The following is a 253,811-nucleotide window of genomic DNA, read 5'->3' on the forward strand; positions in this document are numbered from 1 at the left end:
CAAGCAGCTAAGCTATCAATTTCCCTAACTCTCATAATTTCGGGAATTGTTTTGAACGTTTCAGTAGTTGCTGCACTTCTTCGACGTAAAGTCGCAAGCCTGAGCGGGTTTCAACTACTGGTGGTTCATTTGGCATCTGCAGATTTGATGGTTTTTATTACCGCTGCGCCTTTCTTGTCGATGTCAGCGGAATACCAACAACATGCATTTACCACAGCAGTTTGTAAAGGAACGGCTTTTTCCAACCGGTTTACTACAATCTCTTCAATCTTTATCTTAACAGCGATGTCAGGTTGCAGATTTTACAGCATCACAAAGCCTTTTAGCTATCGTGTCCACGTCAAATCATCAACAATCAATGTCGCTTGCGGTTTTTTGTGGTTTTTGAGTCTGGTACTTTCGGTAACTCCTTTTCTGGGATGGGGAGAATATGAACAGATCAAAGGTCAGTGTTGGTGCGCTCTCAACCCTGCCAAGCATAAGCTTAATTATACAACAGTGTTGGTCTTGGCCTTTTGCCTTCCCACGGCTCTTTGCTGCTATTTTCTTGTAGGAATCGTGGTTGCAATGCGAAATTCTCGAAAAACAGTCAGCCAAAAGTCAAATCAAGCAAAAGGTGAAGTCGTAAATGTAAACCTGGAACCGGCAGAGGCAGAGGCAGTGGCAGTGGCAGAGACAGAGAAACAACAACCAGGCCAACCACAATCCCCGGAAAACTTGGAAGAAGAGAAATCGAATTCATGCAAAGCCAAAGTCAATTTAGACAGGTGTTTGAAAAGACACCAAGGCAATGTTGATAGTGAGAAGCCTGTACATGTTTCCATCCTAGATGTTTTGCCTAACATTCAACAAATCATTGAGCCAGTTATGACTTCAACGCCATCAGCGTTTGTCGTTAGAAAGTCATCCTTTCTTGCAAGAAAATCCAAACAAACATTTGACATTGAAAAAGCAGGCAATGGCGAACCAGAATCAAGGGAAAACGTATTCGAATTGCAAAGCTATACAAATGATACTGATGGCACTAACCAGATACTCAGCCAACATGTTAAACTTGCTTTCGAAAACTCGAAAAAACTCCGTGAAAATTCCAAAAAGGCGTTTTCCATTTTGATTCTCTTGTTTTGCGTTTATATTGCATTTTGCGGGCCGACGTATATCATTTGGTCTTGGTTTGCTTTTTCTGATTCCTTAGGCTCAGAACCGCCAAGAGCTTCGTTTCCCGTTTTTCGAACAATGGCCGGAGCACAGTCCATTGCTAATTGTCTATTATATGGAATAAGACACCGGGAAATAAGGAAAGAGGTCTTTAAACTGTGGAAAGATATCGCTCTATGTGCGAAGGCTAAAATTTTGAAATTTGTTCATAGTATTTTTCGATCATGAAACGACACCTAAAGCTGATTTCTCGAATATAGTGCGCACGGGACCTTCTTCGACCCCCTATGAAGGTACGTAACTTAATGTAACATGCATATTTTACAGCAGAATCGAAATGACGTACGCTAACTACGTATCCAATGTAAACGTATATGTGTAATTATTTTTTTCGAGTATCTTATTGACTTATTGATTTGCAACACGCTTCTCAATCACAGAGGTACTAGCCCAGAGGTTCTTAGCTTGTGTTACTCGCTCGTGGTATTAAATCACTGTCATTATGTAAATGCCCACGCAAGTGACTTTTAGTAATTCTTCGAAATAGCTTTTTAAGACGGCACATGGTATTCCCGGTCCTAATGTGAACAGGCGTGAAACGGAGCATGAGCCAGCATTTTGTCGACAGCGGATATTTTTCAACTCCCTCTCTTTACTCAAACCACTTAAACTTCAGGCTACGAACCGGATCGTGCTGTTCATACTGCACTTTAATCGGCACAAAAACCTATCACTTTTGAAACCGGAGCTGCGGAGCAACATCTATCCAATACGAAAATCACTCCAAAAACAAGCGCTCCATGTGTAACAGAAGGCCCATCCGGTATACTTTTTGAGCCGAAACGATTGCTATCCGGTATAGTGTGCACAAAGACTTACCCCGTTAGGAATAGAAAGAATACCATCTCCGAGTTTTGCGGGTTTTTTTCTTTTTTCTTTCCAGCGTTATATCTTTGTCTTGGTGAGGCTCTTTCTAACTCTCATTTTAATTCACCATTTTCTATACATTGGTTCACTGGTCAAACACAAAGCGCTCAAGCGAGGCGCGAAGGTGCAACCTTGACTGAATGCTTTGTGTTTGACCAGTGAACCGATGTATGGAAAATGGTGAATAAAGGGAATACGTCTTTTATGTCTCATCCTTTTTATCCACGAACTTTTGCTTCTATATTTGATAAACCCTCTGTCTACTATGTCTTTTTCATCTCTTATTTTCTCGAAAACTCTGTCTAGCTCTTTTTCTCAGCCGCCGGTCTTTCCGTCTGCTTTTTAAGGAAGCGCTGAGGGCCATGGAATATATCTGACCACATGCTGACCGTTAATTAAAACAACCACGATTAAGGGATAAAGCATACGTGATTAATTTCGAAGCACTTAGCTTCGTCGTGCTTTTTATTTGTGACGATTAGCCTAATGTATTTTACAAAAAATATCCATGACGCTACAACTCTTTTTTCATGCCGAGTGTATCTCTTAATCAACCGAGTCAAATAAATTAATATAGATTTAATGTCTGGTCCCTCAGGAAATTAGTTAGTTTTCTTTTCCTTCGAGTCTGAATGATGTTTCCCTCGGCCTCCTTCGCCTTGGGAAATATCTGACAGAATGGGGAAAACAAAACTATTTCCCTCGCGACCAGACATTTTCAAGGACGTTCATGGGCAAACGTTCCCATGCATTAACAGATTTTTTTATTTTTTATTTTGCACGGTGAAACTAAATAATACTAGAAGTAAAACAAGCTAATAAAAAATGGGTGTCCCCGACTTCGTTAAGCCGTCAGAATGCGTCGAAGTTCGTCTATTTTACGGTAAAAACGAGCGAACTGAACGAATACATGGAACGCTGTCAAAAAAAACCTCTTGGCCTCTTGGGTGATTTAAATGACTAGCACAATTTGAAAAAAATAAAAATGGTTCACAATTAGTAGGCCCGTCCTTAAGTGTATAGTATTCCTCACAGGGATTAATTTTTTCAAAATCAATAAGACATTTAAAAAAATCCGCACGAGAGAGAGTGTGGCGTCGGAACCCATCTTCACAAGAAGTGATGAGTTCGCTGATGAGTTCAAGATTTAAAACGAGAAAGTTCCTGGAATGGCGTCATAGTAGGTATATGCTTTTATTACTTGACTCGTTCAATTAAAGATGAGGAAAGTTAAAACGAGCCCTAACCAGGGAGGAGACGGGGGATTTTCAGCAGTTCTCAAAAATCCGTTTTGTTTGCAGGCAGTTGAGCAATATTAATATTAATAAAGATCTCAATTAATAATAAATTAATAATTGATATAGACCGTTTTAGCTTGGGCATAATGATTTCCATTTTGTTCCCACTTGTCATTTCCTTGTATTTCTTTGTTTGAGTGGCATCCATATTCATGTGTCTTCTTAATCGCAACCGTTAAACAAAGACTGCCAATGATACTCAAGCGATTGTGACACTTGGTTTGAAATAGGAAAACCTTACGTCCAAGATCTATTACTACACCATTTCGTGACCTACTGGTTCCCATGGTCTGAACTCTTGGTAGAGTTTGTTTGTTCTCTGCTAGCAGAGCCGGCTACTTTCCTTTTGTTTTGGGTGCGCAGTGGTGGATCTAGGTGGGGGTTTTGGGGGTTGCAACCCCCCTATGAGAGCCATCGTGATTTTTTTTTTCATGACAACACCAACAGCATCGCGAGTTTTATTAAAACAAGGGTGTCGAACACGTTTCGCTCGCTTTTTTTTTTTTTTTTTATACACCGTGTGTGGGACCTGAAACAACCATGCTCGCCTGCAGCAAATAATCATTATCATAAGACCTGCTTCCGTTTGGGAACCCTGTGCTACTTTTCCGCCAAACAAGTACCTCAATCAATGCTACAACCCCCCCCCCCCTCCCACTTTGAAAACATCCTGGATCCGCCCCTGTTAAGAAAGAAAAATAGACTTCCGATGTAGGACGTTATTTCTGTCGCGCATGCGTGACGTAACTTAGCAACGCTTTCATGATTTTGACAGCCGCTCTCGTCAAACAATGTTTGGCGCCAAGGTGTGTTACATTTGCTCATGCGCACTACATGTAATCGGTTAAAAACCGGTTTAAAAAAACTGGTTTTGGTCATCCACGATCGTGGATGGCCGTTTAACGAAGGAAACGCTCTACATCGGCAGAGTCTCCTTCCTCCCCGCCTGAAAGAAGGGAGAGAAAGAGAAGAGAGACTCTGCTAGCAGGGAAAGTTTGTTGGTTCTCTCCTGTGCTCACCGAAGGTTTTTCTCCGGGTTCCCTGGTTTTCCTCCCTCCAAAAACTAGCCTGCATTTATCATATCGGCTGAACGCATGCTAAAAAAAAAATTTTACTTCTAAATTCTAATTCGATCTAGAAGGGCCTAGAAGAAAATTACTCTGTGTAATTCTAGTTATCCTACCAAACTGTGTAGCTTTTTGTGTAGTTATATACTGGCTTTCAATGTAGAGTGCTCACACTAAATCCGTGAAACAAATACTAATTTTTAGCACTAAATAGTGATAATTAAACAATAGAAAACAAAGGATTCTGTATGAAATAGTACTAATTAGTACTATTTAATGTTCACGGTTTTAGTGCGTGCACTCTAACATCTTCCCCATCTTACTGACGTGGAGCCCAAACAATATTTCAAAAGGATGTTTAATATCTTCAATAGTAATCAGTATCTAAAACAATTTAACTAGCTTGGGAATTAGCATAACACTCGAGAAGTGTTAAGAAGCACTCTTCGTGTTTCTCACAAGTCAGTCTCGTATTCTGCCAATACCCACTTTTTACAGTTGCAAACAGCGAACACGTACGTGCGTTTTCTATATCTTCATTTGTTCTTGAAGAAGAAGAAACCTTCGCCTTTCCGACTCCGATGAAACCAATGGCGGTTGTGCGGCTTTAACAGTAATCGTTAGAGGGCTGTTAGGTACATGATTCCCATTGACTTGAACCTCTACTGTCAGTTGACCAGCTGATTTAGGTACAAATTCAACCTCTGCTTTACCCATTCTAACACTCTTCTCGAAAGTTTTCAATTTGTACAAGGGGGTTATTTTAACATCGATAACATCGCTTGGATTATCATTGAGATTTCCAGATTTAGTTTTTGTTGTCACAATAAGTTTCCCTTTCTTTCCCTGTATAGGATGAGAATATATATTAATACTGCACATTCTGAGATCTGTTTTTTCCACTTTTCTCAAGACTCCGAGCCCCGATTTCACTTGTTTTGTAAGCTCTTCATTAGCAAGGAACAGCACGTCCGACTGAACTCCAACGACACGATCGACAGAGGTGTGACAGGTTTTCTTCATGTCTTTATTCTCAATCACTTCACTTGCAACGCCTTTTTCTATCAGTTGATTCATGTATTCAATGGCTCCTCGTGTTTCATCAAGCACAGAGTGACCTTTGACTTGTCTTCTCTCGGCTCTCTCAACACACTCATCGATTTGTTTGAACAATTTCTGTACATTCTTTTGCAGCATATCTATCATTTCTCGTACTCTTTCCTTCACCAAATTCTTAGCTTTTTCACAATTTGCCTTGGATTCGTTTGTCTCCTCTTCTATTACTTCAACCTGCTTTTTCATTTCTTGTTCAAGCTCTTTTAACTCCTCCAGTTGTTTAGAAAGCTGAGCTTTATTCTTCGCTGTATACTTACTCAAGTTGACTGTTGAATGTTCATCATGATTATATTTCAAACATTTCATGCAGATATTCTGTTGGCAGTCTTTGCAGAATAATTCTACAATGTTATCAACATGTTTTACGCAATTGGTTTCTCTGCTCAGCATCAGTTCGATGTCTTCTTCTTTGATCTCTACGAGAGATACAAGTTTGTGATCTCTGATAAACTCTGAATGGTTCTTCTCACATTCGTCACACAACGAGCGATTACAGTCGAAGCAATGCCAAGATACTGATCGGTGACTCCCAGAAACAGAACAAACCTTCTCACTTTCTACAAACTCCAATACCTTCATCATTCTTGAGTGCAGTAAACTTGGTTTTAGATTATCCACGCTGTCTAGTTCTGGCAGAGGAGTTAGTGAATTACATTTAGGACACTTGAAGACGTTGAAATCTTCGATCAGCTCGGCGTGTCTCTTAATGCAAGGCTTACAAAATGTGTGAAAACATTTCAAGATCTTGGGTTCAGTAAGCCTATCATTACACAAGGAACAATTTACATCTTTTTTGAGATCCTCAGGACAACTTCCCATGTTGATATCTGGCCGATTTCTACAACTAGCTGTGTGTGTATTTCTGAAAAACTACAAATAAAATCACCGGGCTATGGAATGGGCCCGAGTTTTCTCATGACATACACGCCCACTCTCGTATGATTGGTCCACATAAACAAATTCCAAACATTCCACGTGTAGTCTTCAAGTATATTTTCTTTTTTGTGGGGAGGGGGTGGGGCTCAAGGGATCACATACACGTGGAATGTTTGGAACTGGGCGTGATCGTCATCCAGGTGATTTCGGAAAGCGCGCAATGCATGATTTTCTGACTTGAAAAAGGATCAATCCCTAACATGACCGAGTCCTGCACGAAACACTGCCGTGAAGGACGTCTTTTTGTTTTGAGTTGGATTTGAATATGTACTCTCTTGAAATGTAGTGCGAAATATTGGTGAAAAGAAGTCATAGCTGCACATTTGAAGTCTATAGTAATGTTTCAAGTTATGTACAAGTACAATTTTACGAGAAAAGCTTATTTTAAGTAAGTGTTTAAACGATTTTGTAATTCGTATAGCCAACAAAGTTAACCTTACGAAGTTTTTTGTTTCGAAAATGATTGAAAATTTGATATGCTCAAATTGCTATTTAGTAGTAACGTGTATGAACATATATTAATATTTTTGATAACAATAAACCTTTTTATGATTTAAAAATGTGTTGTATTTACGTGCTATTCTTATATGTGCTATATTCTTGATCATTACGATCCACACATCTTGTTTTTCTGCAACTCGAGGCGCGCAAAGGTCTATTGGGATTGATTCTTTTTCAGCAAACGCAATTCGCAATCTGATTGGCTAATGGATTTCCGTCAGACCACCTGGATGTATTTCGTAGTTTGACATTTAATGTCACGTGGTGTTAGCCACAGGCAGACCAATCGAAGTTTTAATTTTTTTATGGTGTTTTTTTGAGAGGTTGTTTTGAATACAGTCAATTCAAAAAACGTTGTCGTCGACCGGCTCAAGCCTACGCGACTGGACCGAAAGAAATATGGGTAAAAATCAATGAAGCGGTTAAATATTCGTTCTGAATTAATTGTTCCCGCTAGTTATAAGATAATAATGGCGAGAAACAATCCATCAAATGCATGTCTTTGGGTTTAGTGAAAGAAAAACGAAGTAGTTATGATTCAGTTCACAATTTCGAAAATATGAAGGCATTAATGAACGTCTCCTTCAACACTTCCCGCTCGCCTACGAAGGTTCGTGCTGTAAACCAAGCATAACTAGTCAGATAAAATTATGGAGTCAATTCGGCTTCAATGATTACTACCCACAGTTCCTTTCGGTCCAGTCGCGTAGGCTTGAGTTGGTCGACGACAACATTTTTTGAATTGACTGTATGTAGTGTCTCAGATCATGGTCATCGTATGTGTGGTTGGTTGCGGAGCCCCTCCAATTTCTCATATATGAGTTCCATGGGACCGATGTGAATAAATAATTTGTGCACAGCTTTTATATACAGCATGCAATATATCTGTTTTCTAGCTTTCAATAAATGATTGTCTGACATTGATTAACTGTTTTACCTTCAATGGATTGACTGAACAGTGTTATATATATAGGCTTGTATAACATGAATTCAAAATAAGCTCAAATTGAGCAGTTTCAAAAAAAATTATACTAATCGATACACTGAAACCAACAACTTTTATCCAGACTGCTCCTGATCAAAGGACGGCTAACTCCGTCAAAGGCTGAAATCATAATTTTAGCTGGTTAGGTTTTACGGAGGAAGGAGAACCGCGGTGTAACGTGGAGAAACACTCTCGACTCAAGGGAGAGACCAGTAACATGCTCTAATCCGATACGCATGTGATGCTAAGCCCCGCAGAAATCGAACCCCACACCGGCCAGTAGTGGACCGCTGCGCCTGCACCCTTGATTCAACGAGACCTCAGTTAGTCTCAGTCAACATATACCCCGTGAAAATGTTGACATTTTTTGAGAAACACAGTTATCAAACAAACTTTGTTTGTGGGCAAGTGGTGGACACGTCGATATTAAGCTCAATATTCAACCGAAAAGTAGGCCAATAAGGATGATTTATTGAGCCAATGACGTATACGTATCCACTTAGTATTTTACAAGTTCACACACATTGTGGCTGCTTGTGAGATATCATGGAGTGTGCTACCAAGCAAGACCATCAAATGGAGCAAACTTCGACACTATAAAAGGTAAATAACGTAAAGGCCGCTGCGAACACATTCCCCCACTTCGGCCTGCCCCTGCCACCTTCGAGATAATGTCACCTTAGTTGTCATAGAAACGGTTATTAGAGCTACTGGAATTCTGCAATACTGTTGCAATACTGATGAATCAACATGAATCAAGATAAGAACCGTAAGCACCTGTTAAGTTAATTAAAGATAGAAGCTGCATAGTGAATGGGGATTGAGAGGAGCTCTGAATGAATCGAAGATAAGCTTTTGGACATTTTTTTGTCGGTTGAAAACATTGAAAACGTCATATCATGAGGCACAATTCTGAGGCTACTAGTAAGAACTTATAGTATTTTTTGTCCGTTAACGTTCTTACATGTCCAACAAAAGCTCTTATATTGACTTGACGTACTACAATGACCAAAATGCGAAGGTAAGCGAATCTTTCAACAGTTTTTATTCAGTGTAATTTCGAATTTAATGATGAAAATCTACGGTTTGTTAGTTCAAACTTTGCATGAATTAGTCAATTACTAAGTCAACACCTAAGAGTTTCAAGTCTGAAAGGGTCTGAAACGTCAAGCGAAAAGTCGGTCTAGGATTTGAATGAAACCATATTTATACTGAATTAACGTTAACGTTTCTTAAGTGTTGAGGTCACTGAAACGATTCAGACAGATTTTATCTCTCAAAAAAGCTCAAAAGCTTAAAAGCTTGCTGTAGAGTAGGAGCTAATACCATATCGTCACCTTGTTGCACGATATACAACGGTAAAAAGCCCATAAGAGTTAATGGACTTTGATTGACTAATCTAAAATATTGATGCACAATCAAACGTTAACGAATTACGTTTTACGCGAATCCAATTTGGCAATAACTTTGAGAATGATATTGAGCTAGCGAGGACGAAGAAAAAGTATTATTAATTTAATGGATTCCTTTGACACTGTTTGTTGAAGCTGTCATAACATTATACTCAGAATAACTAAATGATTTGTCTAGACCTAATTCCATTTATGAACTCATTGGCAGTTTTCGATTGTCCCCACAAACGTGCCATTACACGTAATAGTTTTCCAACTTGCAGATAGAATTTTTTCCTCACTGTACATTTTAGGATGTTGGAACAATGACATCATTCAATGCTGGCCCCGTGCACAGCGCTGTTCGGCGTATGACGGAGCTTATAGACTTGGAGAACTTGGAGGGGTATTTTGATGAATATTTACTCGAGACGACTTCAACACAAAGCCATGATGAAGACGGTTTTGATACCTTGCCTCTGGACAAGGATTGTTCTTTACCAGATATGTAAGTTGCGTGCATAAGACGTGCATTTGAAAAGACATGTGAATCAAACTTTTTACTTTATTATCTTTACTCATATCCGATTTGAAATCTATTATTCGTGTTTCTATATCATTTTAAGTCATCCAGTTTCGCTGGTGACATGGGTCAGATAGTACTTACTGATCGAATGTTAAGTTCTTATTTTCTGTTCTCCTGTACGGGAAAAGCAACAGGTCTGAGAAAAACTCGACACTTAGTGTAGAAATATAAAGTTTAAGCTACTTTATGATCAGATATTTCAAAACGTCGACATACTAGTATGAATGTGCCGTATGCTGTAGCAGACTCTGCAACGACTCCCAGTTTCATCACGTAAAATTACTAAAAATGTACATGTATGCCTTTTTATTATATTATTGTTAGTTGAAACATAAACTTCCTCTTAGAGGAATCAGACTAGTGTGTTTATGGCCAGCCATATTTCATCAGTATTTTCCATCAATGTTGCAAAGCCACAACGGGATACGATCCTAAAGGAGGTTTCTCGTACAACATAAACGGAGTACCCCTGGGGTCCTGTGGGCTTTAAGAGCTATTTTAGGTGTTCCCACCAATCAATCAATAAAATAATGTAACTCCTCACACACACACACACACACACACACACACACACACACACACACACACACACACCTAGCCTATTTTTAAAATATAGTTTTTTTCTCTGAAAGTATTCATATCACAGGAGATTTTCATTCAAAAATTGGTTCAGTATTGTTAACATCTTTTTCTTACGATGATTTTTGAGCAGGGCAACGCCGCCTCCTCCTCGACGAATAACCATTGAGTCGTACACGAAAATCTGCATCCAACGATCCAAGTAGGTACACTTGAGTGATTTTCCTTCGCTCGTGAAAGAATGGTCAACGTAATTCACAGTACATGAATTCCATTGTTTTCTTTTTTTTACTTGGACTTCTGTCAGCCCCCAAGTACAGAATAACTTTGTTTCACGGGCGAAGTAAAGATCTCTCTATAGTAGCAGTAGAGAAAAAACGTATTCATGAAAATTGAATTAGTTTTAACTTGTAAAATGTTAGGTTTAGGGTTAGTAGATAGCAAGAAAAAACTGAAAACAATAGAAAACTAGCTTGATTTACGTCGCTCCATAAAAGACTGGAATTTTGTGACGTTGTTGGTGAAATTTTATTTATTTTTTTATTATTTATTTTTACATTCTACTTAGGAGCAAATTTAAAGAAAACTACCTTCTAAAATGTAATCTAATTAAAAATGTATGGGAATCGCCGCCTAGACAGCGAGCGCACAGTTTTTTTTTTTTTTTTTTTTTTTAACTTTTCAAGATATTTTCAAACGACTTTTAAGCCCCGTTTACACTAGCGATTTTTGCGGCGATTTTTGCTGCGATTATTTATTTTTTTGCGATTTTGTCCATAATAAATAATGGTAAAAAATTTACTTGTAAAGTTTTTTTCAGGATACCAAGATTTTCCTAGACGAAGTATCTCTTTTGAAGAATGAGACAAAAGATTTCATATTTCCGAAAATTGCCACAAAAATGTCCAGTGTAAACGGGGCTTTACAAGGTCTTGATATTTGTCCTTCGTGTGTGGACTAAATGTCAGCCCTTTTTAACAATTTTTACAATCATTTCTCTCTCCATACATAATACTGCGAGCTTGGGTTCAGCCTGTGGTCAAATTCCGAAGCGACGAGAAATTTCTCTCTACAAGACGTCGGAAGTCAATTAAGCCTTTAATTTGAATTTGAAATTTCTAAAAGCCCTTATATTCTTATTCAAACATTTTAATACCTGTTGGGTATGCTTAACAAAAGCACCGGCGTTTGCGGTATTACTTAGGTCAGCGATACCTATTAATGGAGTAAACTCTATTGACCGACTGATCTCGATGAGTAAATAGACTCTTTTTGCATAGGTTTGATGTTTTCCCATTTCAGACCACGTCATTCTCTTGAGAGAGAAAAATCTTTGAATTGTATCTATATCCGTATGTCTTCTCGTGCAAAACAGTTAAACAAAGAAATAATACTCTACTCTTTCCCATTTGAGACCACATGTCATTCTCTTACGAGTAAAATTCTTGGAGTTGTATCTATGTCTGTATGTCTTTTCGGGCACAACAGTTAAACAAAGAAATAATACTCTAGAGAATAACTGCACGTGGTCTGAAATGGGAAAATAATCACGTACATGCGAAAAGGGTTATACAAACAGTACATAAATTCCTTTTAAACCAGTGACAAGTCGAATGAAAAGCACCAGAGTCCATCGAAGAACAAATCTGAAGATAGCAAAAAAGTTCGAAGAGAGAAAAACGACTCCATCGACTTGACCGACGTGAAACGGAAGCAATTAAGAGCCAGTACAACGTCCAAGGTGTCACACCTCGAGAAGAATGCTTGGAGGGATTATGGAAGAAGCGAGAAGAAGGATCATTACAATAGAGACAACAGGACCAAGTGGTCTTGGGTCTTGAAGTTTTTTTGTGGTGTAAATCAGGAATTCAAATGGTACAGTTTGAAAGGAAAAGGTAGGTGATTCCTTCCAATTTAAAACTCTCTTATCTATAAGAGTTTGAAAATTCAAAACATTGCCATTCTTCCTTGTGCAGGGTTCCTATATATTCCCAGCCGCTGTAAGTGACGCTCGGGCGCAAAGCTAGTACCGTGTGTTTTCGCCGCCTTAATCATTTCAATCCCACCTTACTACTTCAGGACATTATAATCAATAATAATCTAATAGTGCCACTTCATGAAGTCTTAAAAGCCTGGTTTTCACTAGCGACGGAAGCAGAAACGGAAGCAGAAGCAGAAGCGTAAGACGTCTTATGTTCCTGTGAAAATCAAAAAACGGAGACGTAAGCAGAAGCAGAACATCGACGGAACTATAAGCGGAAGGTTTCCTTTTTCTTATGCTTCTGCTTCCGTACGTCCTTACGTCGCTAGTGAAAACCAGATTCTTATGCTTCCGTCGCCAACATACAGAAGCACAAGGTGGTAAGCCAATCAAATTCTCGTACACAGTCCCCTGCACACATTGGATTCTTGCATAAACAATGGCTTCCTATTGTTTTTCTTATAGCTTCCGTCACATTCATTTTCAGAAGAACATAATGATCTTATACTTATGCTCATGCTTATGCTTCCGTCGCTTATGTCGCTAGTGAAAACCAGCCTTTACATGAAGTACCAAATCCCATCATCCGCCATGCTTTTTCTTACAGCCTGTTTTATCAAATAATTTGCGTTTTCACCTGCTATGATTGATTCAGAAGCCTTAATGCATTGCACTAGCTTTTAGTGCTCCAAGATGTTTCTCATACCAACGAATTTGCTGTGTTGTACGATCCTAAAGAGCCATCATTGTTTGATCCTAGGCATGTGTCTTATTTTACCGATGGCAATCTTCTACATCGTCCTCTGTGTTGTTCTTCTTCCATTCATATTTGCCGCTGCAGCTGTGGCAGCATTGGTATTGGGCGCAGGTCTGTGTTCTTATCTCTCATTGGCCACTAAGAAAGTAGGCGTGTCCTCTGATGACGACAGTGACAAGTCTTGTTTGGAAGCCATTTGGTGGTGGGCTTAATGATCTACCAGCTAGCCAATCACCGGCTAGAGACAATTACACTTGTCAATCTCATTGGCCACAAAGAAAGTGGGCGTGTCATCTGAAGACGACAGGAACAAGTCTTGTTTGTAAGATATTTGGTGCCAGCCAATCACCGACTATAGACAATTACACTTGTCTATCTCAATGACCACAAAGAAAGTAGGCGTGTCGTATGACGACAACGAAAAGCTTCGCTTGGAAGCTATTTGGTGGTGGGCTTAATGATCTACCATCAAACCACCGACAATAGAAGTGTATCAATCAAATGAGAAAGAAATTGAGAATAAACTCAATATACACTGAAATATAGAATTGTTAAATATGGAGAATATTGAATTTTTCAAAGGAAGATTGGCTTACATCTGACTTATCTCCAGACTTTAATACCTCGTAAAATGGTCAGAAAATTAGCCAATTAGACCTTTCCCGAATTCGCGTCGAGGTTGAACTTGATGAATTAAACAATCAAGTTTAGTCTCAACTTCAACCCGCAGTTTCTTGGGCCATCTAAGCGAATAGTCTCCTTCACAGTTGCCTGCGCCATCTTGAAAGGTAGCCATGCCTTTGCATCGAAGGGAGACGAACGGTGAGCTTGCAAGTGATAGAAACCTTTTTTAACACCTTGGGCAATTATTCACAGGTCTCTATCATTGCAAGCTCATCGTTCGTCTCCCTTCGATGCAAAGGCACGGCTACTTGTCAAGATGGCGCAAGGAACTGAGAAGGAGACTATTCGGGAGAATCTATCTTAAAGATGGATCTGAGTTCTAGAACTTCCAAAAAAAAAAAAAAAAAAAAAATTAAGTGAGTGGGGTCCCGTTGTGGATATTCGGATGGGCAAATCTGACCAATAAATTCTATTTATTAAACTCGTTAATTCTACACCCTTCGCTTATCTCTTTTATCATCAAGAAGCGACAAGGGTGTGGTGGTGTTCCTCCGCCTCTCACCTCTGGGTCTCGTATTTTATTCCTGGACTCGGCATCACGTGTGAGCTGAGTTTGTTGGGTCTTTCCCTTGATTCGAGGATTTTTCTGAGGGATTTCATAAATGCTTCCCAGCATTTTAAAAGTTATCGCAACAAAAAAAACCTGGAGGTCAAAATTCATAATAATATATATATTTTTTTAATTGCAATGTAGATATTTAAGAAATATCCTAAGTTATGTTTAAGTAATAAAAACGTGAACTATTTAGTTATACAGTTTTTTGTTTCTTTCTTCGCTGGTTGAATTCTCCTGTCTTCGACTTGACTGACTTAACGAGCAGAGACAAACTGAAACAGGAAACAACAAAATTCATATTATTCTTTTTTCCAGAACCTCAAGTACTATAAGGGAAACATATAACATACAGTACTGATTAACAGCACGTACATAGTACGACATGCGGTTTTGGTATGAGTGGAAAACATACGGTACTGACTTACAGCACGTACACGGTACGACATGCGTACAGCGGTTTTGGTATACGTAAGAGTGGGAAACATACGGTACTGACTTACAGCACGTACACGGTACCACAAGCCGTAGAGAAGAGGTATGAGTAAGGCTTACCTTGGATCGATATTAGTTTTTTCACCTGTGGAGCAGAATATTTTGGGAATTTAATAGGATAGAAAAAATAATGTGATTAATATGACCTAAGCTTTATGCCCAAGGGAAGGAGAGGAGAGGAGAGGACCCTTGGGCCTGAAACTCAGGTTAACATTAACTTGGTTGAGGCTCAAAGAATCTCATTCCCAAGATTCGTGATTCGGGGTCTGAAATGGAAACGCCTGTGTGGAATGGGGCTAAAATCAAACGAAAGGGAAAAACTTGAAATGAATGAATGAAAAACAGACGGAGTGGGAAGGGAAGGGAAGGGAAGGAAAGAATAGAGTTACCTTCGGTGTATTTGGATGCCTTATTATTCTGAGTTAATTCTTCAGTAACTTGTTTTTTCTCTTGTCTTCTTCGTTGTCGCTCGTCAAAAATGGTATCCATAGCCTTGGTTTTTCTGTACGATGAACAAATCCCAAGTTGTTAATGACGAAGACATTCATAAACGGTGTGATATTGAACAAACGTCTATCTTAAGCCGGGGGGGGGGGGGGGGGTGTTACGCCCAGAAAAACAAAAATTATTTTAAAAAACTATCTTTGGATATCGACACTTCCAAGTTAGACTGTTAAGAGTCCCTCTTTTCCCTGTTTACTCAGACGAGTCGAGTTTTTCTGTTAACAGTCTAAATTAAGCTGTCACTGAATGAGGTCAACAGGTTAGTTAGCTATGGAGCTATGAGGTGCTTCCTTCGTAAAAGGAGAACAATAATTAATACGATACAAGACACAGCAACTTACTTGAACTGTGGATCTGAAGGATCGATTGCATAAAGATGAGATGAGAAAAGAGCAGAAAAACGAGGATCTTCAACATTGACTTTGAAATGATCTTCTGCGGTCTGTTGTTCTTTTCGTCTTTTCTTTCGTTTCTTTTTCTTTTTCTCGTTTTCTAAGATTCCTTTCAAGCTAAAATGCTGTGGTTCTTCCTTCCCGTCCATCAGTAGCAACTCGAGCTCCTCCTGGAGAGATAACACAAGACAAACCTTGTACTCTTTGTCCACTCACACTATAACTACTACATAGGTAGATTATCAGCAACATAGAAAGTTAATTAAGGACGTTCATGGGCAAAAGTTCCCATCGTCTTCGTTTGCACGGTCACGCTACATGCTTTTCACACTCACATGAAATCAAAAAATCTAAGTTAAACAGATGAAATACCTTTCGTTTCTTATCTTCCTCAGTTTCTGTGGTTTGTTTCTTTCTTTTCCTTTTTGCCCCAGCTTTAGTTTTGACTCGTTCATTGTTATTAATAGGGAAGTCTGGTCCAAAGTCCTGGTTAAAGAACGGGTCTGACATATCCACACCTTCTGGAGTGTCGTCTTCATCTTCTTCTTGCGAGACTTCATTCCTAGCATTAATAAAAGACGGCTGAGAATTTTTTTGTTTTTTAAATCTTTTATTTGTGAGTTTGTTCTCGTTTTATTTTATTTTATTTTTTTCCTCTTCTTTTTTTTCATAGGACTTTCACTTGTCTCTTTATCCAGTAAAAATAAAATATGAAAATATTGAACTGCAGAAAAATATTCACGTCGAAAAAAGAGCAATTCTTTAGGGAAAAAAGACAAAAAAATTCAATAATCTGTGTCTTACTTCAGTAGTTCCTTCTTGCGTCTCTCTTTTCTTTTCTCCTTCTTTTTGTTGAGGTATTTTTCCCATGCTGTTAGATTTTTCTCCTCTTTCTCCGCTCTTTTCTTCGCCACGAGGTCCAAAGCAGATTCCTTCAAGCCTGGCTCCCACGTGATCTCCATTTCATTATCATGGTCATCTTCGTGTTCTTTGGAATCAATCTCTTGGACAAGTTTCTGTGATCCAAAAAAATACTTTCTCATTAATTTAAAATGCACTGAAAAGTGAAAGCAGGGACAATAAGAAAAGTAAAGACAATGGTGGGTAAAGAAATAAGAAAAGTCAGCGAGTTAAATCAGGTTTTATCGTAAAAGCCAATTTCGTAAAAAAATAAATCAAAAAGCATCGTGACTGTTTTTTTTTTTTTTTTTGAACTTACTTCGAACTAATCCAAAATTATAAAATTACACAATACATACATCATCCCTCTCTCCTTTTTCCTATCCCACTGTCCATCCATTACTCCATCCATCCATCCATTCAGTCACACCCATTCATCCATCCACCCTTTCACTTAACCATCCATTCATTTATGCATCCTCCCATTTACCCAACCCATTCATCCACCCACCCTTCCTTCCATCCATCCACTTTCTCTACCTTGTATTTTGCAATCTTTTCTTCTTCATCTTCAGAATGGCTATCTTCATCTTCGTCACCAACAACACCCGGAAATTCTTCTCTCTCGTCGTCAGAGGAAGCCAAATACGCCTGGAAGTCCATCTCCTGAATATCATCTTTACTAAACGACTTCATGGTGGCCTTAAGTCTATTCGAGTCAGTCTCATCCCATGTCAGTTTCACATTGGTTTGGTGCAGTGCTGTTGTCTCAAATCTTTGGATGAAGCAATAGATGTTTATAGTAAAAAATTTGCATTTGCTTTTTAATTGTGGCTAAATATGTAATTCAGGATCAAACCGTTACAGGATGGTACATAAGTTGTTTTCTTTGGGGGAGGGGGAGGAGGCAGAGACAGATTCAGAACGATTTCAGTGGGTGGCCATTACCTAAAAAGGCATCACATAACATACTTATCCTTTATTCTTATTTTTTTTCAACTCCAACCCCTGGATCTGCCCTTGGGGGTTGGGAGGTGGTGCCCCATATTGATGATGGGAAACACTTGCTTTACTTTGAATGATGATCTTTGGCAACCAATTCTGGGTTGCAATAAGTATTGCCTTTATCTCCAATAGTGGCACTAAAAATGGTTGCACTAATTATGAAATTTTTTTTCCAATTTATAAAATACGTGGTGTTCCTTGATTACAGACCTATTTACTCAGAGTTAGTAGTGATAAATTATGCATTCAGTGTGTGTAATGAAATAGAGAGAATAAGAGAAAAATATAAAATGCCCTTGGCAGGAATTGAACCCACGTCTTCAGTAATCCAGTCCGACTGTCAGACTGGAATACCGAAGACGTGGGTTCGATTCCCGCCAAGGGCATTTGATATTTTTTTCTTATTCTCTCTACTCAGAGTTAGCCTCATTCCAGTGTCAGAACACAATGGTTAAATAAAGAATGCAAAACTTCTACAGTACAAACACTTTGATAATTGGAACACAATAATATCCTATACAAAATCAAGGTTACCACTGAACAACAGAGAATACGCCTGTTTCACAATCGATGCATACTGCTGCTTTTGAAGACCATACACTCATTTGCACAGGCTCAGCCTCGTTTATAAGTCAGCTATTTACAGATAACATTGAAAGTCTGTGGGATGCAAAACATTGGTATTGATCAAGCTGCACACTCTGAATTTCTCTTAAGCGAGACGAAGCCTGTGCAGATGAGCCTTCAGTAATAAAACAGTGGGATTTACCAAATGATAAAAGGTACTATTCAAGTCTCTGGTAATACTAATACCCTGTGTACTCACTCTGGTGGTTTGTAAGTTGCCAGTGTTGGCATTTCAGTTGCAACAGATGTTGGTTCATGTTCAAACTCCATGTCATCAGGTATGAATCTGAGGTCCATAAGATTACCACTCAATTCAAACTCTGCACCATCAAACTCTTCATATACATGGTTACTTGTTTCTGGGGGAAAATTAGAATTCGTCATTTTTAAAGACAGAGCATGCCTATAATACTGCAAATCCTGAGTAATGCAAATGTAATCAAAAGGTATGCATGCGCAGTGCTTGTTTACATCAAAAACCGTTTTGGTTGTGTGTTTGCATTTGCACAAAATATAAAAATGCTCAAACGTTAAAAACTCAAATGAAAAAGAAAAAGAAAATGAAAAAGTTTCCATTCTTTGCATTGCTGTAGTTTACACGTAATATTGTTTGCATTTGCGCCTGCATTTGTGTTTGTATATGGGTCTTTTGCATGAACCATGCCACCAACACAGTATGGGACATCAGAGGAAGATTGGCAGGCGGGTTTCTATGAAGATCACTGCTACATTCATAACACTAAAGAGGAAGGAAAGGAAAAAACGAAAAAGAGGAGAGATAGGGAAAGACAGAAGAGATAAAAGTGAACGACAAAACAAAAATATGGAAGAAATATGAAGAACTTCTTATTTGTCTAATATTACAGTTTTCCTATTACCTGCAGAGTCGCATTCCACAACTGCATAATAATACTTGAGGCGATTGATCTGATATTGACGTAGCTTTTCCCTCGAAAAACTTGATCCCTTCAAAGTAATTGTAAAAGAGAAAATGAAAATTTAACAATTATTCACGGACTGCAAAGTGAATACTGGGGAATATTTACCAGTGAAGCTACTGAGTCTAAGGTGAATAATTCTTTTACTCTAATTTTAGACTTGAATATCAGAGAAAAGACAAAATTCAGGATAAAAATGTCTTAGCCTTACTTCCGGTTTCTTACTTCCACTATGGCAAACTTTGGGAAATTTCATAATCACCTCTCAGGCAGTGATTATCCTCTCAGAATCATTGGTCACTCGACCAATCACACCGCACTAAACTCTATATTCAAGTCTAAGATTATACTAATTGCAATATTATAATATCATGCAGACTAGTCTGAAAAAGTTTATTTTTTTATTTATTATTTATATAATATGAATATATGTTATTTATATAAGATGAAATTCTTAAGGTAAGCTATGAAAATCTCTCACCTCAACATTATTATCATCAATAACAGCTTCTTGTTCTCTTAGTTCTTCAGGACCATAGCATTCTTCATTTTTTAATCTCTCTAAACCATATTCCGATGGGTAAATCTAACAGGAATATGAATGAATCACTAGTAACTACAGTACATACATGTACATATTAGTGTATATCAGTATACAAGTTATTTACTGTAGGTGCCAAACTATATGAAGTTAAATTTGTCATAACACTCTATTTGTTTTCAACATCTCTAAATGAGACAGCACCACTATTTAGTTATCTGAGCCACAACGATTTATAGATATGTTTCAGGGGCATAACCAGGGATCTTGCAGGAGAGGTGCACAGGCAATGATTTGCAGAACCCCCCCCCCCCCCCCTCAAAAAGGAACCAAAGTAACCAAAAGAAAAAAGAAAAAAAAAAAGAAAAAAAAGAAAACCGCTACAATATGCAGATGAAAAGTGGTCTTCATTTAATCAAAAAACATTTACATGCAATTTACAATTTCAAAGCAAAAGGAGATAGATGAGCAGACCGTAAGCTTTTATGGGGGGTGCACGTGCACCCTGTGCTCCCCCTTGGTTACGGCCCTGTGTTTAGAACAAAGGCATCGAAACTCCTACTCAAATATTTCAAGACCCTGAGTTGGTCCAGCCAAAACTTGAATCCATTACCTCCTGCACAGAATTCTAATGCACAACCTACTGAGCCAACTGAGAGCTAACTGGGGGGCTGTTTGGGTTTTCTCAAATTAGCCATTGCAGATAGCTACTGTAGCTAGTAAGACCCTTCAGATATCAGCAATCGTTTATAAACACAATAAGACCATTACCTTGACTGATTTAACTACACCTTTGATTGAACTAAAGAGAACTGCAAAAAGAAAGAAAGAAATAGCAGGATTAACACTTGACTTTGAACTTTACGCAGTAACAGAGTAATTGATATAAATAATATGGAATCACACTTGGAATTGAGGGCTGAGATTGAAATAGACCTAATTTGTTGTTGTGCGATGTTTTCCCATTACAGACCAGTTTCATTCTATTGACTAGATAATACGATTCTTTGAGTTTTATCCATATATTTCATGTTTCTTCTCACACACCACAACTACTAAACAAAAAAATTTTCTCTTGGGAATGACACCTCTGGTCTGTAATGGCAAAAAATGTATATATGCAATAGGGTATGAAGGTAAGCAAGCAAGCAAGCAAGCAAGCAAGCAAGCAAGCAAGCAAGCAAGCAAGCAAGCAAGCAAGCAAGCAAGCAAGCAAGCAATACATAATGTATAATTATATTTATTCAAAGGTCTATTTGATGTCCACCTACCAAACAGATCTGTGGCTGTGATTTTATCCCAGTCCAAGTTACACACAGCAAGTCTGCTTGTTACATTACTACTTCTATGAAAATTGCTATCAAGCTCTGCCCATTGGTGTTCTAATTCATCATCCTAGGGTGAGAATATTAAATTAGACTGTTTTCTATGTTAAAAAGCAGTCTACCAGTAATTTAATTAGGTATACACAGGAAGCATTTGGGCCCTTTCCTTCAAAAGCCCATAGCATGTTTAATTTGTATCAATGAAATTCCAATTAAAGTATACATCTTCTGAAAATTGTCATGAAAATAGTTACATTATGATCATGAATAAATGAATAATTCAAGGACAGCGATATTTTTGCTATCTTATGCAGCACTTATTAATGGGGGGCTTATTCAAGTTAATATTACATGTATATTTTCCTAAGCAATTGCTGGTAAACAAAATAGATAAAACCCAAGGGAATTATGACATAGGTCATGGAAACCATGAACAATGTTTATTTTAATATGTCATTGCCTATTTCCTAAATGTTTTCCACTTTTGCCCTGAACGCAATGTTCCTCACCTGAAAATCATCTTCGTCATCTGTATCTGTATCATAACTGTGACTCTTTTCACCATTGTCTTGTAAAGCATCTTGTTTATAGTTACTGCTTCCCGCTTTGTGAATATCATTTTCATCCTCATCATCTTCATCATCAGATGATGATGATGCTATATTTCCTTCACCCCTTGCTAAATCAACTGCTGCTTTATTTCCACTTTCTTCATCTTCCCCACTTGTCCCATCTTCATCATCACTAGATTCCATAGTTCTTTGGTTTTCAAAATCAGTGTTGCTTATTTTTTCGTTATTGTCAATATCTTCTTCAAGTGAAGTATTCAATGATGATAATTGTCTTTTTTTAGTCCTTGTCTTCTTTCCTAATTTTGGGCCTTGTTTTTTAGTTTTTGATATTAATTTCTTCTTTGAATCCCTGTGAATTTATTGTTATACCATGTTTACACAAAGAGGCCATTGTGTAGTTCCAGAAAGTATTGATACCCCTACCACGGAGGGATGGGTCCTTTTTAAAAGGGCCCCCCTACCCCCAGGAACTTCCAGTTTTCTTCCATACAAACTCTGTTTTTTCTTTCTTTCTCTGACCCCCTCCTCTCCAGAATTTCCAATTTCCTCCGTGGGTGGGATACGGATATTTTCTGGAACTACACATTTTTAAACTAGCTATTTACAGTATACTCCCTAAATCATTTCAACTAAGGAATTTATAATTCAACATTACTCCAGTTGTGCAATCTCTGTTATTCAGGGTAAGCCTCATTTTTTAATATAATATATTCATGTTTTCTAATTAAGGTCTGTGGAATTTTAAAATGTTTGTAACGCTTTACTTTGACAGTTTTGAATATTTGGAGTCTTGTTAAAATAAGGCCAACCCTGAATAAGTAAGTCAGTAATCAAGGAATACAACATTTGGAATCATTAAAAATTGAAAAATGAATGTTGTACTTTAGTCATTAGAGACCTTTAGATGCGACAATGAGTAAGAGAATGAGTACAAGTACGAGGGTTTAACTTTTAAAGAGAGGCACCATCTTTTTGTAGTCGTGATCGTGTACGCAGATTGAAACTTTGGATTGTGAAAAATCGGAAATCGACTGCGATTTAGTGTTAACCACGTGCACAAGACCAATTTTAAAACTCGTATTCGATCTCATACTTGCTGTCGTATCTAAAGGTCGCTATTGACAAAAGAAAAACAGAAGAGATTCTACATTGTTTTCAAGGTTAGTTATAGTAGAACCTAGCCCAGTACTGGACCCTGTTTTATTTCTTTTCGTCTTTGTTCTGATCCAAATTAAAGTGTGGAGGTGAGCAAAGATGAATGGACAACTTTACGTGAAAAGTATACAAAATTGTGCATGTAAAATTATAAACAGAATCGTGAAAAGTAGGTCCAGTGCTGGACTACACTCAACCAGGATAGTAAGAGAATGTGGTCTTTTATTGTTTTTAACAGTTTTCTATATTATGCTAATTCGGTAGAACTTTTCAAGATGCCTGCCAAAATTGTTTTTCACTTCTATCATAAATCAGCTTTTGACTGACACCAGTTTAAAAAAATCATGGGCAGCTTATGACAACTTTCCCTGCCGACAGAGTCTCCTTTTTTTTCTTTTGCTGGATCAGCATTCACAAGAAAAAGCAGACTCTGTCCCAACCATCACTTTTTCCGTTGGCATGTGTGAGTGTTACTTGGCAACTGATAAGAGTGGAAATAGTGGGCTCATTAATAGTCAGCAGTTATCGTAAAAAGATATGCTCACTAGTATTGTGGGCTCAATAATCTTACAGCAGACTTTGTGGTTGTCATGCGTAGAGGTGATCAATAAATAAAATGGATTCAAGACCAGTTTTTTCGTACACAACCATGGACAGCCATTAGATCAAATAATTTTATTCTCTCCCCAAAACAAAGGAGAGAAAAAGAAGCTTCTGCCAGCAGAGAAACAACTACAGCTGTACCAAGTTTACATAATATTCAAAATTTCTGTAGCCCATGTATTTACACTAACAATTTCTTACCTAAGCTTATTGGTTTGTGATTCCTCTTTGTCATCGTCAGAAAGATCATAAAACTGCCGTAAGTCTTCTTTCGATGTTTTCCCTATTATAGCACCTCGCTTGTCAACAAAGTCTAAAAGGAAATATTTATAAATGTTATTTTGACTTACTGCCAATTTTCATAAAGATGTGAACTCAGTAGCTGTAAGCTGCACACTTTGGTTTTTTGCTAACCAACATTTCTCACCATTTTTCATATATCATAAATCTCATTGTTAAAGTTTGAAAAAATATTTTTCACCAAACTGAAGGTAAGCAGTAACAACCTTGTTTATCCCTATTTGATCTATTTGAACATCTGTAAACCATGAAAAAATTAGCCATGTCTGCAAATTAACACCTTTAGACTCTGTATTTTTCATGATGGCTTGTCCTGTATTAAAAATTCAAGGAGGCCGGCCCAGGTTGAGCATCTTGTTAAGATCATGGAAGATCTTGCAAGATCATGGAAGATCTGGCAAGATCTTGTCAAGATCCTGATAAGTTCTTGGTATTTCTTAACAGAGATTTTAAAATCATAAACTCATAAAATCTTGCCAAGATCATGTGATGATCTTAACAAGATCTTAATAAGATCTTTGTCAAGATCTTAGTATGATCTTATCAAGATCTTTCCAAGATCTTGTAATTATCTTTGCAAGATCTTGTACAATAGTTTAAAAGATCTTAACAAATTCTTGTCAAGATCTTTACAAGATCTTTTCAAAATATTTTAAAGGAGCACTTGGACGAAAACGCCCGAATTTTTGAAAGTCTGGATAATCCAAATATTACGCTATATTTTGATCAAATACTGCTCCAATAATAGCTTGTTAAATTTCTTTTGATCATTTATCGACGAGAAATGAATAAAATTGCGATTTTCTGAGAGTCCGCCATTATTTTTTGTAATCACGTATCTTCTCTAGAGGACTGGGTCGAGTTTGGGTCATGACGTCATTTACTCAACTTGACCCACAACACTCGTGGCTAATCTATATGCAAACTTCAACAAACAGCTGAAAAAGTCTTCTTAGTTTTAGTTTTACAACGTTTGAATGAAAAAGGTTTTAAATACTAGTAAGTATGCCTTCAAACCGTTGTGTTGTCTTCGGATGCAGCAACACTTCGAACAGAAATTCCGGAATATCGTTGCATCATTGTCCGCATAAGAAGACCGAGTACGACAAATGGAAGAGGTTCGTGCGTTTGCGTCGAAAAAATTTCAACCCCACGGGTAGATTCGTGGTCTGCTCGAAGCATTTTGACGATGAATGCTTTATAAAAGCCATTCACCAAAGTGGAACTCAACGGAGATTGCTGCCGGGATCGATTCCAACAATTTGGAAAGAGCCATCGCGCGAAATTCGCAGTGGTCGAAGTCGCCGTCAGGTGGGTAAAATGTGATGAGTAAATTGTTATCTTTATGCTTTTCTCTACAATATGCGATGTAATTGACGATTTATAGAAAAATTAGGATGACTTTCCACCTGAATAACCAATAATATAACTTAATTGTCACAGTCTCTTTATTTGTGGCGCCCATGTGAAATAGATAAATTCTTATCTCAACGGCAATGTGAGCTTAGATAATTTGAAAACATGTATGAATTATGAACAAAAATACGAGAAGATTTGTCATGATTTTGTTATTTATTGACTTAGAATATTTCGGTCTTTATAAAAAGACCATCAACAGCAAAATGAACTGAATGCTAGTTATGTCTGAATTAATTTTTGACATTTTGTGGGTTTTCCCTGTAGGCTCTCAAAAATATTCTGACTGAAACGGTACAAGAAAGCAGCGATGAAGTGGCACAGGACAACTCAGGGTTGCAGGCATCAAGCCAACAATCTCAATTTGATGTTGATGTGGCCGAGGTATTCACAGTCTATGTAAAATTATATTCATCACATTTACTGCCTGGAAATGTTTAAAGAGCTAACTATGTATTAAAAAAGACATATGATAATCAACTCCCAAATTCTTGTAGGAGCTCAAAAGTATTCCAACTGTTGGAGAACAAAGTCGAGAACAAGCTAAACAGACTCAACAAACCTCTACCTCAGAAAGTCAACAGGCTCAACAAACCTCTACCTCAGAAAGTCAACAGGCTCAACAAACCTCTAGCCAAGAAATTCAACAGGCTCAACAAACCTCTACCTCAGAAAGTCAACAGGCTCAACAAACCACTACCTCAGAAAGTCAACAGGCTCAACAAACCACTACCTCAGAAAGTCAACAGGCTCAACAAACCACTACCTCAGAAAGTCAACAGGCTCAACAAACCTCTACCTCAGAAAGTCAACAACCTGAAGAAAGCTCAGCAGATCAAGATGTCCCTGAGGTATTAGCTAGTTGATGTAAAATCAGTCATAGAATTATGCAGTTAGATAACATTAAATCTCTCTAAATTGAGATATTATCACTCTTCATTTTCAACTCTCATTTCAACTGTTTCTTTTCTAGGAATTATCAATGGATGACAATTTCTGTGAAAGTTTGTTAATTTAAAAACTGAGAACCAGCAATTAAAGGCAAGTGTAAGATCTTTGCAACTGAAAGTGAACAGGATGGATAGGATGATACATTTACTGACTGAAGCTACTAAGAGCCCTGTAATGGAAACTAAAGGTATGAAAATTTACTTAATGCTAACAGTCACACACCAATGCCAGTTTGTGTGCTGCTTCTCAATTATGTAAACTTTTTTTATTAGGCTGTCAAACTGAGGCAAATGAAAGTCAAGAAACGCATCCAGACCAAGAACTCTTATCAGAACAAGAAGTAATCTCTGATCAAGAAATGCTTTCCGACTCAGAAATTGATGAGGAAGTCAACAGAGTATTGGAATGTGGTGACAGTGACCATGATTTACCTATGGAAGATGAACCTATCTCCTCTCCCAAAGGAAAGGACGGAGAAGTAGATGATGTGGAAAATATTAACCAAAGGTAATAATTAAATGTGCCTCCCAGTTTCATGAAACTTTTCTTTCAGTATAATGCTGCAAAACCCTATAAATATTTTATGTTATGAGTAATTGCATACAAAAAAATTGATAGACTAAAAATAACTCAATGCAAACAAAAAAAGTTATACACCTGGCCCAACATATTGATATATTTGATTTTTTTGGAAAATTCTACATCATTCAATTTTTCAGATTGGACATAGATGGAAAAAACTGCAGAGAAGAACCAAAAGCTATTGTCTTTTTATCAAAATTGCTTCTCCTATTCCAATTTTGCAACATCTGTCATCTATCATGATGATGATGATCACTATTATAATACAAATCCTCCTCGTCATCATCATCATGATATTAGCTTACTAAACAACCAACATTAGAGTTATAAAACTGAACTACATTGGTGTAAGGAAGAAGTATTGTCACAACTGTGTATCAAAAAGTGAAAAAAAAGATGCACCTGACAGTTTAAATTATAATAATGCTATGTAACCTTGTTTTTTTTATTCAGAAATACAGAAAAAACTTTTAAAGCTCAGCAAGGAGAAAGGCTGTGAAATAATTGGCAGGTGGAGAAAGGCATGCGTTGCCCATTTCTATTGGTCAGTTATTTCAACGCCTGTACATCTAGGTGAAGTAAAGCTGGCCAAATTTCAATCATTCCTGTGCCATGTTATAAACAGACACAAGGAGTTTCCCAATAAAATTTTCAACAAATGCCACCATGGATTGATCACTGTCCCAAAAGTGTGGATGACAAAAGGTACGTTTAGTATCCTGAAGCACAATGTGAGGATGGTAACTATAATTCCAAGTTATATATGCCAGTTTATAGTTTTATTTTATTTTGACAGCATCAGAGGCTTATGAAAAACTTTGTGAGGTCCTAACAAAAGAAAGTTTGAACAAAGCTATAAAACAAGCATCTTCAAATGGCCAGACAAGCTGCCTTGAAGGATACCACTCTGTCATAAACCAATTTGCCCCTAAGATGTATGCTTATTCATACCTTGGCATGTTTAGCCGGTAATACTTACAATTACAATTAAGTACTTTTATTTTCAAAATGTTCCACAAGAAGAGAACAAAACTGCCTTGGCCTTATTTTTATTTCTGTGGCAGTGCTTTCAATAGGAAAGTCATTTCTTATCATTTTATAAGAGTTTACAAAAACTGCTTTCCAACACACTCTGGAATCCACTGCACCTACAACAAAAAACTATTAATTACAATTGTATTTTTTCTTTTGATTTTAAGGACAATACTAGCAGCACTGCACTTTAATTACAATGTGGACAGAGGGTCAAAAAAGGATGATCAGGGAAATGTCAAACTGAGGGTAACATACACCAAATTTAAATATGGAGAAGGCACAGTCCAAGAAGTGAAAACAGTACAAAATTATGGTAAATACTTACCTATAAACAGCGTGTGAGCCAATACACCCATGTTAGACAGCTCACTAGTCATGTGACATCTTATGGTAAATACTTACCTATAAACAGCGTGTGAGCCAATACACCCATGTTAGACAGCTCACTAGTCATGTGACATCAACAATGTTTATTCCCTAACGACAAAAATACATTTGTATAGATTATGTAGGTGATATATACAAGACTCTCATGGAAACACCTAAAGACGAGCTTAAACAAATCAGAGAAGAATTAGAACTCAGTGTCCCTGCCCCACTGCATAGCATGCTAGAAAAAGAAGGAAAAGAAGAAGCTGCAGTGAATAGATACAAAGGAAGAAAAGCACAAGAAACACCAATTTGTCCACCAACATGTACAGGTAAGCAAAAGACAAGAACATTTTACCTTTAGAAAGGGAAAGGTGTTAATAAATAATACACAGGAGGGTTAACAGAATATAAATTTATGAGAAAACAATACAGTAATTCAAATCAATCTTTCTGGTAACAGATGAGGAACTACATGCTTTGATACAACCTTCAGCAAGAGGAACAAGGAAAGCACCCGAATGCAGAAAATGTGGTCACCCCATGAAGGGTCATAAGAAAGGAGAATGTTCTGCATAATGTAGTTCCTTAGTAGTATGTCAACTTAGTACTGTTTATTTGTTTGTGTTTTTAGTTTTTAGTTTTATGATCACTTTTTATGGTACAGCACAAATATATAGTAGCAATATATAAGCTTAAAGTGTATATCAGGTCTAGAATTTTTTTACGGTTTTGTCATCTCTAGATGATATAGATAAATATTCCAAAAAAAATTTTCGATTTCGAATTTTTTTCACCTCGAAATCAGCCTTCAAAGTTAGATTTCTGGCGACGCCCAGTCGTGTTGGCCGTGTTTTGGGAGACGCTAATGGACTGGCACTAGTTTTTCTGTGACGTAAATTCGGTGACACAGTTTAGATCGGCCTTTCGAAGTATTGTAAATATGCCTAGTAGGTGCGTGGTTGGAGGGTGTTCAAATATAACGAAGAAAGGCATAAAACTTCATACGATCCCTTATTTTAATGATGACCGACCAATAGCAAAGGCTAGAAGGAAAAGATGGGTCGATTTTGTGTTGAAAAGACGAGCAAAATGGACGCCTACGGCGACTTCGGCAATATGCTCGGAGCACTTTTCTCCAGAGGACTACAGTCAGCGTTACTCTTTCGGAGAAGACGACAGAAAGCTGGCACACTTAGTAAGGGATGAGACCGGAATTGTGTCATACCCAAAACTTTACCCAGTTCCATCGACTAGTTCAGCTGAAGCCAACAATTCTCAAAGAAATCGCCGAAAGGTAAGTCGTCGATTGATAATAAAAAAATGTCACACGTATTGGACTATATGCCCCAACTGTAGCACTATCGTTTGTTTACTATATAGATTTTTCTAATATTATAATCATAGTATTATTCTCATATAAAAGCTATCAAGAAATAAGACATAAATGCATGACTAAATATTTGCATTCTTGCAAAAACTTGAATTGCAATATGCAAAATAAAGAAACAAATGAAATCAAACTAAGATATTCGAATAATAAGAATAATAATTTGTTATAATCATTCTCTTTGTTTTCTTTCCTTCCAAGACAAATACTTGCTGTAAGCCACTTCAACTACAATATCATTAGAGAGACAAAAAAGAAGCCAGATGGATCAGACCAAGTGAGATTTATTTATCCGAAGTTTAAAAATGGGGAGGCTACTGTAAGAGATGTGAGAATAAAACCAGATTATGGTAAGAATTGCTATTTCGGCACATCTGATTTAACAAAAAGTCAAAAAATACTTGTATACATGTTATTGTTTATCTTTTATCAATAGGGTATGTGGAAGAGATATACATCACTTTTCTCGAAGCATTGCAGAAAGAAGACATGTTAAGAGAGGCACAGAAAGAATTAAAAGAAATGACCCCACCATCAATGAACACGATGCTGGTAAAAGAAAGTAAAACTGTGGCTTTGGAAAAAAAGGAAAAAAGAAAGAGTATGGTTGTAGACAATGTACCACCCACAACACCATGTGAGTAGGATGTTATTTCCCATTGATGTTTCTAAGTTTGAAGAGTGCCATCATCATACCTGTGAAATTTGCTTAGCTGAATAGCACTGAATAGTGCTAACCAAACAAAAGAAAACAAATGAATTTGTGCTAATTATTACTACTATTTAGATTTTGTACTATTTCACTGGTTATACTGACTGCACTCTGTTTCAGTGTTCAAATATCACCAAGTCCTTATTCAGTGCTTTCACTATAGATCTTTCTTCATAATTAGACTGTTGTGTCTAAGTCATGAAGGTTTATTTCTAATATGTTGAATAATCTAACAGTCATAACATAATAGAAGTATAATATAAACTAACAATTTTGTCATCAACTATTCACTTCATGCTAATTTGTGCATTACTTTTATCAGTATCACAGGTACTTGAACAAGAAGCCAAAGCTGCCGAAATGAAGAAAACAAAGAAGATTGGAGAAGGCAGGATAGAGAAATCAATCCCTCATTGCACTCATTGCAAGAATCCCATGAAAGGACACAAGAATGTGAAAGACTGCCCTAAAAACCAGAAAAGCAGTTAATACTCTCTTGCTTTTAGAGTGAAGTTACTAAACCCGTGAAATAGAAATTACTTGTTAAGGTGTAATAGTCAAATAGACACAAAAGAAAACAATGGCATTAGAGTCTCAGTGCTAAGGTGTATTAGTCTACTATCCATTTCACTGGTTTAGTGACTTCACTCTTATATTAATATGTAGAAATGTATCATTTTGTAATACTTTTTACAATTAATTATTTTATAATTTTTTATTATAGTTGTAAGTGCAATACAAAGTGACAAATACAAAACGACCCTCATAAAGGCAATTTGAGTCATTTCTATTAGACCCATGATACAAAGTTGTATAATTAGTGAGGAGAGTCGAAGTAAAACAAAAGAAAACAGTGAATATCTACTACTATGTAGTGCAATTTTTTTCATGCTTCGAGTAAAATCACTCTAATGCAATGTTCTGTTTATAATATAATATGTATCACTCGTTATCTTCGTATCCACAAAAATCGGTGCTAGGAAACTGTTTTCTTATCGAGTGGTATGCACAAGCAGGCAGTGGGATTCTCTTGGATCCTCCTCCTTGATAACCATGACAAGCACAAGCAGGCAGTGGGATTCTCTTGGATCCTCCTCCTTGATAACCATGAACCAATTGGGTGAATTCCCTGTAAGCTGTTGCACGGAGAAGCCTAAAATATGAAATGATAATTTGTTAGTATATAAACTTATCAAACAAACAAGAATATATTCTTGAAATAAACAACTGTCAGTTACAATTGCTATTTACATCATTATCATGGAAATAAGTAATACTTTAAAACGGCATGGTATGACTTGTAAAGCACGTGAACAGTAAAAGATATAAGAAAATAAGGAAGAAAACATTAGTCATAGTTATCTTACTTGTTCTGGGCCCATGTAATTAAAACTAAGCTTAGAAGAAAAAAAAGGATTTACTCACTCTTCTTCACTGCCAGTTTGTCTATACTTATATCCGTCGATAGTGCGGTATTTGGCACATGATGAACGTAGGGACCAGCGATTTAAACAAACAGGCTCAAACCCTGGATGTAAGGTCACACAAATGGGAGGTACTTCCAATTCTTCGAGCACTTCGGAAGACTTCAGTGACTCGAGACAACCCTCTATTTCGTGACAGCAATTACACTCTTGAGGTTTTTGAAGTAAGTCTTTCTTGCAATGACCGCATCTACACCTAAAAGAGGAAACGTTTAGATTTGCGAGTTAGTAAAAAAATCAAAACGAAACTAAATATTTTGCAAAAAGAGTGAGCTTGTAGCTAGATCTTGATAGTTACGTACCAAGCGCTATTCGGCGTGACGCCATCAAATCTTTCTTGAAGCTTTTCATTTCTCTTCTCGATCTTTGAAATTTCTTCGTTATATTCACTGAGCCAGTCCGCATCAGCAAGTGGTTCTGAAGAATATGGTCCTACCAATTCGTGAGATTCAGACCTGGGGTAGCTATCATCTGACTCGTGTGTTTCAGCATGTTGATGGCATTCGTCCTCTATTTCTCCATCCTCTTCCTCTGAATATATACTTGAAATCTCGCTTTCAGAGCTGCAATCACTCCCGTAATAGTTCGTAGCCATCTTGTGAAATTATATATTGAAATTTATGTTTTTTGAAGGAATGAAAGTCACTAACGGGTCAATGTTTACAATACTTTGTCTACTCGTATCCTTGACAATCGCTTTTCTCGGTTCTCGAATTTACGTCACTAGTTACCAGTCTCCTAAAACACGGCCAACACGACTGGGCGTCGCCAGAAATCTAACTTTGAAGGCTGATTTCGAGGTGAAAAAAATTCGAAATCGAAAAATTTTTTTTGGAATATTTATTCATATCATCTAGAGATGCCAAAACCGTAAAAAAATTCTAGACCTGATATACACTTTAACCATATTATAAAGTAGAGTACTGACTTACATTGCCGAATCATTTTCTTCTTCAAACTGCAGTTCTTCCTCTTCATTTTCAGTGTCAGTCTCAGATTCTTCTGCCTCTTCTTCCCCTTCTTCGAATCCCTGGTATATTCCATCTTGGGAAGGGAACTGATTTCGTACTGCGTTATACACACAACAGGGTAGAGGGAGTCGAGTTCGTTTTCCATCATATTCCCATATCAGGCGATAAAACTGCCGATATGCAACTGCTCAAAAGAATCTAAAGGTAGGGGGAAAAAAGATTAAGAGAGGATGTCAGCAAAAATCGACCAAAATCAAATTTTGCCGGCAACAGCCGAAAAATGGAATTCGTTCATATTTTGGTATTAGGAAGACCTTGAGGCAATATAAACCGTGGTTTTCAATTTCTTAATATCAACGTTTTATTTTATTTAGCACACGGATAAATTATTTTTTGAAAATTCTTCATTTTTGACGCGGAGTCAAAGTACTCTGGTGAATAAATATTTTTCGCCACTATGAATTTATTCGAACACCATGAAATTCCATCTTTTTAATGTTAAAACACTATCCCAAATAATTTCCCAAGATTGAGTCTGTAGATATTTTTGCAAAGGCACGTGAGGCCCCCAAAGTTGGAGTATATTTTGACTCTCTCAGAGGTTCAATTATGCACGAATTCGTTTTTCTCGTTTTTCTCGGAAATAAAGCGATATTTCGGCAAATGAAGTATACCACGGTTCATATTGCCTCAAGGTCTTCCTAATACCAAAATATGAACGAATTCGATTTTTCGGCTGTTGCCGGCGTATGGTCGATTTTTGCTGATATCCTCTCTTAATGACAAATGATAAGTTGAGTGGACAATGCACATTATGACGTTGTGTGAAAGCAAAACACTTACTGTTCTTCGGATTTTAGCCCTCTGTGTCGCAAGACTGTGTAACTACGGCCTCTTCTTGTCTTCAAACCTATGGCTGCGGCCTCCAAAACCCACTCATCCAAACATACCGACCGAAAGCCCGGATGGTCTATTATACAATCGAGATCTTCCTCGAATTCCTCTAGCTTCTCTCGACACCAATCAATGTCTTTGCAACAAAAACACTCTTCATGTTTTGTAGCTAGAACCAACGAGCAACTTCCACATGAGCACCTAAAGACAATAGGAAAGTGTGTCAGGTATATTCATGTAGTTGGAAAGGAATTATATTCGTATTTCTTACCAATTTCGAAGTTCAATCACCTCAGAAAATCTGTCTCTGAGCATCTCTTCTTCCTCTTGTTACACTCGAACAAGACCTTTCCTCATCAGAACTGACTTCATCACTTGGACTGGAGCCTATAGAAGTCCCTGATTCAGTATCCAATTCACAACATTGGAAGGCAAAATGGTTGCAAATATTCTTTCGGTGCAATGAAGCAGTATCACAAACATACTCGTCAGAACTGCTTGAACTGCTCAGTTTGTTGTCATCTTCGTCGGAATCGCTTGAAGTGCTTGGTTGGTTGCCCTTGTCGATATCCCTAACATCTTTTTCAGAATCCCTTCGACTGCTGGGTTCTTTTTCTTCATTGACATCATAATTTTTTTGTCGGGGTAGGTTGAACTGATCGGTTCTTTCTTTTTATGGCCATCACAAACATCTTCGTCTGATTCGCTTGAGCTGCTCAAGACATCACTTGAACAGCTCAGTTCTTTATCAGAAATATGCAAGTTCATGCTTTTTTGCCTAAGTAACTGTTTAATTAATTGCCCTATTTCACTATGACATCACTGCTTGTTTATGTGGGGGATAGAATCACCAAATCCAATAGAAAATTCAACACAAATTGCTCCTAGCGAAATAGATTAATATAAAATGGCCTGAATTTCAGATATATAATATGTGTTAATATGCACTAAAAAATATTCTGAGCATTTGCTGGCTATTCTACTTCTCTTCGTGAGTTGATACAGGTTTTAGAACAATTTTCGGTGAATTTGCGTTGATTTGACCCCGTCCGACGACCATGATCCTTTGCGTTTAAACCCGGGGGAGGGGGGGTGGGTACTCTTGCCTGTTTAGGGTAGGGATGTGCCGCTGAGCCCTCTGAACCCTGACCCTCAGTTCCAGAGTAAAATCGCTGAAATTCATACCCTGTTCCAGAGCAAGATCGCTGAAAACCATAACCTTTTCCGGTAGTGCGAAAATAGAGACCCTGTTCCAGAGAGGAGAGAGCATGATTTCATATACCCTGTCCCAGAGCGAGCGCGATTTTATATAACCTGTTCCAGAGTAGAATCGCTGAAAACCATACCCTGTTTGGCGGAACGTACCCGTATAGTGAATATAGGGGAGTACCCCCCCCCCCCCCCCCCGGGCGTTTAAACAATAGATTGTTTTGATGTGACGTCATAGTGAAATAGGGCAATTCAAACTGTTCCTTCCTCTGCCTTTCATATTTTTGAATAATAAAAAATCACGAACTTTACTCTCGATTCTCCACGATCTATGTAATCGTTGGTCAGTGTTAGGCATTTCCCGCGCACATCCCAATCGCAGGAAACATTTTGTACAATTTCGCGTGTGTGAGCGAATCAGAAAAAGGCATCAAATAACAAGAAAAATTTCATTGGTCTACAGAGTCATGTGTATTTTTCAAAAATTAAGAGTCCTCACGTGCTTGATGTATATCAAATAGTTTCAAGCGTCAAAGAAGGTTAACGGAAAAAAACGGAAAACTATCTCGCGACTATGACTTCAAGAACAGTTATAAACGAACAAAGGTAAGTTTTGCCTTCTCATTATTCCGAGATATAGTTGATGCAGCTTTTACGATTTTAAAAAGCGATATATTGATCTCTATGAGAATAACGCGCAAGCTTTGAAATTTAGACTTTGATCTTCCCTTCTAGAACGCCGCGCTCATTCTTTCAAAAATGTTGGACCGTATAGTGTGATCGTCCTTTCGATATGCCACGCTAATAAACTTAGATTTCTTTCCAAGGTGTTGGATCTGATCTTCTCTTCGAGAATGCCGTGCTAACGTAGAGTTCTTACAAAAGTGTTGGATCGTATAGTGATCTTCTCTTCGAGAATGCCGTGCTAACGTAGAGTTCGTTCAAAAGTGTTCAATCGTATAGTGATCTTCTCTTCGAGAATGCCGTGCTAACGTAGAGCTCTTTCAAAAGTGTTCAATCGTATAGTGATCTTCTCTTCGAGAATGCCGTGCTAACGTAGAGTTCTTTCAAAAGTGTTCAATCGTATAGTGATCTCCTCTTCGAGAATGCCGTGCTAACGTGGAGTTCTTTCAAAAGTGTTCAATCGTATAGTGATCTTCTCTTCGAGAATGCCGCGCTAACTTGGAATTCTTTCAAAAGTGTTGGATCGTATAGTGATCTTCTCTTCGATATGCCGTGCTTTCAAAAGTGTTGGATCGTATGTATAGTGATCTTCTCTTTGAGAATGCCGCGCTAACTTAGAATTCTTTCAAAATATGTGTATGCCGCGCTAAATTCAAAAGCTTGGAATTTTTTCAAAAGTGTTCAATCGTATGGTGATCTTCTCTTCGAGAATGCTGTGCTAGCTTAGAATTCTTTCAAAGGTGTTGGATCGACCTGATCTTCTCTTCGATATGCCGTGCTAACTTAGAATTCTTTTAAAGTGTTGGATCGTATAGTGATCTTCTCTTCGAGATGCCACCCTAACTTAGATTTTTTCTTCAAAACACGTGTTGGATCTGATTTTCTCTTGGAGAATGCCGCGCTAAATTTCAAAAATTCTAATTAATCAGTACTTGATGGCCAAACTTTTCACTGGTTTGAGATTTAACGAGTTATAAGAAAAAATAAGCTATTTTGTGATTTGATAAAAAACCCAGCCTTAACATACTTGAGCAGATAAAAATGTAAATGTATCAGCGCAATATAAGTGTACTTTAGTCAAGGTTACTGGAGACCTACTGGAGATGACGTTTTACCCCCGTCTCTAGACCATAATCCTTTTCACGCTGCTTTTGTTCTTTAATTATGACTATTGTTCCTGTATTCTCTAGGGAATCAAAAATTTGAATATGAAAGAATTTCAAAAACTATTATGGTCTAGAGACGGGGGTAAAACGTCATCTCGCTTCAGGCTTATTGATATACATGGATTTAGTGCATATAGCCAAAAGAATTCCACTATGTGAATAAGCAACTAAAAATTCTCTTTCAAATAATATCATGTTCTAAATCTTTGTTATATGACCTTTAAAACGATATTTAGTTTTATGGGGTTTATTTAAAGTGTTGTGTAGATAGAGTCTTAAACGAAACATATCCCAGAAGGTCTCCAGTGGCCTTAATAATATTTCCATGGATTTGAAATAGAGGCTGACTCAGAGCAATCTAAGAATTCGAAAATGAAGCATTCGCTTCAATTTTTCTAAGGCAATACTGTAATTCTTAAGAAATTATTTCCTTTGCAATATTGATACATGAATAAGGTTTATGTAACTCAAAAATTATTTTTTTCTGAAATAGAACCTAATCATTATGAAAACAAACTAATTTTCTTTTTTTTCTGTTTTAGAGGTCACCTGCATGCCAATTATGGCAGAGACAAAGTTCAGAGAAGCAGCAAATTGTAAATTGTCAGGAAATTGTCAGGGAAAATGAGTACACTTACAATTCAGGGTGTTCTATTTAATTTTGTGCTATATCCACTCAATTCCTCAATGAAAGAGTTAGTTAATAGTTAATTTTTCACTATCAAATGAGAAGGTCACTTCTATTAACTATTTCAAAAGTCATTGTCGTAACAAATCTTTATGTACTGTACTGTATCTGTCGTTATACAGTTATGATAAATTTGATCATAGTTTTAATAGCAAATTAAAATTAGAATCAAAATGGTGGTAACCATGCTTTTGCATTTTCGATTTTTCATTTCTTGTTGGTTTAGCTCAATATGACTCACACATTACTTCAAGGTGTTGGTGTTTCTTCCTGTGTTTATAACATTTAAGCAATGTGTATGAAATATTGTTGAACATAGAATATTGTCAGTAGAGATTTGCATGAAATTTAATCTAAGATAGCTTTTAAATTTTCATGTACTACATCAGTATTTGATACAATTTGATACATATGTTTTCAATAAAGTTTACATAATTATAATAAAGCCTTACAAGTTTCATCATTATCTGAAATCAGAAATCATGTTTGCAAGCCATCAGAACTTGTTATAACCTCCTGCAGAAGACCCTGAAAGATCTTTAAAATAACCTGTAAATCCTGAAAAGAGCCTGTAACATCTAGGCATGGCCATGAAAGAAGACTTTGTTCAAGATCCTGTAAGATCTTGCCATGGCCATAAAAGATCTTGTCCAAGATCTTATAAGATCTTGCCATGACTAAATAAGATCTTGTCCAGCTTCCTGTAAGATCTTGCCATGATTAAATAAGATCTTGCCATAACCATGAAAGATCTTGTCCAACTTCCTGTAAGATCTTGCCATGATCATAACAGATCTTACTACGACTATGAAAGATCACGTAAGATATTGCCAAGATCATGTAAGATCTTATCAAAAGCATGAAAGATCATGCCAAGTTCATGCATAAACTTGCCAAGTTCATGCATAAACTTGCCAAGATCATGTAAGATCAGGCCTGATCTTGCATGATCTTGGACAAGATCATGTAAGATCAGGCCTGATCTTACATGATCTTGGCAAGTTTATGCATGAACTTGGCAAGTTTATTCATTATCTTGGCATGATCTTGGACAAGATCTTGTAAGATCCTATTTAAGATCTTGCAAGATTCTTATAAGATCTTAACAAGATCTTAGCAAGATGTTCAACCTGGGGGGTGAAACCAGTCAATCTGCCAGTTAAAATTAGCTATGCCCGCTTACTTTGATCAGCCCTTAGACTCTAGACTGGTGGGCCGAACCCCATATCGTGAAGGTACGGGCATTTCTGTCTGATTTATGGCAACATACTTATTCTTGTTAATTAAAGTATGCTGATTTCAAAAACCAATGTTGCCAAGTTGGATTTTAACGCTAAAGCTATGTTTTTAAGCATTTAAAATGTGACGTCAAGACTGAGCATGAAAACGAGGCTTTAAAGTATTTCATGCTTTGGCCTCTACAGGGACGACTCAAATGAACTTTTATACATCTCCAATGAAGCAAACAATCATTCTAAACAATATCAGATGCTTTTAAGCGGAAATGGCAGGTCACGTGACAAATCGTGAATGGGGAAGTAATGGCGTTGGAAGATACAGTTGTGTTCATAGTCAAAATAAAAATAAAAATATACTGCCTTAACTAGATAATGCTAAGATCCTTTATAATTCCCTTTTACCCTTTATTTAACATAAGACAAAAAATAGTGAGTACTTAAAAAAAACTAGCTATCGTTTGGTCAGCGGTTATATCCAGAATAAAAATGGCGTCATGCAGTAAGCGTAAAGAAGAGTATTCTGAACAAGAATTACAGGCCCGTAGCTAGGGGGGGTGCAGGGGGTGCGTTCGCATCCCCCCACGCGAGCTAAAGGTCCGCTTTTTAAGCAAGTGAGATTTTGGCTGGTATGATATTCTCACGTAAAACTAAGTAAAAAAAATCAATTTTACTTTAATAATTTATCTATACCTATGCGTCCTATGGGACTTTAAAAAAATAAAGTATACAGTTGGTCCACTTTTTGTAAATTAGCACCCCCCCAACAAAAATCCTAGCTACGGGCCTGAATTATGCATCATTTGCTTAACTGATAGTGTTGAAGATCTTCAAAGGGGTACTATAAGAGGCCTTAATAGATTACAGGAAGCTGCAAAGGCTAGATATGACCTCAGCGACTCTAAATACGAGGAAGCAATCGAGCGCATTTCCTGTGTCACGCAATCCTCTCCATCTGATACACCTGACGTTGTATGGCATAGAAAATGTTACTCTGACTTGGCTGACAGCAGAAGTAGCAGCAGCAATCCCTCTAAACGTAGAAAGAACACTGACGATCGTTTGGAGAGTTCAGCAGGAATAACGTCGAGGAAATCGGTATCGTCCATGGATTGGAATTTGTGCATGTTTTGCCAGCTATACTCAAAACCTAAGGATCATTTATTTTGTGTTAGTTCCTTTAGTGTTAGCAATGCAATTCTTAATGTTGCCCACTTCAACAACATGATGAGAGTGCGCTTAGCAGGTAATCAAATGCAAAATAATATGTTGCCCAGCCTCTATTACTCTAGACGGACGTTCAGCGTTGATGATCGATGGCTTTGCATTAGTAGCAGCAATAGGTAAGCCAGAAAAAGCAAAGACATTTGGTGACTTCTCTGACACTTTTGTTAGAGTCGTGCTCGCCAAGGCAGGGTCTATCTTTGAAGAGTTGACGTTTTATTTGATAGATATAGAAAGATGTCCATCAAAGCCTGTACAAGGGCTCGACGTTCAAAGAACACACGTTCAGTTCGAAGAGTGATTGAAGGAAGAAACGTGCCATTACCTACTAACTGGTCAAACTTCCTTGCACTTGGCGATAACAAAGCCGATTTAGCTCGATTTCTTTCAGAAGAATTAATCGCACAAGCACCTCCACAGAAAACCCTTATAGTTTCTGGTGGGTTTCATGATGAAGAAGAAGTGCAATGTTCTGACAGTAGAGTAAATGTAGAAGCTTTGCGATCTACTCACGAAGAAGCAGACACTCGTTTTGTTTTGCATGCCATACACCAAGAAGGGACAGTGGACAATATTGTCATATCGGCACGGGATACAGATGTTCTACTTCTTCTTTTGGCTCATAATGAACACATCACTTCAAAAGTCTGGCTTTGGGCTGGAACCTCCAAGAAACCGAAGTATATCCCCTTACAAGAGGTATTTAACAACCTTCCTCCAGCTTCAGAGCATGCTCTTTTACAATTCCATGCAATCACTGGGTGTGATAAAACCTCTTTTTTGTGTGGCCATTCAAAAAAGAACGCATGGAAAGTTTTTCAAGAACACTTTGAGCTCCTCCTTCCGCTAGGCGCGGGAACGCTGGGACTGGATGAACTAAACGGTGTGGAGAGTTTTTTGTGTCAGATATACAAGACAGAGGCAGATTCAACTGACATGGCTCGCTTTAACTTATTTGCCAAATTTGTGGCCCCAGACAAGCTCCCGCCTACGAGCGACGCATTGAAGCACCATACAATGAGCGCATTATCAAGCTATGATATGGCGTCAAGCTCACATTGCACGTCCAATATTACCTCAACCAGAGGAGTCAGGATGGACGATCAAAGACGACTACCTGGTACCAGTTCTTATGACTTTGGACCCGATTCCCAATGCTTGCGTCGATCTCCTGCAATTGCAAGACTGGCTGTGCAACACAACGATGCAAGTGTCGAAAGTCAAAAATTGTGTGCACTGGACTTTGTAGTTGTAAAAATTCCACAAGTAACGAATGCATCAATGTTTATTAAAATAGCTGGTGGACTAGGTACAGCAGGTAAGTAGAAATATATGCGCTAAAGTGTAGACGACATATCGATAATTCCTTATAATGACATGTTTCACGTAATTGTCTGATTTATTTAGTAAACAAGTTTTAGGATGTTATTGTATCAATACTTTCAAAAAACGTTTAAAACTTTTCAATTCTGCTGAAAAAATTTGATGTAACTTATTGAATTACAATTTTTACTTCCCCATTCACGATTTGTCACGTGACCTGCCATTTCCGCCTAAAAGCATCTGATATTGTTTAGAATGATTGTTTGCTTCATTGGAGATGTATAAAAGTTCATTTGAGTCGTCCCTGTAGAGGCCAAAGCATGAAATACTTTAAAGCCTCGTTTTCATGCTCAGTCTTGACGTCACATTTTAAATGCTTAAAAACATAGCTTTAGCGTTAAAATCCAACTTGGCAACATTGGTTTTTGAAATCAGCATACTTTAATTAACAAGAATAAGCATGTTGCCATAAATCAGACAGAAATGCCCGTACCTTCACGATATGGGGTTCGGCCCACCAGTCTACTCGTTCAGACCATGCCATTACAGACACATGAAATCTAATTCTGTTATAAGTTATGACCATATATTTTATATTGATACGCGAGGCAGATCTACTGATGACTGAAAAGACATACCACAGGCAGCCCAAGGTATTACAAACTTACGTTTTGTTGTAAAAGTTTTGTCATTGAACATTCGCTCAAATCTAGAATCTATTTTGACCTTCCTTCGCTTTCGGTCGACTCTCTGTGTGATAAAAAATATTCTGCATGTTCACGAAGTTCTTCTAACTCGATAACGTAATAATATTTCTCAAAATATTTAAGCTTAACTTTAGTTGAGCTTTTTACTCTAGTTAAATTAAGCTTAATTGACGTATAATACATTAGCTACTAGCTATTAGTATTATTTGTTTAAAAAAAATGAAATTAAACGGTATCTCGTAATAAATTTAACGAGTGTTTTGGTCTAAATAAGTAAAGTTTACCTTGAAGCGTGGATCGTTCGCCACACGTGCAAACCGTTTATCAGACATTTTCTCGACAAAAACCCTTAAATTCCGAGAATTACTTGACACAGCTAGCAGAATTTTTTTTCTGTTTGACTTATGATAAGTCCAGGAATAAAAGTTATACGCCGTTGGATAAGATATTGCAATATTTTTCCACGTTAACCTTCTCTTTCACCACCATGCGTCTGCCATATTGTTGCGAAATACTTGTGGTTACCAGTCCCTTTGAAACCTTTTGATTTGTACGAGTGGGGTCTGGGACGAGAATATTCAATGACAAGTAATTTTGTAATGGGAGGGGTGGGTGAGGGGATCTTTAAAATAACAGGGAAATTTCAAGACCAGGAAGGATTAGGGAAGGAGGATAGAGATTTAGCAAGGGAATATGAACTAATTATTTCTAGTTAATCTCTTGGATTTAGTTTATTGACGTTCAGTGCGAACTGAGACAATCACGTACGCGTATCAACAGCGTTATCCCAACAGCATACGCTGTACTATTCTGTTGTGGTCTCAGAATAATCATATATAACAGCGCTAAATTGTGGTTGTGGTTTGATTGTTCACGACCGAGAGAAATTAAACATTTTTTGATGCCCGAATAAAAAATAAACTGATCAAGTTACGAATCAACATGTTTATAATATAATCATGGTGTGTGACAAAAAAGACTTCAAGCTTACAGATAATAAGCTGAAGTCGTGGAGTCATTTCTGGTTATTTAAGCTTATATAAAAATAAAATGAAGAAGTAAGAAAAAGATAGAAGCTTGAAGTAAATTTTAAACATTTTTTCGTAAGTCAATACATTTTCTGCGGTAAGACCAAAACTCTTGATGATCTGTACACTCAAAAAGAGTCAATAGGGTAACAACTACTCTGAATAGATTGTTGAATATGCTTTAATGAATTCTATAGATCTTAAACTACACATTTTTTCATTATAGATGCTTGGGTGTTGCTTAACTGTTTATCATCTGAGCTTGACTGATTTTCTTTCATTTTCTATTTGGCCCAAGATCTTTGTATGAGATTTCTGGCTCATCTTCAGGTGCATCACGCTTTCCGTGGCAAACCCTGTAACATCTCCTCCAGCACCTGTAGTGACAACGGGTCGGAGTACATCTAAAGCCGCAATGCCTTCTGCACACGATGTGGCAATGGGAAGGTGGCACACGGCGACGGCGGCGGCGTCGTCTCCAGGCCTGAGCATCAGGCATCAAGATCACAAAGATAAGACATAAAAGCAACAGGAACTTGAAATTCATGGTTGACCTAAATGCAAACAGTAGCAAACACATATGCAACTAACAATGCAACGCTGCAAGATCTAGTAAAAGTTCAGCGATCTTCTAAGTTTTGCAACGTTGCGAAGCAAGCTGCAGGGTAACATCTATCCTGCAAGCTGCAGTCACAGCGCAGCTCTTCCATATTCCAGTTGACATATCCGGTTTTGTCTCAAACCAGGAAAGCCTTGCGCATGCGCGCAAGTTGCGAATAGAGCCGTTTTCTCCCTTCATAAAAACCAACTCAGCCGTTTTCTCCCTTCATAAAAACCAACTCCTAAATTTGTAATTCGAACTTTGGGTTTTCACCTACTTTGGAGCCCAGCTCTGTTGTGATTGTCTCACGCTGTGATACAACAGCCAATTAAAATAGATTAGAGAAGAAGAAGAACATCGACTGAATTAAATGGCAGAAGATGATAAAAAAAACAAGACTAAAAGAGGATGACGATCGAAGAAGAACATGATAACGACAACTGAAGAAAACTTAAGACGTAGAAGTAAAAATTTTAAGAAAAATGAAGCTAGGTCGGACCAAGAAGTGAATTAAGAAGAACAAGAAGACAAACGCGGAAGAAAACGCAGACAAAGAAGAAGATAGGAACCATGCAAAAGAAGAACTGAGCTAGGTCGGATCAAGAATTAAGAAAGTGAAACAAGATGACGAACGAAGAAATAGGAACAATACTGAAGAAGAAGGAGAAGATCTACTAAACAATTGAAGAACTAAACCTGAGAAAAAGAAGATCGGATCAAGAAATGAATTAAAAATGAGAAAACGGCGAAGAAAAGAAGGAATAAAGAAGAAAGAACGAAGAATAGGAACAAGAAGAAAAGGCAGCATAAGATATGTAAGACACACGAATAGGAAGAAAGAGCAAGGACACGAAGAAGAAAAAAAGGCGATTAAAAACGAATGATATATATAGGAACAAGAAAAAAAGGAGAATATTCACCAAAGAAGAAGAAGAAAAAGAAGAAGAAAGGACTGAAAAATCAGAAAAGGAAGCTTGCAAAAATAATAATAAAAATGAAGAACGAAAGAGGATCACTGAACAAGAGACCATACTTACAATTGATGGCAAAAACAACAACAACAACAAAGAGTTGCTCGGGTTTATTCCTTCAGGAAAGTCTTCAGAATGTTCAGCGTTCGTCGGCAGTATGAACTGAGCTACTTACTTGGGCTACAATATAACAGCTATTTATATCCTCTTCGAACTACGACAACAAGGTGATAAATGAGTTATTTTTATCCTCTCGTTTTGTAGATCAAGGTGATCTGAAACTTCTTAACAATTCAAGTTCCCCAAGGGAAGTTTAAACATAACGAACAGGGCAGATAATCATGTTATAACTTGATAAATCAAACTACGCAGCAAATGGCCTTATTTTGTTTTAAAAGTGTCATAACAAGCCGCAGGCTGATGAATGACAATCACTGCACAGAGCGGAAATGTCTATATCAACCTATAATCGGAAAAATAGTGCCTACAAATAATAGCGATAAAGTCTGTACTTAATATTAGTTGATAATACTTACTTTGAAGTTTATAGCGAGAACAAAAAAAATCCATGAGTCGCAGAATTTTATAATATGAGGCGAGCCACCGTTTGCAACGTAAAACTTCTTTCGGGCGGGGGATTTTCATTTTCGCAAAAACTATCTGCTGTGACTGTCATCTCATGTTTATAAATTTAACAATACTGAATTCAGGATGAAGTCGTCGTACATTGGCGGATCCAGGATTTTTCAAAGGGGGGTTCCGTTTCTTAAACTGTGTATAATTCTCTTTTGTTTAGTCGATGTCTGACAAATAAATTGGCTCTAATCACCTAATTTAACTATCTAGTAACGGAACTTAAAGGTAAATTAAACATTATAACAGCAAATATTTGTCATTTCGTGTTCAACATTATCCTTGTGGATACTTTTAAGCAAAATTTATATAAGACATATTTCTATTACCTAAAAGATCAAACCTTCAAGGGGGGTTCCGTGGAACCCTTCGAACCCCCCCTGGATCCGCCACTGTCGTAGGCTTTTTTTGTATAGTGATTCTGACAAATGACTCAACATGCGAAAAATTACACTGTGGTTTGTTTTAAGAACTTACTATATAGCTGGAAAATTAGTAAAGCTGCCCGCATTTTAAACATAAAGTTAATAAAGGGGATAATAGAAGGCTAATTATGGTCTGACAGAAGTAACGGCTCAAAGCTTGCGAAAATATGATTTTTTTATGGAAACATTTGTTGGAGGCATCTCTTGTCTCCTGCAAAGGTTTTCGTACAAAGTTCAAACTTTTCAAGAATCATATCTTCACGAGTTTTGAACTTATTTCCTTATTCAAGCTTCACAGTTTTACTTTCTAACATGCCTTTTTTTAACAGGTGGTAGTTGTTTTTCTGTCATACCGGCTCTAAAAACGTGGGTTCGTTGAATAATTCAAATGAAGCAAACTTTTTCCTTAATCAAAAAGTCGTGAAAATCGGATTAAATCAGAATGTATCATTAATCTCTATTGAACACTTGTTTGGAAAAGTTAAAAAAGTGAAAATTAACGTTTTTACCGAGTACGAAGGGTGGATATAGCCTGCGTTCAACCCAGTGGCGGATCCAGGGGGGGTCGAAGGGGTCCACGGAACCCCCCTTGAAGGTTTGATCTTTTAGGTAATAGAAATGTCTTATATAAATTTTAATTAAAAAAATATTAGTAGTTTTGATATTTGCTGTTATAAAGTTTAATTTACCTTTAAGTTCTGTTACTAGATAGTAAATTAGGTGATTAGAGCCAATTCTTTGTCAAACATCGACTAAACAAAAGAGAATTATACACAGTTTAAGAAACGGAACCCCCTTTGAAAAATTCTGGATCCGCCACTGTAGCCGGTATAATTTCTCTCGAAATAAATTACACCGGCTGGATAGCGCTATCCGATGGATAAATCCTTCCAGTGGATAATTCGATGCGGTTATTATCCAATAAATGTATCCACTGGATAAGATTTATCGTTCGGATAGCATTATCAACCTTTGTACAACTGAGCCCAAAGCGGAGGTTAGTTCTTCGTCGGAATAAAAGAGAATGGTGTTGGTGGATGAAGATAATCTCATCCTTCTTGAAATTTAACTGAGCAGTGAAATATTTTTTAAAAAATTAACCAGTTTACTGTAAGAGAGCTTCCATAGCATATCGCAAACAAGCGAGTCCGTGGGCGAATAAGCGATATGATATGGAAAACGAGTGAATAAAAAGATCAGGCTCTAAGTATTATGTGATGATTTGTTTATTACGCATTTAAGGTCGATACAATAACCAAGCGCACAGTTTCCAGTTCACCGTGAAGTGACATCCTATATTTCACTGATATGGTATATAATTCAAGCGTTTATCACACTGATAGATTGCATACTCTCATTGCCGTGAAAAAGTTAACAAAATTAAACAAATTAGTGCAAAGTTTAGTAGGTCTGCGGTCTTAGTTCTAAAGTTAATTGTAGCAGTCGATTGAAATGCCCTCGGATTCACAGACCCCCCAGTCAACACCCCCCCCCCCCCCCTTGATGTCATTAAACGATTCATGTTTTCTGTATTAACGCGATAAACCCCGTCAGCAAAACACGTAAAACGCCATCCGATATATTAATAGATCAGTCTTTTTTTTTTGCTTTTATTCTAACGATTTCTTGAAATTTTAAGAGAGAAAAATAATTATAACTTATATTTACACAGTAGACTAATGCATTGCTATCTGGTAATATTTGATGTGGAAACCTCGTTATTTATGCCAATTGTACTCTGCAGTTTGGAGATGAAACACCAAAAACATTACTAGCAAAACAAGTTCTATTTTCAAATATATAAATCATGAATCTACATAACATAACCCTATCAATTTTATAAGTATTTGACCACCAAAAAGATTCCCAGTTATGAGTTTTGACTCTAGAAAGCATTTTCCTCAAAGCTGTTTCACTTTTTACTGTTGTGAGGCGTACATGTACTAAAGGAATCGAACATATGCTGGACAATTTTCTGTGATCTTATTACAGTGAGCAACAAAAAAAAGAAAAAGAAAAAAATTCAAACTTATATATTTGCACATGAAAAGTTCATCTTCTGAAAAGATTATTATGTATTTACTTCTAGTATTAAACAATTCCAAATCATGAGATTTGGGAGAAATGAGATAGTATAAGAGATAAATGTGTCATTGGACTTTGCCTTAAATATGACCTTAAAAAAAACAAAACATTTTCATGCATTACTTATGCCGTTCCACTTAACAGAGTTCTTTAAGGACTGTTACTTAATTTGAGAAGCAATATTCATTCTTTCTTTCTTTCACTATCATTGCTATTTACCAAGCATTTTAATCTTCGCTTTTGTAGGACACCATTGTGTCAACCTTGTGGATTGTAGTACTGAAAGAACGAAGGCGAACCTCCTCAGAGTTACTAATGATACGAGGTCCAGATTCCTCCCACATTTCTGGGACATTGAGGTCTTTGTCAGTATAAACAAGAAGATCGAAAGCACCTGAAAAGAAAGACAATATAAATAAATAAAAATGAATAAAAATAAATTAATGGTGGTATTTCTACAGAGTAAGTCTTCCTCGACTAAATTCTAATACTCCTTTTTACAGTTCCATTCAGTGACCACGAATAATAGTTCCTAGCTGAGGCTGGAGTTGCCCCGCATGATAAACTGTAGTTTTGCTATGCACAGAAACTCCAGCCTTGGCTAGGAACTATTATTTGTGGTCACTGAATGGAACTGTAAAAAGGAGTATTGGAATTTAGAAGTTGATTTTTTAGAGGGAGGAAAAACCAATGAACCCAGAGGAAAAAAACTTGAAGCAGAGGAGAGAACCAACGAACAACTCTACTCACATACCAAGGAATCAAACCAAGGTCACCTTTGAGGCAGGAGAGTGTACTTCTCTCACTGCTAAGCAATCCATGCTTCCTGCGAGTTTTAAGGTGCTATGCAATTGTGTACTCTGATTTGAAAAAATTTGCCTGCTAGCAGAGTACTGACTTTTCCCAGCAGTGTGAGGAAAAAGGTTAGCCTCTATTCACACAGAATCAAAAATAAAATTGTTTTTAAACTATCAAATCCTTTTTTTTTGAGAATGTATATAAACTATATAAGGGAAATGGAAAGCAAAAAGGGAATAGAATGAGATTTTTAAGGTTAATTGGGTGGCCACAGTATGTAAAATGCACTACAATGTAAAACGTTTGTGATGAACATAACTCTCCAAAACCAGGGGATGAAACTTTGTGTTTCTATAAATTCCTTTTATACTGCCTTTTATATCACCCACCAATTTCAATAACTATTGTTCTAACTAGCGACTGACTACAGACCCTCATACATGTGAAAACGCTTTTTATATTTCCATGTGAACATGAGGCTAGTCAGTCACTAGTCAATGCAGAGCAATAGTTATTGTAATTATTGTAGTCGCCATATTTTTATTTGGTGTGTCAGTCAGAAATCAAAACATGATTGTAGTACATACAAGGGCCATCCAATAATGGAAGAAAGGTGACACTGGCTGTGATTTGACGCATGACATCACGAATTTCTTTTTTTACTTCTTTCAAAGACTTCTCTCTTGGTTTACTAGGGAGTAAACAACACATACCAATTAATGTTCTAATTTTTAACCAACCCTAAGATAAACAAATAGACCATTTCTGTATTCAAAAATACTGCTGGCATTCCTTGATTACAGACCCATTTGCTCAGGGCCAAATATTCTCAATCGATCATCAGTAAAGGAAAGAATGCACAACTTCAAACATACAAAGTTAACACTCCATTCCTTGGACCTTCACATGTACAGGAACGTATGAATATTCTACACAAAATAAAGGTTATGCTAATCCTGAGCAACAGAGAATTTGAAACTGGAGTATTAAGGACAGCAAATTATTAACAAATAGACATCATCAGTTATTTATGTGTCTATCCTTTTATTGACGATAAATTGCATCATTACATTGTCAAAGTAGTGTGGATCAATGAGGCGTAGCCTTCTTTGACAATATGATGATGAAATATATCGTAAGTAAGAGGACAGACATATACAAAACTGATGTCAATTTCTTTTTTATAATAACAAAAATAAACACTTTTCATTTTAAGTGATCAAAACTCAACCAACAGAAAGAGTGCAGTCTGGTTGACATCACCTTTTTAGTGTCCTCTTATTAATGATAAAAATAGCCAAACAGTGAAGGAGAATTGGATGTTATCGTAAAATAAAGAGTTTACTTATTTACTCATTAGCAAAAACCCCTCCAGCCCAAATGGGCTATGAGTGTAAGAGGAATAATCATTTCAGTCAAATCCAAATATTTGCTCAAATATACAGTATAGAAATAAACAAGTTAAAAAATAAAGTCAAATTTAATGTTTTGGCTTTCAAAGCCAGCACTTTTCGCTACTAGTGGGCTATAACTTATACCCTAGTAGTAGCTCTTTCAATCAGAATACAGCATTGATTATAGAACACTAGTTGGATTTGACTAAAACGATTTGTTTTATCAATATATTTACCTGTCCTCTGTCATGGCTTTGTCACATTCAATATCAAACTGCCATCTCTCAAGGACTTCCGCTGTATCAACATTACTAATGACAAGAACAATTCTCTGAATTGTCTTATTTTGTAGCCAATCTGTGAGAAAAAAGACAAGCGCTTGAAGTGCCAAAGAAAATTAAATGACCACCAATGCAATGCACTAGGTTGCTATAAGCAGAATTACTCTGGAAAGTTGTTTTTGCTTTTTTGGAATAATGATGACTGGTAGATCAGATTGTTATTTATTGATAGTGTACAGTCATGTACATTATGTAGGGAATAGGGTGGTGTACAGTAGCAGTAATGCACTCGCCTTTCACCTAAGTGGTCTAGGGTTTGATTCCTGCACTCGGCATCACATGTGAGTAGAGTTCGTCCTAGGTCCTTCCATGAATCAAGATTTTCTTTCTGGATCCAAAAATTTTCATCCCTCCACAAAACTAACTAAATTTCAGTTCAATTTGTAAATAAAAATTAGTCATGCCTACAGTAGTTTTTGATCAGCCCAAAGGTGATTTCAGGGGTATTAATACATAATTATATTATATAAATATTTTTTTTATTATGTAATGACAATTAGGTTGAGTGTTTTACCTTTAACTTGTTTGAGGACATTTGTTATATATTCTTTCAAAAGGGGCTCATCTGTGACAAACAATGTCAAGCCATATTGCTCTACACGCTTGAAGTTTTCTGCTGGGTAAACACCACGCTGATAGAGAATACTGAAAAACAAAGATTTCATCATTTTATTTTTGCATCAACTTTCAGGGACTGCAGGTAAGGCTCGAGGGGCTGCAGGGGTTATAGTTCCCACTTTTTGCTGAATCTTAAGAAAAACTTAATATATTTTACAACCACCACACCATGTATGGGGCTATTCTGTGAGGTTCCCTCCACACCCACTACATTCTACATTTACAACATATGACAGTCTCAACTCACATGACAATTTATATGTAGAGAGGAAACCGGAGAACCAGGAAAAAAACCCTCATGGCAAGGGATAGAACAACACATCAAACAAACTCATCTCACATATGATCCAGTCTGAGCTGCCAGGCTCGAACCCAGACCAAAGCATGCTACCCTATATATATCTCAGCCACAATACGTTTAGTTTGACTTGAGCATTCTAGTCTATCAATTTTTTTGAAATATGAGTGCTGCTGCTTTTACAGTAGGGTACTCTACAGCCCTTGACTTTAACAAAATAATGTACAGAAATGTTTATTAACTTTGTGAAATCCAATAATTATCTCAAGCTAGCTGGGAGGTTACACCTAATTGCAAAAACGTTGTCATACGAAAATAGAACATTTCTACTTCACTGGGAAAGGCATTAATTAAGAATAGAAGATCACTAGAGCTGAACTCCTTTTGCCTTTTAATAGAATTCCTTCCCCACTAAAGTATAAATGTTCTATTTTAGCATACAATGTTCTTGCAATTAGGTATAAATCGCATTTGTGTATTCATGAAAATAAGATTCAGCGATTCCCTTCAATAACTCTATAAAAACTCAACAAGTGAATAACAATGGAACTTAAACACAGTGTAAAAACGTTAGGGACTGTACTTAAGTTTAGGACGTTGGTTCTTCGTCAGAGTAAAAGATATGAAGAGATATAAAAGATAATCTTATATATAAACTACTCAATAGATTTATAGTCACACAAACGTATTATCATGCCATCCCCTTCACAGACAAAGCGAGCTGTTACATAGGAATATTACCCTTCATTCAATTGCCAGACAAAAAACATATCGTAGATAATAAAACAGATTTATAAATCCTTATAAGGCTTCCATCAAAATCGAAGGACTTTATACGATGCAATCGTCAAAACATTTATCGGTTTTTGGGTATGCTGTCGATTTCAAGCTTTGCAACCAACTACCTCTCGTGTTAAAGAGACATAACCTTACCTGTTGATCCCAAACCCTGAAAATACATACAAAAAAGCACATGTCAGATATATCTTTCAATAGTTATCAATTGAACATTAGAGAGATTCAATTTACCGAAAAATTCAGTCACATTTTCGGTGCTTCCCTTCAAAGTGATGGCATTATTTGTCTGGGTTGCCGCCATTTTTCAAAACACGAGTCCTGCAGTGGAGCCCAGACCCTCTCATATTAGATGCCTTGATGCCTGATTTACATAATAAAAAAAAGACTGGAGCTGAGTTGAAAGGGATTCAGGTATGGAATGCCGTTACTGCCAAAAGCCTTTCAGTTTTCACCACCTTGTTCAAATGGTCATACTAGATATTGAATTATGCACACCATAGATTGAGTTTCTTAATTGTACTTTCAAGTTCCATACCAAGTATGTCGAGAAATATTTTCAGTTTTAGTTTCTTGACAAAAAGTTGACGAGAACTCGACGATATTTCTCTGTTTCTCGACGAGATTTCCTCTGTTTCTCGACGAGATTTCTCTGTTTCTCGACGAGTTTTCTCTATCCACAGGGAACCCAAAATACTTTTTACGGGTATCCTGTGGTCTAGCATCCATAGTTCTTTGCAAGCTATTAAACATGGCGGCTGGCTCTCGTGAGGAAGAACTTGAAACTTTTTTCCGTAATTTTGATAAGCTCTTGAATCAAGTGACGTCTTTAACCGATCACCTTCTTCTTGAATATCTTGAAAGGAAACTACAAGACTATATAAGTGTATTATTTGGAATGATTTGTCAGTTAGAAGGTGGAAAGAGCAACGACAATGAACCGTCCAATGAACCAGAAAATAAGCTTATGCTCCAACTATTAGAAGAGCTTTTTACTCTTTCCTATGGGAAATGGGAAGTCATTTTACAGACAATATCAGAGCAGGAAGTTGAAATTGATCAATCGGGATACTATCCTCTCAAGGAGAAAACACTTGGGCGTCCAAAGTTTTCAATTACCAAAGAACAATTACTGATTCTTCGCGAGACTGGTATGAAATGAGCTAAGGTTGCAGAGTGCCTAAACGTTAGTGAAAGGACATTATACAGGCGTGTTCGAGACTATGGTATTCATGGGACATTTTCCGACATTTCAAACACAGAATTGGATAAAGTACTAAGGGAGATATTATCCATAACTCCACGTGCTGGAGAAAGCTACATTCGTGGAAGTTTGAGAAGCAAAGGAATACTTGTTCAGCGTTGGAGGGTAAGGGAGAGACTGCAAATCATAGATCCTATTGGAAGGGCAGTGAGGAAAAGTCAAGCAATACAAAGGAGAGTCTACAATGTCCCAGCACCAAATTGTTTGTGGCATATGGACTCCAACCATAAACTCATAGGATGGCGAATAGTAATTCATGGATGTATTGACGGCTATAGTCGAACAATCATCTACTTGAAATGTGCCACTAATAATTTGGCAAGTACAGTTCTTCAATTTTTCCAATCTGGAACTGACATCTTTGGGATTCCCAGCAAAGTTAGAGGCGATTTGGGTGTAGAAAATTATGATGTAGCAAGGTTCATGATTCTGCATCGAGGTGCAAATAGAGGAAGTTTCATTACAAGGAGAAGTGTTCATAACACACGCATTGAACGATTGTGGAGGGAAGTCAATCGGGTTGTAAACTACAACTACTCTGCTATATTCAAGCACATGGAACATTACAATATATTGGACTCAACTAATGAAATTGACTTGGCAGCTCTTCACTTTGTGTTCATTCCCCGTATATCGAGATCTTTGGAAGAATTTACTTCACAATGGAACTATCATGGCATCAGAACAGCTGGACATAGCTCTCCAATTGCTCTTTGGAATGCTGGTATGCTGTCTTGCAGCCTCTCCAGTTTACAACATCCCCAAGACATCTATCACTATGGTGTTGACTATGAAATGTTATCACAAGATGACTCAGATAATCACATTGTTGTGCCAGAAAATTCATGCCAACTTACTAATGGTGATTTAGAGGTACTTCACTCAAGCATTGATCCATTAGCTGATGACGGTGATTCTGGCATTAATCATTTTTGCAATGTAAGGTCTATAATTCTTGACAAATTACAAGAATAACTTTATTAAGTAATCACAACCTTATCAAGTATTTGGTTGGAACTTAAGAGTAATCTTAACCAATATTTTTACATGTACCAACAACTTTGCAGAGTGTTTGCAATATACATCCTGTGAACTTGATGTTAGTCCAATAGTCTCTATAGCAAGTTTATAGTGTTTGTTGGTTTGTATTTTGTTTTACTTCGAGGTGGGGATTTCAAGCACTGGATATGGACTATTAGTTTTACAGGTTTATTGCAATCGCTCGCATACATATTCCGTAGTAGAATTATGTTCATGAAGTAAAAAAGATACATATATTAAAATGTTCTGATCTAAATGTACACAAACTTTCAATGCATCAATAATGGTTTACATTGCAACAATTTAAAACGGTTCGTAGCCTGCTCTTTAAAACAGTAACAAACAATATGATACATCTGAATGAAAATATAACTCTTTTCTTTTTTTCTTCTTTCTTTTCTTTTAACACAGACATTGCATTCATCAATGAAGTGAAGCAAGTCAAATATAGTCCTAATATATTTATAGTTCCTAGAAACAAAGGAACAAAAAAACTATTTTTTTAGGAAAAAGTCATTCATCCTTGCAACTCAGGCATTCTAGAATGATATGCCATTCATGCATTTACACTTTTCCAAAATACGCATTGACAAATGCATAGTCAAACATTTCAAACAGAACTTCTTCACTTGGAAGGTGGTACTCTAAAGTTGGCCTTCGTAGGTGCAAAGTGTTTGCACATGTATTTGCAAATGGAACAAAGTTCCAGGCTTTGTCTCCACTTGCCTCAGGAAACTCAATGGCTGGTGATGCACCAAACCCTAATAGTGGCTCTTCGTCTGCTCCTGTAACGAACTGAAGCACATGATTGAGAGTTACATTTCCCCTTTGACCACTTGCTGCTTCACGGCAATATTTATTAAATGCAGCATAAACACTGCTTTCATCTTTTCTGGCATTAGAACCTTCCTCTGAAAACTTTGGACTTAACACGTGTAGTAACTTTTTTCTAGTAAGCACAGCTGCTGGAGATGGACGAAAGAGTTGGAGAAATATTGGTATAACACTGCCAATCTGATAAAGACCCACCCTTGCAAACCCTTTCTGAAGGTTTTCAATGCATTTGGATGGTTTACTTGCATTGAATAGTTCCTGCAGGAGCTCTTCTGAAAGGAATCTTGGAATCGACCCATTTTGTAGAACACTAAGTGCCATTAGTAATCCTACATTTTCATAGTCTTTTGACAAGTGCTCCTTTAAGCCATTATCAAAATACTTGGTCTTGATTTCCTGCAAACATAGCCTAAAAAATTCCCGTCTCGGGCCACCTGAATCTTGTGCACTTTCACCATAGAAGGATACCTCAAGTGTCAGCCTAGGATTCTCAAGTTCTTGGACTTCTTCTAGAGCACTATCAAGAACATTGTACCTGAAAACAAATAAAATTGTAAGACACAAGCCTTGACCTTTGGATATCTGAGCCCCTGAATTAAAAATCATACCTGTCAATGTTAATAAAATTGGTTTCTCCTTCCAAACTTTCAGAAGCTCTTTGGATGTCAAGATCCCTTCCAACATTGAAGGAGGATTGAGCACATCTTAGTACTTCCACAGGATCAGTGATGCCTTTCTCGTAAATATACTGTATACATAATGTAATAACTGATTGGAACTCAGAATCTACAGTTGTAGGTGATTGGGTTGGGATTGCTGCTTCCACTACTGACGATGTGTTTGGCACTGGTGTCCCTGGTTTAGTAGCAGACAATGCAGAATTGCTGGTGGTAGGTAAGGAGGTCACTTCATGCACCACTGAGGATTCATTTGAATCAGCCTTTTCTGCTGTAACCTTACTTCCAGAAGGTTCATCACATTTTTCTGGGTCCACTGTTGATAACTCTGTTGATACAAACAAATATTATCCAGTCAATATTCTGAATCACATTAAATCAGAAGGCCATGCATTTTTACTACAGAATAAGGCTGTATACAGGCATGTGTTTAACAATAAAATCATATTGTGTCATGCAATTTTGTAATCATATATAATTATGATTTCAGACCATAAATCTTAACGAGTTTTAGAAATAAAACCCAATTTCAAAAATAACCACTAACATACTTAATTAAGCCCTATGTGCCACCTGGGCACGAGGTCGGCACGAGGTGGACAGGTACATACTTAAAATATGAATATGAATTTAGGAAAGGTATGATAATGAAGTGGTGGTCATAATTCGTTAAGGTCAATGTTGCACTCCATTCAGTTCAATAATTGTCATCATTTTTATTGCACATTGTGCCTGGCACATTACGGTGAGAAAATATAAAAAACATGAAAAATGCTTTAAGTTTCAATGCTTCCATTGCTTTTATTAACCAAAATACCTTTAATCTCATTTTCTTGCTTTTCAAAAACTGAAGTTTTAAAAATTAAGTCATCATCTTCATCCTCACCATCATCATCTGTTAGCTCATATACCTGTAGACACAAAATTGAAGTTCTAAATAAAAGGAATATAAATAAAGTAACATTTCAATATTACAGTCAAAGCAGGTCATGTATACCCCGATTTTTACCCCAATAATACATTGTTACAAATGATATCCATACATAGACACATACACAGGAAGCCTGTCACCAAAAGCAACTGCTTTTTGCATATAGAATATCCTTTGATTGTTTAATCCAATCAATCAGTAATCGAATGTTTTGAATATTCGTTTATATAGTATCAAACAGAATGCATTCTTGAAGTAAATAATGGCTCAAATAATCATATATTTTTCGAATAAATAATGCCTTCTTGGGGGTACTCTTGGCCTGGTATGACTGTAATTATTCTGCCTAAATCTATATTTACCTCAGTTTCAGTTTTTCTCTTCTTGGATAACTGGAGGCCTGGTATATCTAGGAAGGTCTTACTGGGTCTTATATAAATTGGCCTATCTTTAAATATTTTCTGCAGCAAGAATGCAGACAACTGTTGCCCAGGTGCTAGATTGGGAGGCAGCAGCTTTGAATGGACTGGCATTAATATCTCAATATCATCAAATTCACCAAGTTTTGATGGAAAAAGGCTCTTCAGGTAATCGCAAAGTGGCAAGTAGTCTAACTCCTTGCTGAAAGTCGCCCCAGACACAATATGGTTGTTTTCAGATAGAAAAATTCGAACGCCTTGGCGGGGAACTTTGTCTTCATTCGGACCAGCAAGCAAAATAACGTCCTTAACATAAGTGCCACTTGCTTTTTTTGTGCTGGTTTTTACTTGCTTTCGTTTTCGGCCTTTCATAAAATTATAGGCAAGCTGGAATTTAGGAACAGTAGAACTGCTTGTACCGCCGCCAGAGACAGTATTAGCGTTGCTTGTTGATGCAGTAGGCTGAGAATTTTGGCCTCTGAACGACCTCAAAATCTCTTTATGTACTGTGGCATCAGATACATTTGTCTCATTGCTCTTTTCATCCGCTTTCTCAAGCTCTTTACTCAGGGTATTTATATTTTCTAATATTTTTCGAATCGTTGGATTCATGTCAAAACTCCGTATGCCTCGTGTATGCCAATTCTAGAACGTACCACGTTTCAAAATGGCGCACATCAGCTTGCAAAGAACTATGGATGCTAGACTACAGGAAACCCGTAAAAAGCATTTTGGGTTCCCTGCGGATAGAGAAAACTCGTCGAGAAACAGAGAAATCTCGTCGAGAAACAGAGGAAATCTCGTCGAGAAACAGAGAAATATCGTCGAGTTCTCGTCAACTTTTTGTCAAGAAACTAAAACTGAAAATATTTCTCGACATACTTGGTATGGAACTTGAAAGTACAATTAAGAAACTCAATCTATGGTGTGCATAATTCAATATCTAGTATGACCATTTGAACAAGGTGGTGAAAACTGAAAGGCTTTTGGCAGTAACGGCATTCCATATTCAAGCTGCAGTTGCAGATAAGGTCTGGGGCCGGCGTCATTCGTACACCCAGAGTGATTTAATCGCCGTCAGGTCCGAAGTCCATACCCTGCACGCCTTGGGTTTGCGGATGTTTCGGGAGTAAGGCACAGTGGAATCGATTTTTTTATTTTATTAATTCTGTCGCTGGGTTTGAATCGAATTTGGCACTGATATTATTTTTTTATAAACATTCACCACTTGAACTATTTGCAAAAAAATAAATAAGAAACATCATAAACACAAGTTATATGGCTCTGGCGCAGTGATTCAAAAAACTATTTTAATAATTTAAATAATTTAATAACTTTTAGAATTAATATAATAAATGAAAGCTTTATTCCAAACTCTATTTACAATAATGCAATATGTGACAAATAGAAACAAGCAAAGAATCTGCTCAGTTTTAAATTGAATGAGTTATGTAAAATAATTAAATAATTGGGTATAAAGTTATACATAATAAAATCGGAATTTCGAGATAATGAAAAATAATGGTAAAAAGACAAATATATTTAAAAAAATACTTAATACTAATAATACATAATAATAGGAATTATATCTTAAAACTTTGGAGCTTGCTAAGTAGCACTACCGCGCACATCTTCCCGCTCTACCCCTAGTAGGGTTAGTAATACCCTACCAATATATTTTTCCTTGTAAAACCCAGCTATCTACTAACACTAGGGTTACCATTCCTCCTTGTAAACATGTCCTAACATAAACAATATTAAATAATAACATAGCTGCAGTTTTTCCTAAATATTTTATAGGTTTAAACCATACGGAGAGCACGTAATGCTGAGGACTTGCCAATAAATGAAAGTTACCTATCGTTAGTTAGCTTTCTTGTGAAACTCTCTTGTCATGAAACTAGGCATCAAAAATATATATTAGAAAATGACCTCGTAACTTCGTTTAACATCAAAGGAGGGACGTCGACCTCAATCGAGAATGCCACTATACGCCCCCCCCCCCCGAGGGGGGGTACTCCCATATATGGGCTATAGAAGAAATGGGCAATAATTTTAGAACAGGCTAGATGTTAGCTTGACGATTAAACTTTATAATTCTCTCATAAAACCTATTTTGTTATATGGCAGCGGAAGTGTGGGGAGTGGACACAAGTAAAAATTAAAAATCTGATTATGCACCAGAAACACAAATACACATTAAGTTCTGTAAAATGCTACTCGGGGTGAGCAAAACAGCCAGTAACAATGCAAGTCGTGCTGAACTTGGCCAACTTCCTATAAAGGTGAATACCAAATGTCTTACGTAAGGGACAGATGAAACCCAATAACATGCTTTTTTACACAAAAGCCGGCGTTTCGGATATCATTTTTAAAAACGTCTGGTCCTTACCAAGCGTTTTCGAATAGTTTTTTTCCGTTTACTTATAACCTTGTCGAAAAGTTGCGTTTTCGAGGCCAATCCGCACAAAGAAAAAGTTTCCGAAAAAAATATCCGTTTAGATTACTGACGAGGCTTGCAAAAGGGGAATTTCATAAACCCGTTCTCAAGATATTATTAGTGCATATGAATGAGACCATAGGGGAGACAGAATGCCAAAACAATATATGAAAACATATATATTACTACTTTGTACACCCGCTTGAAAGAAAATTTCAAACGTATAGTAGAAAACCAATCGCGAAAAGAAAAATTCCATCATGTTTAGCCATGTTTGACTTTCGTCATTTTTACAATACGACTTATTTTTAGTTGTTTTTTAACGCCTTATAGTTATATAACCCCATTGAGACCCTCGCAAAGATTTTTACAATATTGTTCACGTCTTTTATTAGTAAACAACGATCATCCAGCAGCTGAGTAACAACAAAAGCTAATAAAATATCAAATTATTTGAAATAGGTTGCCTCGGCCGTTTTTATTTTATTTTTTATTTTTTTCAATTAGTATTAACCCAATAGTCATTTTTCTTTCATGGGCTAAATCAAAATAACTCTTAGGCAAATTTGTGTACATAGCAACTAGAAGAGATAACCAGCTAAAACTAGTGTGAGCTGAGTCGGTGTTTCGAATGAAACAATAATGGTACCGACGAAGGACTAGCGTCCGAAACGTCAGTAAGTTTTTTAATCTTTTCACGGTGTGTATAATTACCTTTTTATCATTATTGTTACATAGCAACTGACAAGTGATACTGGAATGTAGTCTGTAGCTCCCTATCTTAACATCCCCTCCCGAAGGCTCAAGGGATACGTTAAGGCTCATAAGAAAGGTATTGCCTACTCTCGCCGCCACTTCAGTTCCGTTGATCCAGGTTGCAAAAAGGAAGGTTTTCTTACCTGCTCTACTTGGCACTACACTGATTCGTCATGTTTAAAAGGAATCTTCTTGCGATTTTTACTCTGCAAGTTGTGCTCGTGAATCTCTATGGTAGGTTAGATATCTTACGACTTAAACAGCCGATAATTTAGTATCCATTGGTAATTTGAGCTATTAATTGGATCACACCACGCGTAAATTAAGTTTCCTATACTACAAGGGTTTTCTTCACGGCTATCCGGCATCCTCCCTCCGCAAAAAAACATGTGAGTTGTGTCGTGTGCATAGAATATTGAATAGTGTTGGTAGTGTGGAAAGTGTCCCCAATTAGTGCGAAAGCGCTAGAACGACTAGGTACTTAAAAAAAGATATCTTTTTAGGGCTTTAGGTAATGTCTACCCCAACTAATAACACGCACTCAGTTTGGTTTGAATATTAGATGTCTTCGTTTGATAAACGTTATGCTTATTATTGTCCGATACAGGTTTCGCGTCTGGTGTAAAGACAGATAAAGGAGAGAACTGTGTCTTTCCGTTCACGTACCAGGGTGTGGTATACAATGCCTGTACTACCAAGAATCATAATCGTCCCTGGTGTTCTACGACAGCCGTATACAGTGGGAAGTGGGGAAACTGTGCCACGACACCAGCCCCAACACCAGCCCCAACAGGTCAAAAATATCGCTAATCAATAGTTTTAGTCTTACTCCTGATTTTCTTAAACTTTGACTGCGACATTTTTATTGTGCAATGAAACTATGCTTCTTCTACAGAACCTCCGTCTGGCGTAAAGACAGACAAAGGAGAGGATTGTGTCTTTCCGTTTACTTACCAGGGTGTGGTATACAATGCCTGTACTACCAAGAATCATAATCGTCCCTGGTGTTCTACGACAGCCGTATACAGTGGGAAGTGGGGAAACTGTGCCACGACACCAGCCCCAACGCCAGCCCCGACGCCAGCCCCAACACCAGCCCCAACAGGTCAAAAATATCGCTAATCAATAGTTTTAGTCTTACTCCTGATTTTCTTAAACTTTGACTGCGACATTTTCATTGTGCAATGAAACTATGCTTCTTCTACAGAACCTCCGTCTGGTGTAAAGACAACCAAAGGAGAGGACTGTGTCTTTCCGTTTACTTACCAGGGTGTGGTGTACAGGGGCTGTACTACCAAGAATCATAATCGTCCCTGGTGTTCTACGACAGCCGTATACAGTGGGAAGTGGGGAAACTGTGCCACTGGAGGTAGATAGCATCATTAAACAATCTTTTAAAAATCCGGTTTGAAGATTTTTTTTTTTTTTTTAAAATTTCAGTGGTAGATTAAAATCCTACTAATTTCACTCCTTGATTTTCTGTGGTGTACTGTGGTATAGTAAGCTGTGTTGTGGTTTACTGTGGCGTGTTGTGCTGTGGTAACTGTGATGCGGTTTGCTGTGCTGTAATGCACTACTGTGGTTTGCTGTGGTGTGCTTTGCGTGGTTTGCTGGGGTGTAGAGCAGGCTTTTTATGACTGTGAAAACCTCAGGGCACAAGCACGGACATTGCTAAAGAATTTATTCTCCATCCAATTAATCAAATGCCTGAAACACGGCATGAACACGGCGCAGACACGGTCACGCATCACGGCACTCTCAGACCAATCACTTTGCGCGAGAAAAAAATCAGCCAATTAAATTCTAGAAAAGATCATGGTCAAGGCACGGCACGTTTACGGCACTGAACTTTTAACTGCATGCATGTGCTGTGGTATGCTGTGCTGTAGTGTTGTGTGGTATGCAGTGCTGTGGTGTGCTGTGGTGTGCTGTGGTGTGCTGTGGTAAGTTGTACTGTGGCGTGCTGTGGCGTGGTGAGTCGTACTGTACTGTGGTGTACTGTATTGTATTGTTGTGTGGTGTGCAGCGGTGTGAAATATATTTTATACTATAATCCAAAGAAACTAAAATCATAAAATCTTTACCCAGGCTACAAAGCGGTTGGTTGTTTCAAAGACACAATCAGTGATCGAGCTTTGCCTGTTCATATCGGTAACTTTGATCCTGAACGTCTCGTACAGAAGTGTTACGAGGCGGCCAAGGCCAAAGGCTATAAAGTTTTTGGCACTCAGTATAAAGTTGAATGCTGGTCAGGACCCAACGGTAAAGAGACTTACAACAAAAACGGAAATGCCGATACCTGTGTTGACGGCATCGGAAGAGTGCTTTCCAACTTCGTCTATGAAATCTATTGTGAGTATTTATTGAAACGCTTAACATCTAGAGCAAATTATTATTTTTTTAAAGAAACTTTTCAAACGGACTTGTGATCAACTCCATGTACTAAAAACATTACATTACGTGAACTAATATTTTCTATTTTATAATCTAAATTTCTATACACATTTATACATTTATTTGTTCGTAAACGCATAGAGTTTTATATATGCGTATAAAAACATTCTTTATTATTATTATTATCATTATTATTTCTCAAAGGTGGTTGACACATAGACACTGGGGAAGGATATGAAAGGAGTTTGAGTAAACGGGCATTGCTCTCTATACTAAAAGCTTGTAAATTCTTGAAAAGTGCGTTGAAATGTACGCATGCGCAAACGTTTTTCTCTTGGTAATAAGCACAGCCAGCCCTAGTCATCCACACAACCGCTGTTAGTGTCGTCACGCAACGCTCACTAATAAATAGCTATATATGGAAAATTTTTGAACAGAATCAAGATCGAATGTATTTTTCCTAACTTTTTATCAACCACATACATTTACTGAAAAATACCGCGACAAAAGCGCGAGCATGGGCTTCCTGTGATCAGAGAATTTTTATGGAGTCTAAGCTCAGCAGGCTTCCAAGAATTAATCTTAGTTCGTGGATTGGGTGATGGGCTTCCTGTGGTAAGAGAATATTCTTGGTGTCGGCAGCGTTGAACATAACAAATCCATTTTTAAAATTTACATTCTTTCACCACTAATAAGAGCATTTTTTTATCGTTATATTGTTAGAATAATGCTCCCAAGATTCCGGATGGATTGGAACGAATCAAAAGAAGATAAAGGATACTTACTCCTAGACAAACTAACCGTTTAAAACTTGACTAATTATAAGGGAATAAAATAGTAAACAAAATTATACGTAGTTACTAATAATGCCAATGATAATAAAAAATGTCCTCATGAAAGTCTCTTGTTTATGTTGTTAGCAATGATTAGAATGAATTAGACAATAAGATCATTGACTAAAAAATCCCTGTTCTTCTTCTTCTGTTACTTTCGATTTTTTCTTTTCGAATACCTGGACTCGGATAGTAGTACTATAGGGAAAAAGATGCAGCAATAGAGCAGCATTATATATTTAGCTGCGATAGGAGGTGTGAATCGTTCATCATCTTTAGTTTCCACATAGATGTGGTTAGTAAATAAGGACATTTTCTCTTTTCTTCCTTCCTTCTTTCTATCTTTCTTTCTTCTGTGACTACTTAAACTCGGGATAGAAATTTATAAAGGAAAAATCCAAGAAAAAGAACCGAAAAAAAAAAACAACATGAATTAAATTCAAAAATATTTCGTTCCGGTTTTTATGTAGCCTACTAAATTTTTCAAAAAATAGATCCTTACTCCGTAAGGAAACTGAAGGGACAATATACTACCTCGTGTATTCGGCTTTATATTTTTATTACGCACTTTATAACAGAAGAATACAATAAGCTTTTGAAGAAATGAGGCCTTTTGGCAGCGTCTATGTATCACATGTGAATCGAATTCTCAGTGATATTAGGTTTTATTTTGGTAAGTTATAAGATCAAGCCTAGCCTTCTAGCTTAGAATTAGTTGAGTCAAGTCTGAGTTTCTTCTGTCAAAGAAAAAAAAAGTAAAAATAAAAATAATAAAATACTGATAACCACGACTCACGTCGTCAAGACAACAACTTTATGACGTAAAAGAAGAACTCAAATTGCACCTGTAGAAAGACAACAGCTTGGGAGATCGATCAAGTCTCGAAAGGCTTTCTCGTTTGAGTCGAGATATATATATACAAAACTCTGTCATGACGGACAAGCCTCCTCCATATCCTGATCCACAACAACCTTATCCACCACAAATGCCAGGGTATCTCCAACAACCTGGCTATCCTCAACAACCAGGCTATTCTCAACAGCCAGGCTATTCTCAACAGCCAGGCTATTCTCAACAGCCAGGCTATCCTAGTGGTCAACAAGCTGGCTATCCTCCTCCTGTTGGGTATCCAAGTTATCCTGTAACCAGTACTACTACCGTAGTTCAACAGCCTACTACCGTAGTTATTGCTCCAACAGCCTTCCATGAGGTGCCGGTATCTATGTGCTGTCCAACCTGTAAGGCGACGATAGTCACTGCTACGGAGTATGTCACCGGTACATTAACTTGGTTGGCTTGTTTTGGACTCTGTATTATCGGGTAGGTGAAATACATTCTGAGGTGATCTAGTATATTGCTTGCTTATTAAACCGTACAAAACAGTTTTCATTCAATTTGTGAAGAATACCCGGGTTATGAAGTTAAATCATCGAAAATCGCACCGAAGAAATGGAAGTGTGTTCGATTCGAGCGGCAATTTGCTTATGAATAAATACACTGCAACCAGTCGCTTAACAATAAATAATAAATAATCTTTATTGAGGTTATCGCTGTCACCATAAGGTGATTTACAAGAGAGACCTCTATAGACCGATATAGGAACCTCTATTTATAAGTTTTATTTGAACCAATCTTAATTAATCAAACTTACCTGATAAAAACATAATTTTTAAAAGCTATAAAGTATTTTCTTGAAACTGGAAGAAGAATTAAGACTTATGTCATGTCAGTTTTCGTATAGTACCGTATCGTGTGTTAATTTAAGCAAAAACAGATGTAAATATAGGTATATAGCGATCGATCGATATATAAACATATGGATGGAGGAAATTCGAAAATTCATTTAAAACTTATACTTGTAAGACAAAATATATAGAAGTAATTTCCTACGACACTATTTCAAGGAGAGGTTCTGAAGAAAGTACGAGCTGAAAATGAGAAAGCGCAAGCTGAAAAAGGGCTATCAAAGTTCGCTCTTTTTTAAGGGGAATTTGCTTATATTCGTAAAGATTTCCGTTAGTCTTATCTCCCACTTTTGACAATTTTTATTTTTTCCATTTTCTTGGAAGTAAAAAGATTTTTCAGCACAGATTTTGCTTTTTAAGCAAGTTCCATTTTTTTTATTCATGAATAATTAATTTTGACATATTAGATAGTGTTCTAGTGGCTTTTGCATCGTAATTATACTATGACAGATGTTCCTGTCTATCTTGAAGAGTTATTGGCTTTGTTTGTTGTATATAACCCCTTCACTCACATGTAGCCCAAGCGTATACATTGTACTGATTTACTATACAATATATGGGACTTCATAAATCTTTATTTTCGTTCATTGAATTTTAATAAAATCCACTAAAACTTCTACAGCGTGTTTTGGTTGTTCTTAGCTTCACTCTGGGCGGATTTTGTTCAGTCTAACTGCACTTTACCCACCGGAACGAAATTCGCTCAGAGTGAAACACGCTGTAGAAGTTTCAGTTGATTTTATCAAAATTTAATGAACGAAAATGAAGATTTATGAAGTCCCATATATTGTATAGTAAATCAGTACAATGTATACGTTTGGGCTACCTGTGCTTCACTTCGGCCCCGTCCACACTATGCCGGATAAATTTGAATCCTAATTTTTATTTATTCGGTTAGGCCTACCGTCCACATTAGTCGGAACAACTTCTCCACCGAAAACGAATTTTTTCGTTGGCTACGCAGGCTAGAGAATATTTCGTACCCGAAATTTTTCGAATACGATGACGTCATGATCGTCATGGGAACATGGCGGGAAGGCTAAAAATTCACCGCGGGCTCAATTTCAGCTTCGATGCACATGCTCAGATGTGCAATAAAGTATTTTGCCGCCTCTGATCGGACTAGTGTGGACGCGCAACATTTTATCCGTTTTTATGTTTTATATCCGGCATAGTGTGGACGAGGACTTAGTCTGATGGCTGGGTTATACTAATTGCATGAGTGTGTGTGTTTGCATGAGACTGAGGGGGAGGGAGGGAGGTGGATTTTAAACAAAGGGAAGATCTGTGACATTATTCAATAATATATTTTATATATCTTATTATTGTCTTTTTCCCTACTCCTGAAAAAAACACAACTTTTAATACTTGATTTAAAAAATTGACTTCCATTAATACCCTGAGGACTGTTCATTTTTTACCAGGGAGAGGGAAAGGTGGGATTTAAGTGGAAGGAAGTAGTAGTGGGAAGGGGCTAATAAAAGAGTTCAGCCTAATGGGGGGAGGGTGGGGTTGGAGTGAAATTGATGTGATAAATGTATTATCTCTGTATTATGACTCCAGGGTAAAAGTATTGGTTATGCTCGTCACATCTCTTATGGGTAAAAATCAACAAATTGGTATTCTTTTGGGTATTAAAATTGAATTTTAGAATTTCAGCATTTCTTGGTATCTTTTATGGTATCACTTAGGGGTAAAAACTCTTCCAACCACGCCCTTATTAAAGGAATTTTGGTGTATGTTAGGGGTATTTTTGAAAATTTCTGAAAAATGTTATTATAAGATGTACAATAATTCAAATTATAATAATGATAATAATATACAAATTGGTTTCATATTACAATAAAAGTACACATATATACAAGAAGTCGAAAACTTATGAGAACTTATATAATATATACATATATTTTAGGTGTGATGCTGGCTGTTGCTTCATTCCGTTTTGTCTTGATTCAATGAAGGATGTAGTGCATACATGTCCAAACTGTCGCTCTCAAGTTGGTGTTTTCCGTCGCATGTAGAACAAGAGAAATGTAATATAAATCTTAATTAATTATATCATTTGTATTTATTCGTTTTTTATTTATAACTTTATGAGAAAGAAATATATAATTTTGAGTTAATTATTATATTAAGCACACATAAAATTATAAGTGAAATAATTAGTTCATATATATATATATTATATATTATAAAATAATATTTAAAATATTTGAGCGCTAATGGCTACCATGTTTATATCAGAATGCAGGCAAAGATATGCTCGCTCTACAAAATATCCCATAAAAGCAATATCAAATGGCTGCTTTTGTCTCTGTATTGTTATATAAACACTCTGGGATCGGTCGGAGCTGTAGAAAGCCCAAAAAGCAAGAGAAACACTTGGTTACGCCTTATGTTCCTAAGCTTGCTTCTCTCCTACTCTACAGCTCCCAGCATGTTTATATCACAGTACAGAGATAATCTGCCTGGGAGTGTTTTATATTCCTTAACTGTGGACGCACATACATGGATGCATTGCTTTTAAACAGAAATAATATATATCAATTGTTTAAAATGATGAAATTGTAAAAAAAATTATAACTTTGTGGATCAGTGCATGCCATATTGCTCTGACAGATTTTTTTTTCATAAACATTTGGTTTAAATCATCATAATTGCCACAAAGTTAATATTTTTATTTTTATTTCATTAGAAATTATGTGCCTGGTTGCTGTAACATAAGCTTGATTGTCATTAATTACTATATACACCTAATTGAAAAAACGTAGCAATTATGCATAAAATGTGCACTGGAAGGGAAAACTGCAATACACATGAAATTAGCATAATTGTTTGTCTTCCCATGCTCCCCTTCAGTCTTAGCTTTGATGATATAACATTTTTTGAACCCAACAACGTTTTTTCAATTAGGTGTATGCCAACCAGAGATCAATTAGCTGATAAAACAATTTAAGCAATTTGACAACAAACTGTAATGGTTTGCAAATTAACATCACAATCATATGAATATATAATGTTTGTAAACAAATTTTTAACAGACCGCAAAGTGCAAAATAGTAAATTTAGTACTGTTTCACAGATTATTTTAAGCACTGTATTACTACATCCATTAACAGGTGTAACCTGTTTTGAGAGTATTATAAAAGAAGCCTGTATAGATACCACTTAAAAATATAGCATTGGAAAATAAATAATATAACAAATGGTGTTGTTTACTGCAGTTTTGATGAAAGGGAGGCCATTGAGGTTTATTTCTGTTATACTATATCTGTCAATCACCGTATCCTATCATCCCCAACCCCAATCCAGGTCGTCCCATAAAAATTGAGAGTTAACTTACCTTCCAGTCACACATGGCAGTAACTTAGCTATTATACAAGTCTTGGATGTGAGCTTGACCTAGATAGCTGGGGATTAGTTTTGGTCTAGCTGTGGAATATAGGGTCGAGATAGGCTGGTGTTGAAGTGACGTGTACTAAAATCAAAATGGCGGACAAAGAGGTATAGAAAAAGTTGTACAAAAAGAAATCGTTTTTCCCCCGTTCCATTCTCTGGATTTTCGACGCTGAGATGGAGCAGCTATATCAGCAAACAAACAGGTAAAGATTTCATTATTTCGTTGAATTAGAAGTGCCTTTTACGAAGGAAAAATTGTGTGTTCAATGTATAGTAACGTTAGCTTAGTACGTACACCGGACAAAAGTTTACGTTCTTCTGTCATCGAACTAGTGCGAAGACGTTTAACGATTAGTGAACAACGAGTTGATGATTACTTAAAGAAGATCTATATCAATTTTCACCCCTTCTTTACATATATTCGTCCGTTTTCATCCTTAGGTTTCTATTTTTATCTTATTTTTTATTTTGTCATCAAAAAGTCCTGAGCATCCCATTTAGTACTGACAATCTTATTGTTCACATAGGGCTATGGGAACTGGTAATATATTTCTTTTATAGCTTGGAATGTTTTTATTCCATTTTGGAGCACACGCCATTCCCACACACATTCGTTTTGTTTTCAAACTGAAAATGTCTATAACCCGGAGTAGTCAATCGATAAAAATCGATATCGATAAAAATCGATAGAAATCAGCTGATTTGTATCGATTTTTATGGGAAATCGTTTAAAATCGATTTAAAAAAATGGTGTGAGTTCGATTTTTATCGATCAAGGTTTGACAGCTTTAATTCAATACAATAATGAGTACAATCATAAAATCAGCTTTATTTCACGGAAAGTATTCGAAAATATCGATGATAGTGCAATAGATTTCATAACTATTAATTCACAAGTAATTATATGTAGATCAGGCAGCTAATTATCCAAGTACTTTTGCTGTCTGTTCACTGATCACTATAACAAACTCCTAGTTTGTGTCATCCTAGTTTGTGTCAAGCTATGGTTACGAAAGGGTAATTGCCGGTGGTGTAAATCCGTAGCCACACGACCCTCATCGATAGAAATTGTTCAAGAACATAAATCGAAAAAAATCGATATGTATGTAATCAATCAATAGATAAAAATCGATAAAAAAATTTAGTGTGAGTTCGATTTTTAACGATTGATAGATAGAATCGATATCAATCAAATCAGCGGTATCGATTGTTATCGACTTATCGATCGGCAAAATTGATATCGATTTTTATCGATTGACTACTCCGGGCGATAAGCACCTGAAGTGATGATCCCTACTCAACTAGCTCTCAGTCTTGATTGAGAATGATATTTTATACCGAGCCTACTGACATTATTTGGTTATGTTGAGTGTGATATTAATCCTTTTTAATCAGACTCATTTTGCAAGTCCAAGGGCAGCTTAACAAGCTTGGAACTGTAACTGCAGATAATTTAATTGGTAAGAACCATTGGAAGCACATGCATGATCAAAAAGAGCTTATGCAATTATGATGCAGTCATATAGTAAAGAATTGCCGATATTTTTAACCAGTTGCAGTGCAGATTAGTTCAAGTTACCTGTATCGGTACTTTTTTACAGGTTCTTCGGTTTTTCCTCCCTCCACACAGATCAACTTCTAAGCTGCAATTTGGAAGAGAGCCATTCTCTACTGTCAATTTCCATTTATCCTGCTTATTTATTTACTTTTCTATGTGGGTGCTATATATAGTCACATTGCAACCATGAGCTTGTACCATACCTCTAATCACCTGCTGTTCCTGCAGGAGCATTACACACATCACACACATTATTTTATTTTTCTAGTTTTATATGTAATTGAGTCTGTTATCATCAACTATTTGACGATGTGTTATTTGTTTTAGAAGTGGAACAAGATATTGACAATGTGCTGCAAGAAGTATCATCTAATTGCGACAAACTTAACATACTGGTTAATAAAGAACCCCCACATAAAAGACAAAGTGCGAAGATGTAAGTCATTGTAGCTAATTAACGTCACGTGTGACCACCATCTCTAATGTTTTGATTGGACTTTTGGCAACTTTTTCTGCAATTCTACAATGCCAACAACACTTGACTCCCGCAAAACAAATTAATTTTAACTTAAAAAATAAAGATTTTCAAGCTTATTCTCAGCAATGTGGTTGGGAAGTGAATTCTTTTGAACAACATAATATATTACAACCATTTCTGATAGCAGGATCAAAACATAATTTTATTCTGAATTTTTTGAAATATTGTAGTTGGTTGATTGGAGATTTGAAATTAAACATGAAGTCTTGGAATCCACATTTGACTTCTTGACATTACTGGTCACTTGTCATGTGGATTGTGTTTTTTGAGCCAGTAAAATAGGCCAACAACTGAAGATACGTAGGTCATCTAAACTAAACATAATAGTGATGAAAATGTAACAATTAAAACACCAGAACCAAATGACATAAATTTGTTTCGTGTATGGTCTGTGATTGTCATTCCCTTGACAGTTGTTCCTTTGTTTCCCAGAATATTTCATTGGCCTCGGTTATTGTTTAATGTATGAGTGTCATTCCCTTGAGAGTTATTCTTTTGTTTTCCAGTAACACTTCACAAACACTGAGTAACTGGAGAAAGTTTTGAATGATTGTATCACTCACTTGGGATTCATTCCTTTGTTCTATTTCCATAGCAAAGCAGACCAATTAATCTATGATCTCAGACATTTACAAACAGCTTTCCATAATTACCAGCAAAGAAAGATACAAAGAGTGAGTAATTTGAAAGACACGACATACTTGCTTTATTAATAGTAGAAAATAGAGATTTCAAGTTTCTAGAATTTGTAGCACAAGAAAAAACCTTATCCACATATGATACTCCCATATAATTGCGAGTCTGTAGATCACACTATCTGCAACCAGTGGTAAGAGGCAGCATATTACCCTTGCTCAGTGCATATTTGCATCACCTGTGCTTTCCAAGTTTTTTCCAAGTATAAAGCTAATTATATTTATATACAGTTTTAAAAAACGTATCATTACATAATCACTGGCGATTAATCTTCAGGAACAAGAAGAAAGGGAAAGAGATGAATTGCTGAACAGGAAATTTGCACCAAATGTGAGTATAAAAGTGGGAATAAATAAAAGGGCTTTCATTGGTTAGGACATGGGTGTTAATTGGCCTGTTTTAGGGGGAGCAGTTGACTTTTTTGGAAGCTAAGAAATGTTTACTTGGTTTTGCATTTACTAAACAAGTCTTACTACTAATATAATAATAATAATAATAATAATAATAATAATTTATTTCTTGTAAAACGCATAACTTACTAGGTCTCAATGCTTTTTACAGGTATTGGAAAAAAATTTTTTTTTGGATAATCATTGAACTTTGTGTGCTAAAACTACAGAGATATCTATCTGTTATTACTGTATGTTAATAATATTCTGCCTTATTTTAAATCTTGTCCATTTGCAGAGCAGTGGAGAAACATCTATTATGATAGATCATGCTCTCCAGCACAACACAGGACTACAGAATGCAAACAGAGGATTAGATGACATGATTAGCAGTGGTTCCAGTATATTAACAGGACTAAGAGAGCAAAGATATACCCTCAAGGTTAGCTCATGGTATCTGAAAGTGTTTATAGAAGCTTTGTTAGGGGTAAAATCCGACAAGCGACAATACGCCTGTAAATGCCAACATGAGATCCACAAACTAGGGAAGAAGGACAGACTGCTTTTACTAATAAATAACAACAGCAGGGCCCTGCGATTAGGAGTAAACTCCAACAAACGACACAAGAACGTTCCCAAATTGCAACATAGGTGGCTGTGTATTATTTCGATGGAGGCTATACTGCCTCTTTATAATGCATTTTTATAACTTGTACAATATATGTACATGCAGGGATTTATAAAAGAGAGTCAAAGTGCTCAGTTAATTCAATCCAAGTCTTGTGCCCCCTTAACATCTCTGTTAATTAGACATGGTTTCGGCTGCAAATTTGTGTTCTTAAATACTTTAAGGCATGGTTTTTAACTCCTCAACCCCCAACCCCACCTATCCCTGCATAGATTATTCCCCCTGGGAATTATTGAGGGTTTTGGTCATTCGACTTGCAGACAATCAATAAATTTTGAGGGAAAAATGTTGACATTAAAGTCCTCATTTAGAGTTGAAGATTTTAATTTGGGATCTGTGACCTTATATTTTCAATAAAAGTACCATAAATGCATACCATAATTGATTTTGTCCACAGGGAGCCCAAAAACGTATTCTTGACTTAGCCAACACATTAGGTTTATCTAACACTGTAATGAGGCTTATTGACAAAAGAGCCACACAGGTAAGAGAAAATAGACAGACAGTCAAATCAACTACATTCCCAGAAGAAATAGTTAGTAGAAGTTGACATAATTTGTCATCAGGGAAGTCAAGATGGCATGGTAATAAAACTTGACAGAGCAGAAAAACAACAAGGCTGCTACTTTTGCAATTTTTTTCTTTATCTCTCATTCATGCTAAAAACGTTTAGTGTTTCATTCGTGCCTCTTGTGCTTTAAACTTTTCACAAAATTCTGCTAACCTCGAGCAATTCTACTTCAAGGTATTAGCGAAGATGTTACTTTTTGTACTATCTCTTCCAACGTTCAGGGCGTTATATCTCAAATACTCATTCCTTAAATTTCCCCAAATTTTGGTATTTTGTTAATCATCCCCAAAAGAGCCTGTTTATGAATAATTATAAAGCTTATTAACGCATAAGCGTCGAAAGTAGAACCCGTTTTTCTGCCCTGTCAGTAAAACTCAAGCTTCTCACCCCTGAAGTGTGAGCTGAGTTGGTCTTACAGGCTATCCTGGCTTTTCATTTGCCAAATGTCAGAGAATTGGTGAAAATGGACAGAGTTAGTTTAGGCAAAGCATGAATAATTTTTTTCTTTTTTCCAGGACAAATGGATTGTGCTTATTGGAATTGTGGTCACTTGTGCTATTATGTTTTTAGCTGTTAAGTATCTCACATGATCTTATGAAACTAGAATCATATAATTTAATTGTGCTAAATCAGGGGGGGTTGGTCATTCCACCAGCCGACTGCCACTCAAATTACTATGATCAAATTATCAATCAGCTACATTCATTCAATGCACCATGAACAGTTTAATGACAGCTGCATTTAAGCCTTAGTTCTAGGCCAAATTGAAAATCAGCTCAAATTATTATTTGGCCAAATTATAGAAGATAATTGCTTGGTTTCAGTCATTTGTTAAAAGACTTTGAATCTCATTACCTGCTCCAAATGGTGGTCAAACACTGACCACCATGTGCTGCTGTTAACCAGAAAGAATTCTAATACTCCATTTTATGGTTACATTCAGTGACCACGAATAATAGTTCCTAGCCGAGGCTGGAGTTACTGCGCATGATAGGCTAGGAACTATTATTCGTGGTCACTGAACGGAACTGTAAAATGGAGTATTGAGAACTAATGTGATTTAGCTGATAATACAAGTATACTTAAGTTAGGAAAACCCAGCTATCCATGGCCAAATTATTAATAAAAAGCATTGATAGGCCATGGATGGTTGATTAATTGACTGACACTGACAACTGAGCTAGTATCATATATATATATAATATATATGCTACATGGCATGATTAATAATTGTAGGTTGACATGACTGTAAAAGAGTTTAAAATGCATCACAATTCATTATTATCTTATTAGACTTTCTAGCAGACCCTCCAGACTCAGTTGGGTTGAGGATTATTGCAGTACTAGATGCACAGAGGGAGGGGTAAGGTAATTCAAACCCAACCTACCTTACTCTACTCCTAAATCCTTTCATATAGTAACAGCATCACACTTAATATTACAAAGGATACTGCATCATATTTTTTGCATATTTTCTTAGGAACAATGAATTATATATAATATTACCCAGTAGTGAAAGGCTACTAGTACATTTTAAGTGATGTAATTTTACATCAGAATTATATACTAGGTAAAATGAAATGTTTCGCTTGACAAAACCAAAAATGACAGCAAAACTGACAAACTACCAACAATAAAATCTCATACAATTTACCATTTATTATGCAATTAGTCAGATTACTGTAATGTACAAAGGATTAAAGATGCTCAAAAATAAATATTAAATTCATTCAGTTCTTTACTTTATCTGGTTTGTCATCCAGTGAGTCTAGACTACTGAGATCTTTTAGACTAACTGCTGCAGACCCTCGTTTAGCAGGTTGTTGCTGTTAAAGAGAGAGAGAAAAATTGAAACATTTGTTCTGTGGTCACCAATTCGTAGTGAATCAAGGGTGGTGTAGTGGTGGTGCCAAGGTTGCCCCTCATCTTTGGGGACTCTGATATGATTAGAGGGGTTGGTAAGATTAAGGGGGGGGTGTTATTTTGAGAAAGTGTTAACGGGCAGGTATCACATATTGAGGAGGGTTGAGTACTGCAGGGTGATTGAAGGGGGGTTATGCAATCATTACCTCTATCACGTAGGGGGGTGGGTTGGGTTATGCTGATCCCCCCACCCCCCATGCAAACCATAAAGTAATTCATTGTATAACATTTCTAAGCCTCCGTACAGGATTTTGGTTCGATAACCAATTATCAGTGATTTGGTAGTCAAAAGGTACTAGCTAAGGGACTGACAAATAATGGACAGATAAATGGGTGTTTTGGTTCACTTTTCCTTAGCAGTTGTCTTACAATAACACTAGGATCCCCCTCTTCTTTCTTTCTCAATCATAATAATTACTTACCTGAGTTTTGTCTGGTTTCCATCCTATAAAATATAAAATTTCAAAAGTAGCTGGAATACTTCCATCATCCAAACCATACATTTCTAGCAGCAAAAGATAAATAGATAAATAAGTGAATGAAGGAAGGACGGGCAGACAGTGTAATAAACCCTTTAAGAATAGTGTGTAATAATATCATGAATCCACTGTCACCTTTGTATATAGCTGCTGCTGCCTGGAGTGTGTCTCGATTGAGGATATTTTTCCTTTTCCTTGAAGCATTGTTTTCTCCCATTCCTGAAACATACAAAAGGCATAATAATTGGAAACCAGGCAAGAGAAATATTTATTAAATAACAGCTAGTTCTAGTAATTATAATAATAATAATTGGAAACCAGGCAAGAGAAATATTTATTAAATAACAGCTAGTTCTAGTACATGTTCTAGTCGATTGATGGACATACTACCATTTTAGATTAGAGAATCTAAAAGAGATGAGAGTTGGCCGACTGTCAGCTAATGGTCAATCATTTGCTGACTGTTGGCCAATTAACTGCCGACAATGTAAATGCTTTTTCAAGGCTTTTTTGAGTCTTGCTGTGGGCCAATGGAAAGCCAATTCAATGATTGGCCAATTGTTGATAAAGTGAGGTATTGGTGAAAAGATAATCTGGCAGCCATGACAGGAGGCAGAAACAAGTACTGTCCTTACCTTTAAGGTCATTTAATAAATCAAACATGCTTGGGTACCCAACAGTTATTTCATCAGCATCCTTGGTCAAAAGAAAAATTCATGAATTCTCTAATGTGCAGTACAGTTTCATATATAAGAGACTGCCAGGCCATCACAGTTAATGATTTCTGGGGAACTTAGTCTTCAATACTCACAACTGTAGTAAGGCTGAAGCCTGCTCTTGTCAACAAGTTTCCAATATCTCTCATTTGAGTGAAAGGAGAAATATGAGCCGCAAAGCCCTGATGGAAAAAAATAGTTTTTTCAGAGTTGCTGATTATAATCTGCAATTCCATGTGATGATTTATTATCACTATCATTTACAAAACTTATTGCAATGACATCATACATGAGGATGTGAAATCATAGACAATGACAAATGTCAAGGATGCATGGACAGAAGGATGGATGGGAGAAATATCAAGGATGGATGGGAGAACTATCAAGGATGGATGGGAGAACTATCAAGGATGCATGGACAGAAGGATGGATGGGAGAAATATCAAGGATAGGATGGGAGAACCTATGAAGGATGCATGGACGGAAGGATGGATGGGAGAAATGTCAAGGATGCAGGGACAGAAGGATGGATGAGAGAAATATCAAGGATGCATGGACAAAAGGATGGGTGGGAGGTTGGATGGATGGATGGAAGCAGAGTTTGGTAAGTGGGTGGGTGGGTGGACAGATGGACGGATGGACAAACAGATGGATGGATGGATAGATGGATATATGGATGGGATGTAATTGACAATAATCTTAGTTCACCAATAAATCATATGAAAAATTGCATTCTTGCCCCATTCTCTTTCCATCTCTGCTACCTGCAGAGCAGATCTTAGTTGGTACAGTGTATCTCCAGCAAAAATAGCTCCTATGAATGCACCATCTGGTTTAAGACTGTATAAAACCTATAAGTATTCAACAAAGCAATTATATATATTATTAAATAAAAGTACTTAACCATAGCCAGCTATAGGATCACAATCTAGCTTAATTATTGCAATTATAATATTTAAAAAAAAGATAATGAAACAGTTACATAAAAATGGATCAAAGGGAAATGGAATTAGAGTTTTAATATGGCAAATTTTACCCAAATAGAGGTTTTGCACCATAACGTGCCGATGCTCATACTTCGATCACCCTGGGCTGCTTGTGGTTAGATGGCAGAACAATAGAATCCCTTTGCTGTTGGGAATTGAATTCTTTCTCATGCAAAATAATTTCCTGCCACCTGACATGGCTGCTGTCATGGTGCAAAACCTTGGCATATAATGACCAATATAAGTTGTCTGTTGGCTGAGATTCTTACTTGTTGAAATGTTCCAGGAAGATTATTAACCCAGTGGAGACTGCAATACAGATTACCAGATTAGAATTTAATATCAATTATCAAATTTCTGCATACTATTTTTTTGAAAGTTTTTAACATAATCATAATTCACTAGTTTTATATTGGTTGTCTTACCTTAAACTGCTAACAATAAGATCAAATGTTGATTCTTTAAAGGACAAAAACTCTTCATCACCATTTATTTTTACTGTAGGAATATCTTTTATTTCACATTGTTCTAATAATTTTTCTGCTGAATCATATAATACTAAATTTCCAACTTGTTCCTGAAAAAAAAAAAAGAAATTTGGTTAAAATTAGTAAGTGTAGTGTATTTCCTATTTAAAACAAAATGCAATTAATGCCTTTGTCATTATAACTACAACAATCAATGATAATGATGATGATGATAATAATAATAAACTTTATTGTTTCAAATCTTATTGGTTGGCAAAAGTGCTTTGATAATCAGAGAGACCTAATGATGATGCATGATGAAAATGCACGATGGAAATGCACGATGATGATGCATGATGAAAATGCATGATGGAAATGCATGCTGATGATGCATGCTAATGACACATGATGATGCATGATGAAAATGCATGATGAAAATGCATGATGATGATGCATGATGAAAATGCATGATGATGATGCATGCTAATGATGCAGTACATGGATTGGATATCCAGTGTCTCTTACTAATACTTTGAATTGGACTATTTCTGATCACTATTCGTAGGATTTAGAATATATATTTGATGAATATTTGGCCTAAACCCTGGTATAAGAACCTGTGAATATAAACATCACAATAGCCCAAAACAAAGCTCATATTAAAATCAAACAAAGCACAACAATAGAACAGGACAATTACCGCTGCTACACCGAGGTAAACCAAAATATTTGGTTTGAAGAATTAATTACCTTTGAAAGATGCTTTCCAATGTGTCCTCTCCCGCAACCAAGATCAAGTACCATGGGAAAGTTTCTAGACCATATTATAGAAGCTACATGTTAGTATTCCAGCCAAGTTTCAGCTAAACAGGCCTAGTTATACCAGACAATAATTTTGCAATCGAGTGTGTGTATGATCCGGAGTAGTCAATCGTTAAAAATCGATATCGATTTTGCCAATCGATAAATCGATAACAATCGATCCCCGCTGATTTGATTGATATCGATTGTATCGATCAATCGTTAAAAATCGAACTCACACTAAATTTTTGTATCGATTTTTATCGATTGATTGATTATATACATACATGTATCGATTTTTTTCGATTTATGTCCTTGAACAATTTCTATAGATGATCGTACGAGGGTCGTGTGGCTACGGATTTACACCACCGGAAATTACTCTTTCGTAACCACAGCTTGACACAAGCTAGGAGTTTGTTATAGTGATCATTGAACAGACAGCAAAAGTACTTGGATAATTAGCTGCCTGATCTACATATTATTACTTGTGAATTAATAGTTATAAAATCTATTGCACTATCATCGATATTTTCGAATACTTTCCGTGAAATAAAGCTGATTATATGATTGTACTCATTATTGGATCGAATTAAAGCGGTCGAATCTTGATCGATAAAAATCGATTAAATCGATAAAAATCGCGCTCAATTTTTTTTATCGATTTTAAACGATTTCCTATAAAAATCGATACAAATCAGCTGATTTCTATCGATTTTTATCGATATCGATTTTTATCGATTGACTACTCCGGGGTGTATGATAAAAGGAATTCTTGTGGGGTTTGTAAACTTCCACTAATATGAATTCAAGATAGATACCATGCAGCATGGAATAGATAATCTGTACCTTGATATATCATTTATCTTGTCAGCAACTCTACTACCAATCTACAATTGAAAAAAAATTGGAAATATTAAGTCTATAAGCCTTATATGAATTAAGTTTTATAAGCTAATGCAAAAGGTAAAAAAGGTGATATGGCAAGCCATTTTAGGGCTTTTAATACTACTAATAAGTTAACACATCGTAAAACGTATATGAATTCAACAAGACTCCATACCTCGTCTTTAACGTAATCATAAAGAGCCACATCTTCCCTCATAGCAGCTCTGTTTCGTTGGATTCGTTTTACTTTTCTGTCAAAAACATCCATTATATTGTCTTGTTCGCGCATCGAGCTGTACAACCTCCTTAAATAAAGCCAACTAAATCTAGAAGTTATGTTTTTTAAAACCATGATTTTCGTTTTGAGCTTGAAAGGAACTTTTATCTCTTACACTTGAATTCGTCCGCCATCTTGGAAATCGAGGCTACCGTGAGAAGACTAGGTCGAGAACGCAGGAAAAAAGGAGGGAATGAAGGAATGGAATTTTACTAAAAGAATGAATGTGAAATTTAAAAAAAGAAGAATTTAAAGTTTAGTTCAACATTTATACTGTAATAAATGACCTGATAACTGATACCTAATGTAACGTTTTATTCATATGTGTATATTTCCTCTTTTACTCCGACGAAGGACTAGAGTCCGAAACGTCAGTAAGTTTTTTCATCTTTTCACGGTGTATAATTTACCTTTTCATCATTACTGTATATTTCAAGGCTTTGTTGCTTCCTAAGGAGTGTCACTCTGATTTGACCCTGATCGTTGGAGGGGAAAATGGCGCGGGAAAATGACCAAAGTCCGTTCAAAACTATTCCATCAGGTCTGAATATAACAAATAAAATATAAAATGAATTTAGAAATTACATGTAGAATTAGGAAGATTTTATTGTACATTCATACGTATCTCAACCTCTTTCAACATAAACTTTTGCAGATTCCGTCAGTGCCCGGTATGTTCACCGGAAGTAAACTATCTACTAAAATTAACTACCCGCAAATCTCCAAACCACCTGCTAACCTGCTATATTTATACAAGCAAAATATGCCAAATGTGATGTTAATACAGATATAAAACAAGCTCGTAATTATTAATGCCACAATTCGATAGCAACTCGTCCTGTGGCAATATTTTTCTCGGATTTGCAATATTTTTGAAGTGATATATTGGCTTGACCCAGTCCCTCTGTGACATGCTTGTAGTCATAGTAGAGATGCTGTTGACGGCCGTCAGTAATGGCTTCCATATTTACTTCGTGATTTTCCTATCATTTTTAGCCTCGGTTGTCTACTTATCTTACCGACTTCTTCGTTTTCCCAAGCCGGGTCCATATGTAGTGAAATCTTTCATTAGAAAGAACACAGCGAGTAGAAATTCGCCCGTAATTATCGCTCATCGTGGGGGCGGCCTTGAAGCGCCTGAAAATACTTTAGCAGCGTTTCGAAAAGCCAAGGAAAATGGAGCAACGGCAGTTGAATTTGACTTGGATTTTACACAAGATGGTGTGCCAGTAATAATTCATGATTGCAGTGTAGACAGAACGACTGATGGATTGGGTAATATCTGTGAACTGCGGTACCATGAGGTTCAGAGGTTGAATGCTTCTGTCAGGCATCCTTTAAGGTTGGTTTGCATTTTATTCTCAAAATCATTTCTTGCTTAGGATAATTGCTAAAGTATGCTGAAAGTGAGTGCCAACTTTTTAAGAATAAGTAAATTTTATTAGGCCTAAAGAACGCTAGTTTTGCTAGAAGGATTTATAAAGGTAGTTCAGTTCATTCAGTTCAGTGTCGATCGTCTTCGAATAGTTTATCATAGTAACAGTTTGTTGAGGATAGTTAACTTCGATACATTTTATTCGTTTTGTTTGTTTCTTACGATTTCCTTGACCCCATTATTTACCAGAAATTAATGATTAAACATAGCAATGAAACTTGATCTAGCCTTATGCAATAAAGTACACTCGCTTAATTCTTGATGAACCGATATGCATGTGCTTACGAGCCAAAGACAATTTTGATATAAAAGACTGATTTAGATGCGTGATTCGCCACCAGATGTAAGTACAATTAATTCTAAATATAAATACTGTCTAAGCGTAAATAATTTCCCCACAAATGTAGACTAACTTAGGAATTATTGTTACATTTTAGCGAACCTTGTACTAGCTTGTACTAGTTTGTACTTGATCCACGATTAAACTCGAAACAGATACGTGAACATTTGCCAACTATTTAACTCTAGCAAGCGTATCGTATGGTGGTGAAATAGACATTTCCCGATATTTCTTACACAGTTTTATAAATGTGTTAAGACGAAAATAGAAGAGGGAAGTGTGATTGAACTTACCAGATCTTCAAAACAGTTTGAAGATCACTTAGGTGTTCTCCTCATTATGTATTCTCTCCATTACGTATTTGAATTTGCAAATCAAATTTCTATAATAACTTCTTACTGTACATGTTTTTGCAGAGATGAATTCCCAAACGAGAGAATACCTACACTTGAAGAGGCCATCAGTATATGCCTTGAACTTGGCCTTCAAATGTTTATTGATGTCAAGCAGTTTACTGGTGTCAGCCAGGTATTTATAGTACACAGTTGACAGTTCTTATTCACATCATGCTGATTTAGACTAGTATTTTATCGTCACTGCATGCTCATTATATACTGAGTCACGGGAATTAAGATATGGAAGTTGACCATGACTGCTGGCAATGAGCATGCGAAAGGCATGTGATGCATCGTCAACCGCCACCAGGGGAGGTGGGTGGGGTGAATCCTCTACTCTCTCCGTAGGCAGCTTCTGACGGAATGATTCAAGGATCTGGGTGTGGCGCTTATATATGGAGGGGTCGCAAAGCATTACACCCGCCCTGCGCAAACTCAAATGTCCATAAATGGGGGACTGCTAAACTCCTACGTGACATGCCAATTATGTATGCAGTGAGAATAGTGAGTCTTGGGACATGCAAGTACTTGTGTAATATGTCCTAGCACAGGAAACCCAATTTAGATAAAAGTGGAAGTTAAATTTTTTTTTTTAAACAGAAAAAATACCCTTTATTGATTTTTTTGTATTTGAGGCCAAGATAGTGTCCTCCAGAACGAAAACAAGCAAAAATACAGTTCAGTACAGTACGTTTTTAGTAAGCTTTAGTAGCAAAAGACCTAATTCCTCTTGGTGCAAAAGTATTATTTCTTTGTTTAAAAGGCTGCGCCTGAGTAAAGATGTTAGCCAATCAAAATCAAGAAAAATGTGCAAAACTGAGTTGTTGAACTTTTCCTCTTGAAATTTTGAATTTCCAGGCCACCAAATAAAATAAAAAAACGTTGCTAATAAGTGCTTCATAACATTGACACAATATTTAATGATATTTTTATTCCAACGGCAGGCATGTTTTTATTTTTCAGTGGTCAATTTTTGCAGGCTTCATGATACCTCAGTTTTGCAGTGACTTCATTTCAAAGTCACTTTTTCAGATCAGCTGGATGTTCCTTGCTCTGTGACACTAGAATTTGAATTGTGTTTTAAGATGATTAGAAATAATTCTGATTGCTTCCTATAGGTTGCTGCTACACTGAAGGAGCTTTTCACTAGATACCAGCTTTATGATAAAGCAATTGTATGCTCGTTCTATCCAAATGTTATATTTGAGGTAAGTAATCTAATTTAATTAGTGATTTTCTGGGAAATACACCCATCGTATTAGTTATACGAACTACTTCCAGGACCCCAGTGACATATTTTCCATATCCTCACTAAGAGAAGATATCAATGACATCTTTCCCAATGTTTTGAAAAAGATTTTGTGAATGTGTCTATATAATACTGTAATAAGAAAATTAGAGGTTTGCTTGAAGATATGAAGTTTTTCTTCTCTCGCTGAAAAATATTTTTATTATTATATAATAAGTTATCATCATGTTATTGAGAGAAAAGGAAATGATACTATGGTCCAGTTTTTAGTTTTCATGATAAAACATCTAATATTAGTTTTGTCGTTGTAGGTGCGTAGGGCAGATAGAAACATCTTAACAGCATTAACATGGCGTAAATGTATAATCTCCAAGAACCAGAATGGAGTTTCACGCTACAGAGAGTTATGGAAACAGATGATAACACCAGTGCTGGATAGAATATGGGAATTACATCTTCATTCATGGGTCTTTGACTTTCTTGGTGTTAGTGTGTTTCTTGTGAATAAAGATTCAGTGTCTAAGTAAGTATATGGTCCAAATGCTTGTAAATGGATGGATGCATTGAGTGATTGAATAAATAAATGAAGGAAGGAAGGAAGGGACGGATAGAATAAAATATGAATAGTATGTGGGAATTACATCTTCATTCATGGGTCTTTGACTTTCATGGTGTTAGTGTGTTTCTTGTAAATAAAGATTCAGTGTCTAAGTAAGTATATGGTCCAAATGCTTGTGAATGAATGGATATGAATGACTGAATAAAGGAAGGAAGGAAAGAAAGAAAGAAAAGAGGGACAAATAGAATGGGCGGATGGATGAATGACTGGTTGGATGGAAAGAAGGATAGATTAATGAAGAGATGGATGGAGTAATGGATGGATGGATTTGTAGATGAATGAATGGGTGGATGGATGGATGGAAGAAAGGTAGATGGATGACAAGATGGATGGATGAATGGATGACGATATGGATGGGTAAATAAATGGATGGATGGGTAGATAAATGGATGGATGGATGGGTAGATCAATTGATGGGTGGAATATAAGACATTAAAGCAATGTTTCCATTTAATGTAGAGTCTACATGAAAGAGTTTAAAGAACGGGGAATAACACTGGTATTATGGACAGTTAATGACCCAACAGAAAAGAATTATTTTACAAATTACCTCAAACTACCTATTATGACAGACTGTGTGTGCAACAACGCCTCATTCACAGAAGAATGATAAAAGTTGTGTAAGTAGCTTAGAAATGTAATCTTACCAAGTTTGTTTAATTTCACCTTCTATAGACCCCTTGCACTGAGTCCCAAGAGGAATTGTTCTGAAATGTTTTTGCATAAGAAAAGATGGCCTATTGTTTTGTCCCCCAGAACAATCCAATGCAAGGGGTCTGTGCTAAAGAAATTAAAATGATGTGCTGTTTGGCTCAAGCTCAATGTTTAACATAAATAAGTGGTATATGTGCAGGTATTGTTATAAATAAATATAAAAAAGTGATGCTTGAGAAGTGCTGAATCTGTTTTGAACAAAAAATAATCAAATTTAGAGCTTAGTGAATAGCTTTTTAAGTTCTATGTTGTACAGCCCAGCCCTAAAGTTTACATGACGTATTAAAAGACAGTAGAGTGACATGAGTTTTATTTGTCCCTTTTTGTACATAAATAGGTTCATTAAAGTAAAAACGTTATAAATAAAACCATAAATTTAAATAAAAAGATAAGCCAGGATATAATTTAGTTCACAATTAATTGTGATTAGTTAGAAATCTACTGGATAACATCAAACAGACTAATGTCACACACCCTCTAGCTGTTTACAGTATGACTATACCAACCAAGGCCTCCCAAAGAAATTTTCTTACACATCACCCAATTGCCCCATTTTACTATGACGTCACATCAAAACAATCTTCAACAATCTATTGTTTCAACGCAAAGGATCATGGTCATCGGAGGGGGTCAAATCAACGCAAATTCACCGAAAATTGTTGTAAAACCCGTATCAATCCACAAAGAAAAGATTATTAGAATAGATAGAATAGCCAGCAAACTCTCAAAATATTTTTTAGTACATATTAACACATATTATATCTGAATTTAACCAGGCCATTTTGGATTAAACTGTTTCGTTAAGAGCAAATTTTATTGAATTTTCTATTGGATTTGGCGATTCTATCCCCCATATAAACAAGCAGTGACGTCATAGTGAAATAGGGCAATTATGATTAAGTGCAAACCATATACCCATGAAAAATAGTACTAACTTATTAGAACAAAATACATTGTAGCACCAATAATAGCAACTATTGAAAACTTTTAAGAATAACATGTTTAGTACTATTTACTAGTTTTTGTGCTATTTCATGGATATTACATGGTTTGCACTATATTTAAACAATAAAATCCGTACAAATTTTCCTCTTTAGAGCATACATTTTACTTAATTTTATAACAGTGTGTGTGTATGATCAGGAGTGAACAAGAAACAGTTTAAACTCCAGAATTCATGACCATCCTGTGTCAGAAAATGTATTTGTGAATTTGATTTGAGATTTGTTTGGATAGCCTTGGTTAAAGTAGTTTCACTGTAATGTGGTTAACAAATAAACATCACAGTGCTAAATATAATTTATTCCTCTTGCATTATTATACATCTTGCTTTAAAAGACAAGACATGCATTTGTCATCATTGTCCATTTTATTTTGGTAATCCAATATTCGTACACACAGCTAAGTCACACCACCACAACACGCGCTGATCCATACATTGACCATACTTCTATACAACCCACTCAATAGTAGCAACCACACACTTGAAAGGCACTTAAGGCCACAGTACCACCAGGGACGGCAGGATACATTTTAAAGTGGGTGAGGGGGGAGGGGGGGGGGATTAAAATCTTTTTTTTTTCCATATGGAACTAAAACTAAGGCAAAATAAACTTTCATTCTTGTAAAAAAAAACCCAGCTCTGCCATCCCTGACAATGGACAACACAGTAAACCACTGATGCCAAAAAGTAATAATTTTCATTCAAGGTGGATTTCCAATGTAGTTGCTCAAATTAAATTGCATCTTTATATGCTTTACCAAGTTCATTGAAACCTTTACTTGAAGTTACTTGGAGAAGATCAGTTTCATTAAAAAAATGTATCTATGAATTTTTTTAAACACAAGAGTGATTCCATTAAACTTTAAAGCTATCTAAATAAATATTAATAATTTAATAACCAACTAAAAACACTCAATAATATAATAAGTTATTAGTAAGGGTTGGATATTATGGTCAATCCTCACTAGTACATGGTGAGATGTTGGTAAGCAATCGTCTAACCACTTACTGACATCTTACCTGACCATTACACTATCAACTACCTATCACCAACACCTTAATGTTACATTACTAACGACCAACTGTTACATTAATGCACCTTTGGAGTTCGTTACAGAAATTACTGTTTACTTATATGTATTTCAATGATTAGATAATATATAATTGGAATCACTCGGCTAGACATCTAGTTATGCTTGAATTGAATTGTTTAATAGGTAATGAATATTTATTGTTAATTGTATTTATTTAGCTTTAGAAAAGTCCCCCCTTCCCAACACCCCTGGGGGGGGGGGGGCTTTAATTTGTATTAAATTGGGATTTCAATTCAAAGAAATGCTTTTTACCCTAAAAATCAATAATGCTAAGAAATGAGTTCTTGTTTGTTAGTAGAACTAGTGTAGTGATAATCTTCTCCCCACATGACGTTCTCTGGGTAATGCAGCTGTAGTGCTTGCTTGACCTCCAAGCTGTGCTCTCTATCTCTGACCTCTGCTACTACTTTGATCTATGAATGGAATGTAGAGGAGCATAAGAATAGCAAATGACCATCAAATTACTATCAACAATCTACCACTAAATGGCCAGCAAACAACCATCAAGTTACTACCAACAATCTACTGTACTGTGAAATGCCCAACAAATGGCAGACAGTCAACAGGACACCTGGGGTGCTGGTTTTAACTGCAAACTAGGTTTTTTTACCTGAACGCTGAATACGCTTGAAGTCAGCCATGCTCTTTCATGATAAATATCTTTAACACTGCAGGAAAAGACATGAAAGACATTTACGGTATATTGAGCAAAAGTAATTCTTTCATGAGTTAAAGTTTAAAGCAATTAATCATTGTCAATGGTGATTTATACACACCTAGCTCCAATTGAACTCAGAAGCCTCGTTAATTCTGCTATGCCTCCAGGACGATCACTGACTGTTACAATAAACCTACACAAGCGGCCATCAGCTGCAAGACCACGGTCAATACATCTTCCTAGTACTGTAGAGTCAATGTTACCTCCACATAAAGGAACAACCACTCTAAAACAAGAAAAAAATCAAAATAAGTATTTCCATGATTCAGTAAACAGAGTGATGAGAAATGCTACTGGTAAATCCTATTTCATTCTAATTCTAAGGTGCCATTGCTTATAACATACAGTACTTTTGTTTTCTTCCCTTTTCAACTGCTAATAAGTTTACTATCACAAAGTTTGTAAGAATGTAATTTTTCAAAAAGTTAATATTTTGAATGATCTTTAACGTTCTCTCAACATGATCCTAATATAACAGTAATGATGAAAAGGTAAATTATACACCGTGAAAAGATGAAAAAACTTACTGACGTTTCGGACGCTAGTCCTTCGTCGGAGTAAAAGAGAAAGAAGTGGTAGAAAGGAGTGTATATATGATAGAATAAGACAAAAGAAACCAATGAGAGCAAGGTAGGCAAGGAAACAAACAAACAATCAAAAGACAAAAGAAAAGGTTAGTTGAAAGTAAAGCGTTCATTAATCCCGTTGGGACTAAGAGTGCCCAATAGGTGAATAAGCCACATTTCTTTGGTCTTGCGACAATCATTGTTGCCGTTAAGCAAAGAAAGACCGAAAACAATGAAGTCAGAAAGAGAATGGTTAGCTAGGTTAAAATGGCGGGAAACTGGTTTGGTGGGATCGTTATTGCGAATATCATAAAGATGATTGCAAATGCGATCACCAAGACGGCGGCCAGTCTAACATGATCATTTACTCCTTTCTTGTTTTCCTTTCTTTTGTCCTTCTTCCCTTTTTCTTTCTTTCTTTCTTTCTTCCTTCCTTCCTTTTTTCTTACATTTATTCATTCATCCCTTCATTATTTGGTACTCAAGCATTCATACATGTACATGCATGGTACATTTGATATGCATATATCTGCAATATGGCATCATATTGGCCATCAAAGGCTTCATAATAAGATGAACTAAGAAAAGCATTTTTTTCCCCTTAAGCTCTCTTCCAAAGTGAGAATATGCTAGGAATTCTACAGTTTTTGAATTACTCTACAAAGCTTAGCTTGATGATGTTAATACATTTTATGTTTGAACGCTTTCCTACTTACTTTTTGCCTTCAAGTTCTGGCAAGAGACCAGCAACCAAAGCAGCAAAAGCAGTCACTCCAGCTCCTTCAACCACTGCCTTTTCTTCCTCAAGAAGGCGAAGAATGGCAAGTGCGATAAAATCTTCACTGAAACATAGAAATTTGTCCGAATAAGATCATAATACCATGTGATGCAAAATATATATAACCAAAAATCCCAGCTTACTACTACATGGATTGACTTGGGCAACAACTATGAATTTGTAATATGGCCTAAGATGTGGTCACCATGCAACCTTCGCACCTAAAAAAGCGTCAATAATGACCTTGTATTGAGACTCAAGCTGCCATCAAATATCTATTGATCAACATTAACTAGCCAACTGCTAGCCCTAAACCAACAATCTAATATAAAAGTTAGAGTGCTGGCATCTCTTCAAAATGACCTGCATTTGACTTAAACTTGGTTTCATATGAAATTAAAGTAGAGGTGCTTGGTTTTCTAATACTATTAGTCTTTCTAGAACTATGCTTTGAGGCTCTTTCTGCATGCTTTCCTCTCTTTACAAAAGTCAGTAATTTATCTAGAACTTAGAAAGCATTTATTAAATTGCTTCAGTTTTGAGTCCTCTGTTGGTCAGCAGGGTTAGCCTCGATTTTGTGTAGAATAATCAGAACACTTTTTACAGTTGCAAGTCAATGGAATTTCCAAGTGTTTGTATTGTTGAAGTTTTGCAGTCTTTACTTTACTGTCATCTGACATTTGTGAATAATATTGATGCTGAAATGAGGCTAACCCTGTGAGTAAATAAATCCATATTATCAAGGAATATTATAATAGATAAATATAAAGAATCTGTTTATTTTCATTACCTCACACTGATAACTTTATCTACATAGGGTTTAGCAGTAGCAAAAGCATTATCCCCAACTTTGGAAACACAAAGACCTGAAATTATTTAAAATATATATATATATCTATTTTTGGTTACACCTATGATTTACCACATATTTCCACAGATTGAGACAAATGTAACAACAGGTTAATCATATTGATAGGAGACTATTATCAATCAGTGACTGAAATAGATTGATAGTCTGAGTGCATGAAGGTAGTACATGGAAACCATATTCTTACAATTTATTTGATTGACAATGGTCTATATAATATTGCCAATAGTCCCTTCCACAGTTCCCTGTGCCATCTTGAAAGGTAGCAATGCTTTTGCATAGAAGAAAGATGAATGGTGATTTTGCAATGTTAGAAACCTTCTTTAACACCTTGGACAATTATTATTCACATGTCTCAAGGCCATTGTTTGTCTCGCTTCAATGCAAAGGCATGGCTACCTTTCAAGATGGTGCAGGGAACTGTGAAGGGGACTTATTGATGGTTGTAGCACCTTTTGTTTAGATCAACATTTAAAAACAATGTGTAATCAAATATTGACTTCAATGACTGCAAGTAATGCAATATGGGTGAGGCTTAAGCATAATGTGAAAATCAAAATAATATAGTTTTTAAACATCTCAGCTTCTTATATACATACCATCTGCCAGTGTTGCAGACTGAATGGCATCAATCTTTACAGGATGACCGGCCTCTAAGGCAGCTTGAAAGCTTGCACAACGTTCTGATTCAACACCCTGGACAGAAAGACATTCATTGAGTATTATCATGAACTTTTTATTGTTATTGTATGGCAACACAATTAATAATTATACTTGGCCCATTATGAATATCAATCATGGCAGAGGATACAAAATAATAGATTCTGACTCACAATGATCTGAATGTCGGGATTGAGAGATTTGATTGCAACAGCCATGCCAGCAATCAGACCGCCGCCACCGACTGGAATCACAACTGCATCAACATCTGGTACATCTTCAATGATCTCCAGACCACATGTACCTTGACCAGCAAGGATGTGTGGATGATCATAGCTATAACACAAGAAAGAATGATGCATTGATCATTTTTATTCTAATTTGATATTGTCATTTAAAATATCTTGAGAATCAAGGATGGCTCTACACACTACATAATTCAAATTCAAATTCAAATTCAATCTAGCACCATTTCTTTAATCATTAATGTCTGGCCTCTTCTCTAGGATGCATAGCTTAAAATATTCTTAGTATACATACCCATTAATGTAAGCAAGTCCATTGGCTTTTGCCAACCTTAGAGCAATATCTTTGGCCTGAAAATGGAGGTCAAAGATTTTTTTATGAGGTTCAAACTAGTAACTTGATTCTTTCGACTTTTACAATTCAAATAGGTAGTGTGTACGTGCCCACCACAATCAAATTAAAAAAGTAATACGCCATGATATGATTTTACAGGACATTATCTTTAATACAATACGTTTCTTGAACATTCTATAGCAATAATTGAAAAGTGCTTAAAAAGTCCTTGAATATTGTAACGAGAATGTAGCACAAACCCTGAATAATAATCATAAAATGTTGATGATGAGGATTTATGATTTATTAGCTTCCTTTCTCTATGGATATATAAACAAAGGCACTTTACATTGAGTTTAGTTGTGAATTTTAATTAATTGTAGTTAATATATCGTGCTGTATCCATAATATATCCAAAAATGTAAAAAAACATACATGTGTAGATTAAAAATCAGCAAGCAGAATATGGCATGTCAAAATTTTCCACATGTAACAGTATGGGCTTAATCATGATAAGACACCCCTTTAACCAATGACCTTTCCCTAATAAATATAGTTACAGCTAATCATTACCTCAATAATATCAGCACCATTAACATGAACATCAGCTTTATATTTCCGACAGGCAGATATTTTCATTATGGGAGCATTTATAGGCATCACTACGGTAACGGGTATGCCAAGTTCATTGCCATGGTATGATAATGCCAAGGCATGGTTCCCAGCTGAAGCTGCTATTACTCCTTTTCTTTTTTGATCCTTTAACACAATTATAATGGATTTGAAAACAAATTTATTGCAAATTTCAACAATATCTTTCATTCCGGGGACAACGGAAGAAGAAGCTGGAACCTATATATGTTCCCTCTTTTTACTCTAATACACCAATCCCGGCTTTGCTTGAGTGACCACTAAAGAATGAGTATATGTAGTTTTCCCAATGGAATATATTAAATATATTGGTAGCTCACTAAAACTGCTACCCGCTGCGACCTATCTCCTTCAAGGAAATTTGATCTGCAAGGAGCAATACTTACTTTAATCCAAAATTTAACTGTTGCAGGATTATGAATTATTCACACCCCCTATCCCCTAATATAACAGGACCTCTTCTAAGGTATAAGCTTAATACATACCTTAGGTAACATGAGAAGTGTGTTGCGAGCACCTCTTTCTTTAAAACTAGAAGTAATAAATTAAACTTTCATTATAATAATATACACCACCACATTGTCATGACGACAGTAGTAGATGCATGATGGATGTCGAGTGACCTACCTTACCATGTGTTACATTTGACATTTGTAGCAAGTGTAAAAGTATTTGCTGTCATGTTGGCCATTTTTTAATATGTAAAAAATAATTTAAAATGAAAAACCATTACCTTCATATGCATGTAATCATACAAAAAGTACTAGCATGATCTTTAGGTACTCTACTCCACCCAGCCATAATTAAAGTGAAATGAAAGAATAAATGCCTGTGTTCCCACTGACCTGCCAGTTATGTGAAGATATTCCTTCTTAAAATACAGCTCCATATTTAAATTTTCAGAAAGTTTAGACCTCTGTAAACGAAAAAAGTGTAAAGATGAACGTATATCATGAGTAGCCTAGCTCACGCTCAAACTTTCAGGACTGTATGTGGGGAGGGATGGGGGGTAGGGGTTGGTTTGAAATTGGGAAAGTGCATATTTACCACTATACAGAAAAGTACAATTTTGGCAGATTGCAGACATGTACTTGCTATAAACAATAGAAAACAAAAGATTTGGCCATGGCACAATTTAATTCTTCGTTATCATGTAACGTCATCTTGTGGATTTAAACAAAAGACTTGTCATTATTGTTCCAGCATATGGCTGCCATGTCTTTAGTATCTTCAAGTTACTTTTTCACGCGCGGTAAGTTAATCGTCTGCATTCTAAAAAAAAAGTTAGCGAAAGTTGCACGATTTAGGACTTTTTAAGAAAAAGCTTGCACGTACATATTTTTTACCGGCACCTGTTTGAATGTACAAACTCAAACTTAATTAATATTCAGGAGCATTTACGTGTTTATGCCATTAATATATTGAAACTTATGTAAAGCAGCAACGTAAAATTTCAAGATAAAAAAATATATTTTTAAAAGTATTTGAACTCCTGATCTTTCAATTTTTTTTTCTTTTGTGAAGGCTATGAATGATTGCTTAAATTACGTAACACGTGCATAGATTACTCTACTCACGTACGCAAGCTGTAACGTAGTGCATTGATGGGATGTTTGGTTATTCTACGATCAATCTATAATACTTGAATAATCCTACGATATATTCGATTGTTATAAACATTTCTTCTCCATAATGCAATCTTATATTTACCTCACATGGCGTCTTCTTGATTCCTTTCTTGATACGAAAAGCAGCAGCGCTAACATCTTCGAATGTTATTTGAATGGGTTCCTCACATTCGCCAGTCACTAAATTCATCTGAGCTACTTTTTGTGATGTCTTGGACGTTCCGTTATTGGTAACGATAGTATCCATAATATCACTCCAATAAATATTTGAACCTTGGTCAGACAGTAATCTATAGTAGTCTCTAGTTGATGCGTTCGTGACTTCTTTAAAAGATTCCTTCTTAATGGTAAACTTGTTTTGAAAACTAGTTTTATCGCCCTCATTGGTCATGCAAGGTGCGATCAACGCCTAAATTCTCATCATGTACGCGACAAAATAAACAAACTTATATAGCACAAAATATAAAATTTATGGACTTCATCATATTGTCTGTTTAATTTTAAATGCAATTTTAATAAAAAGCATTTTATTTGTATATCCCTTTATATGAATATAAACAATGAAAGAGAAAGGAACGAATATCGATTGACTTTCTAAGCAATCGATATTTATCCGTAGGTGGGATTGAAAAAAACTGCACTGAAAAAAAACAGTTCATCAGCTCTGTTAAAAGGTCTAATACAAACGAACCATTTATAACAAGAAATGTCATTTTTATATCCCTGTTCCAATTGAAAAGAATGAAAGGTAAAAAACGAATATATATCGACTGACTTTTTAAAGTAGAAGAAGTAATCGATACTAATCCGTAAGCGGAAGTAAGCTTCACTAGAAAGGGCACCCTTGGCTATTTTCGAAGGTCGAAAGAATAGCTTATAAAAACACATCCAAAGAGGGAAAATTATCACTGAAATGATGCACTAAAACGCATATAATTTTCTTCGAACCTTAAACCTTCATGGATATTGCTTCTCATAGTCGAAATGTTGAGTCATCTTGTAAAATATGCCGTTGAAAGCGCGTTCAGTGACCAAAGTAAATTCTACGTCGACGATGACGACGACTGCGAGGAAGAGGAAGAACTACTCTTCTGTAAGAACAACGTTTGTGTTCATTCTTCCCTAGAACAAGACGAAATACCTGGGTATTTTACTATTAAATCAAGAACTCGAAGGAACGGTCATATTCGCTTGGTAGTTTCATGGACACCAAATTCTCAACTCGTGCAAATACGTGAGAACTCAGAGTCCAACTCTTCTGATATTGATATTAAAGAACACCGTACTTTGGAAGTTTTTAGTGTTGATCTAAGTGAAATGAAGACGTTAAAGCTATTCTACGATGAAAATGATACGACCTGTGGTCATTTTATAATAGGAAACCACGAAAACCATTACAAAGTTTTGCACTTTCACTGCGGTGGTATGGATAGAATTACTAAAATACTAGAAGAGTGGGATTGGTGTGTAGGTCAGAAAATTTCTGGAGATCGAAAGAGGAGACGTTGCTTTTTAGTAACGAGGAGGGTTCCCGTTAAAGAAGATTGTTATGTAGAAGAGGGTAGGTTTGATCCTATGCCATATGATGTCTGGAAAACACTATTCAATGATGCAGGACAGATAGAGGATGTTGCCAATTTTCGCAGGGTATGTGTTAGAAAAATAGAAATTTACCATCAAAAGTACGATGTTGTTAGGGGCAACGACATAAGGTTTAATAGTATTCAAAAAGTCTGTATGTAAATGAGATATTTTGTCTGACTGTTGTTGACATAATATCCTTAATATGCCTTTGTCTCTAACAATATTGTTACTTTTGATGGCAAAATCTACACCTCAAAAGTTTCTCATAACTTGATCTCTATTTATCAGGACCCGGTTGTATGAAAGGTGGCATGGATAGCGCTATCAGGGCCTGCATGGTTGTACGAAGGGTGAATAGCTCTCCAACGGATAAATTTTATCCAGTGAATAAATTTGTTGGATATGGGCATTGACTTATACACTGTATAAGGATTTATCCATTGGATAGCGATATCCACCCTTCCTACAACTGGGCCCTGATTAGGTAGTCACAACCAACAACAGTTTTTTTTTTTCACAATTCTGGATCAAACCATTCAACACTGATTTTTCTATCATATAGGCTGTGTTTTTTGGTGGTCTTAGTCCAGAAGTAAGGAAGGAAGCATGGAAGTTCTTGCTGTTTTACTATGCATTCAATTCTACTTACGAGGAAAGAATGCATTTGAAATCGAAGAAAGAGTATGAGTACTTGGAATTTCACCGTAAACGGTAAATTTTAAGATGTACCACCTGCAGATAGGGGACAGGATTTGATGTTTTCCTGACTGACAACCCCTCAGGCTGTGTCCTTCCCCACTGCCCCCCTCCCCCAACCTCCACTACCACCATGCACCATCCCAGAGAAATATATCAAGTCCATAGCTAATAATATTGTATTACAGTTCATTCTGATTTGCAAGGTTCAAAGATACAATTTAGGATTGTGAGACTGAGGTTTGGGATGTAATAAAAAAATATGAGTAGAAAAAATATGGAACTGGTTTATAGCATGTACACGATAAGACATGTTTTTGTATTAACAGTGAAATACCTTCCCATTATCTTTCAGTAATTACGTTGGTTTCACAACACTTCAGCCGCTCAGATTCCGAAGTTTCTTTGCATATCCCCAAATTGTCCCCAATTCATCTGCCATATCCTTTCACTTTGCTCTAAAATAGACTTAAAATAACAATTTGTTTATATTTTAATGATGTCAATTATTTTGTGTAGGCTTTGCATGAGTGAAGAAGAACGAGACCAGTTCTGGAAATCTGTTCAATGCACTGTAGACAAAGATGTTCCAAGAACAGACAGATCACATCCATATTTTGCTGGCAAGGATAACCCTAATACTGAGATCATGAGGTATGTAGTACTACTCTACTGTTAATAAATGCAGGGGAGGGGGAGGGGGAATTGCATCCTTACCAGGAGATTATATACCTATGTGAAAAATAGGATTATGAACTTATGCATCCAGGTGTTTTAGAATCTAGGTGTGCAATACATTGTTTGTTGAACCAAAAATTTTCAAGTATTTTCTTTTATCTCTTGTCAAAAAGAAATATTTTCTGACAACGACAACGAAAATAAAAAACCTTGGACATAATTATTGTATAGTACATAATCCTTTCTATGTAATTTCCTGATACCTAGTTATTTGCTGGTAACATGGTTTCCTGGTACTCCATTTCCTGGTCTTTGTTCAATTTCTTGGTACTTGTAATATTTTCTGGTCGCTTGTACAAATTGATCCTGATACCTAGTTATTTGCTGGTAACATGGTTTCCTGGTACCCCATTACCTGGTCTTTGTTGAATTTCTTCCATGGTACTTTTAATTTTCTGGTCACTTGTACAGATTGATCCTGATACCTAGTTATTTGCTGGTAACATGGTTTCCTGGTATCCCATTACCTGGTCTTTGTTGAATTTCTTCCATGGTACTTTTAATTTCTGGTCACTTGTACAGATTGATCCTGATACCTAGTTATTTGCTGGTAACATGGTTTCCTGGTACTCCATTTCCTGGACTCTTTGTTAAATTTCTTGGTACTTGATTTCTTGATTCATAATAATAATTTCTATTACAGCAATATTCTTCTAAATTATGCCATCCATAATCCTGCTGTGGGATACAATCAAGGCATGTCAGATCTACTGGCACCAGTACTGGCTGTAGTTCAAGACGAAGTAGATGCCTTCTGGTGCTTTGCTGGTCTGATGGAAGTCAGTGTCTTTGTTACTTCACCCAAAGATGATGTCATGGATAGACAGCTGGTAAGACTTCTATAGAAATAAATATCTTGCTAGATTAGATCATTATCACACAGGGAACCCAAATACCAAAGAAAGTAAAAGAAGAAAGATGTCTGTGAAGTAGGCTACAAACACTCTAACTGTAGTTAGTCAACTATCATCAATGCTGCATTCTGATTGGATAAGCTATAGCCTACTTGTATTGAAAAGTGCCGGCTTTAAAAACAATCAAAACATCAAATTGAACTTTAATTTAAAACTTGTTTGCATCAGTCTATATATTTGGCCGACTATTTGGATTTGGCTAAAACAATTACCGTATTTAATCAAATAAGTGCCCTGGCACTCATTAAATTTTTTACGTCTAGAACAGGGTGCTTATTCGGGGGAGGCGCTTATTCGAGGGAGGCGCTTATTCAACGGGAGGAAACGCGTACACAGCTGTCAAAGTATGATTTTCTTTTAATATCAATGTCATACTACTACAACAGTACTAGTATTAGTATACTATAATGAGAAGAAGCACTTATGTTAATTTTCTATATATTAAACGTGGTGTACATGTGTTATATCAACTTTTATTCATTAAAATGTACGCGATTTAGTCAGATTGTAGCATTTTGGACAATTCCTCGATTAAGCGCCCCCTTAAGGTGTGAGGAGCTTTTTCGGGGGTGGCCTTATTAATTTTTTTTGTCCAAAGGGGGCGCTTATTTGGAGGAGGCGCTTATTTGGGGGAGGCGCCTATTCAGGGGAGGCGCTTATTCGAGTAAATATGGTAGTCCTTGAGCCCAAATGGACTATGGGTCAATATCCAATGAGGCTGAATTATGTTGGATTGTTGTGATATATTAGAAACTGGCAATCACTTGTTTTGATTGTAATTGAACATTTTCCCTACCCCTACCCCCTTAGTAGTGTTCTTAAAAACTATAAACTATATATGGCATTTATAGTCCAAGATATTTGTAATTCAATGTTATACTAAAATGTTAATATTCTTACAAAGGTATACCTACGAGAACTAGTCAAACTATTGGAGCCCCGCTTCTATGCACACCTGTTGATAAAGGAAGGTGGTTTGGATATGTTATTTTGTCATCGTTGGCTCCTACTTTGCTTCAAACGAGAGTTCTTTAATGCTGAGGTGCTTCTGATGTGGGAGGCTTGTTGGTCACGTTACCAGACGGAGTACTTCCATATATTCTTGTGTGTTGCTATGATACAGGAGTATGGTGAAAAGGTAAAATATATAGTAAATCTTAACGTATACTGTAGATACTGAACAATGAATAAAGGAGATTATGCAATGACTCTCAAGTGTCTCCCCCATGGAGACTATCAAAGCACGGCATGAGTTAGGAGGGGAGTCAGGATGGCGTGGTGGTAAAACGCCCGCCTCTCACCTCTGATTCCTATGTCCATTCTACAACATTTACTACACGTTAAAACATGTACTTTTTGGTAACTTTTCCAGGTTATTCAAGGAGACATGCAGTCAGATGACATGCTCCAATACTTTACCGATCTCTCAATGAAAATGGAAGGCAGTAAAGTATTAAGGAAAGCGCGTCAACTACTCCTAAAGTTTCGCCAGCTCCCCTTCATCCCCTGCTCTCTCCGTGGACTGCTATCAGGACCGGGGATCTGGGATAGTGCTCCTCTGCCCAGCATTGAATGTCACTGCCATGGACTATGTTCCTCTACTAGAAAAAATTCTGGCTCTTTGACAGATTCTGATGTTGATATCATGATGAAAAGCAAAGGCAAAGTAGACCTCGTGAAAGATGAGAAACCTGAAAATGAAGAGAGTCCTAAAGAGGAATTAAGTTCATCTACCAATAACTACTCTAACAGCATTAAAGATGATATGGTGAATCGTACGGCAAATGGGGAGAGTGGAACTGAAAGAAAGAAAAATGAAGAAAGTCCTGAAGAGAAATCAAGTTCATCTATCAATAACCACTCGAGCTGCAATACAGATGATGATGTGAGTCTTACGGCGAATGAGCAAACTGAACCTAAAAGAGAGAAGCCTGAAAATGAAGAAAGTCGTCCTAAAGAGGTATCGAGTTCATCTACCAGCAACCAATCGAGATGCAGTACAGACAGTGCTGTAAATCGTAAGGAAAATAACGAGTGTGAACTTGATAGAGAGGAAAAACCCGAAAATCAACAAATTCCCAAAGAAAAACTGCAATCATCTAGTAGTAACAAATCAAGCATCCTTACCGAATCTGATATGAAAAACGAAGATGGCACAAATCTCGTAATAGAAGAAAAATCTGAAATAGTGGGTATTCATAAAGAGGAATCAAGCTCGACGTCTTCTAGTAAAGGATTAAGCTCCATTACCGATATTGATGATACTGTAATGGAAACCAAATACACGAGTAATATGGATTATAGCTTTTACAATGATTTTAGTATAGGTGAAACTGCTGAAAACCAAGTCGTAGAGGACCTCAACCCACCCAATAGTAAACAAACTAGTTCCATTACAACAGAAGAAAAGCCTAAACAGTTAGGTGTGACTTCAGAGGAGAGGCCAGACAAATGGACCGAGAATGGATCAAGTGATGAAGACAATATGGGTAACACCACCAATACAAAGGAAATATCAGAAAATAATACTGAACGGGACCCGATGGTGAAGAAGGGAAAGACCCTTGATAGCAACATTAAGCATGTCAGTAAAGACCTCATGAGTGAATCTTTCAAAACGAGTGTTAATGAACCAGAGGGCACGACTGAACTTGCAAGCGAGGCTATTAATGACTGTCAAAGTTGATCCGTAAGTGGACAGAAAAATTTCAATTATTTTGATGAACAAATTTTAGTCCAATTATCAGTCTATCATTATTAGATTCCAAAATAATTTTGATTGCTAAAAGAACACGAGTTATGAATGGTATAGCCGAGAGTATTCATTTGATGGCAGCCATGACAGGAGGCAGGAACAATTGAATTTGGATGGTCTACTCTGGTTTACATGATATCGAAGAGTTCAGTTTCACACAGGAAAAAGACAGTATTGTTGTGCCTCCTGCAATGGCTGACATCGTGTGATGGTGCAAAGCCTCTATACTCAATAAACTGTTTACTTCGTAATTTACCGAACCGTGAGAGAAACACATACATCATCTGTTAATATCTACCTCCCCTGGGGGAAAGAGTAGGGTGGGGTTACTTAAAGACGCACGATGTACCGAAATACACCGCATAACACCAAAAAGATAGTTGAATATGTTGTTCAATTCTTAACTTTGTTGTAACAAACAGTTTGAATTCAATGAGGGGGAAAATCTCTCCAAACCTAATTATGTACAGCACTAGCTTTGACTAAAACAATCATTCCAAGCAGGAGCCGTTAAAACATTGAACTCGTGACATCATCCATGGCTTGCGTGGAATGTCTTTGATTTCGAAATAAATTCATAAACAACAGAATATTTCTACTAAAAATCTACCATTTAAATTAGGAATTTTTAAATTAAAAATGTAACACCGAGCAAGGGAGATTCCAAAGGAAAATCTTCAGTTGAATAACATTTTTTTATTATTAGGGGAGGAGTGGTTGGTGTCCATCATTCAAAATAATCGGTACAAATATATAATGCGACTTCATCCTTTGTTGCTAAGTAAATATAATGCGACTAGAATGTCATGAGATTTATTCAATACGAAATACGAATCACAATGACTGGATTCATACATTTATCATAGTATATTTCTATTCATTCTTTGATTTATTTTTCTAATTGTATCAAGCTTTTGATATATATTAGCTGATGGATATGTATTGATGTGGGAATAAGCCTGAAGCGAGATGACGTTTTACCCCCGTCTCTAGACCATAATCCTTTTCACACTGCTTTTGTTCTTTAATTATGACTATTGTTCCTGTATTCTCTAAGGAATCAAAAAAAATTTAATATGAGAGAATTTTAAAGACTATTATGGTTTAGAGTTGGGGGTAAAACGTTATCTCGCTTCAGGCTTATTGTAAATGATATTAGTACTTTAGTGCAATCAGGAATGATAAAGATGGAAATAAATGGAAATAAATAATTAAATTTAGACTAAACAGAGAGGCTTTGTAACCTTGGTTTAAAAAATGTGTACAACTTCTTTTGCTAGCGCATAATACACCAGTTTTGATGTCACACTCTGCAGCCCTATTGATGGGTTGCATACCCAAGAGAGTTAAAAGACAAAAGTATGGCGGCCGTTATGGAACCGTTAACAATGCAGGGGCGGATTCAGGATTTTGTTCAGGGAGGGATGCTGCGCGCAATGTTAACCTAGGGAGGGGTGCACCCCTTAGAATCAAAGGCAAAAAACAAAATTGGTTATCTTTGAAGTAGGAGCACAAAGTGTAACCAGGGAGGGGTGTGCACCCCCTGCACCCCCCCCCCCCCCCCCCTCTAAATCCGGCCCTGCAATGGATGCTAATAAGACAGTCTTTCTCAAGACTACAGTCACCAGGACGATCACGCGATGGCGTAACGTGCAATCAAAGAATAGAACAGTGCCCAGTCACAATACAGTGTGTGTAGGCATGTGACTCGAAATCCCTTGAGATATTAATAACAATTAAACCGGCGTCATCTTGGTCGATCTAAAAAGAAAAGCTAATGAGGAATACTTTGTTATCGTCAACCAAGATGGTGGTTATGACGCATAACATGCACATGCTCTATGAAACTTTTGCAAGATGTGCAGGCTGTCAATGCATGCTCAGATTCGAAAACGATCAAGGCAAGATTTTACGTGAGCTATGGAACACACATACACAACTTTGAAATTATCAGTAATAAAGGACTACTTTGGAGTTGCTTTTAGTTCGGGTACAGGTCGTTATAACTTTCATTGAAAAACTAAGGACAAAGTTTCGTAGAAACTTCCCAAAGGTTTCTTATAAACCTATAAACCCTACTCGAAAATGCCTCGTTTTCATGTCTGCGCCAGCGTTTTTTATATAAGCGCTCGCACATCTTGGAAATCGTATGTTCAAAAATGTGAAGAGACCGATAGTTTTCTCTTTAATCCCAGTAGTGATTTGATTCTCAGTCTTAGCCTAATTTTTTATTGCAAAACAATAAGCAAACCCATTTCCATTTTTGGGCTGATATCTTCTTTTCAGTCATATTGCGGGCTCCCTGTGGTTTTCTCTACACGTTAGGGGACTGTGTCCTTCAGTACCGGGAAATACAACTTTCTCATTTCAGCTCAAACTTTTCAGCTGGTTTTTCACTTATTTTTCTCTAGATCTGAAGGTCCAAATGTTTGCAGATAAAATCACTGAGCTGCGGTCTTTCATAATAGGCCAAACTGCACAGAGATGTGTGCCACATTGGAACTGGTTGTGTGTCAAACTTTTATCCCTTTTGTCCAAATATCCTTCTGGAATCACAAAAACTATCATCCTTGCTGAAGTACAAAACTCTTGGGCCAATGTAAACCAGCTACAAGGCAACAACGAGGGATTCAAGAAGAGAAAGATTAGTTTAGATTCTGTGATTGAGATGAGACATATTGGACATGACTCGATTGTTGAAGTCAGAGTAGAAGCCATCAAGAATGTCCCAGGAACGCATACGAAGCTTGCTGTTTTGAAAAATGCTGGATCTAATCACTCCAAAAAACAAGGAAGGAATTCTATTGAGATGTATTTGCACCAAAAACTATATGATATTGAGAATGTGATATTAGAGGATGGCTTACATTTGAGGTTTACAGGATGTCGTCTTTGGAAAGGTGGGAATGTTCAGTCCCCTCGTCTTCTTCCCTCAGAAAATGTCGTGATCTTACTTCAAGGTAATGAAGATGAGTCTTTTAAAAAGGACTTCACGTCTTTGAAGGATATACTCCACGAAGGAATGCAACCTCATTATGGAAAGAATGTAAGAGTGGAAGTAACTGATATAAGTGAAGAAGAGGTTGTGCATCTGCAGAATGGAGAGACCAGTGTCAAAAGAACAGTTTATGTAGTTGACTGTGATGAAATACATGCCAAATTCTGCCTATGGGATGAACAACTGCCTCTGGCAAACCTCTTTAAAGAGGGAGATAGTTTAGCTATATGGCAGCCATTTGTTGTTCCAGAGCAGAGCGAGGGCTATACTCTTGAGTATGGACCAGCTACTTTAGTATATTGCCTCCTGCAAGACACTGTACATGAGTTTGTACTGAGTCAAGTTTCAAATAGTGCCCCTGTCTCGGTTGCAAAAGACAGCCATGGTATGCTAGATTATTCAAGCTACCCAGAGAGAATCTACATAACAGACTTCAGATCAGACATGACCAACGTTACAATTTTAGCCCAAATTGTTAAAGTGGGACGTAAGGAGAATTTTGAAGATGATCAACATTGTGGTCATCATTTTTGTGTGGAAGTAAATGACAAAACTGGATCATATGACATCTACATCTATGATGATACTCAGTCCCATCATGATACGCTATACCCAGGGCAGTGTGTAGCATTCGAGCGACTTTGCTTTGCAGGTACGGTTTATACTCAACAGACCTCTTTTGTTTGGTTGTATTTATATAATTTTACAGCAACTTACAAATTTCTTGTGTGCTGATTGGTTATTTTTTGTCATCAATAAGAGGACAGACAGATAAAGCTGACGTCAACGAGCGCGCACTCTTTCCTTGGTTGTTTTGATCGCTAAAAATGAGAAGTTTTTTATTGTTTTTGTTATTGTAAAAATCAAATAGATATCAGTTTTTTAAGTGTCTGTCCTCTTATTGACGATAAATTTCGTCATCACATTGTCAAAGTATTATTCCACATTACTTTGACAATGTGATGATGCAATTTATCGTCAATAAGAGGACAGACAGTACATAAAAATCTGATGTCTATTTGTTAATTATTGTAGGGAGATTATAATGGAAATTTTAAATTTATGTCTCGTTATGAACTTCTAGCTTTGAACTCCTAGTATGATCCAAAGATTTCTTAAACCAAATGCAATAACACATATATCTACCACACAACCCTCAGAAATTGGATTCTGAAAATCTTGGTTTGCACATTAATATAACTACAATGCCATGCTACTGGCATTTACAAAAGGTTTCTCATTAGCTTTCTTCGTTGATTATACCAATATGGCCGACATGTCTTTGTCGCTTCATTCTCTTAAAAAACGGATGCAAACCATGCATCAGTGTTGTTTGTATTACACATTTTGACAATACAGCTTGTATCATTTATTGCAGGAGGACCAGCAATTAATGCGAAGCTTACCCTTAAAACATGGTCTGGTGGCAAAATCTATAATGCAAGTTGTTTGTCTGGATGGCTAGCAACAAAATATCTTGCTACTACCCTTGTCAGTCTGGAGAGTGTTACTTTAGCTGACGAAGATCATAACTGTATCTGTAAAGCTGTCATTACTAAAGTACTTGGTGATGGAGATGACAGTACAAAGTACACTAAGAGGGTTCACTGTTCCTGCTTGGAAGAACTTGAAAACTGTGCTGGACAGTTCCTGCATTGCAAGACTTGTGATGTGTCTCACTTGAATGAGTTTACAGTCAACAATAACAAGGCTAAGGTGTGTAGAGACATATATCTGATAGTCATCCCTAGTTGTTCACATAGGCCCTGGTGTATTTTTTTATGGAGAGAGGAAGACTAGGGAACCTAGAGAAAAACCCTTGAAGCACAGGAAGCAACAAATGATGTCCAGGGATTGAACACATCCTCACAGTGGTGAGAGGCAGTGTACTAGCAGCACACAACACCTGTGTTTTCAATCAGATGGGTTCAAGGAGATGGAGCCCCATCTGGCCCATAATGGGGTAACCTGGAAAAAAGTTTGTGTGTGTGGAAGGGGGGGGGGGGGTAGGGGGCTAAAAAGAGTAGTGCTGGTTATACTGTATTATAGATAAAGTAATTGCACTCTAATACTAGCAAAGAGAGAAATAATTATCAAGGAAATGTCATGATATGACTTGAAAAAAACATTACCATAAAAAAAAACAGTGAATCAGACACTTGACCTAATTTTATTCGTTGAACACCCAGACAGGAACCAATTACAAACACTTGTGAGGCTACCCTCCTACAAACCTTCTTAGGGTGGGAAGGAAACATTGTATGATGACCCTAAGGACCTCTTAAGAGGATACACTGAGGCCTGACACATTCATTTTTATAACTTATGCCCATTAACTTTGTATGTTCTTAGATATCTCTCAGCTGCTACTGGCAGTGGCGATATAGTCTGTTACTAGATCTTCATGACTCCAACACATGTATCAGAGTAAGACTAACAGAACAGACAGCACAACAGCTCTTCCAAGTACCAGCCAACCAATTTGCTTCAAAGTCTTTGGTCCAGAGAGACAAAATCCTGGAATCTGTCCTAGCACAGGACTACTACTTTGGATTATCATGCTTTGAAGATCAGATACAAGTGGACTCAATTTCACCATCTAATTAAAGTTTATGATTACAAAAAAAAACTACTTTACTATCCAAAATATAAACAAACTATCATTTTGCTCTGTGTCATTTAACATAAATTTAAGTATTATCATTTTTGTATTATACAGTTAAATGGACTACTTTGACAATGTGTGGACCATCTTGGATCAGAAGGCATTGTGGGTCATCCAGGGCACAAATAGACAAAATGTTTGTTACAATAATTGCATTGTTTGACATTAATTTTTACAGTTCATAACAAGACAATTGACCTCTTTGGCTTGGGCATAATGTTTTCCCATTTCAGACCACGTGTCATTCCCTTGAGAATCATATTATTTGTTTGAGTTGTATCCATATTCATGTGTCTTCTCATGTGCAACCAAGCGCAACTGTTAAACAAAGAAAGGATACTCTAGGGAATGATATGTGGTCTGAAATGGGAAAACATTAGGCCCAAGCCGAAGAGGTCTATTTGACAAGAGATGAATTTAAAAAAATTCAGTTCCTCAACTGAGGAAATTTGTCAAATAGCGTGGGGTCATCATTTCAGCATCTTTGTTTTGTTTTGCCCCCTGGACGACAAATAATGCTTTGCAGTTCAACATGGCCGCTGCATCATGGTGTTGCATTGATGCTGACATGTCCATAAGATACTGTAGGGCCTGAAGCTTGAGCTAATGGAAAGATTGAGATATCTAGGGTTCAAGATAACATGAATCTTCTGTAATTATTAAAAATGCTTTACAGTGTGACTACATTAACCAAGGCCATGTACCCAGACAAATTTTCAAAGCCTGCTAATCAGAAAAGGAATGAATTTTCTGAGGGGCATTGATTGTCTGACAAAGGAATATCTATCTTTTTTTTATGGCTTCTTAGGATTGGAGGATTAAGATCTATGCCTTGAGAAGGGGAAGGTGTTTTTTTTCTGAGACTAGGCATCGAGTTTTTGCTTCAAAAGTTTCAGTAGTTCAGGAAATGAATCTTGGTTGAAGTGTCCTTTATTGGAATACTGGTGAAATTCAGCTTTGGTTCCATTAGCTACTTCTTTTTGTTCGTCAAATGAAATAAAAGGGTCATCTGTCGACCCAAATTGTACAATCCATTGAGTATTGTCCTTCATTTTGGTCCATTCCCATGGCCGATTGTAATAACCTGTTGAAGATGATAGATAGGATTTATTATATTAGATAACAACTTGAAAATAATTTTATTTTTCACTATAGTATGTCATCATATTTCTCTTTTAATGTTACAATATACTGTTGTTGTTGAGCACCCAAGGTCTGTCAGATTACCTCTCAAATAGAACCACAAGAGTAATGAACTAGCAGTGAGTTAGAAAATAAAGAGAGCGATTGGTTGAGTTCAAGAGAGCTTTGAAGAAGAAGGGAAAGACTTTTAGATGTAAGGCAACTGCCTGAACAAAATGCCATTGCAATGCATGGTGGTACTGCGATGGTATGCCTTATCCCTAGGTAAAATATCTGGCAATTAATAGCTAGGCTGCATGCATCCTGAATTATTTTTTGGTTAAATCAGTCTGAGAAAGGGCAAATGAATCCTTGTTCTGGACTCCCTGCCAACAATTCTATATATCATTAAGGCTGCATTCATAATGTATGGCAGGGAGGGGGGGGGGGGGGTGGCAGGTGAAAATTTGAAATGTCCAGAATAATTCTTAACACCCCCCCTTAAAGTCATGCAAAAAAATACGATCCCCCCTAAGCAAGGCTAGTAGCTGCTTCTTCCAAAAATTGTGCATCCCCTCCATTTTTCTGATAAAAATTTGCCCATCCCCTCCTTTTTCCTACCAAAATTTTTGCAATCTCCCCTTGATTTCACCTGCCTCCCCCCCCCCCCCCCCCCCCACCCCCCAACCTCTGCCATACATTATGAACGCAGCCTAATCAATAGTGATTGGTTGCTTGTCATTTTATTTTGACCAATGTAATCAAAAAAGTCTGGATGTTCCCAACCCCTTTGGGGAAAGGAGGAAGGAAAAAAATAACAGTGTATCTACACTCCTCTTTAAACATACCACTAGCTGCCTCGTTAGAATCTCCAAGGTCTGTAACACATGCCGATACCAGAACTATACCATGAACTTTGTGTTTTTCTGCAAACCTAAATTAAAATAATTTGTAATTGTTGGGCTATTAATGGTTTTCAGTTTTTGTGGCTAGGTTAAAGAATATTTTGTTAGCTCCTAGTAGATATTTGTTTGAGTTTTATTCATGAATTTCCTGGCAGATATTACAAATTAGATTAGAAGCAAAAACCTTCAGCAGGAGATAAAAATAGAACTTATATATGTATATGTACAGTCATATAAATATTAGAGGCTTAGTGAGGTCTCAGTCACAGTGGGAGCAATTATTAACTTGCCAATACACACTTCAGTCCTTAGAGTTTCCTGACAACAGGTTTAGTAAGATTTTAGAGGGTGTTTGGTAAGTTGTCCCTCTTGTTACACCCCTGATGTACAATGCAGGGTTCAAAATCATTTTTACCAAAAAGCTAAAATTTGCAGGCTATTTGGGGTGTGGCTCATTTGTTTGACCGGCTATCTTTAAAAAAAACTGCTTTTAAACCACTGGCCATATGACTGAATGGTCTACTTGTAATACTGTTGTTGAAAAAAAGAGTAATGAGGGATTCCTGTTTTTGGTTAGAAAATTGCTAGCAAAGGTGCTGAAATTGATGGCTAAAGCCAGAGCAGCCGGCTGCTATATTGAGCCCTGCAATGTATATTTTTATTCTGCATTTATTACCAGATTATTGTTTTAGCTGTTGATGACCAAAATTAAATGAAGGTTTATGCAAGTGTGCCTATTTTAGAGATTATAAATGGTTTTACCTCATGGCTGCTTCAGCACCTGAGCTATGTCCAACAATGATAGTATCCTCACCACAGCACAATTCTTGTTCCATAAACGGCAGCCACACACTTTCTCTGGCCACAACTTTAAAAGAATGAAATTGATAATACATTTAAGGCACCGTGAAGATCACCTTTTTTCAATGAGTATAATACCTATTACAGAAAAAAATTGTAATACCCAAAGGTGATGGTGATAGGGTAGGGATGTGCCCTCTGAACCCTGACCCTGTTCCAGAGTAAAAATCGCTGAAATTCATACCCTGTTCCAGAGCAAGATTGCTGAAAACCCTGAGAGGAGAGAGCGTGATTTTATATACCCTGTTCCAGAGCGAGCGCAATTTTATATACCCTGTTCCAGAGTAGAATCGCTGAAAACCATACCCTGTTTGGCAGCACGTACCCATATAGCGAATATAGGGGAGTACCCCCCCCCCCCTGGGGGTGATAGCTAGAGGCAACAGGTCATTCCAAAAGGTCCCTTCAAATAACTGTCAGAATGACTAATCTTTTTAGTACTCTTTTAGACACAATTTGTGTAGTTCCAGAAATTATATCTATCCCCCCCCACACACACACACACACACCCACTGAGGAATTTGGAATTTCCGAGGGGCTATATAAGGGGGGTCAAAGAAAGAACAAAATAACGGAATTTGTATGGAAGATAATTGGTATTTCTGGGGTTAGTGGGGGTCTGAAAAAAATCCTTCATGAGGGGGGTGGGTGGGGGAAGAGGGAGTATGGATAATTTCTGGAACTACACATGATGTCGTAGTGGGGTGGTGATTGTAGAAAGGGTTACAATTTTCAAAATCAACTGATAGTGGAGGGTGCATTTTTTGCAATTCCAAAACACTGGCTCTGAAGTGAGCTTACTAAATAAGTAAAAGAGGGGTACATTTTTAATTAAGATTACATATTTAGGGGGTACAAATTGTACAGTTTCTTTTTACCTGAAAACCACTGTCCCCCGCCACTAAGTCCCTTAGTGTTTGGGCTGCATTGGATGAAGCCACTTTAAACACCCTTTATTATTCATCTTTAAATGTATGGTCATAATTCCTTACATTCTTGGAATGACCAGTGAGTGTCCCCCATTTCCTTTGGCTTCAAAGTCTTTTTAAGAAATAGGTGTATAAATACATCATTTTTTACTTACTTGGATCAGGCATGTTTTTAAGCAAGCACTTGACATTTTTCTGTAAATTATACAAAATAATAATTAAAAATCTTTCACATGAAGAGTATTTTATAATTAGTATGTCAAAACGTAGAAGAACTAAATGGAAATTAGCCAATTTGTTACGATCCCTTTTTCAACAAGCAATTTATTTAAATTAAGCTTTATTAATATAATATAATATTTATTAAGACTACAGGGCACCATTCAATTTACTAGAAGTATATTTTTTTAATTATTTTTCGTTATTATATGTGTATATCTCCACTTCCAAATAGTGGAAAAATTACACTTGAGGTGCATTTTAAGGTGGGGATGATGAAGATGGGTGAGCGAATTGACCGATACAGTCATCATAGTTAACTATGATATGGCATGCATTTTAGGTTACAAATTTGAGGTATCGCGTTGATATTTTTTTCAAAACTGGGAGGGTTCACGTTCTAAAAAACGTCTAGCTCCAATGTCTATCAAAGTCATTCAAGGGTTTATAAATGGAAACTCTCCTCTGTTGATATACATCCCGGGTATACATAGATATATGTTGTACCTCTGTTAGTTTCTCTCGAAGCCAGCCATACCAGTTGCTTTCTTGGACATCACCACAACCATTACCTGGAATGATTACCACCTTCATGTCTCTTCCGGCTGTCTGCTTATACTTCATGTAAAAATATTCGTAGTAACTAACCGCGAGAATTAGTAACATGAATCATTATCTCAAGTATTACATGAAGTATTGACCTGCTGTCTCTTTCCAGTTGTTCAGTTCAAAAAGTGCACAGGGAGCCCAATTAACATACTAATCAAAACAATTTCAATGTTTGGCATGAGAGCTGAGAATAATATACTCCCATTTTGACTTCGCCTATGCCCAGTCTTAGCCACGATTATGCACAAATGTGTTCTTTTCTTTTATCAAGGTTTATTGTATAGTAAGGAATGTACGTACTACGGAACAATACATGTTTATGAAAATGCCACGGGTTTTGTGTGAATGGTTGAATATTTTAACGCACTACCGAGACGTAAGAGGCTGAGCAAAGTGAACTCGAAACTGGAGCTTTGCTTCATCATCTTTAAAAAATTTACAATCAAATTGAATTTAGGGAAGTTCTTTGCAGCGGATTTTTTATATTTTTTGCAGCGAATTTTTTATTACTTTTGCAGCGAACTTTTTTTTATACTTTTGCAGCGAACTTTTTTTTATACTTTTGCAGTGAACTTTTTCTTATACTTTTGCAGCGACCTTTTTTTATTTTTGCAGCGAACTCTGGGCAGCTGTCCATTTGTTCAGGGAGGTAAATAAATTATCGAAAATGAAGCGTTCTGATTGGCTAAGAACCGACCTCTTCTCCCTCACACCTCCCTGATTTGCTTCCCTGGCTGTGAGAATATTGGTAATGGCGGTTGCAATAAACACTCTGTTCTTACTGTTTATTGCCAGTATCTGTGTCCTTCCTACGACTTCTGTCATTGGTTCATAAAAATATATAAAAAGTTCACTGTCACACTCCTTTTATGAGCAGTCTCCTTTTATGTCCTTCTCTCGTTCGTGGATGGCGCTCAGTGTTTGCAGTAGGGCCGGGAGACGGTTAACAGAATATTTTTCAACAAGTATAAATCAGCGAGAGCCATTCACTCAAGACGCGGATTAGAATGCAGGAAACCATTTGAGTGTCGAGGACTGTTTGGTTTCCATTGGGATCCATTGGCCACTCAGACTAGGCATATCTAAAGTACCATTAATTAATGCTAAATGCGTGGGCGGATCCAGGAGCTTTTTTGACGGGGGTGGGGTGCAAAAAGCTACATTCATTATGTCATGTCATTTTGCCAAACTAATATATACGATAACACTATATAGACTTTTCAATTCGTGTTACTATTGGTACACATTTGACTTTCGATTTATAGACATGTATATGTCATAGACTATCAGTCATGACTTTTAGTTTAACGGGATATTATCTTCGTAATATATATATCGTAAGGTTGAGAAAGGGGGAGTCAATAAGAATCCAGGATCGAGCCCTCCCCTGGATCCGCCGTTGAATGCATCAATGTTTAACATACGTTTTATGCTGAAAGATGGTAAGAAGTGATTTTGGTTCTCTTGGATACTTAGGGCCGTAAGACTGTCAATGACATTCAACACTAGTCATAGAGCTTTGAACACAGTGGCGGATCCAGGACTTTTAGAGGGGGGGGGGGGGGGGGGGTTCATTTTTGCAAATCTCGGCACAACAATAACGTTCTCTTGCATCATCATTTTTCCCATGAGGCACATCACTGGCCTAGGGGCGCTCCTGATAAGGATAAACTATCCACCAGTCCCATTTCATATTAAATCTCATGAGTTAGTACCATACTTTTATTTATTTATTTAAAAAATATATAAAAAATCCAAGGTACCAGCCGGTAAGGGGTTCATTGGGTGCAAATCCGCCACAGGAACAACCTGATCCTTGACTTGACGACTCTAGACTTCCAAGTCCCCCTCCATGACACTTCATATTTACAAATAAAGGGCTATTCTGAAGTGCAAATATATGAGCTTATATTAAACGGCTGTTCGTGCACCGTCAATTTAATAAACAATATATTACTTTGTATTATATTTTTCTTGTGATATGATCAAAAAATCTTTACAGGGCTAGCGTAGATGGTGAAATTTTGTGACGGTACTAGTTATGAGCATACTGGCAGATGGATGACGGCTTAACCTTCGTTGGTAAACAGTCCCTTCAATCTTGTTCATAAGGAGACGGGCATTCCAGCAAATAATCCACGATAACGTAAACGCCAATCAAGCTAGCGCTTAGTTGGAAACGAAGCGTCCGACTAGGATTTTATTTAGAGATAATGAATTTTGTTTTCGAAGGTTCAATGACATGTTAGCTTTTTTTTAGCATGCCTTTAAAAAATATAATTCATATTAGAATTAAACGGTCGGGTTTTTTCTTTTTCACGAAGTTTTGCATGTTTCGTTTGTTGCATTAAGGAAATCTAAAAGTAAAGGTAACCAAAAACTCCAGACTTGCGACGAATCGTTCAGATTTAATGTATTTTTAGAATTTCTCAAGGACCAACGGAAATTTAAAAAAAAGTTTTCAATTGTATTGAGTTATTGAATTGCAAATTAATATAAAAAAAGAGAGCGACGTGAAAAACTCTTTGTTTAGCGCTAAAGGCCATTTGACTGAATCCACGCGCATAAAATAAAAATCATCAGAACATTTCTTTGTACTTGAGCAATACATTTGGCGCGCGTATATGGTGATCATTTTAGCCCATTTTAGTTTGCTCGTCCTGACACAATAACAAAAAGCAAGATTATCTTTATCATATCCGAAAAGACATTATAATCGCATCTGCTTACGGTCTGCCCTTGTTCCTGTCAAGGTCTTTAGAACTGTCTACCCGAACCGAGACATATTTTCCCAACGAAATCTTAGCGGCTCTTCAATAACCTACGTCACACTGAAGAAGAAATCGTTTTATCTCTGTCCTAACTTGTTTGAGTTTGAATTCCGTGTAGTGTTATTCATCACTGATTCGGCCTCATGATGGCTGGAACAAATCGGCCTATAATGGTAGAAGAAAATCATGTTTTCCCGAACGAACTGATTGCGTTGCTCCAAGACTTCATTCTAGCTGCGGTTAAAGAAGACCCAGAAGATATCATCAGCTATGCTGCCAGTTATTTTAAATCACTCCATGAAAAGAAAAGGAAGAGCAACTCCACAAACGCAGAAATAAATGAAAGTTCAACTATTCCAGAGTCGTCTACCTCAAACGGTGCACCAAGCGAAGGCGCCATTTCCAGAAATTGCATCTCTAGAAAGTGTTCATTCAGTAACCGTCTTCTGAAAAGACGAAACTCGATAGCTGCAGAACCATATGAGCCATGTGGGAGCGCTCGGTGGGAACACTCTGAAACCGTCTACCCAAAATCTTCCGAAGCTCGTCAAAGAGTAGAAGAGATAGTCAAAGAAATCTTTATTTTCAAGTCCTGTAGTTCGGAACAGTTGAGGAAAATTATTGATGCGATGTATGAACGAGAAGTATTCACTGATGAAGTGGTGATTAGACAAGGCGACCAAGGAGACAATTTCTATGTCATCGATCATGGAAAATTCGTGTTTTTATTTGAGGGGGACGGCGGGAAAGAAAAGATTGGTTCTATTGAAGCCCCTGGGAGCTTTGGAGAACTTGCATTGATGTACAACTGTCCGCGATCAGCAACTGTCAAGGCTGTTGAGAGCGGAATTGTTTGGGTTCTCGATCGGTTCACTTTTAGAAAAATCCTCGTTGATACAACAGAGATGAAGCGCAGGTATTATGAAGAACTCTTGGAGGGTGTTCCTATTTTATCTCTCTTAACCGCGTATGAAAGAATGACTTTGGCAGATGCTTTCGAAACAAGAGTATTTGAAGATAACAAGTGCATTATCAAACAAGGATCTAAAGCCGAGTGTATGTATTTTATAGAAGAAGGAGTTGTGGAGATAGTTCTCGAGACTGACGACAAGCCGAATCAAGTCATTTCTAATGCGACAAGAGGTGATTACTTCGGAGAGCTTGCTCTTGTCAATAAGATAAAGCGCAGTGCGTCTGTGTACAGTCGTGGACGGGTGGTCTGCGCAGAACTTGATGTAGATGCGTTTGAACGACTACTTGGACCCTGTAAGGATTTGATGAAAAGAAACGTCGAAAAATATGAAAATCAAAGGAAAATGCTTGGGATAAAAGAGCTGCCTCAGCGATAACCTTCAAAACCTTCAGATGTTATCGAACACTAAGATTCAATCCCTGGGCTGGTCAAATTCAGGGCAACTCACAGATTGAACCCCGAATCAACCTCTGGGCTGATCTAAATCAGGGTACGGCTACTCATAGATTGAACCTTGAATCAACCTCTGGGCTGATCTAAGTCAGGGCGCGGCTAACTCACAGATCGAACAATAAAACAACCTCTGGGTTCCAGATTGAACCCTGAAACAATTACTTTTAGGCTGATCTAAGTCAGAGCACAGCTATAACTCACAGATTGAACCCTTAAACAACCTCTGGACTGGTGTATTAAATTAAGTAAGGGCACGTGACGGCAACTAACTCGCAGGGTAAATTGAAATTTAGCGTAAAATTGATAAAGACTCCGGCTGAGTACTGAAGAAAAGTAATCCTTTTATGCACTTTGGGTCTGTCGGTCTGACAAATTGACTAGCTAGTTTAGTTTCATTAGGCCCTATTAGAAACTCACTTTTTATCAGGCTCGGCCTGTTTTTATCTTTGATCAACGATTGTCTCGTATAATACTGAATAAGCTTGATGTACGTTGTGTTGTAAACTGTAGCGCATTACTGCATGGATTAGAATTGAATTGAAGATATTTATCAAAGATAAAAAAGCCCATTAAGTAATTGCTTTCCTCTTTCTTCTTTGTAATCCATGAACAGTGCACAAATATGAATAGTTTATAATACAACTGATAGAACTCACAGTCGCTTAGCCGTTTGTCATAATGCAAGCAAATTATAGAGGAAGGAATCGAGACAAAGTATTGAGTGGTCATGCAGTATTTCAGTTATAAATAGAATATAGCCAGTGCTAATGCATAAAGTGTGAATCACAAATTGAAGATTAATTGATCATAGTTTGATATAATTGGCGTATATATTCGTAAAAAGAGACCAATACTGTAATAGGAAAATTTTTGCACCTTAATGCCCTGTAAAATATAACACCTATCACGCTTACTCTTTTTTTAGTTACTAAGCGACAGAACGAGTTTGTGCAGGTGTACTGCCGGGGGGCATTGTCAGACTAATGAAATGACAGATCCATTTAATTTATTTTAAGATTTATCAATTCTACCAAAAAATATTTACTTTATACACTCCATTAAACTCAATTAATAAAGTTTGTCGCTCTATCGGTAATGGCTTCATTTACAAAACAGTTTTCTTTTTATTCAGTACTGATTATAATTAACGCACAGAATTAAAATGTTTTTCCGTTTACATCTGTCGATAATGGACTCGAAAGCTTGGTAAATATATGTTTTTAAACTGAATCAATGTATTCAGCAATTACAATTGCAAAAAATAAAAAGATATTAGAATGTAGCTTTTCAAATGATTAAATGCCAAAATTTGTCTCGTTTTTGCTGGGCTCTTATGGACGGAAAAGAGTAATTAGCTCCGACGACAGCTGAAGGGGTGGAAAAACTTATTCGAGATTAGATATCAAAGATATGACTACTGATGAACAATAACGAGCCTTTATTTTCACTGCCTTAAGTTATTCTTAAAGCTTCGAATTTTCAGACTATTCCATAAATATATGCTCCTTTGTATATAAGAGTTTATTTTTATTTTTCGAAAACTATTTCAGACATCGATTTGGGAGATTCGGGGGATCAATACAATACACTTCCTACTACGATAATGGACTCTGAGAAAATACGATCTGATTCAATTTATTATGTTTTGTTCGTTAATCATTCCTGATTACTGATTGGCTATAAAAAAAATTAAAAGCTTGAATTGGGGGCTTAAATTTAAGCTTTCGGCGCAAGATCGAATTGAAATTAAGAGTGACGCAGCCAAAGTACACTCACCTCTTAGGGGCGGCACAGCTGCAGCGATCTCAAGCCCTTTTGTCTCAGTCTAGCCTGCCTGAGATCCGAACACAGACAGTGTTGGTTAGTCGTCGAAGCTAACCAACAGTTTGTGTTCGGATGCACGCAGGCTACTTGTCTCAGGATTAAAAAAAGATGGGGGAGGGGGTGCGAAGCAAAAACAAAATTGGAAATTGGGAAACGCTGAAGTTATGTACTGGGCCCAGATGTACGAACGGTTGATAGCGCTATCTGACGGATAAATCTTATCCAGCAGTGGAAAAAATTATTGGATTATGATACACTCAACAAAATTACTCGATTCGGATTGGCCAAGAGGAGTACAATTAAATCTAAAATTGTACTCTGCAGAGTCCCAATTAAGTTGCTCAGTTTTGTCGAGTGTATTATAAACAAAATATCGCACAATCTTCTCGTACAATTTTGAATTTATAGATACTCGTGGTGTTTTGAAAGTTCTCAAATTGAACTCGTCTAAAAGGCTCGTCCAATTTTGAAAACTTTCAAGATCACAGCTCGTACCTATGAATTCCGAATTGTACTCGAGATCGTGCGATTTCCTACACTAACAGCATAACTTTATCCATTGAATAAGGATTTATCCGTTGTATAGCGTTATAATCACCGTCAACCGTGCCCTGAACTGCAATCTCTTGTGTGCTCAGACTTCAAAACATGAAGTTCTCACAAAGTCACGGTTTCAAAATAAAACATACCGAGAGGCTTCTTGGTTTCCTTAATACCAAATAATTAAGGCCGGGACTGCACTTTAAATTATTTATTTGTCAATAAATTGTGAAGCGATTGAATAAATTGGGAACTAGTCTGCTCCGTGTCTCCAGGCAACAGATGGATTTTTATGTTGTCTGCAAAACCACTATGCTTTAGAGTGTTCGAGCCGGTCAGTCATCCAAAAGCTCTTCTCTGCGATTCCCTTTTAGCTTCATCAAAAGGTAGGTTGACAAATAATCTACCTTTAATATGCATTTAGGTAAATTATTCCTAAAATAGAAAATGCAGAATTTTGAGGTTGGTTTTTGGATAAGAAAAGAAGTGGGTGCAAAGGAAATTTCGCTCATGCTAATCGTTGTGAAAGTTCAACCTTTTTTGAGTGGAAATCTTAAATTGGAAGCGAAAGTGGTCTGCGAAAATAATAAGCAAGCTGTTTAGTTTATTTATTAGCCAATTTTACGAAAGTTTTTGCATGGATTCCAGATTTATTCCTGTCATACTTAGCGACTAGCAAGCTTTAATGTTTGATGAGTTAAATGTTTGCAAACTTGCTCGGGTATGATAATGGGAGTTAATGACAATGTATTGTCCATCAGATCCTAAGAACAAAACCTATATGATATTGGACTTTAATCTCATAAAACCATTACTTATAGACCTAGGACTAAAGAGAACTTTTTAACTAAGTCATGGATGAATGTAAATCAGTTTGGGGCGCCCGAAGAAGAAAAAATAACCAAAACAAAAAACAAAACAAAACAAAACAAACAAACAAACAAACAAACAAACAAACAAACAAACACAACAAAATCGTGCAGTAATTTTAGAATAATGCACGGCTTCGTAAAATATTACTATTTCCATCTAAGTCTTTATTTCCTTAAAAAAGATTAAAAAGGTATCCGGCCGGTTTCAGACGAGTTTTTGCAGTTTAACGTTGAGTTCTAGTAAATATTATCCCATAAATTTATATTTATATGTACAGACAGAAGTGCCGGAGTAAATGCCATGGAACATCTGTCTTTTTGCCAATTCACACACTCGAATAAGTACTTAGTCTGTGTAAAATCGGCACATGGCTTGCTAAAGATGCTCACTTCATTATCACCCAGACAACAAAAGCGTAATAATATTCTTTTTGGTTCATATTATAACAGCTCAGAGAAAAGACCGTACAGAATAAAATGGCAGACCTAACAGTCGGGCACGGGCCTGCAGTTTTTTCAGGACCTTCTGGAATAAAGCTCTTCCACTACTATAAAAAGAGAGATCCATCATTTGTCGGCCATACACGTTTCTCACAAGAAAGAACCACCAATGCCTTGTATCTTTTGCGTGGTGCACCAACCACCCCTCACCACCCCTCTAAGGAGCAATGGCTGGGATCGATCGGCTGGAATGTGTGGTCATACAATGACTGGAGACTGCTCAAGAGTAACAACCAGATCAAAATGGGCCCGTTTCGAAATGACGTAGAGATACGAACATTAAACTATTATGGCGTTCATTAATCATTTAAATTAATTTTTTTCTATTAGAAAAGTTTGATAACTTGGCGTTCATTACTGACTCACGGCACAACACATACTCAATCTCGTACGTGCTCGAGCATGCGCAGTTAAAAATAAGGGCTCTGGGTATGAGAATGAATACAGCACCATTAGCACCAATTGCCTTACTATTCTCATGAGGAAATAGAAATTTAAATAACAAAGAACATTCGCAAACCGACTAGAGTCAACAGTGACGCCATCAGGCAAACGTCCTTTTGGTCGATGTTTTCGGGGACAAACATTAGAAAAGTTACAAAACTAAGACAAACCTTATGCGTTAATACTGAGACTTAGATAGAAGTATCTCTTAATCTTCAAGAAATGACTTTATATCCTCTGCACTTTCGTTGCTGACTTTGGAATGGAGAGGCATGTGAGCCCGCGATTTTAGCCACAACCGCTGCGGACTAGTCAGTCCAGCCCAGCGAGGATAGAGGTAACACCGAAACAACGTGTGTTCATTCCGGTGTCATATCTTTACTTTCATTACTGTGTGCATTTTACTCGTTACTGGTATATATTTTGGCTCGTGTCTTTCACTCCCATAGCTAGGGTACTGATGTATCACTGTAAGACATGCCCAATGTAAATATGTAAGACGTTTTAAGTTTTTCATTTGAAATAAATATACATTCCACAATTCTATCATCATTGTATCTAATCCAGTTCTTTTCTTTATCTGAGGCCCCAGAGGCGAGGGCCTAGTGCGCAACACGTCATCTACACCAACCTTGGCGCGTACCGGGCCTTAATTGATAGTGACAAAAATGCCATGAGAAATTGGGCTACTTTCTATCCATTTGAACTCTATATGTCTGTTTCTCGCTGCGCTTTTAGCATGCTTTTGAGTTTCCATATTTTAATTGCTTCCTATTTTCTTATCAAATAAAGTGTTTGTTTGCCGGTGTTTGTGTTTGTCTGTCTGTCCTTGAGTGCCCACAGTCTTTCAGTCCAGCGGGTTCAGTACTTCTCTTCGATAGGTACTTCATGTATGGGGACACCAAATGTCCTGGAGTAGTACCTATACCATGTATGTGTAGTGCACGTATAATACCCCTAATGTCTGTGGTACCAGCAGCACCTGTAGTAGGTGTAGTACCTCTAGTAGGCGTAGTACCTGTAGTACCTATAGTAGGTGTAGTATCTGTAGTATCTGTAGTACCTGTAGTACGTGTAGTACGTGTAGTAGGTGTAGTACCTGTAGTACCTGTAGTACCTGTAGTACGTGTAGTACCTGTAGTACCTGTAGTACCTGTAGTACCTGTAGTACCTGTAGTACCTGTAGTACCTGTAGTACCTGTAGTACGTGTAGTACGTGTAGTACGTGTAGTACGTGTAGTACGTGTAGTACGTGTAGTACGTGTAGTACGTGTAGTACCTGTAGTACGTGTAGTACGTGTAGTACCTGTAGTACGTGTAGTACGTGTAGTACCTGTAGTACCTGTAGTACGTGTAGTACGTGTAGTACGTGTAGTACGTGTAGTAGGTGTAGTACCTGTAGTACCTGTAGTACCTGTAGTACCTGTAGTACCTGTAGTACGTGTAGTACCTGTAGTACCTGTAGTACGTGTAGTACCTGTAGTACCTGTAGTACGTGTAGTACCTGTAGTACGTGTAGTACCTGTAGTACCTGTAGTACCTGTAGTAGGTGTAGTACGTGTTGTAGGCGTAGTACCTGTAGTACCTGTAGTACGTGTAGTAGGTGTAGTACCTGTAGTAGGTGTAGTACCTGTAGTAGGTGTAGTACCTGTAGTACCTGTAGTACCTGTAATACCTGTAGTAGGTGTAGTAGGTGTAGTACCTGTAGTACCTGTAGTACCTGTAGTACCTGTAGTACGTGTAGTACGTGTAGTACGTGTAGTACGTGTAGTACGTGTAGTACGTGTAGTACGTGTAGTACGTGTAGTACCTGTAGTACCTGTAGTACCTGTAGTACCTGTAGTACCTGTAGTACCTGTAGTACCTGTAGTACCTGTAGTACGTGTAGTACCTGTAGTACGTGTAGTACGTGTAGTACGTGTAGTAGCTGTAGTACCTGTAGTACGTGTAGTACGTGTAGTAGGTGTAGTACCTGTAGTACCTGTAGTACCTGTAGTACCTGTAGTACCTGTAGTACGTGTAGTACCTGTAGTAGGTGTAGTACCTGTAGTAGGTGTAGTACCTGTAGTAGGTGTAGTACGTGTTGTAGGCGTAGTACCTGTAGTACGTGTAGTACCTGTAGTAGGTGTAGTACGCGTAGTACCTGTAGTACCTGTAGTACATGTAGTACGTGTAGTACCTGTAGTACTTGTAGTACCTGTAGTACCTGTAATACCTGTAGTAGGTGTAGTACCTGTAGTACCTATAGTACCTGTAGTACGTGTAGTACGTGTAGTAGGTGTAGTAGGTGTAGTACCTGTAGTACGTGTAGTACGTGTAGTAGGTGTAGTACGTGTAGTAGCTGTAGTACCTGTAGTACGTGTAGTACCTGTAGTACCTGTAGTACCTGTAATACCTGTAGTAGGTGTAGTAGGTGTAGTACCTGTAGTACCTGTAGTAGCTGTAGTAGCTGTAGTAGCTGTAGTAGCTGTAGTAGCTGTAGTACCTGTAGTAGCTGTAGTACATGTAGTACGTGTAGTACGTGTTGTAGGCGTAGTACCTGTAGTACCTGTAGTACGTGTAGTAGGTGTAGTACCTGTAGTAGGTGTAGTACGTGTAGTACGTGTAGTACGTGTAGTACCTGTAGTACCTGTAGTACCTTTAGTACCTGTAGTACCTGTAGTACCTGTAATACCTGTAGTAGGTTTAGTAGGTGTAGTACCTGTAGTACCTGTAGTAGGTGTAGTACCTGTAGTACCTGTAGTACATGTAGTACGTGTAGTACCTGTAGTACATGTAGTACGTGTAGTACCTGTAGTACCTGTAGTAGGTGTAGTACATGTAGTACCTGTAATAGGTGTAGAAGTTGTGTAACAACTGTAGTACGTGTAGTAGGTGTTGTAGGTGTAGTAGCTGTAGGTGAAGTGGAGGTAGTACCCGTAATAAATGTAGTTGTTATTGTTGTTGTACCTGTACTTTGTTGATCATTTTGATTGCATTTCGCATTTTCTCTTTCCAATTTAATTTTTACTATACTGTTGTATATGAATCTTTGACCTCCATTTAGGAAAAATATAGTTGATCACGTTAAATGAATAGTGCATTCCGCATAAACACTGACACCCTCCCTCTATCACAGAAAAAAGATCCTGTATGTGGACGTCGTTTCGACGCGCATTCTTGAGATATTATGAATTCAATTCGAAGAAGCCTTTGCGCATCATTTTCAAGCATTGAATGTCCGATGCTTTGTATTAGCATTTAATTCTGTTGTCTTTCATCAATCATGCTGTCTGACAATATTTTTTTTTGTCAAAATGAGCCTTTTTATTTCACTTTCTTCATCAGAGATGATTCTTAATTTACATTTATCGCAAAACAAGTTCCGACTTGGGCTATTGATGGCGGTCTGTACTTTGTTGTGGCTTTCTGCTTTTTTCGTCATCATCACTTTCAACAACATGATCACCATCATTATTTTTATTTTATTCATTTCTATTTTATCCTTCATGTAAACTAGTTTCATTTTAACTTTTTTTCAGTCCTGACAATCATTTGATCTAGTACTATATCATCATATTTGCATTCCAAAATAGCTTATAAACCTATTTCAAAACGGCTCTTTGATAGCATACAAGTTGACTAATCGGGTGATTTCGATTTTCACTGAGAAGGCAAATGCGGGCTTGCCGATATGTTGTAAGATTAAATACGTCCATCATGCATCCTATAAAGGTATTCCTTCACCGGTTACTTTCTTCGTAATCTTCTCTTTTTTCTGGGAATAAAGCTTTGGCTAAGACTGTCCACCAGCTTATCTGCCTCAGTCCTACCTGAAAGTGAACCGCAAAAGATATTTCAACATTTGTTTCATTACTGAAAGGTTAAATGAATTCGTTCTAAGGGAAGGAAAATAAGAGGGTGCAAACTACAAAGCATAGGAAAGTTTGGAAAATCTATATATATATTTCCTACAAAATCGTTAATATATCAATTGCCGGGTTTTTTTCTAGCTAATTTAGCTTTTCGGAAATTGAAGAACGCGTTGCAAAATGGGGCTTTTTAGGAACGCTTTTATAGCATATCCTTTGCCTTCTGACAAAGAACACTGATAGCGGAAATGATAAATGTATATATATTTCATTTCAAATGTCTTTCATTTCTTTATGCATGAAATGTCAACTGACCGACAAGCGTCCCTAAGAACAGAACAGCCCCATAATGCAACGCATTTCTAGATTCGGAAAAGCTGCTCGAAACATTTTCCAGTACCTTGACTCCTCTTATTTCCCTGGTCAGGCTTTATTGATGATTTGGCAACTACGAATACGAAAAAAACAAAAATGTAATTTCATTTCTCAGCTATCTGCTTTTTCCTATAGTCATGAAGCGCGCATAAACAGTGTTGATCCTAGAATAATATAATCAGATTTACGTGTGAAATAATGCAGTTTTTCCAGTTATGAGAAAAAGGCTATCATAAGAGAATGTTAATGAAAAGACATTTATAGACATTTGTATATTTATCTAGTGTTACTCACTATGCATTTCTTTTGCAACTTCGGTTTCTTCTTCTGCACAATTACCGTCTGCACGCTCATCGTCACCTTTTCCGTCTCTACCTTCTTCCTCGTCATACTCCTTACCCTGGACTTCTTCTTCGTCATCGACTACGTCGTCTTCCACATCCTCGTTCTTATTGCCATCTTCTTTACCGCATTCATCATCTTCAAACTCCTCGTCATTATCAGTATCACCATCGTTACTACCTTCCTCGTCAAACTCCTCACTCTCACCCTCAACTTCTTCTTCGCCATCACATTCGTTGTCTTCAATCTCTTCACCCACATCATTTTCGTCATCATATCCTACATCTTCAAACTCCTCGTTTTCGTTTCCACCTTCTCTACCACCTTCGTCGTCTTCAAACTCTTCACCCTCAACGTCTTCTTCGTCATCACATCCTACGTCTTCAAACTCCTCATCTTCGTTACCATCTTTTTTACCACCTTCGCCAACTTCAACCTTATCGTCTTCAACCAGTCCTTCGTCGCAATCATCGTCTTCAAAATCCTCATCCTTTGATTCATCACCTTCCTTCTCGTCGAACCCGGCTTCTTTTAATTTCTCGTTCCCTTCACCTTTGTCCGTTCTGGTCACTTCTTTTCCGCCACCCTTCTTTTTAGTGGAGTTTTTGTCTATATCGGTCATAGTAAAATAATTATTGCATTGATATATTATCCAGCTAAATTCAGCTAAATGGCTGAACGGGCCACAATCGATTTTGTTACTGACCTTCTTTTTTTCCTTTCTTTTCACTGTGTGCAGTAACTAAGAAAAGCGAAGAACACTATTAATAGCTAGTTCAGTTCAAACTACCAATACTCAAACTCCACGCATATTATTTCAAGAAATTTTTCTAATTTTCTAATGCGCGATTTTTTTCTCTCTCTTTAAAGTTATGCTCGATTTTTTTTTTTTTTTTTTTTTTTTTTTTTTGGTTTTTGTCCGGCCCCCCTTCGAAAATCTAATGATTCGTCCCTTAGTCAAAGATTTTTAGGGTAGACTATGACCTTGATGAGCGAGGCTCTAAGTCTTCATCTAAACTTGGATACACCTTCATCCCTGATTAAGGTTTTTAAGGTTTTTTTAAGGAGCCTCTTAAACATATAAGCAGGTAGAATTTTCTTAATTCACATTTCAAATCTAAAAACAGTTTCTATAGACCCTTCGCTATTTTCGCCAGGTGACCATCAACAGTGGGGCCTTGATATATATATATATATTGTTTTACATTGACGAATTATTTACAAAGTCAGAGATCAGTTAGAAGTGAACGTCCGGGCTCTCGAATACTATTTGGGGGTTGACGGGAAAGAAAGTTTTTTATATTCCCCCCCCCCCCCCCCCTCCCCTTCCCTCTTATAATAACGATTCGATAAAAACTTTCCACATAGTTTACTGATACAAAACATCTTACCTCTGAGCAGGTCTTTTAACAATTCGGGGGGAAGGATATCCTGGTGAATATAGGTAACCCGTACATTTCTGTTCCCCACCTTCTTTGCCTGGCTCTTACCAATTCTTTTTCTTTTAAGTAAACCACGCAGGCTAGTGCAACTGTACCTCTCGTGATTGATGTGGGTGTAAAATGATGGTTCGATTACAACGCATGGCACACCATCCGTGTGGCCTATGCTAAATACCTGTCTGAGCTGTGAATAGAAAATTGCAAGTAAGATAACTGTCATGCAAACCTGCCTGGCCCTTGCATGGTATCCTTTTGCCTCAAAAATCGGCCCGGAACTTGCTATAGCAGTAATGACATGTGCATTGTATGCATGGAACTGGAAACGTAAAGGGAAAAGCTTGCAAAACAAGAGAACAACTCCTGTGGTCCCAGTGGAAATATTTAAATCAAGTTTTACAAAACCTTCTCCTCAGGAGCCTCGCATGAAAGAGACTACCGAAAGAGATACAGCCCATTCAACTTCATCATTGCATGTTCCTTTCAGTACATCCGCAACAAGCGTGAAAAAAATCAAAACGGAAACGACGTTAAACTACATCATACAAAGAGTGCTACACCTGCAAGACTTCTGTTGTGCGATAACAACAAGATGCAAAATCAAAACATTAGATGTGATAGCATTGCTTTGGTCAAATAGTGTTACAATGAATGACCTTATTGAGAATGAGTCAAAATTAAATGAAATAGGACTTGACTTAACTGATCAACGTTGCGACAATCTGGAAAGAAATCTTTCTGGTCTTAACCTTGGACTTGATAAAGTTGCCAGGGATGGAAACTGCTTTTTCACTGCAGTCTCCAGACAGCTCAAGAAACACCTGATGCTTTACAGAGAACAATTAGAAGCACGCTGTACAATGCTTGGGATGGGTATGAGTGAGGAAGCAGATAAAGAAAAACTTAGGAAGCTGTTCGTCAAAGAAGTTTTAGAAAATATAGATTACTACAAAAATTGGATGACTAGCGATAACTATTCAAAAGAAGTTAATAAGTTCAACCAAGATGGCTATTTTGCCAGTGAAGTGGGCGACCTTTGTGCGAAGGCCACAGCCAGACTTCTACGAATCCCAATTGTTATCGTAACAGCACTTCCAACTCAGCCCACTGTGCCATTTCTACCGCAGGAATTCATCATTGCGATACCCATTTACATTGCTTACGATCATTCTGGACCTGGACACTACGACGGAACAATAGGTAGATTCAAATATTCTAACATGTCCGTCTTAGAGTGCTTTTAGTCTCACTGTTGAATAGTTAGATAAATTTATCTAAATTAGTTAACTATTTAGTTGACGTCACCTAAAGTAGAAGCGCGCCATATAACAGTCATGCTAATCCGGGGGTTTGCTTTACCAAAGAATGTGGGAAAAAGCGTCCAATCTGGTAATCATTTCCCCCTCCTCCCCCCCCCCCCCCCCCTGGATTTTGAAGCCGTTGGCACGTGATTTTTGAATTTATGTGAAGTCAGCTAAAATAGTAAAATAATTGTCTAATTTAGGTGACGTCAACTATTCAACATTGAGACTAAAAGCACTCTATTAAATAATTATAACTTATAAATGGCGTGTGTGCACGGAAGTTGGGTATTCTTTTAATTAACTTCCCTGTAAAATTACACATGTGCTGAATCATGAATACAAATAAACGCAAACAAAAGGTTTTACTTATTTGCAATATTAGATTATTGGCTTATTGGCCACATGTGATATTCCAGGTGTACTGGTACAAAGTAAGGTTTAGTTATTAGTGGAGTTCGTGAAAAATGATACTAATTGCTACACTTGTATATTTTCAGAAAGTTCAGCTTCTGATGAGCAATCCATTGCAAACGTAGTAAATGAGAAAGGATGTACATGCGGTAAAAACTCACAAAAAGAAAATAAGGTTTCGTGTGTATCAGATAACTGCCCGTGCAAAAGGAAAAAGAAATCCTGTACACGTAAGTGTCGATGCTGCAGATGTAAAAACACCCAAACAGCGGGCAAGGACGCTGTAGTAAAAGAAAGCCTTTATGAGAAAAGCTGCAGATGCGGACAAGGTAGAAAATCTAAGGGAGAGCAACCGATTCAGGAAGCGTGTAGGGATGGCAGTAGAAAGTCTAAGTGTCCTTGTGTGGCAAGCGGTATTGGATGTACAAAAATGTGTAGGTGTTTAAACTGTGCAAACATAATTCAGTCACGTGTTGCCCCTTCAACGCCTACAAAGCCAAGGAAAAGAAAGAGGGAATTAGCTTCTCCCTATAAGAGAAAAAGGGGAAAAACTTTCATGGAAAGTAAAAATGTGTCCATGAAGCCAGGGATATGGATAAACCTAGAAATATATTGTTTGATGATATGCCGTGAGGTGCTGTTGTCTCAGGATATTTCAGTAGAACCAAGCAATTTGAAATCGTTGTATAATTTTGTTGCAGGATCAAATAACATTAAGGCCATGTCTTTAACAATAAACTTGAAATCTCAAGCCCAAATTACGGCAAAATTAGCACACATCAAGAATTACCACAAAGTAATTTTCTGAAATCAAGCTCGATTTGTGTTCTAGGTGTGTTCGATGAAGCTTGAATTATCAGACGTAGTATTTCGGTTAAATATTTTCAAACTTATCAAACTATTTACTATCGAATTTGTACTGATCTAGGTAAATAAAATTTTAAAAAAGTATTGCGTTTTTCTTTGTTCTTATTTTTGCCTCTAATGTCTTTTATGACAGTTTTTGATGAAGTGTGACCCCCAAAGTTTGATGTCTCGTTTGCCAACTAGCATTTCAACGACCATCAAACAAAGAAGCAAACTCGAAAAAATACGTACTACACGTACTACATGTACTACACGTACTACACGTACTACAGGTACTACACGTACTACAGGTACTACACGTACTACAGGTACTACAGGTACTACACCTACTACAGGTACTACAGGTACTACACGTACTACAGGTACTACACGTACTACAGGTACTACAGGTACTACACGTACTACAAGTACTACAGGTACTACACCTACTACACCTACTACAGGTACTACAGGTACTACAGGTACTACAGGTGCTACATCTACTACAGGTACTACAGGTACTACAGGTACTACACGTACTACACGTACTACAGGTACTACAGGTACTACAAGTACTACAGGTACTACAGGTACTACACGTACTACAGGTACTACAGGTACTACACGTACTACACGTACTACATGTACTACAGGTACTACAGGTACTACAGGTACTACACGTACTACAAGTACTACAGGTACTACACCTACTACACCTACTACACCTACTAAAGGTACTACACGTACTACACGTACTACAGGTACTACAGGTGCTACATCTACTACAGATACTACAGGTACTACAGGTACTACAGGTACTACAGGTACTACAGGTACTACACGTACTACACGTACTACAGGTACTACAGGTACTACAGGTACTACAAGTACTACAGGTACTACAAGTACTACAGGTACTACACCTACTACAGGTACTACACCTACTACAGGTACTACACGTACTACACGTACTACAGGTACTACAGGTACTACATCTACTACAGGTACTACAGGTACTACACCTACTACAGGTACTACACGCACTACAGGTACTACAGATACTACACGTACTACACCTACTACACGTACTACACGTACTACGCGTACTACACGTACTACGCGTACTACACGTACTACGCGTACTACACGTACTACACGTACTACAGGTACTACAGGTACTACAGGTACTACAGGTACTACAGGTACTACACCTACTACAGGTACTACAGGTACTACAGGTACTACACCTACTACACCTACTACAGGTACTACAGGTACTACAGGTACTACAGCTACTACAGCTACTACACCTACTACACGTACTACACGTACTACAGGTACTACAGATACTACACGTACTACACGTACTACAGGTACTACAGGTACTACACCTACTACAGGTACTACAGGTACTACAGGTACTACACGTACTACACCTACTACACGTACTACACGTACTACACGTACTACACGTACTACACGTACTACAGGTACTACAGGTACTACAGGTACTACAGGTACTACACCTACTACAGGTACTACACCTACTACACCTACTACACGTACTACACGTACTACAGGTACTACAGGTACTACAGATACTACAGGTACTACAGGTACTACAGGTACTACAGGTACTACAGGTACTACAGGTACTACAGGTACTACACCTACTACACGTACTACAGGTACTACAGGTACTACAGGTACTACAGGTACTACAGGTACTACTGGTACTACTGGTACTACAGGTACTACTGGTACTACTGGTACTACAGACATTAGGGGTATTATACGTGCACCACACGTACATGGTATAGGTACTACTCCGGGACATTTGGTGTCCCCATACATGAAGTACCTACCTTCTCTTCCAGTATTCCTGCACGTGCTGTTCTTCTAGTCGTGTTTTCTGTGTCCAAATATCATTCTCAAATCTCCTCCAGAACACGTCTAGACCATCCTTTAGTCTTCATTAACCCTCTTCATTGTGGTTCTCCTCGTATAATTCAATAACCGGTACTTTAAAGATGGCTGCAGTCGACGATTCCTCCACGAACAAAAACGGAAGCAGTAGCGAAGAAGGCAGTTTGACTGAAGTTGAAAAGAAGATTGTCAAACAAATGGAGGTATAACCACCAAAAGCTCCCTTGAAACTCTCTTTTCCTTCAGAATTTAGTACACAAGGACTTTAAGAATAGCTGTCTTAAAAGTATGCTGTCTTTGTGCAACTACAAGCAAAGTAAACCTCTGGACTGAGGGCGAAACATAGACAACTAATGCTTCTTTTCTCCAAACTTCAGTTTTATTTTGGAAACAAAAACTATCCTCGGGATAAGTTTCTTCGACTAAAGGCTGAAGACGACGATGGCTGTATCCTTTTTTATGAAAGCACATGTTTGCCTAGTTGTTCTCGTATTATAAATGCTTTATAATTGAATTACCCAAACTTTATTTAATCTTAATTTAGTACATGCATGGGAAATGTAATATAACTTGTAATCTTATGGTGCTTGAAGTCTAATACTACAATTAATGTTATCAAAGGGTTGACTTTCTCCTTGACATATATATTTCGATACTAAGGGATAACATTTGAGTGTTTGCAAACATTTAGTCGGTTGAAGGTGAGTGTTTCATTATCTCTTTAAAAACTATTGAATTGCAGTTTAATTTGTATTCATATGATCATGATAGGCACAGGTTTTATGGCAGCCATAGCTGAAGGGCAAAACATCATAAATTTGCTCTTTGAGACCATTCGATTGCAGAGTTTCATATCCAGTGAAAGTACTGGGGGGACGGAGAAACTGTCGACCAGCATGGATAAAATGAACATCTAAATAATATTATGTATAATATCATTGAGCTTGACAAATGCAGCACAATTTTGACCGCATAAACAAAACTCGCTGGGAAAAGGAGTTATTCATGGCATAATTTTAATGATTTTCTGGTGAAACTCAGCAATGGACATCTTCTTGGGTACTGAAAATGATGCATTGTGGTCTAGCTTGGGTACTTGGGCATATTTTTTGACATATCAAGTCAATATTTCGTGGAGGGAGGAAAAACTGGAGAACTCTGAGGAAAAACCCTCAAAGCACAGGAGAGAACCAACAAACAACTCATTTTACGTATGACATTATGCTGACATATGCATTATGCCTATTAGGCAAGAATTGAACCTGGGTAGGCTTGGTGAGAGGCAAGCTCTCTCACTGCTATGCTACCTGTGCTTCCCCATCGACTAACATTAAGTATCAGTGATCATGGAGTCCCTTTTTTCACATTTTGATTTTATTATGACTTTTTAAGGCTTTGTCAGTCAATGAAGAAACCCTTGCTAACTCTGTGAAAAAATCAAAAAGCCAGTTATTAGAGGTAAGATTTAGAAATACTCTCAGTAGAGAAGTAGGGCTTCTAAGTCTTAGACATTTCTGAGAGAGATCCAACAAATTATTACACTATCTATAAACTTCTGTCATACCTTCCGCTCGTAAATGACTACTCGTTTATACTTTTGTCCCTACTTTTCAATTTTTTACTTCTTTTACTGCAAGTGGCCGGTTGTCAATTGGGATTCTGTCCTGTTACCCCCTCCTGTCATATGCTCGTCTTTTCTTCCTTTCTTTTTTTTTTCTTCTCTTTTTGTCTGCTGTACTGTTTGTAATTTCACTTAGGAATAATGTGTGAATTTTCCTTGGTGACGAAATCAATAAAATAAAATAAATAAATTTTAAATAAAAACTTTACTAACATGATACTGAGTCAAGAAATCAATTTTAGATTTCACCAATTACAGTGTTATTCTTTTATTATTGCATTTGAATAAGATTATCTGAAGAATCATCTTATTCTTTTTCTTTTAATTTTACTTTTTTTAATGAGTTATGGAGTGTATTAATTTTGTTATATGTTTTCTGTAAAAAAAACTGTATCCTGATTTTGTTTTACTCAGGTTAGTGATGATGATAAAAAAGTCAGAAGGCTGAAGTCAGTTCCTTTACCAGGAAACACAGTCGAAGAAAAACGAGATGCCAAAGCCAAGACTATTTATTGTGTAAGTATTTTCTAAAGGGTATTTTATAGTTGAAAAATTATGAAATCCATACTTGTTGTGTGCTTTTCATAAAGAAATTAGGGCACAAGTATGAGCAGAGTCAATTTTAGAGACACTTGCAGCATAGTTCAGTTATAGCAGTTGCTAAGAAAGTATAAATAAAATCAGAGAAACTGAAGAAAACAGCACAGCTGAAGCACAGCTGCTGTCCAAGGCTTAAAACAACAGCTGATCAGTTGCTGATCATGATCAAAGGCCAACTTAGTTTTAACTTACGTCTTAACAGATTTCTGGCTTAACGTTACTGGTCAAAATAACGGGTAAGGCAAAGATTTGATGGGACAAGTACCAGTTCTGGTTGGCTGTTATTTAAGCTCTGGATCAAGCCAACTAAGGTTAATCTACTCACATCAGGGGAATAGCGAGGTCTCGTTCATAGTTAGGGTGATCACCAATACACACACATACTTGTTTCATCTTTAGAGATCCTGGCATATATCAGTGCAGTACACTCACCTATTCCAGTTAATCCTAAAGTAAACTTGTGAGTGCTGGCACTGTATGAACTAAGCCCTCATATCTGAAGCAGCCTTAGTTCAGTATATTGCAGTTTTCGTATGACTGTGAAAAGTTCACGGCACGAATACGGTCGTGACACAGCAAAGGATACGCCAGACCAATCACATTGCACGAGAATTTACTCTCCATCCATTCAATCAAATACCCGGAACACGGCATGAACACAGCGCGGACACGGTCACGCCAAGATCATAGCAGTTTTAGACCAATCATATTGCACATGAAAAAAATCAGTATATTAAGATTCTAGAAAGTATCACGGCACGTCACGCTTACGGCACTGAGCTTTTCACAGTGATACGAAAACTGCACTACTATATTAATGGTTTTATGATTAATTTTACTGGAATATGCATTCTTAATAATATTTTTAATTACAGAAAGGGTTTCCCAAAGAGACAACCCTGGATGAGTTGGAAGAGTTCTTCGGTCAATTTGGAAAGGTACTGCAAGCAGTTTTGATTGGCTCAAAGGAGAGAAAAGTTTGTTTTTCAAACTGTAGTAGTGGCCATTTACTATAATGGTTATCAAAAATTATTGCTGTTTTGTTTCGTATTATCTATTGTTATATAGCTACAGATTTTGCAGATATAGCAAACACTCTCATTGGTTGAAAGATGACTAAATCTAAGTGTGTCCCGACCGGAAAATATGTTACTTATTGGTGTACTTTTTTTAATTTTGCTAGGTTGTGTACATCATGATGAGAAAGTTGTTTCAGTCCAAGGAATTTAAGGGTTCAGTCTTTGTTGAATTTTCTACTGTTGAAGAAGCAAAGAAGGTCTTGGGAACAGAAGACTTAAAGTACAAGGATCAAGAGCTCATTAAGATGCTTAAGTATGTGTCTGTCATTCACTTTTGTTTTTTATTCAATTTATTCATACATTCCTTTCCTCCCTCCTAAGTTCCCTCTTTCCCTCCCTCCCTCCCTATCTTCCTTCCTTCCTTCCTTCCTTCATTCTCTTATTCAATTTTTAGCTTCATCCAACAACAAAAAAAACCACCTCAATCTCAATTTGGACAAGCTTTCCAAAAATATCTTGTATTATAAAATACTAGAGTGCATACCTCTATAGATCCATGAAAAACGTTGTAGGAAATTGCATGATTCAGTAGACCTCAGTAGACCTTAAACCTACAAAATTTTGCACTAATTCATACAATTTTGTTAGTTAACTTTTTCAAAGAAATATGGCATGCACTCTACTCAGTATATTTTATCACATACATTGTTAGATGGTGTAGCATTGAAATTGGAAATTTTGAAAAAATATTAAATAGTTTGTTTAATTAAATGATTTTTTTCAGAGATGACTATTACAAAAAGAAAAATGATGAAAGAGCTCAACAGAAAGACCAAGAGAAGAAGAAAAAGGAGTATGAGATAAGCCATATTAAACAAGTTATCAATATCATTTGACTTTGTGATCCTGATTCATAATGATGTTGTCAACCAAAAAAACTACTATCTTACAAAGACAAAGAGAGAGAAATCAGCAGAAATTAATAATTTGGCTCCACCCGAAATTGGATTGGATTGTTTTCGTTCTACGATTTGATTGGATCTCACTGTCTAAATGGCCCTTGTTATAGTATAGTAGCACTGTAATACTGTACTTGTCTAGAGTGAAATTTTATTTTGGCTAGTGAATTTCACTAATTTAAGACCACAAATTTTGATATTAAAAACATTTTTCTTCAAAAAACCATTCAAGTCTATAACTTGAAGTATTTTGAAATGCGAAAATTGAGAAACTAGAAACCTACAATACATGTATAATGAAACTTTCTAAAATATTATCAGAGCAAGACAAAGGATAGCTTACATGCCTTATTTAACCAAATATTGTGCAGTGTTCATAGATAGTTTTTCAAACCTGTTTCGTTAAACCACTTTAAAACATGTTTAAGCCTTGGTGTGAATGGGGTATAAATCTTTATTTATAACTACATTATCTTTAGGGAAAGAGCAGAAAAGGAGAAAGAAGGTGAAAAGGAAGACGAGGTATGTATTTTATGTGAAATGCCTATTTTTCCTTTCAAAATAAAATGACCAAGATAACAACAAATTCAGGGCTAAAATAATGGCCAGTCATTGGACAATGCACAGCCAGAATAGCCCTCTTTACATTGTATCCCCTTATGCAAATTGCCCATTTAAGACCACATGACATTCCCCTGAGAATTGTTCTTTTGTGATGAGCATGTTAAAATATTTACATATGAAATAATCAACTCCCAAGAGTGGCATTACATGGTCTGAAATGTGTACAACAAACAACGAAGGTAAAGAGGTCTATTGTAACTTGTAGTCCAATCAAATCGTTGCTTTGCCAGTCATTTCGAACAGTAACTTGAGCCAGAAACCAGGTATGAATGAGCTAAAACTAATTTGGTTGTTTAACATGGCCAGCAACTGATCACCAGCCGTTATTTTTAGCCCTGGAATGAATGTACTATATAACCCTAGTGTGTCGGTCTACGGGATATTTTGTTGGTTGTCATTAGGGTTTGGGCAGCTTATTGACCATTTGTTTATGTGGTGGGAGAGTGCAGTGAAGCTGCTTTGTGGGTGCTTGAAAAAGTATAAAAGCATAGTTTATTTGTCAGGTGTAGTTGACTCATTGGTGAGACATTGGTTGCTTGTGGTTAGAAAGTTAAAAGCTGGTTTATAGGTGTGTTGTCCATTAGGTGTTACTGGTAGTATCTAGGTAAGGTTTAAATAACAGTACAATGTAGCAAACAATATATTGTTAAATATGTTCATTGTTTATTGATTATTTTTGTAGGAGGAAGTTCAATACGTCAATGGCTGTGTTCTTCACTTCAAAGGTGTTGGTGAACAGACTTCAAGAGAGGATCTCAAGGCTAGTAAAGGTTTCTTTTTCATGTTTGCACAGGGGCATAGCGAGGTCTTGATTATAGGGGGGCAATGTACCATTTTCCCACCAAATCCACAGGAGTCACACGTGAATTGATTAAATTTTGGTCCTGAGAACTTTTTTTGGGGGAGGGGGGGGAACATGCCCCCCATTCTCCCCCCTCCGTATGCTAGCTTGTTTGCTTTTAATTGTCTTGCATTCCTTTCCATCTCTACCCTAATACCTTGTCTTGTCAATGGCAGATCCAGTAGTAGTGCCATGGGTTCAATAGAACCCCTTTTTTGAGATCTTGTGAAGCCAATCATGTTCTTTACCCTCAGTAGAATGAACTTCAAATCCCCCTTTGTTAAACCGCTTATACCAGCTTTTCCTATGTGGCAGCCATTTTGGAACCCTCCTTTTTAAATTCTGGATCTGCCTCTTCTCATACATGTACCTCATCCATTTGGTACACTTAGTTCATCTGACCACTTCAAAGTCTAACAATTTGCTGATGTTATTGTGAAGGCAACAGTTTCTCCTCACTAATGTAACAGTAGGACCCTGAGTTTTGGTCCAGCCGGGGCTTGACCAATGACCTACCAGTGCCTATCAACCAACCAGTTCATTTCAATCATACTTTTTTTCCTAACAGGAACTGTTTGGTGCTCATGAAGAGATTGACTGGGTTGATTATGCACGTGGAGAAACAGAGGTATGTTTGGTTTTTTGTTTCTGTTCAGAATATCATCTGTGCACCATGCTACTTTGATCACTAATGAAATGAAGTGGGGCTTGACTATAGCACGAGTACAACTTGTTTTTCGTTTTCAGACTTTTAACCTATTAAGCAACATTTTACTCTAACTATTTGAAGTTCATGCTGCTTACAATACATTTTAAAATTCCTGTTCATTATTTTTTCTGATAAAAAATGCACGTAAAAACCCACAAATGTTTCTTAACTTCAATTTCAATTTAATATTTGTTATTTCGCCACAGGGATATGTACGGTTTACTTCAGAAGGAGCAGCCCAACGGGCTATCGATGCTATCAAGGGAGACAACGATGGCAAGATCGTTATCCGAGATACTGAGACTGAAGTTCGTGTTCTTGAAGGTCAGATATTAGACTTTCGCAATCTCGTTCTCTCGTTCGTTCGTTCGTTCGTTCGTTCATTTATTTTATTTTATTCTATTCTTTCCTATCCTATTCTATCCTATTCTAACCTATTCTATTTCATTCAATTCCATTACGTAACATGTAGATCTAGTTTATTAATTGTTGTTGTGCACTAGTTACAAGTTTATTACGAAGTTTTACAAGTATATTACGAGAAAAAAAATTACAGTCGAATAAGAAGTAAATCATCATTCCATTTTATTGTACCTTATTTTATTTTATTTTTCATAAAGGCTTTAATAGAGTCTGATGATGTAGTTCCTTTTCTCTCCTTGGCTGGGAATCTATTAGACAGAAGAGGAGGGGAGATTGATAGAATATAATGGGTAAATTTCAACTCGTTAACATTTCTTTCAGGTGATGAAGAAAAAGAGTATTTCGTCAAAGTAAAAGAGGAGAAAATTCAACGAAGACAAAAAAAGCAAGGTAACTGAAACACTTTTGGTGCTAAACTAGTTTTTATTATGCTGAAGGTAGTATAAAATACATACGCTCTCTTAGTGACTACCACCCAGTTAGCTCAGTTGGTAAGAGCGTCGATCTGTTGTGCGTGAGGGTCTTAAAAAAACTGAGGTGCTGCCTTTGTAATGATATCTGCAAATGGTTAGACCTTCAAGTCTTCTCGGATAAGGACTTAAAACCGTAGGTGACGTTGTATAAATGCGCTATATAAGAACCTATCATCATCATCATCATCATCACCATTATCATTGTCATTATTAAGTGAGATGGGGCATCAATAGACCCCTTGCATGTGACGTCAAAGCAGCTCAACTTGGAGGACAAAATGAAAGAATTTCAATCTCCTGATAGTTGGAAATCTATTGTTATGTCCTCCAAATTGAGCTGCTTTGACGTCACACGCAAGGCGCTTATGATGTAGTGTTTAATTCTCTGTTGCTCAGGGTTAGCTTCAGCTTTGCTTAACAAATACAGTGTGTACTAGTAAACGTCGATGGAATTTCAAAGTGTTTGTATTGTTGAAGTTGTGCGGTATTTTTTACTTTACATGTTGCTTTGGTATTTGTAAACCGGTCTGCAAAGTTGACAGGTAAAAAAAATTTTTTTCTTCTAATTGCGGTTTTTCTATTGTATCTAGACAGGAGAGGCGGATCGGGTAAGCGTGGTCGAGGAGGCGGACGAGGGCGAGGAAGAGGAAGAGGGCGAGGAAGAGGAAACTACAGCTGGAGAGAAAATAAGAATGACCAAGACGCGTCTGATGATAAAACCGAGAAAAAGCCTGAGGCTTCTAATAAACACATCCATTTTGACGATGAAGCTGAACCACCCGCAAAACAAGCAAAGACAGAATAAGATTATCTTAGCATTGACACACCCAACGCTGAAGTAACAAACACACGCATCAAGCACACACTAACCCTCCCACCCACGGAGAGTGGGACACGCCGAACTATATTTGACTTTAGTAGGGATGAGCATGTTTCAACTTTTTTTATTTAGTTTTAGTTTTTTATTCCAGTGCAAGATGGCACGAGTAAAGTCATCATAAAGACTTGTTTCATTTTACTCCGTCTGTAGTAGGGCTCCTTGTTGTTACTAAAGAAAAAGAGGAGCCCGAGGATGAAGGCGAAAATCTAGTAATAGACTTTACCAGAATGGCGAGTTAGTGTTATTTGGTCGATATTTAGAATATTAATTCCAGGCCAACAAAAATATCATGACTCGAAAGAGCTAATCAAATATAATAAAAGTGGAGAACCTGTTGGTCTTGAGGGATTATTTGAAATGTGACGCTAGACGTGCGAACTGCCCAGTTGCTCCCGGAGTAAATACCAAACAGTGAACATAGGCAGCAGGCAATGGCTCCATTCTAGTGGAATTGATGTGTTCATAAAAGTGCTGTATTTTATGGAGTCCAATCTCGAATTCGAGTCATTGTTTAGTGTTTACTCGAACGAATAGACCTTTCCCGAATTCGCTTGACTGACCACGAAAGAATGGTTTCAAGTCGAGGTTGAACTTGATGAACAAAAGAATAAAAGTCTCGACTTCAAACCATTGTTTCGTGGTCATCCAAGCGAATTCGTTATAGGTCTATTCGGCAAAGTTTTATTGTACGTGGCAGTACAATGTATTCATAACATTTGTCTTTCTAACTATTGTGATAGTGTGTTATTCATAATAAACGCTGATGATTGAATTAACACAAAATTCAATTCTCATTTGTTATGGAGTCCCGTTCTCAACAAGAGGTTTATTTGCGAGAAAGTGAAACACATTTAGCTTCTTTTCAAGATGGTCGCAACGAAACCCGAAGGCATTGAGCGTGTGTTGATTGATGGGATTGATTCTTTTGTTCGATCATGAAATCCTCTTTGCGCACATAGTCAAATCACCTGGTGCCGGATCATGGATAGAGTCATATAAAACCTCAAATTGACCCCTGAATTAGATTATTGACCGAATTATTAGAATATTAGTTAATACAAAAACCTGGTTTCCATATTTTGCGAGCTCAACCCTGAAATTTCGTTTTCCGCTGCCGTCAATCAAAAATGATCAGTCGGTACCTTTCATGTTCTTGACTGGTGGCAGTGAAAAAGCCAATGTCACAATAAGTCGGTTGAAATGTCTAAGTTCACAATATCGAAAACCGCAGTAAAAGAGCCACCTTAAAGTGCATATACAACTAAGCTAGATTCCAGTTGAGTTAAAAGTTTACCTTCTAGAAAAACTGGTTTTTTTTTTTTTTTGCTTTTTTTTTTTTTTTTTTTTTTTTTGAGATCATATTGATTGATTGTATTAACCAGGACCATACTTCCAGACATCGAGTGCTGAACCGTCGTATGGACTTACGGCTACGCTGGAGATTTCGGCCCCAACACCGCTATCCCGGGAGGATTTACAAACTGATCAGGAAGCTCGGCAGAAGGCTAAGGGAAAGGTTAGTCGGCCCCTAGACCATAAATGATTAAGGTGGCTCGACCCCCTCGCGCTTGACCGCTACCTTCCACTTTTGGAACGCTAGTGCATAAACGTCTTTTATCCGATTGCAAATCTTTTTTGCACATAAGTCACATAAAGATTGAATTAATATTTGATGCAGTTTTTAGTGAGATCGGACGTCATAACACGTGATTAGGATGACATATTTGTTTTCGTTTAGAAAATAATTTTAGCCTTGCAGAGCGTTCAACACTAAAATGCTTCGTACCACATAATTATATACTAGATACCTCCATTTGTGGGGATTTTTGAAAAAATCTATCTAGCTAATTATGAGATATTTGAGATTATTTAAATATAGTGCATAATCTACTTCAAAACTAAACAATGGATTTCATACGGCCGAAATTAATATTTCAGAGCTATATATTCACAAAAGTCATTGCTCATTTAGTTTTACTCTATATCTAGTTTTAAAAGGAACATTTTGAAGGTAATCGACTTATGCGATTTTGTGAAAACGTATAGTGCAGAAGACGGGGTAAACATTTGATGCGCACTTTTCATCGCAGTTTTCTAATCAACCTCACTAGATCTTCCATTATTCTAAAATTCGCTGATCATTTCTCTCAAAATTACGTCAGGATACAAATTTGAACTTAAACTAATATTACACAAAATTGCAAGACTATTGAACTCATTTAAAGCGATCTAAAGCGAACGAGAAATACAGAAAACATTTTCCCTTTCCCAACGATTTGATGCTCTGGGAATTCTATTGTTTGCTAATGATCATAACATCAAATTCTTTAGCACCATGCACAGTCTCATCTCGCTTGGCTGCTTTCCGATTTACCCCCGAAGTTTGGTAACAAGCAGTTGTTTTTTTTATTCAAACGTGGGACGTTTGTCATGATGTACTTTGTCAGTGTGAGTGAATAGAGTGTTATGATCATTAGCAAACAATAGAATTCCCAGAGCATCAAATCGTTGGGAAAGGGAAAATGTTTTCTGTATTTCTCGTTCGCTTTAGATCGCTTTAAATGAGTTCAATAGTCTTGCAATTTTGTGTAATATTAGTTTAAGTTCAAATTTGTATCCTGACGTAATTTTGAGAGAAATGATCAGCGAATTTTAGAATAATGGAAGATCTAGTGAGGTTGATTAGAAAACTGCGATGAAAAGTGCGCATCAAATGTTTACCCCGTCTTCTGCACTATACGTTTTCACAAAATCGCATAAGTCGATTACCTTCAAAATGTTCCTTTTAAAACTAGATATAGAGTAAAACTAAATGAGCAATGACTTTTGTGAATATATAGCTCTGAAATATTAATTTCGGCCGTATGAAATCCATTGTTTAGTTTTGAAGTAGATTATGCACTATATTTAAATAATCTCAAATATCTCATAATTAGCTAGATAGATTTTTTCAAAAATCCCCACAAATGGAGGCATCTAGTATATAATTATGTGGTACGAAGCATTTTAGTGTTGAACGCTCTGCAAGGCTAAAATTATTTTCTAAACGAAAACAAATATGTCATCCTAATCACGTGTTATGACGTCCGATCTCACTAAAAACTGCATCAAATATTAATTCAATCTTTATGTGACTTATGTGCAAAAAAGATTTGCAATCGGATAAAAGACGTTTATGCACTAGCGTTCCAAAAGTGGAAGGTAGCGGTCAAGCGTGAGGGGGTCGAGCCACCTTAACCCCTTGCTATATGACCAGCAGACCCAGTATATCGCGTGTGTCGTTGATGGGTAATCATGCATGGCTTCTCCTTTCCATGTGGGATGCGTTTAGAAAACGCAGTCGCCATTTTTACTTACGCGCAGACTCGGTGCTGTCTTTTTGAGTACAGTGTTAGGGCGCTTTCCATTAGGCCTAGCCGTACTAGTCCGAGCCGCCATTTTTTAAATGGTATGTGCCAGTTCTTAAGAAATGGTTAGCCAAGGTCTCAAAACTAATGACAACTGACGCATTTGAGAACTGGCCGTTTGGACTGGTTGGCTCGACCTAATGGAAAGCTCCCTTAGATCTTGAGATAATCTGGTTTCACGGGGAGGGATAAGGAAATAATAGTTTCTATCTTTGTCTGGCATGATATGTAACAAAAGATTACGTACCAGTACAATGTTTGATGAGATGAACAAGTAAATAAGAAGCAACCTTATTCATTGTCTAAAGAAGTTATAACCGCACTGACATTTCGGAAGTTAGCCTTTCGTCAGATTAAGAGATCATGTGAATTGCCGTGATGGGTGAGGGAGCAATATGTAACACCTGTATAGGTTACTGTTATAGACAAACACTACCTATTTTGCTCAATCATCCACGTGTTTTACCAGTTAGCTGGTACAAATCCCACTCGGGCGCTTTTCTCTCAGTAACTAATAATCGGGAATGGTAGCCCAAGAATAAGGTTAGGGCAGTGCATTGCTATATCTCCCCCTCAAAACACACACACGTGCATCGCTATAATCATTGAAGGACGCATAACGGCGAGAAGGCTTCACGGGTTTTGTTACTTTCAGAGAAAGACAGTGTACAAAATAATATATAATAGGGCCCAGTCCACCATTTGCCATACGTCGGTTCACTGGTAAAACACAAAGCATTCAATCGAGGCTGCGGGGTACAGATTTGAATAATCTATAAAATACTTCAGTGCAGCCTCGGTTGAATGCTTTGTGTTGGACGAGCGAATCGATGGATGGCAAGTGATGATTAAACGATGCAAAATACACTTGTCCAATGTAAAACTAAATTATTTATTGTCAATATTGGAGTAATATATACATATTTATCCCTACCTAAGCTTATATATAACAGGTTTAACATAACTATACTGTTTCTTTACAGTGCTTCTCGATAGACCTAATCCACTGTATATCACATTTCAGACCACGGGTCATTTCCTAGATTATTATTTCTTTGTTTAACGGTCGTGCACGAATATGGATACGACTCAAACAAAGATACGTGGTCTGAAATGGGCAAAGCATTACGCCCAAGTTGATTTGATGCGGAATCGTACATTTTGCCTTCGCATCAAAATGAAATTTGGTGGACGTCAACCTAAGTATCTCCTTGACATAGTACGAGTTCAAGGCCATGTGCCAAAGGAATATCATGAAAACGCATTGATTCACGTCAAAACCAAAACCTACTTCGTGGCGTGCTATTGAGAACGACTGTTGTAATGATATATGTCTTCAGATCGAGTTGAAAGGGCCAGTTGCTAGCAATAGATTCCTATAGGTGAAGTGTAGGCAATGGATAGGAGTGTTCTTGGTGGGGTACGACCCTAACTCATATACAGCTGATTTATCCAACCTAGAAAAACAGATAGCCATGATGAAGAAACGATTAAAACTCAATTGTCAGTCAGACCTCTTTACCTTGGGCCTATTGTTTTCCTATTTCAGACCACGTGTCATTCTTTTGTTTGTTTGTTTGTTTGTTTTTGTTTGAGAATAAGATTTTTTGTTTGAGTTGTATCCACGTGTTTTATCGTGTGAAACCATTAAACAAAGAAATGTTACTCTAGAGAATGACGTCGTCTGAAATGGGGAAACTTTACGCCCAAGGTAAAAGTATCGTTTGCTTCATATTTTAAAATGGACGTTCTTGATCCATTTTTAGATAGGTTGGTTTTTGGTGAGGAAGAACCAGATAAAACCTCACAAAGATCGGTCCTAAGAGAACGAACAAGTTACTCTATACTGCAGTTTCGAGTTCCCTTTTGCTCAATCTAGCTTTCAAGATGGCGCAGGGAAGTGTGAAAGGGACTATTCACACGATACTATACGACACTCTGAGATCGGGATTGGAATTTATAGTAATGAAAGGGTTTGATTAATGTACTTACTCGCCATGAGGGTCATCCTCGTCTTCTTCAGGATTACAAATGGCTTTAGCATTCCATAGCTTTACACAATTATTTAAGCCACCTGACCAAATAGGAATGATGAAAAACGGTTAAACAAACAAACCAAGTAACGCTAACCAGGTCACACCAACCAGGTCACACCAACCAGGTCACACCAACCAGGTCACACCAACCAGGTCACACCAACCAGGTCACACCAACCAGGTCACACCAACCAGGTCACACCAACCAGGTCACACCAACCAGGTCACACCAACCAGGTCACACCAACCAGGTCACACCAACCAGGTCACACTAACTTACACTAACCAAGTCACACTAACCAAGTCACACCAACCAAGTCACACCAACCAAGTCACACTAACCAAGTCACACCAACCAAGTCACACCAACCAAGTCACACTAACCAAGTCACACCAACCAAGTCACACCAACCAAGTCACACCAACCAAGTCACACCAGCCAAGTCACACTAACCAAGTCACACCAACCAAGTCACACCAACCAAGTCACACCAACCAAGTCAACTGATCAAATGATATGGTCTTATACCTGATGCCAGTATATTGCCGTCTCTGCAGAAGCACAGCGAGTAAACAGTGTCTTTATGTCCCTTGAGTTCTGTGGTTAAGGTGCCTTCAGCCAGGTCCCACACTAAGATGCGTTTGTCAACACCTGTTATAATGAAACACAAGCGTTACTGTACAAATACACGCATTACAAAACAGATTGCGACTGAGACGTCAATCAAAACATTTCCATGACATTCCATGGGCACTTGCCCTTAAGAACTGCGTGTTTTCCGACAATGTCATGGAAACAATTTGATTGACATCCCCCAAAAACCTATATTATCGCGACAGAAAATTGAAGGATTTCCCGCGTGGTATTGAGAACGATTGTAATTCAACAGTGTTTTCAAAGTAATATAGCATGTCACTAACAGGACGTGCAGAATACTTCTCGAAGTTTCTTCTTTTTAGGCCACTTTTTCTAATTTCCTCAGAAAGTATTACCCCGGGCAATAGAGGATCTAATTCGGGTAGGTTTAGTTTGGAGCGCGCAAGAAGCAGCGCACGGAAAAGAGAGACTAAATAACTTCTCCACTCTGGGGTAAGCAAGTAGACTCTGTAACTCCAGCGCCAGATTTATGGCAATACGAAGGAGAGGGAACCTCGTTCAGAACCGCCAAATGAAATCGTCCGCAAGTTTAAAAACCGATTTGAGAAACTCACCAGAGGAAACAAGATACCTGCCACTCCTAGAGAATGCCAGTGCATGAATTGGTCCCTGGTTATGAAGAAAATAGATGGAAAGAAAATAAAATAAAAGGAATAAGAAAGAGTATGAATTTGTCATCTTACGTTGTGCCCGGTAAAATATAGCCGCTACGCTGGCTAGGTAAAATACCGTACGAGGTACCCGTCTGAATGTCCCATAGTCAAACCACCCTAGAGTACCGGGGACATGTAATACTGGGGTGTGTGATCTTACCTTATGCCCGGTAAAAAGCCGTACTGAGGTGCCTGTCTGAATGTCCCACAGTCGTACGGTACGATCACTTGATCCAGAAGCCAGGTAGTTACAGTTGGGATGGAAAGCAACTTTCTGCAAATTCAAGGTCATTTGTTCTACATTTATTTTTCTGGCGAATATTTCAGCCGGGTTTCATTGCTTTATCGTGGCAGGATGTATGGGAAAATAATCTTGAGTTGGAAGGTTAGGAGATATTGGGTGGGGAATCTACGTCCTGAATTAATAATAAATTGTTTTTAGGAATTGGAAAAGGGAGAGAACACAAAATTGCTGTTTTTTACTTGACGTCATTTCCTGTCTCGTTTCTGTTTGACGGAACATACTGTAGCCTGCAAAGTAGGCGTTCTTGTGGGTTTGGGGAAAAACCGGGGCTTTGGGGGAACTTTGGAACGAGCGAGAATTGAAACCGAGCAAAAAAGCACGTTCCCTTTTTTTGGTAGGTCCCATTTTTCTCGCGGGCCCTTGGTCGAAACAGGAACCCCAAAACCCCGATTCTTCCTCAAACCCATCAAAAGAACTACACATGCTGCTCAGTGTTTGACTACAGTTTGGATCAAAAAAATGTGATTCACAGTACTTTATGAGCTGATCGAAACCCAGAAATTCCGAATGAAACCCACCACTTGTTCTTTAGAGAGCTAGGAGGGCATTCCCAGTATCGACCAATAAGAGGCCGGCAAGACAAGTACTTACATTGACATCAGACACGTGACCAGAGAATATTCTAAGTGGCTGTTGATGGTCAGTTGACCAAAGTCTAATCGTTCTGTCATGTGATGACGATGCGAAGTAATGGCCGCGTGGACTGGAAAGAAAAAACAAATGGGCCATTAATTTAAGAAGAGTTAATCTTGCCAGCGCGTCCTGCGGGGATACCAGGAAACACAGTGTAGCTCCTAATTGGTGGCTACTTTCCGTAGTAAAATACGTGACAAGATCAAATCCGATCCCAAAACCGTTTGTTAGAGCCACATTTATCGACGTCACTCCCCCCCCCCCCCCCCCCCCCCCACCACCTATTATAATTGTCAAAGGAGGGTTGGAATTCGAGAAAGAGAGAAGTCTATTTCCAATACTCCTCCAGCTACTCAACAAAATACTAAGTTTTGGACACAGATTACCCTTTATATGGATGAATAACACTTGGTTTAAGCCTACGTTTCACTTGCGAAGAAGTCGGATCGGAGTCGTAATCAGTTCATGCATGAAATTGCAAGTGAAAACTGATGTGCTAATGGCGAGCTCCGATTCCTACTCCGTTTCCTGATTTTTACTTTGTTATAACCTGCTTTCAACTCCGACGCAAGTGAAAACCAAGCTCTAGGCAGCTCAACGGATATGGGCCTCCTGTGTTTTTTCTGAACACACCCTATTCTACTCAACCTATCCATCGCACTCAAATAATAAAATATAGACTCACCAAAACTGCACATCCCAGACAGGATAGTTATGTCCCTTGTAGCAGACCAGCGTAGTGAATGTATAAAGACTCCATAGTCTAATGGTCTTGTCCTCGGAACACGACAGAAGATACATATTGTCATGGACGATACTGACAGCGAATACAGGTCCAGAGTGACCAACCAGTCGACGACAGTCTGTAGCTGTTCTGAATATGGGAGATTACGATATTCATATTTTTAAAATATTTCGTTTATAGAGGATAACACTTGAAAGTAACTCAAATGATCAACTCGAGATCTTTTAACGTCTCTACTTGATTAGTTGATTACAAAATGCGATCATGGAACGAAGGCCGCAGTTCTGCCGTTAGCCACTGGCTGTTAAGTGCTACCCTTGTAAAACAGGGACGATTAGGGATGGGGCAGCTATTAACGTGTTCATCCGAGCCACGTGAAGGTGTAACCATTTGTAATTACAAAGGTAGCACCTTCTCCTCAGTTACCGGGAGTCGGTATAGTGAGATGGTAAAGTGCATTAGGACAAAAAGCAGATAATCTCCTAATACATGTGTGCGTAGTACAGCGCATAAATATCTGCGTTTAAGGTCTACTTTCTTTGTACTCCATATCATTGACTTACTTGTCATCCATTATTCTTTCCATCACATCCTCTGGAAAAAATATCAAAAAATGAACATCACGTATAATAACATTAAAAGAGAGAAAGACTTATAAATGAAACGAGTTCGTCTAGACATAAAATAAATTGGTGTGATGGGGAGGGGGACTTACTTTAATACCTCCAATGCCATTCTTTAATTCTTTACTATTTTTCCTTCTCGCCTACTTGCTTAACTATCTTCATCTTTCCCTCCCTCACTCATTAACAGTGGGTTTCTTGTATGTCTCTAATCCTCTTTTTCATATTAACAAGTCTCTTTTTTCACAACAAGTTTTGATTCACAGCTTAATTTCAAGGGTTAACTTTATTTTTTTCTCCCCTGTAAGCCCACCCTTGATTCCTCCTTTTAACCCCCCCCCCCCCCCCCCCCCCCTCGCTTCTCTAACGTTCCTTCAACTCTTCCATCACTTTCTTCACCTCCACCATCTTGTACCATTACCCTGGGTTCTAGAATCTCTCTCACTCCAGTACTTCGCTATCATAGGTCAATTTGATTATCGCGACTACAGAACCCGAGGTACTGTCCTCCTTGGTTGACTACCAGCAGTGAATGTACCATAAACCCTATACTCACCAGCTTCTTTATCAATCTTGTTCAGTTCTGAGGGTGGTTTTAGGCTTCTTAACTTTCTTGGAGTCAAACTCCAAACCCTGATTATACTGTCTTCAAACCCAGCACTCAGCAATGTTGCATCCTCGGAAATACTTGCACAGATCATTCTGTAATTTGAACATCACTTTATCAAATTATGAATTATTCCTACCATTATTCTTGAAGTGAGCTCTTGAGGGAAATCTTAGACTGAATTTAAGATTTTTATCCTCTAATCTTCTAAAATCTTTAATTCAGTCCTAAATCTCCCCCCCCCCCCCCCCCTCCTTCCCAATAAAGCAGTTCTTTGGTTGACTTTTGTAGAATAGCTAGTTGGCAAACGAGACATCAAACTTTGAGGGTCACACTTCAACAATAATGGTAGTAATGAGAAATCACAGTAGAAATCAGTCACTCAGGAGAAATCTGTAAATCAGATGCAGAGTCGCCTTCATTTGCATTTAACTTTAACATGGATTTTCTTGGCCAAAGTCACACACTCTAAAATCTAAGTGGAATATGAAGTTATAATTCTAGACAATTTATTTTTTCAGTCTGATTTGTATTGGGCTTTGCAACGGCTTGCCTTGTAGTGACCACTGTAAATGCCCATACAGATCGACCACTCATATCGTATAATACCTGGTGTATTGCATACCACTACTGTACCATCATCTTTTAAAGGAAATGTTTATGTTTATCTTACCCTTCATGTGAATTTAACTGGGTGTAGAAACAGATGGAAGGTAAGGTTTCTGCATCAAGTTTGAGTCTTTTGGCCTTTTCTCTCAGAACCTGTGCTTTTCTCAGTTTATCACTGTCTCTCCTGCAACAAGATCATTCAACATTCCCATCACCCTCAGTTTTATACGTGGCTAAAAAAGGAATGGCCATTGATTAGCGTGTTTCCATCCAGTTTTGGGTGCATTTGGGAGGATGCTGAGCACTACGGAAGTGTACATGTAAGAGTTGCATGAGGCATAGTCAAGTGCAATTCTAGATTTTTGAGTGCTTAATCAACCAAAAAGGGTACAATGTACCTAAAACCATGTTCGCGCCTTGTTCAGTTTATGCTGTGTTCCAGGAATTTGATAGGATGGAGAGTAAATTTTCATACAATGTGATTGGTCTGGAGTATGCCTTGCCGTGTCAAAATCGTGTTCATGCCGTGAGCTTTTCACAGTCGTACAAAAACTGTAAGTCTGCACACAGCTTCCTTAACATTGAAGGTATAACTAGCCAAAAACTAGTGTGAGCTGCGTCGGTGCTTCTAATGAAACAGTAATGATGAAAAGGTAAATTATACACTGTGAAAAGATGAAAAAACTTACTGACGTTTCAGACGCTAGTCCTTCGTCGGAGTAAAAGAGAAAGAGGTGGTAGAAAGGAGTGTATATATGATATACCTTGTTCTCATTGGTTTCTTTTGCCTTATTCTATCATATATACACTCCTTTCTACCACCTCTTTCTCTTTTACTTTTTTTCATCTTTTCATGGTGTATAATTTACCTTTTCATCATTACTGTTAACATTGAAGGCTTAAAATATTAAAATTGTTTATTCACAAGGGATTTTAATACTCACAACTCAGGGAATGGTATTCTGTTCAGAGGAGGTGCATTTGGATTGAATTCAAACTTTTTCCTTCCTAAAGTCACAACATGAGAAAAATGTTGTCAGTTTATTTAGCTGAATGAAAAATAATAATATATGCTACTTGAAAACATTTTCATATCATATTATTTGAATGTGCTCAATCAAATATTTTATCTGGGTTAAAACTAAATATTTCTGTCAATTAGTGTTTGGCACAATGACAAAGCTGCTATACTGCAAACACTACCAATAACCCTGAACCATGATGGGACCCCCCGTGCAGTGGGAAGGGAAAACCACTGACCAGTTGAACTTGGCTTTAACTTTGCCTCATATCTATAAATAATATTTAAGCTAGTTATTCCCTGTCTAGTGAGGAATATTCATCAGCTGAATAATAAGTTTTCAATAAAACACTTTTTTGGAGGTTTTTATCAGCAATAGAGCGTTTTCATGTGATGTCACAGCTGTCACTATGGGGTACCAAAACAATACATTTTCTATCCTCTGGGAATTGAACTCTATTTTTATGCAAATACTGTGCAGAAAGTTTTTATTGTTTATAGCTGTCTTCTCACGTGAGTGAAAATGCTCTATACATTGTAGCAGTTAGTTCCTGATGAGCCTTCTGTCTGCTGTCCAGGAATTTGATCAGAGACAAAAAATAATTATTTTCAATGAAGCAAAAAAAAAATTATTCAAAAAATTAATGTATTTGCATGCTTTTTGAAGCCTTACCTGTTCCATTTTCCTTTTTTGTCTTCTTTTTCTGTTGGAGTGAAGCAAACACAAGTTGAAAGCATAGGAAATGAAAAGAAAAAAAAGGAGTTACATGTAACACTGACGCAATTCTTACCATATCCATGGTATGTATTTTTTGGCTTATGAATCATTAACATAACTGTGCTGTACTAGTGACTAATAACCAACCCATTCTTTCCCAGAATACCTTGGGTTTATCTTTATCATCCTCTTCTTCATTTTCATCTTCTATTGTGATTCCAAAGTCTGGCTCAGGTTGAAGACCATACAGAACTTTGGTTTTGTTTGCTGTTGTCATGAAAATTATGATTAATGACAAGTAAACCGTCATGAAATTTGGTATAAGATTGTAGCTTGACAGAGGATTTTCAAGCACTTAATCGTATCCTTCAATACTCGATCCTTTCTACAGTTCCGTTTGGAACAGTGACCACAAATAAGGGCTCCAAGTCAAGGTTGCAGTCCTCACGCATGATAAACTATAGTTTTGCTATGCACGGCAACTCAAACCACGACTTGCAAATATTATTTATGATCACTTAACCGAACTGTAAAATGGATTATTAGGGCAACTAACATCATCCACTACAGAGAAATATATTGCAGATCTATGTATGGCATGTATGGAGTTCAAAGATTTAGTGTATTTTTTTCCTGTACTGGTTCAAATAATCCTCACCAGTAATCCTCTGACCTCATCCACAAAAATAAATAAAAAATTCTTGACATACTTGTACAAGAAGTGACAGATTTTGTGAGGTTGAAATTTTGTTAAATCTACAGCCTAACTCTTAGTGGTCAATATATATGTACATACCTTCAAATGTTGCTTCACCAGTAATTCCTCCTGATGTTGCATCAATTGATGACTTGTGCCGTGGCCTTCCATCAAAAACTGAAAGAAAATTTACCATTTTAAACTTAGAAACAGCTTTGCTTCTATTAATTATAATCAATAGTGTAACAGTAACAAATATTAAACCTGATATTAGCCCTTAGGGGAGGGATGCATAATAGATCTTACTTGAAAACATTATTTGGAGAGAATGGCACAGAACTTTATGTTGTAAGTTCAACATTTAGTTAGTTGCAAAACAAGTAAAAATTAATCATTGGTACCTACCATCAAAGTGTAGATGTTGTTGAATGACAGTTAACAGTGTTTCTTGTTGAGTATCCTAAAACAAATTCCAAAAATGACTAGTACAAGTATTATGAAATATCAATGTAAAGTTGCAATATATGTACTTTCCCTCACAGGGTTTGAGGAGGAAATAAATTTATAAATAAATACTTTCCAAGAACAATGGAGACAAAAAGAGCAGCGTACTTACTGTAGCTTTCCCACAATTTGCAGATACAATGTACCTACTAAATTTTAAAGTCTACGTCCCCCATCTTTTAGTCTTATATAATTTATTTATTATGTTAATTTTACAAAATCTAATCCCCCTGGAATTTTGAAGGTGGACCAGGGTCTTTGCTTTCTTTGAAAAAAGTGTTAAGGTGTATAAGTGTGGTTCTGAAATAAGTATCCTCAATACTTTGAAGAATATATGCATGGATCCTGCATTTAAATTAATCAAACAAGTGCTGCTGGAAGATTATGTGACTTACAGTACACTACAGTATAAATAAAACACAACAGCTTACCTGGAGGTATTTCTTCAGCACTTGGTAGGTATCTCTGGACATTCTTATTACAAATTTGTTGCTCCTGCATTCATTATAATATGCAGTATTACATATACAGTATAAGCACTATTATCGATGCCTGTAACTTTGACCAGAAAACCAGCACATGGCATTGAGTGTTGCCATGGCTAACATGTACAATGTTTCTTATATGCCACTATCATGTGATTACCTTAATCTTCAGGGCCCAGTTGTACAAAGGGTGGACCAATAGCACTATCCAACGCATAAATCTTATCCAGTATAAACTTATTGGATAACAGCATAGACTCATCCACTGGATAAAATTGATCTGTTGAACAGCTCTATTCACCCGTCGTACAACTGGATCCAGGGTAGTAATAAGAGTGGGGGTCCAAATCCCATTTTATGGAATAATAAAAATGGTCATTTTATTATATATTTTTTCAAAAAAAAGACAGTCAAGTCATGTTTCAAGCAATGATGAAAATGGCCATTTCACATATATCACATAAAAATTTAAAAAATAAAATCAAGTTTCAAGATTGAAATAACCCTCTTCCACCCTGAATGTTGCCATGGCTACCATCAAGTGATCACCTTAATGTTCCCATGAATTCATTTTTGTCCATGTGTTCTCTCCTAGTGATTGAGGATAACCGTCTTAGGTCTTCTTCATGGTAGTCTTCTTGGCATTCTCTGAACTTCGTGAAAAATGACTGGGCTAAAACACAACAAAAACAAACAAACTCTATTTCTTACTTTGCAGTTTACTTCAGTCATATAGTTTATTAATTTATATATCAAATAATCTTATTATAATGTCCTTCAGTTTGGCATAATTAAAGTGCCTATCACCCTTCTGACAATATTCACAGTATTGATTCTACATGGGGTAAGATGTGGAATAACCTGAAAAAATGTCATAGTTTGAGTGCGGCTTCTTGAAGGTATAAAGGTGTTTTCACGTCACATGCTAATGTTGTGCCGTATGAGGAGGCATTTATGGTTATTTGTTGTTCCTTGTAATTCAAAACACCGGCTTCTATGTGAAAACTAACTTGCCATAATTTCTATAAGATCAATGGGAAAAATAATGACGTATTCCAAATCTAATTTATCTCTGCCAGTAATGTTTTGTTAATAAATGATTACTCCTCATACATCACAGTATTAGCATATGGCATGGAAAAACCTTTATAACTTTAACAAGCCACACTCAAACTATATTAGTTTTTTTCCAGGTTATTCAACATCTTACCCCATGTAGAATCAATACTGTGAATATTGTCAGAAGGGTGATAGGCACTTTAATATAAGATATAATATTAATAATAATATAAATTATTCATAACAAAAAGATTGCCCAAGTACCCATATACTTTACATTTTATTTCAATAATATACAGTGTAGTTTACTGGTTTATGTATCAAATAATCTTCACATAATGTCCTTCAGTTTGGGATGCCATAAGATATATAATATTAATCATATCAATAATGATTAACCTAGGCTTACCATTTTTTTCATACCCTTTGTAGACAAGCTCTAAATACATATGAATGAATAATGGATACTGAACCATTGCTAATTCAGGCTGAAAGATAGAAAGGTAGAATACATATTTTGTTAGAATAAAATAGTAATAAAAAATGTCAAGAAAATTACATGCTAGTAAAAGTATATAGTTGTAATGCATAATTATTACTAGACTTACTTTATAAACATCTAGTGATTTTTCGACAAACACTTGGAGACTAACATGGAAAGATAAAAATAAACACATTTTACTATACTACAGTATATAGAGATTATTACATGTTAAGAGCTTGATATGTAGAGGATATTACATGGGCGCGCAGAGATACGAAATTTATCTTCGAGTGTTGAAAAGATCTCTCACAAGTGAGCACAGCGAACGAGTGAGAGATTTTCAACACAAGAAGATAAATTTCGTATCTCCAAGCGCCCATGTAATATTCTGTTTATTATATTATTATCAATGAAGTATGTTTTGGCTTTTTCAAACAATTCTTTCCGTGTATATTTGAATAGCCATCGCAATGGTGTTATTTTCACACGTGAAAATAACATGTGAAGATAACAATTTTTCGAAATAGAGAAAAATAGATATTTCATTGGTAATTATATAATAAATCGTTTTTATTCATGAGTTTCTATGTCATATAGCGAACGAGCAAGTCCACGATATGAGCGATATGATAATATGGAACAGTCTTCCATATAATAGTCCTACACAAATTTATAATTTATACTACGCTTCTTGATAAGCATTAAAATCATATTTGCATTTGATTTGTATAGGCTTTACAATAGCTCGCCTAGCTCACAGCTGTTGGATCTAGGAAACAGCAGATGTACTTGTCATAACACTTAAAGTAGGAAAAGAGAATTGATTTTAAATATACAGTTATGTAGTAGATTAGCCAAAAAGTGGGAAGGCCAAAGCCCTTTGTCCCCCCCCCCCCTCCCCCCATCTCCCTGTGGTCTCTGCTCATAATCCAGATCCATATCAGGGCCATATAAAGTTAACAGCTGGTCATCAGTCACCGATTATGATGATAGTCAAAATTAGTTTTAGTTTAGCGATGTACATTACCTCGTTTCTGCCTCAACGTTACCTGAAAAATGAATGGCAAGGCAAAGCTTTGACGGGAAAAGTTCCAACTCTGGCCAGACATTGTCTGATGACCAACCATTATTTTTAACCCTGTCATATACTGTATATTACTTAATTTTTTAATAGATATAATACAGTAATTTAATAATAGCTTAATAATACCTAGTGTAGTATTCGTCATATCTTGATGGATCTGCTTCACTATGGACAATATTTGAGATAGTAAGTATATTAATACTTAACAATTATTCACCAAAGGAGAAGTGAATATCAGGGAATATTTACTGGGATGCGAGTCTTCAAGCAGCGGGGTGAATATTTCCCGATATTTACTGAGCCTGAGGCAAATAATAGTTTTAGCATTTTTAACACAAGTGAACTTAATAAATAACAAAGAGAGAGTTTTTTGTTTTTTCAAATTTTATCTATCTCTGCAAGAGGCAGAAATTGACAAGCGAGCGTGTGCATGCGCAATTCATATTCACCTGTAGTAGAATGTAGCAGCACAAGACGTAAATCGTGGCCAATGAGTGTGCCGAATTTATTATATTCACTTATGTAAAAATACTCAATGCATTTAGTCCATGTCATACGAAAGTCAATCTACAAAACCAGCTACATAAATGATCAAATGACATGGTATCTCTTTCTTTCATTCAAGTGTACAGTAAAAATACTATAATTGAAGTCAGGATTCATAATAATACTGCAACTGTTTGTCTTATAAGTCAGATATTAGTGTCAGTAGTGTATAGTACTTAATATATTTTGTCAAGAGCACTACGGTCTGATATAGGATAATTACCTGTTATACGCCGATAAAACAGAGGATATGTCTGTATCAATATCAGACGATGTTTCTAGGTTCAATTCACTGTCATTTCCCACACAATTCGTCTCTTGACGAAAGATTTTCTCTGTTTCCTGAAACAAATGAAAACAAAACAAAAGGTAATGCCCTTCTTATAATCAGAAATTTTACTATGAATTTATCACTGATCACATAAAAAATAATGTCAGCTTACAGTTAGTTTCTTATTTTTTAGAAACTGCAGAACAGCTCGTAGTGTTTCTTTCTCTTTGTCGGTTGAGCTGGGTTTAGAGTTTGATGTTGTTGAAGTCGTCGTGTTGGACGCCATGTTGAATTCCCTCTTCCAGGGAGACTGGCACTAAAAATCTTCCCAGTTTGCTTTGCGGACAGGGCTATATAAAATTTTCATTTCATCGAAATGTCGCTAAATATTCGCAAAATTTGTACAACAGCTTTTATCTATTATATTAAAACTATTTCCTTAATCATTAGTTAGTTTGCTTGCATCTGCTGGTCATATGGAAGTCAAAGTGTTTGGGCGGGGTTCCTGTGGTAAACGATGCAAGTTAAAAAAAGACTTGAGCCGAACTTATTTTTAACAGGCGCGCGGAACTCATCAAGTGTTGATTTGCTCTATGATTTGATGCTTGGTCTTTTGCCAGAAAAGAAGCTTAAAAATCACTGATCTTTCTAATAGGAAGGCAAGTATTTTTCATTTTATTAACTAGATCAATAGTAGTTCACTCATTCTATCAGGGCTGTCAACTCTCCCGGATAAACCGGGAGTCTCCAGATTTTGGGCCGTATCTCCCGGTCTCCAGATAAGAGTCTCAAATCTCCCGGATAATCCCCGAAGCTGACCATTTTTTCTTGTGAGACCCGAGTTTCACAACCATAAAATTCCAATTATCTTACGTTGTTTGTGTTATTTTACATCGCTAACAAAATCAAAACGTTCCTCATGGCTGTTCTTGCAAGCAGGCCATTGTAATGTAAGCGATAATCTGATTGGTCAGAAATAAACCAATCACATCAAATGTTAAAAACCGAAAGGCGTCTTTTCGCGCGCTTTTTGACGCGCTGTGACGTCATGACCCTTCCCTATCAATTCTCCAGATTTGAATATCTCGGGGGTTGACAGCCCTGTTCTATGAACCATGAAATTCTTGACGGAAAGGAATCGAATCTGCTATGATGAGTTTTTATATGCTTCTGTGATTCAGTGACGTTCAACCAGTTAATTTTTGTTTGTAGAAGTGTTCCCAAACCATTATTTCAACTCTTTGAAAGACCATTATTTACTAGATTTCACTCAAAGTAGGAAAATGACGAAAGTTTATTGGTTTTATCTTCGTCTCGGCCGATTATTAGTGTCTTGGAATATTCGATATCTCCTGGAATGCAAGTCTTGCACATCCGGTTTCAGATTAGTGACTGGCACCAAGTGTAGCCTGCACAGCATTGGGCGTTCTTGTGGGTTTGGGGAAAACAGGGGGGTTTTGGAGGACTTTGGCAATTTGGAACGAGGTCCCATTTTTCTTACGGGCAGGTAGTTGAAACATGAACCCCAAAATCCCGATTCTTCCGCGAACCCACAAGAACGCCTGCTCTGCAGGTTACACCAAGTGACATTGCACAGATTAGTGGCACACCACCCGAAATGACACCAACCAATATTCTAGAGTATTGGGGTGCTGTGCAATACCAAGCTTCCGAGACAGAAACTAAAATCGGTCCCGTAGTTATGATATTTTAGGAGCAGTCGTTGCTGAGTTTTACTCATGGTGCAAAGCCATCAAAGCTAGAGATCCACGGTTCCGGAATGCTCAGGATCTCCACGTCGTTTCGACTTCTCTTTCGACTTCTCGATATCTGCTTGAGGATCATCAAAGAACTGGAGAGAACCCTGCAAGAGTATGCGACGACTTGTTCTGATCTGGTTCAGAAGGTTTATAAAAAGGTTTTTATGAACATTAATGATGGTCTTATTAGTGAAACTAGCAACGCAAAAGAGCACATAAGAAGACACGAGCTGCAAAAGAGGAAACTGCAAAATGCACTGACCAAAGCTGCCATAAAGAGAAGAACGCGTTTCTTTGATCTCGGTGCTGCTTATGATTCCCGCTTGGAATTCGAGTTTTCATGCAAACACTACTGCATAGAAGAAATCCAACAGACAGAGCAGTGGAATGATGGTAATAGCTACAGTATCGTAAAGGACCTATTACATAAATTATATGACTTACATCAAAATAACGAAGTAGCAAGGAAGGCAAAATCAAAGAAGAAGGCTATTAAACGGAAGACAAAATCCCAGTAAATACTAATCGTAAGTATAATCTCCCAGACGCCAAACGAAACAACTGTAAATTCCATTGAGAGGCTCGAACGCACGACCTACATCACAGAGTTGTCTAGAAATGTCACACTTAGCGCTGAACTATTGTACGTTATGAGTAACACGGTGTTTATCCAGTGATCCAAGTGGGATTTATAAAAAGGTTTTTGTGGAGGGACGGCGGAGAGCTGCGCTGAAGTCTATCGTTTTTGCTGCGTTCGTTAATTTGATTGACTAATACATATAGCAAGGGTGGATCCGGGGGGGGGGGGGGCAAAGGGGGGCTGAAGCCCCCCCGCCCCCTTCAGCAGAAAAAACGATGCTTTTTTATATTGTTTTCCGTTGTGTTGACGGAAGAAACTCAGTTAGCCCACCCCCTTAAACTCAATGACCCCCCCCCCCTAAAAATTTGGCTGGATCCGCCCTTGTATAGGGCTATATAGAGAGGTTTTCATAAAGCCGTGAAATACATACTAACCTAATACAAATTAGTAGACTCTAGCTCCATTGTGTTCTTTTGTTGTCATTTCGGTATTACACTCTAATATAACTAATGATATCTGTATACGTTTCACGGGTACATGAAAATCACTGTACTGTCGGACCTAGTGCTGGCCTGCAGTTCTGAGTGAGATGTGTGAGAAGCTTTCATTTTTAATTCATCGGGAACATTAAAAACAATTTATTTAGGAGACATTGCACTGTGACAATCATGATCATACATACAGCTATTTCAAAAAACGTTGAAGGAACGAACGGCCAGTGGCGATCGATGATTTGCGATTACACACGACCGAAGGGCACAGTGGGGGCATGCATCTAAACGCGAATAATCCAGGCGTTTTGAACGGTTTCGAACACTAAATATGTGAACATGTGAACACTAAATATATCATGACAACTTCTTTGTTATTGACAAGAATAATGATAAGAAATACAAGTTATTCCATCTCCTATCATTTGTCATTTGTCGCCTATCGCTTATCACCTATGAACGTATGGTTTCTCTCGTTAAGCAATAGCTGCTTTGGTTGGTAAATGTTAAACAATGTTTAACAAGCCCGTTTTCCAAAGGACTGGATATAATAGCTGCCATTAACGCTCCGAACCCCACTCCAAACACTGCCAAGCCCATCGACAGCTCTCTCACCCTCAAATCCTGGATTTCACCAAGGATTACATTAACGTTAAGATAGGTTGCTTCTACCCAGAAACCAAGCGAAAAAACTAGGAATAGTATCACCCAGACATTAGGGATAAACTTGAATAACGAATCAAAGATTAATAGTATGACATGAAAAATACCGATGAGAACTAAAATCCACGTGCGTCGAACAAAAAGGATACCCGACAGTCCAGATTTGATGAACTCGGCTATCCCGAGGTAAGAGCGGCCAAGGAACAGCCCAGTAAATGACATGATAAGATAGTATTTATAATGATCTGATAAAGAAAATGGCGAGTCAGGAAATGCTATTGTTGTCGTCACACCACTTAGCGTGAGGTCATGAAATAAAACTGCAAGGAAGATTTGAGTAACCTTGGGGAGAACCTCAAGCGCGCCGCGCAGTTTCTCGGTAAGTGAAAGTTTTTGCTTGAGTTCGTGTTCTTCGGAACTTTCTTGGGAGTTTCTGTCTATCTTCTGATATCCCATAATTTTTCCGCGTCGGTTTTCTAACATCAAGTAGCACAACAGGAAGATGATTGGATGCATGATGATGATGACAGAGACACTTGCTTTGATAGAGATGTGAAACCAGCTGCTCATGGCTGTATACAGAGGAGGAAAATAAATAGTAGAACAATAGTTAAAGATCCCTGTCTTAGTTTGTGGAGGGGGGGGGGGGGGGAGTGGGGTGGAGAATCTCACGATTGTAGACAGCTAAAGTATATCGGAGATCAGTTACATATTGAATATTACATGCAGGGGTACACACAAATACGAAAAAGTACGTAGCAACCACTATTAGCCTCTCCCTCCCCCTCGACCACTGTTACCCCTTATTTCTCTATTACATTGTTTTCTTTAATAACTGTACTCACTCCTAGAATGAATGAATAGGCCATGTTTTTGTGCTTGCCCGTATCATTGCAACCGGTTTTTCAAACTATTCGATACCCACCTGTATAAAAAAGAGGCCCCATGAGGAACCCAAACCCACTCCCCGCGCAATAATACTTGACCGTTACTGCATCGAAGTAGGCTGTTAACGAGACACCGGTTACTTCAGACAAACTTTCGGTTATTCCAAATAGAGCAACACTCAGGTACCTAAGCCACAATGTTTTCCCGAAATAAAGACCCAGCAAGCCTCCAATAGCGAGAGGAAAGAAAACCAGGATGAGTACTAAGGTAGGCAAGCGGTCGAAGAAGTATGGAAGGGTCGTAGGAATGACTGTGGCAGGTAGTGATGTCCATATCCATATCATAGCTGATGAAAGAAAAGCGATGAAAATATGAAATAGTAAGTCAAACGTCACAATCTAAGCCTTTTTGGCCTGGGATGAGCGAATGAAAAGAGCACCTCAACATTAGAAGGGAGGTGGGTTTCAGCTCTTAACAAGCGAAACAGGAGAAATGGCATTAAATACGAAATTGAATGTTCTGAGGATTCAGATTTATGGCAAAATGCTCTCGATGGCAAGAGGTTACCAACCAACCTATACTCATTTGATTTTATATTCAATGCCATGCATATCTCAACATTATGAGCTGAAACTTCGGGGATAGTGAATGTTAATGCAAGTCGTCTATTTATGCATCCCATATCTATCAAATCCAATTCCTATGGCGGACGCGCTTAAGAGCGCGTCTCCCTAAAAATCAAACAAAATCGAAAATTTGTGGCAAGGCTCAAAAATTCAAAATCGCTCAAACTTTCACCATTTGTTACCCATGGTTAGGTGAGAAATGCTGTGGGGTTGGTTTGTAAAAATACTTTTTATTTTGCGAGAAATCCGTGAAAAACTGAAATTAGATGTGGACGTAAAAAAATCACCTTCAAAAACGTCCATATTCAACGGCCTCGTGTGACTCGGAAAAGAAACTTACAAACCTCTATTTTATACCATTGAAACACTCGACTCTTCGTGAATGTATTTCGTGAATTTCAGTTAAATTGGGATAATCTTTGCTTTGGAAAGAAGTTGTTAGAAAACGCTACCAAATTCATAACGAAATATGGAGGTACACTACAAAAAATTTTTGTCCCACTGCCTTTTGCTCAAAATTCAAGAAATTTTAGAAATAAAACCCAGAAGGGTACTAGATTTTAAATATATAAAAATATTTCTGGGCAAATGCAAGCGCGCTCTGTAATCCAGTGCTGAGTTTGGCGTATTTTTAGAAATCGGTCATGTTGCGTGACAGGCCGTGACAGTACTGTCATTACTATTTACACTGTTATTTGCCGTGGTATTATTTAATTCCTTTTGAAGATCATGTAGAAACTTCCATTTGAGTTATATATCACCCAATGAATGAAAGACCTGCAAAATATATGGTAGAAAGTTACAGGTTATATCCAAAGTTTGAAACTAAATACTGGTATGCAAATTTAGCTGAGAAATTCCGTGAGACACTACTGGGAATTAAGCAGTTTAATATACTTTCCCCACTTGCTATGAAAGTTATGAAATGAAGACAATCGACGCAGGAATACATAATCTGTATTATTATAATCATTTTTATTTTCCCTAAACTTTAGCGGCATCCTTTGTTTGTGTTCATCAAAGATTGAAATCAACAAGTGTATGTTCGTGATTGTGCTGCGGTTATTCATTTCAAGTATTCTAGGTGGAAGCTAGTAATTTTCATATCTTTTAAACTGAAATGGAAGTATCTTGTCATTTTCAAAGTAGAACCGGTACTGCTTGTTCATTTGAGAGAAGGGATGTCAAAAAGAACATCGAGATTATTCCTCTTCGCGCCTGCTGTAAGGACATCAGTACTCATAAATCTCTGTGGACTTTTACTGGAGTAGATACAGAATTCGAAACTGAACTGATTTTAGCACGATCTGGTATTTTCAACGTTGGTGAGAAACAGGTACCATCTGCCCGCATCACAGATCAGAGCTTGGTTTAGGTTGGCGACGTAATTCCAACAAGTGTTCCGTCCCACAAGAAATATCGAAACACGAGAAAAGAAAAGGAGATCGCGGGATTTCTTTGTCGATATCTGAACAGATTTTGCAGAGGACAGGTGTGCTTGTTCAAGTTGGTTCAGGTAAACTTAGTTTGAAAACAAGTCACAACGCTTGCATTTTGCAATGCAGAGAACGACATCAGTAATTTATGATAATAAGTATACAGTTAATTATTGACAATATGGTTCTTGCGCTACATCTGACAAAGTTGTAAAAGTTTCAGCCACCTTTTATCTTGCTCTACGCTTTTGTTCTTTTTACGTGGAAATGTGCATATCACTGATTTCTGTAACTATTTCATATCCAAAGGTATTTGTAGGCATTGTAGAGAAAGTTTCAATGTGTGCAAAGAAACCCAAAGTGGTTGTTTATATGATCAGGGGGACTGCGACACACCCCGCAGCATACAAGCCCTTTCGAATGAGATTGGTTCTCTTAAATTGGTAAGTATACCATCTTTAAACATTTAGAAAGATAGAGAGAGATAAGTTTATTAAAAATATCTAACGTTGCAGCTGTAATGTGTTGTTAAATCTACAAGTTTTTGATTTTGGGGAACAAAAACTCGTGTCCGTCGAAGACTATAACGTCAAACATGACATGTAAGAACTAAAAAACCAAGGCGTAATATGTATTTATGCATGCACTGACGTCTGAGACAAAGAGCATGGGGAACCTACCATGCATTTGTGTTAAAATTCCGGCGCCCTGTACCGAATACCCGGAGAAAAACTTGCCGCTAAAATGTAGTTAAAGTTGCTCCTATTGAATAGCTAAAACTGTTGAAGTACGCCTCAGATTCCCCCTAACACCCGTATTCGCGCTGTTAAATGTGCGTAAATCCACAGTCTCGCCGCTTTAATTCCTGCCCTGTCCCCGGGCGTCTGGGGACGGGGATTTTCACTAATGCTCTATATAATGGATTTTCGTCGTATGCCATCTCTTTATTGGATCGTTTGTATTATCTTGTTGTGATGCACACAAAGTGTGGCGAGAAAATAAAAGTGATTAGGGTGACAAACCTTCAAGTTTATTAATACACCCCTAACTTTAATAGGCTTCAGGACGAGTAATTCAGTCATCTGACTGAAATGTAACTGTTTTACCATTGTCATACCATTGTCATTCCTGTCATACCATTGAAAATACCCTTAAGCCGAAGTGTTTGATGGGAGGGAGGCAGATGGCGTGCTGCTAAATAGAGCTAGTTCAAAAACGTTGAATACTGAATACTAGCACTGTATGTGTTCCAAGACCAAATGCATTATGGGTCACAGTAACATTGTCTAAAGTATGACCAATAATAGTTGTTCATTTATTTTTAGTTTGTGCATCCAATATGAAATATGAAACATAGCTGCATACGAATAGCAAATACCTGTATATTTACTTTTTATTTCAAATTAACGAGATCCCAAATACCATTTGCACTTGCAATGCGCTATACACCCTTCTCATAATGGCTGATGAACGCACGTAAACGAGGTCACCCAGTCATCTTGCAAAGTTGAGCAAAGCTGATCATTCAAAATAAAGGCTGTTAGCGCTAATTAAGATCAAAACAAATGTCATTTTTTATACTTTTCTTCTTTAAAGTCATTTCATGTAATTTTATATCTTTTATCGTGAAATAATGACTGGGTGACCTCGTTTTCGTGCACTTGTCAGCCATTATGAGAAGGGTGTATTCAGTATGTATACAGTATTCAATATTTAACCTTTTTTGTTGCAGCTTTCCTTAGATTGACTGTACAATCATGCTAGCTTATGTTCGCAATTTCACGAAAGAAAATAGCTCACTGCAGTTTTCTACTGTCTTTGTATCGTTAAGGGAGAGAATGAGGAGGTGAAGCTTTCCACACCTACTTTATTGTCTTTGCCAGCAGACACACCCATCAGTCTCTATAAGCCTTTAGAAAGTTCAGAAGAATCTGACAAGGAAACCGAACCATCCAGTAACAGCTGCCGAACTAAGTTAAATGCGTTTTTGTCCAGTAGAGATATAAGTCCTGTACGGAATCAGCTTAAGACCTCGTGGCAGTCTACTAAAGGACGAACAAGACGATATTATACACGGAAAGCACGGCAAGCAGTTCAAGCCGTTCTTGAGGAGATAGCACCAAGAGACGTGGAAAGCCTTTGGGATGCTATGAGCAGTTCAAGGAACGTAGCTCAAGAAATCCCATTAAATCAAGAAGACGATGTAGATTCTGTTTTAGTAGATGCCTTGACTGAATGCTATAAGAACGCTAAACACTGGGATACGCGTCGTCAAATACTTTCGATTATAGCTGACAAAGTCACCTTTAAGACACTTAAGCGGTGGATTCCAGACCTGACGCGCTATAGATTTAACATTGCTAGACATCATCGACTTCTTCATGGGCGTGGTGCTGCATTACCTGGCACTGCTTGTACTAGAATGTATGTATCTACGGGACAGCTAAGCCACTTCATTGACTTTATCACCAGTGCACATATTGTACAGGACCTCCCATTCGGTGAAAGGAAGTTAAAGCTATCGTCCAGTGAAGAAATAGTTGTTCCCAATGTCATCAGGACTGTCATCCCGGCACAAATTATTCAGCAGTACGAATTGTTTTGTAGCGAAGAAGGCTTCAAGCCCATGCGACGTAGTACCCTCTACAGAATATTGGATGTGTGTTCTGCTTCAATAAGGAAATCTCTCCAAGGTTTAGATTATTTTGGAGCGCAGGGTGCCAGAGCGTTTGAAGACCTAGAGCAAGTTGTCGATTGCCTTGGAGATAGCAACGGACTGGGTTTGTCTTGGGCAAAGGCAAAGAAAGAGCAACTAAAGGAAGCCAAGAGATACCTGAAGGGTGATTACAAGGTATGTCAAGAAATATATTAGAATACAAACTTTTCTAATAGCCTAGTTATCTGAAGATACTTTGGGTGGGGTTTGACAGAATAAGAACAAGCAATATTTTATTAATGTTTTCAAGACTAATAAACTATGTATTTTATTGTGTTTCTAATTGAATAGTATGAGAATTATCTCGTCTCCTGGCGCAATTTCACTATTCTCTGACATCTGTTCATGCAGTCGTTTTTTTCTCCTTTGGGGTTCATCTTCCTGCCAACTTTTCCAAGGGTTCCAAAGATTCTATATAAGAAATTAAGGTTCTTTTATCTAATTTAAGGTTCACGTGTCCAAAAGTTCCACGGTTCCAGACCACTGTCGTGTGTACGCTTTAAGTGATCCCAATGATAAGCATTACAAAGGCACGTGTGACCATACCCACAACGCAAGTTGCGATCGTTGTTCTCTTCTGGAGTCGGTCATTACAGAGATTGAAGAGAATTTGAAAGTTGTCGATTGCTTGGAAGATGAAAGGCAAGAAATGTCCTTCCTGTTCTCACAGGCAAAGCAGGATATACATGCCTGGAAATCTCATCTTCTTCGCTCTATCAATCAGGATGAATGTAGACTGGACATACTCAGAGACCTGGATCATTCTTCAGTGTTATTAGTCTCTGACTGGGCGATGAAATACATTCCTCGTAAATTTCGCGAAAGTCAGTCGGATTGGTTCGCCAAACGAGGTATTTCGTGGCACCTAGCCGTAGCTATTAGAAAGAAGGATGGAGTGATGCAGATGATGACATTTGCGCATGTATTCGAGAAGTCTATTTCCCAAGATAGCTGCGCAGTACTGTCCGTTCTGAACGATGTATTCAGACAGCTCAAAGAAATAATGCCAGAACTAACAAAAGTTCATCTGAGGCAGGACAATGCTGCCTGCTACCACAGTGCGCAGACCCTTATTACCGTCCCTCAAGTCGCTAAATACAATGATGTAGAAATATCACGAATTGACTTTTCGGATCCACAGGGTGGAAAGGGCTCGTGTGACCGTAAGGCGGCCACGATTAAGTCACACATGGCGCGGTATTTAAAGGCTGGACACGACCTTGAAACATCTTTTCAAATGAAAGAGGCCATGGACTCGTCTGGCGGCGTGCAGGGGGTAAGTACAACAGTGTGTAGTCAACCTACAAACCGATTGAAGAAAGTCAACAAGTTGGAAAAAATCAGTTACATCAACAACATTCAGTTTAGCAAGACAGGACTCAAGGTTTGGAGAGCGTATAACATTGGCCCTGGGAACGAATTGCCTTGGAAGAAATTCGACGTACCTGATGAAGGGGAACTACCAACAGTCGAGTGTAGGATGTGCGGCAATGCGAAATTTGTACCCGTTAAATCCAGGAAAGCAAATTGCAAACAGCCAAAGAGTGGCACAGCTAACAATTCTGACAGCAGATTATCAGAATCCACTGAGCCCAATGACGCATGCCAAGAACCTGGTTTGTTTACTTGTCCTGAAGAAGGATGCATAAAATCGTATGTGAGGTATTCATCCCTTCAGACGCACATGGAATGCGGAAAGCACAAACGCTGTTTAGAACAGGAGACCCTTTATGACAAGGCTATCAAAGAGTACGCAACCAAGCTAGAAAGTGGTACAAGTCAAGTTCCCGTTATTCATCAGCAAGGTACCAGCTCACCTTCATCGCCATCATCTGCTCTTAAAATGGGTTGGGCGCTGAAATCTACACGTAAGCGTAAGAGATTCTCTGACAAGCAAAAAGAGTACCTTAATGCTAAGTTTCTGATAGGAGAGACCACTGGGAAGAAAGTTGACCCATCTGATGTGTCTAGAGAAATGAGAACTGCAAAAGACATTAACGGAATGAGCTTATTTGATAGTGGCGAGTTTTTGTCTACGCAACAGCTCCGTAGTTATTTTTCCCGCATGGCTGCGAAGCGTAGTACTGTGCCGGATGAATTAGAAAGTGACGATGAAGAGGATGCCGACTTGGAAAATGAGTTACACCATGAACTCCAAAACCAGGTTCTGGCCGACATCAGTGTTCAACACTCACACCCAATTATGCATGATTCCAGTAATATTTGTGAAATGGTAATGAGCTCCAAGATCAAATCGCTTTCAATAGCCAAGTTGCAGGACATTTGTCAAGCCCTTGGCCTTGACACATCAGACATTGTTGTCAGGAGAAAGAAGCCTTACGTAGACATGCTTACCAATTTGGTCAAGGGTTGTGATTGCAACCAATAGCTAGATGATAGACCCTTCGAAATCGTAAAATATCAAGTTGTGTTCCTTGATTGAAGGCTCCTTTTTCTGTGTCTAAATATTCACAAATACTAAAGGCAAAGCAACTTCAATAAACAAGAACGCTTTGACAGCCCACGGGACTCTCACTTGAACACATGATCATTCTGTATAAAAATGAAGCTAACCCTCCAGTTTTTTTTTCTCCCGTATTTCTACTCAGCCGTTTTTCTTCTTAATAATCGAGTCACTATGAAACTGGTACTGACACTGTAAATGGTATGAAGGCAACACCAAGAACAATTTTTGATATTTTCAAGAACTCACTTCTAGATAATTTGAGGTATTTGACCGTTCATCCATGGAATTCTGTGTATATTGGTATCGCAAAACATATGGATTATTTCGCAACCCTCCCAACCTCCCCACCCCCCCTTGGCCGGTTCTGTATTTTGTATTATATATACTAGAGGAAAAAATTAAATGCGCAATATAGTGTTCTATGTTTTACTATGAATTCAAGAAAAAAAAGCAAATTGGTGTTGTACAGAACAGTTTTTTTTAATTTAAAAGCATAAATTATCGGGCTTCAGATTCCTAGACTCGACATCATTGGGGAAAATAAAAATGATTATAATAATACAGATTATTTATTCCTGCGTCGATTATCTTCATTTCATAACTTTCATAGCAAGTGGGGAAAGTATATTAAACTGCTTAATTCCCAGTAGTGTCTCACGGAATTTCTCAGCTAAATTTGCATACCAGTATTTAGTTCCAAACTTTGGATATAACCTGTAACTTTCTACCATATATTTTGCAGGTCTTTCATTCATTGGGTGATATATAACTCAAATGGAAGTTTCTACATGATCTTCAAAAGGAATTAAATAATACCACGGCAAATAACAGTGTAAATAGTAATGACAGTACTGTCACGGCCTGTCACGCAACATGACCGATTTCTAAAAATACGCCAAACTCAGCACTGGATTACAGAGCGCGCTTGCATTTGCCCAGAAATATTTTTATATATTTAAAATCTAGTACCCTTCTGGGTTTTATTTCTAAAATTTCTTGAATTTTGAGCAAAAGGCAGTGGGACAAAAATTTTTTGTAGTGTACCTCCATATTTCGTTATGAATTTGGTAGCGTTTTCTAACAACTTCTTTCCAAAGCAAAGATTATCCCAATTTAACTGAAATTCACGAAATACATTCACGAAGAGTCGAGTGTTTCAATGGTATAAAATAGAGGTTTGTAAGTTTCTTTTCCGAGTCACACGAGGCCGTTGAATATGGACGTTTTTGAAGGTGATTTTTTTACGTCCACACCTAATTTCAGTTTTTCACGGATTTCTCGCAAAATAAAAAGTATTTTTACAAACCAACCCCACAGCATTTCTCACCTAACCATGAGTTATAAATGGTGAAAGTTTGAGCGATTTTGAATTTTTGAGCTTTGCCACCTAATGTTTGATTTTTAGGGAGACTCACTCTTAATTCTCAACATCTGCGCCGAAATTGTGGAATTCAATTCCTTTACACATTGAAGTGCTTATAAGCCTTTACACGATATTTTTAGAATTGATTTTTTAGATAGTGAATAGTTGATTTTGAAAATATTTCGTCATTTGAATGTCGGGTCTTTGAGATACGAAGGTTTATATTTCCAATAGTTAATGACTATGACGTAACATAAGGGATTTGAGTTATTTTGTGGCAACTTTTAATATTGAAGGCTGGACACTTTTTGAAAACAGATTTGTAAGGACCTTTACGTGAGTCACGAGTAAAAGGGTGATGCTTTTAAAATACTGTATTCCAGAACGAGTGCAGTGTTGTATATTAAATGATCCCTTATGTTACGTCATAGTCATTAACATATTGGGAATATAAACCTTCGTGTCTTAAAGGCACAACATTCAAATGACAAAATATTTTCACAATCAACTATTCACTATCTAAAGAATCAATTCTGAAAATATTGTGTAAAGGCTTATAAGCACTTTAAAAGAGCAGAAACAATAGAAACTTTTAAAGCTAAACTTAAAACATTTTTATTTCAAAAACATTATTTTTAGTTAATCATATATATATGCGTTGCTAGGCGCATTGAGGTTAGAAATGCGCCCTATAAGCACCTATTTATTATTAGTAGTATTAGTATCATTATTATTAGTATTATTATTATTATCATTATTATTAGAGTGCAAACAATAGCTAGAGTGCAAACAATATAACCGTGAAACTTTAGTAATACTAAATAGCACAATTTCATGCAAATTCCATTGTTTTCTATTGTTTAATTAGCACTATTTTGTACTATTTAGTAATTAGTGTTTCACGGATTAATTGTTTGCACTCTATCCGTGAAATACTAATCACTAAATTGTTCAAAATAGAGCTAGTTAAACAATAGAAAACATTAGAATTAGTAGCATGAAATAGTGTAAGTTAGTATTACTAATATTTCACGGATATATTGTTTGAAATCTATATAACCCCGTTTACACTGACGATTTTTGCGGCGATCTTTGCTGCGATTTTTGTGGCGATTTTCGGAAATATGAAATCTTTTGTCTCATCCTTCAAAAGAGACATTCGTCTAGGGAAATCTTTGGTATCCTGAAAAAAACTTTACGAGTAAATTCTTACCATTATTTATTATGGACAAAATCGGAAAAAAAAATCGCAGCAAAATTCGCTAGTGTATATACGGGGCTTATTGCAAATCGAGGGGTTATGTTCGTCATTTTACATACCGGTAGCTGAGGTGAATCCTATCAGCAAGTCTTCAGCACTCGATACTAATGTACTAAACAATAAGCACGCTAAAAATCCAAACGTAAAGAACAGAAACAACGTTTTTTTGCTTTCTGGTAGGTCCAGTTTTGGTTCTGGTTGACTTTCCATCTTGGGATCTCTTTCCATCTTTGGGATCTTGTAGACCTTTAAAAAAATGCGAATTTATAATATATAATACACTCTACAAAATTACTCGACTCTGATTGGACAAGAGGGGTACAATTACTTTCCAAATCCCCTCTCAAGTTATCTTGCCGGCTGCAAAGGCAATAGCAACCAATATACAAAACCACAAAGTTTCGCCAGCGAGAATGGAGTGTACATCCAGTGATTTTTTTCTTGTATTTTCAAAATAATTTTGGGCCGAGTTTTTTCCGCTGCTGGGCCCAAACGCGTAGCGCGCGGAAAATTCTTTCTTGTAAAACTATCAATATATTTCGTTTATGAGCTAGTATTCAAGCCACCATTAAGTTCGTAGTTGGACCTAGTTTTTTTCTTTTGTTTTTGTTTTGTTTATACATGTCGTACGACTATGAGGTAGAGTCTTAATCGGAAAAGATGTTGCACATTTACGTTAAATATGTTATAATCATGACTTTCAAATTAATTATTATATGACTTTAGTCTAAAGTGGGTTATCTTTAAATTATTTATTTATTTATTCATTTATTTTTTTGTTTTTGTTTTTTAGTTTAGTTTTTTCTTTTTTCTTTTTTCTTTCTTTTTTTATTTTTATTTGTTTGTTTGTTTGTTTGCTTTTTTTTGTTTTTGTTGGTTGTCGATTTTCATCTAGAAATATGGGGTATGGACACCTTTGGAATTGACTCATGCAGTATGTGACGTCAACAATTCAACAGTTAGACTAAATTCACAGCAATAAAATAATAATTTCGCTTAAATTCCACTCACCAATCTGCGCTACGTACTGTCGTTCAGTTTGCTTCGCAGGTTGGTTTGGGATGTGCTTTGTAATAATTTTATTTAGTAGTTTCACTAATATACGAATAAATATGCGTACGAAAAAATACGAATGTTCCCGAATGCCTTCCGATCGACCGGTTTGACCAATAGTTTTCCAGTAATTTCATTTGAACAAAGTTTACATGAAGTTTTACATGCAAATGAGCTTGAGATTAAAATGACATGCAAAGAAATGTAGCCCGTTAAGTCCTCCACTGGTCATAAACGTAAAGCGCATTGAGACCATGTGAAATGCGCTATATAAGAACCTCTCATTATTATTATTATTATTATTATTATTATTATTATTATTATTATTATTATTATTATTATGGCAAGTTTTATTTGTCTGTATATATCATGTTTACATTGACCAGCGGACTAAGTCTAGGCTGGTTAAGTTCATCATTTTTTTTCAATCCTTTCTTCAGCTTATGCATATTCATAGAACTTCTTGACTATATTAACGTTCTGGCTTAAAATCCATTTCTGACATCGTTCTATAAGAAAGTTCACTTCCCTGTCTGTATTTGTAATTGTTCTCAGGTCTTTTCTTAGCTGTTTGTGATGTCCTTATTATTATTATTATTATTATTATTATTATTATTATTATTATTATTATTATTATTATTATTATTAATGCAAAGAGACAGACACGCTGTAGTCGTGAATACGTCCAATTCACTATAGTTATTTGTAAAAATATTTGTAAAAGTTAAAAGATAATTTATTTAATTACAGGCTGAACCAAAAAGCAAAAAGAGAAATAGATAAGGAGATTAAGCTAGTGGCTCGTGAAGCGCAGAAAGCGCATAAAGAAATATGCAGTAAAGCACCATGGATACACTCGAATGTGTAAACAATTTGCTAGGTAACTAACGTCGCTTGAAGGTCAAATCAAGAAGGGAGAGTGACATTTAAAATGAAGAATTTATGTATAATTTGATCATCAGTTTTGTGATGTTTTGTTATCTGAATAAAACTTTTAATGCTTTTTTCCGAACTCCGCGTGCCCTAAAACAAAAGGTGATATTTTTTCCTATGGACTGACGGTATTCTTCGTGTTGAAAAAGTGTTAGATGAATTTGGTCGACCACGACGAGGCCTTAGGGTAAAGGCATATAAACCATACTCAGTGAAAATTAAAAGCTAATTCAAATCTCCACTGCAAAACCAAGATCGGGTAACACTGGAAAGCAATAAACGTTAGATAGAGCAACATCAGCTCAATAACCGCCAACCTTATATTAATAATTGGTTAGCTCAGTTGGTTGAGCATCGGACATTCGTGCGGGAGGTCGTGGTTCGACCAACACTTAGGGTCTTAATATAATCAGTGCTGCCTTTGTAATTACATCTGCAAATGGTTAGACTTTCAAGTGGCTTGGATGATCACTTTAAATGGAAGTCCCGTCTCTCCACACTTATAACTAACCAACGGAGGGACGCAAAAGAAACCCTGACTTGACGTAAAGAAACCCTGGCAGTGACCATCCTCAGTGCATACACTTCATACTAACCATCTCTTATTCATAAATCATTGTTAAGCGCCTTTGAACATATCCATATGGAAAAGAGGGCTATATAGATATCATAATCATAACGATAATAGGCATGGGAAAACACAAATGCCGCGAAATTCACGTCCGCCACAAAAAAGAACGAGAGCAATCAATAACATGATGAAAAACCAATTCACATTTGCTCCAAGCTTATCCAAGAGCGGGAAACAAAATATAAATAAAATAAATGAGCAGGCTTTTAGATAACAATACAAAATCCATTGCAGAACAGAAATGACTGAGCAAAGACAAAGACAAATACACGTCATTGCACTAGGAGCACGACCTAGGAGTATTTTATAAGGAAAAGGCCATAAACGATAACTAGTGGAACTAATATAAGCCGCAAAAGAAACTAGGGTCAATTTAAGAACAGGTTACGACATAACTCAAATGTGCTGAACTTGACGGTCAAAATTCAACTTCTGGAATTGTCGTAGCTTTCGGTAGTGAACCACAAGTAGAAAGTTCTGATGACTAACCTGTTAGTTTTGCAGAAACATATAAACTGAAGACATCGAATATACACTGAATTCGCTGATTCGCTACGGGAACAGATCAACAAGATAGTCTTCCCTCCGAGCGGGATGCAGGTTTGAAGTAAAGCTATTATGCTAACTACTCTCATGTATTCACCCTGTAGTAAGACCGCTGAAAATGGTTAATTTTCAGCACTAGCTACGTGCGACACAATTATTTTCAAAAATATATAATAATGCAGATACATATTTGCTCAATATATCGGCAATACTAATTAAATCGTATATTTTGCTTCACTTAGCCGAATGAAGTCAGGGCTACATTTTCGTGTGTCTAAATGGTAGAAGCGTTATAAAACACTGCAAAACTATTGATGATCTGCGAATTGTTTGCACGTTCGAGTGTATCCATGGTCCCTAACTTCACAATTCTTTATGGGCTTCCTGGGATTCCCAGCGTACTTTGGGAGTATAAATATAATTTATTCTAGGGTGGGCTTCCTGTGTCACACCTGCTTTGATGCTCGGTCAGGCAAATCTCAAGAAAAGGCTATCGCTTTTATCACTCTGTACTCGGTACCTGTCTTAAAACTGTACTTCTCTCATTTATTATTCATCCTAGTCAGGCTTCGTCCGCTAGATACATTGTCTTATTGATCTTAGTTTCGATTTAGTGTAGATATGACCGAGGTATTAGCCGTATGAGGGATCTAATGTTCACTGTGAAGGTAAAGATCATCGAGCAGCGTGAACTTGTTTTGACTTTTAGACGTCAACAACGACTACTTTAACCCCGAGAAATCTTGCCACCAGTCAAGAAAAAAACGAACTAAAATGTCGTCTGCTGGTTATACTCCTTTAAACGACACAGATGATGAAAATAACTCGAAAGGTAAGGGGAAAATATCTTAGATACTACTAGAGAACTACAAAATTTTTCGTGTTCAACCTTGTTGTTACGCTTGGTGATGGAGATTCTTCGACTGAAGGGGAAAATATTTTGATTATCTTACAGTGTAAATATCGTATTTATTTTTAAAAAATCATGGTATATAAGCTTACGATTCTAGGGTTAAAAGTCTCGCTTTTTACTTATATCATGAAGCTTATATCTCTGTGAACGGCAACGCAACTTGGCTCTTTTTTTCCTGTTCCTGTTCTATTCTTCTAATTTAATTAATAGTTCTCGCTAGTAAATTCCTTAGTTCGTGCTTGTATTGCTAGTGGTTGTAAATATGATCACTTTGAGGTTTTCAAGCTTTGATATTAGTTTTCAAGACGTCATTCGTATTATATTTTTAAATTTACTGTGGTTTTTGAACCGCCAGTCTCAGCTATAATCGAAAATATTCCGTCTAGTCCTAAGCGGGATTTGAATTCTAAATGTTAAAAAATGGTATTAATCTTATATAACTTTAATTCTGGGATTTTGAGCGAAAAAATATCCTACAATAAAATCCTTTTTTATTTATTAACCAAATTAATCTTATCAATGAAATAATATACTTCCAGACACACCAACATTTTTGAAAAACAGACGATGGATTTAAATTAAATGTTTATTAATAAAAAAAAATTATGAATAGATTTGGTATATTTTTGAATATTTTTTAAATATTTTTTTCCTTTATCTATTTTTATAGGTTTGTTTCTAATGATATTAGGAAAATTCATTTACTTTTGGCTTATGTTTCTAACTTATTCATCCACATAATATCCATTATCACAATATTCAAATAATTATTTTCCTTGTATAAATTTCATGGTCTTGGATTTCACAACAACAAACTTATTCGATTCAAGATTCTTCAAAATTTAGCTTTAATTGAAGCAATTTGTCAATGAACTTGATAGTCATTTTATAATTGTACTGATCAGCAAAAGCCACTATTACATTCTCCATTCAATAGCAGGTGTAATTCCTTCTTTCTAATTATACAAATTTCCCATAATTTGGCCAAAGAGTTTTTGATGGAAGGGGAAAGGGGAGGGGAGGGGGAGCAATGCATGGCAGGGACTTTGAAATCAACCAGGTGGCAAGTAGAGAAGGTTGAGCAATGAACGTGGGGATATTTTTAGCAAAACTAAAGCTTTTGGCCCCAAGGATGGGAAATGTTTTAAACTCAAGATTTCTACCCATAAAAGTCAACCTGACCCCCTTAGGTATCATTATTATCAAATGACCAACATTTAATATATTGGGTCTGTTTGTCCTTGGTTTGAATACAAATATCTTTGTCTATCTGTACCCCACTCCACACCCTATCTCAAAAAGTGTATAAGTATGTACTTGTTAGTGATATGCTCATTTGTATTTATAGAAAACAAAGGAAGTGAAAGGAAGACTTCACTTCTACAGGTATGTGCTGGAGAAAGGCATCCTCGAGAACCCAGGGGTAAAATTATGTCACTCCTTTCTTTCTCCCAGAAATACACCTGGGCATGAAGTCTGTTAGAGCTTGTTCGGGAAGTCCACATTAATCTGTTTCCTGATTGGTTAACTCCCTGGGGTTCACCAATGAACATCAAGTATGTAAACATACATTTGATGGCGTTATTTTGAATTCGGACTTCTGGAACAAGCTCTAACAGACTTAGTGTCCAGGGGGTTTTTTTCTGGGAGCGAGAAACAGGGGGACAGAACTTTGCCCCTGGGTTCCCAAGGATGGGAGAAAAGGGAAGTTTAGCATATTTTGTGTTAATAAGACTAGAATTCCAAACTCCAATCATCGTAGTACAAATATTTTTTTAACCCCTGATAAATATTAATGAGTTTAAGAAACTTGATTGTAATAGCCATGGATTACTTTCCTTTTGAAGGCAAGAAGATCTGAGAATGGCACTTGTATGGAATTAATGAAATATGGATGCCGATCTGTTAGTACATGTACATGTAGCTCTTACTAATATTGTACAATACTGAACCACTCACTTGTATACTCATGTGCACATCTGATAAAGGTTTATATAATATTGATTAAAGTTTAACATTAGGTTTATGTTCCAATTTTGGTTATGTTCTAGAATGTATTAGACAAGACGGGGTATCCAACTAGTGTATGGTTCATCTTGGGAAATGAGTTCTGTGAACGATTCTCTTATTATGGCATGCACGGTGAGTGTCAAAAGTAACAAGGCAAAAGGCAATATTTGGCTACTTCCAAAGGGTGACCAATAATTAATAAAGGTTCACTGTGATTCTTTGCAAAACATACCTGTAGAGTGTGCACTTGGATGACATCAGCAGCAATGCTCCATTGCTCCACAGCACATTTCTCAACCAAACAGAGTGTACATACTATCTAAGCTATATAATAATATGTTATACACCTACTTGAAAAAACGTTGTCGGGTTCAAAAAAAGGTTATATCATCAAAGCTAAGACCGAAGGGGAGCATGGGAAAACAAAACAAAGCAGCCAAACAGCTCTCCAGCGTAAATCTTCGGAGAATGGCTTTGGCATGTTATAATCTAGGTCGACCTACTTTGCTCTACTGTGCATTTTTACATGTTACAACAACGTTTTTTTCAATTAGGTGTATACATGTATAATATCAATACATTACACTTAATGGCTGTGAAAACCTTGTTTTATCCCACAGCCATTTTGGTCATCTATCTCACACACATGCTTAAGATGGATGATGATTCAGCGACAGCTGTTTATCATACCTTCAACATGCTGTGTTACTTCAGTCCTTTACTGGGAGCCATCCTAGCTGATAGCTGGCTTGGAAAATACAAGTTTGTATACAATATTATTATAATATATACTGTATCATAATTTAAAGTCTCAAGCCTTATTCTTTCTCTTAGAAATAGACATTGCATAAGGTTTTCCCATTTCATGTGTCATTCCTTTGAGAATAGGATTCTTTGTTTTTGTTTTATCCATATTTATATGTCACATATGTAATTAATTGTGCTAATAAATATTCTTGTAATTAATACAGTATGTAAAACATACTTATAAATAAACAAAGATCATATTCTTCTCATTTACAACCATAAAACAAAGCAATGATACTTTAGGGAATGACACATGGTCTGAAATGGATTACAGAGGTCTATTTCTCTTTGCAGCTTATATTCGATATAACGAAGAGAAGGCAGTAAAGATTTTTTTTTGTGGAGAAGAAAGCCCTACTTGCCATACACATCCCCATATAGCCTCATATAGTTCATAAAATACCATGTGTACTGTATTTTGTCTCCCCGATTAGTAGGGCACTTGTGCCCGGCTAGAAGTATTTATTATTAGAAGTATTTATTATTAAAAGTTGTTGTTATTATTATTATTATAGTACACTCAACAAAATTACTCCACTCTGATTGGTGGAGAGGAGTACAATTATAGCGTTAATTGTACTCCGTAGGAGTACCGAATTAAGTCGCTATGGCAACCCGGCCAAAACAAAGAAGCACGCGGTCCACATACTCTCTTCTTTGCATCATAATTACCGCGACCTAACATCTATTTCACCCCGGCCTGCTCTCAGTCTGACCTCTAGCTCAGCTGGTAGAGCATCGGTAGTACAGTTCCGAAGGTCGTGGGTTCGAATCCCAGCGAGGTCGGAAATTAATTTTTCCGAATTTAATTCCAAGGGCTTTCGCCCGGAATAACCTCGTTCCCAAGCACTACAACTTACCTATATTATCTTCTACTATTTCATTATTGCCACGCGGTCCACATACTCTCTTCTTTGCATCATAATTACCGCGACCTAACATCTATTTCACCCCGGCCTGCTCTCAGTCTGACCTCTAGCTCAGCTGGTAGAGCATCGGTAGTACAGTTCTGAAGGTCGTGGGTTCGAATCCCAGCGAGGTCGGAAATTAATTTTTCCGAATTTAATTCCAAGGGCTTTTGCCCGGAATAACCTCGTTCCCAAGCACTACAACTTACCTATATCATCTTCTACTATTTCATTATTGCCACGCGGTCCACATACTCTCTTCTCAGGCCAAAACAATGTCAAAACAATTATTTTCTATCATTTTGTACATAAAAAACATAAATAAAATTTCAAAGCCGTAAGAACTAATCTTTTTTATGCATATCAGTTGTGCGATGGACTATAAATAGGCCGCCAAATAGACAAAGATGAACGGTGTCGCTTCGCATTTTTTACTGAAATTTTGTTGAGTGAACTATAAGCAAAAAATCGCACGATCTTCTCGTACAATTTGGAATTAATAGACACTCGTAATGTTTTGAAAGTTCTTTAATTGCACTCGCCTAAAGGCTCGTGCAATTGCAAGAACTTTCAAAACATTACTCGTGTCCATTAATTTCCAAATTGTACTCGAGATCGTGCGATTTCCTATACTTATTATTAATATTATTATCTAACACCTATCTTGTTTTCCACAGGACTATCTTATATGTATCCATAATCTATGCTATTGGTAACATTGTTGTAGCTGTCACTTCCATTCCAGCAATATTGGCCAAGGTGAAATTGTGAGTACTGCACTAGACTCATTATTTTTTTGTTTTTGATATATGATAATAAAATTATAATACTAGATAAATGGATCAATCATCAAAGGGTGAGTGGAGCATTGTGTAAATATGAGTAGTTTGCTAGTGAGGTCTTTTGACTTGAATCCAAATTCAGTGAACAAATTATGTTTCATTGTTTCGATACAACCCTTAGGGTCTGGAACGGGAACTGCGTCCCGAATTGCACGCTATTTTTCCCAAAATCACACGTCCCATGACATTTTGCCATTGACAACCACATTCAACATATTCAAAGGCATTTGCATTTTTATTTTATTTTTTAATAATTTCATCTTTTTCCTGAAAATCAGAAAGCAAAATCCCACATTCCGAACATTGAATTTGGCAATTCCCTGAGTCACGGCCAATGCCAATATCCCAAATCAAGTAAGATTTTTTTCTAGTTTCCCGGATCTCACACTAAATTTTATCTGTTTCCCTGCTCCCACAAATATATCCATCCTGTACCCTTGGCTGATGATCAAAATTTTAATGTCTTAGGACTGGTGTTATGATTGGCCTGCTTTTGATTGCTGTTGGTACTGGTGGAATCAAGCCCTGTGTATCAGCATTTGGTGGTGATCAGTTTACTGCTTCACAGGTAAATAATGCACCTACAGTGCTCCTCTTTGGATTTAATTGAAACACTCTTTTACATACTGTACATCTAGATGAATGTCAAAATATTATTTCACATATCGTATGTGCAGTTATGACCTTTGATCAATATGACAGTGACTGTAAATTATCTCTTGAGCACATATGAACTATATTATAAACAACAGTCTGTGAAATATGATATTTTGCAACGAAACTTTTTTGAAGTAATGTAAAGAACTTGAGTCTGCATTTTATCGGAGCTATAGATCCTTGCCTTCAGCTTGGATGTTTATCATTATCCGATAAAACACAGCCTCTTGTTCTTTATGTACTAAATACATAATAAAATAAAATGCTCATTTTTTCCTCATAACAGGAACGACTCCTCCAAAGCTTCTTCTCCATATTTTACTTTGCTATCAACCTTGGAAGTCTCTTGTCCATGATCATAACACCAATACTGAGAGGTATAGAACTCAATTAAAGCAACATTAAAACATTTACGTTTACCAAATTACAAGCATGCCCTCTCTTCGAGGCTTAATTGCTCGGGTAGATAGGTCATATCAAATGTCTGTTGAAAACTGAAAGTTCCATGTCCTAGCATTCTGTTCTGATGAGAAAAATCTTCCCATAATATGACTGTTTTAACAGATGTTCTCAATTTTATGTGCATGTGTGTAGAGACCTTAAGATTCATGACAGGAGCAAGGACAGCAATGCTGGACATTGACACCAGCACACTTTCAAATTTACAGTTTTTCATGCACAAGCTCATAAAACTTTATAATGTTCTAGGAAAGACAGCATGGGCAAGGCTATCGGCACACACTAAAAAAACATTTTAATTGTCAGAAATTATGTTTACATTGCACTGATCACCATCCTTCCTTGCTCCCATTGGGTATTTGGGGGGGGGGGGGGGGGGGAATTATTGGAAGTGGTATAGAATGGTATTCCCAATCTCTTAAGTCTCTCAAACTAAAATAAATGTGCCAATACTTACATTAGTGTCTTATTTTTAATTCAGGTGATGTAAACTGTTTTGGTAACAGCTGTTATCCATTAGCTTTTGGTGTCCCTGCTTTACTCATGATCACTTCTGTTGGTATGTCAGCAATTATTGAATGAATATAACTTCTTGATTACAGACTCCTTTACTCATGATTAGCCTCATTTCAGCATCAAACAAACAGATAAAACAGCTTTTTCTGTGCTTCACTCAGTAATATGTCTTGAGTTCATATTGAGAATTCAGGAAATAACCTTAGCACCAAAGAAGTACAGAAAGACACACTTCTTGAGTGCTTTCAGCACTTCCTAAGTGCTATATTATTGTATGGAGCACAGGAAAAAGCTATTATATTTGTTTTATTATAGATTAATTTAGATTAATAATAATAATATAGAAAACAAAATTCCTTGTTCTTTTCAAGTCTGTTTTCTTACACTTCTTTGCAAAGGTAGTTGTTGTGCATGCATTGTCATGGCATCAGCAACCATGCTCTGTTCATTAATTAATTATTAATAAGCACAGTTCTTGACCAATCAGAGCACACATACAGTACTATCTAAAAGCTATATAAGAAACACTCCCAAAGTAAATCAAAGAATATTCACATTTACAATTTATTATGTTTTTTTAAATTAGAATGACTAACAATTGGTATTTACTCTGACTTAGGCAATTACAAGTTGGATTATTTGAGTCAGACACACATACTGTAAATAAAAATCTGATGAGATTGTGCACAACCAAAAAATCAAGCAATGAATTAATAATATATGCTTTATTTTGTACTATACCTACATAGCTTTGTTTTGGTGTGGTCGTAAGAAGTATAAGAAGGTTCCACCTGAGGGCAATGTTGTTATGCAGGTGTCCTGTGCAGTGGGGGTATGTCAGAATGCCATAATTATTATTGTGATTACGTAAACTGTTGCTGTGTGTGTAAGTCCTTTATTGGCCTTATCACTCATCAGCCAAATTGACAATAGATTTTCCCACATGTAGCCTCGTATTCAAGTGCTTGAGAATAAATTTACGTGGCTTAAAAAATTTTTCTTTTCTTTTCATGAGAATAAACATGGGTGCCAATTGAGTAAGCTTTACATTTTATAACTCATTCCCTTCTTGGCCTCAAGTTTAGGGTTGTCAAAATATTGAGACCCCTCAACAGTTATTTGTATCCCAATTTAACCAACATTTATCATATGCCATTGCTACATGTGCCATGTAATGATGAAGGATCATTATATTTGTTATCATTTCAGTATGCTATTAAAAAGTGTATCTGCTCCAGAAAAGATAAAAACGTAAAGAAAGAACACTGGATGGACTGGGCTGAAGATAAATATGGGGTAAGTGTTACCCAATTAATTTGGACACCCAAAAAGTAACTGGACACCCAGACACTCAATGGGTGCACATCTCTGAAGGTTTGTAACTAAAACAAACAATTTTTCCATGGGTCCTTATGAGTCCACATTAACAGCTGGTTTCAAGCTTTGAAAGAAAGTAGCCTATTCCAAAGTATCTTTTATTTTTAATTTCATTAGTACTTTCTTAGGCATTTGAGACCCACTTTGTGATAAAAATGTGAAGGGTAAAGCGACATTAGTTAGTGAAAATTTTTTAATAAATTTAGATTTTAGTTATAACACGAAATGCTGGTAATGGCATTCAGTCCGAGCAGACTGGCTCCTTCTCTTGACAAAACTTGTTCCCAGACCAACAAATGACCTCACACTCAAAATTAGAAAATATTTGATTAAATAAATGGGACTCAACACTGTTTCAAATCCACAGAATACCAGTAGTTTTTTACTCATTTCCATTTGAAATTTAGAACTAGCTGATTTTTGCAGAGGGAGAAAAATAATTTAGACCTTTAGAACCCTGAGAACACCCCTCCAGGCTCAGGAGAGAACCAATGAGCATGGCTATACTCAAATATTGGTGAGAGGCAAGCTCTCTCACTTCTAATGCTATCCTTGCTTCCCACAAAAAGTCCAAATACATTTTTCAGGTTTGGGCTTGAAGGCTTATATTTAGAGTATCCATTCCCTTTACAGACAAAGATGGTCAGTGACATCAAAGCATTGCTCAAAGTTCTTTTCATGTTCCTACCAATGCCTGTGTTCTGGACTCTGTTTGACCAACAAGTAAGTGGAAATACATTGGTACATGATTAGTTTCCAGCCGACATGACTGTCATAGTCTTGAAGCTTTCGTGTTCCATATAGATTATACATGAGGTTTTTTACGGTTTGAAGCACAATGTGTTGAAAACATTTTTGACGACATTTTGAAGACATTTTTTACCCTGTGGTGCACAGTTTAGCACAACTTAGCTCACACACACTAAAATGTAATTTTAAACAAAATCTGTTATGATGAATAATACCATGATTGTAATCCCTGAAGATGTGCTGAAAGCTTTAAAATAAATGACACTTTTTGTTTGAAGAAACTTTAGATTTTTAAAATGGTGACATGAAAGTTCAAAATTAATCTTAATTCTTTGTAGGATAGTCTCTTTCAAAGACTCTCTTCCACCCCTCCCCTGGTTATAAAATTTCCTGGACCCACCCCTGTTGAATACAATACAATTTTCGCTTGACTACCAGACTTCATTTGCAATGAATTTCATTTTAGGGATCTCGATGGACACTACAAGCTGAAGAAATGGATGGAGATATTGTGAGTAACTCTTTTTTAATTTTACAGTGTACATTATATTATTGATAAAACAAATGTTTTTTTTTCTGGTCCGGGTGTCCTAAAACTGGCATTCTGATTGGCTGTTGTAGTGACAATCTCTGACCATGGTTGGGTATCCTACTAATGCAGAGTGCACATATGGGATATCAGATAGCTAAGCTACAAAACCAATTGCAAAATAACTACAGTATTTACCATACTAAAGTCAGTCTGGATAGGGTAAAACTGTGCCCTTGGCTTTGAAAACAGACCTCGCCCTTAAGGCCTGAAAATAACTTCAGTCTATTTATTCATTTCATTTTATATTCATTTTAACTTTAAAAAATATGAAAAAAGTTAACGTGTATAAGACTAGTGTGTAGATGCCCCCTGATTCTGTAATGCATTTCTGTGTTGATAATGATATTGTATTAATCTCTTTGTCCTGTAGGGAGCTCTAGGAACAATAAAACCAGACCAAGTGCAGGTAAATGACTTATAAGATTATAAGATCCCCCCCCCCCCCCCCTACTTCCCCTTCTCTCTCAAAGTAGACTTCTCTCGGAGTTTTTCTCTCACTTTCTCCTTCACTAGAGAATCTCCAGATGGTTTTTCCAGTAATGCTCATGCATCTTTGTTCATGTTTTACAGGCACTTAATCCAGTCTTCATTCTCGTCCTCATCCCAATATTTGAATACATCGTCTACCCTCTGCTGGCTAAATGCAATTTTCTTATAAAGTAAGGGCATTTCTTTATAATACAAGTTTTCTTTTTTCTTTCCATGCATTTCTTCAATGACAGCAGACAAAAGGAAAGTGTGAGTGACAGAGTCACAGTTTCTAAGAAAAAAACGCTTTCTAAGCTCCAAATGAAAGAAAACCTCTGGGACCAGGGTTTAATAGAGACCTTTGGCACAACGTTCTTGCTAGGTAGCACGAAACACACACTGCAGTTCAACTTCAGGTGTTTTCTGTCAAACTTTTGACATTTAGCAAGGTGTAATATAATGAAGTTGTTGCTGGAATAGCTGCCATATTGAATTTCATTGACGATGCTGAGTGTTTCTCAGTGTTTGTGGGAATGCTTCTGGCTTGATCCCTAGCGATTAACGGTAAACCTGATGCTAAAATTCTTTATCATATGACCCGTATCTGCCCGTGCGCGTGCTCTTAGAAAAACCTTTGGGAAAATGGCGTGAAAATAACATACTATTATCTGAAAGTTATTAGCATAAGATTAAGATGTTGTTTGTACATGTATCATTATAGATCAGCTAATGGCTAGAGATCAGAAGGAGATAATTAGGACAGATTAGGTAGAGAGGTACTTAGATATGTAGATAAAGCAAATGAACTAGATAAAGGCCAACAGAGATATAGTCACATAACACACTCCTACAACAATATGTAAGGATTACTCGTTTAATCACGCTGTTCCACATAATTATAGTTCATAATGATATTTGCAAAGATCAGGTAGAGAGATCAGATGAACTTGAGCATATGCTTACAAACCTCCTTTACAATATGTAATAAATTCCTTATTGACTTGGACCAGTGTGCCAGTGTGCCCTGTTAGCAAACTCGATTGCCCCAAATCCATAAACAAGAAAATGTTGGGTTATATATTTTTTTGAATCTAAGATAGGGATCCCAGTTTCTGCTAGGATTGTGGTTTCGATTTCGGTACCTCCATTTCAAGGGGTGAAAGTCCTGACACACAATATGACCCACTTAAATTCTATCAGTAAAGAAAATGTGTTGATGGTACAGTAGTTAAGGGTATGGCTAGCTATAGTTCTATGACCTGTGTCGTGCGCCAGTTCATGACGATTATTATGATTTCTCTCTTAGGCCTCTTCAAAGAATGTGTGCTGGTATGTTTTTGGCAGCAGTTTCCTTTGTGTTTGCTGCATTCTTGCAGATAGCTATACAGAACAGCCGTATTCATGTGGTTGCACCACCCAATGGATATGCCAACCTTAAAATCATCAACGCTGCTCAGTGTGACCTGAAAATAGCTGGTACAGGATTGGATGCCACAGTATCTGTCGATGAGGTATTATCATGTTAATTTTAAAAGTATGCTATGAGAACTGATTTGAAACATTCTTAGGAAAAAAAAAGAAGCAGTATCTGCTTAAATAATAATAAAATAAAAATTCAATAATGATGGACAGATGACAATGATAATAAAAATAATCGTCATCAACATCATCATCAACATCATCATCAACATCATCATTACCATTATCATCATCATATCATCAGCATCAGCATCATCATCATCATCATTATCATCATCCACATCATCATCATTACCTTCATTATTATCACCAGCGGCACCACTTACATCATCTTCAAACACCATCGTCGTCATTAGCACCACCATAATCGTCAACACCATTATCATCCCTAAGATGTTGTTCTCATTCCATCACCCTCCAGCGACCATGATCCCTAGCGTTAAAACAATAGTTTGTTTTAATGTGAAGTAATTATAAAATAGGGCAATTATTTACGTCGGCTTTGCAACGCTCATCTAAACACACCTTGCCTTGTCACGGTTATTCATCAGTTAACATTTTTTTATGTGGGACACGAAATTAACTTTTAAACCCACTAGCAAAACCTCGATAGTGAGTTCTCACTAGCAAGATTTTCAAAGTCACAAGCAATCGAACACGGCAAATAACAAAAGTTACTTGACTGCAAGTTCTAAACGTTTCAATTTCTGGACTGTGGTCATACTCTCAAAACCTATAGCTAGCTAAATTTTTACTTACTTGCTAAATACAAAACTTCACTCGCATTTCACGAGTTGAGAGCAAGAATTTCATGTCCTGATTAATAGCAATGATTGACAACTTATGTTTTGTTTATTTATTCTATAGGCTTCAACTTACTTTCATGTACCAGCCACCTTAGACTCACTGAAAGTCGAAAGTCAAAACTGCCCGTCCCCTATGAAGCAAACATTCCCATTGAAAATCCAAGAACACAGTGTTGATACGTTTGTAATTGGAAAACAACAAAACAACCTTGTTGGACAAAAGGTTAGTTCTTGACTTAGTTATAAACTGAAAATTTCAATCAGCTGGGCCATTTTGAATATTGAACTTTTGAACTGAGCTGCCATTTTGAACATTGACCTTTTGTATTTTTTTTTAAAACTCAAAGAAAGTGATTATAAATGAGCAGTAAGTCCAAAGTTGCAAGGGTTAGAGCTCACTAGATTGCAAAAAAAAAAAAAAAAAAAAAAACCACACACGAAAATCATACTTTGACTCGTTTTTCTTTGATTACCAGTTAACAGATCCACTCGCTCCTCTGAAAGCTGGAATTGTGAAAGTCAGGTGAGTTATTTGATGAGTTGGATCCTAAGTGATATTCTCAAAGGAAAGAGGGTAAAAGTTAGGATAGTTAGTTTATAAATGACAAGGGATGCCTTTTATTGTATCAATGGTTAATTTAAAATTGTCTTTGCCAGTATTCGGGGGCTGTGATAGTAGAATAGCTAATCACATCTCCCACTCTAAGCGTCCACAATACGTTCCTTCCTCCTTTCCTTCCTTCCTCCCTTCCTTCCTCCCTTCCTTCCTTCCTTCCTCCCTCCTCCTCCTCCCTCCCTCCCTCCCTCCCTCCCTCCCTTCTTTCCTGCACCCCTAGAGCCGCTACTTAGGTTCCCCCTCATTGGAACAGGCATGGCCACACTCCTGGAAAGATTGAAATCTAATATCAAATATTACGAATCATAATTACAATAATAATAATAACTTTATTGAGAGTGTATATGGATTTAGCTTCAAAAACTGATTGAGGACACGAACTAAAACTAAATGAAATGAATTAAAATATATTAATTATAGATTAAATTCTATACAATATATTTGTTTTGATCAGATTTGTATATTTCGGAGGAAACATTGCTGATAAAGTTGATATTCAACTGAACAAGACCTTGACCTATCATGGAGTATCTGAGTTAATGTCAAACACCAATTATACCAAAATACTGTCCAACCAGTAAGTATATACAGTACTCCTTTAGTTACCATCTTCAGTGCCCGTGCTAACCGGCTGCCTTATCAATTGGGCCGCAAGGCCTGTAAGGCATCAAGCCGTCCACCCAGGAGTGGTAAACGCATTAGATTTACAAGTATCTCAAGACGTGTGTAGAACTGGTATTAATATTAGACATGTAAACAGGGCAAGTTGACCCAGAGTCCAGAACTGGACTCACTTTTCTCACTAACTGATTCATTTATATCTCAAAAATAAGAGGAAATGCTGCACTCGCACAAAGAATTTCCACCACTCAGTTCGTCTCTGCCGTCCGTGTGTACACCGATAAAAGTGGTCCAGCTCTGGACTAGCGTAATGAGACGACCCGGAACTGAATAACAAAATAAATGCAAAACAAAAAACAAAACAAAAGCATAGTCACTCACTCATTTCTTTGGTTTATTTTTACAGTTATAATATACGAATAAGAAAAGCCAACACCTCAGATTTACTTTTGAAGGTAAGATCGATAATTGTATAGGCATGGGTTTCCTGTGGTGAGAAAAGAACGTACCACAGGGAGCCCACTTTAAGAGTTAGGAGAAACAAAATTAATTATTTGCTCTTTGCCTTAGAAACAATTGTACTTTGGTAATGGAGGAGTTTTTACTGTAGTTGTACGAGAAGATCCCAAGAAGCCAGGAAAGGTAATTGCTCTCAAACCAATGGTGTAGTATATAGCTTTTGATCCCAAGATCAGAGCAATCTGCTTTTTGTGCATCCATCTATCCATTTATTCATTCATACCTTTCCACCCATTAATTTACCTATTTCACTATGACGTCACTGCTTGTTTATATGGGGGATAGAATCGCCAAATCCAATAGAAAATTCAACAAAATTTGCTCCTAGCGAAACAGTTTAACCTAAAATGGCCTGGTTTTCAGATATAATATGTGTTTATATGTACTAAAAAAATATTCTGAGCGTTTGCTGGCTATTCTACTTCTCTTCGTGGATTGATACGGGTTTTAGTATGCGTTGATTTGACCCCCTCCGACGACCATTATCCTTTGCGTTGAAACAATAGATTTTTTTTTGATGTGACGTCATAGTGAAATAGGGCAATTCCATCCATCCATCCAAACCTATTAATCCTTTCTTTTACATTGATCCATCAATCCACTCAGCCATCTTTAACACCGTCTGTCTTTCCATTCGTTCGTACGTTTAATCAGCCAGTTTTTGTCTATTTTCATATTTTCAAACGTGGCTTTAGCCACTCTTTATTATTATTATTGACAAACCAAATCATTTGTGTTTTGGTTGTTTTCAGCTGGAGATGACCCAGTACACTGATATTCGACCTATGAGCATATCCATGTTGTGGCAGGTACCACAGTACCTCACATTAACAAGTGGGGAGGTACTGTTTTCTATCACAGGCCTCGAGTTTGCCTATTCTCAGGTATTTGAACTTCGGTTGAATATTTCAGGTGCCTTAACTTGCAGTCTCTATTTTCTCTGCCACTTCTTCGTTCCCTCTCTCTTCGTCACTTCCATTCACTTCCCTTCCCTTGCCTCGCCTTCCAATCACATTCTTTTCTTTGAATAGTCGTTATTTTTAGAAGGTTAAGTTACATGCGATCCTCTGATTCTGAAATGGAATTTCATAATTTTCGATTTTTACTGATGGAGAACAACACATCAAACAAACTCGACTCAACGAGGGTAAAGACTTGTTAACCACAAAGAGTTATTTAACATGCGATCCTCTGCTTCGGAGATCGAATAAGATTGGCTTTTACGGAAGGAGAACAACGCATCAAACAAACTCAACTCACATCCTAGGAGGAGGTCGAACCACGGACCCCTTTTACCAAAGCCTTGAATTGGTCACTGAGATGACGACACCTTAGCAGCGTAGACAACCTATGCTATACACCATCCCCCCCCCCCCCTCCCCGTTTCCATTCCTTACATTCCAATGTCTTTGAACCCCTGTTTATAGGCTTGACCCGACTTGTTAGAAGACTAGGTCTTCAGCATGCTACACACCATGCTTTCCCTTCCCTTTCTACCCACGCCTATTCCCATTTCTTGCATTCATTTCTTGTCGACATGTTAGAAGACCAGGACTTCAGTACAGATTGAATCTCTTGGGTAATCTATGATATAATTTTGTTTTTCAGTCTCCTTTAAGCATGAAATCTTGCATCATGGCGGGATGGCTGTTGACCGTATCCATTGGCAACGCTATCGTCGTGATATTTGCCGAGGCACGCATCACAGACAACATGGTAAGAACATTACTGTTAAGCAGAGCAGTTTTTGTATGTCTGTGAAAAGCTTGCGGCAGACCAATCACATTGCGCGAGACTTTACTCTCCATTCAATCAAATACAAGGCGCGAACAGCATACACGGTCACGCGAAGGTCATAGCATTACCAAACCAATCACATTGCGCGAGACTCTACTCTCCATTCAATCAAATACGGTCACGCGAAGGTCATAGCATTACCAAACCAATCACATTGCGCGAGACTCTACTCTCCATTCAATCAAATACAAGGCGCGAACAGCATACACGGTCACGCGAAGATCATAGCGCTACCAGAGTAATCACATTGCGCGAGACTCTACTCTCCATTCAATCAAATACGGTCACGCGAAGATCATAGCACTACCAGACCAATCATATTGCGCGAGACTCTACTCTCCATTCAATCAAATACGGTCACGCGAAGATCATAGCGCTACCAGAGCAATCACATTGCGCGAGACTCTACTCTCCATTCAATCAAATACGGTCACGCGAAGATCATAGCACTACCAGACCAATCACATTAGGGGGAACAGTCAGCTAATCAAATTTCTACTCTATTTTTTTCTCTGTTTGATGGCCTGCATTGAACTTTAGCATGGGGAGTGAAGATGCTGGAGTCAATTCCCCCCCTCCCCCTTCCTGGTCAGGCACAACCTCCCTACACGCAGCTGCGCAAGCTACACTCCCCTGTCAGCCATTCACATTGCAGTTTAATAACATAAAATTTAATTTTGATAAGAGGGAAGTCTTGGCATGCGCTGCTGCAGCGCTGTCTCTTACCGCTGTGTTGTTCACGCCTGGGGTTGCGGGCTCAATTCCTATGCTGAGCTACATATGTGATTCGAGATTTTTTGATGTGCTGTTCGCTTCTTTGCCGCGAGGGTTTTCCTCCGGGTACTCCGTAAAAATTAACATGTGAATTGATTGTTGTACGTGTAAATATATAGAGTGTAGTGGTGGAGCGAACCTTCGATAAGAGATTTATATTGTGTTCAGTGTCCGTCGCATTAAACTGCATGAATATCTTATACGTGTGGTCCATATAATTGAAGCTAGTATTGCTGAGCTCTGCCCTGAAGGATTTCAGTTTATACACTCTCCAAGGGACAGCAACAAGCGCGGTGGAGGTATTGGTTTGCTTTATAAGAACAATCTCCAAATTAAGAAACAACACTGTGACACTTTTTCCTCATTTGAATACCTTGATACTTTATTATTTAATTTAACTAATGTAAGGATTTTTGTTATCTATCGCCCTCCTCCTTCACAAGTTAATGGTTTGACAATTTCATTATTTTTTACTGCATTTTCTGATTTTCTTGAGAAAGTTGTTATTTTACCTGAAACTGTCCTTCTCGTTGGGGATTTCAACTTCCACATCGATGATGCCAATGATTCCACTGGGAAGAGGTTTCTTGACCTCCTTGAGTCTTTTAACCTCAAGCAGCACGTCCTTTGCCCTACGTCTAATGGTGGTCATACTCTTGATCTTATGGTTACTCGTACTGATGACGATCTGGTATCTGACACCCGTGTGTCGGATTTGATTATCTCTGATCATTTTCCTGTCCTTTGTCACCTAAATCTTGTGAAACCTCTAAGCAAGAAAAAAATTGTCTCGCTTAGAAATTTAAAGTCTGTCTGTCTTGAATCATTTAAATGTGATATCAGTGATTCCTTTGTTCTTGAGGACAATTCAGACCTGTCAATGCTGGTATCGTAGTATCATGAGGTACTTTCTTCTACACTTGACTCTCATGCTCCGCTTAAAGTGCACATGAACCCTTCGACAATACTTTCAGTACTGATTCTACACGAAGTAAATAGTTGAATGGTAAAATATTTCTTGATTTGAGTGATGCGTTTCTAAGTTATGAAGGTTTATACTTCCAATATGCTAATGAGTGTGACGTCTATTAAGGCTTAATCAAATATACAAAATCGAACTGGTTCATAGAAACAGTATTTAAAAAGCATCATTATTTTACTCATGGTTTACATGAAAGCTATTTACAATTTTTATTTTCAAAATGGCCAGCATTTAGTATTACTAGTTACAATAAAAACACTCAAATACCTTACCTGACGTCATCATCATTAACATATTGGAAGTATAAACCTTCATAACTTAAAGACGCATCACTCAAATCAAGAAATATTTTACCAATCAACTATTTACTTTATGCAGAATCAGTACTGAAAGTATTGTCGAAGGGTTCATGTGCACTTTAAGCGTAGAGCTGTTACTATCCGCGTCAAGAAGGCGCCTTGGTATACCCCTGAGATCGATTCTCAGAAGAAATTGAGACGAAGGTATGAGCGTCGTTGGAGGTCGACTGGACTTGCTTCTGACAAGGAGCGTTTTTCTGGGCAATGCGTAGTTGTCAATAGAATGTTGTTTTTATCCAAACAACAGTATTTCAGCAGTGTGATCGCTGATAATGAGAATGACCAGCGCTCTCTCTTCAAGATCGTCTCTAACCTACTTCGGCCGAAGCAGAACTTACAGTATCCACCTAGTTCTGATGACACATGTCTGGCTAACTCTTTCATTCAGTTCTTCTCTGATAAGATAGAACGCATCAAACTGGGTATTTCTAAAACTCTATCTGGTCAAACTCAGTTGCAACTAGAGACTGTTACTTGCTCCTCTACTTTTCGATGTTTTGAAGCTTTAAGCCATGACGATGTCTCACGCTTGGTTGGGTCTACTGCGAAGTCATGTAGCCTTGACCCAATACCTGCCTCTCTCCTGATGGAGTGTCTTGATCTTCTAATACCAGTTTTCACAAATATTATCAACCTCTCTCTTTCCCAAGGTGTGTTTCCTGATTCTCTGAAAATTGCTAAACTTACACCTATTCTCAAAAAGCCAAATGCAGACCATGATGATTTTTCCAATTTCCGTCCTGTTTCTAATCTACCGTTTATCTCTAAACTAATTGAAAAGGCTCTTGCATCTCAGTTAAACAGTTATCTAATGGACCATAATCTTCACGATTCATTCCAGTCGGCTTATAAAGCTATGCACAGCACTGAGACTGCTTTGGTGTGTGTCTATAACGACATTCTTCAATCAGTTGATGCTGGCAACTGTGTTATTCTTATTTTCCTTGATATGTCAGCTGCCTTTGACACAGTTGTTCATGATACTCTACTTGATAGACTTGCTTATCGGTTTGGAATTGGTGATGTTGTGTTAAACTGGTTTAGATCCTACCTTTCTAACAGGAAGCAATTTGTTGATATCAATGACTGCTCATCCTGCCTTGTTAATCTCGATGTTGGAGTTCCGCAAGGCTCCGTACTGGGCCCTATTCTTTACTTGCTTTACACCTCTCCACTGGCTGACATTGTTAAGCGACACAATCTTAACTATCATTTCTATGCTGATGATTCTCAGCTCTATATATCTTTTAATGGCAATGACAAACTTGTGCAATCTAGACAATCGTTAGAGGAATGTCTAACCGACATCTCTAGGTGGATGCTTTCCAATGACTTAAAGTTAAACCATAATAAGACTGAACTTATGTGCATCCACTCTAGATTTCAAGATCGTCCTTCCTTGAGGGAAATTCTTGTCTGTGGCGACACCATTGTCCCTTGTATGTCAGCCGTTAATCTTGGAGTTGTTTTTGACCAATGTATGACCGGGGAGCTCCAAGTTAACAATATCTGTAAATCATCTTACTTTCATTTGAGGAATCTGTCAACTATCAGGAAATACTTAACCTCTCATGCTGCTCAGTCGGTTATCCATGCTCTTATTTCTTCTAAACTAGACTACTGTAATGCTCTACTTTATGGACTTCCTAAATATGTCGTGGAGAGGCTGCAACGCATTCAGAACTCTGCTGCTCGTGTTGTCACCTTCACCAGGAAATTTGACCACATCACTCCTGTGTTGGTTGACCTGCACTGGTTGCCAGTATACTACAGAGTAATTTTCAAGATGCTGTTGCTGACCTACAAGGCCTTACATGGCCTTGCCCCAACATATCTGTCTGATCTTCTGTGCTATCGTTCTTCTTCTTATGCTCTCCGATCTATCTCCAACAAACTTCTGGTTGAACCTAAAGCTAGGTGTACTACGTATGGTTTCAGGTCATTTTCCTTTGCTGCTCCCAGATTATGGAATAGGCTCCCTTTTGAGATTCGCTCTTGTACTACTGTTGCTTCCTTTAAAAGTAAGCTTAAAACTTATTTATTTACTTTATTCCTTAATAATAGGAAATATATTTAGATCTCTTTTGTTTGATTCATTTCCTGCTTTTATGCATATTGCCTTTAGGCTTTTAAGATAAGTTTTTCCTTTTATAATTAGATTTACTTATTAATATTTTAAATACGTAGCATTGTAAATATTGTAAATACATATATATAATTCATGCATATATTCCTGTTGTAAAGCGCCTTGGACATGCTCATGGATATGAGCGCTATATAAATAAACTTTATTATTACTTTATTATTATTATAATTCACTACAAAAAGACACTTGTATTCACAAACTTGGTTTACATGTATATATTTCTGGTGAATTTCTTGTCCTGTTTTGCTTAGTCATCAACGTTCAACATCATTCATTCAACCCCACGGATAGTTGAAAGGAATTAACCTATAGCTTTGTTAGACAGTTTTCATCGCTGACTGAGAACTATTATTCGTATTCCTTTATGATTGCAAAAAAAAGCGATATTGAATACAATTGTGGGGGGTGACATGAATAATTGTTTACATCGGCTGTGCAACGCTCATCTAAACACACCATTATGTCATTTATGTCACGGTTATTCATCATAAATGTTTGCACTGTTACCATACTCGCGAAACTTAGCTAGTTATAATTTTTTTATTACTCGTTAAATACAAAAATTTCACTCGCATTTTGTGAATTTGCGAGCGTTAATTTCGTGCCTTGTTTCTGTGGGAGACGGCCCTTTATTCAGTACTCGGTTCAGTCCCTTATAGAGAGTTTTCCATAGTATACATTTACCAAAGAAAGATATCAGTGTGACAGATGTGAAATACCTTACTTTCTAAGAGTAAGTGATGTTAACGATATAAGTATAAATTGAACACCACGCGATAAAAAAAGGAATAAAAAAGAAATAAAGAAGTAAGATCTCGGTAAGCACGAGTGATACGGCGCTCTAGTCTTTACTTTATCCATGGTTGGTTTATCCGTGGTTATGTTTTGAAGGTTTTTTCCCGGTTTTCCTCCCTCCATAATGGAGCGGAATGGTTGGAAAACCTATTGCTCTAGGTTTTTGTTCGACTTTATCCATTGTTATATGAAGTTGACCGTGCACAGAGAAGGAAAAGTTGCTTCGTTTGTTCACAGTATTAGGGAATATATAAGTTTTTTTCCCCTAAAAAACGTTCTTAAATAGTTATTATTTGTTAATTAATGCTATATGATTAATATCAATTGTTTATTGAAAAGGAAATTGCCTTTTTTCATGCTTTCTTATTTATCATCTAGTAACTTAACTGTATCTGCACGGAAATATTTTTTCGCATGGTTTGTGGTCATCCAATGAAAGTTTGCATTTTCAAAATGTTCATACATGAAAATGATAAGGAAATGAGTATTTTCAGCCATACTTGGCTTTGGTTCATTGTGCACGGTCAGTATCATCACGTTATGGTACGGCTCAACATCAAACGCAAAACAATAGCTTTGTTCTATGGAGTTTCCAAACCATTCCGCTCCATTAACTATGCTCCCTCCGCTCGAAAAAAAACTTCCAAATTCTATTTCCATCTCTGAGCAATTCCGCCCAGTCAGGGCTCAAAATTAACACTAGCAACCGTGAAATAGCAAAGTGCTAGTGCTTAAGTGAAAAACTAATGAGAATCTACTATAACATTTCAATTTAAATGTTTTCCGTGTCTGACCAATTTTTTATTAGGAAACAGAAATTTAAATGTTAAATTGTCAGTGGACCAAAAGGTTTAAGTTCGAGTCCTGGCCTTGACTGCTTCTCGACGAAAGCTTGTAAACGAGGTTTTCAAGCAGCAAAGATGAACTAATATTGCCTTGTCATAAGCCCTAAACCTATCCTTTAACACAGCTTGGCTAAGGAGCCTATTTAAAAATAAATAGATGAACTATGTTTTAAAAAAAAGTTTTATTTAGGTAAGATAATCCAGGGTTTTTTTTCCCGTGGATGAGTATATTTGGCCGCTGTATAAATAACATCATCTGAAATAGTGATGCCATTTCGGCTCTAAACCAAATTAACTTTTAAATACTCACTTATTTTCAGTTGAATTTTGATATTTCGAAGTTATTTAGGACAAAAACCAGAAACCATAATAGCAGAAACGCAACGTCCAAAATCGTGGAGAAAACCAACACCTAAAAGGTTTTCAGAAATGAATTCATTCAGTTTACTCTTAAATTAAACACTTTGGGTGACGTAGCGGTGAGAGCGCCTCTCATCAATGCGACCAGGGTTCGATTCTCAGACTCGTCGTATGTGAGAAGAGTTGTTTGTCGTTTTTCTCCTGTGCTTCGAAGGTTGTTTTATTCGGGTTCTCCTGTTTTCCTCCCTCCGTAAAAATCAACTTCTAAATTCTAATTCGATCTAGAAAGGGTCTAGATGAAAAATTATTCTGTCTTATTCTAGTTACCCTGTCAAATTGTGGATTTTTATTATTTTATTTTACTTTGTACTTTTGACAATCTACAAAAACGTGTTGTTTAGTTCGTGTAGAGTGCAAACAATTAATCCGTGAAACACTAATTACTAAATAGTGCTAATTAAACAATAGAAAACAATGGAATTTGCATGAAATTGTGCTATTTAGTATTACTAAAGTTTCACGGTTATATTGTTTGCACTCTAGTGTTTCTTGTGTCGTATATTCGTATACAACGTTCATGTTTATTAACTTGTCTAAGAGACACCTGTGTCAGGTATTAAATGAGCATGAATGAAATTCAGGCAAGTTAAAACCGAGTCGTAGCGGCCAGCGGCTACCCACCCCAATAATATGCGGTGGGTGGGGGGTGGGGCGCGTTTTTGCTAAGGACTTAGTGGCAGCTTTGCCAGCAGTCTTGGTAGCTTTGGCTGTGAGCGTGCAGCAAAAAATTTTTATTATCATCACTTTTTGCCTGTTTTGGGGTGTTTACACCGTCATACAACATGAATAACGAGGCTGCATCATCGGGAGAGTCTACTAGCTCTTCGCCGAGTGTGGTGACGGTCTCCCAGGTACCTGTAGAGCTTTCTTCACAGATTGTTGAAGCCATCCAGCGAGCAGTCGACCGTTCAATGGCCAGCAGAGCTTCGAGTCAGGCGAATAATAATGTTGGGTTGCCGCCCTCTTCCCTTGCCCAAAGGACCAGCCAATTATTGCAGACAGGAGCGGGGATTCTACTAAATCAGCCCGGAACTCTTGGAGGTAGGTCCTCAATGGTTGCCCCGTCTTTTTTGAACACTTTCTCTTTTCCTGCCGCCTCGAGTACATCAACTTTAACTTCAACTACCAGTAGTCTCGGTGCAACGAGTTCAGTCCCCGCTTCCACGGGTTCCCAGAGCCCACTGCCTGTTATTTTGCACCAACCGTTTGTTGTGGGTCCGGGATATTCCCCAATACCTTCAAAACTGGTGGCTCAGATCGTCACAGGGAGGTTTATTGATTTGAACGACCTCGTACCAGCTAATTTGGTCCCTAGCTCGGATTCTGACGAGCCCCAGCTCATGCTAGATGGTAGGCTAGTACTCACTAGCCAGCCTAAAAAGCCAAAGCGTCGGTTTGACGACATTGTTAGTTGGTCAGAAGCTTTTTCTGTCTACACACTCGTGGTCACAGCCTTTAACCCGCTTCGCTGGAGGGATTTGCTTCAGTACAAGTTGTTGATCCTTCGCACCTACCGTTTGTTCAGTGGACGAGCTTGGATGGGCTACGATCAGGCTTTCCGCGAATATGCAGCCGCGTTACAACTAACTGATTGGTCTCAGCTAAACGTGCAACTTTATAATTATATTTCACAAACTCCGTTCGAAATATATGAGAAAACAATAGGTAGAATCCTGCCATTTGTGCTTCGGACCACATTTTAACGCACTCCACTCCCCTAGAGTTTAAATATTGATGACGTAATCCCAGAATCCCGTGCTGCACTAAGTGCGAAGTCACATAGTACTTTTCATCTTTTTCTGCTGTGCTTCGGACGTACGATAAGGTAAGTGGTTACTAACCGTGTTTTTATCCTCTATTTTATACCTTTTAGCCTACTCCTATACCCAGAATCATAAATAATCCCATTCGGGATACAATTGCTTGTAATATTTTTGAATTTTTAGCTCTAGTTGCTACAATGTCTTCTCGTAAACGATCTAAACATTCTTCCCGCCACACGGACAGTTCGTCCGAATCAACAAGCTCTAGGCATAGCAAACGACAGAAAACATCCCAAGTGGACCAAAAGGATATAAATTCAGTCTTCTCAACACTGAAGGAAATCCAAGAAGCGATTTCAAAGACGAATAAGCGTATCTCAACTCTCGAAGTTAACATGGAATATTTCCCGCCAAAACACACCGAGATAGATTACAATGATCTGCTCTCAGTCCAAGCAGAAGACACAGACCTGGACTACGATCTCCCAGAAGATCAAGAAGGGACACAGTCCCCATCAGACTCGGCTGAAAAGCCACCCAACTCGGCTGTTAAGCCACCAAACTCGGCTATTAAGCCACCAAACTCGGCTAATAAGCCACCAAGCTCGGCTGTCAAGCCACCAAACTCGGAGGATAGACCACCAAGCTCGACTGATAAGCTACTCAATCCAGGCTCCGAGTCTCCAAGAACTGAAACTGCTTCAACAAAAGGCGAGAATACGCTAATAGATGATGAAATGTATGACCCTGGGGCCACACCATCCTCCTGGGAACCAACCAAGGGGCTATCAACCTTCCTAGATAAGCACTTTAGGAAGAAATTAAGCCATGACCAGGTGTCAGACATTCTTGAAAACTTCAGTGTTCCCTCACTTGATTGCCTAAGGGCACCCACTCTAGATACCTCAGTTGTAAACCAAATAAACAATCCACAAATAAAAAGATTTGTCCAGAATCGTGATAAAGACCTATGTTTGGCTCAAAGAGCTTTGCTAAACACCACAGGTCCACTTTGTTGCTTACACGATGCCCTCTCATCGGGGAAAGCAGTGTCACCTGACGAGGTTAAGAGTATTTTAGAACAAGCCTTATGCTTACTAGGCTCTTCAAATTATCTCCTTTCAACTGTTCGCAGGAAAAGGGTCCTAGCGACTATTAACAAGGAAAAAATTAACCTGGCAGATGAACCTTTGCCTAATGCCAAAACTATGCTTTTCGGTGAAGATTTTCCCACCTTAGCCTCTAAACAGGCAGAACTTAGTAGGGGTCTATCCAAAAATCTCTCAGTCCCCACTAAAAACCAACAACCAAATCGTAAATCTAATTACAATCAAAGGTCCAAGCAGTCCAACCAGTCGCGCGGTTTTTCCAAATACCAAAGTAGCCGCTCAAAAAACTACCGGTCCTTTCGCCCCTCAAAGGGGACAAATCGGGAATCAACAGATTCCTAAACAAATGGAGGGAAATAACCTCAGACCAAGAAATCCTAGACATTGTTACAGGGTATCAAATTCCCTTTCGTTGTGTTCCAGTTCAAAGAATTCCAGTTGTGACAAAATCAACAGAACAAACAAAACCGTTATTAGACGCAGAGATTCAAAGACTCCTGAATATGGGAGCAATCTATGTGGACCCCTCCCCAAACGAACCAGGCTTTTACAGCCGCTTGTTCTTGGTGCCCAAAAAAGGAGGATCCTTCAGACCAGTCATAGATCTGAGTCATCTCAATCATTTCATACAGAACTCCCACTTTCAAATGGAAAACATATCGTGCTTAAAAACAATCCTAAGGAAGGGGGACTTTATGACGTCTATAGATCTGAAGGACGCGTACCTATCAATACAAGTTCACAAATCTTCTCAAAAATACCTGAGATTTTTGTGGGACAACAAATGCTACGCATTCGAAGGTCTCCCTTTGGTCTAAATACAGCACCAAGAATATTTACAAAACTGACCAAACCGGTCGTCTCGTTTCTTCGAAAAAGAGGTGTACGCATGTTAGCTTATCTAGACGATTTTCTTCTGTTGGGGTCCACGATGACAGAGTCCGAGACCAACACATCAATGGCATTGAAACTGCTGCAAGACCTAGGTTTCACTATCAATTGGGGAAAGTCCCAGCTGAAACCAAGCCAATCCATTACCTTCCTAGGGTTTATAGTAAATTCAGAGACACTAACTCTGAGCCTACCAGAGGAAAAAGTCCAGAAGGTTCTGGACAAATGCCAGAACGCCCTGACCAACCCAACTATGATGGCACAGGACGTAGCAAGCCTACTCGGCTCTCTGGAATCAACTCGCCTGGCAATACATCAGGCCCCCTTACACTTCCGACGTTTACAGATTCAACTTATAAAGCACCTTCGAATCAACGAACACAACTACGAGACACAAATCACCCTAAACCACCATGCCCAAGAGGAGCTCAGGTGGTGGATAGCAAATATAAGAAAGGTAAACGGAAGTCCAATCAACCCTCCGACCTCAGACCTAGTCATAACAACAGACGCCTCCAAGAAGGGCTGGGGGGCAGTTTGCGAGGGCACCACCACAAACGGTGGGTGGTCCAGCGAGGAGAAAAAGCTGCACATCAATTATCTAGAACTGAATGCAGCATTCCTTGCCTTAAAAGCGTTTATGAAGAACCAACATCACAAGGCTATTTGCTTGAGAATGGACAATTCTACAGCAGTTGCCCACATAAACAACAAGGGAGGAACCCGGTCGAGCATACTTGTCTCCCTGACGCTGGAAATATGGGAGTGGTGCCTACAAAGGAAAATCCTGATAAGCGCACAACATCTCCCTGGGAAAGACAATCACATTGCAGACAAGGAATCAAGAGAGTTTCACGATTCCAGCGAATGGAAAATAAGCTCCCAAGTCATTCAGCCTTTCCTCAAAGATTGCAACGTCGACCTATTTGCCACACGACTGACAACCCAACTGCCACAGTTTGTGAGCTGGAGGCCCGACCCAGAAGCCCTTCACACGGACTCCATGACATTAGACTGGGGACCCCTAAAGGGATATGCATTTCCACCATTCAACATGATCCCTGCAGTCCTTCGCAAGGTATCTCTAGACAGAGCAGACCTCACACTTGTAGCCCCAATCTGGCAAGCCCAGACTTGGTGGCCGATACTGCTCCGACTTCTCATCAAGAATCCAATAATGCTTCCCAATACGAGGAACTTACTGAAAGACCCAGCCTCAATCGAAAGGGTCCACCCATTGTTTCCGAGACTACACCTAGCCGTCTTTCACATATCAGGGAAAACTTACAAACAGAAGGCCTTCCTGAAAACGTTACCAAGATACTATTGTCAGCCACTCGACCCTCCACACATAAGGCGTATGAGTCCGCATGGCGGCATTGGAGCAGCTGGTGTCATAAATCAAAGATTAATCCTGTTTCAGCAAAATTAAACCAAATTCTGGTGTTTCTGTCAGAGTATTTTAACACTGGAGTTGCTTACAGAACCGTTAATGTTGTTCGTTCAGCTATATCGTCTAGCCACAATAAGATTGACGGTTACCCAGTTGGGCAGCACCCACTGGTAACACAACTGTTAAAGGGTATGGTGAATATCCGACCCCCCAAACCAAGATACAATCACACATGGGATGTCACAAGAGTAACAAAATACTTGTCATCCATGGGAAGTTCCAGAAAATTGTCATTAAAGCTATTATCACTCAAACTTGCCATGTTATTTGCACTCTCATGCCCAGAACGAGTCTCTTCCCTGTCTAAACTCGACTTGCGATACTGCCAAGTACTTCCAGAAGGCATCTCGTTCACCTTGACTTCTCCGAGAAAGCGAGGATCTCCTGAGGACATGGCCAAAGCCTTCTTTGCAAAATTTCATTCAGACAGCAAGCTCTGCCCAGTTAACACTTTTCAATGTTACTTGAAAGCCACTAGAAAGGTTAGACCACTGATTCCCTCTTCAAAACCAGATATTGTGTTCATCTCATTCATCAAGCCCCATAAACCTGTTACTTCGACCACTTTAGCCCGCTGGCTACGTGAAGTAATAAAAGCCGCTGGTATTAACACAGATATATTCAAGGCACATTCTGTACGAGGTGCTTCAACAACAGCTGCAGCAAACAACGTCCCAATAGGTGACATTATGAACATGGCAGACTGGACATCACCCAGTACCTTCCAACGCTTCTACTACAAGCCAGTACATAACAGCAGCTATGCTAACGCTGTCTTGAACACAAACAAAGCTTAGTTCTTCTAACCCAAAGTCATTTATATTGTTGAATACGTTCAAGTTACGAATAAATGTATTAATTTCACAAACTCACTGTGTTAATGTCTGCATTTATTCAGACATATTGTTGAGGGCGTTAAAATCTACCTATTGTTTTCTCATATATTTCGAACGGAGTTTGTGAAATATAATCCCAATTATACAAGGGCCGCGAAGCGGCCTGAAAGTATAATTGAAATTATATTAACAAACGAAGTGAGAAATATATGAGATACCCTCCCGCCCTCGTACTTGTCAAATATTAACAAATGACTAGTCATTCCCATCATATATTTCTCATCGTGGAGTCTCTTCACACAGGCGTTAAAAAGATGAAAAGTACTATGTGACTTCGCACTTAGTGCAGCACGGGATTCTGGGATTACGTCATCAATATTTAAACTCTAGGGGAGTGGAGTGCGTTAAAATGTGGTCCGAAGCACAAATGGCAGGATTCTACCTATTGTTTTCTCATATATTTCTCACTTCGTTTGTTAATATAATTTCAATTATACTTTCAGGCCGCTTCGCGGCCCTTGTATAATTGGGATTTTCACACGGCTGGCTCTACTGCAAGGCCCTCATCTACAACGGTATGCTTGTCGTGGAACCGTGGTCGCTGCACCTCCCCTTATTCTCCCTGTCGGTACGCTCACTGTTGTGCTAAGTGCTCGGGCTCGCACCGGGAGCCACAGTGCCCTGAGTCGCAATCCTCGTCGCTTAAGCTGAGGGAACGTTCCGCGTCGCCTGTGCTGTCTCGTGCGAGAGAGCGTAGACGTTGACTCTGCTGTTGTGCCGTCGAAGTGGGAGCGAAGCTGCCTCCCCTTCGTACATTGTCGTTACCGTTTGCCGCGAGTCTCGCCACTCGCTGTCGTTATATCGTTCCCGCTGTTGCTGCTTTCCGTTCTTAGCTCGATTGGAGGTTACCCCCCGGCGTCGTCTGTCCCACTTCAAGACAGAGTTAACCCGTTATACCTACGGTTTTCGCAGCGTAACGAAACACGTAACGAAAAACAGTTTGACGCTGCAATTAACTGCTGCCATACCACCCCTCGTTTGTTTATTTGGGTTGGTACTGTTGGGCTGGCCGATTAAAGTTCTCCTATTATTATTTAGTTATATATTGATTTATCTATTTACCAGTAGTTAGCCAGGTTAGACCCCTTCAATAAGCTGATATCAATGTCGAGGGTTCTGGTGTTACAGTTGACTGTGTTGTGTGCTGCGTCCATTGAATTGAGCCGCCTCCCCAACCCCCCCCCCCTCCCCCCCCTCGTGGTCCGTTTGTTATAGCTGTTCGAGTATTGCCCCGCTTCCAGCTTACCCCTAATTAATTTCGTTTCAGCCGCCGTCGCGCTCCCTCCAGTTTCCAGTGTCACCCCGCTCAGGGTTGAAAGGTTCGCTATGGAATTAAGACACCACCCTGACCAAGACCGAGTTTCTTATATTCTAAACGGTATTCAGGAGGGGTTTCGCCTAGGCTTCAGCAATGTGCCACAGCTGCGATCTGCAAGGCGAAATAAAAAATCAGCCGAGGAGCACCCAGTCGTAATCGACGAGTACTTGGCCAACGAAGTGGCATTAGGCAGGGTGTCGGGCCCTTTTTCCCACTCCCCCCTACCAGATTTGCACATCAGTAGTTTCGGGGTCATCCCCAAGAGCGGGCAGCCAGGTAAATGGCGTTTGATCGTGGACTTATCGTCACCCGAGGGCTCCAGCGTTAACGATGGAATTAATGCGGACCAATTTTCATTGCAATACATCAAAGTGGACGACATTATCAGAATGGTTAGTAGATTGGGCGTGGGGGCGATGATGGCTAAATTTGACGTGCAGTCGGCTTACCGTAACGTTGCGGTTCACCCATCGGACCGTTATCTTCTCGGCATGAAGTGGCGCGGCATGTTTTACGTCGATTTAGCTCTCCCGTTTGGGCTACGCTCTGCCCCTTGCATCTTTGATTCAATTGCGGCGGTGGTGGAATGGATCTTGACCAACAACTATCAGGTGTCAGATTTGCTTCATTACCTGGATGACTTCATTACCGCGGGTCCTCCAGGTTCCGGGGTTTGCGGCCGCAATCTCGGCACGGCTATCAGTGTCTGCGCAAGTCTTGGAATCCCTCTTCACCCTGAAAAATGTGAAGGCCCGGCGACGACCCTAGTTGTCCTGGGCATCGAACTGGACTCCATTAGGCAAATTGCGCGTCTCCCAGAACATAAATTGGGCAAAGTGCGTGCATTAGTTAACTCTTGGGCAAACCGCCAATGGTGTCGTAAGACCGAACTCGAATCTCTTATTGGCCTCCTCCACCATGCAGCTAAGGTGGTTTGGCCAGGGAGAACGTTTATCAGGCGCATGATAAATCTGCTTTGCTGCTTCAGGAATGCTAACCACCCGATTCGTTTAAACGCCGAGTTTCATCTGGATCTCCAGTGGTGGCGTCAGTTCCTGGAAACGTGGAACGGTGTTGGCTTTTGGCTGCATCCTGGTATGACGACACCGGCTCAAATCGAAGTTACGTCCGACGCCGCTGGCTCACTGGGATACGGCGCCTTTTTCAAGGAAGAGTGGTTCAATGGCATTTGGTTTGCCACCCAGAAGCCCCTCTCAATTGCATACAAAGAGCTTTTCCCCATTGCTGTTGCGGCACACGTTTGGGGAAGACATTGGCGGCTGCTTCATGTCAGGTTCAGGTCTGACAATGAGGCGGTGGTGTCTATCCTTAATTCGAGAACATCTAAAGTCCCGTGCATAATGCATCTACTTCGTAGTCTTCTGCTAGCAGCAGTGCAGTTCAGCTTTACCTTCTCTGCTGTTCATGTCCCCGGTGTACAGAACCCAATTGCTGACGCACTTTCCCGCTTCCGTTGGCAGGACTTTCGGAAGTTAGCCCCATGGGCCAGGCCCGTGCCCACTCAGATCCCGGGTCACGTGTTGGAGGACCTCACATCTCAGCTCTAGAAGCCCGTTGCCGAGAGCTGATGAAAGAGGGATTAGCTCCGAGCACCCGACGATCCTACGCAAGCGCCCAGAACAGATTTACAGCCTTTTGCTTGCAGTTTGGAAAAGCCCACGCGGACGGCTCTGTCTGTCCAGCAGATGAATGGACTTTGTGCCTGTTCGCGTCATTCTTGTCTCAGTCCTTGAACCATGCGTCGATTAAGGCCTACCTTTCGGCAGTCCGTGCGCTTCACGTAGAGCAAGGCTTTCCTGACCCCTTGCTTGACCGGCCAAGACTACAGAGAGTGATAAGAGGCATTAAACGCGTCCAGGGGACCAAAGCCACGGATCGTTTACCCATCACTGATGACATTATGTGGTCGATTCACGGACATTTGGACATGTCCCAGGTGGATCACTTAATGTTTTGGGCAGCCTGTTGCCTAGCTTACTTTGGTTTCATGCGTTCTGCAGAGTTTACTGTACCTAAATTAAGCGGTTATTCCTCAGCTATTCACTTGAGCGTGCAAGATATAGCAGTAGACTCTATAGACGCGCCGTCGTGTCTTTGTGTGCATATTAAAGCGTCTAAGACTGACCCATTCCGAAAGGGCTGTCGAGTTTACGTGGGTAGGGCCACCCCTCCTTTGTGCGCAGTCCATTCTCTATTAGCGTATCTGAAGATCAGAGGAGATTCCCCAGGGCCATTGTTTTTGTTGCAATCTGGTCAACCGTTGACACGCCCTCTTCTTACCAACTGGCTTAGAAAACTCTTGTTATTGGCGAATATCCCAGGGAACTATTCCAGCCATAGTTTTAGAATAGGCGCGGCTACGGTAGCAGCCCGAAACGGAGTTCCCGATCACCTGATACAGTCGATGGGCCGGTAGTCCAGCAACGCCTACCAGCGATATATCAGATCCCCAGTGGAGGTATTGGCTTCAGCCTCGGCACGTTTATCGAAATAAAGTACTGTCTTTGTCGTCGGATAGTGCCTTTCTTTTTCTACTGCGATTTGCTGAGGCTCTCTGCTTGCATGGGTTAGGTGCTTGTGGTAGTTGGGGGTCGTAGGTACCATGGCCCCCGGGCCATCGTTCCTCTCCCAAGCACCTTGGACTATAGTTGGTGAGCTGTGGCCCGGTCGCCATGGTTACCTCCGTGGTAGGGCGTAGTCTGATTGATGCGCACAGCTCGCACCATGGTACCTAACCCCAAGCTTATCTAGACGATGAGTTTTAAATGAGCATGAATGAAATTCAGGCAAGTTAAAACCGAGTCGTAGCGGCCAGCGGCTACCCACCCCAATAATATGCGGTGGGGGGGGGGGGGTGGGGCGCGTTTTTGCTAAGGACTTAGTGGCAGCTTTGCCAGCAGTCTTGGTAGCTTTGGCTGTGAGCGTGCAGCAAAAAATTTTTATCCCGCCCGCCCACTCCTCTATTGGTGGGAGCAAGGTGAGTATTATTCCACTGAGTGGTCAGTGTGACAGGTACCAGGTGGTGAGCTGTGGCCCGGTCGCCATGGTTACCTCCGTGGTAGGGCGTAGTCTGATTGATGCGCACAGCTCGCACCATGGTACCTAACCCCAAACTTATCTAGACGATGAGTTTTAATGACGTATGGTACCAGTTGGTGGCTCGTTTAAAAAAACAGTGTTCAAAAACTGACGCCAAGTCACGATATTTTTCGGGGCATTTGTACAAAGTTGTCTTCTAAGAATAGACCCTTTCACGGTTTCTTAGAAACCAGAACCAGAAACCATAATAGCAGAAACGCAACGTCCAAAATCGTGGAGAAAACCAACACCTAAAAGGTTTTCAGAAATGAATTCATTCAGTTTACTCTTAAATTAAACACTTTGGGTGACGTAGCGGTGAGAGCGCCTCTCATCAATGCGACTAGGGTTCGATTCTCAGACTCGTCGTATGTGAGAAGAGTTGTTTGTCGTTTTTCTCCTGTGCTTCGAAGGTTGTTTTATTCGGGTTCTCCTGTTTTCCTCCCTCCGTAAAAATCAACTTCTAAATTCTAATTCGATCTAGAAAGGGTCTAGATGAAAAAGTTATTCTGTCTTATTCTAGTTACCCTGTCAAATTGTGGATTTTTATTATTTTATTTTACTTTGTACTTTTGACAATCTACAAAAACGTGTTGTTTAGTTCGTGTAGAGTGCAAACAATTAATCCGTGAAACACTAATTACTAAATAGTGCTAATTAAACAATAGAAAACAATGGAATTTGCATGAAATTGTGCTATTTAGTATTACTAAAGTTTCACGGTCATATTGTTTGCACTCCAGTGTTTCTTGTGTCGTATATTCGTATACAACGTTCATGTTTATTAACTTGTCTAAGAGACACCTGTGTCAGGTATTAATGACGTATGTAACAGTTGGTGGCTCGTTTAAAAAAATAGTGTTCAAAAACTGACGCCAAGTCACGATATTTTTCGGTGCATTTGTACAAAGTTGTCTTCTAAGAATAGACCCTTTCACGGTTTCTTACTTCCATATTGCTTGGGGGGGCAAGTTTACTAAGAAGCGACGGGGAAAGATATATGTTTTTCGTTATATTTCCATTGTGAGGTAAATTTTCGAGACCAAACTTTTTCTGTAGACGGAGAATCCTCTGTTCAATGTTTTGTGTGCTGTTTTTGAGCCGATAGAGCCAGCATAACACTGGTTCTCAGAGAGACGGAAGACTCGATCATACTGGTTCAATTTGACCATTAAAAAAATCTTGCCTCGACAAGAATGATCGATCGGCTCAAAAACGTCACAAAACATTGAACAGAGGATTCTCCATCTCCAGACAAAGTTTGGTCTCGAAAATTTACCTCAGAATGGAATTATAACGAAAAACGTATCTCTTTCCCCGTCGCTTCTTAGTAATCTTGCCCCACCCCCCTCCCCTCCCTCCAAGCAATATGGCGTCGGAAACCGTGAAAGGGTCTATAAGAGTGTAAAATATATATCCGTTAAACAGCTAGCCTGCGTAGTGGCGCTCTAGGGGATATGAGGAGGGAGCTGTGTGTTGTAGTGAGTTTGTAGTGTGTCATACGTATTTAACTGAACATCAGCCTCTGGGGAGGGAGGGAGGCTCGGCAACGACTCCACATATTATATCTCAACGTACAATAAAAAAGAGTAATGATGAAAAGGTAAATTATACACCGTGAAAAGATGAAAAAACTGTGTGCATGTAATTGTGTGTAAATGTTTGCTCTTTTACTCCGACGAAGGACTAGCGTCCGAAACGTCAGCAAGTTTTTTCATCTTTTCACGGTGTATAATTTACCTTTTTATCATTACTGTTTCATTAGAAACACCGACGCAGCTCACACTAGTTTTTAGCTAGTTATCTCTTGATAAAAAAGAGTCATCATTTTTATTATTTGACGTATTTGAAAACTGTAGTTTCGCAAGTTAACTCACGAACAGTGCGTGTTTTAGAAGGAAAATGTGACGGTGCTCTTAAAGGATGGCAAGGGAGTGTTGAATGTACTAGGCTCTCCTTATTTCTTTTTTCCATTACATTTCAGGCGAACGAGTTTTTCTTCTTCTCCGGTTTGTTGGCAATAGTTTTGATCATCTTTATGATCATGTCTTACTTCTATAAGTACGAATATTACTCCGTCAATGGAGTCAAGCCTGGACCAGACGATGAATCCCACCCTCTCACAGAAAAAACAGACGCTGCTGCACCACCCGACGACAAATAGTAACCAAACGTATCAATACATAACTACAAGGCTGCGTTTACATGGTACCAGACGAATTTTAAATCCTATAGAAATCGGTAAAACTAAATACTATTGAATAGTATATGATCTATGGAATAGTATATGATCTAAGGCCGCGTTTACACGGTACCAGACGAATTTAAAAACCTATAGAAATCGGTAAAACTAAGTACTACTGAATAGTATAAGATCTATGGTCCTTTAATGAGTTGTATTTAGTCCTAATTACTGCTTCACAGGTCTACTGTCTACACTCGTAATGATCATAACGATTGTCTCCATTATCAATTGGGGTAACTAGCAAATTGTTGCAGTAAATACATAGAGTAATGATAAATTAAGACATCGAGTTATAAATGAAGTATAGAGTTGTTTTTATTAACCCGTGAAATGCAAATTAGAAGACCTTAATTACTTTGCGTTCTTTTGTTGTCATTTCACTATACACACTTATGATATCTGTTTCACGGGTTTATGAAAAGCACTCAAAAGCACTCAATTAGTATCATAATTATACAGCTTCTCATTAATCCCATATAGGTAACTGTCCAATCATTTTCTTAATTGGACAGGTCTTGTTGATATGGGATTAATTAGGCAGCTATATAATTAATAGGTAACGGGATTTCATGCTCTGCAATCAAGAAATAATTAGACTCGAAAAATTCCTCTGACTGCCAAATTGTACTCGGCCTACGGCCTCATCCAAATTTGTCAGTCCTCGGAATTTTCCTCGTCCAATTATTTCTTAATTGGACAGCATGGAGTCCTATTACATATGCAAACAAAACGTGTACCAGGTAAAAACAATAAAAATTGTTATAACTTTGGTACAATTAAATTATTTTGGCTTTTTGGCTTTAAAAAACCACATTTTAAAAAGTCGTAAAACTATGAAATAGTCCATGAATGCCTTCCAGGGGTGTTTTCGATGTTAAATGACGCTTGTATTTCTCTAAGATAAATTATTTTAGCTAGACTCGAAGGGTCGTAATAGGTGGAAGAATTATAGAAGTCGATCGTAGAGTGCATACAAAAACCCGTGGAAAAAGTACCAATATACCTTATTCGTAGTATGTTTTCCCAATTGAACGTGACAAACCTCTAGGGGAATGAACAGCTATTGTTTTGAAACTCGTCGGGATATCATCGTTATTCCTTTCGTATCTTTTGAGATACTCATGAATTTTTCGAAGAGTAAAAACAAAATAAAATGGATCCTCTGGAGGTCTTTCACGCTGAATCGGGAAAACATTGTCACACCACGATTAAGGTCTATTAGAGCTAAATATAAAACAAAGGATTTGGCACTTTTGTGTACTATATTTGTACTAGTTATAAAGAGTGCAAACCATATATCCATGAAATAGTACTAACTAATTAGTACTAAATAGCACCAATGAAACAATTGAAAACAAAACAAAAAACACACACAAAAAAAAAACGTGTTTGGTTCTTTTTTTTTTTGTTTTTTGTTTTTTTTTTTTTGCTATTTCACGGATATAATGGTTTGCACTCTCACTAGTTCTTTTTCACAGGTTCGTTGTGTATACTCGACCATAATTCTACTCACATCGACCTTTCAATTATTTATATTTATATTTTCAGTTAATGTAAATGGTGTTTAAGTATCACAAATTGATATATTTATAAGTAGTATTCCTTTACTTCAAAACGCTTCTCAAAAAATTTTTTTTTTTAATTTGTTTGCTGTGTAGGACTGATAACACAAAAATGTGGTATAGTGCATAGATAGTCTACCATATATCCGTCAAAAACTTTGGAAGTTATTGCACAAATTTGCACAAGCTAGTAAGTTCAGTAGATCTCATTAGACCGTAAAAACCTTTGCACAAATTTGTACAATTTTGTTAAGTTTTTCAAGGATATATGAAATGCTTTCTAACAAAAGATAATGTGGCAGTAGATAATCTTGGTAATATTTTGTCATCAGAGATTAGTATATTTAGGTTATATTTCTATTTGCACGAGATAGGAGAGTAGATAGAACGTTGTTCTACCCAAAGTTTTATTTTATTTTAAAGCAGGGCCAGTAAAAGTGAGGATTAGTTTGAATTAATTGCTGCCATTACAATTAGTATTTGTAAGGTATTAGGAATAAGATTCTTTGAATTGTATCAATATAGTATTCCGCGCGTTCATGAGTATCAAAATCCATCTTCTCACGTATCCGTATAATATATAGAGGATATTACATGGGCGCGCGGAGATACGAAATTTATCTTCGAGTGTTGAAAAGATCTCTCACACGTGAGCGCAGCGAACGAGTGAGAGATTTTCAACACGAGAAGATAAATTTCGTATCTCCAAGCGCCCATGTAATATTCTGTTTATTATATAATTATCAATGAAAGTATGTTTTGGCTTTTTCAGGCAATTCTTTTCGTGTATTTTCGAATAGCCATCGCAATGGTGTTATTTTCACACGTGAAAATAACATGTTATTTTCACGTGTGAAGATATCGATTTTTCGAAATAGAGAAAAATAGATATTTCATTGGTAATTATATAATAAAAAGAAGTAATATTCAAGCAAGGGAATGACAATTCTAAAATAAACTTATTGGGAAATGTTATTCCCTAGCAGATAGTTTGAATTATCGATCATCGATTTATAAACCAAAGAATTCAATTTAATAAACCGGAAATGGGAAATTGTTGTTTGAATCGGAAGAGTAGCATTGAAATGGCTTCTCATTGGTATGTGATTCACTTGCAGTTGCCAGAATCGATATTTTTATTCAGTTAACTGAATCATGGAGGTTGCTTTATAATAACTGTCGAAACGGTTTATTATTATCAGGGACTTTAAGATTTACAAAATGTACGAAGGCGACGTCAACCGGTAGTGTAGATAATTCCTCTTTGGGGTTCTGTTCATTGGAGATTTCATTGGAGATTTCATAGTCAGTAAAGTCAACTCATCCACTGTCAAGACAGACTTTGAAGGCGCGAAACCCCAAAGTGGAGTTATTACAAATCTTAAAGTCCCTATTATAATTGATACTATGGTAAGATCGATGTTCGAAATTGAAATATTTGTTTTTGGTGCTTGATTTATACTTTGTTTTTAAGGGGGGAATAAGAATTTAATGGAAATCATATAAATGGATAAAATAAGTTAATAAATTATAATTTGGGATTATTTTCTTATCTTTCGTTCTTCGGCTATTTCTTTCTGTCTCGCATTTGCTCTTTCCTTCTCTCTCTCTCTCTTTCTCTCTCTCTCTCTTTCTTTCTTTCTTTTCCGTTCTTTTCATTCGTTTTCAGTTACTTTACTAAAATAATAAAATTGCTTCGCCACGAACAGACCTGGCAAACGCCGATCATTGTCGTTCACACCGTAGCTGACCAACTATAAATCAATCCCTATACATCTGCTAAAGACAGGCTTTGTATAGGCCCTCTTGCTTAATCAATACTATTAAGTATTCCAGGTTTAGTTTCATATGTTCTCATTAATATAGGCAAAGCTTTCGTCTTGTTAAAACCGTTAATCGCTGGTCGTTTGTGGTCTAACTTTTTAATCACTCCAAATGAGGTTTTGACTTTAAAAAAAAGCTGAATTTAATCAGGTATTTAGATGATCTCCACGCGTCCCAGTTCATGTAATAAGAGTAAATTATAAGAGACAGCAGAAAATGAATGATTACTGTAAAATAATCTGCTAAGAAAGGTGTGACTAAAGGTAATTTAATTTCAGTTTGACGTCAATGAAACTTTTAAAACAAACTGACGAAAGCTAAGGCGTAGTTCCATGCTGAGCAACATCAGTCTTCAAATAAAGACGAAGAAAATAGTTTTTTGCAGGTTATTTATCTCAACCAAGAGAATATTCTCTTGTCTCAACGTAAAGGCAAACTGAATAAAAACATTGCGAAACAAATCTCGAATGAACTAATAAGTTTTTCATCGAAAAATACGCTCTTTTTTTTTTCTTTTTGCGAAATTTTCGGAATGTCAGTATTATGACTATTGGGAGTTAAAAAAGTAATATTGAGTTTAGTCAAACTTGATAAGATACGAAATACATACAAGCCAGGTTGTCTATCATATTGGATGGATTCGGAAGTGACGTAAATGGTTTGTTTGGTCGTTTTGAAGCGTCTCATTAAATGCTTTTATAAATATCAGATTTGGGTACCCTGTGGTTTTTTGGCTCAACTGAAAGCATCCCCTTAACCTGAAACTATACCACAATTCAACTTTACGACTTACATAGCATTGATTGCGAGCTCTCTCTGTACCCAAATCAAGTGTCAAACCTTTTCTGAGGCGAGGGTTGAGCGTAACCCTCATTTCCGGCCTCAGCTCCCCGACTAAAACAAACCGTATTTAGAGTTAGTAGGTCATTTGTGAAGCAGGTTTGTACATGACCAATGCAGCTGGAAAATACTAGCTACACGCCACGTGGAAGCGACTGAGAATGCATAAAAACCTCCGTTTTCAGTTTCGAAAGTTTCATCAAATTTGGTCGTTACTCGTACAACAGCTCAATTCAAGATGGCGGCTGGAATGACGATTTTTCGAGTCAGAATAAAAACAAATTTCATTAAAGGAATAAAAACTTTTCAAAATTTAACGATACTATTTAGTAAAGTGAATTGGTTTGTGTCTAAAGTCTGCTTTAGCAAAAACAAATTCCTTTTTTTGTCGCTGAATGTTTCTCGTTCGTCTTCGGTCGAACTGGTCCTCGCTAATCAGCGCGGTGACATGGAGGAAAAATTAGCTGGTTAAGATCAATGAACATAACAGTTTTAACTCCGATACATTATACTAACTTTAAGCCTTTTTACATGTTAGTGGGAAAATAGTGTTTCACCTGCTCGTTTCTATCTGACTAATGACCTTTTTCAACGTCACAGAACCAGCTGTTGTAAACAATTGTCGAACGACTACTAAATGATACTAGAAAAAAAGACATGGTTTTTATATATTTTTTCAGTATAATTAACAAACAAAAACAGAAGAGTATTTCTCATTAGACATGACTTTTAGTAAAGAGCTTTGTGTGAAATTACTGAAGAGCTTAAAGAAAGCAAATTAAGTAATGCAACATTTATGGTAATTTTTTCTTTTTTTCAAATTTATTTATTTATATATATATTTTTTTTGTCAGTTAGCTTGGTTCTCATTCTTATAAATTCATTTAAATTTTAAATATATCTTTTTTTCTTTGCTCCGTTTTCTTCGTATTTTTACAACCAACCATGTAAAAACGGTCAAAATCTTCAAAAAAAAAACAAACAATCCATTTGTGCTATTCATACAGGCCTCAGCAATAAACTCTATAACATCTATAAAAAGACTTATTTACAATTACTTAAGTACGCTCAGCTGTTTATTTGAGGTTTTTACGGCTTTCATTTCTTACATACACACCAGAACTGCATGAAAACATGATGATTACATATTAGAGACCTTTAGCATCAGGTTTACCGCCACGGAAAAACATTCAGCATCAATGAAATTCAATATGGCGGCTCTTCCTGCTAAAACTTCGTCATGACGCTTTGCTAAGGCTGCGTTCATAATGTATGGCAGGGGGGGGGGGGGGGGGGGGGGGGCAGGTGAAAATTTGAAATGTCCAGAATAATTCTTAACACCCAACCCCCCCCCCCCCCTTAAACTCATGCAAAAAAATACGATCCCCCCTAAGCAAGGCTTGTAGCTTCTTCCAAAAATTGTGCTCCCCCCCCCCCCCCTTCTTTCCTACCAAAATTTTCCCGATTCCCTTTCAATTTCACCTGCCCCCTCCTCTGCCATTCATTATGAACACAGCCTAAATGTCGAAAGTTTAACGAAAAACACCTGACGTTGAACTGCAGTTTGAGGTTTGCGGTACCTAGCAAGAACGTCTTGCTAAAGGTCTCTATTGTTATATCTTAATAGGTGTGCATAGCTCCTCTATAGTATCACTTTCGGCAATATTGGTTGCCTTAAAAGAACTAACATTACGTGGAAATTAGAGGATACTACTCGCTGCACGGTAATACTCCACGAAAGTTTCACTTTAGTGTGGTAAACATTAATCACAAATCCAAACGAGCATTTATAAGGAATAATGAGGAAGCTCAAACGAGAGAGAAGCTTAAATATCTGAAAGAACCTCAGTAGAACACGTGAATATATAACACACTAAAAAGAAGCTATAGGTCTAACGGAAGGGTGGCTGGGTGTCCAGGTAGATAGGTGGATAGAGAGATAGGTGGGTGTATGGGAAAGGGATGACACAGCCGTGAGTAACTGAATGGGTAAATGGAAGAATGAAAACTGTGTAATATTTAGCGCGTCTATTTACTCTATAGGCGAGTTATCCGTAAAAAAAATTTTTTTTTACAAAGAGAGATATAATTAATATAGATATTATGACTACCTTGCGAAATTAATATTAGGTATTTTAGATGTTTTGAAAGTTAAGGACGACTTTACAGTAGCCGATTAGTAACGTCCGTGTCGTGCTTCAACCAGAGGAGGACTGAGAGCTATAGAGTAAGTGATTTGAATTCACTTCTAGTTCAAAGTCCTCTGACAAAGCTGCCATTATTTTGAACCGTAATAAGTTATTAAAATCGTCATGTACACAACGACTCTTGTTTCAATTACGACGAAGAAAAGCACCTCTGAGAAGAAAGAAAACTCTTCAGCTTTCCCTATCGTTTGATTGAATACTATGTTATTCGTGTATTTATTTACCTTGGAATATCTCAAAATTTAATATGCTATGCTTAGAAGACGTCAATGTGAAGGATGGATAAATTGAAATTGAAATCCGAGGAATTGGATGTGTGCAAGTCAGGGTAGCCAAAAATGAAAAACGACAACTGGCGCAAAATGAGAAATAAAAGAGCTGCTTAAAAAACTAAAGGAAAGGAAAGGAAAGGAAAGGAAAGGAAAGGAAAGGAAAGGAAAGGAAAGAACCCGAAAAAACTGTCCAATCGCACTATCCAAACGCTAAAAAGCGCGACTTCAGTTTTTTCGATCTGAATATTTGGGAAGACGTAAATCTGGATTATTTTTATTCCCTTTAGCCCACTGCCACGCCGCTAAAACCAGTTGAAAAACTAATAAATAAATGAATAAATAAATAAATAAATATGAAAACAACTACCGTTCACATTTTCACATGTTTGAGTATTTCTTTGTGTGTGTGTGTTTTGACTACAAACATTAGAAGACTTAGTTCATTCCAACCAGTCATCAATAGAACTTAACTAAGTATCTTTTGATGTGATGAAATAATGAGGGCTCCCCGTAACAAGTAGTATATATCGATATATAGCGGTCTATATAATTTGCTCATACTGCCTCGAGGGGTCTATCTAATGATGCAGCCTGTTCGCCCACTAAACATGGTCATTCACTCTTAGGTGACAAATGACGATACTTACGTAGAAATCTTAAGGTCCACGTGAGACATGTCTTCACATTTTTGATGAAGTTGCTGAATTTCTGAAACTGAGATGATAACGTTTTGAAAATTTTGACATAGTTTGGTATTGTTGCATTAAACGCCATGTGTTTTGGAACCCTAATGTTGTCCCTTTATTCATAAGTATGACGTACTACCTTGCACGATATTTTTTTAAAACTTCAGTCTTTTTACAGATAGAAAAGGTTAATTAACCATATTTTAACTCTATATATTCCACTGAATAATTGATCATTTTGGAATTAACCGTATTGATACACAATTTTCCCCCTCTATTATGCTAGCAAAACAATCCTTCAAAACAGATAAACAAAACAATTGGATTAATGAAGTCTTTGAGAAGGTTGGTATGAATACTCAGGAGATGCTTTACATAAGGCTTGTCTAACCTTCCGGGTTTCACTATAGCTTACGTACCCGTTCCTTTACCCAGACACGAGTACCTCAAACTTGTTATACAACACAGAAGGCGAGAGTCTATTCTTGCTGGTCTTACATAACGCTGTGCTCTAGATTCACGTGGCCGGTAGTAAAGTTCCTAATTGTCTGGGATGATTCTACTTGTATAGTTCTAGGTTTTAAAAAGGCCTGTTGGATCTGGAACTTTAAGTATTGTGGACCATTGAGTTGAATGAGCAGATTGTATATTGTTTTCGTATTATTCGATTCAAGGCCAACTCTTACCCAGTTGTATAACGACAGCGCTACATAATGTCATCGTTCACAAGATACTCAATGCCGGTTTCTGTCATTCATTGTGCTAAAAAGTCCCCTTCAAGTCCTATGGAGCAAGTCTCAAGGAATTCACAATTCATTTTTCCACCCGAGCAAATCGAGGGAAACTTTCAAGACAGGTATGAACACTGGTTTGATTTCTCAAGGATTCTTCTTCCGGCGACACATTTCTGTTGTGAGCAAGACAGACAGCGTTCTACTTTGGAGGTCGGAGTTTGTCCCCCTCTTATCCCAGCAGATCAAATGGTCCAGTCTCAACCGTGTTGGACAGATTTCCCACGTAAACGTAAGAGAACGACCCGAGAAGAACCAGAGAACCATGCAAACCAAGACGACAAACACCCAAGAGAAGAACAACTCAAACGCGAAGAAAGTGAAGAAGAAGAATACAAAAGCCCCAAAAGAAAACTAATTTTAAGACTGGTGCAAGATAAGGAGAAAATCGAGAATAGAGAGTGGAAGTCCGCCAAAATGGACAGCGATAGCAAGGAAGTCACTTCGTCCGTCTGTGAAGAAAACAAGATGGATCAATCCCAACCTACAGACAACAAACCGAGCAAGATGAAACTCGAAGAATACCTAGAGAAAAGAAGAAAAAACAACGCTTCAGCTAAGAAGTCAAGAGAAGCGAGGCGAATGAGAGAATTACAGACACAAATTCACGCCGCTTATCTAGAAGATGAGAATTCAAAGCTGAGAACAATTGTTGGAGCTCTTCGAAAGGAAAATACCCACCTTCGGGACTTACTCATCGTTTGAACATTAGACGCAGCCAATCATAATGAGCCAACGCATGCATTTGTAGGTTGTATCGATGACTCAATTCAATCGTTTTCAGACTCTTTACGACCGAACAGCGGAAACGAAGGGTTTAAGATATACTAGTCGCATAATAAAGAATGACGCAACAGGAAAAATAAGATTTTTGTAAAGAAAAACCAAAGAAACTTAATCTTCAAAAATATAAAGTTTCAATTTTTCTTTTTCTTTTTTTTTTTTTTCTTCTTTTTTTTCTTTTTCTTTTTTTCTTTTCTGTTTCCAATCGAGGATATATGGCTGTTTGTGTGTGTGTGTTTTTTAACACCAAGTTTGTAAATGTTCGCAGCATGATGCACGAATACATAACACGGTTATACCTCAATAAACCTATTGCATTCAATATCCACTTTGAGTTGAGATTCAATTTTTGGGAACACTGACAATGGGAAGGAAGGAAAGACGTAGAATCTTTTAGTAAGCTTTATCCATTATCATCATATATCATCATATCTCAAAGGAACCCAGCTTGATTCAAAAAAAATGCTTCTAGGTTTTTTGTTTTAAACAAGCTACTTCCATTCTCACTTTCCTGGCCGGTCGAATTATTTTCAATTAAGTGATCCCTTTTATTGCTTGTAAAGTCTAAGATGAAGTAAAGCACAACCGATTTTTCCATGATTTAGTACTCCTACAATTTTCAAATTTTTCATCTCCAACTCAGTGATGTGGACCAATTTTAAACAATAACCTCTTCCACTGAATTAAAAATAAAAATAAATAGTGTGATCTATGTCTAGTACATTTTGTTGGTATTCTTCTTTAAAGAAGGTTTCGCCAACCAGTTGACCAGTTGTTTTGGTCTCACTCCTTTCTTGTCACTGCCCTTCTTGTGTATTATATAACAATGACAGCTAATACTTTATTTTTGAACCTAGACCTTCCTACCCATCCATTAGCTCTTCGCACTTTATACTTTAATACCCTACATGTTTTCTCGTTATTATAAGTACCTATGAATCAGGTCTCGCGTGAAAATATTCAACGCGCTGGGGAAACGGCAGGACTAATGGGAGCGTACGATTGGAAACATGACTCGCGTAAGGATGACCTAAATGGAAAATAATACGAATCCCATGCATTAACATCCCACTCAACTGCTTGGGGAAAGCGAGTTATAAAAATAAATCTTTTTTTTTTCCACGGAAGAATAAGCATGAAAAGAGGCACGATCAGCATGCTGGCTGACACCTCGAATATGAACTAAACTCCCTAAAAGAAAAAGAAAAGCAAAAAAGGAAAAAATATTTTTATAACTTCGGAAAAAATCAATTACATTTAAGGGGGAAGAGAAAGAGAAAGAGAGAAAGAGAAAGAGAAAGAGAGAAAGAGAAAGAGAAAGAGAAAGAGAGAAAGAGAAAGAGAAAGAGAGAAAGAGAAAGAGAGAGAGAGAGAGAGAGAGAGAGAGATGTCTTTTATTTAATCTCGGGAAATTTCATCAATGTACAAATTGGTTTTCATGAAAACCGAGTTCATAGGTAATATATATAAAAAATTAATAATAACGTTAAGAATATATAGACAGATTTATGAAATACATTCTCATCTACCCCCCAAAAATATTATAGTAATTAAAGTGTTAAGGACCAACAGACGAAAGATTCCTCTTAAAAGATTTTAAATTATTGGACAGTCTGACACTTTGGGGTAACGAGTTCCACACTTTTGCACCGTCATAAGAGAGAGCTCTTTTTAAAAACTCAGTGCTGGGTTTCGGTAACTTTAAGCACTTCTCTCTACCACGAAAATCGTAGGTATTTTCTTGAAAATAAAAGAGTTCCCTTACAGATTTTGGTGCAAGTGCATTTAAAGTCTTAAACATCATTATTGCTTTATGCTCCTTTCTTCTTCTTTGTAAGCTTTTCCAGCCTAAAGAAGTTAAAATATCACTAGATCTGACATCGTAGCTGCTTTTTGTTATTATTCTTGCAGCTCTATTTTGCATTTTTTGCAATCTTTCAGCAGACGTTACTGGTAAATTATCCCATACCACGTCACAATAGTCAAACCAAGGTAAAACGAGAGCCTCATATATGGTAATAGCTGTCTCCAAGGGGATGTAATCGCGGACTCGTCTTATGCCACTCAATCCAGAGGATATTTTTTTACAAATGTAATCAATATGAGCAACCCAAGACACCCGTTCGTCAATCACAACACCCAGAGTTTTTGCTGTAGAGACTCTAGTAATTGGTTTGCTATTTAAATATATGTGTGGTTCGGAGGTAATTTTTTTCAATTTATCGTCAGAAGCAATAAACATGTGCTCTGTTTTAGCTGAATTTAAGCTAAGTTTGTTAGCTTTCAACCAGTTATGAATATTGGAAATATCAGCGTTCACCTCGTCAAATAGAGTCTTTTGTGATGTGCCACAAGTGGTGAGACTTGTGTCATCAGCATACATTCTAGCATTTGAAAATTTGACACTATTTGGCAGATCGTTTATGTAAATAATAAATAATAATGGCCCAAGGATTGAGCCTTGAGGGATGCCGCAATCGAGTGTTCTAGAGCTAGATAAGGTATGGTTTATGTAGCATCTCTGACTACGATCTGTGAGGTAAGATTTGAACCACTTTATCGACTCTTCTGCAATCCCATAATAGTATAATTTGTGGAGAAGTATGGAGTGATTTACTGTGTCAAAAGCTTTTTTAAAATCTAGGAAAGTGACACAGTTCAATTTACCTTCATCCATATTGGTAAGCCACTCCGTTGTGGCTTCTAGGAGTGCAGTAGTAGTCGAATGAAGCGGTCTAAATCCCGACTGCTTTTGAGAAAGTAAATTATTTGAGTTTAGATACTCATATAACTGGTTAAAAACTATTCTCTCGAAAATCTTAGCAATAGTAGGTAAGACCGAAATGGGACGGTAATTATTCAAATCATCTTTGTCATTAGCTTTATGAATTGGCGTAACTTTCGCAAGTTTCAAGCCGTTAGGAAAAATCCCTTTATCAACTGATTGATTGAATAGCTTCACTAGTGATTGACTTATTACTGGTGAAGCAATCTTGATGAAATGAGATGGTATACCGTCAAGACCTGTCGCTTTTTTAACGTCAATAGAATTAATGATTTTCATAAGTTCATCAACTGATGTGTGTCGTAAGGTGAATGTTGAGCCAATTCTAATTAGATAATCATTATAAGCAGTCGGTCCATCGGGAATTAAACAAGCTAATTTAGTCCCAATTTCAGAAAAATGACAATTGAATACCTCAGCTATTTCCTTCGAGTCACACATCGATGTATCACCTGTTTTGATAGATGTTACATAAGAGCCAGATTTAGTCCTTCGTGAGAGGACTTCATTAATAGCTTTCCAGACCTCCTTTGAGTTTTTTGAATTTTGTGCAAAATGATTTTCATAATATGACTTCTTGGCTCTTTTTATCTCGTTGTTGACGCGATTTCTAATAGACTTATAATCACTCCAGTCGTCCCTCGAATTCGTTTGAGTAGCTTTTTGTTTCATTTTATCTCTATCGTACATAGCTTTCCTCAAATCAGTTGTCATCCAGAGAAAGAGAAAGAGAAAGAGAAAGAGAAAGAGAAAGAGAAAGAGAAAGAGTTCTGCTAAAGCGAAAGTCAATAGTATTTCATGCAGATATGCTATCTGTTCGCTCTAGCAGAGAAAACTCCAGGTTAAAATGATATGACCATGGAAAAGAAAACATATAATAATGACTGGTTTACAATAGAGAGATGTTCCTTCGTGGTGGGGCTGAAAACACATGAATCGCTATAGCCGTAAAAAAAGAAAACCTTGTTTTCATAAAACAGAGTTTTTGTAGATAATCAAGAACCAAATTCAAGTGTAGGAAAAGGTGAGTAGTTAAACCTGCTTTTGACTATACTTTCGCACAGAAAATAGATTGAAAAATAACAAATTCAAACAACGATGACCTAACAGCTGTTATGAATCATATGCAAAATTGTCGGAGGTTATTATTGAGCCATCACAGCGGGAAAGAAAAGACAAAAACCTTATAGCAGAATAAACAGTTATTTAGCTCAGTTCGCACTTTAATGACGGACTACGTATGCAGCAGCGTTGTTGTGAGTCATACTTTCCATTTAGATAGAATTCATTCCCACGTATGAAAACAACTAGTCTAAGCTGATGCACAAAAGGATATAGATAGTCATCGATAAACCGTTCAAAATATCATTCAATAGTAACTCTAACTCCAGTGAGATTTATATTTGTTTTAGGTTTTCGGCGTTTTAATTTCTGTTTTTTTTCGTTTTTTTTTTTTGTCGGTTTACTCAATCCTTGTCGATCGCAGGTGGAAAATGACGTAGACGATGACGTGTATCTTAAGCACTTCTGGAGCTCTGTTTATAACGCACGAACAAAAGCACCAACCAATAAAGAGATTTTAATTTCCTCACTAGTTTCATTCCATTTGGGTTTTCCTTCAACTTCTAAATATTTATATTTTTAAATAGAAAGATTTGTTTTGCAGTCGGGATCGATGTTATGTAAGTGGTAAAAAACCATACGTCTACAAAAACGTCCTGGGGAATGATTGCATATAACTGTATATGAAATCAGTTCTGCTAGGTCAAGGCTGCGTTAATATTATGTGGCAGGGGGCAGGTGAAATTGAGGGGGGATCGGGAAAATTTTTATCAGAAAAATGGGGGGATGCACAGTTGGAGGAAGCTACGAACCTTGCTTGGGGGGGGGGGGATCGTATTGTTTTTGCATGACTTTAAGGGGGGGTGTAAAGAATTATTCTGGACATTTCAAATTTTCACCTGCCCCCCCTCTCTGCCATACATTATGAACGCAGCCTAACTAGAATGAAGGAAGAAAACAACGAGCGTTGACAGAAAATAGGAAAACGGCGATAGGCGTCTGTAAAACAACCGCAAAAGAATGAATGATTCACAGGGCATGAAAAAAGGAATGAAAAATACGAATCTTTGAAATTAAGAATTAAAAAAGATCCTTTGAAAACCCGCGATGCGAGGAACGTTAAAACCTTTTTTCCTTTTTCCATGCATATTTCTATCACCACACTAAGCTAATTTCACCAAATAACTCATTAAAAAACTTGTTAATTATTCTAGAGGTTGAATATGAAAAAGCCAGGTTTCCAATTCTAGCGCGCGCAACTTCCCCTTATTCGATGCGGCATATAGAGACTCGGAGAAAAACATTAGCGAATGCGGGCCTTTCAGCACGTTTTCTAAGAATTTAGAAAAATTTTGGTGAGAAAAAAAGGTTCGCTTTCTCAGAGTATACAAAAAAAATTGAGTATATTTTTGTGAGACTTTTCGCAAGCTAAATGATTCAAAACTTCTACATCGTATCAGAACGTCGTATTTGGTTTAGGTGGATGGGTCTCGATACGGAATCAAACCATGATCAATGAACCTCCTCGGCTCGGGCGTAATGTTTTTCCATTCCAGACCACGTGTCGTTATCTAGAGCATTATTTCTTTGTTTACCGTCTGCGCTCGATGGAAGAAGCACGAATATGGCCGATACAACTCAGACAAAGAATCTTATTCTCAAGGGAATGACATGTGGTATGAAATGGTAAAACATTACGCCCGAGCCGAGGAGATGTATATACACATCACTGAGACACACTGTTCAAGGTACTTATCGAGACAAAAATGATAGCCAACCGGAGGTCCCGAGGAAGAATTGCGTGCATTTTTAATTAAACCTCAGGGGCGTAGCCAGGATTTTCCGAAGGGTGGGGAGATCAAGATCCAAAAAACTGCCATTTCGTTTGGGAAAAAACTCCAAAACAAAAATAGAAAAGAAGAGAAAAAATTAAGAAATCGCATTACATTTGATGCCACGAGGGGGGAGAGGGAGGGGAGTGCCTGCCCCAAAGCGATAAATTATGATCGCTCACTAAATAGCCGAAAAAAATGCGTTTCATAACAAATTAGGATTAACAGCAATTAAACCTAACAATAGAACAATAACACCTATCTAAAAGCTAGGGCAGGGTCAGGGACATAAATAATAAGCAAGGCCATAGTTAATATCAACTATGGTAAGGCCGATACTAGCTTGAAAATGATAGAATCCAAACTGAAAATGAAAATACCACCGTGGACAGCTGTTGCGACCCTGATTGAGTCTCTTTATCACGTTGTAGCAAAATAGCATAACGGCTAATGAGTGTATGCTATAATGCGCTTGATAATGACAAAACACGATGGACTCAAATTTAGGATTATTCTAATAGACGGAACATCTATTGTCTTTGGAACCAAAACGGAAATGGAGGTATGAAGTAGAGATGTCAATAACGTTCGTTTTCATAACTGAATAATTGCCAAGCCTGTATTTGCATGCTTTTTGACCCTAATTTCGAGGTATACTGACGAAAACTATATTAATGGCAGTGGCGGATCCAGGACTTTAAGAGGGGGGGTTCATTTTTGCAGATCTCAGCACAACAACGTTCTCTTGCATCATCATTTTTCCCATGAGGCACATCACTGGCCTAGGGGCGCTCCTGATAAGGATAACCTATCAACCAGTCCAGGCCCTATTATTGTGGGCGAAGGTGCTAATTTTCAAAAAGCGGACCTACCATACTTTTTTTTTTTTTTTTAATATAAAAAATTCAAGGTACCAGCCAGTAGGGGGGGGGGGGGGGTTCATTTGCACCCCCTAAACCCGCCACAGTATAGAAAGGATATAACTATTCCAGGAATCAAATCCAGGGCCTTGAATATTGAGGAGAAGGGGCGCTGAAAGTGCAGGTTGAACCAATAGTAAGCTAAAAAAAACAACTTAAAATTTGGTTGAAAAACGGTATATTTTGGAGTAAAGGTGGTCACAACCACAACCACATGCATCGTAGTGAGCGTGGTAGTCTTATATAACAGTTTTCACACAATCCTGGCAATGTGTGCGCGTGCGATTTATTGCTCATCAAAATAAACATTTCAGTCTTCAGTGCACGTTTTCATTTCCTGAACTATTTATTGCAGAACGGATATTTGGAGAAACTTTTCTCAGGTAAACGTGATTGTTTGTTGTGAAGTAGAAGAAATGTGCTGTTGTTTATTAAGGCGATCGTAGTGGGAACACCATGCAATGAAAACACTGTTCTGGTTTGATTTTCCAGAGCATTTACTATACAGAAGATTGAAATCGAGAGGAGGCCTTAGAAAGAGCGGGAAGTTTTTTTCTTCTTCTTTTTTTCTTTTTTGTCATTAAATTTCTATTAGCTATAGTATTGAGGGGAAAACTGGGTTATGCATTAATCGTTATAATATGATCGGTACAAAGATCTGGAACAGCCTTCCACTGGCCCTGTGGAGGGTTCACGACTTAACAAGATTCAAGTCTGGCCTTAAAAAGCATTTTAGATTTCGCTAAAAAATAACCCTGTGCACCATGCAATACTACATGTTAAGTGTTTTAATCTTAGTACTTTCTAATAATTTTGCATTAATTCTGTAATATATTTTCTGTCTTTTAACAGAGCCTCATTCAAACCAGCTTTACTGAACTGGGCACCTCTGTATAAATATTGTTGATAAAGAAATATTGTTGATAAGTAAATAAATGAATAAACAAATGACCCCCGGGACGAAGTGGGGACTTAACGCGGCGAAACCGGGGCCGATTTAACGCGTATGTTTTAGCGTGAATGCACGGGTATACGGCAAATTTAACGCATACGTCAGCAATTTATCTTAAATTATCCGCCCTGTCCCGGGGATCTGGGGGAGTGGGGTAGGGTTCAATCAACTAGTACATTAGTTTGAAGGAGGCGAAAAAAAAGGGAAAAAATGGAAAAATATTCAGATAATTCATTGAGCTAAGATTAGATACTGATGGCTTAATGTATAGTTTCTTTTGTATTGAAGCTTATGACAAAGTTTAATTGTCAAAACCGGAAACAAGGATTAGTTGAAAATGATGATAATGATCGTTAATCCTTTTATATGTTGGTATTAGAATACTTCTCGCTTCACAGCTCGTAAAACCTCAAAAGCTTGAGGAGTAAACACAAAAACCATGGCTGCAGTCTTTTTGTCATCCATGGTTATACAAACTCTTTTTAAACAGGGTTCATGAGGAAAAGTGGGCTCCCCCCCAAAAACGCTAATTTACGAGGGAATAAAAAAATTCCTAAATAAGGTTTTTGTATTGATTTGTAAGTCACCAGCAACGAATGAGATCGCTAAAACAAGATGTTATCACCATTAAAAAACAAAATTAATTTTGTTCGAAAGAGCGTACTGAACACTTTTACTGATTTGCACTCCAAAAAGCCGGCATTTACATTGCGCTCAGATATTTATAGAGATATGTATTATTAGTAAATATCAATGATACAAAAGTTTGAGATATCGAAATACCAATAAAGAGGGTTTATTACATAACGTGTACGTTGATCATGAACAAAGATCTGTATATTGGCTTAATGGGCTAGTGAATAACTGATTGTACTTGGAATAAAAAGCAGATTAATAACTCTAGAAAAAGCATTAAATCATGATCTACAAAAAGCACTAAATCATTCTCTTGCCTTGACACTTCTTTAGCCAAGAATTCGGATACGTTTTTCCGTCACGACTAAATATAATTCAAGATGGCTTCCTAAGCAAGTGCAAACAGCACAAGATCATTCCAGAATGTACTATCTTTATAAACTATTGCTTTTAAAACAAAAGAGAAAAACGATTTACTCAAATCTCAGTAGATAACAACGGAGCTGAACCAATACTTTGCTCTCATCAGATTGATTGATTAAGACAAGTGATTGACGTGTGGTAATGAATGAATGACATTGATTACACATTTAGTAATTAACACTGACAAGTAACTCCACCTCCTAGCATGACAAATGGCTTTGGTGCGTCAGTTAGTATTTATTACTTGGCGAATAAACACGCCATGATCATGACAAATGGCTTAAAATATCATCAAAGATTATTTGCGCATCATTTCATAGTAGTTTAATAAAAGTGCATTCGTATCCTTAACTTTTTTTTTTTTTTCAAAAATAATTTTGAAATATTCCTCTCATTTTTAAGGCGTTTATCGTACAAGTGCAACCTCTTGAGTGAACAAGAAGTAGAGGGCTAGGTCGTTCTTTTGCCAGTTGCCGTTTTACGTATGCCTTTATTTCGTATAAATTCAATGATTTTATTTCATTTCTAAACATGATGGTGGCTACTTTTTTCTTAGGAGATTTACAGCAACATGGTTTTAGCTTCTTTCCTAACAGATTCAGTTTTCCAAAAGCGTTTTCCCCATGGTTTACTAAGTTGAATAAATGTGAGAGTACTTCAGACAACCAACTAATAGTAAATTAAGTTCGAAATCAGCCAAAGACCTTGCTGGTTTAGTCAACTTCAGTTGTAATGCTTTTTTGTTTTTGTCAATATAAGGCAGATTAGAACTCCTGATTTTTTAAAACTATTTCCAAAGTAAGATTTCGAAACGTTAATTACGCAGCTACCGAAGCTTAATTAATTAAGCATCGAGTGTTAGCTTAATAAAGACTTGTGAGAAATGAGAAACTATGAATTAGACTTTTAGAAATCTCAGAAAGTTGAGATATTGTTCTCGGCAAATTACTCAACTGCCGGAGGAACTGGCTGGTGAACTTGAAAGAACTGTGTTTTAAATCGGTGATCATGAGTAACCTTAATGTAGAGGTAACTGAAACAGACGCTAGATTAAAATATTGGTGCGGAAACTTGAAACATGGTTGTCTTCAAGTAAAGTTAGTTCTTAAACTATTAGTCGAGCTAGCTTTTAAATTGTGTTAGTAAAGGACAGCTACAGAATGGTTTCCACAGACCATTAGAGAACTTGGGGAAACTTGGAAGGTAGTTTTGAAAACGTACGGTAACTGATGAACTTGTGTACAAGAACTAAGTTTTTAATTTTAAAATTATCGGATGTTAAACTCATACGAGGGTTCCCTTCTAGCAAAATCTCCCTCGTTGGTAGAGCGGAACATTTTCTCTGTCTGAAGAATCGCCAACGAGGGAGACTCTCTGCTAGCAGGGATGTATCTGAGATCAGTAAAGAAAATGCATTGATAAATCAGTATTTCCAACGTTTTATAAAACGCCGAAGAGAAAAGATATTTTCCAAGTGAGTAGGGACAGGAAGATTGTAAGACTATAACAACATTTATTGCCCATAATATAATAAAAGAAAAAGGTGTAACTAGAAGTAGGTGTCTACTATAAACAATAGACCGGGGAGTTTAAGAAAATCGACTCTACACTCGACAAGTACATCTATATTACAAATAACCATTTCAGTCTGGGGCTGATTAGTAGTCGCTCACTAGATGGTCAGTACTAATAAACCCTATACAACAATCCATGCTTTTTAAATAAATGGATCCTTGCGAGGGAAATACAAAAGAAATCGACCTTTTTCTCGATGGAATTTGTGGCATTACTTTTGTATTTCCATGTTACGTTAGTCTCGTATTGTTCAAGACAATTTTAAGAAGGGAGCATTCCCTAACGGACAAACCTAAAAACCAATGCAAACAAAGGATGCGAAGCAGACTACTAGTGCTAACCTTTGATAAACTCAGTAATAAATCCGACATAATGTTATAGAAATATAGACTAAGTTTTTTCAGGGTGAGGTCACTGAACATCATTTAGTTTGGCAAGGGACAAAAATAAATAATGAAAAATTCAGAGAATCTGGTGATTCAAAAACGAACTGTAAGAATGTTAAGTGTTTTAGTCTAGCCCGGTAGTCAGAGAACTACGAAGGAACAACGCTTTATAGGTTGGGACTAGGAGTTAAGCACCCAAAGTGGACTGTCACTTGGACGGTTGCTATGACAATGCACACAACTGTTTATCTCTTGTTTTACTATTCTTTTGATTTTTGAAGTAATTTTCTAGGATTTTTCGGTAGAATTATATAAACGTATCAAAATCTGATAAATTTGACGGATTTCTTTTGTATGATAATTGTATGGGATTATTTTTTTAAATGTGATAAGTTTGCAAGATTTCCCCTCAAAGCATTTTTTTGTTATGCATTATCTTTATTAAACTGACTGGTTACTTTAATCTGGATTTTTTTTTTTTTTTTTTTTTTTTTTTTTTTTTTTTTTTTTTTTTTTTTTTTTTTTTTCACTAAACGAGATTCTGAGAAATAAGAAAACGGTGCTGATTCATTTATATATTTCAAAAAGACCTTGTATATTAAATTCTATTTTGATAAGATACATGAAATTTTGGCCCAAAAATCTCCAGAATGTAGCAAAACACATCGCGTCGCAATTTCACACAGTAAACGGTCAATATGGATAATTTAGTAACACTCATTGCTACGATTTACTTTTGCAATATGACAAAATGTAACAAAAGCTGAACAGCGATTCATCATGGGGTAGTGACAAATCTCAAGTGTTTTCTCTCGTATATGCCAACGAGACCCCCTCAAACGACGAATGTCACTTGTTGTGAACGATTGAACACTTAAAGCTCTTCAAAACTAGAAAATCATTCGACAAGCGTTAGACATTAGAAGCTAGACAACTCGAACCCGTCTTCTCTCTCTCTCTCTTACTTCTTCACTTAGGAAACCACTTGAGATGTTATTGAGTAATCTTACGATCCCCCCAAAAAAGAGAAATCGTGTTAGCGTGAAATCCAGTTAATGAAAGCGTTGTAGTCTGACTTGATGGGCACGATTTTAAGTGGAATGCCTCATTGGAATAGGATATGGTGATGACAAATATGATACATATTGATATTACTCACTAGTGAATGTTGATAGGTTTTCGTCCCCCGATTAACAATAATGAATGTTAAATGATGACTTGTATTGGGCTAGCGTATTGTGTTCCTTTTTGTTAGATTGATGTGTTTACGTTCTTTTGGTAAAAAAATATGTACGGGATGGATGGGTATGGATGGATGGGTGGGTGTGTAGGTAGGTAGGTCGAGTGATGAATGAATAGATGGGATGGTATATAGATGGGTGGACAGATGAATAAAGGAAAGAAGGAAGGAAGGAAGGAAGGGATGGATGTGTGGATTCATGGAAAGAATGGGATGGCAACATTTGGTAATGATAAGTGGATGGATGGATGGATGGATGGATGGACGACAGAGAAAATGGACAATACAATACTAAGCTAAATCTACGATTTCTATTGAGAGATCAAACAACGAGGAGAATATACGTTGGATTTCAAAGAATATATCTCTAATTTGACCCGCTAAATAATCAAACGATCAATGTTTCAAGAAACAAAATACTCCGAATTCCAACGAATAGGGCAAATTTGAAAGAATTAGGTCCTGCAGACTATTTAGATTAGCCAAACAAGCCATCTTTAAAGTGTACTTTATCTAGATAACTACAGATAATGAAATAGTAAAAAAAGAAAAGAAAGAAAGAAAAAAAAGAGAGCGAAAAATAAATTTACAGGAACTGATAAAAATGAATGTAAGTGATACTTGAATGAGCGCACAGTTAATGAAGAAGATTAGAAAGATAACCGAATGAATATGACAAAGAAATTTGAACGCGTTCAAATGTTTCTTAAAGTGCTATTTACTATTTGCGTGCCGACTAAATTACTCCTACATTATACGCTAAAAACCGCTAAATTTACGATAAATTGAATGAGATCATACAACATAGGCGTTGCCAGGAATAACTGTTCTTGGCCTGGGCCGTACACGCCTTTCTACTGACGCGCCGTTTCTCCTTTTCAACTCTACCGTTATTTAGCTCTCCCTTCGCTGGTTCCATCTGAAAATAGCCATAGACTGATTATGACATTCTCGGTTGTGTAGATCACTTTAAGATCATTTTGTCTTGTCTTGTTCTTTGAAGACAAATTCTTTATCGATGGTGTCATAAATAATTGGCGAGCGGTTTGTAGTAGCCATTAGTCTGAAGTCTTATTAGAAGGATTAAAGCTTCTTAATAAAAAGGATTAAAGTGAACAAAACGAAGCAAGCTATCAAGAAAATATGCTTTAATTTTTAGTTTTTTTGTGTGTGTGGTTTTATCATAAGGTTTATAATGTGTGTGGGGGTGAATTTTCAGTCAAGTCACTGATGCGCTAGACAAGTGTGAACAGCAAACAGCAGATCCCAAGCCCAAGTTTAGAACTGAACAGACAGGTTTCTGTTACCATGTCGCTACTATACGGGGTGAATTATCAAGGAGAAGATAAGATGACACGATGTGTCTTTGATATTGCAAGCGATGAAATATTGTCACGTCCAAACCAAGAAGCAAATGACATTGCCTGAAAGCATCATTCTCTTTGATTGCATTTCGTGTCGTTTAAACTCTTGTAAACTATAGTTTGGGATGCAAAATATCGCGTCGGCTAAAAATAATCATGTCAAATTGTATTTCGTATTGAAATACGACCTGACAAGGGGTAATACTGATTTGCACAGAAAACGCTTTTTTTTAGGAGCGGCACGCTTTACAGATCATAAACTCAGCATGGTAAAATTAAGAAGTTAATATTGTCAGCTTTATCTTCGACTCAAGATCCTCATGTCTAGTCCATGAGCGGCCTTATCATTCCTATAAAAGATAGGTTTATATAAACTAGAGTATAGTCACTCAAAAGCAATTTGAAATAAATGAGATAAGTTGAAATGACGGGCAATATTTTCAAATGTCCTCTCGCCCCACGCTGAGTCAGATTGTATCTGTATGTCATTTGAAGATGAAGTGTAGACCCACTTACTGAGTTGACTGAGGTATTCGGTCTTTGTCTTGGAGCTAATCTAAGTCTACATTACAGATAGCTGACGAAGGAGTTACAATGAGTTCGATTAGTATTTGGATCAATGTATGATCTGTCATCGAGTCCGGGCTATTGTACGCAGGTGTCCGTGGTTGTCACGCGAATAAGATTTTCTGTTGTTAACTCCACTCAGACCAATAGCAAATAAAAGCGTTCTACGATAAATACCTAATTAAATCCTTAACTAGGTTTTTTTTCATTCTGTTCGCGTATAAAAGCAATTCTAACTTCAAGACAGACTTTCCGAATCCCAGGGTAGCGACCTGAGAAGGCCAGTGCTTACAGTACAACTAAAACGACATGATCTTTGGAATGAAGGATTGATGTGTTTACTTGAAAAGTCAATCCATATCCGTTATATATCATTCTTTAAGAAACCACGGCAGATTTGAGCAATTAATCAAACTCTTTAGAGTGCAAGGTAAATATAACTGTTTTGTTTTCTTTCTTTCTCATGGTTTTTAAGAGTGACTGCGATTATAAACTTTGCAAAAAGTCTCCTCCAATTTTTCGCAGCACTTGTGCACTGGGATCGCACAGATGAAAGGAGTTTTTGACATTTCGTCTCTATCCACTTCAATAAAGTCATACACTGCACTAATTTAGGCTAAAAGCACCCTATTACATTACAAGTTGAAGTGAAAAAGGTTAATACCATTGAAAAGCGAAATCTTATCAACCTATTCTTTGTACATGTGTACAAAACACCGTTTCAAGAGAAATAAGATACATTTTTAAGATAACTTTCAACGCTATTCTTTCCAGAAAGCCATTTAAAAACGGCTTAAATCCATGTATCGAGTTAGAAAGTACGATTTTGAGATAAATTTTCAGAGATTTAACTTCAGTCTTGAGATATTCTATTACCACCAGACGATCTCTTATTTCAAAGCAGTTTTAGAAGACAATGAGGAACCAGGACAATTCTTATTATTGTGGCACGCTTTGATATTAGCTTACATAAAGTAAACAATAATACTTTCATCTATGGACACAAAAAGAATACGAAAGAGAATTTCTATGAGTATTTCTAGAAACAAGTGTCTATTTATTAATGTAGAGTACGAGTTTTACCCGTGTTGAATGGAAGGACCCTGACAAGAACCTCGGTTGGGGGGCCATCATAAATTACAACAATCGGTAATCTGATCATAAATGTGATTTCAATCAGTACGAACACAAAAAAGGGTTTTAAGTCTTTTATAAGGTAAGCAGATTAGCAATCAAGTTATGAAATAAGACTTGGGGATATACATTTGGAAAAATGTTACCGGTATGTACAAATAAATTCAAATAAATGTGTTTAAGGAATTGGCACACAAAATTCTGCGTAGATCTTTTCTCTACTGTAACCATTGATTGTCGAATATATGCACACACACACACACATATATATACTTTTACGTAGGACAATGTGCTAGAAATTCAAGCCGAGTTTCTCGTGTGCATAGATTTGTTCATGTGTTTATGCAGGTGCAAGAGAATTAGTTCGCTTGGCGTGCTGAATAGCTTTAGACTTACAATCAATCAAGTCCATCCACAATCTACATGGGTTCACTAGTTGGACTTGTAGCAAATAAAGTCCTATTTACACAAACAGACTTCACCTGCATCCTGAAAGGAACTTCAAGGATATAATAGATACTGTATACTATTTATCATTAGTGGAGAAGCAGACAATACCTTCGATCCAATCAGTGTACATAGCGGATCGCTTCGCCTTGTCGGCCATCATTACCATTGATTTCGGCTCTTCCATTCATTAATTTTCAACAATCAAATGCATCACTATAGATTGGCTGTGGAATTGAGCGTTATAAAAACAAATCTAAAGGAAGATTCCTACATTGGTGATGAAAACATTTGAGTTCCAATCATTGACGTGTGTGCGGGACGTCGAACCGACAAAGTAATTTCGACTAATTGAAACTTAAATGCCAGCCGCGTGCAGCCCTTTTGGTCGCGAGGTAAAGGAAAGAAAAACTGGGAGTTATCCCACAAGGCTGCCCAATTGCACGTGTGAATATAAAAATATGAAACCAATCCCTTAATTGAAAACCTTAACTGCATAATAGAGAATAGAGGATGGATATAAAAGGCCTTATCTTGTATCTGTGTGACTGAGGTTTAGCAATAGCTGAAATACAAAGGGTGTCAACTTCCAACTTTATACTCGTGTCTATCTTAGCACATAATCCTGATATAAACTCAATTCCACCAACAGAATCTGCTAGTTTTAAATATGATTAAACATATGAAGCAGTCATTGAAAATAAGAACCTAGTTTGCTTCTAGTGAATCTTCAACGGCACAGGTTTTTCAAACGATTCTTTATTTTTCTATTCTTTCTTTTTTCCCGATTTGTGGACGGAAGTTTTTGTGGTGGAGTTAACAGGCAAAGAGGGATTTTGACGTAAAACCGTACTGGAAGATTGCACAAAACGGCTCGGGTCTTTATTTAATTGCCTCGTGTCTCCAGTGGTGTTGGTCAATAGGTCAATCTAATACTAGTCGTTCTGTTATAAATATTCAATACTCAATTTGGTTTCTCTGATAGTTGTTTGCTCAACCCACAGGGGGCCAAAAACAATATTTCTGTTTCCTCACAGCCAGCTTTACTAGAATCAATAAAACACGCTGGGAAAGCCGCAGATTAGCCTATCTTGGTTCTCGAGCTCTAAAAGCCTTTTTCTTACCACAAATGGTATTTTTGAGTCGGCTAAAAGTGCGCTGGAGTAATATTATTGATTTGGGTGCAAGGTTAATTGGTTTTGGAAGCGAAATTAATTCTTTAACTGTACTTTACCGGACCACGCTCTTACTTGGAAACCATCTGTGGGCGATTCGCGGAAGCCAAGTGTATCATTCAGAACTATGTATCGACGAATAATAGCATTTCATCGAGATGTTTAAACATAGAAATGTTACGATCCCTGTTTTTTTACAGAAGGAATCGAACACAAAATCACCGACCGTCTCAAATTGGTATATACTTTTCCATATGCCCCAGGCAAGCTTTTGATTAAAAAGAAATTAAGATTTCGATTCATTCTGCTTCGGATCAATTTTATTCTATTATATGTAGTCATAATTGGGATTCTTATTCCTCACATTCTGATGCTTGAGTGGTCGAGTTATGGGCATATATTTTTGCCTAAACTGAAGTCAGATTCCAAGACATGGTTCACGTCATTCTTGCTGTGTATCTTTAGATTCTCAAGTCAACGATTATGTTATTGATATGCTTAAGAGCTGTCCTGAGGCAAGACCACTATTAATGAGTCATTGAGACGTTTCGCGATCTGCGTGACAAAATGTTAAGTCAACCAGGTCGTAGGAGGAGCTTTGCGTTGTTCCTCTTCTCTCGGTCTATTGTCCCGAGCCATCCTAGTGTGAGTAGGGCCGGAAACCTCTAGAAAGAGACCTCATTACCTGAATCTCAGTGGGATAATAATTATCTATAATGGTACTTAGTGTTGACGAGACTTCAACACGACTTCTCATAGTCCTGTCTAAGTAGACCCCAGCAAACCGGGCGACGCAGACTTCTGGCCCGTGATTCGGGGCTTACTTGGCTAACTACGAGTCCGTCGAACAAACAAGCATGATATTTCACTAATTTCTTTTCAAATCAAGTAAATGGACGAAGACATTTGGTCGATAATGATGGGGGCGTGACAAAGCTTAGACAACATTGAACGGTACCAATTTTCATGTTGGCGATAATAATTGATGCCTAAGTCCTCAATACATGTCTCAGTGTCCATTGTACTTTATTGATATACAAGAGTATTCCCAAGAGGTGGGTTGATCTTATGTAGACCAATATGTAAATGTGCTTGAGTGCTCATCATTGCTTCGCCATTGTTCTTCAATATTACTGATCAATGTTCGAGACAAAAAAAAAAATGATGATACAGAAGGTGAATTGAATAGTAGAAACCTCCTACTGAATGGCTTGTCTTGTCTATTATCTCATATCATATACACATGCCACTCGATGCGATGCTCTGCGATGCTGATGTGTACTAGTTTGTAGAACGGCTTGTGTTGGGTATTTTGTCTAAATCTTACTCTGTTTGTTTAGTCATTGTTCAGAAGCGAGCCCCTTTGGTCGGATGCCTTACTTCTTAGCGTCTACAGCACGCCCTGTGTAAATTAGACCTAAATAGACTCGTACCAAAACAACGGTCCTTCTGAAACCTCAAGTACGATTTCTCTAGCTGCTCCAACATTTATAGTGGATAGAAAAGGTAAGACTCATCCGTAATTTCAACTTAAAATATTAGTTTTAAGTCTTCTTTGCCAAGCAAAATACTTCCTAGCGTGCTTTTCAACGAGAAATTTCTCACCGAAAACCTACGTTGCTTAATGCTATCATAAATCACAGAGGTCCAACTTCATTCTTCACTGTTTAGCGTCGGTATGTTCAGTAAAGAAACGAAGTAACCTTTAGTACTTCCTAAAGCAAATAAACATCAGAAGCAAAGTCTACTCTATTGACATTTATGTCAACAAACTCTAATCTAGTGCTAATACTATTCCTTACTCAAGTACGTGAAGTTTACATTTGGTACTTTCCTTTTTCCTCGCACCATTTTGAACGATACTGGTCTAGCTAGCTAGTAGAGTAGAGACCTTTAGCACTTCGTGCTTGGAGCTTATTATTCCATCATGCACTAAACGTCTCAATAACGAGGTTAACTTCACAGGTTGTAATCTTAATACGATATGGTGTTATTCAAACCGGCCAGAGAGAATACCCATATAATTGATAGAGATTCTTAAGCCTGAGCCCAAAAGATTTAAAATTCCGGGAAAGTCGTTTAGCAGTGCATATTTATAGTTCGAACGGTTTATTTCTTTTGATGAATTCCATGTTTTGTAAGTTTAGTTTTACGAGCATGTTGCATTGAACTCTCAATTAATTTGAGGTTAAAGTTGCACCAAATCAACTCCATGACCAATTCATGCAAAATCATCAACGGAAATTGGTGCTAAAAACGTTACCACTACAACGACTACAGAATACCAGAAAAAACTATGGTTGAAAACTAAAGAGTCTACTCTGGCGAACATGGTGTAGTTTACACATGACGGAATTTCCCGCTGGTATATAAACGGCACAATAGCATGGATGGCGCCATCCACCATTCAAAGCTCACAGTTAACTTTGGAGGATTTAGACAATTCATTCTTGACTTTTGATTCCTTAAGAGAAGAAAACTATGATAGCATGATTGGTGTTATGTGGTGAATGTAAACACGAGACTAATAATGGGAATTGTGTTCGAGTCTGCTGCTTCTGCTTACAGTACAGTGTTGAACTCACTAGCCCAATCTGTGCAAACTTTCATTTTTTTATATACATATTCTCAAGTGGAAAACTTCAAATATCCTTGTCTAAAATCTATTTACTATTTGGTTTTCAATCATGGATTATTTAGCCATTGTGACTGATTTTCGAAGAAGACGCAATATACACGGCATTTGGAACCTTTTCCAAGAGTAGAGCAGTTACTTTTCAGAGGAAAAGAGAGAGGGGAGTTTTAGGTAGGAGAAAAAAGGTTATGTCAGTAGGTCGCCAGAAGGTATATTAATTTAACAATTACAACGAACTTCCACGACTCAGATGCTTATATATATATATATATCATAACCACACAGATCACATTTGTAAGCTTCAGTGTGCCCCAATGATTTATGGACGAGTAACTGTCACACACGTGAGGTTGGCAAAGAAAGACGTTGAAGTGTCTTCTCAGATTTATGTCAATATAATGCGCATCAAGCAAGGCATAACAAGAGCAGATATAAAGGAAAACTGTCATAAAGAAGTGGCAGCCACTCAAAAATTGACCAAGATGTGTTCCACTAAAACAACAAGAAAAACTACTTGAAATGTAGCATATTGAACGTGATTCTTTTTATTCCATGACGTGGGTTTTTATCTTTTTCGTTTTATGTACTTGTTTTGAGAAAGTATTCTAACATAAAAAAATATAAGTCTACAACAATCTAAAAAATGGCATTTAAACTACGCAAATTCCTGATCCTAATCCCGAAACTGAAAGTTAGTTTAGCGATCCGAACCTGCCCCGCTAAGAGCACGGAACAAATGATAATTAAATTCGGTAATAAAAATAAGATTTAATTACCCCAAAAATCATGTGGAATTTTTTTTCTTTTTTTCATGTTTCTTGCCTTGTGCTGGTTTGATAACAAATCAAATATTTCTATGTAAATATCCAGTGGGGTGTCATATTCGCTGATTAATCACCATCTTGAAGCAGATGACAAATCGGTACAGAACAATCCAGTTTTTGTTTATAGCCTTTGTAGTTACCTGGACTCGGTTTGAGAGAATTCAAAGCAATTAATTTACTCGTGTTGATTCGAGATTTTTTCAGAACACAAATCAAACCCGGACAACATTGAGACCAAATATAAAATAATCCATTAAATATATCTTTATTCTGACAGCGAGTTTTTCCACTGGCCTTCTTTTCAAGTTTAGTGACATACAGGGTTTATTTGAGAGTTAGACGTTCATCTGTGTGAGTCTCTAAAAGCCTCACGCTTCGGGGCAATATATCTACTGATAAATTAGAGAAGAGTAGAAACAATGCTAAAACTCTATATTGTATTAGTAGAAAAATGAAATCTATAGCTGTGTGATGCGATTGGCTATAGTGGTGGCCTTAAGACACTCTTTATGGATGTAGCTAGCTTCCCCTAACGCGTGTAATGTGCATTATCAAAAAATTAAGAGATACCATCACGACAGAGTAAGCCTCTAAGATTTACTCTCTAATGAATTGTTTTGTTAGTATATCAAATTCTAAAGCCAAACCGGGAAGTTCTTATCGAGAACCGCCGGTAATTGTAAGCTAAAACTATATTTTAAATAAAGAAACCTGTCGTCGAAAAAAATAAGAATTTTATACTTGAAATAGAAATGCACAGTTTTCGTGAAATTCGCATAATCTTAAATGAAAACTAATTTGGCTAAATTGATTCTTGAGGAAATGTGAAGAGTCTTGCATCTATTTTCAACCATTTGGTTGTAAATCACGAGCGCAAAAATAAAAAACGCTAAATGTGTTTTTGTAAGAAGATTAGAATGCGCTGAAAAACTAAAGATATAGAGGTTCTGTCGGATTGTTTCTCTGGCTCTAAGCGGGTAGACTATCTGATCAGATATCTGACTAGTGTCGACTTAACCCTGTATTTACATCAGGCTCTGAGCTGATACTGATTTTCGGGCAACAAATAGATAAGTTTCCTTTTAGTCGACTCGATGTTGAATCGGTTTTAAGGAGGTGAGATTTAAACGAAGTCATTTAGCAAGATACAGAAAGCATCTAAGAAGTCAGCTTAGGTTACAGTTCGCCAGAGTGTAGGTCATTTTTGCATTACATTCGAAATGTATTGTCGAGTCTGGTTTAGGCACACTTATGGCTTGTTAAGGCGGAGTGAAAATTACATTGGACAATGACTTAGACTGTCTACACGAGAAGGTTGAGTAGAAGCGATACTTGAGCGAGAATAGCGCTGCCCGGGCTAATGGGAAACCTAAACGAGAACGTCTCTCTCATTAACCATTCTCTCATTGCTTGGGTCTCTTTCTAGGTTACATATTTGTCTGATTTAGTTCGAGTGAGGCTGTGGGGGCGTGGAAGAAATTTTCGGTATTGTTTTCGAGAATACTTAATCCCCATATCGTAAGTAAACGATCCCTTCAGAATGACAGGTTTTTATCACCACTAGACCCTGCTTCTGACTTCTGTAGTTTTACGATTATGTAAACTATTTATACAATAAAGGGATTGCACTGCGGTAAACTGCGACAAAAATATCTTTTATCGTACACAACATCTATATTTAAGGTCTACACGAACGTAGATTTGCCAAACAAGCGTTCGTTTTTGCGCGTTCTCCCCGTCAATTCATCTGTCAACAACTGGTAGTTTTATCGAATATTCGCGGCAAGTCTACAAAGAGTTTAGTGTTTGTGTTGTCATCTCCTTAAGTACGCGTAAAGCACTTCCAAAAGCTGCTGAAATTGTTTAGAATTATTGCTTCCTATTTCACACAATTTGGTTGTAAATGTTTTTAAGAGTAATCATGTGACAAGGCTTTTCTATACAATGCGCCCTCGACTATTGTACTGGCTCGCGTTTAATGACACTTTGGCCTACTTGGGTGACGTGTAGCTATGGCAATGAAGCAATTAGTACTTGACGAGCCAATCAGATAAGATAAACTTAACAAACGTAATACCTGATCGCAGTGATAATATGCCCCATGTTTCTAACTCTCTAGATAAATCCTGACAGTCCACAGAGCAATCACCACACCCGGTCAAAAGCCTTAATAGTGCACAACAGCTTGGTTTGCCCAGTACATCCACAGAGACCAACCACAGTACTTCTACTGCGGAAATGTTTGCTCCGCTTCCCATACTGACCTTCAGTCCCCAGCAAATTGCTCAAGTGTGCGAAACACTAGAAGAAAGTGGGGATGTTGAGCGCTTGGCCAGATTTCTATGGTCACTGCCAGTAGCCCCTGGTACTTTAGAGGCTTTAAGCAAGCACGAAAGTGTACTCCGAGCTCGGGCTATAGTCGCCTTTCACATGGGCAACTTTAGAGACCTGTATCACATACTAGAATCGCACCGATTTACTAAAGAATCTCACGCGAAACTTCAAGCTATGTGGCTAGAAGCGCATTATCAAGAAGCAGAAAGACTTCGCGGAAGACCCCTAGGTCCGGTAGACAAATATCGAGTACGAAAGAAGTTCCCTATGCCGAGGACAATTTGGGATGGCGAACAAAAGACACATTGCTTCAAAGAACGAACACGGAGTCTCCTAAGAGAGTGGTATCTTCAAGATCCGTATCCGAATCCCACGAAGAAACGTGAACTAGCGCAAGCTACAGGACTTACACCAACTCAAGTTGGGAATTGGTTCAAGAATCGACGGCAAAGAGACCGAGCTGCTGCAGCGAAGAACAGGTAAATAAAAACATCTCTTGTTTTTAGTTTGTTTATTTATATCATAGATAATATACCTACTATAACTGGGTTATTCTCACACACTCGACGAGCACAGCCAATGTATTCCATGTACAATATTACAGTATATTTTAGTACAGATGACTTTTAAACCATAGTTTTCATTGCTCGATGCATTGATATCTTGCCTTGCTTCTTGTGCTGGGTCACGGTTGCAACGGAAATGGGCAAATTAGTGTAAGTTTAGCGTTAAGGCGAGATTACTCTCCACGGCTCGAGGACTTGGAGTTGGAAGTGTCACGGACTACCTCCGACAGCCCTCATTTCCCTAGAATTAGTTGATATGGTTGGTAAGAAACAGATGGGCTAGCTAAAAGAAACGTTTGATCTTGTAACACACACCATGACTATGAACTCTATGATATCTAGAGCTGGAGGGCAAGCAGGCAGGCAGGCAGGCAAAGCAAACTGGCCCGGGAGTAAAATCTAACATGTGGTTCGCAGTGATTCCTTCATTATTAGACCAGTATTTCGCTAATGGGTTTTCACGAAAATTTATCTATTTGAAAAGCCACGGAAATATACTTTGACTTTATTCGGCTGAAAACTCAAAACATTTGGGCTGTTGTTTGGTTTTTGTTTTTCACATATGGCTCACATCTTTTATGACCGACCACATAAGAAGACCGTTGACGGAAAAGGATGGTTGATTTTCCACTATCGATGAATGCCACAGTGTTTTGGATACTCTTAGGGCAACTCATTTATTAATATCTCATAATTTCACCGGATATTTTCACATACTTAACGATGATAATTCTATTTTACCTTTGATTTGTATGTTTATGGGCCCAATCTAATAATTATCAATGTTCAAATGAAGACAACTAAGAGTCCCCGAAGAATCCCTTAAGTCTGAGAAACAAATTCAAGATTGGGGACTGAAAATGCATGCATAATCCTACTTAAAAACTTGCTAAAGATCAAAGAATAGAATACTTAGTGGGAGGAGAAGAGCACAGAAATTATCATTTAGAGGAACCATTAACAACGAGAGTAGGTGAGAACCAGGAGGACTTCACACCCTCTGTACTTAACCAAGAATAACAAGGTCGTTTCTAATCCTCCATCATTAAAACTTAGAGGTGCGAAATCTTCAAATATTAATAAGACCCAATTTACCGAGTTTGTATTTGACGAATAATTTGAACATTTCCATCAATTATTTTATTTATTGAAGCTAAAGATTATAAAAAATAAGTAAAGTGGTTGAAATTTATAACTTTAGATATTTTTTCTGCTCGTTTAACATTCCTCGACATACGCATGAAAAAAGGCAAATATTTTTTCATTATTATTTTTCTTTTTAATGTTTTACAAGAATTAAACAATACACATCGAAAATTCAGACGCCCAAAATATAAAACGTGTTTACTCTCTCTACGAGTTAAAGGTTTCGTCCATCAATTTAAAAGTTGGCTGGGGAAAAGAACCGAGAAAAAACGCAGGTTTACAGCAACAATGAGCAACAACATTTCGTGAAATATATTTTACACATTTTATTTCAATACACAAGCCTAAATGATTCTCAAACATGTTGTTTTGTCGAATTTTTGTCTGAAAATTCTTTCCCTTTTTCAACTTTTCGAGCCTTTCTGGCTGAGATTTGCAATAGAAGTCGTTTTCTACGGCTACCGATCTGAGGCAAACTTCTTTAGCTCGAGTTTAACAACATGGAGTTTCTTTCCTTCGTTTCATCTCGGGTGTTTCAGCCTCCAAACCCAAAGGATGACGGGCTGTGTTTCAATCAAAAGTTGCTTCCTTGAAAGCTTCCGACCGACTGAAATGTTTTATTTAGAAATAATCCAAGAAATTCAAGGCACTTAAGAATTTTCACTGATTGTTTAGTCCAAAGGCATTAGTCTGATATTCTTACTTATAACTGGAGGCAGCCAAATGGCTAGTATAACTTACTATTTGGATTCATTCGAGTTCCGCTCTGAAATTTTAGAGATGGTGAGAGAAAAAGGGGCCGAAATCAAGTCGGCATAAAGTAGAGTGCTTGTAGGATATTTGCTTTACTTTTTCGTTCTCATAGACATTTTGTAGAAGCCATAAATCACTCGTGAAAGGTATACTTCGCGAACGTCGACTTCCCTGGAACAAAGCAACCCATTACTCTCGGTCATATATTTCAACTCACTCTGTCAAAACAGTAAATCTTTTTGGAACAATATGCCAATAATGTTCAACGTACTGCTTGACACAATCACTGGTTGCTAAAGACAACTTCAAGATTATACAGACCGACAGGAAATTCAAGAGTTTTGAGATTTTCGTACAGAAAGAATAAATTTTAATGAATCCAATTGTTCATGTGGAATGATATAGGCATTCCGAGTAGACTGGCGACAAATGACTTTGCTTTAGAAGGTTCCCGGAGACTACCGACTCAATATTGTTCGATATTTTAGCTATATGACAGACACATTTTCCCTAGAGCATCAACATTCCCTTCGGCTGTACAAGCTCGATGAGCTGAGGGTAAAAGCCTGCATTTACGAAGAATTTTCTGTGAGACACGTTTCAAAGAAAAAGTAGATGCTTTTCCTTTTCCTGAAGTTATCTCTTTATCGACTTTGATTTCAAAACTGCCTTTTCTTTCCGGAGCTTTTGTTATTTATTTGAAAGGGATTTTCTAGACATGTCTATCTCGGCCAACGAAAGAAAGATAAAAAATTAGACCCACAATGTTAGTGCTCTGTTAACTGTTTTTCTTCACCTAAGTGTTGAATGGTTTTACTTTACTAAGCCTTGAGTTGAAAGCTCTAATCCAAAACATATCTACTTGGGTTCATATGATGATGATACTCGGCGAGTGAGTGATACATTTCAGAGGTTGACAATGAAACGACTTGCAGGGCTGTACACGATGAAAGCGAGCCATGATATATATGATGGAGTGGGTACGCACACCGGCTAGGCTCACAGTGACTAAATACCTTGTTATCGGACAACAAGAAGGAATCGTTTCCTGCCATTAAAGTATTGTGTACAGAAAAAAATCGATTTCGTAGTGCTCCAGGTGTGAGAGCTTTCGCTTAGATTCAGTAAGAAGTCAGAATGTAATGAAACAAGGGTAAAAACAGAGATATCTTAGGGTAAACAATAATCAATGCCTTTTGCCTAATTTATGAGTAAAGCTATATACACCCCAAAGCAAAATAAACAAAAATGGCGTTTTTGAAAAACTTCCAACATGCAAAATACGCAGGGGGAAAAGGGCAACAATGCATTTGTTATTTAAAAAATAAACTTTTTATTGCTTAAATATTGTTCTTGTTATTAAATTATTGGTATTTTTCGTTGCAGAATGAATCAACAAGGATGTCAGCTTTCCAATTGCAAAGCACCTTTGAGTCCTGATGAACTCAGCATCGAAGACGACGACCTCCGCGAGCTAAAAAATTCAGAAGAATCAAACGATGACTTAAAATTAAAACAACACTAGCTAGTTAGATCCTCTATTTCTAAGTGGATCAAATGCTACTATGATGAACAGTCTGCTTCAAGCAGATAAGAACCAAACTGGTTGTAGACAACTAGACTGAGAGTAAGAATGAAACCAAGTTTGTAGATACTGCAGACACAATCAGCTGTTTTCATCGGGAAAATTGCAATTTATAGAAAAGACTACAAATTATACTAATAGGAAAAAAATACAGTTAAGTAGAATTCCTTGGGTTCTCGATTCTTCTGGTGAATTATTGTACAAAGTTAAAGAATTGCTGTAAAGCTTTCGAAATATAAATATATATAAATACTATATATACGGAATGTTGTTTGTTAGTACACAATGAAATTTAGTGGGTCTTTACTCGACCAGTGATAAACTGATGTAGAAAATAGTTAGTAGAAAGTAAGTTCGGATATTATAAATATGCAAAGTTTCAAGGAAGCTAAAATAAAATAAAGTTTCTTTGACAATTAATGCACAGGGTTTTTGTTTGTAAGTCGAACAAGTGAAAGTTTAGTTGTGGTGTAGTCGACGAATAGTTATTGGCGCGAATTTCAGGGAAAATCTGGCGCGTTTTTTTTTTTTTTTTTTCCAGCATCGCGTATGCTTTTCAAACCCAGTTCGTTATCAATCCACTTATTTACAATGTTATGGTAAAATTTCAGCTGTAAATTGTCTATGACAAAAAAAGGTTCAGAAATGAGTCTATTGTTCGACTACATTAACACCCACAGGACTTTGAATCAAGTTCCTGCTATCATTCAAAAGGTTGAAAAGAGCCTGATCAATAGAGAGGTGTGAGAGTGACTTGAAGTAATGCACCATGGATCGATTAACAGTTTCTAGCACTGATATCAACCAATGGCTAATTATAAAGGGAATTCTATTGTCTTCCTCGAGCACCACAACCACTGAATCTCGAGATGATGGTGTAAAGAACAGCGCCCTAGCTTCTGATAGCGGTTTTTCAAGAGCTTGAAAGTGCTTGTTGAGATCAAGTCACTAACGCCAGCCCACTTTTGCAAAGAATTTTTAATGGCAGTTATTGCAACAATGGTCAATTATCGTAATAGTTCCCAGAGAAAGGTTTTTTGTCTTTTATTCTCGACAACAAAGGCAGTGGTATTGTATGTTTTTTCTGGCATTTTTCTTTCAGGAGTAGTTTGCACTTGGAGATTGTGTCGGTTCATATATCTTAATACCTGTTATCAGAAATGATGGGGTAATAAAGGGATAACGTGGATTAGCAGTGCCCTAATTCAACGTGACTGACTGACAACAATCTAAAAGAAAATCCCAACAATGTTTTCTAACGAGCCTCATCCACTGGACTCGCTACAAAGACGTTGATCAACTTTGTTGCAGAATTTTATCATCTCGTTTTCAGTCATTAACAAGGATATTTCGTCGCATTAAAAACCCAATGTGTTTACTTTGACTACAAGACACTTCGTCTTGTAGTATTTACTTACTTATCAGTGATTTGAAATCACAAAGTTTGCGTTTGCTTGTTGATAGTTTAATTACCAAAAGGATTGCTAAAAAAAAACAAGAAACTGAACTGTCATGCCACGTTTGTTTGCCTCCTAGACATGCCTAATCAGAAACCCAGTTTACAGGGCATCAAAAACATTTTTGCAAACTTGCCTGCGCAACTAGTCTTTATCATAGGTTATCTAACTGATAAATCGTTTCCAAAATTCAGAAGGTGGTTCCGAGTGAGATTAATGTCTGAGATAACGCATGTGCTGCACGCTCAAGCCACGCACGAGGATTTCCAACCTTTTCTACTCGTAAATAAACGGTAATTTTAAGACCCTTTTGGGATGTTTTGGCTCAATATACTTCTAAAATTTAGTATATTTGTTTTCTAGAGTGTCTAATTTTGCGGAAGGATTTCTATGGACGCCGATGTTGGCCACTATCCATTCTTGGTGACTTTGAACGCCCACAAATGTGTTTATAAAAAAGAGAAAAGATCCATCAGAAGAGCAACACTGCCCGAGGGCATTCCTATTTTGTCTCAACTACCTGCTCGGCGTATTAATTTCTGCGCCCTCAAAATCATACCTAGCAGGTGATTAATATTCCATTTAGTACCAAGGGAAATCTTAAACATCGTAAGATAATGTTTCCCCTTTCAAAAAATCTGTTCGTCTGAGCTAATTTTAGACCAACGACAAACTTGATTTGGGAGAGAATCCACGAGAGAGAGTTGACTGAAGTTAAAGGGGAGTCTGAGGTTGACGATCGGTTATTTTTTAATCCTTTATTTGAACTGCCATGATATTAGTAACGATCTTGAATTTTCGCTCTCGTTTTATGAGGGGGTTTAATGACCTTCCACATCAGCCGTGGTTGCAGGCTTGACTATGAAGTGAAAATAGTAATCATGACTTGGGAAGCACCTCGAACCGCAACTCGTCGCGTCTTCAATTTAATATCTAATTAGAAACAAATCCCCGGCGATTTTTACGTTTGTAATTCAGGGTCTTAAATAGTTATATTGACCGCATCTTGTGGCGAATCTGTTGTAAAAATGGCAACTCAATATCGAAGTAAACTCCCACTGTGTTCAAATCATCGTAGGTTATTATGATAACAATTTTAGAGGTCTTTTGTACTGAATCTCAACTTCGCGTTCATGCGTTTGCAATTTGCCTGGTTTTGTCTATAAGAAAAAGAGACACTTTTAACTGACCTAGCGGGCTATATTTAAATGATGGAGTTTACTTATAAATGTTTTGTTTGTGTACAGTTTTATCTTTGTGGTGGTATTTGACAAGAAATGAAGTAAAGAACTTTTTCCTTTGGCAACTAACAGTTGCGGTTCGATAAAATTCCTTGAATATAATTACTCAAAGTAGTTCATGCTAAGCTTCGAGCCTTTTCCCTGATAAAAACACGCTTTTACGATTTCATGCGGGTTGATTTAAATCTAAATGGACTCTAGATTAACTTCTAAAGTAATTCCACGCTCGTGTTCTTTGTGTACTAACACCATTCAACCCCAGCTCAGGCTCACTCCACTTCCGTATAGAATAATATCTCTCTATTGTATATAGGAAAAGGCAAAGCCTAATGGCTAAGGTAGCAAACTATAGGGACAAAACGACTTTCCTAATAGTCTTAGTTTGAGATAGCGATCTACATCAGCGACTTTGCCTCTTCAAGAGATTTTCAATGGAGTTTTTAGCTTTTCAAAATCTCTGAATAATGAGCCGGAGAAGTTTTGATTTTCCTTAGTCGCAAGAGAATTACTCTGTTTATATTTTCTATTTCAGATTCTTCATGTACCTAGAATTAATTTTCCTTTGATCTAAAACAACATAAAAACTCCAAGTTTTTTGAGTGTTTTTCTGACTTCCTACCAAAGCAATAAATGCAACAGGAAAACGCTTTCAAAAGGTCTTAATTCTATCACTTCCAACCTGATTTTCATAGCACTCAAATGGCGTTTATCACCACTCTTTGCCTTAATTTTTACCCTTGTATTAATTTACGCTGAAATATTGTGTCTCTGATTGCTTTCAAGTTGACCAAATAAAAACAGAGTCGATGGAATAATAGTCCATTACGATCGATTTCCTGGCTAAGCCTACTCTATGTACAATTTTGATTCAAGTGATGTTTAAGAGAAAGTAAATAAAGGTGGGTGTTTCTTGTGGTTTGGCTTTTGGAGTCGAGTATTAATTGATGAGGTAGTCGAGAGGAAAACTATTCCTTCTCAAATCACGACTGATTTTTTAATAAATCACATTATTGATCTTGGTCCTAATATATATTCCCTATACCAAGAAATGGTAAAAACGTGCAACGCATTTGTTCGAATTACAAGTGCTTTCTTTTTCATATTTTCTATTTTTGTGTCCAAAATAAATTCTCATTGAATCCAGTAGACATTTCAGCTTGGATGTAGTGACTTTACGTTTGTGATAGGGTGGCTCTTAGCTCATTTAAAGTTAGTTAGATTTACTCTGACGTAACTTCTATCTTTTTCCACCACTGAAATAATATCCTCAATAGAATATTATTTAATGTATAAATTTTGTACAGATTTGAGTGTGGGAATCCAGAGGTGACAGGTCTTGTCGAAAAATAAGCGGATTTTTCTGGTTAAAATCAAAGATAGATTTTTCAGTTTCTAAGTGAATCAAGGCTACACCAGACTTCATCTCTTTTATTAAAATTGTAAGGAAAATATTTCTATGACAAATAATACAGGGAATATCAAACAGTGTTCAAAATCAGGGAAACATCACGCTTTGGGAGTGTGTTTTCTAGGTTTATGCCAGCTCACAAGCACAACAAACACGTTTCATCTCGCCCAAGGGATCAAAACACAGGATTTTTCAGTTTGACGCATGCAGAAGCAAAACAACGATCAGCGATCAAAAACACATATATACACATTATTACTTAGTGAGTAATTACAAAGTGATTTGGCCTGCGGCTTTCATTTTATAACGAGTCTACTTACAAATACGACCCCAAGTAGGGTTGCCATGTGATTGAATAGTGCGGAATCACATTTGATCATTTCAACTCAGTGTTTGTCTCAAAAATCCCCCATGAATTATTCAGTTCTTTTTGTTATTGACTGAAGTTTGCACTCGCCGTAAAGTAAACCATTTCAATGGCTCTAGCTAGCCAATAGAAGTCAGTCAATGACCTCAAATATTCTCATCAAGGCAGCCATTTGCCAACGCCTTTGTAGTCAATAGTACTCTTTCAAGCTCCAGGGATAATGCAGATATTTATACTTAGACTTGACATTTAGGAGAAAACACTACTCCGGAGACAAAATTATCAATGAGTTAGGCAAAATTTCAAAATTGTAGCTCTTGTACAAGGTAGCATTTTAATAAAGCGTTTAGACTTAGATGTGTCGATTAGTTCGGTACGCTTCTTCATCAAGCGTAAATAGTAGGAACGATGACCATGCCAACAACATCGTATGAATTTATAGGCCTGAAAAAGTGATACACGGATTGAATGCCCTTTAATGGCCAGCCGATGTGGCTAACAACACTGATACTCTGTAAAACGGAAACTCTCTTGAAAACAATACCTGAGAGTGGAAAAACTTGGCGACATAAAATACAATTCTTGGAACTCAAAGAAACGCGAGTCACATCGAGTTTTTTCTTTTCATTTTCATTTTTTTTTTTTTTCATAGCTAGTCTAAAACTAAGAATATTCCACAGGGAATAAGTTTAAAACTGTTTCGTGATTTTTTGGTCAAATCTGGGTTTTCTTAATCAAAGGATTAAAAACGAATAGATAGCCTTTGTAAGTAAATACTACATCTTTAAGAGTTCAAGCTATGAAATGACCGACCGACAATGAAAAGCGTTTCACACTTCATAGATACCAGTCAATGTTTGCTTAGGGCTTAAAATATCATATACCGTTTTTTTTTCTTCTTCTTCTTCTTTTAAGTCTTACATGGAAAAGTTCGGCTTATTGTGAGAAGTTTTTCGATATTTAGAGAAATTCTGGAAAGCTGGAAGGTTTGAATTCAAGAAATATTTACCATGAAAGCAAGATAAAATATTTTACTCTGATCTCATCAATGTCATATAAGGGGTTTATCAAGTCAGCCAATTATCCATATACGTATCATCTCCCTGATTTAAGTCGCTGACTTCTCCATCTCTTTTAACATATTTGAAATGATATTTTGCGTATCAAAAGCACCAAGCTGGGTCTTGGGTCCTTAATGAGCAACAAGGTTGAATATAAAAATCTTAGAATGGCGAAACAAGTGAGAATCGATACTGTGCTAAACACTATCTTGCCATCAAGGTGGGTCTAGGCATTTCTCCTGCAATACGGCGATAAAACTGTTGCTGTTTAAGGAATCTCGATTCATTTTATTGTTTTTATCTTGCGATTATCGCGCATTTCAATCCCGAGGTCTTATAGTATCAGGCATGCGATCTGTACTCCAATCGTTTCTCGGTTATTGTCTTTCATCCTCATTTCTCATTGGCCATAAACGCCTCAACGTTCACAGTCTTTTGCCCTCTGTTTACATTCACAACACGAACTCAGCCACTTCTACGCCTTCTGTTTTCCCAAACAATGTTCTTGGCGACTCCAAACTCCTTTCATCCGCCAACTGCGTCTTTAACTTCTTTTCTACACGATATAAGCTCGCCGTATTTTACTTCATCTCACTAACATTAAAAATAGACGCTTAAAGATAAAAAATAGTTGTCATACTTTTCAAAAAAATTCTCGAGGAGCAAGCCTTTTTTAACTTCTTCTTCTTTTTTTTTATTATTTAACACGCAAGTTCAGAATTCTTCAAAAATATTAAATGAATAAATTACTGGGAATTTTGAGGTGAAATTTCGTGCACTACACAGACACTTAGACTAACTTAGGGCTCGATAAACCAAAGCTCGCCTTATTCAGTGCACTGGTTCATGTGTATCCGCAGCTTAAGGGACATATAATGACCTCAAAGATTAGTTTTATTAAATCTTACTCATATAAAGAGATGCTAACGATATCTGTTCTTATGTTGTTATCATGACATGAGATAGTGTGTAGTCTTGAATGCAAAGGTTATGCAAGGTTTTTATTTAATGGGTCATGGCGTAAACAAAGCCAGACATTCATATCTAAGAGTGCCAGTCAGTTTACATGTTGGCGAGAGTAATCATTCGATAGCCGATTGCTAGCCAGCCACTCTTCGAGGTCGAGCTTAACTTTGTTTGAAATCACAACAAAAAATAGAATTCTTCAAAAAGCAATCATTTATTCCGTTTGACTAAATTTCTTCTATTCTAAAAGAAATTAATGAAGGTTTTCTCTCTCGTTAAATCATGAATTAAATCGAATTAAATTTGATTTATCAAAACATCTGGAGATGTTCTTTGTCAAAACTTAAATTAAAAAGCACTCAATCGCTTAACGTTTTTATGTCTAAAATGACCGTGAAATAGGACTTTGTCTTGGTCTATATACGTCATGCATAACGAATGACGTGGCTGTTCGATATCCTTAAGATGAATTACAAACAGAAGAAATACTACTCTTCTATATAAAATAAGAGATAATTCAAGACATGAATGAAAATGGGATGGATGAATCGGATGACCATGTAAAATGGCGCTTCCGTCTCACTAGATCAGTGCTAAATTGGTAACTGTCACGTGTCACCATCTCTAGATAAAGGCGATTATTATTTATCATTATTAGTTAAAATCCTTGGAAAATGTATATATAAATGTTTGTTTGCTTGCTTATTTTGTTTGTTTTGGGAGTTTGTTTAGTAATTTGGCGTGGGTTTGAAGTCATTGAACAATTTTACCATAGTTAATGTACAATAGTGTAGTAGATAGCAAAGTTAGACTAACGATTCAAGGCAGCATCAAAGAAATTATTCCGTATATGTATTAATATGAAACTTGTCTGGTTTTCAACTCAATGAAATGTTAATGACTTAATGACTCAATCTCTGTGTTGCTTACAAAACATTTTTTTTGAAATAGATTTTCGCCCCCCCCCCCCCCCCCCCCTTTTTATAGCCGTGTCAATAATCCAATATATATATATTTCAATCGGGATAATATCTGCTAAAATCTAGTCTAAAAAAGTCAGTATCTCGCGTTTGTTCACTTTCTGATTAAAAATTCAGCGTTCAGATAGATGAAAGATTAATCACAATATACTGTTCTAGAGAATTCAATTAGGTTATATAAAATTGGTATTCTGTAGATTAAAAGTGGGACGCAGAAAATCTTTCGAGTATTAAGATGAAAATGATCATTAGACACCTGTTTCGGTTGAATCTAACAAGCTCTTTTCCGCGAGGAAATCGTGAATGATCGTCAAATCTCAATCAATGAGACAAAAAGCAAAAGTCAACTAATATGACTTTAATCAATACGGTAAACTAACTGATTCAGCCTTCTCATTTAGGGCAGACAAACGAATAAAACGCTGCTTCCAAACATTCCCATTGTCAATAAATTTGCCATCTTTTTCTAATTTCGGTTTATTAGTCATGTAGCGACACAAATTACTCTTTCTAATCCAGGTACGACCCCCCTCTTAACAGTAATTTTGATGTTTTAAAAGCCGCTGCCAGCTAAATGAAGATCTAATGACCCAACTCGTCTGACTTAATATCCAGAACGTAAACACACACTTGTCGGTCTATCTGATAACCACGGGACTCAAATTTATCACGTATACTTTTGTTATAAACATCAACCTCAAGTCACCTGCCTCGAACGTGCCACTAAAATGAACCTAGATAATGGTAAAAGAAACCCTGATACTCAACGGTTCCATAAGTCTGTATTCCATTAATACCTAGATGGCTAGAATATAATGATTTCTCACATATACAGTCAATTATTTTGGGCTATTCGCTAATATTTTATTGAAGATTGGTGGAGAATTTTCAACATGCTGTGCTAATATACTGTATAAGCCGATTTCCGGAATAAAAGTCAACTTGAAAAGTTTCTCCAAAATTAGAGTTAAAATGCTAACAAACACTAATAAAGTATTTCTAACTTATTGGGAGCTGAACTTGAACTTGAAATAAATTTTGAAGGATTTGAAGGGAAATTATGATTTTAAAAGCCCAGAGTGTGAAAAATATTCTTGGATGCCTAAACAATGACACAGCATGATCGTTGAGCACGCGCGCGCGTTTGCCGGCAAAAAAAATCTAAGGCGAAAGACCTCTGATTTATACTGTACTTCAAATAATACAAAAATATAGTTTTTAGTCTATGTTGAATTAGCAGCTAACAAGATAAACTCAATAAATACTGTCGTTTGAAAACAATTTCAAGTTTTCAATTATTTTAAGCGTTTAAAGAGGTCTTATAAAGACCAATATGAGTAAATTTTTAAGTATCTCTGTGGGCGAATTAATCCAAAATTGATGGAAAATACGAAAAATCCTCCTGTTAATTTAACGCCTTGTTCTGGAATACTCTGATTCAATGTATATCTCAAGCTGTAAACGATTTACCAATTAGTATAAGTTAATGAATAGAATACTGTATGACCGAGGTTTTTGTTTCTGTTCAAACTTTCGCCGTAGTGTTCTGAAAGCCGGCTGAGATTTTTTTTACTTCATTGATTCTTTAATTCTGTTCGTTTTTTGAAAGATTCATATTTCTGTTCGTGTGAATGAGCAGTGACTTAAAGAGTTTATATATATATTTTAATTAGACTTGGCTTTGTCAGAGAGCAGAATGAGCTGTAAACTCTATATTTCAGCGAATAAACATCTAAGATACTTTTTCAGTTTTACAGTACACTAGTAAGTATGTTACTATTAAAAATACTAAGTGACAATTTAAACGTTGACAAGCTCCGTTTTCATGTTAAGTTTCAAGTATATTTTAGAGTGAGCAGGCTTTTTCTTTTCTTTTCTTTTTTAATCAGTGAAAAGATTCAGACAAGAACAATTGCTGCATTTTGATCTTTTTAAAACTGATATCGTAGAGAACAAAATCTAATACAGCTGCTAGTCTAGTCATAGCTATTGTCCGTAATAACGATCTTCTAAGACGAGTGAGTACTCATCATATTGAATTATATAGAATTATTATCAAACAAGGTAAGCTGCACCAGGGTAGTTTTTATAATTCTTTGCGGATCAACCAATCACATCTCGATAACACTGCCCTCTGGTAAAGGGCATTATTTATGGACTTATCAGTTATCAGTCATGATAATGATGACGATGATAAGCCTTGTGATGATGATAATAATGATAACTAGAGTATAATCAAGATACCCATCACGGTGAAAATAATAACCATAGCAAGATAGTAGAGCGCGCTGTTATCTTATCTGATTCCTGATTGGCTGATAGTTTACTCCAGATGTTTATTATCAATTAAATGGTGGTTGGAGCTCAGTCGTACGCCATTGAGCCGAATAAGTCTGGCTCGTATTTGTCCTTATATCGCTTCGTTTAGCCTGTTATCTCTGACTCGTATTCTGGGTGAACTATTTATAACGGATCGAGCGTGGTAAAAGGCTGATAACAGCATATCATAAATACCGCTAGTTTAACCCTTGGGACGTGTTGTCGCGGACTCACCGATAACTCGGGCTTAATTCACCCCATCTATTTCTCTATCTATAGTATGATTTAAACCAGATCAATTCGAGGCTTAAAGAAACTAGCAACTGAGCCACCTTATTGCAAATGAACCTTCAATATCAAGTTTTCTCGAAATAACTTCTCAGGAGTTGATTAAGTTCAAGGTACGACTACCTCACAGAAAGAATTGGAATTTAGTATATTGTAAGGTTTTGCGGAGGGAGGAAAACCGGAGAATCCGGAGAAAAAATACCTTTTTTTTAAAAAAAAAGAGGTAAAAAAACAAGATTCACTACTGACTGACATCGGCAGCGAGTCCACTTCCACTACATATGACACCACCCTTGAAATCGAGTCTACCTGATGAGTTGGTGCACACGAAATGCAAAGGGTTTTTGATCTCGTACTTAATTTTAGTCCCTTTTAGTCCCGCAATCCTTTGCACCACGAGACTGTTCCTCGGCTCTGTTTTCCCACTACAGTATCATTCCCTTTAAGGTCATTTTTCCCGTTTAACGGTTGCGCATGAGAAGACACGTGAGTTTGAATACACCTTAAACGAAGAATCTTGTTCTCAAGAGAATAACACGTGGAAAGAAATGCTTATGAAATGGGAAACAGTGTTTAGGTCTATTTAGTTACATTTTTATGACTGGGATTTTTATAGGGAATAATTTGAATAAAAGTAGCTTAACATTCTTGATCTGTTTTATTCATAAGATAGTGAAACGAATTATAGGTAATTAAGAGAGTTCTTCACTGAAAATAAAGTTTCTAAATTTGGCTTTTTGCATACAAAAGAAGAGTGGTCCAACATGGCGGATATTGGTCACGTGACTATTTGCTGCATGCCATTAAAGATTCATGTGCCTTTGAATAGCGATATTTCATGTGACATAAGCTTTAAATTTGTTCAGTATTCATTTTCCAATTAGAGATCAGATCGTTTGGTTAACGACACAAATGAAGCAACTTTTGAAGACCTTTTGTGAAAATGATTGACATATTAATATCACAATGGTATTGTTAATAAACATAAAGTTATTATCCTTATAACTTCCAAGCTGTTTGCGAGCCATTCGCATATTCAATTTTTTTCCAGGAATCTTCAAGAGCACGAGATCTAAAATTGAGTTCTTTTCTGACATCTATTTATTATGACCTCAAGTTGTCCCATTTCAAAAGCGATCTTTCTCTCTTAGGTTTACTCTTTCCATATGGAGTGACGTATCTGTCTAGCTAGTGACGACAAGAAACGACAAGTTACAAGGGGCTGGTCACGTGCACGACACGTGACGCAAAACATTGTTCAAAGATAAATCGGCTTACTCTTTGAAATGATTTTTTATGCTCTCATCCATTACCGAAGCTATATTTATATTTCATCTAGAACAATCACCCAATCTTGGTTTTGTGTACCATGATGTGTCTATATATATATATATAACTGATATATCACTTGTCACCGAAGATCAATATTCATTCAAGAGATTGACCAAGAAATAACCCTGGGTTACCAGGAATGACATTACGAAATATCAAAAGGAAATTAAAAAGTCAGTCTTAAAAGAGATTTGCCAGTCACAAACCGTTCAGAACTTGAGAGTAATGATTTCCCATTTCCGACTATGTGTCAGTTTTATGAGGATAACGATTGAATTGTATTCCTGTTCATTGTCTTCTCGTGTGCAACCGTTAAACAAAGAAATAATACTCTAGGGAATAACAAGTGGTGTGAAAAGACAAAATATT

The 253,811-nt window shown here is 37.4% G+C and overlaps 30 protein-coding genes, 1 long non-coding RNA gene and 1 pseudogene across 35 annotated transcripts; 19 read left to right on the forward strand and 13 right to left on the reverse strand.

The window, feature by feature from the left end:
* Positions 1–4,978: 4,978 nt before the first annotated feature.
* Positions 4,979–6,385, reverse strand: LOC148907082 (E3 ubiquitin-protein ligase TRIM45-like). Its single transcript, XM_089036790.1, has one exon. The coding sequence runs from the start codon at positions 6,383–6,385 to the stop codon at positions 4,979–4,981; it is 1,407 nt and encodes a 468-aa protein (XP_088892916.1).
* A 2,321-nt stretch (positions 6,386–8,706) lies between these two features.
* Positions 8,707–13,823, forward strand: LOC116297996 (uncharacterized). The gene is made up of 5 exons (XM_031706336.2): positions 8,707–9,009; positions 9,694–9,887; positions 10,678–10,746; positions 12,147–12,439; positions 13,286–13,823. The coding sequence occupies exons 1-5, from the start codon at positions 8,953–8,955 to the stop codon at positions 13,492–13,494; spliced, it is 822 nt and encodes a 273-aa protein (XP_031562196.1). The 5' UTR covers positions 8,707–8,952; the 3' UTR covers positions 13,495–13,823.
* A 799-nt stretch (positions 13,824–14,622) lies between these two features.
* LOC116298022 (ESF1 homolog) lies at positions 14,623–42,438 on the reverse strand. Its single transcript, XM_089037190.1, has 16 exons — positions 42,201–42,438; positions 41,878–41,959; positions 23,778–23,889; positions 21,756–22,167; positions 21,193–21,316; positions 20,693–20,733; positions 19,862–19,966; positions 19,321–19,408; positions 18,642–18,801; positions 17,351–17,585; positions 16,715–16,926; positions 16,283–16,472; positions 15,860–16,080; positions 15,404–15,516; positions 15,075–15,099; positions 14,623–14,794 (listed from the first exon to the last, which is right to left on the reverse strand). Exons 1-16 carry the CDS (start codon positions 42,246–42,248, stop codon positions 14,716–14,718), a joined length of 2,247 nt encoding a protein of 748 aa, XP_088893316.1. The 5' UTR covers positions 42,249–42,438; the 3' UTR covers positions 14,623–14,715.
* Positions 27,464–28,919, forward strand: LOC148907083 (uncharacterized). The gene is made up of 5 exons (XM_089036743.1): positions 27,464–27,530; positions 27,622–27,793; positions 28,025–28,173; positions 28,364–28,561; positions 28,693–28,919. Exons 1-5 carry the CDS (start codon positions 27,521–27,523, stop codon positions 28,806–28,808), a joined length of 645 nt encoding a protein of 214 aa, XP_088892869.1. The 5' UTR covers positions 27,464–27,520; the 3' UTR covers positions 28,809–28,919.
* Positions 28,996–31,571, forward strand: LOC148907084 (uncharacterized). The gene is made up of 4 exons (XM_089036742.1): positions 28,996–29,526; positions 29,821–29,969; positions 30,056–30,256; positions 30,654–31,571. Exons 1-4 carry the CDS (start codon positions 29,435–29,437, stop codon positions 30,818–30,820), a joined length of 609 nt encoding a protein of 202 aa, XP_088892868.1. The 5' UTR covers positions 28,996–29,434; the 3' UTR covers positions 30,821–31,571.
* On the reverse strand, positions 29,888–32,710 carry LOC148907085 (uncharacterized). The gene is made up of 3 exons (XM_089036741.1): positions 32,118–32,710; positions 31,757–32,011; positions 29,888–31,484 (listed from the first exon to the last, which is right to left on the reverse strand). Exons 1-3 carry the CDS (start codon positions 32,408–32,410, stop codon positions 31,274–31,276), a joined length of 759 nt encoding a protein of 252 aa, XP_088892867.1. The 5' UTR covers positions 32,411–32,710; the 3' UTR covers positions 29,888–31,273.
* LOC148907086 (uncharacterized) lies at positions 32,802–34,492 on the reverse strand. Its single transcript, XM_089036744.1, has 3 exons — positions 33,952–34,492; positions 33,630–33,881; positions 32,802–32,984 (listed from the first exon to the last, which is right to left on the reverse strand). The coding sequence occupies exons 1-3, from the start codon at positions 33,993–33,995 to the stop codon at positions 32,975–32,977; spliced, it is 306 nt and encodes a 101-aa protein (XP_088892870.1). The 5' UTR covers positions 33,996–34,492; the 3' UTR covers positions 32,802–32,974.
* A 671-nt stretch (positions 42,439–43,109) lies between the features above and the next one.
* LOC116298010 (uncharacterized) lies at positions 43,110–44,846 on the reverse strand. The gene is made up of 2 exons (XR_004197290.2): positions 44,583–44,846; positions 43,110–43,498 (listed from the first exon to the last, which is right to left on the reverse strand). It is a non-coding gene; the product is annotated as an uncharacterized LOC116298010 (long non-coding RNA).
* A 2,310-nt stretch (positions 44,847–47,156) lies between these two features.
* LOC116298009 (mitotic spindle assembly checkpoint protein MAD2A) lies at positions 47,157–52,261 on the reverse strand. The gene is made up of 6 exons (XM_031706349.2): positions 52,138–52,261; positions 52,042–52,057; positions 50,707–50,837; positions 50,088–50,208; positions 49,045–49,148; positions 47,157–48,053 (listed from the first exon to the last, which is right to left on the reverse strand). The coding sequence occupies exons 1-6, from the start codon at positions 52,205–52,207 to the stop codon at positions 47,887–47,889; spliced, it is 609 nt and encodes a 202-aa protein (XP_031562209.2). The 5' UTR covers positions 52,208–52,261; the 3' UTR covers positions 47,157–47,886.
* Positions 52,262–53,380: 1,119 nt separating this feature from the next.
* Positions 53,381–55,832, forward strand: LOC148907087 (uncharacterized). The gene is made up of 2 exons (XM_089037137.1): positions 53,381–54,106; positions 55,694–55,832. Exons 1-2 carry the CDS (start codon positions 53,381–53,383, stop codon positions 55,727–55,729), a joined length of 762 nt encoding a protein of 253 aa, XP_088893263.1. The 3' UTR covers positions 55,730–55,832.
* LOC148907088 (uncharacterized) lies at positions 54,665–57,766 on the reverse strand. The gene is made up of 4 exons (XM_089037136.1): positions 57,013–57,766; positions 56,537–56,630; positions 55,651–56,047; positions 54,665–55,577 (listed from the first exon to the last, which is right to left on the reverse strand). The coding sequence occupies exons 1-4, from the start codon at positions 57,679–57,681 to the stop codon at positions 54,773–54,775; spliced, it is 1,965 nt and encodes a 654-aa protein (XP_088893262.1). The 5' UTR covers positions 57,682–57,766; the 3' UTR covers positions 54,665–54,772.
* A 2,573-nt stretch (positions 57,767–60,339) lies between these two features.
* Positions 60,340–63,558, forward strand: LOC116298000 (matrix metalloproteinase-9). The gene is made up of 6 exons (XM_089037206.1): positions 60,340–60,499; positions 60,873–61,058; positions 61,161–61,370; positions 61,473–61,634; positions 62,354–62,617; positions 63,383–63,558. Coding segments are annotated over exons 1-6 (885 nt in total). The 5' UTR covers positions 60,340–60,438; the 3' UTR covers positions 63,385–63,558.
* Positions 63,559–64,327: 769 nt separating this feature from the next.
* LOC116298024 (lipopolysaccharide-induced tumor necrosis factor-alpha factor homolog) lies at positions 64,328–68,445 on the forward strand. 2 transcript variants are annotated; one of them, XM_089037230.1, is made up of 3 exons: positions 64,328–64,521; positions 64,558–64,813; positions 67,151–68,445. In XM_089037230.1, exons 1-3 carry the CDS (start codon positions 64,425–64,427, stop codon positions 67,257–67,259), a joined length of 462 nt encoding a protein of 153 aa, XP_088893356.1. In that variant the 5' UTR covers positions 64,328–64,424; the 3' UTR covers positions 67,260–68,445. The 2 variants fall into 2 exon arrangements, with proteins under 2 accessions (XP_088893356.1, XP_031562223.2); XM_031706363.2 differs by having other exon boundaries at positions 64,328–64,813.
* A 267-nt stretch (positions 68,446–68,712) lies between these two features.
* LOC116298018 (Golgi SNAP receptor complex member 2) lies at positions 68,713–74,818 on the forward strand. The gene is made up of 8 exons (XM_031706356.2): positions 68,713–68,840; positions 70,033–70,097; positions 70,523–70,631; positions 71,329–71,407; positions 71,706–71,759; positions 72,117–72,260; positions 72,904–72,990; positions 73,593–74,818. Exons 1-8 carry the CDS (start codon positions 68,812–68,814, stop codon positions 73,665–73,667), a joined length of 642 nt encoding a protein of 213 aa, XP_031562216.1. The 5' UTR covers positions 68,713–68,811; the 3' UTR covers positions 73,668–74,818.
* LOC116298016 (arginine-hydroxylase NDUFAF5, mitochondrial) lies at positions 74,719–81,816 on the reverse strand. Its single transcript, XM_089037209.1, has 13 exons — positions 81,683–81,816; positions 80,025–80,157; positions 79,513–79,776; positions 79,299–79,339; positions 78,399–78,462; positions 77,607–77,758; positions 77,451–77,490; positions 76,927–77,046; positions 76,291–76,377; positions 76,115–76,175; positions 75,615–75,698; positions 75,423–75,505; positions 74,719–74,903 (listed from the first exon to the last, which is right to left on the reverse strand). Exons 3-13 carry the CDS (start codon positions 79,687–79,689, stop codon positions 74,808–74,810), a joined length of 1,005 nt encoding a protein of 334 aa, XP_088893335.1. The 5' UTR covers positions 79,690–79,776; positions 80,025–80,157; positions 81,683–81,816; the 3' UTR covers positions 74,719–74,807.
* On the forward strand, positions 80,483–84,667 carry LOC116298015 (glycerophosphodiester phosphodiesterase 1). Its single transcript, XM_031706352.2, has 5 exons — positions 80,483–80,956; positions 81,806–81,917; positions 82,903–82,992; positions 83,345–83,556; positions 84,112–84,667. The coding sequence occupies exons 1-5, from the start codon at positions 80,526–80,528 to the stop codon at positions 84,260–84,262; spliced, it is 996 nt and encodes a 331-aa protein (XP_031562212.2). The 5' UTR covers positions 80,483–80,525; the 3' UTR covers positions 84,263–84,667.
* A 1,049-nt stretch (positions 84,668–85,716) lies between these two features.
* Positions 85,717–93,317, reverse strand: LOC116298014 (uncharacterized). 3 transcript variants are annotated; one of them, XM_031706351.2, is made up of 12 exons: positions 92,994–93,317; positions 92,129–92,199; positions 91,769–91,814; positions 91,206–91,391; positions 90,594–90,649; positions 90,227–90,389; positions 89,993–90,089; positions 89,316–89,391; positions 88,464–88,589; positions 87,240–87,407; positions 87,074–87,131; positions 85,717–86,876 (listed from the first exon to the last, which is right to left on the reverse strand). In XM_031706351.2, the coding sequence occupies exons 1-12, from the start codon at positions 93,300–93,302 to the stop codon at positions 86,733–86,735; spliced, it is 1,500 nt and encodes a 499-aa protein (XP_031562211.1). In that variant the 5' UTR covers positions 93,303–93,317; the 3' UTR covers positions 85,717–86,732. The 3 variants fall into 3 exon arrangements, with proteins under 3 accessions (XP_031562211.1, XP_088893333.1, XP_088893334.1); XM_089037207.1 differs by having other exon boundaries at positions 91,911–92,199; positions 92,994–93,062; XM_089037208.1 differs by lacking the exon at positions 92,994–93,317 and adding an exon at positions 91,911–91,958 and having other exon boundaries at positions 92,129–92,690.
* Positions 93,318–93,717: 400 nt separating this feature from the next.
* Positions 93,718–100,904, forward strand: LOC116298013 (uncharacterized). The gene is made up of 6 exons (XM_031706350.2): positions 93,718–94,558; positions 95,058–95,206; positions 95,711–95,845; positions 96,573–96,759; positions 97,748–97,981; positions 98,216–100,904. Exons 1-6 carry the CDS (start codon positions 93,896–93,898, stop codon positions 99,527–99,529), a joined length of 2,682 nt encoding a protein of 893 aa, XP_031562210.2. The 5' UTR covers positions 93,718–93,895; the 3' UTR covers positions 99,530–100,904.
* Positions 100,905–101,962: 1,058 nt separating this feature from the next.
* Positions 101,963–106,468, forward strand: LOC116298019 (uncharacterized). Its single transcript, XM_031706357.2, has 3 exons — positions 101,963–103,248; positions 103,975–104,312; positions 104,949–106,468. Exons 1-3 carry the CDS (start codon positions 102,024–102,026, stop codon positions 105,201–105,203), a joined length of 1,818 nt encoding a protein of 605 aa, XP_031562217.1. The 5' UTR covers positions 101,963–102,023; the 3' UTR covers positions 105,204–106,468.
* Positions 104,748–109,929, reverse strand: LOC116298020 (serine hydrolase RBBP9). The gene is made up of 5 exons (XM_031706359.2): positions 109,805–109,929; positions 109,234–109,273; positions 108,051–108,156; positions 107,232–107,317; positions 104,748–106,345 (listed from the first exon to the last, which is right to left on the reverse strand). The coding sequence occupies exons 1-5, from the start codon at positions 109,919–109,921 to the stop codon at positions 106,125–106,127; spliced, it is 570 nt and encodes a 189-aa protein (XP_031562219.1). The 5' UTR covers positions 109,922–109,929; the 3' UTR covers positions 104,748–106,124.
* Positions 109,930–112,825: 2,896 nt separating this feature from the next.
* LOC116298006 (cAMP-dependent protein kinase type II regulatory subunit pseudogene) lies at positions 112,826–115,148 on the forward strand (annotated as a pseudogene).
* A 6,808-nt stretch (positions 115,149–121,956) lies between these two features.
* On the reverse strand, positions 121,957–123,474 carry LOC116297999 (uncharacterized). Its single transcript, XM_031706339.2, has 3 exons — positions 122,805–123,474; positions 122,536–122,583; positions 121,957–122,096 (listed from the first exon to the last, which is right to left on the reverse strand). The coding sequence occupies exons 1-3, from the start codon at positions 123,472–123,474 to the stop codon at positions 122,014–122,016; spliced, it is 801 nt and encodes a 266-aa protein (XP_031562199.2). The 3' UTR covers positions 121,957–122,013.
* Positions 123,475–124,374: 900 nt separating this feature from the next.
* On the forward strand, positions 124,375–126,859 carry LOC148907089 (uncharacterized). Its single transcript, XM_089036791.1, has 2 exons — positions 124,375–125,491; positions 126,093–126,859. The coding sequence occupies exons 1-2, from the start codon at positions 124,513–124,515 to the stop codon at positions 126,812–126,814; spliced, it is 1,701 nt and encodes a 566-aa protein (XP_088892917.1). The 5' UTR covers positions 124,375–124,512; the 3' UTR covers positions 126,815–126,859.
* A 1,829-nt stretch (positions 126,860–128,688) lies between these two features.
* Positions 128,689–137,263, forward strand: LOC116298004 (lupus La protein). The gene is made up of 14 exons (XM_031706347.2): positions 128,689–128,981; positions 129,156–129,225; positions 129,439–129,479; positions 130,171–130,236; positions 130,814–130,915; positions 131,875–131,937; positions 132,183–132,331; positions 132,803–132,871; positions 133,457–133,499; positions 134,284–134,361; positions 135,011–135,070; positions 135,358–135,475; positions 135,896–135,964; positions 136,638–137,263. Exons 1-14 carry the CDS (start codon positions 128,883–128,885, stop codon positions 136,850–136,852), a joined length of 1,242 nt encoding a protein of 413 aa, XP_031562207.1. The 5' UTR covers positions 128,689–128,882; the 3' UTR covers positions 136,853–137,263.
* A 3,939-nt stretch (positions 137,264–141,202) lies between these two features.
* LOC116298021 (transcription initiation factor TFIID subunit 5) lies at positions 141,203–154,363 on the reverse strand. The gene is made up of 22 exons (XM_031706360.2): positions 154,244–154,363; positions 154,024–154,142; positions 153,381–153,419; positions 152,295–152,334; positions 152,096–152,174; positions 151,177–151,300; positions 150,574–150,637; positions 150,044–150,098; positions 149,738–149,815; positions 149,108–149,208; positions 148,897–148,927; positions 148,147–148,210; positions 147,267–147,386; positions 146,543–146,688; positions 145,927–145,957; positions 145,304–145,492; positions 144,577–144,688; positions 143,842–143,955; positions 143,583–143,637; positions 142,900–143,022; positions 142,327–142,408; positions 141,203–141,791 (listed from the first exon to the last, which is right to left on the reverse strand). Exons 1-22 carry the CDS (start codon positions 154,355–154,357, stop codon positions 141,671–141,673), a joined length of 2,001 nt encoding a protein of 666 aa, XP_031562220.2. The 5' UTR covers positions 154,358–154,363; the 3' UTR covers positions 141,203–141,670.
* Positions 154,364–157,034: 2,671 nt separating this feature from the next.
* Positions 157,035–171,614, reverse strand: LOC116298023 (uncharacterized). The gene is made up of 4 exons (XM_089037194.1): positions 171,429–171,614; positions 168,382–168,568; positions 158,491–158,799; positions 157,035–158,137 (listed from the first exon to the last, which is right to left on the reverse strand). Exons 2-4 carry the CDS (start codon positions 168,548–168,550, stop codon positions 157,356–157,358), a joined length of 1,260 nt encoding a protein of 419 aa, XP_088893320.1. The 5' UTR covers positions 168,551–168,568; positions 171,429–171,614; the 3' UTR covers positions 157,035–157,355.
* Positions 171,615–171,930: 316 nt separating this feature from the next.
* LOC116288029 (solute carrier family 15 member 1) lies at positions 171,931–209,823 on the forward strand. 2 transcript variants are annotated; one of them, XM_031694744.2, is made up of 23 exons: positions 171,931–172,317; positions 173,747–173,784; positions 174,450–174,540; positions 175,029–175,170; positions 176,801–176,890; positions 177,434–177,533; positions 177,909–177,999; positions 178,563–178,640; positions 179,347–179,429; positions 179,807–179,893; positions 180,608–180,697; positions 181,191–181,235; positions 181,687–181,722; positions 181,887–181,975; positions 183,091–183,295; positions 184,131–184,292; positions 184,546–184,592; positions 185,140–185,262; positions 185,713–185,761; positions 185,877–185,948; positions 186,578–186,709; positions 187,434–187,541; positions 206,457–209,823. In XM_031694744.2, the coding sequence occupies exons 1-23, from the start codon at positions 172,260–172,262 to the stop codon at positions 206,634–206,636; spliced, it is 2,196 nt and encodes a 731-aa protein (XP_031550604.1). In that variant the 5' UTR covers positions 171,931–172,259; the 3' UTR covers positions 206,637–209,823. The 2 variants fall into 2 exon arrangements, with proteins under 2 accessions (XP_031550604.1, XP_088892578.1); XM_089036452.1 differs by lacking the exon at positions 206,457–209,823 and adding an exon at positions 201,323–201,480.
* On the forward strand, positions 188,164–192,015 carry LOC148907090 (uncharacterized). Its single transcript, XM_089036400.1, has 3 exons — positions 188,164–188,210; positions 188,565–189,063; positions 189,865–192,015. The coding sequence occupies exons 1-3, from the start codon at positions 188,164–188,166 to the stop codon at positions 191,812–191,814; spliced, it is 2,496 nt and encodes an 831-aa protein (XP_088892526.1). The 3' UTR covers positions 191,815–192,015.
* LOC148907091 (uncharacterized) lies at positions 195,588–197,290 on the forward strand. The gene is made up of 2 exons (XM_089036652.1): positions 195,588–195,768; positions 195,890–197,290. Exon 2 carries the CDS (start codon positions 195,904–195,906, stop codon positions 197,155–197,157), a length of 1,254 nt encoding a protein of 417 aa, XP_088892778.1. The 5' UTR covers positions 195,588–195,768; positions 195,890–195,903; the 3' UTR covers positions 197,158–197,290.
* Positions 202,764–204,946, forward strand: LOC148907092 (uncharacterized). Its single transcript, XM_089036453.1, has one exon. It carries the CDS (start codon positions 202,875–202,877, stop codon positions 203,808–203,810), a length of 936 nt encoding a protein of 311 aa, XP_088892579.1. The 5' UTR covers positions 202,764–202,874; the 3' UTR covers positions 203,811–204,946.
* Positions 209,824–214,535: 4,712 nt separating the features above from the next.
* LOC116288012 (uncharacterized) lies at positions 214,536–215,813 on the forward strand. Its single transcript, XM_031694728.2, has one exon. The coding sequence runs from the start codon at positions 214,822–214,824 to the stop codon at positions 215,602–215,604; it is 783 nt and encodes a 260-aa protein (XP_031550588.1). The 5' UTR covers positions 214,536–214,821; the 3' UTR covers positions 215,605–215,813.
* A 17,100-nt stretch (positions 215,814–232,913) lies between these two features.
* Positions 232,914–242,443, forward strand: LOC116288027 (homeobox protein SIX6). The gene is made up of 4 exons (XM_031694743.2): positions 232,914–233,235; positions 233,521–233,686; positions 237,759–238,452; positions 241,825–242,443. The coding sequence occupies exons 3-4, from the start codon at positions 237,878–237,880 to the stop codon at positions 241,961–241,963; spliced, it is 714 nt and encodes a 237-aa protein (XP_031550603.1). The 5' UTR covers positions 232,914–233,235; positions 233,521–233,686; positions 237,759–237,877; the 3' UTR covers positions 241,964–242,443.
* The last annotated feature ends 11,368 nt before the right edge of the window (positions 242,444–253,811 follow it).

Source organism: Actinia tenebrosa, unplaced genomic scaffold, assembly GCF_029948245.1.
Source record: "Actinia tenebrosa isolate PJP-AT-01 unplaced genomic scaffold, QUT_ActTen_1.0 PGA_scaffold4__44_contigs__length_22323623, whole genome shotgun sequence".
Taxonomy (NCBI): domain Eukaryota; kingdom Metazoa; phylum Cnidaria; class Anthozoa; order Actiniaria; family Actiniidae; genus Actinia; species Actinia tenebrosa.

Bases quoted from the DNA above. Each gene is read 5' to 3' on its own strand.
- LOC116288029 (XM_031694744.2), top strand. From the start codon at position 172,260: ATGTCGTCTGCTGGTTATACTCCTTTAAACGACACAGATGATGAAAAT. The intron at 181,723-181,886 runs GTAAATGACTTA...CATGTTTTACAG, and splicing joins TAAAACCAGACCAAGTGCAG to GCACTTAATCCAGTCTTCAT. The intron at 184,593-185,139 runs GTGAGTTATTTG...TGTTTTGATCAG, and splicing joins GCTGGAATTGTGAAAGTCAG to ATTTGTATATTTCGGAGGAA.
- LOC116298018 (XM_031706356.2), top strand. From the start codon at position 68,812: ATGGAGCAGCTATATCAGCAAACAAACAG. The intron at 71,408-71,705 runs GTGAGTAATTTG...ATTAATCTTCAG, and splicing joins AGCAAAGAAAGATACAAAGA to GAACAAGAAGAAAGGGAAAG. The intron at 72,261-72,903 runs GTTAGCTCATGG...TTTTGTCCACAG, and splicing joins AGCAAAGATATACCCTCAAG to GGAGCCCAAAAACGTATTCT.
- LOC116288012 (XM_031694728.2), top strand. From the start codon at position 214,822: ATGTCATCGTTCACAAGATACTCAATGCCGGTTTCTGTCATTCATTGT.
- LOC116298016 (XM_089037209.1), bottom strand. From the start codon at position 79,689: ATGGTTTTAAAAAACATAACTTCTAGATTTAGTTGGCTTTATTTAAGG. The intron at 77,491-77,606 runs GTAAGACAACCA...TCTGTATTGCAG, and splicing joins CTTATTGTTAGCAGTTTAAG to TCTCCACTGGGTTAATAATC. The intron at 75,506-75,614 runs GTGACAGTGGAT...TTTTGCTGCTAG, and splicing joins AGCAGCAGCTATATACAAAG to AAATGTATGGTTTGGATGAT.
- LOC116298024 (XM_031706363.2), top strand. From the start codon at position 64,425: ATGACGGACAAGCCTCCTCCATATCCTGATCCACAACAACCTTATCCA. The intron at 64,814-67,150 runs GTAGGTGAAATA...CATATATTTTAG, and splicing joins TTTGGACTCTGTATTATCGG to GTGTGATGCTGGCTGTTGCT.
- LOC116298020 (XM_031706359.2), bottom strand. From the start codon at position 109,921: ATGAAGTATAAGCAGACAGCCGGAAGAGACATGAAGGTGGTAATCATT. The intron at 107,318-108,050 runs GTAAAACCATTT...ATTTTAATTTAG, and splicing joins GGTGCTGAAGCAGCCATGAG to GTTTGCAGAAAAACACAAAG. The intron at 106,346-107,231 runs GTATGTTTAAAG...CATCTTCAACAG, and splicing joins TTCTAACGAGGCAGCTAGTG to GTTATTACAATCGGCCATGG.
- LOC148907090 (XM_089036400.1), top strand. From the start codon at position 188,164: ATGGGGAGTGAAGATGCTGGAGTCAATTCCCCCCCTCCCCCTTCCTG. The intron at 188,211-188,564 runs GTCAGGCACAAC...TATTGTGTTCAG, and splicing joins TCCCCCCCTCCCCCTTCCTG to TGTCCGTCGCATTAAACTGC. The intron at 189,064-189,864 runs GTTACTCGTACT...ATCGATTCTCAG, and splicing joins GTCATACTCTTGATCTTATG to AAGAAATTGAGACGAAGGTA.
- LOC116298014 (XM_031706351.2), bottom strand. From the start codon at position 93,302: ATGACCAATGAGGGCGATAAAACTAGTTTTCAAAACAAGTTTACCATT. The intron at 92,200-92,993 runs GTAAATATAAGA...TTTCGTTTACAG, and splicing joins TCAAGAAGACGCCATGTGAG to AGGTCTAAACTTTCTGAAAA. The intron at 91,392-91,768 runs GTATGTATTAAG...ATTGTGTTAAAG, and splicing joins CACTTCTCATGTTACCTAAG to GATCAAAAAAGAAAAGGAGT.
- LOC116298000 (XM_089037206.1), top strand. From the start codon at position 60,439: ATGTTTAAAAGGAATCTTCTTGCGATTTTTACTCTGCAAGTTGTGCTC. The intron at 60,500-60,872 runs GTAGGTTAGATA...TGTCCGATACAG, and splicing joins TGTGCTCGTGAATCTCTATG to GTTTCGCGTCTGGTGTAAAG. The intron at 61,059-61,160 runs GTCAAAAATATC...CTTCTTCTACAG, and splicing joins CCCAACACCAGCCCCAACAG to AACCTCCGTCTGGCGTAAAG.
- LOC148907086 (XM_089036744.1), bottom strand. From the start codon at position 33,995: ATGCTCAGAGACAGATTTTCTGAGGTGATTGAACTTCGAAATTG. The intron at 33,882-33,951 runs GTAAGAAATACG...TATTGTCTTTAG, and splicing joins GTGATTGAACTTCGAAATTG to GTGCTCATGTGGAAGTTGCT.
- LOC148907085 (XM_089036741.1), bottom strand. From the start codon at position 32,410: ATGGCTACGAACTATTACGGGAGTGATTGCAGCTCTGAAAGCGAGATT. The intron at 32,012-32,117 runs GTACGTAACTAT...TTCCTCTTTTAG, and splicing joins GTCACGCCGAATAGCGCTTG to GTGTAGATGCGGTCATTGCA. The intron at 31,485-31,756 runs GTGAGTAAATCC...TTCATATTTTAG, and splicing joins CAAACTGGCAGTGAAGAAGA to GCTTCTCCGTGCAACAGCTT.
- LOC116298021 (XM_031706360.2), bottom strand. From the start codon at position 154,357: ATGGCGTCCAACACGACGACTTCAACAACATCAAACTCTAAACCCAGC. The intron at 149,209-149,737 runs GTATGTACATAT...TCATGACAACAG, and splicing joins TGGTGAAGCAACATTTGAAG to CAAACAAAACCAAAGTTCTG. The intron at 143,638-143,841 runs GTAAGATCACAC...CTTCATAACCAG, and splicing joins GGCTTTTTACCGGGCATAAG to GGACCAATTCATGCACTGGC.
- LOC116298022 (XM_089037190.1), bottom strand. From the start codon at position 42,248: ATGTCTGATAAACGGTTTGCACGTGTGGCGAACGATCCACGCTTCAAG. The intron at 21,317-21,755 runs GTGAGGAACATT...TTCTCACCCTAG, and splicing joins ATGACGAAGATGATTTTCAG to GATGATGAATTAGAACACCA. The intron at 17,586-18,641 runs GTGAGTACACAG...CTTCATCCAAAG, and splicing joins GCAACTTACAAACCACCAGA to ATTTGAGACAACAGCACTGC.
- LOC148907083 (XM_089036743.1), top strand. The intron at 28,174-28,363 runs GTAAATACTTAC...ACATTTGTATAG, and splicing joins GAAAACAGTACAAAATTATG to ATTATGTAGGTGATATATAC. The intron at 28,562-28,692 runs GTAAGCAAAAGA...TTCTGGTAACAG, and splicing joins TTGTCCACCAACATGTACAG to ATGAGGAACTACATGCTTTG.
- LOC148907092 (XM_089036453.1), top strand. From the start codon at position 202,875: ATGGGCCAGGCCCGTGCCCACTCAGATCCCGGGTCACGTGTTGGAGGA.
- LOC116298019 (XM_031706357.2), top strand. From the start codon at position 102,024: ATGTTTGCAGATAAAATCACTGAGCTGCGGTCTTTCATAATAGGCCAA. The intron at 103,249-103,974 runs GTACGGTTTATA...CATTTATTGCAG, and splicing joins CGAGCGACTTTGCTTTGCAG to GAGGACCAGCAATTAATGCG. The intron at 104,313-104,948 runs GTGTGTAGAGAC...GTATGTTCTTAG, and splicing joins TCAACAATAACAAGGCTAAG to ATATCTCTCAGCTGCTACTG.
- LOC148907087 (XM_089037137.1), top strand. From the start codon at position 53,381: ATGGACTCCAACCATAAACTCATAGGATGGCGAATAGTAATTCATGGA. The intron at 54,107-55,693 runs GTAAGGTCTATA...CCAAACTTTCAG, and splicing joins GCATTAATCATTTTTGCAAT to AAGCTCTTTGGATGTCAAGA.
- LOC116298013 (XM_031706350.2), top strand. From the start codon at position 93,896: ATGTTGAGTCATCTTGTAAAATATGCCGTTGAAAGCGCGTTCAGTGAC. The intron at 94,559-95,057 runs GTATGTGTTAGA...TCTATCATATAG, and splicing joins ATGTTGCCAATTTTCGCAGG to GCTGTGTTTTTTGGTGGTCT. The intron at 96,760-97,747 runs GTAAGACTTCTA...ATTCTTACAAAG, and splicing joins ATGTCATGGATAGACAGCTG to GTATACCTACGAGAACTAGT.
- LOC148907091 (XM_089036652.1), top strand. From the start codon at position 195,904: ATGTCTTCTCGTAAACGATCTAAACATTCTTCCCGCCACACGGACAGT.
- LOC148907088 (XM_089037136.1), bottom strand. From the start codon at position 57,681: ATGAATCCAACGATTCGAAAAATATTAGAAAATATAAATACCCTGAGT. The intron at 56,631-57,012 runs GTAAATATAGAT...TTGTGTCTACAG, and splicing joins AGAGAAAAACTGAAACTGAG to GTATATGAGCTAACAGATGA. The intron at 56,048-56,536 runs GTATTTTGGTTA...TTGTATCAACAG, and splicing joins GCAAGAAAATGAGATTAAAG to AGTTATCAACAGTGGACCCA.
- LOC148907084 (XM_089036742.1), top strand. From the start codon at position 29,435: ATGAGACCGGAATTGTGTCATACCCAAAACTTTACCCAGTTCCATCGA. The intron at 29,970-30,055 runs GTAAGAATTGCT...TTTTATCAATAG, and splicing joins GAGAATAAAACCAGATTATG to GGTATGTGGAAGAGATATAC. The intron at 30,257-30,653 runs GTGAGTAGGATG...TACTTTTATCAG, and splicing joins TGTACCACCCACAACACCAT to TATCACAGGTACTTGAACAA.
- LOC116298023 (XM_089037194.1), bottom strand. From the start codon at position 168,550: ATGGAAAGAGATCCCAAGATGGAAAGTCAACCAGAACCAAAACTGGAC. The intron at 158,800-168,381 runs GTATGTAAAATG...TTCTTTCATCAG, and splicing joins AGGATTCACCTCAGCTACCG to CTATGATATGGATATGGACA. The intron at 158,138-158,490 runs GTGGGTATCGAA...CTCTGTATACAG, and splicing joins GGGGCCTCTTTTTTATACAG to CCATGAGCAGCTGGTTTCAC.
- LOC116297996 (XM_031706336.2), top strand. From the start codon at position 8,953: ATGTCCAACAAAAGCTCTTATATTGACTTGACGTACTACAATGACCAA. The intron at 9,888-10,677 runs GTAAGTTGCGTG...ATTTTTGAGCAG, and splicing joins GATTGTTCTTTACCAGATAT to GGCAACGCCGCCTCCTCCTC. The intron at 10,747-12,146 runs GTAGGTACACTT...CTTTTAAACCAG, and splicing joins ATCTGCATCCAACGATCCAA to TGACAAGTCGAATGAAAAGC.
- LOC116298004 (XM_031706347.2), top strand. From the start codon at position 128,883: ATGGCTGCAGTCGACGATTCCTCCACGAACAAAAACGGAAGCAGTAGC. The intron at 131,938-132,182 runs GTACTGCAAGCA...TAATTTTGCTAG, and splicing joins TCTTCGGTCAATTTGGAAAG to GTTGTGTACATCATGATGAG. The intron at 132,332-132,802 runs GTATGTGTCTGT...GATTTTTTTCAG, and splicing joins GAGCTCATTAAGATGCTTAA to AGATGACTATTACAAAAAGA.
- LOC116298009 (XM_031706349.2), bottom strand. From the start codon at position 52,207: ATGGCGGCAACCCAGACAAATAATGCCATCACTTTGAAGGGAAGCACC. The intron at 49,149-50,087 runs GTAAATATATTG...TTTACTCCCTAG, and splicing joins AAAGCCATGACAGAGGACAG to TAAACCAAGAGAGAAGTCTT. The intron at 48,054-49,044 runs GTATGTACTACA...CTTTCTTTTCAG, and splicing joins TCCATTATTGGATGGCCCTT to GTGCTTTCGATCTTCTTGTT.
- LOC116288027 (XM_031694743.2), top strand. From the start codon at position 237,878: ATGTTTGCTCCGCTTCCCATACTGACCTTCAGTCCCCAGCAAATTGCT. The intron at 238,453-241,824 runs GTAAATAAAAAC...TTTTCGTTGCAG, and splicing joins GCTGCTGCAGCGAAGAACAG to AATGAATCAACAAGGATGTC.
- LOC148907089 (XM_089036791.1), top strand. From the start codon at position 124,513: ATGCAAACCTGCCTGGCCCTTGCATGGTATCCTTTTGCCTCAAAAATC. The intron at 125,492-126,092 runs GTAGATTCAAAT...GTATATTTTCAG, and splicing joins ACACTACGACGGAACAATAG to AAAGTTCAGCTTCTGATGAG.
- LOC148907082 (XM_089036790.1), bottom strand. From the start codon at position 6,385: ATGGGAAGTTGTCCTGAGGATCTCAAAAAAGATGTAAATTGTTCCTTG.
- LOC116298015 (XM_031706352.2), top strand. From the start codon at position 80,526: ATGCTTGTAGTCATAGTAGAGATGCTGTTGACGGCCGTCAGTAATGGC. The intron at 80,957-81,805 runs GTTGGTTTGCAT...ATGTTTTTGCAG, and splicing joins TCTGTCAGGCATCCTTTAAG to AGATGAATTCCCAAACGAGA. The intron at 81,918-82,902 runs GTATTTATAGTA...TGCTTCCTATAG, and splicing joins AGTTTACTGGTGTCAGCCAG to GTTGCTGCTACACTGAAGGA.
- LOC116297999 (XM_031706339.2), bottom strand. From the start codon at position 123,474: ATGACCGATATAGACAAAAACTCCACTAAAAAGAAGGGTGGCGGAAAA. The intron at 122,584-122,804 runs GTGAGTAACACT...TCGTATTCGTAG, and splicing joins AGTTGCAAAAGAAATGCATA to TTGCCAAATCATCAATAAAG. The intron at 122,097-122,535 runs GTACTGGAAAAT...GTTCACTTTCAG, and splicing joins GGGAAATAAGAGGAGTCAAG to GTAGGACTGAGGCAGATAAG.